Source organism: Drosophila arizonae, chromosome 2 (assembly GCF_054131065.1).
Source record: "Drosophila arizonae isolate 15081-1271.41 chromosome 2, UAZ_ARI_1.0, whole genome shotgun sequence".
NCBI lineage: Eukaryota > Metazoa > Arthropoda > Insecta > Diptera > Drosophilidae > Drosophila > Drosophila arizonae.
This window is the reverse complement of record NC_142922.1, coordinates 23599700-23873660: the sequence shown is the minus strand read 5'-3', so window position 1 is coordinate 23873660 and position 273961 is coordinate 23599700. Positions and strand designations below refer to the sequence as shown.

General features: G+C 40.3%; 29 protein-coding genes and 3 long non-coding RNA genes across 79 annotated transcripts; 14 read left to right on the top strand and 18 right to left on the bottom strand.

Annotated features, from left to right (window-relative positions):
* Positions 1–2680: 2680 nt before the first annotated feature.
* Positions 2681–5840, top strand: Cpr92F (cuticular protein 92F). Its single transcript, XM_018000794.2, has 2 exons — positions 2681–2885; positions 4166–5840. Exons 1-2 carry the CDS (start codon positions 2874–2876, stop codon positions 5297–5299), a joined length of 1146 nt encoding a protein of 381 aa, XP_017856283.1. The 5' UTR covers positions 2681–2873; the 3' UTR covers positions 5300–5840.
* Positions 5841–9829: 3989 nt separating this feature from the next.
* LOC108609101 (uncharacterized) lies at positions 9830–11242 on the bottom strand. Its single transcript, XM_018000795.2, has 3 exons — positions 11084–11242; positions 10229–11019; positions 9830–10170 (listed from the first exon to the last, which is right to left on the bottom strand). Exons 1-3 carry the CDS (start codon positions 11096–11098, stop codon positions 10158–10160), a joined length of 819 nt encoding a protein of 272 aa, XP_017856284.1. The 5' UTR covers positions 11099–11242; the 3' UTR covers positions 9830–10157.
* Positions 11243–23095: 11853 nt separating this feature from the next.
* Positions 23096–49373, bottom strand: Oamb (Octopamine receptor in mushroom bodies). 2 transcript variants are annotated; one of them, XM_018000691.2, is made up of 7 exons: positions 49067–49373; positions 47968–48297; positions 39932–40457; positions 35417–35708; positions 35089–35325; positions 32529–33024; positions 23096–25008 (listed from the first exon to the last, which is right to left on the bottom strand). In XM_018000691.2, the coding sequence occupies exons 4-7, from the start codon at positions 35666–35668 to the stop codon at positions 24080–24082; spliced, it is 1914 nt and encodes a 637-aa protein (XP_017856180.1). In that variant the 5' UTR covers positions 35669–35708; positions 39932–40457; positions 47968–48297; positions 49067–49373; the 3' UTR covers positions 23096–24079. The 2 variants fall into 2 exon arrangements, with proteins under 2 accessions (XP_017856180.1, XP_017856178.1); XM_018000689.2 differs by lacking the exon at positions 23096–25008 and adding an exon at positions 26090–27660 and having other exon boundaries at positions 49067–49372.
* Positions 49374–70965: 21592 nt separating this feature from the next.
* On the top strand, positions 70966–72882 carry Cdk2 (Cyclin-dependent kinase 2). 2 transcript variants are annotated; one of them, XR_016270305.1, is made up of 7 exons: positions 70966–71218; positions 71595–71790; positions 71862–71972; positions 72024–72185; positions 72241–72438; positions 72499–72699; positions 72797–72882. XR_016270305.1 is itself a non-coding variant. In XM_089470320.1 (6 exons), the coding sequence occupies exons 1-6, from the start codon at positions 71091–71093 to the stop codon at positions 72646–72648; spliced, it is 945 nt and encodes a 314-aa protein (XP_089326446.1). In that variant the 5' UTR covers positions 70966–71090; the 3' UTR covers positions 72649–72882. The 2 variants fall into 2 exon arrangements, 1 of the variants encoding a protein (XP_089326446.1); XM_089470320.1 differs by having other exon boundaries at positions 72499–72882.
* A 7-nt stretch (positions 72883–72889) lies between these two features.
* LOC108621402 (uncharacterized) lies at positions 72890–74347 on the bottom strand. Its single transcript, XM_018018696.2, has 2 exons — positions 73995–74347; positions 72890–73868 (listed from the first exon to the last, which is right to left on the bottom strand). The coding sequence occupies exons 1-2, from the start codon at positions 74129–74131 to the stop codon at positions 72890–72892; spliced, it is 1116 nt and encodes a 371-aa protein (XP_017874185.1). The 5' UTR covers positions 74132–74347.
* A 2958-nt stretch (positions 74348–77305) lies between these two features.
* Positions 77306–78424, bottom strand: LOC108615143 (CLIP domain-containing serine protease B9). The gene is made up of 2 exons (XM_018009439.2): positions 78210–78424; positions 77306–78143 (listed from the first exon to the last, which is right to left on the bottom strand). Exons 1-2 carry the CDS (start codon positions 78379–78381, stop codon positions 77434–77436), a joined length of 882 nt encoding a protein of 293 aa, XP_017864928.1. The 5' UTR covers positions 78382–78424; the 3' UTR covers positions 77306–77433.
* Positions 78425–78535: 111 nt separating this feature from the next.
* LOC108615147 (CLIP domain-containing serine protease B9) lies at positions 78536–79897 on the bottom strand. 8 transcript variants are annotated; one of them, XM_018009469.2, is made up of 3 exons: positions 79740–79897; positions 79553–79672; positions 78536–79501 (listed from the first exon to the last, which is right to left on the bottom strand). In XM_018009469.2, the coding sequence occupies exons 1-3, from the start codon at positions 79789–79791 to the stop codon at positions 78810–78812; spliced, it is 864 nt and encodes a 287-aa protein (XP_017864958.1). In that variant the 5' UTR covers positions 79792–79897; the 3' UTR covers positions 78536–78809. The 8 variants fall into 8 exon arrangements, with proteins under 8 accessions (XP_017864958.1, XP_089326488.1, XP_017864941.1 ...); XM_089470362.1 differs by having other exon boundaries at positions 78536–79495; XM_018009452.2 differs by having other exon boundaries at positions 79734–79886.
* Positions 79898–81146: 1249 nt separating this feature from the next.
* On the top strand, positions 81147–90303 carry LOC108615050 (solute carrier family 35 member F3). Of its 3 annotated transcripts, XM_018009295.2 has the most exons (10): positions 81147–81596; positions 81666–82074; positions 82135–82313; positions 82388–82516; positions 82597–82786; positions 82864–82953; positions 83428–83557; positions 83922–83991; positions 85591–85620; positions 88487–90303. In XM_018009295.2, exons 1-10 carry the CDS (start codon positions 81147–81149, stop codon positions 88961–88963), a joined length of 2154 nt encoding a protein of 717 aa, XP_017864784.1. In that variant the 3' UTR covers positions 88964–90303. The 3 variants fall into 3 exon arrangements, with proteins under 3 accessions (XP_017864784.1, XP_017864791.1, XP_089326379.1); XM_018009302.2 differs by lacking the exon at positions 85591–85620; XM_089470253.1 differs by lacking the exons at positions 83922–83991; positions 88487–90303 and adding an exon at positions 86916–87072.
* Positions 90304–90406: 103 nt separating this feature from the next.
* Syp (synaptotagmin binding cytoplasmic RNA interacting protein) lies at positions 90407–139945 on the top strand. 22 transcript variants are annotated; one of them, XM_089470171.1, is made up of 14 exons: positions 90407–90802; positions 103759–103845; positions 125372–125490; positions 125561–125882; positions 125954–126195; positions 128768–128903; positions 130692–130825; positions 130889–131017; positions 131077–131217; positions 131294–131400; positions 131866–131987; positions 133407–133678; positions 135707–135968; positions 139154–139945. In XM_089470171.1, the coding sequence occupies exons 1-14, from the start codon at positions 90790–90792 to the stop codon at positions 139327–139329; spliced, it is 2262 nt and encodes a 753-aa protein (XP_089326297.1). In that variant the 5' UTR covers positions 90407–90789; the 3' UTR covers positions 139330–139945. The 22 variants fall into 22 exon arrangements, with proteins under 22 accessions (XP_089326297.1, XP_089326310.1, XP_089326314.1 ...); XM_089470184.1 differs by lacking the exons at positions 90407–90802; positions 103759–103845 and adding an exon at positions 112775–115030; XM_089470188.1 differs by lacking the exons at positions 90407–90802; positions 103759–103845 and adding an exon at positions 117104–117746.
* On the bottom strand, positions 90841–96169 carry LOC108614915 (uncharacterized). The gene is made up of 7 exons (XM_018009136.2): positions 95045–96169; positions 94692–94987; positions 94455–94635; positions 94273–94390; positions 93171–93700; positions 92751–92868; positions 90841–92684 (listed from the first exon to the last, which is right to left on the bottom strand). Exons 1-7 carry the CDS (start codon positions 95965–95967, stop codon positions 92418–92420), a joined length of 2433 nt encoding a protein of 810 aa, XP_017864625.1. The 5' UTR covers positions 95968–96169; the 3' UTR covers positions 90841–92417.
* On the bottom strand, positions 106211–116991 carry LOC149270598 (uncharacterized). Its single transcript, XR_016270333.1, has 2 exons — positions 116457–116991; positions 106211–110702 (listed from the first exon to the last, which is right to left on the bottom strand). It is a non-coding gene; the product is annotated as an uncharacterized LOC149270598 (long non-coding RNA).
* On the bottom strand, positions 138406–150016 carry Fancd2 (Fanconi anemia complementation group D2). Its single transcript, XM_018009125.2, has 14 exons — positions 149783–150016; positions 148963–149711; positions 148757–148901; positions 148623–148691; positions 148332–148534; positions 148198–148270; positions 147967–148136; positions 147422–147906; positions 147160–147361; positions 146979–147101; positions 145872–146920; positions 145591–145815; positions 145315–145534; positions 138406–145259 (listed from the first exon to the last, which is right to left on the bottom strand). Exons 1-14 carry the CDS (start codon positions 149861–149863, stop codon positions 144581–144583), a joined length of 4473 nt encoding a protein of 1490 aa, XP_017864614.1. The 5' UTR covers positions 149864–150016; the 3' UTR covers positions 138406–144580.
* Positions 150017–150334: 318 nt separating this feature from the next.
* LOC108615192 (uncharacterized) lies at positions 150335–152308 on the bottom strand. Of its 2 annotated transcripts, none has more exons than XM_018009537.2 (5): positions 152103–152308; positions 151342–151502; positions 151198–151288; positions 150999–151117; positions 150335–150943 (listed from the first exon to the last, which is right to left on the bottom strand). In XM_018009537.2, coding segments are annotated over exons 1-5 (510 nt in total). In that variant the 5' UTR covers positions 152105–152308; the 3' UTR covers positions 150335–150806. The 2 variants fall into 2 exon arrangements, with proteins under 2 accessions (XP_017865026.1, XP_089326538.1); XM_089470412.1 differs by lacking the exon at positions 152103–152308 and adding an exon at positions 151898–152055.
* A 240-nt stretch (positions 152309–152548) lies between these two features.
* LOC108615173 (uncharacterized) lies at positions 152549–154971 on the bottom strand. Of its 5 annotated transcripts, none has more exons than XM_018009498.2 (5): positions 154734–154971; positions 154548–154640; positions 154277–154488; positions 154034–154182; positions 152549–152874 (listed from the first exon to the last, which is right to left on the bottom strand). In XM_018009498.2, the coding sequence occupies exons 1-5, from the start codon at positions 154830–154832 to the stop codon at positions 152672–152674; spliced, it is 756 nt and encodes a 251-aa protein (XP_017864987.1). In that variant the 5' UTR covers positions 154833–154971; the 3' UTR covers positions 152549–152671. The 5 variants fall into 5 exon arrangements, with proteins under 5 accessions (XP_017864987.1, XP_017864977.1, XP_089326503.1 ...); XM_018009488.2 differs by lacking the exon at positions 152549–152874 and adding an exon at positions 153080–153798; XM_089470377.1 differs by lacking the exon at positions 152549–152874 and adding an exon at positions 153080–153798 and having other exon boundaries at positions 154277–154485.
* Positions 154972–154992: 21 nt separating this feature from the next.
* LOC108615203 (calmodulin-like protein 4) lies at positions 154993–155988 on the top strand. Its single transcript, XM_018009549.2, has 4 exons — positions 154993–155133; positions 155310–155340; positions 155424–155488; positions 155549–155988. The coding sequence occupies exons 1-4, from the start codon at positions 155131–155133 to the stop codon at positions 155897–155899; spliced, it is 450 nt and encodes a 149-aa protein (XP_017865038.1). The 5' UTR covers positions 154993–155130; the 3' UTR covers positions 155900–155988.
* On the bottom strand, positions 155978–157286 carry RpS20 (ribosomal protein S20). The gene is made up of 4 exons (XM_018009561.2): positions 157129–157286; positions 156825–156980; positions 156425–156514; positions 155978–156176 (listed from the first exon to the last, which is right to left on the bottom strand). Exons 1-4 carry the CDS (start codon positions 157129–157131, stop codon positions 156063–156065), a joined length of 363 nt encoding a protein of 120 aa, XP_017865050.1. The 5' UTR covers positions 157132–157286; the 3' UTR covers positions 155978–156062.
* A 105-nt stretch (positions 157287–157391) lies between these two features.
* On the bottom strand, positions 157392–163229 carry Adss (adenylosuccinate synthetase). The gene is made up of 5 exons (XM_018009390.2): positions 162933–163229; positions 160814–160916; positions 158814–159093; positions 158390–158750; positions 157392–158329 (listed from the first exon to the last, which is right to left on the bottom strand). The coding sequence occupies exons 1-5, from the start codon at positions 163104–163106 to the stop codon at positions 157901–157903; spliced, it is 1347 nt and encodes a 448-aa protein (XP_017864879.1). The 5' UTR covers positions 163107–163229; the 3' UTR covers positions 157392–157900.
* Positions 161763–164847, top strand: LOC108615141 (zinc finger HIT domain-containing protein 2). Its single transcript, XM_018009406.2, has 3 exons — positions 161763–162257; positions 163399–163594; positions 163654–164847. Exons 2-3 carry the CDS (start codon positions 163566–163568, stop codon positions 164810–164812), a joined length of 1188 nt encoding a protein of 395 aa, XP_017864895.1. The 5' UTR covers positions 161763–162257; positions 163399–163565; the 3' UTR covers positions 164813–164847.
* Positions 164813–172431, top strand: Synd (protein kinase C and casein kinase substrate in neurons protein Synd). Of its 5 annotated transcripts, none has more exons than XM_018009363.2 (10): positions 164813–164950; positions 167824–167930; positions 168072–168181; positions 169918–170255; positions 170330–170556; positions 170633–170753; positions 170810–170920; positions 170990–171204; positions 171344–171501; positions 171574–172431. In XM_018009363.2, the coding sequence occupies exons 1-10, from the start codon at positions 164870–164872 to the stop codon at positions 171684–171686; spliced, it is 1581 nt and encodes a 526-aa protein (XP_017864852.1). In that variant the 5' UTR covers positions 164813–164869; the 3' UTR covers positions 171687–172431. The 5 variants fall into 5 exon arrangements, with proteins under 5 accessions (XP_017864852.1, XP_017864867.1, XP_017864845.2 ...); XM_018009378.2 differs by lacking the exon at positions 164813–164950 and adding an exon at positions 165284–165425; XM_018009356.2 differs by lacking the exon at positions 164813–164950 and adding an exon at positions 165456–166555.
* A 360-nt stretch (positions 172432–172791) lies between these two features.
* On the top strand, positions 172792–175197 carry LOC108621410 (uncharacterized). The gene is made up of 4 exons (XM_089469555.1): positions 172792–173142; positions 173200–173458; positions 173527–173848; positions 173907–175197. Exons 1-4 carry the CDS (start codon positions 172800–172802, stop codon positions 175125–175127), a joined length of 2145 nt encoding a protein of 714 aa, XP_089325681.1. The 5' UTR covers positions 172792–172799; the 3' UTR covers positions 175128–175197.
* Positions 175198–175526: 329 nt separating this feature from the next.
* On the top strand, positions 175527–178216 carry LOC149270597 (uncharacterized). The gene is made up of 4 exons (XM_089469575.1): positions 175527–175898; positions 175958–176207; positions 176269–176584; positions 176645–178216. Exons 1-4 carry the CDS (start codon positions 175745–175747, stop codon positions 177860–177862), a joined length of 1938 nt encoding a protein of 645 aa, XP_089325701.1. The 5' UTR covers positions 175527–175744; the 3' UTR covers positions 177863–178216.
* Positions 178217–178258: 42 nt separating this feature from the next.
* Positions 178259–180892, top strand: LOC149270596 (uncharacterized). Of its 2 annotated transcripts, XM_089469565.1 has the most exons (5): positions 178259–178613; positions 178669–178918; positions 179009–179324; positions 179375–179507; positions 179576–179715. In XM_089469565.1, exons 1-5 carry the CDS (start codon positions 178358–178360, stop codon positions 179581–179583), a joined length of 963 nt encoding a protein of 320 aa, XP_089325691.1. In that variant the 5' UTR covers positions 178259–178357; the 3' UTR covers positions 179584–179715. The 2 variants fall into 2 exon arrangements, with proteins under 2 accessions (XP_089325691.1, XP_089325683.1); XM_089469557.1 differs by having other exon boundaries at positions 179375–180892.
* Positions 180893–181159: 267 nt separating this feature from the next.
* LOC108621421 (homeobox protein EMX1) lies at positions 181160–182466 on the top strand. The gene has a single exon (XM_018018720.2). It carries the CDS (start codon positions 181813–181815, stop codon positions 182353–182355), a length of 543 nt encoding a protein of 180 aa, XP_017874209.1. The 5' UTR covers positions 181160–181812; the 3' UTR covers positions 182356–182466.
* A 2184-nt stretch (positions 182467–184650) lies between these two features.
* Positions 184651–185627, top strand: RpS30 (ribosomal protein S30). Its single transcript, XM_018018164.2, has 3 exons — positions 184651–184805; positions 185030–185118; positions 185180–185627. Exons 2-3 carry the CDS (start codon positions 185041–185043, stop codon positions 185498–185500), a joined length of 399 nt encoding a protein of 132 aa, XP_017873653.1. The 5' UTR covers positions 184651–184805; positions 185030–185040; the 3' UTR covers positions 185501–185627.
* Ir93a (Ionotropic receptor 93a) lies at positions 185035–188933 on the bottom strand. Its single transcript, XM_018018166.2, has 10 exons — positions 188653–188933; positions 188442–188594; positions 188249–188385; positions 188089–188197; positions 187475–188022; positions 187311–187413; positions 187108–187256; positions 186876–187049; positions 186443–186818; positions 185035–186381 (listed from the first exon to the last, which is right to left on the bottom strand). The coding sequence occupies exons 1-10, from the start codon at positions 188759–188761 to the stop codon at positions 185645–185647; spliced, it is 2595 nt and encodes an 864-aa protein (XP_017873655.1). The 5' UTR covers positions 188762–188933; the 3' UTR covers positions 185035–185644.
* A 158-nt stretch (positions 188934–189091) lies between these two features.
* KaiR1D (Kainate-type ionotropic glutamate receptor subunit 1D) lies at positions 189092–194895 on the bottom strand. Its single transcript, XM_018018160.2, has 12 exons — positions 194386–194895; positions 193934–194089; positions 192653–192747; positions 192476–192565; positions 192248–192405; positions 191512–192187; positions 191284–191453; positions 190962–191222; positions 190766–190897; positions 190505–190703; positions 190216–190447; positions 189092–190153 (listed from the first exon to the last, which is right to left on the bottom strand). The coding sequence occupies exons 1-12, from the start codon at positions 194498–194500 to the stop codon at positions 189858–189860; spliced, it is 2580 nt and encodes an 859-aa protein (XP_017873649.1). The 5' UTR covers positions 194501–194895; the 3' UTR covers positions 189092–189857.
* Positions 194896–195005: 110 nt separating this feature from the next.
* Positions 195006–197133, top strand: ball (nucleosomal histone kinase 1). The gene is made up of 2 exons (XM_018018162.2): positions 195006–195362; positions 195430–197133. Exons 1-2 carry the CDS (start codon positions 195150–195152, stop codon positions 196993–196995), a joined length of 1779 nt encoding a protein of 592 aa, XP_017873651.1. The 5' UTR covers positions 195006–195149; the 3' UTR covers positions 196996–197133.
* IntS12 (integrator complex subunit 12) lies at positions 196093–198553 on the bottom strand. The gene has a single exon (XM_018018163.2). It carries the CDS (start codon positions 198128–198130, stop codon positions 197141–197143), a length of 990 nt encoding a protein of 329 aa, XP_017873652.1. The 5' UTR covers positions 198131–198553; the 3' UTR covers positions 196093–197140.
* Positions 198554–198591: 38 nt separating this feature from the next.
* On the top strand, positions 198592–219624 carry Lerp (lysosomal enzyme receptor protein). Of its 4 annotated transcripts, none has more exons than XM_089462165.1 (16): positions 198592–199109; positions 199597–199807; positions 199865–200028; positions 200091–200374; positions 200461–200608; positions 200668–200789; positions 200850–200962; positions 206868–207301; positions 207373–207486; positions 212204–212350; positions 212434–212613; positions 212676–212802; positions 214624–214691; positions 218326–218500; positions 218638–218768; positions 218837–219624. In XM_089462165.1, the coding sequence occupies exons 1-16, from the start codon at positions 198993–198995 to the stop codon at positions 218909–218911; spliced, it is 2610 nt and encodes an 869-aa protein (XP_089318291.1). In that variant the 5' UTR covers positions 198592–198992; the 3' UTR covers positions 218912–219624. The 4 variants fall into 4 exon arrangements, with proteins under 4 accessions (XP_089318291.1, XP_089318290.1, XP_017873648.1 ...); XM_089462164.1 differs by having other exon boundaries at positions 218326–218578; XM_018018159.2 differs by having other exon boundaries at positions 198593–199109; positions 218831–219624.
* LOC149270595 (uncharacterized) lies at positions 203752–206270 on the bottom strand. Its single transcript, XR_016268564.1, has 2 exons — positions 204310–206270; positions 203752–204223 (listed from the first exon to the last, which is right to left on the bottom strand). It is a non-coding gene; the product is annotated as an uncharacterized LOC149270595 (long non-coding RNA).
* On the bottom strand, positions 209259–212210 carry LOC149270594 (uncharacterized). 2 transcript variants are annotated; one of them, XR_016268566.1, is made up of 4 exons: positions 210627–212210; positions 210314–210554; positions 209927–210261; positions 209259–209714 (listed from the first exon to the last, which is right to left on the bottom strand). It is a non-coding gene; the product is annotated as an uncharacterized LOC149270594 (long non-coding RNA). The 2 variants fall into 2 exon arrangements; XR_016268565.1 differs by having other exon boundaries at positions 209259–210261.
* Positions 219625–219780: 156 nt separating the features above from the next.
* Positions 219781–270717, bottom strand: Tl (toll like receptor). 2 transcript variants are annotated; one of them, XM_089462163.1, is made up of 4 exons: positions 270282–270717; positions 239039–239148; positions 223519–224771; positions 219781–223404 (listed from the first exon to the last, which is right to left on the bottom strand). In XM_089462163.1, exons 3-4 carry the CDS (start codon positions 224733–224735, stop codon positions 221307–221309), a joined length of 3315 nt encoding a protein of 1104 aa, XP_089318289.1. In that variant the 5' UTR covers positions 224736–224771; positions 239039–239148; positions 270282–270717; the 3' UTR covers positions 219781–221306. The 2 variants fall into 2 exon arrangements, with proteins under 2 accessions (XP_089318289.1, XP_017873645.1); XM_018018156.2 differs by lacking the exon at positions 239039–239148.
* Between the last annotated feature and the right edge of the window lie 3244 nt (positions 270718–273961).

Sequence of the window (273961 nt, the reverse complement as noted above, 5' to 3'; positions counted from 1 at the left end):
AATTGGAGCGAGCCAAGTGTTGCTGTTCTCTTATTCATTTGCCTAATGGCCCAGCAGATCAGTAATTGGCCAAGCCGAGCAGCTGGCCAACTGGTCATGTCAAAGTTGCACTCACAATGTGGTAGAATTCGCCATAATTATGTTGTTTACAGCTAGTGCAATTAATTAAACATGATTTTGCTTATGAATATGGATAATCGAGCAACACGATAAACTGACTGCACATAACACCTGAATGTCTGAAAAATATACATATATCCGAAATAAACAATTACTTCTGATAGCTACAAATCTGGACAAGAATAATTAAAGAGACGCTGCCAATTGGCCAGGCATTTGGCTGGCAATTTACTGCCGCATTTTCTGTCTTGTACTCCCCATTCCCCATGTTGAATGCCAGAATTTGCATATATGCTGATAAATAAGAACAGTCACCGTACGCCCACATACGTCTTATGATTGTTGTTGTAGGCCAGCTGATTTCGCGTTGTATGCGATTGTCTTGAGTTGTCGAGTAATGGTAGGGCATAGAGGTGCTAAGCTAGTATATTTAATTATAGATTAGAGTTAAGCTTAAGTGCTAAAACTATTAAATTCAAGTGAAATAGGCGTATACTTAATAAGTTTTGTATAGGTTACATGAGGTGTAATATTAGTTTACTGTGAAATGCCAGAAAAAATAAAGCATAAATGAAGCTATTAAATAGATCATTTTAGAAACGTATCTTTGTCATAAAAATGAGGTATTAATGAAAGGATTTATAGAATTATAAATACAAATATCTAATTATTGCATGCGATTGCGAAGCATCGTAAATCAGGAATTTATTGCCAGCGTTTTCCACTTGATTTACCCAGTTGCATATTCCCCAAGCGCATTAATCAAACTAATTATAGTTTGTAATACTCTGCAAAGTGTCATTTTAAATACAAGAATTTCATATAATTAGTTGATTAGCACTTTTATGCATGCCTGTGTGTATCATATGCCCCGGCGTTTTGCATGTAGCGCACCCATATAAAATGATAATTATAGCTCACAAATTGCAGGAGAGGTGGGCATGCACAAATCTGTAGATTGCACTTGAGTAGCTCAGCCCACATGTCGGCAAAGACAACAACAAAATATATTTGCAAAAAAAAAAAAAAAAAAAATAAAATAAAAAAAAAAGAAACTTATACAAAATGAAAATGAAAACGAAGGTGACAACGGGAATATAATTTATAATGTTGCGCATGCCACAAAAATGTCAAAACACACCCGCCACGCCCCCAAGCAGCACACACTCACATACACACACACACATGCAGTTGTGGGTGCTGTAGGGGGAGTTCAAGAGAGCAAGTTGCATTTGGTTTATTTAAATGAAGCTGGCGCTGACGTTGCAGTTGAGACAAGCTAAATTGAGTTGCGGCTTTGTGTGCCACATGCAACACACACGCTGCAGCAATGGCTGGCGCCACTCGAATGCAAATAATCGAACTCTCAATGCGCATTCGTTATTAAATGTGTTTCTTGTGTGCTGTAAGTTAGCCAGGTAAAACAATAAAAGAATAACAACAAATCAACAGCATATCAACAACAACAACAACAGTTGCTGCAAAGTGTGGCAAATGCAACATCAAGATTGAACTCCAAAGAAATGCTGCAACATGTGGCAACAACAGCAATACTCTGTTTTATGTCTTTTGTTTTGTACGCTATGCTTTTGTTTTTAATTTGCAAACTTTTCGTTTCAGTCCGTTTTCGATGCAGTTCAATGATTAAAGAGGCAAAACGCCCAGAAATTGGCTTACAATTTGTGTTTTTTTTTTTTTTTCAACTTTTTAAAAATATTTTTTTGTTCGTCGAATTTCGGTTGTGCCCCGTGGCATGTTGCAAGCCATGGCAACTGCAACTCCCTAAGCACCGCACTAGCATAGCGAATTCATAAGAATTTTTTAATTTGCTGCCCATGCTTAGGCATGGGCCCCTTGTTACCGGCTGATGTGAGCGCTTGCGGGCGTGGTCTCTGGGCATTTTTCTCTTTTTGGAAAGGCACGCGCCGATAAGATCGAACATAAAGTGTATATGCCGAATAATGAGTACTAATTGTTCAATCCACGGAAGTTCAAATGCCCACACATTCGCATTCACCAACGCGCTCACAAAACGGCCAAAAACAAAAAAAGTCGTAAAAAACCCGCCAAGATAGCAATTAAAATTCTTATCCGACGTGGCCATAACGTTTGAGCCGATCGAAAGCAAGGTCAGGGCAGCATTTGCAGTGACAAACGCAACGCAAAATGCAGCAGCCTTAGCTACAGACGTATGTGCATATGCGTACCATATAGTATATATTTTTATAGCCATTTCTAGCTATAAACCCGCTGGCAGCAAGTATGGACAACATTCATGGCTCGATTCTGCAGCGGTTGCGACTGCCGCTTCGGCTTCGGCTTCCACTTCGGCTTTTGGCTAAAACCCGCTTCGAGCCGCGATTAACGTTGTAATTCGATTACTTTTGTGCCACATTGTTCTGCTATTGCTCTTATTGTATTTACTGTTATTGTGGCATGGTGTGTGTGTGTGTGTGAATTGCTCTGGTTATTACTTTTGCTTTTGTCTTTGTCTTTGTCTTTGCGCAGTCGCCGGCTTCTCAGCCGACGCCGTCTCTGGTGGTATATATTAGAGCCGTCAGCCAACAGTCAGCACAGTTCGTTAACAGTCCTAGTCGAGATTCTAGGAGGTTCAACCAGCGTCCAGCGACCAGCGACCAGTGACTGTGCCGTGTCGTGTGTGTTACTTCCCAGCTAACCCTACTCCTGTGAACGGCCAACCACCGTTTCTTTTTAACCCAACTCAACTTGTGATTTACGCTTTGTAAACAAAAATGAAGCCATTTGTAAGTAAACAAACTCATATTTTACAAAATATGCTAAAAAGGATAATTACCGACAAGTTAAGTGCTAGACACAATAAATAATCAAACCAAGTTTTGAAATGTCTTATAAAATATTGTAAGTTATGAATGGATCAATTGCGGAAGTAAATGACTTAATTTATAACAACAGCAAAAAAAAAAAAAAAAAAAAAAAAAAAAAAACCTTAAGCTAACAGATATAGAAGCAGTATCCACTGAGATTTAATATCGCAATTTCATGGCTTCCTCATTGCATAAATGTTTTCGTTGAAACAGAATCTTAAAAACGGCTTCCCCTAAAGCGTTTCCAATTATACATGGCATATTAAATATTTATTCCAGTTAAGATATTAAATACCTTTGTTATAATTATTTTCTAAGCACTTCCAAGCTACTTAATTGGATAAAACAATATTTTGCTTGAAATTCAATCTGAAAAACGGTTTCTTCTAATCATTTTAAAAACAGTTAAGATATTAACGATATTTTTTATAGTTATTTTCCAAGCAGTTCCATGCTTCTGCAATGGACAAATCGCTGTTTTCTTGGAAATTTAATTTTAAAAACGATTTCTTTTTAAATATTTCAAATAATACATGATATTCATTTATGTGTATTAATTATTTCTTATAAAAATATTTTATTCTATTTGAATAATATTTGCAATATCTGCGACCTTTCATATAGTTATTTTTTAAGCAATCCTGCAGCAAGCTATGGAGCTTACACAACACTCCAGCTGCATGTCCAGTGACACAGAAACCACCCAGAAATCAGAGACCGTTGCCATCAAGCACTACAAATTTTAACTGATAAGCCGTTGACATGTTGCATGTCGGTTAGCCACCGCACCTCTCGCAGCTAGTAGCTCCACAGCTGCTCCACATAATAGCGGCCTCGCATGCGGTAATACTTGGCTACTTGGCTGCTTGGGCACTTGGCTAGCCAAGTAATATCTCAAAGCGAAATCAAATCGAACGTTTCGCTTGATGGAGCTTAATAGTAAGCCAGAGATATATAAGAGAGTGCTGTGTGGATGGGCCGAGCAGACACAGAGGCGGTCGGCCAGATTGCCAGGTTGGCCAGGCGAAAGGCAATCGCCAGAGAAATTGTTTCAAAGACTGACCGACTGACTGACAAGCACAATTATTGCGCTGCCCGGGTGCCGTGAGCTGTTAGGTATCTGCATAAGCTATGGCATAAGCACGGCTAACTCTTAATTATACTCTTTCCCTTGCTCTCTTTATTTCTGTCTTGTGCAGTTGATTGCCGCCGTGCTGCTCATCTCGACAGTGTCCGCCTCCTGGCATGGTGCTGTCTCCACACAGTACCAGCATCTGGACCCTCATAGCCATACCTATTCATACGGCTACGCAGATCCAAACTCACAGAAGCACGAGACCCGCGCTCATGATGGCACCACGCGCGGCTCCTATTCCTATGTCGATGGACACGGACATTTGCAGTCTGTATCGTATACTGCGGATCCACATCATGGCTTCAATGCTGTTGGCACCAATCTGCCACAAGCGCCAGCTGTGCCCCATGTAGCTCCCGTCTATGCCGCTGCCCATTCCGCTTACGTGCCATACGCTCAGCATCCGCATGGCATCCACATCCCGGTGCTCACCCATGGCGGCGTCCCCGTTGACACACCGGAAGTTCAGCACGCCAAGGCTGCCCATGCTGCTGCTCATGCCGCTGCCGCGCACAATGCTGGCCATCATCTGTACAAGCGTTCGATCTATGGCGGTGGCTGGGCCTATGGTGCTGCTCCTGCTCACGTGCCCCTCACCCATGGAGGCGTGCCAATCGATACACCCGACGTGCAGGCTGCTAAGGCTGAACACTATGCTGCCCATGCCAAGGCTCTGGGTCAGGTGGCTCATGCCCATGGTACTCCCGTCGAGACTCCCGAGGTTCAACACGCCAAGGCCGCCCACTTCGCTGCCCACGCTGCCGCTCGTTCCGGTCATGCCATCGCTCCCATTGCCCACGGTGGCTACCATGTGCCTGTGATCCACAACGGAGTGCCCGTCGATACACCCGAAGTGCAGCACGCCAAGGCCGCCCACTTCGCCGCTCTCTCCCAGGCCTCCGCGGCCAGCAGCTCTCACAGCTCCTGGGACGATGGTCGCTATGACGGCCGCTGGGATGCCAGCCACGATAGTCACGCCCAGAGTTACTCCTCCGGCTATGCGCATAAGGGTCCCATCCACATCCCGGTCATCCACAATGGTGTGCCCGTTGAGCCCGCCGAGGTGCAGCATGCCCGTGCCGCGCATCTGAGCGCCTTGGCAGCGGCCAGTCACGGTGCTGCCTCCCACGGTGGCTACTACGGTGGCTCTGCGCACGAGGATGATGGCCAGTACCGTGAGCAGTACAACCACTACTAAGTCGAGGATCTGCCAGAGTCTGCCATTCACCACAACGATAACGACGAGCTCTTCTATATAATCTGCCCGACTCTCTAACGACTACCGAAGGCAGCTGTCTCTTTCACGCCACCTGTCTAACTATCTGCAACTACATATCTACATCCCTGTCATACACACACGCACTCGATCGGAAAAGGACTACACATGGGAGATCTGAGCTGCTGTCTCACTTGCCCGCCAACTCTCCGGATCGCTTCGAGTAGTGCACCTCGTCCTTTTCAACTCTTGAACTCTCAATGATTATTTTCAGCTCTTATACTCTACTTATACTGTTCTTATACTGTATAACTCTTTCTGTCTTCGACCGACATCAGCTTGATGCTCAAACTCTTCTGATTTCCTTTGTCTATAACTCTTCGATTTAACTTTGCTTTGAGCAACTCTGAACCAGAATGTTGTAAATAATTGTTGTAACTTTCAATGAATCTTGTACGAGTTATGTATCTATATATTATATGAAACTGCAAACAGACAAATAAACTGCAAAAATGTATTTGAACACTCAATCGTTTTAATTGGGAACAGCTAAACTTGTAATTAATACTCATTCTATTTCCAATTATTTTTTTAAATGCAACAATTTATTGTAAAATGGCTCGCATTTTCGAAAATATGATTTTCATATAACTCATATTTACTTTTATTGGTCCTAGTTGATTTGGCGAATTTGAATACAAACTTCTGGGGAAACAATCAAACTAAATTGAATAAAATGAAACTCATTCAACTGGAGAGCTCTGGAACTCTTTTAGTTTCTGTTTCGTTCCAAGAATTGCGAACTGTGAATTTCACAGTTTTTTTTTCCTCTCCCTCGGCGGGGCTAGTATTTATCTATCTGAATTGCATTTCACATTTTATAGCATTAGTACGCATTCCATTGAAATTCCATTAGAATGTTCAACAGTGCAAGCCTTGTGACCGGCTTGTATATGTATGTATATGCACATACATATATGTAGGTATATACCCAGCTAAGGATACTAGCTAGAATCGCAAATATGTGAACATTCGAAGATGAATGCAGTGCTTCGAGTGAAATGTGCATATGCCATTGAGCAGGAATGCAAAAGTGTGTGTGGGGCTTGGAGGGGAAGTGTTGGGTCTCCATTGAATGGCATCCAAAGGATTTCAGTGAAAGAGACAAGCAATCAATCAAATGCGGAAAATCGAGCTTGCACTATTTTCACTGCGAATTTTCGCATCATGCATCGCTCCTGCTGTGTGGATTCGCTCCGGGCTGTTTGCGGGTAATTCAGTAACAAATATGAACTAACACAACATGGGCGCTTTTCAATTTGTGTGACTGTTTGGCGTTAGCCTCGGGCTGGAATTAATTTGTACACCTCATGTCGGTGGGCCATAAATTGAAATGCAACCTTTGCACTAATCAATAACCTTGGCGGCTCGACGTCAATTAGAGGGAATGCCCAACGTGGCTAACGACTAATTAAAAATTAACAATCTACGCCGCACACGCAAAGGTCAGAGCACAAGTGACCAACACTGTTCGATTCGCATAAATAACGGAAGGGTCACGGAGCCCCGAAAAGCAACCCGATGCCAACCTGGCCGGCTGAAAAGGCCATTTAACGGGCTTAGGCTGGCTGGGTCGCAAAGGCAATAAAATGGAGCTATTTAATTAGAGGTGCATTTGGCAACAAATCTGTATTTGAGCTCACTCGAGTGACCTTCGCCAGAGACAGGTGTAGTTAAGGATCACGTCTGTGGCTCGATGAAATCTAATTTAATTATGCTCGAGCAAAAACAATAAAGCGCAATTGAAATTATTTAAATTGCGAGCAGCCGCTTAAATGGTCAGCCCAGATAGTGGGGCAGCCACAGCTGTTGCTGTTGTTGCTGTTGTTGCAGGCGTTGCAACGGTAGCATGACCGCAACGTTTGTGCAGCTTGCCACAAGTGTGAGGCGTGGCCCACCCCACGTCAAAAGTGAATGTGCTACATTGTTGATGTTGGTGCCTTTTGCTGTTGCTGTTGTTGTTGTTGTTGCTGCTGCTATTGCTGTTGGCGCAAATCATTTTTGCCAACTTTATTATTGCAATTTTCGGCGTTGATTTGCACAAGTGGCAGCGAGGTGGCTGCTTGCTTCTTGCCACGATTTACCTCATTGTTTCTCTTTCATTTTGTTGTATTTTCGGAATTTTTGAATTTTCATATTTCATAGTATTCGAAGAACTCTGTTGTCGGCGCTTTGCGGCTCATTTGCATGCACCGCCAATTTGGCAACCAGTTGGGCGAGAGCCTCGTTTAATTGGAGGGTCACTTCCAGCCCAGCGACCAATTTGGTAGCACCAGCAACAACAATAACAACAACAACAACAACAGCAGCAACGAGAACCGTTAAGCAAACAAATGCCAGCCAACAATTTGTATAAAATATCACAATTACTAAGCCATTTTCGACAGTTGGTTCTCTCCTATCTGCGCCAAATTGTGTATATCAATACACTATTTTTTCGCATTTTATTTTGTGGTAGGCGTTTACATGCAGCGTTTTGCATATTTTTGTTGAAGCGGTTTTCAGTATTTACTTCAATTTAATTTATGGTTGAGGCCTTAATTTATGGCCTAATTGATTCAATTTGAATATATGTAAATAAACTAAAGTGTTGGAATAAAATCCAAACTATTATAATTACAGTCCAAGCCCCGACTGAAAGTTGCTGGATTGTGCAGCAAACACAAGTTAATTAAAAATCTCCTTAGCCTCTCCACTACAGAGCTGATAGCCCCTAGATCCGTTAGTTTTAATTAAATTCCATTTATTTGTTTTCTCTTTTTGTTTTCAGCTGCGTAAAACAAGTCCGCGAAGCGGTCAGACTCCAGCATATGTTCCTGTATATACTAAATGCTTAATTAGGGTATACGGTTTTTATGCAAATATATTCAGCATATGGAAAAAATGCATATCTAACCTCATAAATATTGCTAATTAGGATGCTAAGCTAAGAGTTAACTCAAACATTTTCATTAACTCTGTCATAACTGATTCATCATAAACTCAGATTGTTAAGTTAAAATAAATAAAATAAGAAGGAGTGTAATGTTAAAGCCAGCTATGTCTTTAATTTAATAATTGATGTATTTAAATAATTGCTTTAAATTGATGTGCTGATACATGATGCTAAGTCAGTTGAATTGCGTTGCATTGGATATCCTGCACAATCAACCTCTCAAAAATTTTGCACTGTTGCGTAATTATCTGAAACAAAAGAGCAAACACGAAAATAACAGAGATACATTACCGCCGAATAACTGGCAGCAGCAACAAATTGAAACAATATGTAGAGATAATGCAACAAAATTTGCTGCTGCAAATACTGGAATCGTTTCGCGCATTTGCACAACAAAGTAAGCAGCGGAAAATGTGAAATGCGATTTCGGATTGCTGATTGCTGCGTGGCAGACGGTTTCTACGGGCTTCCTTTTCACTCCTCTGCCAAATTCTGGTGTGGAAATATGCTCGATGCAGGAGCAGCAACAGCAACAGCAGAAAATTGATTTTGGCTCCTGTTAAACGTGCGTTGCAATAAACTTGCAATTTGTTGCATATGCAGCAGCAGTAGCAGCAGCAGCAGCTGACTGCTGCATGGCAAACAATATGGAAAATATCTAAAATTGTCAATTTGCGGTTGACATTTTATTTAAACTAAATATCGTAACGGCCACTGTCTCTCTCTAACTTTTTTTTTTTTTTTTTTTTTTTGTATATATATATATTTTAAGCGCTGAATCTGTACAATGCAAGTTTAGTACCTTAACAACACAATTCGAATTTTTATATAACACCTAACCTTCTGATGTATTCAGGAGGACTTACAAATATATATTTACAAGTATCCCTAAACGACTTATCTCATATTTTTGGCAAAACCCAAGCGTTTTAATCGCCTTAGTGGTCTCGCAGGAAGCAATCTTCTCGCTAGTCTGCTCCGGTGTCTAGCCAGTCTGTCACTATATCGACTAGTGTGTCTCCCAATCTGTTCCTCCACAGTAAACAGTTTCAGATCTCGATGTAGAGTTGAGCCGCGCACATACCATGGGCAGTTTGTAATTTGCCGCAATACACGATTTTGCAGGACCTGTATGCGTTTATAGTTTGATTTTGCGCATATTCCCCAAATCTGCACACCGTAGAGCCAAATTGGGGCTATACAGTGGACATAAACCGCTCTCTTAGCTCTGAGTGACATGGTGCTGCGTCTGTTGCCTGCTTTTAGGCAGGCGATAAATTTGTTGTTGAAAGCTGCTGTCAAAAGCTTAATGCTATGACACACATTGATGCATAGTAAATAAAGCCAAGAGCAGACACAATGAATGCTTGAACTTTAACATAGTTGTGGGCACACGTGTAGGATAAGCTTATTTATTGCCATTTGCGAAGAGTTTTGAATTACACATAAATTGGTTGGTGTCAGAGAAACAATGTGGGATTGAAAGAGAATGTCAGTGGGAGAGAGAGAGAGAGAGATACAAGACCAAAGTAAATATGAATTTTAATGCGCATTGTTATTTTAGATGTCAAACAGATGCTGCTAGGCTACAAACTTTGTCCAGCTGCTGCAAGAGAGTTTGTAAACTGCGCAGATTTATTGCAAGCACTAAAAGGACCTCCCATTTCGTACTGGGCAAGAGTTTACCACCATGGTGCATATGCAAACAACAGCAGTGGTTGCGTTTTGGGCATTCTCGAATTTTAATATTCGTTTGCTTGATTCTGGCACAATTGACTAGTCCTATGGCTAACAGAGACTTAAACGACTACGTTAAACTTGTTGCTGAAGATACGGGAGTGTTGGTTAGGCCACGGCGCTGCAAGGATACAGGATGTGAGCAATTTTTGTGATAAATTCTGGTCTATCCTACTTACATCAAATTGAGTTCCGGCTGTTGCCAGACGGGGGCCGGAAGTAGAACAGCAGCCGGTGCTGGTTGAGGTGCACCGCCACCGCCACCACCGCCGCCTCCGGCACCATTACGTGCTCCCTTACCGCCTTTGCCACCTTTGCCGCCTTTGGAGCCGTCTGGTCCGTCGGGTCCATCTGCTCCATCCGCACCATCTTCGCCATCCGGCTGTGCACCAGCTGGACTGGGTCCACCAGGCTCTCCATTTTGGCCGCTCTCGCCGGATGTCAATGTACCACCGCCACCGCCGCCACCTCCAGCGCCGCCACCACCGGCGCTGCCAGCGCCACCAGAACCGCCGGTGCCTCCAGCACCGCCTAAAATGCCACCAGCTTGTCCTGCCTGTCCTGCGCCGCCACCACCGCCACCACCAGCACCACCAGCACCACCAGCACCACCCTCGTCACCAGCCGCAGCACCGGCCGTAGCAGCCGCAGCAGCATCTGCCTCACTTGAACCAGCTTCATCAGCAGCATTAGCAGCCGCAGAGGAAGCCTCTCCAATCGCATCGCCACTGCCCGTGGAGGACTCCACATATTCGCCCTCCAGGCCGGGCTGCGGCTTCCACAGTCCATCATCGGCGCCATTTGGCGGCTTATAGCTGCCATCATCCTCTGGCGGCTGCACCAGCAGCAAAACAGGCGAAGGCTGTGCCACCAAATAAGTGCCTGCCACTGGCAGTGTTAATGGCACAACATGCGCCATGCCCCCATCAATATGGTGGGCGGCCAATACGCCCACGAGCGCCAGCAGCAGCTGCAGGTGTAAATGATGTTCAATCTGCGAAACAGGCATTAATTGAATTCCATTAATTGCTTACCGCTGTTGTTCGCATATTGTTGAGCAATTCAATTGGATACTTATTGTCCCTTTTGAGTCCGATCTCCGCTGAGGCTGAGCTGGAACTGACTCCATTGGCAATGCCCTAACATAGTTTATATATGATCTTTAAGCTGTTTGGTTGATTAATTGGAACTGGGCTACAAACGGTGACATTGTCTATAAATGGTATCGACTTCTACTTCTACAGCAGCCATGCAACCGCATAAATCAAGTTCGATCCCAGTTAATTATAACAAAATGCACTATTATAATATAATAACGAACAGCAATTACACATCACACAATGATCGCGTTAATATGCGCAATTCAGTTCGCAGCACCCGTTCAATCAAATACGCAGTAAGCTTTTCTGTGATCAATAGTTGAATGAATGAATTCTTGTTATGCTAGGGCTATTCCTCGAGGGCAGTATGACTCAATAGTTACCCTGTAATATATTTAGTGCAATAATCAATTCCTAGAGTGTATAATGCCTATGGAACTAGTGGCATAGGGTATCAGGACGGGGATTCGATTATTTAATCAAGATTCTTGAAATTTCTCACTAGTTGATTTACTAATAAATAATTATAATGTCGTCCCACTTAAGTGCAACCGCTGACAGCGCTGGCACAACGTCGAGATAAGATGCCATTCATGGTCATGTGCCAGCAGTCAAGAATCTGAGCTCACTGGGAGGAGGCAGCTCAGGCGGCGGCGTTGGCGTCGCCGACTGCATGCGAGCTGTGGCCATGTTGTAGGCAAATGTGGCGTTTGAGGAGTTACTCAACCGGTTTCCACATTCTGCGTCGCGTGTCCAATGTGTAACACAGTGGTGGCAAATATTAATTGCCAGCTGAGGGACCGATTGTGGCAGCTGTGGTTGCTGTTTCGTCCGGACTGCACACAAATAATGAACGTCTATTAAACTCTATGCTGCGCTCACTAAATCAATTAAGTCAACAAGCCCGAATAACAGAAACAACAAGATCAACATCAACAACAACAACGAGAGGGCAACAAGCAGCAAGTAATAGAAACGAGGCCATTATCATCATCATGCTCGTCCTCGTCGTCGTTGCATCGTCTGCTGTCCCATGCCTCTTTGGCTACTCTTGGCATTCAGCTTCAAAGCCCGGCACATTATTCACAGCGACCCAGGGGAGGGCGAGCTGGCAACTTAGTAAAACTAAATTGTTTGTGCGTGTGGCAACAGCTGATAAAAAGGCGCAGCGTGTATGCTCAAAGGATGTTGGGGTGGAGCCAGTTAGTTAGTTGACTAGTTAGCCAGTTACCCCTCCCCAAGGCATTAGCAAACTTGCAGTCAATTAGCCCAGGGACAGACGCTGGAACGCGACTGGCACGCGAAATGATGCCAACGCTGTGCATTTGGCCAAAACAACTACCGAGATTCAATTTAGCTGTCATTGCAAATATTTCTGCGCGTCAGTGTAAGCATTGACCACTGTCCAAGGTGGAGCCCGTCGCGCGGGCTATTAATCAAAACAGAGGCGCCAATCGACTTAAATATGCTGCCCATAAATGTCTAGGCTGTGCCCCAGCAAGGAGGAAAGCATTCACATACCATAGATATCCTAGCCGCTCCCTTGGCACACCCTGGCCACGCCCTTGGCGGCCGCATATAAATAGTTTGCCAGAGCCTCAACGGTGCTTCATTTGTTAGCTGACTGACAGGCGAGTCAAGTTGACGTTGCCATCGACTCTGATGGGCGGACAGCACACTTCCATGATGTTGTTGCTGCTGTTGTTGCTGTTGTGGGACACAAAAAGGCTTCTACGTGCCTCGCATATGCGTTTTGTGTGGGCGTGGGTATTGGAACAATGCGAGGGCGAAACCACACGAAGCGCAGATCGAAAACAGTTTACAGAAATGATTACTACTGGGCGAATGCGTAATGAGCAATGCGGCGTATGTGTGATATATGGCCCTGCCCTACACACACGAATGCCCATCAGAACATGTGAACAGCACATCAGCAGCATCTCGTGCAGCTGTCTCTGGGTATATTCTATCAACATCATTAGTGCGACACATGATTGCAATCGTTGATTCACCGTACGCCCATGTATCTAATTAAAAAAGATGTATTGCCAGCCATTGTTAGCCATGATAGTTGCTTTCAGGATTTATTTTTAAATGAAGTCGGAAAAGCAACGGTCGCAAGGTATCTATTTACTGCCAACCCAATGGATTGTTCCCGAGAGGTACAGATTTATAAATATCATATATCAGCATTTGTGAGATTTTAAAAGTAATATTGTATATATTTTGATACGTTTTGCAAATACTATATTTTGTATTATATATTTTAACATTTTTTTTTTTTTAGCCATATTTCTCTGCGCTTTAAACAATATGTGTGTAAATAGTAAACTCGTGTAAGCACATTTATTCAAACTGCATTTCCGTTTCACCTTTATGGTAAGCCGTGCGAGATGATTTATGATGTTTGTTGAAGTACTTCCACATGATGCTGACGCAACAAAAAGTACACAATCTCTGAACTGAACTTTGACTGCTCGCCGTAAGTGGCATATAGAAGCCAAAAGCTCCGGGCATAACATTTACGGCGAGCGTCAAATGTTGTTACAGCTGTCACAATATGCAGCATGCTGAAAGTGTCGACAAACCCATCAATATCAAAAGAATGCTCCGCCAGACAAACGTAATATAGTGTGGTTGGAGTAGAGCACAGAACAAGCCGCATTTAAATCACAATAAATCATAGATCTCCACGTTAAAGTTCACTTCTATGCCATTTGTTATTGCGATTGGATGAATGTATGAAAAATATATTTATTGCTCAGCTAGAGTTCCCTAGCTAAATTCTATGCGAGACTATTGTCATAATATCATCATAGGAAAAGTATATCAGATTTTTACTTTAGACTTTAGGCTAACGCAATAAAAATGAGAAATCAGGGTAAAATGTGTTTTATTATTATTATTATTTTATATTTATATTAGTACATCGTTCTATTTATTTGATTCGCATCTTGATCAAACTAATTTTTAGTGAAAACTTATTAAAATGACAAATTTAAGCAATTTTTACTCTTAACAAAAAAGTTTTTTATTTATTTATTTATTTATTTTTTAATATATATACAAACAAAAAAAAAAAAAAAAAACAAAAAAAAAAAAAATTATTTTTTTATTTTTTTTTTTTTAAATTAGCTATTGAGTTGCTGCGAAAATATTTGAAATTGCGCTTAAGTACGCTACGTAAGTGCGCTTATATTAAATGTATATGATGAGCTCATCAAACTGCCTGGCAAATATAGCTGAGCCGTATGAACTGCTACAGACATAAATATATATATAACGATTTACGAGACTGCCAACAGATATTTGCACAGATATTTATTGAACTCATATGTGGTACTTGTTGCCCATTAGCGGGGCAAAAAAGTAAGAAATAAACTGAAAACGATTACGCAGAGCTTGTATGAAACCGTATAAAACGCGTGGAGCTGAATGTGTGCACTTTAATAAGTGTAGCAATATTTTTATTGTTTTTACTGTTTTTATTGGGCGCCGACAAATTGGTTTTGGTTGAGTCAGCCGCTTGTGTTGGCTTTTATGCTCATATCATAACGGCATTTGTATTGTTTCTTTAGTTTTCGATTTCAGTTTGATTGCATTCGTCGGCAGCGTTTCGCTCCCTGTTATGGACTGAAGGCATTTATTGAGCTTTTCACGCGATTGCTAATGAGTAAAACATTTACGACCAGCCCCATACTTATATTTTTCGGCGGATCGCCAATGCCAATAGCTACAACAATGATAGCCGAGGCAAAGCCATGCGCTTGGCTAACTTTAAGTAAGAAAACTTTAAGGCCTACAGTCTTGGTGCTCTTTAATTTGGGGCAGCTCATGTGCAAAGCCTTTGGTAAATCTCTTGTAACAAGAACTTTCTATTTATAGTACTCGCATTGAAGCCCTGAGGGCTTATCAGCAGCCTGCTGTCGCCAGCTTGTCTGGCGCTTACTTTGCAACACCGCAAGCTATTCGCCGCTGTCGCCCATCCATCAATTTGGTTTACTTTATCGATAGGCTAAGCATTATCCGGATCCCTCACCAGCCTCGCCTTATATCTGTTATGATTTCGTCATAGTTAGTTGATAATGCGCTCAAGTTAAGCACGGACAATTTGACGCAAGAAGCATTCTGCTATTTGGAGTAGAGCTGAGTTGAGATTTACCAAGGTCGAATACTCGAAAATCGATGTTATATTATATGTAGATACTTCTGCTTCACTTGAAGGCTTTGCCCATGGCCCGAATTACATTTGGACCAACAATATTGTTCTGCAAAGTTTTGTATCTCATAATTGGTGCTAACAGCAATAACAACGCAGCAATGACGCACTTCGAGCACAGACAAAGTTCCACTCTCAGCTTAAGTTGAATTTACACTCAGAGTCATTCTTGTAGTAACGGAGCTCAGAAATCATCTATGCAAAGTGCTTGCTTTTGGCATTGGACAGCAATTGGCAGCAATAAGAGTGGAATGGAAGCTGTTCCTGATAATTGAATGTATTGTTCTGGGAATGTTTGTGTGTTTTTGTCATGAGTCTAGTGTGTTGTAAGAAGTTAGTAGTTTCGGTTTATTTGTCGCCCATTTGCTTAAACGCCTTTGGGGAAGACAAGGCAGAGCCGCCTCTGAAGTAGACCACAGAGATTCGAGTGGGTCTTTTCTCATTTCTTTTCTGTGGGCGTCTAGTTTTAGCTGATGACGCACATTCAGCGCTCGAAATCGCCTTGCCTTGGCCTTGTATTTATGCGTTCTTCATCGCCCAAAGAGGAGAAGACGCCAACCTGTTGGTTGGGGGACTCTTTGGCTCTGGCTCATTGGCCAAGCAATTGAAGGCGATATAAATGTAAATGAAGGATGCTTTACAAAGTCATTTATATTTTTCTCTGTCAAGAATAAGTGTGTTTTCTACTTGCTCATGTATAAACGAATATTTTTATGAATAAATCGGTCGCCCACAATTAAAGTATCAATTTAAGAAGCTGCACGAACAATTTAAGCGACATCAGAATTAGGGTCTTTGACTCCTTGCATGTATTTATAGGCGAAATGCTGTCTCATTCTAAAAATAATTTAAACGCAATCTGCTTTCTATTTTGGCTATTGATGAGTTTGTCAGCCGAAAGTACAAATATACAAGAGAGAGGAAATTTAAACGCTGCTCACAGCCCAAAAATACATTCAAAGCCAATTTACATGCAGCACAGCGTCAAACGGTGTAATTGTGTGGGTGAATATGTGTGTGTGTGTGTGTTTGTGTGTCCGTGTGTGTATCAGGAGTAGCACCTGATCCCATTTCGAATGGGAACTTGGCTTTTATGTAGCGGCTGTTGACTTTTCACATTGGCTTCGGCCTGCCCTTAAAACAAATCATCTTTTATTATAACGCATTAATCATACGCTCTGTGAGCCCCGCACTTTGCTTTGCTGGCTGCGGAAGTGCAAAGTTCTTGCACACAGCTCACAAAAAATACACACAAACGGCGACTCACACAAATACTGTGCGCTACGTTCCGTTCCACATTGCTTACTTTGCTTTTCATCAGGTTTTGCCGGAGCTTTTAATTTTTTTACGTCCTGTTGTTGCCTACTTTTGTGCTGAGGCCATAATTTATGGCCAGGTGTGCAGTGGCTCTAATTGCGTGATAAGTTTTAGCAATGAGCATTTTGTGCTTCACTTTTTTTGTATTTGTATTTCGTTGTTGTTTACGCTAGACCTGATGCCTTATCAGGCGTTTTTGTTACGATTGACGTCAGTTTTGTGAAGGAGCTTCAACTAGTCTCAGCAGGTCGACTGGCTCCCCGGAAACCAATTGATTTATGACTGTCGCTTATTAACGGAACCCGCAGTGGGGCTCGCCCAGCACAATAGTGCCCCGAAATACCGCCAAAAAGCAGACAACTCTAATTGAGACAAAACAAAAAAAAAAAAAAAAGTTTCCCACTTAAAGTGCTCAACTCATCGCTGCAGTAGGGCGCACAGCGTGTAAGCTGTAGCATACTTTGCGGCGTGCTTCAGTCCATGACCATGGCAGCCAGCACACAATATCCAACACTAACAATGTCGCTATTCACTTCGCAGCCATAAAACCATGGAAAGTTCGTCTAGCTGCACGTCGAATGAGAATAGCTTTGGGGCGTATGTGGTTTTTGGCTACAGTTACTGTGATGAGGAGGAAGGAGTTTCTCGCCGAAAGAGGCAAGTGCAATTGCGGCAATACGCGGCTCGCGACTCGCGACTACGGTGCGCGGCTATGTGGGGTGCACGTGGATATGCAGCTGTTTAATGCCAGCCAACCAAGCGGCAGGGCAGCTGTTTATCTTGGCCCTGTCAACGGCAAACAGTTGGCCCCAAACGTAGTTCGACATTTGGTAGGCGATACCACGAAAAACAGTAAAGAGAGCAATGATAAAGGAGGCCTGGATATACCAGCTTACTTTAACATTTCGCCTTTCGTCTTTCGTATTTCGACTTTCGCATTTGGTATTCAAAAACTCAGTTCACGACGAGCTATCATGCTGAGTCCTAGGCCATGTGAACGTTATTCGCCCCTTGAGCATGTGGGCGTGATACTCAACCGGAAAATTTGGTCTCAGCACGCAGTAAGGTTGCCGTGCGCCTCGAGTCTTTGAGCACACAGTGTCTATTACAAAGATACGAGTCGGATCGCATAAGGTCATGGCAGAAGCTTACATTTAAATTCAGGACGCCAAACATCAAATTAATGTGAAATTTGGATTTTGATTAAGACTGAATGAAAATAAATGGCAGCGTTAAAGTCAAATGTAAATGCTAAAAAGCACGGCGGGCACTTCTCGGTATTGACAGAGGAATGCTAAGACATTTGGGCAAGAATTATCGCAAGGTGTCAGGGACGTAGCAGACAGACTACGTTGGCACGAGGGAATTAAAAAAGTAAGCAAGCAAGTTTAGTTAAATATGATTTAAACGGTGTAATTATATGGAATGAAATTAAATGAAAATAAAATACTGTTCAAGCCTAATAAGTCTTAATTGAATCATAAATCTCTCACTTTGCATGCTTTGATATATTAAACCATTATGAAACGTGATTCTTAAACAGATTTTATGATGATCATTTCCCTTTTACTCACTTCGGCCACACTGTACCTATATGCATATCCCGGAGATGCTGTCATAATATCATAAAAGTAACTCGTGGCCCCACAGTCCCACCTATTGTTGAATAAACAAAACGCACGTCAGCCAACGCCATATTTATGGGCGTGTCGTTAATTTTGCGCATCACGACGGGCAGAGCCAACAGCTGTGAGAGTTTTGGGCACGGACGCTGTTCCGGCCGTGGCATCGGAGGTGTCCGCCATTTTCTGGCAATAAACTTGCAATTAATGGCCACCAAATGAGTTTGAGTGGCCGACGCACTGCGGCCGCTTTGTGTATTTGCCTTTTGTTTGCCGCAGGTGCTTTAGTCTGTTTGCCTGGTTTTTGGTTGCTTAAAGTGCTCCGCAGCGCCCCAGCCCGGCCCGAGGTGTTGATGACCCAGAATCGGGGCGCAGTGCGCTTTAATTTTTGGTCTATTTACATTGCGGACTGACGTAATTTTTGTCTGCATTAATTTAATTTAAGATTAAATAATTGAATACTTAATAAAATATACGTGAGCCACCGCTTTTGCCTGCAGCGTATTGTAACGATTAGAATATTAATATATTGTTTGCCAATTTAGAAATATAATAGTCGTTACACAGAACTGTAAATGGCTCGTACAGCCTAACGCCCACATAATTGAGAAAGTTGCTCGGCTGTCTCTGCAGGGCACATTTCCATATTTGCTTTAGGCGTTATTTTTATCCTATTTGAAATGTTTCGAAAGTCTGCAAACTGTTGGCAGCACACTTTATGGGAATGGGGGCGTGACAAGGCAGCAAGCATGACTGCCAGACACGGAAGACAACCTCTTAGAGTTTTTATATTTTTATATATATATTTTTTTTGGGATTAATTAAAGTAACTTAACAAATTATATATATTAAGAAGAATTTATTTTCTGAAATATTTTTTACACGCTTTTTTAGGATTGTAGGCATTAATGTAAAATATGTAAGCTTATCTTTGATTGATATTTATAGCACAATTCGAATTAGCCTTTTTTTCTTCCTACCTTCTCAGTTATGAAGCTATTAAGCAGCAAAGGCACTTTTCAGTTATGATATTGCGAAAGCATGAACTTATTTTTTAGCTCCTTGTCATTACAGTAAACACGACCAACTACCAGCTCCAGTGTATGGCCAAGACGCTGACAGTGCATACGGCTACCTACAAACAAGTACATAAACACAGACACACACAAGGCAAACGTCTGGCTATGGCAACGACTTTAACTTCCGTTTCCGCTTGTAACAAAATGCTGGGGGCAATGAAGTTAATAAAAGGGAAACCAACTTTTTTGTGCTTTGTTTAAACAAGATTTCAGGCCGTTTAGGTTTATGGCTTTGTGCTGAAAGGAACGCCGACAGTTCACTTAGACCAACTTTTGCCCTAAGCTAATTTAGCTAATTTAAGCAACTTTCTAAGTGCGCTGTGCAACTGCGTTTCATTTAATGGTAGCACGATAAAATGGAATAATAAGTGCGTGAAATCGGGTGTCAACAACGATAAGCTGTCAATGATGTTGAGAACGGAATTGAGGAGCGGGCAATAGGATCTCAAGTGCATTTGTCCATTCACATTGATTGACCAACATTCAATTCAAACAAATCAGTTATTCAATTGAGTCGAATGTCTGCCAAAAATTGATAGCCCAAATGACAGCAGCCTCAAATAGCAATAGCAGCAACAAGACCCAAAAATAATCACAGCCACAAAATGTAACGAAAAACGAAAAACATTCCACCGCATAGCTGCAAATGATGTAAAAACTGTAAAAAAAAGGAAAAATCAAATGGAGTGCGATGGTAGTGGGAGTTTCAAAGAGGAGCGCGGCTCAAGTCGAGTAGGCTGAAGTGTCTGGTGTAGGTTTTAGAGTGTCTAAAGGATATCAGAATGACTGGGCTGTGTTCTGTATTGCCATAAAATCCAATTGCTTGCCATTTCCGTGGATTGGTACTACAAAAAAACGAAACAAAAATCCCGTTGCCATCATGACACAAAAATTAAAGTAACAAAGAGATTGGGGTGAAGGTGTTGGGTGCTGAGCTAAAAAGTCTTCACGGCATAAGAGCAAACCACTTTTTTGCTCTTCAATATTCATTCTATTCCCAGCCACATCCCAACCACTAGAAATTCCCGTGAGGGCTTTGTTTTTATTTAACAAAAGCCAATTGCCCTTGCCAAGGCGGAGTGTGCAGCCGCTCTGCTGCTGCGCTGTGGTTCTGTGCTGCTGCTCCTGTTGATTGCACCGCGGGCGACCATAACAATTAGACTGGAATTAAGGAAATTAACGCCTTCTGCAAATTGTCAGCAGCTTGCGTGCTGTGTGAGGTGGTTAGCCACGGAACAGGGCGCAGGAGTCACACACATGACAGCTCACATTGCCCTCTGCGCCGGCTCTGCGGCTAACCGCAGCAGCAATTGTGTCCAAGTGTGGGTCCGGCTAACTGATTATTAAGCATGCTTTTAATTCAACAGATGCTTAAACCACATATTCCAAAAATACAATCTGTAAGAATACACAATATGTTGCTGAATAAATTTTAATTTTTTAAAATCGAAAACAGGTTTTGTAACTTACTTATTCCCTGCTCTGCAACAATGTTATCGTTTATTTGATTCATAGTAAAATTGCTTATCACAACTTTATCAAAGTTCAATTCAAAACTTTGACTTCAGCCAAACTAAGTTAACAACAAATGCTCTAAAATAGTAGCGTAAAATTCAATAACTTTTGAAACGATTATTTCTTGAGAAGCAATACGACCTGCTGCGCATTTGCAGTACAGTTGCAGTTGAAAGTTGGGCTCAACACGTTTACTTTAAAAAGTCTGCAAATAGTTGTAGGGTTTTTTTTACATCGTATCTCTCTCTAGTTATGTTCAATTGTTGTTAGGCTGCTGCTGTCTCCTTTTTGCACTTATTGTAGTATATTGTATTGTGTGCAAGTGGCAAAATGTTCATACAGTCGCATGCTTATATCTATTTAGTTTATTTTCCTTTGCTTTTGCTTCATTGCACAATCGGCTTTATAGTTGTGCACAACAAAAGGACTTCCTGTGGAGTTGAGCAAAGTCAAAAGGAAAATGCCGGCTGAGATTATAGCTTAGATGCCTATGCACTAAGAGGCTAGTTGCTGCGTACAAGAAAAAGAAAATAGAACACAGGCAACTATAAGGAAAGTAAGCTGAATTCCACAGCTTTGAACAAAAAATCAATTAGGCCAATCCATGAAGCAGCGCTATATAGCATCTGTTGCTGTAGCCCGAACGAAATGACAATATTTGCACGGTAAATGTCAACTTTTAAAGTTCATATTGTGGTGGAATAAATGGCAGCATTGTTATTTCAACCTTTACACACACGCACACACATGTTTTCACTCTCGTTCTCCCTTTTTTTGTGCCAATATGCCTCTCTCTCTCTCTCTCTGTCTTGTTCTCTGCTGAAGCCTTTCATCCGCCTGTTTGTATGCAGATTTGTTTGCTTTATCGATTGTGCGATAGCATGGACTATTTGACTGACCTCAACACCGTTTGCCTGCCCTGCGTTGCCATTTCTGTTTGCCCGCCTTTCTGCACCTGGCAGAGCAAACAACTTCCGTGCGATGGCAGGGCTAAGCCGGACCACTCAGACGTCCAGTTAAGTCAGGCGGCCGAAGCGTCTAAATGAGTGCATTCAGACTACATTCATGTTTGTTTGTCTCTTTTTTTTCATTTCTTTTTTTTATCCTACAGCTGTCTAAGATTTACAAAAAGCTGTTGACTTGGAGTTACTCAGAGCAGCCGCATGTTAACCCTCAATTACCTGAACAAGTTCTATTGAACTTGCAATATTATTTCTAGAGTGCAGCCACATAACCATAGTTATATTTAGTTAGTTTCAGATGGCTGAAAGTTGATCAAATATAGAACTCTATTTAATTAATTAAATCGGCAAATTGAAGACACAGTTAATCTAAATAAGTGGCTGATTGCTGCGAATTACTTAGAAGTTTGTTTAGCTCGCTAAACTCAGTAGCGCTCAACAGTCGCTGGTTGGTGGATGGGGTGGTTCCGAGTCGATGATAAACAATGGGTTTCCGTTGTCTGCCGGATAATATGAGAGTCGAACTTAAATGAACAATCGATGTTATCTCTGACGTAGCTGGCCCATGGCAGCCACTTGGGCAGCGTGCACGTTTTTATGGAAGGTACTTAAATGGGGGAGCTCTGGAACTTTAGCGCCAAGTTAATGCGTTTTATCAATTGAGTTCCATCAAATGAAACACTTTGTAGCGAGAACTGAAAGCGAAATGAAGCCAAATAAATTGGATTCCTCCAATGGAATGGGTGCCCAAAAGTTAGTTAGTGGTGCTCCAGCAAACAGCCCTCCGCCGCATAAATTAGTTGCCATCGTCAGTAGGAGAACGCAATCTCATTGCCTTAAAAGTATTTATTGCCAGCATTTGGAAGAGAGCAGCCGCCTTCCTGATTAAAGGTGAGTTTAGCGTTACAGACAGATTATATGCGCAGGCTTTTCACTTTGCTCTCTTTTGCGTTGCTCCATCCTGATTTTAATTGTAGCTGCCGTGCTGCTCAAGTCCGTATACTAAAGCTATTTTTATACAAAAGTCTTCAGCTGGAATGCGAGACTTAACAGCTGAGTGAGAAACACTTAACTATTCGCAGAATTTAGCTTTAAGGCTTGGGGAAAAACTATGAGCTAGTAAAAGAGAACGAGCTATAATCAGTTTTTTCCTTTTACTCATTATATGCATATTATGCATATCTGCATTGCGCACAGACAAATTTCGAAAAGTCGAAAGTGAAGTCTTTGAATTTAAGATTTTGAATAATTTGCGATGAAATTCTTTATTTATTGCACACAGAAAAAACATTTAACTGGAATCGTACATATTATATATGAGAATCGTATGTAGCTGTTTCTTACTTCTTATTTCCTATGGTATATACATATAATATGTCACATTTATGAGATATCTATAATCCAGGAAGTATGCTGAAAACAATACAACACACAACATTAACAATGGCATATATAATTCATATGTTTAATACGCTTTGTGCAACGTTTTGGTTTCGGATTTCTTGGATTTCTGTAATTCTGTAATATGTTGATATCGTTTGGTTAATTAAAGGTACAACTCTCATTTCATATATATGGCGATTATTCTCGTAGACGGCAAGAATCGCATTTTGGCCTCGAATATACTTATTTTTTATTTTTTTGTAAACATATAGACACTCAGTTTAACTTGTATAAGAAATTATTCTCTTTTGTCTTTGGACTAACTACTTTATATATATTTATGGATTTTTAACTATTTACTATTTTGCTTAAAATATATCAATAAGTTAAAATATTTAATTTTCCCCAAATTTAGATTAATATATTTTTTTTTTTTGGTTTTACCAAAGACTATTAATTATATATTATCTACGAAATTTTAGATACAAGTTGCTTACTAGTCTAATGTCCCATTCCTAGGTTCCCGTTTAGACGCTGGCATCGCTGTACTCAATTCGAACTGTGCGCCGCGGTCGCTGCCCCGCTATCGCAGTGGGATTCGCATCGCTGGCTGTTAGGCTGCGCAGCGCCAGCAGCTCCCGCGGCTACAATTGCGTCCGCTTTGAGGTGCCATTGATGGTTGAGGTGGGCGCATCACCTGGAGTCTCAACGTAGGAATAGGAGGGCGTTTCCATGACTAGGGGATGGCAAATCTCGTAGACGGGCACCTTCAGGCTCGTCTTACGCAACCCACCCAAGCTGCTCTGTGAGCTTGAGCTGGGCCCAAACGAGCGTCATCTGGACTCGTTGCCCAGCTCAGAATGTGACGGATGCAGCTCGCTCTCATCGCCAAAGCTGTGCGCTGCTGCGCTGGGGGTAATACTGGGCGTACGTCCTTGAATGCGTATGGCGGACATGTCGGAGCCCCGACGGGAGCTTTTCAGAGAGACGCTCTGCCGTGAGCAGAAGCAGCGGCATATGATGCGCTTGAATGCGAATCGGAAGTCTTTGGAGAAGAGTGCATAAATCATGGGATTAACGGCCGAATTGCAATAGCCCAGCCAGAAGAGGACCGAAAACAGTAGCGGATCAACGCAGTCCTGGCAGAACGGCCGGATAATGTAAATTGTAAAGAACGGACACCAGCAGAAGATGAACATGCCCACAATGATTGCCAAAGTCTTGGCCGCCTTCGTCTCCATGCGAAAACGCTTCACTTGCGCCTTAATATTGCGCCTGCCCATTTTTTTGTTCGTGGATCTCGGGTGGCCAGCCACGACACCTGCTTCGCTGGTGTTGCTCTGCCGCCGCGACAGCTCTGGCAGCGCCTTCCCGACCTGCAAGTAGCAGGAGCTGCCTCCATGATGCTGCTGTCGATAAAGTTGCGACTCTGTCGACTCGCGTCCGTGGGCGCCGTTATAGTGTACGGAGAAAAGGGCGTTGCCGGAGGTGCGCCGCTCATGCGTTGGCTCCGCCTGAGCCATCTCATTTATATTTTCGCTAGACGGATACGATACAGATATCTTGATTTTATCGTGCTGATGATGTAATCGTCGCGTGGCATATTTGCTGAGGCGCTCCGGCGATGGGGTGCCTAGAGTAGTTGTGGTACTTTGAGTGCTGCCGTTGCTGTGCAGCGAGTCCTGCTGGTTGGAGCCGCGGCCGCGATGTATGCGCAACGTTAGACGCTGCTCCTCGAAACGAGAGCCAATGCCCTTGGAGCCTGTTGAATGGGAAAAATTGAATTAACATTAGTTTGGCGTTGCACACATTTCACATACTGATTCCTGCTCTATTGAATATCGTTCAAGCGCCCCGCTTCGCAGCTCGCATTGCGCTTAAATGCCCTCTGCGTTGCCATTGTCATTGCCTACACTGCCTGGCTTGGCATGTTTTCCCCGCCCATGCGACATGTCTTGGCGCTCTGCCAGGCTGCACTTTAGCAAATTAAACGCGTAATTATGCAAATGTCTTGGCATAAGCACAACAAGCACTCAATGCAGGCCCTTGTCTCGCCGCTATCCTTGGCAACAATATTGTCCTATTGCTCGTCTTAGTCTTGCTTAAGCTGCTTTCAAAGCGAACTTTATTTCATTAGCACACATACATTTGCATAATTTCACACACACTCGCACAGAAACACGCGCAACCACTCACGCACTTTAGTATTCCTGCTCCCTCGGTCTGCTGCTCGTTTTGCATTTATTACTCATACGCACGTTTAGCAGCTGTATAAATTTTCATTATCCGCCGCGTGAATGTAATGAATAATCAGCGCAATAATGCCATGTCATTCGGATTGTTGCTGCCGTTTATATACTGTTCAATAATTTAGGACTCTATGCAGCTCTGACCTGCGTTAACCAACCATTTACTTTGGCCTAAACCTATCCAAACATATTAGTGGATACGAAGGCCACAATCACTGTTATATTATATAGTAAAGAACGCCAGAATGCGCTGCCAATGTGATTAAATTAAGTGCATGGCCAAGATAACGAAATCTGCACTGAAATGACAGGGCCAGGTTTGAAAGTGAAGTCAATTTTTTATAGATTAATCATATAAACATCATCACTTTCAGGGAATGCTTTTCATTCCTCTTAAATGAATTTGAATTAATTTCTTTTTAGTCAGTTTAAAGAATCGTGTGTGTCTTTATGTGTTTTGGCTTGTCTAATTGGGGCTGTGTGGGTCTTGTTATTACCTTAGTGTGTGCTTTCTGTTTACCTGTAGAACGTCAGAACTGCTGTGTCTAGCAATTATTCTTAACATAAATTACCTTTAATTTTGTCGGTGATCGATTTTTGCTCTTTGTTTGCTTTCATTTTATTGAAATTATTTTCACTTAACCAAATTATTGGCCGATATACACATATTAAGTACTATACTACTCTGGTAACTGAACTGATGCATTCGACTAACAGAAGAGTGAAACAAATGGGGGCCTGCTTAATACAATATATGTATGTATGTAGTTACATCTCGGAGTACTTAGCTCAAAGCGTGTGTTGTATATATAAACATGAAGTAACATTAATTTAGCTTAAAGTACAGATATAGGTACACGTATATGTATGTATGTCTTAAGTCTAGTTAAATACGCGAAAATTATTGCCATATAGTTACAACGTTGTTCAATGCGAATACTGTATGTATCAGTGGGGCTGACGGCGTTTACAAAAGTACAAAAGCGAGGTGCATTGCCTTATGTCAAGTACTTGTATTTGTAGTTGTTGCTGTTGTTGTTGTTGTTGTTGTTTTGGCTGGTACTCCTGCCGTATGGGGCTTGCTTAGAGCACACGACCCTTGCAGAAGCCGCCGCGCCGTATACGTCTGCTGCCCGTGGTATCCGCATCGCCATCTCTGCTGCTGGCTTCCTGCGGCAGTGAGGCAGTGCGCTGCAGGGGACTCGGTTCGTAGTTGCCCATTAGTCAGCTGAAATCAACTCCATCGCCGTCGTCGGAACAGCCCGAAATGGTTTTGTGGAAAGTGGCGGGCGCCATAAGGGCCCGCGCAGCAATCATCTGGAAATTCTCGGAGGCCCTAAAGCCACTGCGAGTACACACGCAACGGCAGACGATGCGCTTGAAGGCAATGCGAAACTCGTGGGAGAAGAGGGCATAGATGACCGGATTAATGGCCGAATTGCAGTAGCCCAGCCAAAACAATACCGAAAATACTGTCGGCTGGATGCAGTCCTCGCAGAACGCGCGTATCAGATACATCGTAAAGAACGGCAGCCAACAGACTATGAACCCGCCCACAATTATGGCCAATGTCTTAGCCGCCTTTGTCTCCATGCGAAAGCGCTTCACTTGGAACTTTGCACTGCGTTTGCCGGAACGCTTCTTGCCCGATGTCAAGCCAGTCGAGTTGCCACTCTCCAGATCATTTGCTGCTCCGCTGGCCGTGTCCAGATTGAAGGTGGTCTCGCCAATGTCGAAGAGGCTGCTCTTGAATGAGGCGCGTCGCCCGTTAGTGAGGTTGCTGATCCCACCTTTGGTGCTGCTGATGACGGCATAGTGGGGCGAGGGTGGCGGCTGCTGCGAGACACCCATACGAGGTGACTCCAACATGTTTTCCGATGAGGGAAACGAAACCTTGATGGATACCTTCTCGTGCCGCTGGCGATTCACACGCATCGAAGTCGCCCTCTTTGGCGTGCCCGTCTGGGAGGCGGGCTGTTGATCCTCATTCGCAGTGCTGAGGGCAGCGCCCGTTGGCCCATTGCTGTTTACACTCAGCGTCGAGGACATGGAGTGCACCGAAAGTGGCGTGCGCTGCGGTGTGCCGCAGGGGCGTCCACGATGGATGCGCAGTATTAGCTGGGAGTCATCAACGCGATTGTTGCCCCCCGATTCGCGTGGACTGCCTGCAATAAGTCAGTGTGGGAATTTGGCAGGAAGTCGAAATGGGACTCAATACAAAAATCACATCAAATGCAATCACATTATGTTGTTTTGGTTGTATGTAGTGGGTGTCATCGTGAGCACATGAAAACATTCAGCTTGTATTATACATGAGCTTGTGTATGCGTGATTGTTGTTTGTTTGTTTTTGGATCGGTATTGATTTCTGATTGTTTCGAGTTTTCTTTGGTTAGAGACACACAAAATTTTAGTAATAGGGCTAGCACACATGAGCAGAAAACGGGAATCTAACTACGTACGTTCACACATAGATATTTATTGAAAAATTTTGCAGTTTATCTTTAATTATAAGAATATACACTACTCCAATATAATATATATTGTATGTTATAATATAATTTATAAATGTATAAGGAATAAGCAGATATTCGGTTTTTATTTAAATTGAATGCCTTTTTGTGGGGCATGCTTGAAAATTGTATTTATTTATTTTTAAGATTATATCAAAAAGTATGGATTTTAAAAAATTTGGGAATTATAATAGAACATGCCCGAATGTACAAACAGCCTAATTACAATTGAGTATTGAAAAATATTTATCAAATAATTGATTTAATCAAAAATAAGTAATTAAGTAATTTGGGGAGTTTGTTAATTAATTAGCTGGGGTTTTTATGCTTATTGATTTTCTGGTCCGTGTTGACATAATTAACAATGGTTGCCGATTTGTGGCCCCATTCGTATTAGCTAATAAAGTTGGATTTTCGTAAACAGTCGATGTCAGTGTATATTGACAAATTGACGGAATTGAATGAATGATTTGAGTGTAATTTATACTGAAAATATTTTATTTGATGTAACCAGATTATATTTCACATAATTTAAATTTCACATTTTAAAGCATAGTTTCTGACTTAATTAAAAATACTTTTTATAAAATATTCTATGTATATATATTTAAAAAAATATATATATGAATTGGATTTGTGTGGTATTCATATTGGCAAATGCAAATGATATAAATGACAGAAAGTAGACAGACCTGAAAAATTCCATTTGCATAAAAACAAACCTTTTGACATACATATGTAAAAATGTAAATATGGAGCAGAAGTCTTTGATATTAAAAGACCGAATGAAAAAGAGAAACAGCCATTGAAAAGCTTTTAATAAATTTGATAAAGTTTGAAAAGGGAAAATGCGAACACGGTATGGTAAATTTTTCCATTAATGTGAATATGAAAACTATTTTATATTGTATTTGTTTCCCGATGCGGAAGCCTTCCGAATGGCCGCAGGCATTGAGTGGGATAAACATATCTAAGCTGCGCGGCTAAAGCGAGGCCTTCTCCACAAACAAGCAAATAAAATGAAACTGTTTTCCGCCCAAATCATTGACAAATAGAAATGCCACCCATATGCAAATTTGTCGCTAGAACAACAACACACAATGGAAACTTCATGAACAATATAAAGCATAACAGAACAAAACACATAAAATATTTAAATCCGTATACGAAATAACCATTCACAGCCAATTTCAATACAACGGATTTTGTGGCTTGTAAAATAATTATATTGTCAATTATTTGTCATTTGCTTTCATTTGTTATTTTAGTGGTCATTTTTTGTTTTGCTATCTTTAATTGACCTTTTAGTTGGTATTTGTAAGACTGAAACTGAGGCAAGTGAAAGTCAAGGTGAAATCTAAAATCTTAAAAAGGCTGGCGTGAAAGTTCCAGCGGCTGCTGTTGACATGCGGCCCTGGCCCTGGTTAGGCCCATTGAAATTGAAATTTTGAAAGCCCTCAGTGAAACTGGCGTAAGAACAATAACAGGCTCAAGTGCCACGCCTGACACTCTTCTCCTGCTGCTGCTGCTCCTACTGTTGCTGCTGTTGGTAGTGCTACTGCGTATATTTTAATAGACGTCGCCATGAACCTCAGCTAGTTTATGAACTTGAAACTTGATTACCTTCAAAAACCACTAAAGGGCGAGTGGGCCATATAGGAATTCTACCCTTACAGTAACAATAATAATAAAAACAAAAACAAAAACAAAAAACTATGCACACGCCCCCGCATTGTGTCACGAAATGTTTTCCGACTTTTGCGTTTCGTGTTGTGTGCTAAAACTAGGACCGGCGCGCAAAGTGAAAGAAATGAAGACACGCACGGCAAGTGGTCCGTAGAAAAAAGTATAACAAGCTCAGCGCCGCTGTGTCTACATGTGTGTTCCAAGGCTGTCGCATGATATTCAGCGAGCGGATGTTTCTGAAAATCAGGGCTTTGTCTTCAAAACAGTGTCAACTAAGGACACGCCAGCTGCAAAACAAAGCAACTCAACAGCCCAACTGAGCCCAAAAACGGGGCATACAGCAAACAGCACGATGGCATCATAAGCCAACAAAACAGCATTTAGGTCATAATTACGAGACATTCAAGACCCACTCCTTTAATGCTGATAATATTATGTGACACACGCGAAATAGAGTATTGGCAGGAGTGGAGGCGTTGGGAATTTAACGCTCAAGTTTTTCATATTTGATTTAAGCATGTATAAAAAAATCGATTGAATGTTAGTATATATAGACATATAGAATTATATATAAATATATGATAAATTAAAAGTGTTTTGCTTGTTTTTCATCCAACATCTACTTTTCTTCTAGACTCTGACCACATTTGAGCCCAACCAAATTATAGCAAGTTGTATCGTAATAGAAAAACGAAAATTATAGGTTACAAGAGTCGGGACATTAAACTGTCATTAGGCTTATGGTGAATTGTAGGCACTTTTGACTGGGCTTTTATTTTGGGACTCGCACAAAAGTAGCTTTTCTCGGCCCACAATTAGCAGGAGCATTGAACGCACGAGAAGCGGCTTATTGATTTTTATTATATAACCAACCAGTCAGCTAGTCAGCGAGTCAGCGAGTCAGTTAGTCAGTTTGTCAGTAGGGCAGTCAGTCAGCCGGTTGGCCTTTTTGGCTTGCTCGGATTATAGACACTGCGTGCGCTTGGCTTGACAACATTATTGCAGGTGGCAGCCAAGTCGATGAGATCCAAAAGCCGAACTAGAACTGTGCTCAATGAGCTGATCAGCTGGAAGAAAGTGCGCTGCAGTATTGACAAAATATTGCGCATCTAATGAGCCACATAGGAGAATAGACTCACACATTCATACCTATGTATGTGACATCAGTACATACAGACGACAAGGGCGTACGAGCTGCCCGAGTATTTAATGGCAATTTAAAAAGACACTAACTTCAAATGAAAGTACCCGTATAGGACGAAATAAAAATAAATAATTTAACACAGCAGCAGAGATACGTGGGTCACCCAGACTCATCTCAAGCGTGCGGAATTTTGTATTTTTCCTTTTCTCTAACGTCAGAACTTTTTTCGTTTCATTACATTGACGCTGCTTTTTGCCTAAGCTGCTGATTCGTTTGATGTGTTCTCTCGTATACTTGGATGAAAAACAATGCCAATTATTACAAGGATCGCAAACGAGACATATGCTGCAAAACAACGTGAAGATGTATGCTTCGTATGATAAAACTGTGTATTCTAGCATTGAGCAGACTTTAACGTGCTAAGTGTGCTTGGATTTTCGTAGATTATGGGCAGGAAATACTAAAGCTTTAACGCCCATTCGAAGATGCTCTATGTGGCTTTCGTTGACAGTTGTTGGGTTGGGATATTTCCATTATCGCATATATGTATATACATATGTATATTTATAATAGTAGTTTAACTTATATGGGTAGTCTAAATTAAATGAGTATTTAAGCTACAAATATGCAATGTAAAATTAGGTAATTTTTATTTAATTAATCAGGATTTTAGTGACAAGGATTTAGTATACAAATTGAGATTTTAATTACCTTTTTTTAATGTAGACTTAATTAAATATTTAAAAACTTTGTTCTATCATTTACATTTGGATTATGTCTTAGGGTTCTATTTATAAATACTTATTAATTTCGTTTTTATATATATTTGTGTTGTTTAGAACGTTTCATGTTTATTTATAATGTATCGAGTGCAAGACACAATAACGAATTTCCGACATAAATATGTGTATGTGTGTGTGGTTATTTATAAATGTCAAACATGATTTTTACAATTGTTTATAAAACATATCTGACAGCAGTCGCTGTTGGACTGATAAAACAATTGCTGTATTAGACACGGGACACAGACGCACAAACAGAGAGATGAATTTCAAGATTGCTGACATAAGCGTTAGATATTCAATATTTCGTTGAACCATCGAAATCAGTTTCGAAATATTGTGTTTAATCTATGAACTTGTTTTCGTGGATATGTTTTACCAGGTTGTTATAGACAATGGCTCTGATGTGTCATGTTCATAATGTGTGTGTACAAATATATATATATATATATATATATATATATATATATATATATATATATATATATATATGTATGTGTGTAATTTTATATCGACTTTCATTTGATATTATTGTTGTGGTGTTTTTTTATTTTTAATTTATTTTTTATTAAATTAAAAAGAAACGGGGCAAAGACGTCACTCAACAATCTACACGAATAGAGTTTAAAAAATTGATAAACAGTCAATATGAATATTGAGGATAATTTATGTATTTATATGTACGAACTACAACCGCTACGAGGATTACAAAACTTACTATTTAAGAGTATCAAATCGAATTGAATGAGAAATATTAGAAAATATTAAAGGGACAAAACTTTAAGCTACGCACAAGTTGCCATTAATTTTGTGAATGAGAGTTCAAAAATGTGTCCAAAAGTTTAATGTTTCTTTTAGCTACCAATCTTGATGTTTACACTACGAGAACAGATACGAATTGTTACTCACCCTTTGTGGTCTTGAATCCTTGATTTATTGCACGCGTGGTGCGCACCGCCGCTCGATATATACGCCAATAGAAGAAGAGCATTACAAACATGGGTATATAGAAGGAGCCCAATGCCGAGTAGAGTACATAGCCTCTATCATTAGTGAGCTCACATTTCCAGGGGCAACTTGTTGCCGGCTGTGGCACATTCGACGCGGGCGCGTTCAAAATATTGGAATCCATTTCGGTGCTAGGCGAAATTGTGCTTGTTGTTGTCATGGCTGCAATATGTATTTCAGCCGAGTCATCGATTGGCGAGAAGTTGTGATCGTATGGATTGTAGGCATTGCCTTTGCCATTGCCATTGCCACTTTTAGTTAACAAGGAGCTAGCAGCATCGTGCTCCTCCTTATGCTTAATTCTATCTACATCTAGTTGCTCATCCTGTGTGCTTGACATTGTGGTGGCATAGTAAAGCGTATAGTTTCCCCGTGTGTAGGTTGGCTGTACCACGGCCTGAAAGAAAAACACAAACGTATAAAATATGTACATATATGTAAGTATGCATATTTGACAGTTGACGGGTTTTTATTAAAAGCTTTATCATCTGGCTAACCCCGTCAAAGTGGTGGTATATATGAAATGTGATGGTGTATATTAAATGCTTTGTCATCCAGCTAACCCATTGAAATTCTAGACTCGCACACAAAATTTCAGAGTCACACATTGCTCACAATAAGCCAATAAAAATTCAACTTAAAGCGGTTTATTTTGCAAAAGATATTCTGGAACGTGCTCTGCATGAATATTATGCCAAGGTGTAGCATACATTTAAGCGCCAGGAACTGGATGTACATATGTACTATATGGTTTCACAATAACCAATAAGTGAAGTCGTCAACCAGATACTCTACATCAATGAATGCTGCAATTAGTTTGTGAGCCTTAGCATAAATATGCTTAGTTATAGGACTTATTGTTAAAGTTTGTCATTATGCTAATTCTATTCGGATAACTGTCGCTCATGAAATCAGAGGCCTCAGCCACTTGGGTCGCTTCTCATTTACAGAGTATACTTATGTATTTTTAACATAAAGTCCACACAGTTTAAAGCTTCTTCCGAATGCCAAGGTCGACACTTGACGAGAATATATTATATGTTCTGTCATTTGCAGAGTAGTCAACTGAATATATGTGTGAATGTATGTACACCCGATTCGAAATTGAATGAAGTCAAGTGAGAGAGTACGGGATAAGACGCTCTCACTGCCTGAATTTCTGCCAACAAAACCACATGGCAGTCGTATAATAATCGCTGCTTCCAGCAGCTGTTCGCGTAAATCAAACATCAATTATGCTCGTGAAATCAGTTCGAATCCAAATGCACTCCGTATATGCGCTCATACAATATTTGTACGTCTCTGTCAATGCGACCTAAGGCAACAGTTGCTAGTTGACTGGCACGATTCGATGGGCATCTGCCATTAAGATTAGGCATATAAACAGGACAAGATTTGGCCACCAGCTATGCTAGATTTATGTGTCTTAAATGGGCTGCCCAAGTGACATACATATTTGTAGGTGGCTCCCACTTGCTAGCTGAACGTCTCCGTCGACTACAAAGTTGAAACAATATGGCTAGTAAATTTGACCCAAGTTGGCCTTAGGCTCGTTCGGCAATAACAACAGAGACACAAGCACAAAGCCATAGAAGCCCACACAGATACACACCCACACACACACACATTGGGGACAATAAAGTGTTGCAGGAAGTCGTAATTCGTTGGACCAGTTAGTAGCCATATCGCTGCTGATCTGATTACCCCAGTACAGGGCGCATACACATGAATTATGCCATGCTGCCTGTCGTCGCCTGCTGCCTGCTTTCGGTTGGACTCCCTGTCCGCATGTGTGGCACATCATTATCATTGCCATTACATAAGAGTTTTATGCATGTGTGCCAAAAATGACAACACTAAAGCAGTCGCGCTGATGGCAGCAGTGTGCCAAAATAGCTGGAAAAAAGGGGAATGACTAAAATACCCTGTAATAGTTGTCGATCGGGTAGACTGACGAGAAGTCGTTGCTTATGGCATGCCCTACATCAACTACCTTCCTTTCACTCTAATCTACGTTTATTTGATTATAGTCAAGTAAACCCTAATCAAGATTATAGTAGGCAGGTTATGCAGGGTATTTCTCTTCTAGCAGAAGGGTATTTCCTAATCATGTAAGCCTGATCAAAGGCACTTTACTTGTTTGACGTGCATGTTGACACAAGTGAGCTAGATTGCAAGCTTTGAAGACTTACAGCACTCGCCTCATTTTCAGCTGCGGTTAGGCAACGGTTCAGTCCAAAACTTTAACTTGTAATGATGTCAATGACAGAACATTGTGGTCCGAAGGGTCACCTAAACGTCGGACTGAGGTTTCTTTTGTAGTTGTCGGTGCGAGTTACAAGCGAGTGGATTGCCTGCCAAAAGCAGTTTTCATGGTTTCAGGTCAGTGTGGACAAGCGCTTTACACTTAAATTTACTGTAGTTGTGGGTGGGCTTATGCATGGACAGTGTGATAGCTTACCTTTTGATCTTTCCAGCCCACCAAAGGCGGAAAGCAAATTACAAATGAGAGTACCCAAATGCCGGCGATTAACGACTTGGCCTTCTTCGTTGACATAATGCTTGGGTAGGTGACGGGTCGCGTGACTGCCACGTACCGATCCAAAGATATGGCACAAAGATTCAGGATCGATGCCGTGCACATCCAGACATCCACTGCCAACCAAATGCGGCACCAAACGTCACCAAATATCCAAACCTAAACAAGTTGGAATTAGAAACTGTCTTATTTGTTTTCCTTCTTGATTTGGATTGATTGCTTGATTGCTTGATTGCTTGATTGCACTTACCTTGAACACCTCCCAGGTGGCCGAGAATGGTAGCACCGCCAGACCCACCAGTAAATCGGCAACGGCCAAGTTAACAATAAAAAAATTGGTAACACTACGTAATTTGTTTGAACAGAAGACGGCGGCAATGACTAGACAATTGCCACCGATGACCAATACGTTGATAAACTCGAGTATGGCCAAAGAGATCAGGTTCGCCGGTTCCGTCCATTTCACAGATTTAATGAGATCCTCACACTCTGTTTCATTCATGGCGGTACTTTTGTGATGGGTGTATACTTGTGTTTACCACCTGCAAGCCAAGTTAATAAGAAACAGCGAGCATTACTAAAGGTCCATTCAGCGCATAATTAGCTGGCCGCTTTAGGCCACACAGACGGTGCGTGGGCGGCATGCCTAATTAATTTATGAATACATAGTACATAGATATCAGACCACAAATTCAAGTTCTCGAGGCATGGCCAACATAACAATAGCCAAAACAAATGCGTTCTATTTTGTTGTTTGCTTAGCTTGATAGTGCACGTTTTCGCTGCTTAAATGAGCGTCCAGCAGGCAATCGGCTAAAGCACAAACTTGAAACATTAAAGAATAACTTCGTCTGTTCTGGGCAAAACCCCAGTAAAAAAGTCTCTCAACTATTAGTTACGTATTAATTGTCCGCTAAGTGCCTGTGGAAACGGAAGCTATACCATTTCATTAGTGCAACAGTATTGTGCCCAGGGGCTGGCGAAATTTATAATTCAGCTGGCGTTGACGTTGTAATTTAATTGACATCATTTTGGATATGTTTGTTAAATGTAGCTGGCAATTGCTATTCAGAATTTATGAATGAATTCAGACTCAAATACGGATTGTCATTTCGATTGCTATCGGCTGATCGAACACGCAATAAAGACAGCGCTACTACAAAATAGCCACATTCAAAATTCGCGCTCGATTTGGCCACTAATCAATATTTGTGGCAAACAGCTGAAACAGTTGAAATTATTTGCAACTTTAATGTTCTAATGATCGGACAGCCAAAAGGCAACAAGACATTATTTCATATTAGGGCTTGGGCGACGTAATTACCAAGCATGAAATATTCAAAGCACGCAACAAATCGATTACACTTTATTCGACAGTGTACAGACCCAACACTCTGGAATGCGTCCTCAGCTCTATTCAAAATAGACTAGTACTTGAGTTCGATAGAGCGCACGTTCTCTTCTACCCAATAAGTTAATTATATTACAAGATTTACCACAAACCAAAATAGTTGACATTTGCCCCTGATAACCAGGACCTCCAAGGTAAATTGGCCTATGCCTCACTTGATTTCTTACTGTCATTTAATATTGAATGTCAGTTAGTTATTTCCCACAGCAATCAATTGTTTCTGAGTCAGTGTCAAGGAAAGAACTGACGTCGATCGAAATTAACTATTCAGACTAAGAACTACGGCTGGGTTCAAGAGCAGCCGTATATTGGAAATAACAGCTGAATGAATTCGTAGAAAGTAAAGTCAATGGGCAACGGAAATATTAATATAATCATATAAAGATGGCAAACATGTATTGCACTTCTTAGTCCAATGTCGTCGTCTGTAGAATTTGGCGTTAAGGAATGATGCTTTTGCCGGCTCAAAATAAATGTAATCAGTGGCACTTTGTCTGAGTGAAAGGCAGCTGAAATTACTCACATGACAAACAATATATATATATATAGTATGTATGTGGTATAAGCCGGCAGAAGCAGCCTTTGTGGACAAGGCTGAAAAATATTTTATAGGGCGCCCGGTGCGGGGGCGTCGTGGCATGCGCCAAAGTGAGTCTTCTGTTGCGTTGAAAATTAAAAGTACATATAAGGGCTTTTCATTTTAGTGCAATATTTGTCGTTTCTTTTCGAGGGAGGTTCGCATGGTAAAAATAGCTTTATGGCAGCTAATAATGAAAAATGACTAAATTGAGTTACAAGTTGAAATTGGCCAACATTAAATTCTTGCGCACGATAAATAATTCACATTTAAAATGAGAGGCGTCTATAAATCGGCAAAAAGCTTTTTTAATACAACTCATACGATGCACACGCACTTTTGGACCTTCGTTGCGCATACATCCAGTTGGCGAAGGCTTTATAGCCGACGGCATTGAGCGTGGGGGCGGTGCATGGATACGGAAATGTGCTCGTCTTAATTATACGGCATAAAATGCTGAACGGATTTCGAAATGGTTATTTAAAAGACACTCAATTTTAATAATCTGCTATGTAAATGGAGCATGCCATCAACTGGAAATATACTTAATTGAGCGCATGGAAAAGAATTTTGTGTGAATAAAATTGTAGAAAACTTATTGAATTTTATCAGAGCCCCATCGATGATTGTCAACAAAATAAATAATTAACTTGGAGGAAATTACCAGCACAGTCAAGAGCCAGAGTAGAAGAAATAGAGCATGCAATTATTTTATGAGAAATTAATTTCCGAAACTTCACTCGCATTCATGTTGTGCAGATGTTGCATTTGCATTCTAAGTTATTTTGTGTTTAGCGAAATTACTAGTGACTCGCTGTTCGCCTGGGGGAAAGGGCAAATGGGAAGCTTGGCAATGAAACTGGTTCAATTTATAAAAGCAGAGCTTTGCGGAAATAAAAAATAAACAAAAGTTTTGCGTGTGCTGTTGCGCATTGCTGGGAAAACACAGCCTTAAGGGAATTCAACTAAAAGTATTTTGTTTATGGCAATAAATATTCGTTTGCCAGCTCAAACAATACTGAATTTTTTAATAGTTTTCAATTGAAACGACTATGAAGCCTTTGTCTTTGTGAATCTTTAGAAGAGCTCTATTATATAGTTAATATTCAACATATTTTCAAAGGAGTGTGGAGGAGAATATATTAAGAAAATCTGTAATATCAGTAGTAGTTGTGTGGCCACATTCTCTGAAAGTCTCAAATTTGCCAGCTACAAATTAAATTCACCGCTAATTAGTGCAACTTGCCACGTGCCACAAAATAATCTGAATTAAGCGCCAATTTTGCACAAATTTTCTGTGAAACTGCACCATCACACGTACCCACAGAACCCGGAATAGAACGCCACAAAACACACTGAGATAAGTTTTTTTTTGCGCTCTGTAATTTGCGGCAGACGAGTTTCCGTGTTAGCAACCAGCAAGAACTTTCAATTTAATTCTGATAATTGCTCGCGAATGGCGGCCAACAGGATATAGATAAGAGATAAAAATAATAATAATATGGCCTAAAATTCCACGCGCCAAATAACTCCTCGTAATTTGCAAATTTATGTTGACTTGGCGTAGAGCTTTATCATTAACAGAGCAGATTATGCTGCGATTGCGAGGACGGTGAGAAGTCAAGACATCCTTGAGCCGTGGCTGCTTTGTGGTACTTGAGTGGGCTTTACATAAAGCAAAAACTACACTTGATTAAATCAGCAGTCGCACGAGTGATTAACTTAATCCTACTGCTGCGGCGGCCAGATTAAAGCTTACACAATGTCAACTTGAGGCAAAATCTAAGATGATCTTAAAGGCTCGGCTAAATAGTTTGGCTATTAACGGAGTCCTTGAATCCAAGACAAATACTGTGGCGTTCATCTCTGCTGTTTAATGTGCTTTTTACGAGCTGACGTGTAACGTGTGTCGCTGCGATTCGGTGGCGTATACGTTACAACACACACTCACACACCCACACACACACACAAATGCACATGCAAACATGCGCGCAGCTCATAAAAGCAACGCCTCGCTACCAATGTCGCAAGTGGCATGTAGATTTACCCTTAGAATTTATTGCCACACATTTCACTAATGTTAACTGCACTCCTGACGGAATAAAGAACAGCCTGCTCACTGCTGTGTAAACCTGACAGTTACAATATAATCAATGTCTATGGCACATTTCAACTTGTCAATGTTGATTGCAACACGGAGAACAAGAGTCGAGACAACTGCTGCAATGTGCAACTGTGTCGCTACATCTGCCACACGCGCCACATTCCACTTGCCAGCGCCTTTTCCGATTTACTGTTGAAATGTGTAAATTGCCTACCACCATAGAAACATGTTGGCGTCCCAGTGGCACCAAAGTCCTAACTGTGTACTCACAGGATGTGCGTGCTTCTATTAACAACGGAAACATGCAGCGGAAATATAAACAGGAAATGTTGCCAGCAATATTTTCAACACGCCAACTTGACTAATTGCAGATACACATTTAAAGTTTTATGACGAATGAGTGGTAAAAATAGTTTTAATTGTGCTACAAAGCTATAATAAGTGTACATGCTTCAAAGGCAGTCCGCATGTATTTTACAATCCTTGAATTTTCTTTATATGGCATGCAGGACCTGGTAAGACATAAACTGACTAAACTGTCTTATTCATATTTTAGCTATGCTTCTAGTACCTATTATTATTAATGACTAAATTGTGGGCCTCGTGTGGCAAATAGATAGGAGCTAATCTTAATTGATTCAATCAATGCTCTTTTTGATTTGCACGCACTTACCTGTAGCAGCAGGCTGTTGAGTACTTGTAACCATGAATTACGTTTAGTTCGTTGCTGTTGCCTTATTATGGCCATGTTGTTGTCGTGGCTGATGTTGGCAAACATTGGCCAATGTTAAAGCCCCGATAGCTGCGTCTGCTTGCCGTGGCCCGTTTGCGTCCAGACGTCGTCTCCATTCAGAACATTGAACAGTGTCGCCTCTGTGTCTTGTTGTGTTATGCAAACTGAGCCGCTGACGTTGGGGCACGGAACTGTCTGGGCTGTCTATAGTTTCTGTTTACATGCAACAATATGGGGCACGATTCACTTTGAGCTGCACTTTCACTGGCATCGTTGACTCTCACTGAGCCTGCAGCATACTCATCAGCAAAATGCTGGCACGATTGTTTACACGACTGCCTAAAAGCTTCGACAACCTTTTTGGCACGGAGTCGAACGTGTTGGTATAAGTTTTCTTGTTGTCCTTCGCTTTTTTCTTTTTCCTTTTTTTGTTCAGATTGTGACTTTTTTATTTTTTACATGTATGCTGAAAAAGAAGAGAGAGAGAGAGAGAGAAGTAAAAAGGTTAGCGAATGGCTTAGCACATGGCACTGACGTATACGCAATGCGACCAATGCCACCTTTGTACTATCACGTATTAAAATACAGTTTCTACAGATGTTGCACTTAAAATCGATTGCGAAAATGCTTGAAATCTTTTAAATAACTCGCAACAGCAAGTAGAGCAAAACTGCAATCCAAATTTAATTGCTGCGTTTTCAATAACTTGTTTCCCAACAAATCCCAGTGCACAAATCACCTGTTCATTTAATAAGTTCGCAGCAATTTATTACTCTCGATTGCCATTGGCAAAGTTTTCTTATTATTAATCGAGCGAAATTGTAAGCCTCTTACTTTGGCTCTGCTATGCACACATTGATGGCAAAGTTTCTCCCAGGAATATAATTTGTGTATTGAGTTCCTCACAATTGAGTTGCCTGTGCTGCTATAAAAAAAGATTTTCTCTGATTAATTTGTTTTTCTCAAGGCCCATTGCGGTTGCATTCCTGACGTAGTTTTTTTTCGTTTGAATTTTGCCCAATTCTCTCGGCGTTTCGTGCGCTGTCATTTTTCAGCTTGTCCGCATTTCTTACGGACCCACAACTGTCAGTTAGTCTTTCCCTTCCTTTCGCCAGCTACGAAAATGAAACGTCAAAGTGCAAAGTATGACAAATTGCATTTCCATTGTTAATTTGTATGCATAGCTTGCTTCGTCTCTTCGCCCGTTGCCCATGCAAATTAGCTTTAACATTCCTATACACATACCCATAGATACACAATTCTTGACTCTCAGCGGCCGAAAAACTTTTTCAATTCAAGTTTGCCGAGCCTATACTATTGAATATTGAACAAAAATCAATAAGTTACGTTACGTTGATTATTTTGACTATTCTTTGCTCAATTAAATTATAGCACATGCTTTTCTATTTCAAACACGCACAACACACTGACTGCTGTATGTATTCATATGTAATCTTTATTATATAATTGCTTAGATTCAGCAGCGAAGGTTAAAAGTTATCCAAAGGTCAAATAACGTACGTAATTTGAATACTATAGTATGACATACGTATGTATTGTGGAATATGACGCAATATTCTAATGTATTATTTACTCTTTCTTCCTTGTAAATCACAATAATGATAACTATTTTTACTTAACAACTTATTTGGCTATCACTGGCACAATCTAAATCTGTAAAGGTTCGTGTGCCTCGACACACCTTTAAATAGGGCCTTTATGAATAGGATTTAGGTAGGCATAGTTATTTTCAGACAGAACTCTTGGGTCATCCAAATAATTTGTGCCAGCTAATTTCCATTTGGACAGCTAATGGATATGGTCAAAACGTGTATCTCGAAAATGCGTCCTAATATTTATTAATTTATTGAAGCGGTTAATGATTTATAGCCGTTAAGCATGAAGACACGCGTATGCGTGGCATATTTATATCCGCAGTTTGGTTTTAATAAATTAATATTATTTTATTGTAAATATGTAAATATGTAAATATATATGGATTGAGCCCTCTAAAACTCAAGCCAACCGACTATTTAAAATGAAAACAAAAAACAAAAAAAAAATGCTCATTGTTTACATTAAAACAGATTGCAAATAAAATAAATTTAATAAATAATTATATTTTTCTTAGTCACTGTCCAGATACAAATAATTTCTTATCATAATAAAAACATACTTTTAGGCGTATTTAAAATTTCGAAAAAGCATGAAATTAAAGCCACGTTAACACAGAAATTGTTGTAATCTATGGACTCAACAGCCACGGTGAATAGAGATTTATTGGAAATGTAATATACATATGTCATTTAATATACACTCGCTACATAGATCATATATTCTACTTAAGTATTTGGGATTTTAAATTGTGTCGACCATTAGAAGATTAAATGACAGAAATATTGCCATTAGGGTCCATAGCGTCCAGCTTAACTGCCATTTCTGAGTATGATGACTAACACCAACAGCAACAGCAATTGGCCACACGTTGTTGGTTAGTGTGCGAGTGTGTGTGAGCATGTGTCGCTAACAAGGCAAAATCACCCGACTGCATAACAGATTGAGATTTAAACCGAATGCCATTTAAGTGCCGGGCCACAACAGTCTTACTCTTGGCCCCCAGGCATTCCTCGGATCTACTTGTAGCTGCTTACATTCATTTGTGCTTCATTCATTGTGTTCTCACTGGCGTAAATATGTGTAAAATACTTTACAACAACAACAACAACAGCAGCAGCAACAACAACAACGTACGTTGCATGCCACTTGCATTAGTAGGCGTCCGACTGGGGTGTCGAGGCTCTTTCTTGGGAACACACACTTTAGACGATGCTGTGGCACTTAAGTATGTGGCGCTGCTGCTGTGCATGTGTATGAGTGCCTTATGACATTTATGTACATTGCTGGGCCAGATGCACCCGCACACAACACACACGCCAGCACTTTGTATGCTAAATGTACATATGTAAATGTAAGAAGTGCTGATGCGAACCGAGCGGCTAGTTCACTTCCGTCTAACAAAAGGATTTATGTGCCATGCACAACAAATACGAAAAATCTGCAGCAATCTTTTTCGCACACACACTCACACACACATACGCACGTACACACCAACTCAGAGAGAAAATGAGAGAAATATATGTAAGTGGGAAGCGTTGTCTTTGGCTTTGCATAAAAAATTGGCTGTGAAAACGCTTTGGGCAAATTTGTTTTCAGTTTTGCGCACACATTTCTCACTCTCTGCTCACATGCTCAGCCAGTTTCCCTTTCATGCTGTTCCGCGTCGTGTTTTACAGCTGTGCGGTTTTATTTGCGTTTCAGCATTTTTCACATTTCACTTTCCAGCTTTTTTTATTTGGCAGGCGAAAATATTTTTGTGGCCACAACTAATTTGCTTGGCCATTTCAAATTCTAAAAAGCGAATAATTTAAAAAGCAGTTCAGTTTACATTTCATATTAGAGAAGTATAAAATAATTCATTTTGGTAATACAATCTCAAACTGCGTTTTATCAGAGCATATTCTGTTTGATGATGTATTACAAGCTGCATAGTTATAGCACTTTAATACTCACACACATAAATCCTCATATTTTAAATTATGGAAAAATCCCACCGCTTGTCGTATTCATTCACACACATATGCACTTGCTTAGGATCATTGGGGCGTGTCGCCAAAATGATTCGTGAATGGGCGAATGAATGCCGTCAACATAAACGCTTCAGTTGCTGCCAAAGCAGCCATGCCCCATAACTAAAGCTAAACGAGTAATTAGATGTTTAAACATTGCTTTTAATTAAGTTAATCGCAATCGCCAGCACGCACGACTTAATAAAACAAAAAACAAATGAATTTCAGCAGGGCATAGCTCGATTTAATTTATTTGCCAATGAGAGGGAATTTGTTATTCCTATTATCGAATCTTATGGCATTATTTACGAACAACAATTTGGACAAATAGTTTCTGGGATGCGCCATTGAAAATGAAAATGAAATTGAAATTGAAATCGAGCGGAGCTCAGAAAACACACGAGGAACTGCACAATGCCAAATTGATGAGCTGTTGCCAATTCGAAATGCCAATCAAAATGACAGAATAGCACAAATCGAATCCATAAATTGCAATACAATTTTTCTGGGGCCCATTTAATTTGATATACTCTGGCGTCAGACCCGACGATATACGTGAGTTTCTGCCCCAACTTGTCATATTTACTGAATGTTTCAGTTACAGGAATTTGATTCCCTTATCACAACATAGATAACATGGTTTATACCAAAGACCTTTGTGTACGTGCTGTACTCTATTACTCCACTCTATAATTTTATTATGTAAAAAAATAAATAAAAACATTACTTCTCGAAACTCAAAATTACATAATATTATGAAAATTTTACACAGAATTTATTACATTAATTTTAATCTAGATATTTAAACCAAATCAACATTTCGATCTGAATTATAAGGGTATATTTTTTTCGACTACTTGACTACTTGATTTCATCTGTATAATAATTCAAAATGCAAATGCATTTCTGTTATCGCACCGAGAAAACAATTTAGATGCCAATAAATGCATATATGCGCTAGGGGCGTGGCTCACGGGGCCCCCAAAAAGGAATTTGATTCGATTGTTTGTCTGTTGCTTGACAGCTTTTACATTTGATTGAATGCCTGATGACTTTGGCAATGACAAAACTAAATGACAAATTATTAAAGTGATCAGAGTGAATCATTACTGAATGCCTCACAATTCATTTGGGCAAGAAATGAAAAAGTTGACGCCATTAATTGACATTTTCTTGTAGGCATTTTATGCAACGTAAGGTAAGTTAAGGTGTATGTGCGTGTGTGTATTGGTGGGTGGGTGAGTGGGTGTAGGGCTGTGCAGTTCATTTAGCACGTTTCGGGTATAATCCCAGCTCGGAATGTAATTCGTGGAAAGTCACTGTGGGACAGCTAGAATCGCACTGGGCTGTCTAGCAAAGCTCATTTCCGTTTTATATTTAAACACTTGAGGCTAAAATGTTTGCTTTGCCCAATGCCCGGAGCTGTGAGGCATCAGGCACCAGGCACCAACCACCAACCACTAGGCACCAGCGCAGTGCAAAATCATCATAAAAAGGCAAGAAATGAAAAAATAAATAGCCAGCCAAAGAGGGTGGCAAGTTCTTGTCTATGAGCCTCCCAGGAGGTGCCGGCGGAGGTGTAGTTGGTAGTGCTTAGCGAGTGGATTTTTAAATTAGTTTCCCGACTCTATGCAGACATGCAGGCGAAACGACGAGGGGACAAGAGCACACAGAACGAACTGTTTGGCGACCTTCTTTGGGGCAAATGGACTTCCAAGTCATTGGATGTGACATTTTGGTGCTTATTTAAATGAATTAAGTGATTTTTCAAGCGCTAAGCTCGCCACGAGCTGCAAACTCATTTCCGCTCAGTTCGCATTCGCTGTTTATTTTTCCATTTTGTAGCAGCTCGTGGCTCTTTAAGGTTCATTTGGTTTTCATTTTTGCGGCAACAACGAGCTGTTTATTTACAGGCAATCAAAACTTTAACAGCCGCTCACAATTTGCCGTCGCTGTTTTATGACACTCTATCCAAATAGACGGCAACGAAATATATTAACAAAACTCAAAATGTAAATAAACCAGCTCTATGGCAATACTAAAGCAGGTGCTCAAAGAAGAATCTCTCTATTCTGTCGAAAATACACCTTGCATGATGTACATATATTGTATTTGAGCGTCTTTCTGCTGTAATTTATTTGCTACAACTGGGATAGATTAGTTTTAAGAATCTCCCGACCCATTTGATATGCTTGGAGAAATTCCTGCTCGACCGTTAAGTGAAACTTAGGTAAACTAAATAAAAAGAATGTGTGAATCTTAATTGAAGATGTAAAACATTTTGTCGTGTTGCATGCGAAAGTTCTGCGTTGGCTCTGGAAAGTGGTAAAGGGAAAATTCGCCCTGCAGACACAAAATTCAACTATGAATAAAGCCTATACTTGAGGTGCTTTATAATCCAGTATTATTCTAAGCAGCCTCTAAGTAGCTCTGGTGTTTAAAGCAGACCTATGCTCATTGCGTGTGCCTGGGATAGGGTATTAAGCCACGTAATTAAGACGTGCGCCCCCACAAACAATGTGTTAAAAACAGTGTGCAGATACTTATATGCTCAAAATAACTTGGACTATCTGCTTTTCTGCTGTTTTCCGTGTCTGCTCCGCCATTTTTTGGCACACTTTGCACACGCGGCGTATGCGCAATGAGGCTTGCCAGTCAACCTTAATAATTGTTTATTTTCCTTGGCGGCCTGGGACTTTGTATTGTTACATAGTACTGGGGATACGTGTGCCTTGACAGGTGCGAAGCGACAACCGTGCAGTAAAGTGTCAAAGTGGCACGAAAAAAAAAAAGAAAATAAGAGAGGAAAACCCGAATCGCTTAACACAAGCCCTCACAATTCATAAAAGGATTGTGCCGTCTCGCACCTCAGTCCGCTTTTGTACCCACATCGAAGACATTGTTGGCATGTACCTTGCAGTAGTCGTGCCCAAGCTGTTTTATTGTTATGCTATTGTTATTTAATGCCAAGCTTAATGCCAGCACTCGCTAACTGCAGACACCTAAAACAATTTTATAACCGACCCATAAATAAGTATGTGTTTCAGCTGCTTTCCTTATAAGTATGTACGTGTGGGTCTGTCTCGCGCTCTCCGATAAAGACTGCCCCCGTCTGGTTAGCCACCCAGTCACCAACCACTAGTTGTTAGTTTCTATTTTCCGCACAGATACACGAGCTCACACACACATAGAGAGAGGTACACACATGTCATTTTGTGCCATACATTTCTCACTTTGTTTGTTGCACATTTGAATATTTTCGCTTTTGTTTTGGTATGCAACTGTTCTAAAGAATCTCAGGTTTCAGAACCTTATGCACGTAGGCTGTGTCTGTTGTCGAGCTATTATTATTATTATTTTGCCATTGCTATTTAGTTTAGACAACGAAATGTTGCAAAACTATTTAGCGTGCATTCTCCAAGTGCAACACCTGACAGAATTCATTCAGTTCAAAAGCCACAAATTGATTGCACGTGGAATGAATTCCTTCAACTCCCAATCTTGAGTGAAGTACATGAAAATGCTTTTACGCGCATTATGAATTCATGTCTTTTGTTAACCTTTGTTAAATCGCATTTGTGATTCTGAACCCTCCTTAGCTGTCAATTATACCTACCCGAGTAAAAGTGTCACCGAAACACTTGTGACGATCAGCAATAAATGAGACCCTAAACAGATTGGAAGTAACTCAACTTTAAAGGTGATGAACTGCTCATATACAAATACAGTTTACTTTTCTGTCATGTCAAGTGCTAACAAATCAATTTCAAAATTGTTTGTTACCCAACTCAGTGCTGGCCGTACGGAATATACGCCTGGATCTCAGTCGATTGTATTAGTTTCACGTTAGCTTGCAGCTCTAATCGGCTCAGCACTGGAAGCCGTCTATTCAGTTTCAATGAGAGAATTACTATAACAAGATCTGTTTGCATTTAAGCACGTGCCAAACTTGAAAAGTTGCTAAATTACAACATGAGAAATACGCGTGTTTCTTTAATTGCATTTTGTAATATGCCCTTCCGCCTTGCTGTTAATTACGCCGTTGTCGTTGTCTTGAACAAAGCAAAACACTAGAAGAGAAAAAAAGGCAAAATTTCCGTAGCTACAGCGACGGCAATAACAAATTGTAATTAGCTGAAGTGGCGGATTTACGGCTGGTGCCAAGTGCAATAAAAGTCATTCAAAATCGTTACACTTGAGAGTTCAGCCCTGAAACTGATCAGTCTCTATGTGTATGATACCCGGCCCAAAAACAAGAGACGCCTATTACAGATATCAATTTGCATAGCTAAACGCCGCTGGCAGCTAAACACAAAAAAAAAAGTGCGTTTCGCTCAGCTCGAAACTTACCTGAATAAATCATTGGGTTTGCGATTGCGATTGCGATCTTGAAGCCGACATCAACGGCTACGAATAATCTGGGCGAGATCGGAGACTCCAAATTGATTGGAAATTCGGTCAAGTTTTTAGTTGTTGTTGCTGCGGCTACTGTAGATGCACTCTAGAGGCGGTAACCGGCTTGACAGTTTGCTTAATATTTGATTTGTTTTTTTCTTGTTTTTATATATCTATTTAATGTTGTCTCTGTCGCTCTACTTGCTGTTGCGCGTATTATTTATGTTAGTTTGAACATATTTTATGATTGGCTTAGCTGTAGCACGAATTATTCACTTGAGCTAGCTGAAACACAATTAATTTGTCGATCGTAAGCGCCAAATTTATGAATAAATATTTATTAGCTGTCATGGTACGAGCTGCTTGACAAAAATAATTGTAAACAGCCCAAGCTATTAGCGGACATTATGATAAAATGTTGTATTGGTATTAGTTAAAGTATAAGTATTGGTATGAAAAGAATCTCATTATGAAACAAAAATATAATTATCCGCGGACATATGGTTAAAGTGTTGACAGCATTGCATATTAGTATAGAACCAATCTCATTATTATATATAAATATAATTATTCATGACTGTAACAAACGGCTATATTTCAATCACATTTTGGAATTGGCAAAATTAAATGTGCTTTGAATTATTATTTAATAGTCATTATGCAAATGGCGAAACATTAAAAACAATGAAATCATTTCCCAATGATGCTAATTGCTGCCAACAAAAGAAATTATGTATTTTGTAGCACAGACAATGCACACGAAACACAATAAAACTCAATGAAAGACATTTTACTCTTGATTTCAAATCTGTAAATGTATAACAAATGAGCGTGAGTACATAAATGTACTATTTCAAGCACACACACACACACACACATATTGTCACTCACAAACACCCACTCAGAGTCAATTTGTTGATTTGATTAATAATTCCATTTCGAATTGTTGCTTGTCCAAAATATATTTCACAGTGTGAAGCACGTAGCCGTTGCAGCTGCTCAGCGTGCGGCATTCACTTTTGGGATTATTCACTGTACTATTCAATTAATTTACTTGAGCATCAATCCACGCTTAAATCCTTGCACTTTTGTTCAATTCGAGGACTCATTGCCAACTGAATGCGTACGACGGAAACGCGGCTGCGATCACGACTTCGTAGCACGACAACGAACGCTCTTCACTTCGGCACCCACACACAGGCATATTGATACACACACCCACACAGACACAGACACGTACAGTGCACGTATTCGACTATCTACCGTTATGACGGCTTCAAAATTGCGTCGATGCGAACGTTTTCATGCGTTGCACAACCAACGCGGTGGCATTTTCAACACGAACTGATTGCCAATTCGATTCTAGTTGGCGCCACAGCCCCAAGTGGAACGTTATGGAAGTGGAACACCAGCAGAACAGCACAGTGAGTTTTCCAGCAAGACAGAACAGCAACAGACGTTGCTGTTGCCGGCGTTTGCGTTTACGTTGGCGTTACGGACAAAAATCGCATGCGACAAATTTGGTAATGAGAGAATTACTTTCGGCCAAGTAGTATATCAATAACGGGACTAATTAGGCGCATTTTCTTGTACATTTTTTTATTGTATTTTATCGGATTTGCTGGCGGAATTTTGTCTCAGAAATTCTTTTTAATACGCGGCTACTTGTTAGCCATTTGACGCCGCTTCGTAGCAGCAGAAGGACAGCGTGAAGGGACGCATAATAAATTGAAGAGCATCAAGAAATTTGCTGATGACCAGCAAAATGGGGCAATAAGGGAATAAAGGGGCACTCGCTGCTACAGAGCGTATAAAAGTGTGAATTGTACAGAAAATTGTGTTGGGTTTTCCGTTTTGACACTCCCTTTTTGCTTTATTTGCCATTTTACTTGATGATCAAGTTGACATTGTCAATTTAGTAAATTTCTGCTTTGATTTTTATGAGAGAGAAAAAAAAATGAAAACTTATTTATGCTTTGATTACTTTGGTTATCCTTTGGAGTTAGGCTGCTGATTTGATTCCGCAACAGGAGATTTAAACCACTTCGTCAATATGGATAATGGGCTACCTAAACCATTTTAAGGTTCGTCTGATTGTTGAGCTAACCTTTAATGTTTGTGGCCAGCAAAAAATATAGTTATAGATTTTATGCTGCCAAAAACAGTTTGGTGCTTCCGTGAACAAGTTTCGTGGCACATAATGTTTAAAATATCTCTATCTATTTTATGTACTCATAGCTTTCTATATACTGACTATTTTGACTACATCTGAAACATTCCACCATTTGTTGACTTTTGCTTAGCCAGTGGTGCTATGATAAATACGCAGTACCCCTCCCGACTAGATACAACATACACACGCACACAGACGCAAACGCAAACGCACAGACACAGAAACATGCGCAGACACAGTCCCCCACATAAGTGGAAACAACAAGGATTCATTGCTAATTAGGATAAACAGCTGTTGCCAAATTAATTACATATGATGGGCACATATAATATAAGCATAAGTCGCCCATCGCTTAACAACAAATGCAAACTGTATTTAGGTTATCTATTATACGCCTTCGCAGCAAACTAACAATGCTACCGTACCGCATTTATTTTGGCCCGTTTACATTGTATCCTTGTGCCAGCAATAAATCTAACAATCAGCTGCCAAGCAGAAAGAAAAACTTTTGTTGGATGGCCAAAGAGGAAACGCTGCAAGCAGCAGTTCTCCCTCGAAATTTGCATAAGCAGCCAGAAAATCCACTTGGACGTTGCACCAGACAGTCGGTAAGTCACCAACGAAAAGTGCTGACTGTCTCTCTGGCTTAGGGCACAACGGTGAATGGCGAAGCAGTGACAGGCGAAGGTGTGCAGCATGCAATCTGGAATATTTCATGCTCTTTAAACGTACGGTGGGTTGACGTATTTAAGAAGTCAACACCTTGATCTATGTGCATATTGTTAGGAAGCTCTTTAGGTCTCCTTTCCGATAAACGAAAGAGCTTAAAGTACTAAAAACCCCATTACATACAACTTTTCTGCATGTCACGATTTTGGCAGGAGCCTCGTAACATATTGGCGTATGCCTTTAACTTCATCATTTTCATCATTTCATTATTGTTGTCCCCATTCTGGGAACTCAGGCAAATTCTGATAATCAACTTATCTCATGATTTTGGGTGTTCAATTTGTACAAAGCTGATTACACAATTTTCATACTTTTCAACACAAAATCCCGAAAATCACAAATACCCACAACACCCACGCACAGAAGATATTTGGTTTTTCTGAATTTCTCTTTTCCTTTTTATCGATTTGCTACTCAACAATTAAGGCTCAGTGTAGGTTAATATTGGCCAAATATAATTGGCATTACGATTTATCAGACTCCCGAAGGTGCATTAAATTTATCTATTTATCTGTCTGGTAGCCACGATAAGCCTCTTTTCTTAAAAAATCTTAAAGATTTAAGAGAACAATGGAACCAAAAAAAAAAAAAAAACAAATTATTTGCAATTATTGATCACTCTTCTCTTACGCTTAGTTATTGAATAGTTGAAATCAGCTTTTGGCTCGTTTGCTTAAGTATTCTGTGAAAATCCTCTGTTGATATCTTACTAGAATAATGCGAATTTAAGTTGAATTTCAGATTTGTTTATTTTTATACCCTGAACCCATTTTTAATGGGAAATCAGGGTATAATGGTTTTGTTAGAACTATGTAACAGGCAGAAGGAGGCGTGGCAGACCCCATAAAGTATATATATTCTTGATCAGGGCGACGAGCTGAGGCGATTTTGCTCTGCTCGCCCGTCTGTCCGTATGTTTGAACGTGTCGATCTCAGAAGATATAAGAGCTAGAGACTTGACTTGACTTTTTCCTAAGTCCGTGTATACCACGTGCATATCGAATTTTGCTTTAAAAATCGATAACTTGTCCCGTTATTTTATTATCGATTAAAAACATTATCGAAAACCAGTAAAAAATTTATATCTGCTACATCTTTAAATGTAGAGTCGCCAAATTTTAAATATATATTTATATGTACTTTATAGAATTTCGATTTTTTCAAAATTTACCCCCACCCTTATATTCACACCCTGACCAACATGTTTTTAAAAGCCGTATTTCAAGTACTAGAGACTTGTGGGTTAGAATGTACACACATTATTACCATATGATTACGCTCTGAAAGTTTCATTGAGATTGTATGTCTACAAAAGAGTTATTCAACAAATAAATTCTCATAATATTGCCCACACTGCAGCGCAGCCCAAGCGCTGTCGCTGCTTACTGCGCAGTTAGCAGAGCACATGCTTATACGTACGTGTGGATGCATGTGCATGTATGTGTGCAGTGCAGAATGATTAGAATATCAGCTTGAAGGGTTCAGGGTATCTCCTAGTCGAGCAGTCTCGACTGGAGCCTTCTTACTTGCTTTTGACTGCTATTATTACGCCTTTGATTGCATATCCCAAAGCTTGGATTTGTAAAGTTGCTTGCGAGACTCCTTACTGCTGCTCAGTATCTCATGAAAGTCGCCCCTAATGCGGCTGTTGTGCTGGAGCTTCTGTCACTCAAAGGCAAACACCTGTAATAAATATTCGTTTGCCGTTTCTGGTTTACGCTTTCGCTTCGGTCGGTTATCCTGGTTTGCTGGCTGCCTGCCAGATACATTTCGCTTGATTTTCCATGTGAGTGCACATCAACAGCAGCAACAGCAGCAGCAGCAGCAGCAGGAGCAACAAGAAAAGCCAGAGGTGAAAAACTGCCTTTCTGGCACATTTTCATATGGCATCGCCTGAGAACTTAACTCAATTCCCATTCAAGCAATGGCAGTGTGCATAAAATGGCAACAAGGCAGAGCCATCATTCGACCAACAGCGCGAAAGAAGTGCAGCCACGCACTAGATGTCACAGGCACTCGAGCTGAACTCGAGCGAGCTCAGTGGCCACGCTTTAAGGCCGTTTACAGACGATGGCCACATTTGGCTGCACATGTTGCACGATATATGTATAATTAAGCGTATAGAGCACACTTGTTTCTTAATTTAGCTTAGTGGTATTTCATATAGCTCCTGCTGTTGCTGCTGCTGCAGCTTCCTTCCTATTAGATATTGCAGCAGGATGCTGCTCAACATGAGTCGCACTTTTCATCTGGTTGCAGGGTGGCACCATTTGCGCACATCTGAGCACTCACTGTGTGTTATTAATTGCGTAATTTGCTTATTAATACACAAATGAGCACACACCTGCACCCAGAGCCGTTGCCTATGCAACCCAATTACATTATGTGCACCTAAAAGCCGTAAACTGTTACCTATTGTAGGCATACCGTGGCCTGAACAAAGGAAGTTCTGTATCTACTGCCGCATTGTACATTTGGGAATACTTTAAGCCTTACTTAAAGCCTTTGTTTTCACTCACGCTACACAATTAAAGAACTTACCTGCCTCGGTATACTCTCTACAAAAATTTTAATCTCGTTTCAACTGAAAGTTGCGCACAAACTTTTCCGCCAAGTGTTTGACTTGCAATTGAAATATTTTGCTTCAGCATTTTTCCAACAAACTCACATACAAGCTCACACATTCACACACACTCACGCACACTCAGACGCACTTCATATGCGCAGGGGAGCTGACTTGTGTGGCATAAATCAATTTTTATATGCTCTTACTACCTCAGCAGCCTCTTCAGCTGCTTCTAGCTGCCGCCTCTTTAATTGGCTGCACATGGAAAATTCTAATGGCAAACACGAGCGCCAGGCTCCTCGAGGAGACCATGTGTGGAGCTGGTAACGCTTTAATTAAATTATAATTACCAGCGTCTTATTAGCCCAATTACAGACACCACCACAGCCGTAACCAAGCAAGGGCACGTGTCCGCACATCAACATCTGTCCTTCCGCTTTAAGCCCAAGTCTCGCGCACTTTGCCATATTGAATTTAATAATATTTTCTCTAGAAACCCACAAATGATGGAGTTAAGTGGCCAACAAGCTAAGCAACAGCAGTAAGATTTTCCGATGAAACAGCTGGTAATTCTGGTATTGTGTAATTTATGTGCAGATATTTTATAAATAAACAAGTATGTAAACAAGTACCTAAAAATAATTTTTAAAAATAAGTACTATTTTTTTTTAGCTAAAGCTAAAGTTAAATCAGAGTTAAAGAGTCAAATAAATTGGAAATGAAGGAAAATATCCTTGAGAAATTTAAGTAAAAATCTTCAAACGCAAATTGACTCAATGAAGTTAATTTTTGTATTAACTATAAATAGTAAGTAATTAATAAAAAAAATTAATAAATAAATAAAGTGGAAAATATATATAAGCTCTAAAATGAATATTTACGAGGTACTACAATTATTTGATACACTAACCGCAAAATCCACTTAAGTAGCTGTTGAAAATGACATTTAGGAAATTGCATGCAAATTTCTGCCGTCAAGCCGTCAACTGATATAATAGAATAGAACTCAAATCAATAAACAATATAAAATAAGAGCATATATCATACATGATACACACTCATGCATGTAGGTATTTACTGTTGCTGGCAAAATATGCGAAATGCAATGCTTGGATGAGCAAGGAATATGCAAGTCATGGATGTTATGTTTATGTCGAGAGAAACGTGCCATATTTATGGTTATCACATAAGGCTGTTCATGACGTATGTTGAATGCTCTTGCATACCCCACACTGATTAATCAAAGCTCTCGTCGGGCAGCAATAACTTTTCCCTGTTTGACCAGGCACCAATATTGCGCATACGTCACGTTCGCATCTGAATAGCCCCATCATGGCAGTGCCCAAGCAAATTGTGGGGAGCCAGCCACTTGCAACGCAATGATTACAGCACAAAACACATACAGGTAACAGCACACACACACATATACATACATATATTTTGTGGAGTTTTCAATTGCAGCAACCTGCTAGTAGCAGTTGCCCGCTCAACAGCTGCAACAAGCTCAGTGAACAGCCAAGAAAAATGAAGCCAATACAAAAACAGCACCCAGGGTGTCGAGTGCATTAGATGAATATTAAAAGCACTTTGCCAACAGCACTCAGAGCTCACCGATAGGTCAAGATGGAGTCTGGCAGGCAGTCAGTTAGTTTGCCAGTCAGTTAGCCTGTTGTTGTTGTAGCTGCTGTTGCTGCTCCTGCAGCTGTTGATACTCCTGCTGAGAAGGCTCCTTGTCCAGCAGCTGCAGCCGCCAACTTTGTGTTGCACAATGCGTGGCTCAACCAAAGTTTGGATCGTTACGTTTGCTTACATCAAACCGTTGAGCCCGTGGCTTATTTTGCTTGCATAATAATTTGAATTTTCTCGTAATTGCATATCATCACAGCAGCTGAAATCAAAGGATTCCTCGTGGACAGCGCATAAATTTAATACAATGTAGCTCGTTGTCCAAATAAGTCCAGCGCAATCACTGATTTTCACAATTGCCCGGCGTAATTTTACAAACAGATTTTTACACAGCAACCACGTGCGGTCCATAATTCGCAGCGCAGGCGACGTTGAGTGGCATTGTCATTGCCATTGTCAGTGTCACTGCCAGCTGTCAGGCAATGGCAGCCACAGGCCAGCCGACCGGGCAACCACCCGTTCGACCACCTGCCTAACAAGCCGCTCGACAATCCGTTCGCCTGTCAGCGCCAGCAGCGGCCGCCGTGGGCTCACCTGTTGGGTTATTTACCTGTGGAACGGGCACAGGTTTTTAATCTGTATCTGCAGCTGATGGAAAGACTTTAACATTTAATTCGTTGAGCTTTAATGCGCTCTTTAGTTCACTTGGTCTGCCTTTCATTTAAGCTGAATAAACGTTTCATTTTTACAGGGGACATAACCACCTGTTGCCGCTTTCGTTTGATGCTGTGCGCTGTCAGAGCTTTTTCCTTAATCAAACACAAAAATGTAATTTATAAAAACGCCCAAAGGACTAAGCAAACAGACAGCAACAAGGCCAAATATTCATTCTAGCAAATGCAATAGGATTAGTTTTATCCAGTTAACGATGCTCGGCTGCCTGCGACATAAGTCGGCACGTGATCTCATTGATTTTGTAAATACAGCAACAAACTTTAGTTGCCAGCACTTGGCTGGCTGAGATTAAACGGCCGCTATCTACGTTGAACTAGTAGAAAAAGTTCGCTTTGAGAGGCTAAGTTGTAATACACTCATAGGCTCAAATAAAATTAATATATTCGTTTACTTATTTTGACTTTCTACGGAATGCACAATATACAATGATATTTAAAATTGAGCCAGTGCAAATGTCAAAAGATGTCTTGGCATTAGTGCTGGGAATAAGCCGTACTGCTGACATTTACATGCGCTGGTATTTGTGTAAGTGAGTGTTTCAACAAAACCCCATGACATCAAATAGATTGTGGTGTGAGTCATGCCTTAAGGCAAGCCATGGAAGCCGAATGCAAACTAACAAGTAACCAGAAGCAATGCGCCAATCCAGGATTGAGTCTAACTAACAAGAACAATAACGCCAACAAGAACAACAACAACAACAATGTCAACAACAACAATGACAACTGAAGGCATCTGAAATTCTTTGGCTTATCAACGGGCCAATGCCGGAAGCTGTGAAAGCATTCATACATATTTGCACGCCTCGCTGTTGGTAGAGCTGGTTCTGGTTCTGGTTCTGGTTCTGTTTCTGCTGGTGTTGGTGCTGGTGTTGGTACTGGCGATGCTGCTGCTCTTGTTGTCCCATTGTGTGTCAAGTTGGCGACGCTATGCGTATCGTGTGCTCATCAAATTACGTATTCAGCAGACAGTCTGTCTTACTGACGTGTCAGACAGGCTAAACAAATAAACGACTAATAACAAGTAAGAAAGCTCCAGTCGAGACTGCTCGACTACGAGATACCCTGAACCCTCCAAGCTGATATTCTAATCATTCTGCACTTCTTTTATGCACACATACATACACATGCATCCACACGCACGCATAAGCCTGCGCTATGCTAACTGCGCAGTAAGCAGCGACTGCGCTTGGGCTGCGCTGCAGTGTGGGCAATATTATGAGAATTTATTTGTTAAATAATTTCTTTTGTAGACATACGATCTTAATGAAACTTTTAGAGCGTAATCATATGGTGAATATGTGTGTATATTCCAAAGCCCAAGTCTCTAGTATTTGAAATACGCTTTTTACAAAAGTGAGGGTGAGGGGGTGAATTTAAGGGTGGGGGGTAAATTTTAACAAAAACCGAAATTGTATAAATTGCATATAAGCATACATTAAAAATTTGGAGACTCTAGCAATAAGGGTGTAGAAGATATAATTTTATAACTGGTTTTCGATAAGGTTTTTTATCGATAAAAAAAGATCGGGATGAGTTAGCGATTTTTAATGATAAACTTGATATGCGCGCTGTAATTACGGACATTTGAAAAAAAATTTGAAGTCTCTAGCTCTTATATCTTCTGAAATCGACGCGTTCATACATACGGACGGACGGACGGACGGACGGACGGACGGACGGACGGACAGACAGACGGACAGGGCCAAATCGACTCAGCTCGTCGCCCTGATCAAGAATATATATACTTTGTGGGGTCTGCCACGCCTCCTTCTGCCTGTTACATACTTTTAACAAAACCATTATACCCTGATTTCCCATTGAAAATGGGTTCAGGGTATAAAAATGTTCTTTGCCATGAAATTTTCCTGCACTCTGTATAGTTGGGTAAGAGTCTGCCTGCTGGACTGGCAGCATCTTGCAAGGTATTTGGCATATTTACTTAATCTATTTACATTGCTGATCAGCAATTTGCCTTAGCTCTTGCCTTTGTTTGCAAGCAATTAAACTATTCTGTCAGCAAATGCATATTCAGTTATCCATCAGTGCTGCACTTGTAAAACAAGTCATGAAAGTCTTTCGGTGTAAACTCAATTGATGCATGCAAAACGAAAATTCAAGTAGCAAAAAAAGAAGAAAATGTCCATTAATATTTTTTGTGTAATTACAATGTTAATAACTTAATGCAATTGCCATCAATTTCTCTTGCCGCCGTCTCCCCGACGTGCAACGTCTGTCGCCGTGCCACATTTTCAATTCAGAACCAAAAATCAATCATAATTTCATTAACGCCTGGCCAGAGTGCGCTTGAGTGTCCTGTGCTGGCATGGACGCCACACACACACACTTATATATATATATATATACATAAACATTTTTACCCAAAGAAAACTTCAAGAATATTTTCTTAAAAATGTAATAGCATTGCTGGTACATTTGGTAGGTAATCAATTCATTCCTTACAAAGAATAGCAAAAAATAATACATATTAATTCTTAAACATTTATAAATATAAATAATGTATACTCAATTTAGTGAGAGGCATCAATTTACAGAACTGAGCACAACTAACGACGCAGTTCACGTAAGAAAGAAACAACAACCCAGTGGAATGGAGCACATCCATCAACTAAATTGAACACGCCCCTGACGCATAGATTACGCCCAACTCTTTAACGGGTGGCATCAAATGCAAGCAGCGCCAAATCTGCACCGCGTGCGTCGACTTACAATGGGCACTGTGCTGTGTTATAACACGCCATTAATAAACTCAAACAAAAAGTACGTCAACCCACGCTAGGTTTGCTGACGGATCAGCCAAAAGCCATAAAGGAATAGAGATGCCAACAGATCCTGCGGCGCAAATGGTCTGTGTCACATCAGCCCTAGAGGGGCGGAAGACGGATGGCAAATGCGCTGCCGTCTGCGCCGCAGATACGTGTTGACATGTCAGTTAGGCAAATGAGGGTAGACAGCTTACTAAAAAGGCCCATTCTCCGAGCCTATCTCCCTTAAAGCAGCTCCAAAAGCTCACCAAGAAAAAACATTGAAAACCACACAAACTTGGCAAGTTTCAATGGCCTTTGTCACAGCTTTAAAAACCGAGCCTCAGACAGGTCATTAACTGAATTTGCACTGCAAACTGCAGGGGGCAGGCCAATTGCCCCAATGACCGCTCACTCAAATAAATGGTCTCTGTGGGCAACTCCCCAATAATAAATTTCGGTCATTTATAGAACAATTGCCATTGCCAGCTCGAAATCACAGCTAAAATTTACAGATTTATCAGCGAGCCAGCTACGGCTACTACCCTATAAAAGACACGAAAAAGCGTTGTGCAAGCATTATATACTAAATATTTATAATATAATGAGATCTATATTATATATTTAAATAGCTATGTAAACAGCGGATCTGAACTGAATCATCAGCAACAACAGCATATCTTAAAGTTGAAATTCTTCTGCTCTGACATTCTTGTTATAATTTATCTGGCTGCTGTAACGTGGGCAAGGGCCCCCGCACCAGACTGGTAGCATAGGTTTTGTTTGTGGCCTCAAGGGCTCTCAGTCCGTCACCTACATAAAGCCACAAAACCAACCGACAAACTGCCCGCATACAAACCAATACGAGAAACGATAGTGCTTAAAAATGTAAAGAAGAAAACGTAGAAATGAAAAAAAAAAAAATAATAGGAAAAGCCAACAACAGTGCTCGTAAATGCAAAGAGAATAATAAAAATCGATTTAAAACAGGGCTACAATTGAAATTGAAATAGAGCCTGTGCCATCCTTTTGGCCAGGCCAACCCGACGGCATTATGTGGTATTGTAGCCACTGCTCATCCTACAGCTTCAGCATCGTGGCACGTTGTTATTTGATAACCCATTGTGGCAAACGTTTTTCACTGAACGCGCAAATTGAAAAAAATCTCATCGAGTGCAAAATGGCAAAGGGAAAGGCTGTGGATATATCCCGACGGCTGCCGAGTGGCAAGTGGCAAGTGGCAAGTGACAACCGATGAACGTGTGAAATCCATAAAAGGGTAACCAATGCCTGTCCTTGATGGCGCGTGTCCATTTTGTGCTGTCATTGAACGTGAACGTGAAGGGGAACGTGAAGGGGAACGAGAACGGCAACGGGAAAGGAGAAAACCTAAGCAGAATACCAAAATAACAGCAGGGAGTAGAGGGAATACCAAATGCGGAATACGGAATGCCAATGTCATGGACTCTACTTCCTCAGAGGTCCACTGAGGTCTCAATTAGTCTCATTTGGCTGACGATTATCAATCTCAAAGGTCAAAGGCGCAACAGGAACAGCTATGCTGATTGGATTTATGTGCGCACCGTTTGCAAAACGAAAGCGATTTTATAATTTAAAGAGAATCACCTTAAATCGTATGATGGGGTGGCAAATTAACTGTTCTTGGCTCTTGGTTCATTCAAGTGTTAAGATAGGAAAAGCGTTTCTTTGGCAGCGCAGCTTACAGCTCATCCATAGGCGCCTCATACAGCTCCCGATTACTTTTGGCACTGCCACAAATAATTCAATGCAGGAAAATGTGGAACTTATCACTTATGGTGTGGTATTTTACTTCTAGTTGGTGCACAGGGCGTATGCGCAATTTGGCAAGTGTGGCACAATACAGGATTAAATAAATCTGTCGACCGAATATCAGATAAATAAGCCTTTAAATACATTCAGATTTCGAATTCATTGAATTCGTTACGCGACGCTCAGAGATTAACAATCAGCCGCAAAACATTTAAGATTTAATTTAAGTAAATGTACAAGCATCCAGCCATCCAAATTCAGCGAATATTTCAACGCACAGTCAACTTTCACCCTTGCCTGGGCCTTCCTCAGGAATAACTTTGTCTGGAGTTGAGAATTTGTGTTTATGCATTAAATTAGAGGAGTCTCGGCGAGGGCAACTTTTATGATTGGGTTATGCTATTTGTAGGGCCGCGTGTGCCGGCTGCTTGGGTTAATAAAATATGCAAATATCCAGCATCCAAAATTAAGTTTCTCTCTCGTTTCCATTTTGCTGCCCTAGCCCACAGCTGGAATCGTGCAGCCGTTGACAGGACGAGCTGTCATCCAGCTCGTGGCCAAAGTGAAAGCGACATATGCAGCCGACAAGTTTCTTTGTTGTGTGGCCCTCGAAAGCGAAGGTCTATTAACTAATAATCAAATTATTTTAAATATCACAAACTTTCGAGCACTTGTCCCGCCTTTTATCTGGGCGTCGAGCTAATAGTCATATCGTGTTTGCCTCCAATTAAGTGTTGTAACTCATTTATAATTACAGTAATCATATTATTTAGTTGACAGGATTTGTGGTGATAGGCGTGGGCTGTCTGCGTGCGTGTGTGTAAGCACGAGTTTTGGCTTAGAGGCATAATATGTAAACTTGTTGCTGTGTCTCCCAGGCTTTTAAGGACTTGGCCATTATTTTGAATTACTAATTGCATAAAACTTTTAATGGAAACGCCCAAAGCCATACACTGTCTACGACAATTTTTTGTGGATTTAAAGAGGCGGACGCCCTTGTCATCTGAGTATGAGCACTTGGCCATTCTTAGGATAAACTCAAAATTTATATGTATATATGAAAATTCCTTTTGATTATCAATGTCTTGAGTCTGTACATTCACTAAATGTCAGATCAGACACCTATGGAAAACATTTGTGACACTAATATAAAGGTATTTTTATGTAATATTGCTATCAATTTGCTTGTCCTTAACTACAAATATAACAAAAGCTGTTGAGGTAAACTCTCGCATACAAAAGAGAAGATTCAACCTGGCCAATAATTTATTTCACATTTGCCACACGTAACAAATAACGAAATTCTATTAAATAAATTGAATATGTGACAGACAAGTGGGAAGTCTTGTAGCAAAGCATAGATGAATATAGAATCTCAGTTACACAGCCACTGCCTTTCGTTCTCTCTCTCTCTCTCTCTCTCTCTCTCTCTCTCTCTCCCTCTCTCTCTCTTTCGCTAAAGGACATCGCATATTTGTGCGCACACAAATTCAATAACCAAAAATGCTATATAACGAAATAAGCCTAGCCAAGAAGTCAAATGCCTTTTCATTTTGTTTGATTGTTGTGCCATTCATGCACACACGCACATTCACACACACACACACACGACTGGCCACACTCATTCAGTTTTTTATGTTAGGCCATCTGACGTGTGTCAATAATTTCTTACCTGCAACTAGGCAGCAAATATATATTATTTATGTGCGTGTGTGTGTGTGTATTTGTATTGAGATGAAATTGAATTGTTATTTGTGGTTGCTGCTGTTTACATGCGCCGCTCCACGCACATAACTTTCTTCTCGTTTATTTGTAAAAACAACCCAGAATACAAGTCGAACGTGTTTATGCTCCGAATGGAGTACTTAAGATTCAATTATATGCTATATTTGGTAGCTGAATTCATAATGCAACCAAGGGTAGCAGATACATGGCCTGGCAGCAGATGCCGTAAATCGTTTATTGTTCACCTCACGCAATCCGCAGAGGTGTCAGCAACAGGTTGACCCGGACACTAATAATAATTACATTTTCCTGTAGCTCAAAGTGAAATATAATCATCATATTCGAAATTCAGACAATTCAACCCATTTATAGCTGCTGAGTTACAATTCAGTGAATTTCCGAATTCAATGCCACAACAGTTGCTGTGGCGAGCACAAATCTGATTTCGGCCACAAAACCATTTATTTGTCTCTGATGCCTGATGCGGTAAAGCCAAAAGCCGAAAATGCAAAAACCAAAAACCCAAAAGCACTTAATAGCAGCAGCTACTCATTGCCGGACTACAGAAAGTCAAAACAGGATGCAAATTGAAGACTATTAAAGGATTTGGCTGCATGTACAAGTGGCCAGTTGATTTTGACAGCTGCTGTCTATCACAATAGTCTGCTACGAATGTTTATAAATGACCGTTGCGTTATTTATCAGATTTCTATTCATCTGTTTTTTTTATTATTTTTGTGCTTTTACATTCTCTGCTTTCTGCTGTTTCATGACGCACAGCAAATTTCAATGTGATTCACTCACATTACTCATACGCCGCGTCCAATCAGTGGAGGGCTTACAAGTGTAAGCAGCAGCAATAGCATCACATGGGCCAATGACCAGCCAAGTGACAACAACAAATCTGTGCTAATATGCTGCAGCATTCAATGACCTAGAATACAGTGACCCAAGCTATAATCGAAGCCCGAATTCCTAACATGTTAACGCCCAAGCTCGTGCTGCCCGAATCCTTTGAGAAATTAGTTTGAGACCAGTTCAGAGATTTCGCTCTTGGCTTTGCCACTTACCCGTCGACTTTTGGCATTTATCAGTTGCTTGCCTTCGGTGATTTAATGAGCTTGAGCAGCTGATGAGTTTTAAGTTCTGTTTCAGTCTGGCTTAGCTGCCATTTATATTTGACGGCAGCGTCTGCGGCTGGGGCAGCGGCAGCGGCAGTGGCAGACTGCATTTAATATTCCGCAGACCCACTGCTGGGGGGCAAACAAATTCCACGGCAAGGAGCGCCTACACAAACAATCAAAATTGCTTTACAAATCCGACGAATTAGAGGGTGGCTGCGGATGAGAAGGCAGCATAAAAAAAATACGTCCATTAAAAATTGCCACACGCAATGTAACGAGACTTGCGTCAACGTTTTCATGGCAGTTGAATCTTGATTTGGCCATATTCCAGGGCCAATGGCGAAGGGAACTTGGCAGAGCGCAATAAAAATCAATCGTCACTGACGTCAACTCGGACAAGCGTCTTGACTGGGGTTTCTAAACTTGACATTAACCACTGTTTGACTGGCATGTCACACCCAGACACACAGACACAACGACACACACACACAGTTGCACTACATGCTGTTTGTACAAACTAAATGGAACTTGAAACTAAGTTTTGCCTGCAAATTGCATGCGGTTGACCAAGAAGCAGGAGCTGGGCGCCAAAGCTCTTAAATTGCAAACACCGTATTGCAATATGGCTGTTCAGTGCTGAGTGTGACTTGGCGTCTTCTCTGTAAATTTGTTGCTGCATTTAGCTGAATATGTCCCTAATGAAATAGAGTCAAAGGACAAGGCAAGCCAACTGAATCAAATTACTGCTTGTAAAATGCAATTACATCCAACAACTATATAAACAGAAGTCACAGTTTTTACATTTTAGTCGCCTTAGGTCCCAAGTCGGAGCTGGACTGAATGCTAAAAATTAGATAGCATCTGACTTGATGCAGTTCGGCCCTTGCTCTCTATCAAGGCCAAGTGGCAAATGCAGCCCAGCAACTCAATTACAAATATGCAACTGATAAAAGCCGAGCTAACAAGCAACCAGTCAAACACAAAGTAGTTGATTAAATCACTCAAAGCTCCAAACAGTGTAAAAAGGAAATTACTGCGAGATTGCAAAAGTCAACACCTGCTGCCTGCTTTCGCTCGTATCCTTTAATTGGTTTGCTTCCTTCCCCAAGCTTTGACCCACGCTCAAATTTAATTATCGATAAAAACAACTCAGACGATTCGCCATTCCCAGCTACCATGCCTTCCTACACACATTGTGTCAATATTTAACGACACTTAACTAAGAAATTATTGGCGCTTTTATACGAGCATCGACTAGACGCTTAATGTGGCAACCGTTAAGACTTAAGTGAAGGTGATAGTCTAAACGTCAGCAACATCAACTGAGAAAGTGCCAACAATACAAACTCTAATTAAAGCGAGAAAATGTTGCAATATTTAAAATTCATGTTAATTGCAATAAAATTTATTAAATTATTCATTTAATCTGTTTGCAATATTAAATCTGATTAAAATCAAAATTTAATAAGATGAATACTGTATATAGTACATACCAGATTGCTCTAGGAAAAGAATTTTGATTTATTTAAGGCAAGAACGACAAGAAAACGAAAACTCCCATGGCATTTTGATTAAACCAAAGTATTAATATTTGCATGTTGATTTTGAAAGCCAAATCTTTTCATTTAATTTGCGCTTTCTCCATTTATCCACAGGGCCAATCGTCGTGCTAGGACCATAAAAATGAGGAAACGGAATGGATAAAAACAAACCTCCGGGCTCTAATACAAAGAACAGCCAAAAGTCAAAGCAGGAAACACACAAAAACAAGCATTAAACACACAAAATACAAAAAGAAAGAATTCAGTGAAATGTCAGCATGAAACGTGGCAGTGAGATGGTGTTCCATTTATATAAAAAAAATGAACGAAAAAATGCAGAAAACAATAAATTAAAATCGAATAAAATGCGAGATGATGCTTAGGCCCGGCAGAAGTGGGAGTACGGCAATTGCTGCCCACTCACATTGTTGTTGTTATTGTTGCTGTGGCTGCCTATGGCACACGCAATGGCCTGCTCCTGGTTGGTACAAGCAACAAGGGGACACGCCCACCAACGCACTTGCGACAATTGCAGATTACGTGTACGTCATGTAAGCAGCTGAGCTTCATCAGTTGCTATGACATTTGACATACGTAGTACTTACAAGAAGTTCATAATATCAAAGAGTTGAAATAAGAAGGTATTTTAAAAAATAGGTTTGATTTAGACAAAAAAAAAAATAAATTGAAATGAATTAAAAGCACAAAATACTATGCTAAGTTATTCGTCTACTTGAAGACGTCAAATATTGTTTATGATGTAAGAGCTCATTCGATGTAACCTCAGTTGTTTATCCGTTGGCAGCTACTGGCCAACTGAAAGCTGGCTGAAAAGAGCAGCGACTTTGGGATTAACAGCAAGCGCTTTCCAGGAACATGTTGGAATTCGGCACACCGGAATGGAACACAGCAACAGTAGAAATAACAAAGTAAATGCTCCCAATTGCATAATACAAGCATAATCTTGCTTCCATTCTTTGAAATTGGTAGTACACTTTTACAACAGGTTTATAGTTAGTGAAATAAATATCTTTGAAAATATTTACAGGTATGAGTTAACTGAAAACTCACGTAGCATTGCCCGCTTTAGAGGGTGTCGGCCTGTCTGGCCCCAACGTGCAACAAATCACCTGTTGCGTTCGTTGTCCATTGCCCAAGGCTCTAATTAAAGTCTGCCATGTTCATAGTCAAGTTTTTGCGTTACTTTCGCAAAAGTTTGGTCGCCTGCGGGTCTAAGCTGCTTGGACAAACTTTGATTTTGTGTCCAAATGACAGTTGGGCTATAGGTGGAATAAAATAAATTACATAATCCACTTCGCTGGCATTTGTCAAAGCCAAAGTCAAAGGAAAGTAAACCCTAAGACGTTATATTCAATACGACATTATGTTTGATGCATAGCGAAATAAGTCAATTAAAGGTGTCGAGGCTCAGGTTGTCTTTAGGCGCTGTCAATAAATATGCTGTGAGAGAGGTAAATATTTGCAAAGAACTTATTTTATATTCAAGATGCTCTTTAAATAATCGAAAAATGATTTCATGGGAAATCCCTGGATAATAATGTTGATCCGAGCATCAAAGCCTTAAACCAAGTCTTATGTTTGACTAAATCCAACGCAGTGAAATATGATAATCCTATTCACTTGAGAGTAAGTGCATAGAAATTTTGTTAGCAAACTTTAGACAAGTAGAGGCAAATCAAGTTGCGAGACTCGCTAATCTGAGGCTGTCGCGGCAACGATAATAAAATGTTGCAACAAACTAAAGTTCCGTACAAGTGACTAGGGATTGACACAAGGAGAATATGCCTAGAATCATATAAACTTACATAAATACATATGTATGTATATATAATCATATATATATATATATGCACATAAACTAATACATAGGTATATGTGTGTACACAGAAGCGGCCTGTCTGCCTTCGGACGGTCTCCCATTGTTGCGCTAATGACACTTTTATAACTTTTTATAGATTTTTCACACTTAATGTGAACTTGTGCCATTTATCGTGGCATCCCCGACAGCGACAACAATCCTTTTTGTAAGCAACGCCAGCGATGCGTCGCTTATTTCGTCCTTTTCTATGGTTTGCTTCCTTTTTGCAAACTTATTTACGAGAATGTGCGGAAGATGCTGCCGGATTTGCACAGGCCCAGTTCAGCAACCATTATGCTACATGCGAATAGATATATATATATATACATATATATATATATATGTGTGTATGTACATGCGTGTGCGTGTGTGTCCCGCAGTTGTTGCTGCTGTTTGCCAGCTGGGCTGCATTGGGGCTGGGAGGCGGCGCTTATGCGCAACGCGACGCATACGAAACAGGACCGCTCGCTCGGCAATATTGCAACAAATCCCAAATGCTAGGCATGAACAACTTTTAAACTTTGCCAAACACACGCACATAATATGTTTGAATAGCGCCGATGTATCTGTGGGTTTGTGACTATGTGTATGCGTGTGTGGTTTGCATTATAAACATCGAAGCGTGGCAAGTTAAATTCAGAGAGAAATAAATTGTCTTTTCGGCCTAGTCTGGGCTCCATCCATCTGGTATGGGGAATGAGCAAAATCAAAAGCAATCATCTTGATATTTGCACAGCGTACAGAACCTCTGCCTTAGTTTTCAAACGAATATAGATTAAGTGAACGTTTATTCTGATTTCATGATGCTCCTAAAGTGTTTAGGGCCGCTCAGGCAAAAAGATTTAACGTATTACTTAAGTGATTACGAAATTTCCAATTTTTTATATAAACCAAACTAAACTATCATAGTCGAGACGCAGCAGGTACGTAATTGATGTAAATTAATATTAATATTCTGTGAATATTAATAATAATTTGATTAAACTCGCATTTCTATTTACGTTTATACAAAATAAATATTTGTATAAATATTTATTTATCATAAGTCAATTTACTTAAGACGATTTTTCGTTTTTAATCAAATAAAACTGCTTTCAATAGGGTGGATGGAATGAAAGACTTTTACTTAGAATTTAATATTCAGCTAGGCAGTAATCAGTCGCCCACATTTTATCATATTTACTTTTTGTTCTTTTGACCTTTTCAAGTTTATGAAACAGTCACTGCCAGCACAAATCATATGCGCTTATCTCTGCATATTATTTTTTATATTATTCATTTTCATTTATTTTAAAGTTAGAGCCAAGGTTGTGCGGCACTTGTACTGTAGTCCAGCTTTACACATGATTGCCCGCATACAGATACAGATTCACAGACAGAGGCGCACTCATATATGTGGATGATGGAATAAAAGCCGTTGCTGAGCGCAATTCAATTGGAATTAAATTCAAGCAGGAGCAGTAGTTGCCTTCAGCGCTGACTGCAGTTGTTATTTCGAGCCGAGCCCATTGTCGGCCCCATTTTGAGCTTAGCGGCTCACACCACTATCCCCTGTGTCTGTGTGGGTGCTTGAATTTCCTGCTGCTAGCCTGTATATACATACATACACATATATATAGAAATAGATGTATATGTCTACCATATTACATACAAATATGTATATAATAAAGCTGTGTTAGCGAACTTTGCAACTGTTTTGATTTCGTCCGGGGTTTACAAGCTGCATTTTTGCACCCATTGATGACAATGGTCAGATTTCCACTGCAATGCGATTTGCTCGTCTTGTTGTTGCCGTTATTGTTGTAACACAGTGTTTCTATTGGATTTGCTGTGTGTCAATATCCTGAAGCATTGTTGTTCGGACCACACACGTTGCCTGTTCGTTGGCGGTAATTACCAACAAAAACGTCAACGGCTGCGCTGCCCTGACCTACCGCTGCCTCGACCTTTGGCATTTGTTTCGTTGCTCCGATATTCATAATGTGGATGGAATTCATTATATTTTACACGCATTCCCAAATTAATATGAAATATTTATTGATATGCTATAAATTAATTTATTCAATTAACGGTCAATTATGCTATCGCAATGTTGCACTTATAATAAATATGCAGTTAAGTGCAGCGCAGCCTTTTATCATGCGCATATTGAATTTTTCAGCGAATCTATTTAATTAAAATATTTTTAATATTAATACCTACCCAATACTGCCTACCACGTAGACTTTTTTAATATAAAATCCAATAAGCTCTTGGCTGAGTCCCATAAATAATTGAGTAAGCCTCAGAAGTGTTCAATTCAGTTGGGAATCAAACAGATGTTTGGCCGCTGAAAACTGTTCCGCACAAATTAGAGCAGCTACAAGTTCTAGATAAGTCGGTGGAGAGCTAAAATTAATTTCCTAAAAAAATGTGATACAATTAACGAAGAAAAGTATAAAGGAATGCCTAAAATACCAAAGTACTTACATACATATAACAATTGGAAAGTTTTACAAAACTCGTAAGCCCGCTGTTATTGTACCCAAATTTTCTATTGCACCGTTAATAAATTGTGCCCTGAAGTTATTTACGCAAAGCAACCCATTGAAGCCGTAACCCAAATGCATAAATCACACGAAGGAAGCTTCAGCACAAAATGGTTTTGCGTTTGGGTTGATCGGGAGGCTCATTGTCGTCGCTGCTGGAAATGTAATTTCTGCTCATTGTTAGCCAACAACTTTGGTCATTAGGTCGTCCAACCGTTTGCTCTCCCCTTTTCTATTTCAAGGCGATGTTAAATTGCACTTTTTCGCATTCGGTTGGCGCCGCCTTCAGTACCTTCACTACACATGAACATAGCGTAATTTATATTTAACTATGGCAAACAGAAGTGCCAACTCCCATCTGCCACTAGCACCTTATCAACCAGAGCCAAACGCCGTGAGTATGGAAATTACAAAACGGCAGCAACCATAAATTCAGATTCAAGAACTAAGCGGATACAGATGCAGTTCCAGTTACTGAGCGCCAAGCAGTCCCTTCTAGTTATTTACTACAAGTCGTACCTTCTTCCACCTGCGCACCGCCTCCTGCTAGTGTATTCTTCTTCTTCTTTAAGTTTTTGCTAATTGTTGTATGAACAACGCGCAGCGTCCTTGGGGTGCTAGGTGTTAGGTGTTGAGTCCGGAGGGCGTTTAATTTAGTCACCAAATGACTATTAGTTATGAGCTGATTATGCATCCACTGCTTGCTGGCAGCCGTGATTAATGCGCCATTAAACGTGATTCCGAGGAGGTTGGCAGCCAACGCGCTCCTTACAAAAACAGAACATTTGCACGCGAATGTTTGTCAAAACGGCACGCAAAATACTTGCACAATATCCCCATCTGCCACATAAGCAAAGGGGAGGAGCCCTAAGACAAACACAGTTTATGGCATTTTTATTGAAACACGTAAAACACAAATTGAGCGACTCACAGCCAAGTCCAAGAAGTTGAGTGACAAGGGCTGAATAATCATGGAAAGCCTGAACCTAACTTGGCTTATAAAGAACTTGAATTGAATTTCATAGCATGCAAAAGGGTGTACAAATTACATGCAATTAAAATCTTCAAATTCACACATTCATTGATTATGAATCAATTGGGTTAAGACCGTTAAGCCATGATCGTAAGCTATAATACGAAGATTATGAGCCTACGTATTATTATTAAATATGCATGTTTAACTTTTGTACTTGCTCACGATGTGAAGACGAATATATCCATTATCCCTTGCTGTGCTACCGTTTGTCTGTATGCCTAAAAATAAATCCCTTTGCCGCTATTAAGGATTGACTTAACATTTAAAATGTTAAGTGGCTCACAACTTTTTTCAGCCAACGCCATAAAAAAATTGAGGCATCTATTAAATCTATGCAAATATTTCAAGCCAAAATAACTAAACAATAAAAACTCATTGCAATATTTTATTTTTAAATAATTTATTATTTGAAAGGTGAGACTTGCAACTGGTATTTCTTATTTTTATTGTAGACATACATATGTACGTATATTTAACTCATTATATACAAAGGTTCATAAATTTTATTAAAGATTTTGGTTTAAATTAGGTACCAAAAAGTGTAGTTGCGCCTTAATTTATCCTTTGAAACACAAACGATGTTAATTTATTATTATTACATACTTCATTACCGTATTTGACAAATTGGTTACTCATCTATGTTAGCTATGTATGTATGTAAGCATGATTGTCAAAGAAGTATTCGATAGTCATCGACCTTACAGTTTCGATATTAATTTATTCTTAAACGATACATCGCTTAAACGATAAATTACAAAAGTGGCTTGTGTCACCACTCAACCACAACAATATTGTTATTTTCCCTCCAAATTTAACTCATTTATATATATATAATTTAAATCTATCTGTATATCCCTGGCGATGCAAACGGAGTTAATCAATTTTCCACGTGCCGAGAAAATCGGCGAAGGCACATACGGCATTGTGTACAAGGCGTGCAACAATCAAACCGGCCAAGTTGTCGCACTTAAAAAAATCCGTCTCGAAGGGTACGTAGTGAGAAGCAAAAGGACGTTTGGTTGTGGCTGCAACTCCAGAATGTGTCCATCCAAGTAGTGTCAGCGCCAAGATGCACACATCTATACATCCATGGCAAACAACAAGTTGAGGAATTGCTTCTACTGGCAGCTGCGCCTTATCCTTGATGTCCTTGACGAATGTCAAACAGCTTGGCTGGCATGGTAGCTGAACTACGAAGCCCGGGTTTTGTGTGTGCCGCGCTGTTTTGAGGACGTAGCACCACATGATTCGGCTTGGTAGTACACGCTCATTCACCGAATTGGGCATCAACTGTATAGATTTATATGTGCCAAGTCTATATTATGAACGGTTATTTATTAGTTGTATCCATTTATGTTTTCTTAGAGAATCAGAAGGCGTTCCCTCGACTGCTATACGGGAAATTTCTTTATTAAAAAACCTTAAACACAAAAATGTTGTACAGCTTTTTGATGTGGTTATATCAGGCAATAATCTCTACATGATATTCGAGTACCTTAACATGGATCTTAAAAAACTTATGGATAAAAAGAAGGATGTTTTTACACCACAGCTCATAAAAGTGGGTAGACCAATAGCAAGATTAATTTATTCAAAACTATATAATTATATCGATGGTGATACGTTTTACAGAGCTACATGCATCAAATATTTGATGCGCTGGATTTTTGTCATACAAATCGCATACTACACCGCGACCTGAAGCCGCAAAATCTGCTCGTTGATACAGAAGGCAATATTAAGGTAGTCCAGCCTCATTTACTCACTAGGTATCAACTAATCTTCTGATTATAGTTGGCAGATTTCGGCTTGGCGCGTGCTTTCAATGTACCCATGCGAGCTTACACACATGAGGTAGTTACACTTTGGTATAGGGCGCCTGAAATACTGTTGGGTACCAAGTTCTATTCCACGGGCGTGGACATTTGGAGTCTTGGCTGCATATTTGCTGAGATGGTAGGTCAGCTTGATCCGTTTCTTGGTTGTTTATTGACGAGCATTGGCTTTACAGATCATGCGACATTCGCTGTTTCCAGGTGACAGCGAAATCGATCAGTTGTATCGCATCTTTCGCACACTAAGCACACCGGACGAAAGTAAATGGCCAGGCGTTACACAGCTGCCAGACTTTAAGCCAAAGTTTCCAAAATGGGAAGAACCCAATATACCGGCAGCGTTACGTGAGCACGAAGCTCATGATCTCATTATGGTAACTCAAATTAAATCTAAACCTTACACTGCAGACATTAACGACAACGTTTGTTAACAGTCAATGCTATGCTACGATCCGAATCAACGAATATCTGCAAAGGACGCCCTGCAACATCCATACTTCCACAATGTGCAGCATGTTCAGAATGTGGCGTTGCCCGTGGACCCCAATGCTGGCAATCCTTCGCGGATTACGAAGCTCATTTGACTTATGATTTACGGTCAACATAAAAGCTATCACGTTTTTTGTGATTGTAAAGTAAGTTCACACATCTACCTCAATTTTGATAAACCTAGTACAATTATAGAAAATGTTACTCTATGCATAACTCTTTTCTTTTTTTACCCACTTGCAGATGGCATCTCCATTTCATATCGACATACACCACAGTCATACTAACAGACACCATCATAATAATATATTAATCATTTACAAAACACATATTTTATTAGTGGTTCTTTACCAGGCGTGCAGCTAATACGTAACGTAGCTGCTTGCGTGGTTTCCATTTAGCTGGCTCACCCATATCTTTCTGTTCGGATTGGCGTTGGCGTTTACGACTCTCACGATCGTCGCGCATATACGTGCCGAATGCATTGCGCACGCTCTCAGAGAGCGGCATTTGATCGTCATTCGATGCAGAATTTGATTCGGAATCAACGTTGCCTTCGGTATCAGTGCCGACGCTTGCAATACTTTCATCGACGTTTTCATTGGTTACGCTGTCGTCAGGCGTTTCATCGAGTGCGCTTGCATCCGAAGAATCGCTATTTGGCAGCTGAATCGCCAAAGTGAGAGGTCGGACTATAGCAAAGCGTTTGGTACTAGGTTTACCAAAGCTCTCGTTATCCTCAGTCGTATACTGCGGCACATCGCCTTCCACTGAACTATCTTTGTAGAACAGATCATAGTAATTAGGCTGAGAAGCAATGTCCGAAAACGTTTGCAAGCGACGTATGCCATAGTAGTCATTAGGGCCATAGTAGTACATAGGCTGATGCAATGTGGATCCGTAATAGTCATACGGATGCTCCTCCTGCTTTTGTGAGTCATACATCGGTCTACGCTTTTGCTGCTTACGGCGCTTACGCTTACGTTTTTTGGCACTCTGCGCTGCAACAGTAGACGATTGCTGCACCTCATCTGCCTGTTGCTCATCAGTGTACATCTCAGCTTGCACGGGCGCCGATTCAATTATGTTGGTTGCGCCATTCGTGAACAAGTTGGCCAGAGGATTGGTCAAATTGCGGAAACCGAAATTTGGCTGAACGCTTCGTAAAAAGCTATTCCAGGCCCGAATAAAAGGCCGCTCAGTTGTGCTAGTAGAGTCTTCCTTCGGTTGGTTCGATAAGCGGTAATGCCGCTCCAGTCCGACACTCGGAAATCTGCTCTGCACAAATTCGCGTTTGGGATAAGCAATCTGACTGCTGATAGAAAACCAAAAATATACACATTAAGAATAATATAATCAAAATCCCATAATTGCAACAGTAATTTCTACTGATAAGAGCATTTTTTAAAGATGTATTTTTATTATATATAATTTGACTAACCCGGAGTAGTCTGGAATCTGTATCTGCGGCTCCCAATACTGGAGTAGCTGCAAGTCAGTTGTCCTGGCTGCTTGAATCTGGTTTGCAGCAGCAATCCACGCCAGCAGCAGAAAGGTTGACCGTAGCTGGAATTGCATTCTGTGGCCTGAAATTTGAAACTCGCAACTGTTTTCTGCGCTGGCTTAGAGGCAACTAAAACTGAATTCATATGGATCTTATGTTGTCAATACAATTTCCATTTAGGTTTTTTAACAACACTACGATCTTGGCTGACTGATGGGTCAGTGAAAGTTTTGGCATCAATTTGGCAAAAGCCATACATGGAAAATGGTTTTAATATGAATGGCATTTAAACCAAGAATGGGGTTATTATCCAAGTTGTTAAAAGTCTTGGTATGGGCGCAGCTCACAATTGATAGCTTCCAATCAACGAAGACATTCATATGGTAATCTTCATACATCTTTAACGTTTGTTTAACGTTAAGATCAGATTTGACAAGTTCTGAAACCAGTTTATATGAAAGTGGTTGAGGTATTTTTGGATATAATACAAATGTGATTTGAAATGAATTTCCTAAATATTATACTTAAGCAAAAAAAAAGATACAACTTAACAGTTATATATATTATCAAATAGATATATGTGTATGTGTTTATTACATTTATGGCCACGACTAATCCCTAATATTAATTAAATTAACTTGGAATTGTCAAATATTTTTGGAGATCTTGCCAACTATCTTTGGTACGGAACAGTAATACGAAAATAAGGCGGCAATTTATCAAGACCTTCGGATAGTCAATGGACACACAGTCCGCCATATGGGGATTCAAAACAACTTCCTAGCCAATGCCAAAACAAACAAAACACAAGAAAGTCTCTAACAAGTGTCAACAACTGGCCAAAGAGAGAGAAGAATAAATGAGAGAAAGCTTTAATGAGAGCTTGAGAGAGTGCTTTTGGGAGACTAAAATCGAGCTTTGGCTGCCATAGGGCCAACTTGAAGGCATGCTCAGGAATTGTTTCAGTCGACATTTAGATTCCTGGCCAGAAACCACCCGAGCGCTAAAAAGTCGCGACACGCGCTAAAAAGAAAACTGGAAAATCGCCAGCAGCCACAAACAAACTACAATAGTTTTTCCTCAGTCTAGGAAAACTAGTGAAAAGGCAAGTTTAAGTGGCAGTTGCGTTCGACTAAACAGTCCACAGCTCGTGTCCCAGTATAAGCGTGTGTATGCGTGTGTGTGTTTGTGTGAGTGCGCATCTATGCTTGTGTGTATCTATGTGTGTGCACGTTTTGTGTATCCGTTCAGTGTTCAGTTTTGAGTTGCTCCAAATTATGTGGAACAACAAAAAATTTGCTGCATATATGTAATTGAATTAAGGAAAGGGCTGAGCAAGCAGCAGGGCATTCCCTTTTTTCTATAAGGAACCGTGCGAGAGAGCGAACAAAGAATGACACGAATTGCGTAAAGTATGTGGCATGCCTCGCACAAATACCATTAAGTGCTTAAGTAAATTATATAAATACATTTAACGCATCAGTGCGCACTGACAACAATAGCAAAAACCTCAGTTGTCAGTTGAACAATTAATTACTCTGAAGACTGCCCCCATAAGCCCCAACGCTCTGCCACATCCAGGTACGTAAAAAATTTTAATTCCCTCAGCTAACCCATGTGTATGCAGATGCCCCAATAAAGTGGCTGAGTAAGTGTAAGTATAGCAGAGACTGGCTAAGGCGACCGGTTGCCTGCCGAAAAAAAATGCAAAACACCCGAATATAAAAAGGATATATACATCACTCTAGCAAGGACAATGTAAGCAACCCAACCCTAGCACCAGCTATCCACTCGTCTGAAATTGAAACATCTTGGCGGGCGTTTCATGGCGAATTTTTGAAGTGCGCGTTCTGTGGTCGCCTCTCTGCTTCCCACTCGTTGACTATTGTTGTTGCGCCTAGTTCAGGTGTGTCTCAGAGTAACAATTTTTGGCGTCACTTTCGCTTTCGGTTTCATTGGCGCTGTGTGCTCGCTCGTGCCCTCGCTCAAGCGTTGTGCTTGACCATAACCACTAAAACTGTCACATTGCGTATATGCCGCGTGTTGTCCTCGAGCATTGTTGTTGCTGTAAGCTCGCGCCCAGCGCCCAACACCCAGCACCCACGCGTGCCCCGAGAGCGCAAGCTCACGCCTTTTCACTCTCTTTCTCAGTTTTCGCCACGCCGTGGAGCGTTCAGCTGTTCGGTTTTTGTTTTGTTTTGTTTTGAATCGCGTTTTTGCACATTTGCCGTAAACAACCAACACCACCACCCACTGTCTCGCCACCCTGCTGTTTATCTAGACGCCAGTTCCATCAGTCTGCACATTTGTGCACGTTTTGCCCCGTTTTTGTTTGGCAATTTAAATTTTATTGCGATTCTAATGCAGCGCAAAAGAAAACAAACAAAAGCCACGTCAAGAAATAGAACGTGCTGACATCTTTTGCTTTACATGGAGCCATTTGGCGCCTAAATATCTACTCTCCGAATAGGTATGCTAATTAGTGTTGCTGTTTGAGCCCAAATTACAATGAAGCAGAAGATTAAATAGATGAATATATAGAATTAATTGAGTGGGAGATTTCTGATATCAGAAAGAGTAAAATATGCAAATAATGTTTAGCTGCTCTCTCTTGAGCCAAAATAAAATGTTTCCAAGTGAAAATTTAAAGAAATCTAATCTTATATTTTATGATTATATTTTTTATTTATCAATGCTTTGAGGAATATTTTAATTTTCGTACGCTATCTAGGCCATGCCCCAAATCTTAAATAATTTTATGTCAAGCCTCGACACGCATATTTCACGAATAAAACTCCAAGCAACAAACACGTCACACGGCACGTCACGCAGACATGGCCAATATAAATCCCAGCATAGGCATACTCTGTGATATAAGTAGCTGCCAGTCGACTATACGACAGAGTGCACTGCTTAGCTGTTTGCTTTTAATTATCACCTGATATTGTAGGCATTAAAATTTAAGTTGAAAAACAAGTTTTGCCTGCCTTGCAAATGCCTTGGCAAGTGGCCAACGGGTTGCAGCCGTTGTTTATTGTACTTCCGCTTCCCGTTTACCTCCTAAGTGACAAAAATTCTGCTGGCGATGTCACCTGCCGCCTTTCGCTTGTGGCTTGTCTGCCAGCTGCTGTCAAAGAAGCCGTCATAGTTAGCTTTTCAGTTTTTCGAAAACCTACGAAAGGAAAAGCAGAAAACTTCCACTGCAATCTCCATGTTTCTCATATCAGATATTAATAGTATATAAACAATTTGCATATTGCATGAGCATGAAGCCACGTAAATTCGAGGTTGTAAGGGTGACAACAGAGTGAGGTAGCTGAATAATTAACACAGCCGACCTGTTGGCAGTCCTTGCCCGCTTTATTTTCCGCACAGTTCAGTCACTTACAATTAGGAAATCGGCATTACGATTAATGAAATTTAGATAGGGGCGCACATCCAGAAAGCTGGCAGCTACAGAATTTTCTCCGTCGACATATTCCTTCGCGTCGAGTAGCAGGCCAACCAAGTAATAACTTAGCGGCGCATCCATCTTCACATGTATGCCCACCAACGGAGCGCCCAGATGGTACATCATACTTTTATCCTGATAGCCGCAGACGGTGTTGGTGCTGCTGAGGAGGGAGCTATGCTCTTTCTGGCAATAAGGCCGACTGTGTATGTGCACAAAGGCCTTATGCTTGAGTTCATCTTTGATGGGCAGACCGGCCACAACGAACAGCTGTCCCACCAGCGTCTCATTGACCTTCGAGGGTGGCGGCATACAAATGGGCATTACATTTGGAGTTAACTGTGCATCGCGCTGTAGTGTGAGCACCGCGAGGTCATGCTTCAGAGTTAGTGGATCATATTCGGGGTATATGGCGATCTCCTTCACCGGTATGTCCTGGGCGGGCAGCACGCAAAAGCCATTCCTATCGCAGCTGACGTCACCCAAACTGGAGCTCTTATTCCATACGCCCAACAGCACAGAGAAGACTTCGACGTGCCCATCGTACTGCAGGAAACAGTGAGCGGGTGCCAGCACATTTCGTTTGGATATAAGGACACCAACACAGCCATTATTTTGCAGCTTCATCTCTTGTCCTGCGGATAAGATTTTTGACCTGCTAGGTAGTGCCGAACATTGCTCAGACTGAATGAAGCACTTACCATTCATGTACGTAATGCCCGCCAACCACTGATGTTCTGTGGGTATCGCAAAGGCATCCATTCTTAAGAACTGATCCTCGCTGATGTAGCCGCATTTGGAATCCTGCAAGCTTACTGAATGTACAACTGCGATGGCAAACAACAGACTAATCAAACCGTGTTCTAGCTGCATTGCGGCTGACGACTTGAGATTAACTGAGCTGGAATTGCATATTTCCCCGGCATTGGCAGAGGCAAAGCTATTACAATATTGTAAATTATTAAGAGGGCTGCTCGATTAGTTTAGCATTGGAAAATGTTTCTTAATGTTAGTTAAAAACCATGTGTAAAATAAATATATATTTTTAATAAATTTAATTTTGTTTTCAATTTAGTATATATGTTATTAAAATCTAGCAAAATATTAAATTTTTATTTCATTTGCTAAGAAATAAATCACAAACCTTACTCGCATCTAACTTATCTCAATCAAATATAATTAAACTAGCAAAAAGAAAACCCGTTTGCCATGCGGATGGAATTTCCAATTACAGCAATCGTGTGATGGAATATTCTGGCAAAATAAATTACACAAATAATGTAAAACAGATTTGTATTGTACTATGAGCTTGATGAGTTTATATTATCTAATATCCAGTGACGTACAGGTCTGATATCTTGGAAAACGGTCATAAGCGTCTGTCCCGCGTCAACATTCTTAGCCAGTAGGCCGACCAAGTAAAACCTGCTCGGCACATCGTGCTCAACGTTAATTCCCATCATTGGAGCGCCCTTGTAGAAGGCGACTCGAAACTCCGGATACCCACAAAATTGATTCTCTGGTGGCGGCGTCCCCGTTTCATTGTTGCAATATTGCCTTGAGATGGCAATGACACTACCTTTGCCCTTTTTGATGTCATACTCGTGAAAGCCACCGTAATGAAAATCCATAGACGTCCACGAAGCGGGCTCCAAGGTGGGCTGCAAGCACACCGGTTGAATGTACGCAGTCATATTGATGCGCTGCGATAGCCGTAAGATTGCAATATCGTTATTGCCGGTGTCCTTGTCCGCAAGCGGATGCATCGTAATCGCATCAACTAGGTATTGCACAGGTCCGGGAACACAAAATCCTCTATCATTGCAGATATACTGCTGGCCGGGCTCGTTCTCCCCATCCCAAATGCCCAAACGTACGGCTACCAACTCTGGCCTATTATTAAACCTTCGCACACAAGATGCAGTTGTGAGGACATGAGATTCGCCGACGATAGCAACATTGCACTCGGCGCTCTCAAATTTCTGATCTAAATCTGAATATAGATAAAATGAGGCTCTCTTAAAGCGAATGTTCCAAAGCTTACCTCTGCGCTGGACGAGTAAGCCTATCCATGGGTACTCGGCTGGCTCCGTGAATAGATCTTTTCTGAAGAGCAAACGCTCCTCCAGCCTGCCGCAATTCGCTTCGGCACTAACTGCACCTACTGATCCAAAAGATTTGTCCACAATGACCAATTAGAATTCATTATTGTCTAAACAACTTACAATTACCATTCACAATTGCCCACACTATGAATGAAATAAGTTTCCCCGGCGCATTCATATTTCCAGCGCGTCTTACCGCATTTATTGCAATTCAAGCTGAGTGTGCAATGCAAACTGAAAGCGGCTCATTCAAATTCCAATCACTTAGCATGCATTAAAGCTCATATAGTCAGTGAATAGTTGAAGCTATTTCTCTCTGAGTACGCTTTAAAGTTAGACTGAGAACTTAAAGCTGCCTATAAATAAATCAGCAATCAATTTTTCCATTCAGTTCAATAGACTTTCAAACTACTCTTTTCTACTGATATATGTACATATGTATGCATGTATGTATGTGTACTTTGCTTATTTATTAAATACAATAGCAAACAGCTGTCAAACTTCAGAAAATCAATATGCCGATACAAGTACAATAAGTTGAAATACATGAGATTCTCCGAAAGCTCCGCAAATATCCGTGCAATTATTCAACCAGTCGATTGCGGGTCGTTATAAAGCTATTAATTCATCGATGGCTCTCTATAAAGTAATGCTATTTGCCAATGGGCTTCGGAATATGGTCTAAATATTTTATGTTTCAATTAGAATGTCATTATCACAGACAAGCAGTAGGCCTCCCAATGGGATTTATGTACAATGTATATATGATAGCTTGAAGGACGCAAGGACTTTGCGTCGGCCTCTGAGCGGGGGCAGCCATATTTAATGCAACACTAAAAGCTGAACAAATTGCCCCACTTGCTGTGGCAGGCGGCTACAATATGAATGTTTATTGTCCAACCAGACGACGTTGACTTTGGCTCAACTTGACCTGAACATTGAGCCACTCATAATTCCCATTGTTATGACGTACCCGTACCCCCACTCACTCACACATACACACAGATAGAGAAAGGGAGAGCGAGTGAGACATATATGACCATTGTGCATTAGAAAACAATGTTATCGCTGCAGGAGGTCAGTTAGCCGTTTAGCACTGTAACATGGCTGCCTTGGGTTTTTGGCCAACTAGCAGCTGGCCGAAGCGCGTATGCAAATTGCTCGAGCTTGATGTTGCGTGATTGGGTGCGGGTTTGCCCTTTACGTGTAACAAGCCTTCAGTATTGCCTGCAAGATGGCCATCAAGCTGAACTGAAGTCGACACCCGCGCCCGCTTGCCTTGCATGAGGCTCGCAACTAATCGGGTCCAGCACGTGAGCTTTACCTTTCTTTTATAATAGCCATTGAAAAATATTTCGCACAATATCTTAGAATTCTTCGAGGTTTTATTAAACTGATAAAGAGCTAAAAACTGGAAAAATAATAAATTAAAATATTCCAATGCTTTTCTATTGCTTACATGATATTTATATTTTCTTTTTGGTCAACAGGATCGGGACACTATGAACTTCAGCGGCGGTTGGCAATGATAGCATGACGCGTGACGGCGAAATTCCAGCCATCTTCAATCCGAAACGCGTGCGCACTCCCTCCGTGGTGGTCACCGGCGACTCCTCGTCGAATGGACCGTACAATAACAATAATAGCGGCGGCGTGGGAGGCGGTGCCAGCAGCAGCGGCATTGGCGCCGTCTCCAGCTGTGGCTTCAGCAATGTGCTCAACTCCAGCAATCCGCAAATAACCCACCAAGATTCAATATCATCGAGCCAACAAGATCCGAATGAGGTCATTACCATACAGGCGGACACACCCACTAACCCGCACGGGTCACAGCATAATTTTGGAGGCGACTCCAACGATACACAGACTGGACAACTGGCAATAGATCAGCAGGCCAATGGGCAGTCGGGCGAGGATGCGGAGGTGCGTTTTCGCAAGCTCAAGGCCTGCAGAGAATCCTGCTGCTCCGAACTGGCCAAGAAGGTGAGTTAATATACGATGAGCGATGTAATTTGATTTTCACTGATAACAACAACAATATTTATGCTATAGATGTACTTTGGGGTGTGCGTCACGATTCTAGTGACTGCTTCGTGGGTGGGCGCCACGCACTGCATCAAGTACATGTATTTGTATCGCGCTCCATATGACGATGAACTGGACGACGATCTAGATACCTCATCGAGTCGCGCTGAGCTCAGCACCGAACTGGAGGATATACTGGCCATAAGCGACTCATCGCTGCACCATGTCGAGGACGCCACCGAGATGTTCAACATACCACCGCGCCAGCCCGTCTACTTTAATGCGCCGTTCTTTGCGGCCTGGTTCTTTACCAATTTCTCCCTGCTCTTCTTCCCCATCTATATACTAGGGCTCATCTCGGCTCGCAAATGCGACAAACTGAGCGAGATACTCGCCGATGTGATACGAGGATTTCGCGAGCGAGGCTTCACCATTGGTAAGCGGCTGCTAAAGTGGGTCAATCTGTTTTGTAATGCCATATTCGGCTGACTTACAGGCCGTTTCCTCAATCGCTGTCTATCCTTTTGCATCCTGTGGCTGGTGACCACCTACCTGTACACCCTGTCGCTGCATGTCCTCTTTGCCACGGATGCATTGGCGCTGTTCGCAACAAACGTTGCCTGTGTCTATTTACTCTCTTGGGTCATACTGCATGAGCAGTTCGTTGGTGTTAGGGTATGTATTACAGCCAGCTGCTCCTCTTCCTCATTTTCTAGGCAAAATAACAACGTGAACCATGTCTACCTTAGATTGTGGCTGTTATCCTGTGCGACACGGGCATTGCGCTGCTCGCCTACATGGACGGCATTACGGAGAGTCGAACGTTAGGCGGGGTCGTGTTGGCCACGTTAGCTGCAGCCGGCTATGCCGTGTTTAGGGTAAGCCTTTAGCGTTTAGTCAAGCCTTTTCGTGTCTTGGCCATATCGTGCTCACATCGTCCTATGCTCCCCCTTTCTAGGTTATGTTCCGCAAGGTGATGGGCGATCCGCCGGTGGCACAAATCGCATTTACATTCACCGCACTGGGGTTGCTCAATGCTTTGCTGCTGTGGCCCGTCGTGCTGGCACTGTACCTGACAGGCGCCGAGAATCTGACATCAGAAAGCATACCATGGAACATGCTGCTTGTAGCAAGCGTCCTGCTCCTGGGTAGGCATATGTTATCCCGCTCCCTGCGCCACACAGAGCATTTCTATTTTTAACGTTGTAATTAATTATTATTGCAGTTTTCCACGTACTCATGCAGTTCAGTGCCGCCGTTACCTACAACATGTTTGTGACATTGGGTTTGATAACCGCTGTGCCCGTTTCTGGTGGTACGTACAAGAACCTCTCGAATCAGCATTTAGTATGGCCAACCATTACAACAATAATAGCAAAAACTATGCCCAAAGGATTTCGTGACCATATATTATTTTAAATTGCAATCTGTACAAGTAAACACATATCTAAAGAGCATATAACATATAATATTTGGGGCATATATGAATATGAATATGAGTATTATTTGTGTAGCTTACGAGTAGCCTTATTAATAGTACTTAAGTCTAATGCATAAATTTGGAATTTATGAGTCGAATATTGCATAAGCAGTGATTTACAATTACAATAAGCAATATTATATAATTGAATGTTAAGTTAATAACGGGTATTTGAAGAGTTGAGAGTCTAGAGTAGAGTCATAAGATCTACGCTATCAGAGATTAGTCAATCTTACACATATTTCTTTTAATATTGAGTGCAGTGTAATAGAGATATAAATTCTTTTTAATAACCTATTCATATGCAAGCACTCGACGTCATACTGTACAGTGCGACATTTGCGGGCATGAAACTCGCCGGAGTTATCCTTATAGCCATTGGCTTTTTCCTCGTCATGTTCCCCGAAAACTGGCCCGACTACATAACACGTCTCCTGCGGTAAGTAGAGAGCTATTTACCATATTTATATTATTGTATTACTCTTGTGTTATTATTGCAACAATTATGCTAATTTTCATAGTACTTACATATCGTGCGTGTTTTTTTAATAATTTATGATTTTCGTTTCATTTTCATTAATTTTATTGTACTCAAGACGTAAATTTGTGTTTAATTACTTGATTTGCTAAGTAAAGTTCATAAATTCAACAACTTAAATTTAATATAAATAAATATTAAACTAAAAACAAAAAAAAAAAAAAAAACAAAAAAAAAGAATTAAATTTTTTGATTTGTCTCTAATATACTTGTATACATAACATAAAGATATATATTTAATTTTATATAAACAAACATCTTGCAGAAAGAGCGTTCGTGCCATACTCCGTTACCAATGTTGTTGTGAATTAGCTGAAATTCGCTATGCTCATTCGGTAGGCCAAATACACAAGCTAAAACCAAAAACCTCCCAAAAACAAAAACAAAACCTAAAACTATTATATTACAATATTATCAAGAATACTATTAACGTTGGCATAAGATAGTAACGTAATTATCAAATACGATTTAAAGATCTAGAGCTTGAGAGCCGTACAATGTATAAAAAAAGAAAACTTGACAGATTTTTTACTGACTGAAGAAGTATTATATATACATACATCGATTTGAATAGCTAACCACACCCCAAATATATTCTCTGTGATAATACAACACCCTGGCTTCCAAAAGTTAACGCTCACCCATATATATGATATACCCTACCTACATATACATACTATATATGACAAATCCTCTATTAATTTATACCTAACAATACCTATATATATATATATATATATAAATATACATATATATGCCTTGTTACACAATACTATAACCTAAAATACCGTTATACATATGCCGTTCAACAACACTACTTCAGGCCGTTCTGCAGTTGGCCAATGAAACTTACTTGTTGTTTTTCTTAATGTGTTTTGCTATTGTTTAATTGTTGTTAACACTTTTAATAATTTCGTTACCTGGCGGCAGTTCAGAGAATCGTATATCAAAAACTGCCAGACTATATACTATCTTACATTTACATACATACATATATTTGACCTCCCAACTATCAAATATAATTTATCATTTCTCAACCACCAATGTGTAAAATATCTTTGTATATGGATGTTGTTGCCAATATTAACCAAGCTGTGGTTCGATTATTGTAGTAGTACATACATACACTCAAACAACACTCCAAAAGCCCCAATCACACACACAGAAACACACACAAACTCAATTAACTGCGTAGTTTTGACTTTCGCTGGTGTTGCGATATTTAATTTAAATAGACCTGTTAAGAACTCCCACGACATTTGATGAAATGGATGCTGTCGTTTTTCAGCCTGGTTCCTTGTTTTTGGCTGTTTGTTGTGCGAACTGTTGATAGTACACGCTGCTTTCTCATAACTTATTATTTTCATGTTACACAACTGACCAAAATTTGTAAATACTTTCAAACCTATTTAATGCTCTCTTTAATATTTTGTTTCCTATTCAACTGATTGCACTTTGTAAACAGGGCGCAAACTATTATAGGCATCCAAATATTGTAGCATGGCTGACTCAGAGTCCCGCATTATTAAGTTAAAGGTCATTTGTGTTACGATTTTCAAGAACTCTTCCTGTGAAAATCAACTAAAAGTACAACCTATAGTGTATATGAGTGGTATGGTTACGGGAGCACAGATATACATAAATATATAAACCCCCATATAAATAAAATACTGACAAAATAAAAATCCATATAAAGTGTTTATTATTGGCATGTTTTGAAAACCTTATTTATCAGTTAAATACATTCCCATTGGTCTCACTTTACTTTTCAAAACTCTTGACTTTCTGTTTCAGTTTCTCTTTGAGTTTAACTCCTGTGTGTTCTGTCTCTATACTTAACCGTCTTCTATCTTCTAAACTCTACACTATTGCTATATACTCTACTTATTTCTTAAATAAAATATGGTGTCGACATTTCTCAATTGTATTTCCAGAAGCATCATAATGCTGGGTCACAACGCGAGGTGAGTTTCGTGAGTTCTTGCAATGCCAAAAATAGGCAAAAAACGAATTATTTATTTTAATTAAAGCATAAAAACGGTGCTCAAAACTGAAAGCAACGTTTTCTGCTATTATACGTCAAATAGGTAAACCATACTCAAAACCCAAAACTTTGACAATGACAAATACTTAAAAGTCGAATATTAATTTAAGTTCGATTCCGCTTAGTTCAAAACTTGACTACAAAGTTTGAGCTCTCGGGTTTGTTTTTGTTATGGGCATTTACTTAAACTAGACGCGATATTCCATATTCAATATGACATGATAAGTATTCCTTAAATATTTTTAATCAATTGCTTAAATGAGGGTTTGAAGTAGATTTCCTAAAATTCGTTTCATTTCTCTGCATCAAAATATTTATTTATTTTTATTTTACTCTCCTATAAGCTGAAGGTTAATAAGGCTTTCGATTATTATTACTATTTTGTCTAGTTTATTTATAGATTTTTCTCTTGTTATTCAAAGTTCATAGTTTGAGTAGTTTTCAGTCCATCTAAGTAGCTTAGGTATCAATTAGTGCCATTAAGTAGTGCCATTAAACATACATTTCGAAAAAAATTAAGGTAAGTTCTCTGGAGAATTTGATAACCTCTTTAAGAAAAGTCCTCTATAACAACTGAAGTCTTGCTACTTTTCAAAATGCACTCGTCGTTCTTTAAAAGATCTGACATTGCACTCAAAAAAAAGAAATTCAGACTCTTCAGCTAAATCATCTGCAAATGCAAATGCAAGCTTCCTCTAGAGAAGAATAAGAAACAAGTGTTTATAAGTTTTGTGCTTTATTTTTGTTCATAAACAATATTAAGAAATTAAAAAGAACGAATCACATGAACGATTTTTTTCTGTTTTAATTCAAACATAATTTTTGAACTAACAGCTATCTAGTAGTAAAAATATTTCCAATTTGTATATATAGAAAACACTGCTAATCTGTACTATTGCTTCTTTTCTTCTTGTTTTTCTTCTTCACCTCTGCCACGATCTGCCTATCTGTCTATCTATACGACTGTCTCCCCTCTTGAAACGCTCTCTCTGTCGCTCTCTCTCTCTCTCTCTCTGTCTCTCTCTCTCTCTCTTTCTATCTCTCTTTCTCTCTCTCTCTCTCTGTTCTCACACACAAAACACGAAACCACTACCCACCAATCAACCTGGCCAAATTGACTAACTCCACTACAATTCTCATTGCAAAATTCAAAAAAATAATACACTGCAAAAAATGTACAAAAACCAACACAATAAATAAATATATACCACGTAGCGGTAGGCCAGCGCTTTGTAAACGAGATGCTGCAGTCACAGGACCGTCCACGAGATATGCGCAACGGCACATCACGCGTTCCTTCTCGCACCATATAAGCTAAAAGTTGGAAAAAAAAAAGACCACAGACAGATACTCTGTATAGAAACAAGAAAAACACGCATATATATATATTTTGTAAATGATTTTCCACAAAAAAATAAGAAAAAGAAAAAATTCATGAAGTTCAGAAAGATCACTGGATTTTGGGGTAAGTACCTGAATTGCTTTAACTATTGCCTGTGAAATTCATGAGTAACTCGTAAGGTACAGTTGCCACCTCTCAGACTTAGTTAAGTCCAAGTGAAATGTTCAAATGCATTTTCGTTCTTAAAATTGTTCTTCTGTTCTGCTTAAAGTCCTCTTTAAATTATGTGTTGTTCTCTTTCTCTCTTTCTCTCTCCTTCTCTTGTTCTCTATTTGTATTATGGTTTGATTTTTTAATTCACAGATCGCAGCATATTTATGCGTCCCATTATAAACATAAACGAAAATATTATGCTGTCAACACGAACTCATATGTTGTTTGAGCCAAGCGCATGACTAAACTCCCGATCCTATAAACCGCAATTTTTGTAGCGAGCGTGTGTGGCTTTAGGCAAGTTTTTGTTAAGCCCCACGGCCCACAAAATGTTTTTATAAATGTCGTAACTGTCGAAAAGAAACAAAACAAAAACAAAAAAAAAACAAATTTTATACCAAATAATTAGTAAAAAGTACAATAATACTTGAAATTGCGAAACTAACGAAATGGTGAGCGCTCTTAATATTTTTTGTCAACCCTTAACTTTAGAAACCTCACTAGTTACCCACGTACTCTTTCTGAACTACACAACTAACTGCAAATTAAATACATTGTCTATTATAATTTATATGTTATATGTTATTATCGCCTATAGCACTGTAAATAGTTGCACTATGCTTCCATTGTTTAAATTAATTATGACTATAATGGCACAGCTTACTGACTACTCTATAGTTATATATGTATAGTTAGTCATATATGTATGTGGCACCCAACTACTGCCTCTGCTTATACCTACAATTGCCCTCAAACACACACACACACACGAACACCAACACAAACCTTTATTGTGTAAATATATATATAACAACAAAATGTGAAAAACTTAAGAAACATCAGTAAAAAATCAGTAAAAAATAATGCTAGCTAACAATTTTAGACGCCTACAATCCTAGAGTCAATTAGTAAGACTATGTAAATGCATTGCTGATCAACTCTCAGATAAAATAAATATACCATATGCCGTATAGTGTATATTGATTGACTGTAATTGATCCGCTACGTGTATACGAAAAAATCGAATGGAAAACAATATCAAATATTCATAAATGTACATAAAGCGCCTTAGAATTGTACACAAAATGCCTAGAAAAATACAAAAATATGAAAAGCAAATTTATATACCCATTGCTAATATCTCAACTATTCTTTATGCTCCACACATCACACACACTGTTCTGATTTACCAAAACAAAAAACACAATATATACGAACATATAATACATAGATGGGGTCGCGGCCCTCGGAGCGGTACTTCAACAGGTCAGCATCCCACCATTATCGACTATCGGACGGGATACATAAGGTCCCATCTTCGTTCACCCTCTGGCCGTGTGAGATGACTGATCTATCGCCAACTACAGCTGGGTTTCTGCATGGCAGCACCAACGCACACCACCACCAGCAACTTTTACAACAACAGCACCACCGCCACCACCAACAACAGCAGCAGCATAATCTACAACGCCAGCACTCGCACACATCTCTAACCATGATCCATCGGCAGAGCAGCAGCCACAGCGTCCATGGCAGCCGTCGTGGTAGCGGTGGCCTCCGTGCCCCACCTACCGGCACCGGTCGCTTATTCTCTTACTTTGGCAATGAGCATGAGCACGAACATGATCGCAAGAAATCGGAGACATCGTTCTTCAATTTGGGATTCCGGCGCAAGTCTACCGTGGTCTACTACGCACCCACAGAATAGCCACTGGGCCAATAGATAGCCGCTGTGGTGCAGTTTAGCTGTTGCATATCAATAGAAACCGCTCGAGCATATGAAATAAATGCATCATGGAGTAAGCACGCATTTTGCGATCTCAATCAAACACCTTAGACTCATTTGGGGCGTACGTACCACTATTATATCGTTAAAAGTATGTCATATAATTATCGTTGTTGTTGTGAGAGTTTTAATTGAAACACATGCAGTTAGAATTTTGCTCAAATATTTACAAATTATACGCAACAAGTACAGATACTACATAGCTCATAGTCGACACGAACTATAGAACTTTTCTTAATATCACAGAATCCATGCGAAAACCCATGCACTCTGACACATAAGCAGAGCCACAACCAGGTCCAGAACCAGAACCACACCCGGAACCAGCAAGAACAAATAAGAGCCCCTTATATAACTGAGCTCAAGTTTGACCCTGAAATTAACTAAGTACTTACTGATATACACAGAGAATTATGTAGAAGAAGATATGTAATTGAAATAGATAATCGAGAAGAATTGAATGATATATCGAAGCCAATTGTTTTAGCAATTATATAGTACATAAAAGTATATTAATAAATATTATTATTAAAAATTTTAAAGTAAACCCACACTGCGGCACACCTGGATAGGGATACCAAATACCAAACTAACTCATTGTTGCAATATACGGGATATTAGTTAGTCTAAGGTATGTTATTCATAGAGATCACGTTTACTATAGAGACACATAGAAAACCAAAAAGAATAAAAAGGAAAAATGACCCGTTTAGTTGTAAGCTCATTTTAGCAACTATCAGGCAGACGAATGATCTAAATATGATTTGTATTTGACTCGTGTGTTCTGTTTAAGTGTGTCCTTTAATTTGAAAATGAACCGAAGCGGATCTTAAGGTGTTTGTGATTGTTTTTGTAATGATCGTGTGTTGTTTGTTATTTAGCTAATTGTTGTCTATTGTTGTATTGCAAATTGAATAATCGAGAGCAATCTGTTTATTAAATGTTAGTCGCTAGGGATTGTATGATTGACTCCTGATGCATCCTCGCAAGCATTCAACGACTGAGTGGCGTTCGCTCCCTTGCTCGTGGCGACAGATATGGATCTCAAAATTCGAGCATACAATTTCGGAGCTGCCTACTTTGTAAATGTATTAAATTGTGTAGCCACATCCAATAATTGTTTTGTGATAATTTTTAATGATGTTTGATAACCAATTTCATAAAGCTACTCCCACCCGAAACGGAGGCAGCCTTTAATGTAGCCGGGAACTGTAATTAGAAATCACAATGTACTAATAAAATGAAAACACTACAACAACAAATGGCAAAGCGTTCGTTTCACTTATATCTGTCCTGGTTGCCTTGATCAAATTGTCAATAGAGGAGAAATCTCACTTGCGGGCAAACAATCAGTAAACCTCAGTACAAAAACATCTCTCATTCAAATTGAAACCCTTCCAAAATTTGTTAAAATTCTAAAAGGATCAAAAATAAATCAAAGTTCGAACTAACGATTTATTCTTCATATTTCGCGGATAGCTTGGGCCGATCGTAACTAAATCAAATCAGTTCAGTCGTGCATACAACTACCGCGATATAAGAGAAACGTGACGCCCGGCGATCAACGGGCGGCAACAATTAATTTGGTTTTCCAAGGTCTTGTGTTTTGTTTGTGTTTTGTTTCAAAAATAATAACCTTTAACGGAAAGTCCTTTTGCACTCGATAAATCGTAAAGTTTGCAAATTTTATTTGAATTGTGTGCGTTTCGTTCGTGATTGTAGAACTGAGCTTTAACGTGGAAGTCAATATGAATAAATTCGGTAAGTGCGCAATTAAAAATGCCTCAAGTCAAGCAATATTTATATAGTTTTTACTGCAAATCGTGTATTCAAACTATTTGATGTACTACTACAAAGCGTTTATAAAATAGCTCTTTACGAGCTTCTCCATATGTCTGCTTCGAACACTGTGTGGTATTTAGACTTAAACTACGAAATAGGCCGTAAAAAAAGGTTGAGGTTTACATAAAATTCGAGAATATATTCTTTGTCAAGGCACTTAATATTTCCATTTGATAGAAAAAGGTATTAATAAAATGGACGGACTTACGATTTAGTCTATATGTATATGTCATATATGTATATTCGAGTATGGAATTTTTGTTTTCATAAGGCACAATTAACACTTTATCGATTGTTTCATTTTTGTACTGTCCTACAAGTTAATATATGGAATATATGTTTTAAATAATAGACAAGGCTGCTAAAGACACTATGTATACCCATATATAGACATATATAGATAATGTGTATATGGATATATATTTAGAGAAATCCTACATCAATTGTATACCCGCTGCGCTGGCTCCTGCCTGCAGCCGGCAACGGCACAAATGGAAATGGAGGAGTTACCCAAAACGCAGCGGTCGTCACTGCCCACCGGCGCGCTGTTGCCCTGATATGACTATGAAAAATGTGTGAAAATATTTTTTGTGTGCATGTCCAAGTCCAGCTACCTATCATTTTTAATGAAAAAAGAAGAGCTGGCGATTTTTTTTGTTGCCCTGGCAGGAGACCAAATCTAAGACCAAGTGGCTGATAAACTGGTTCCTGCAGCGCATAGAAAAAGTTCTCAGGGTATAGATAATAAAAATTCAAGCGCATATGATAATCAAGGCGCAAAAAAAAAAGAAATCGCCAGCATATTTAATTCAGGCAAAAAAGCAGCCAATGGACCATCGGACGCCGCAACGTCGACGATTTAATATAAGGAAAACACGACGGCAGGCGTTCGGTTATTTTTTTTGCAGCCTCTGGCCTGGCAGGAAAGGTGTGTGCGTGCGGCACAAACAACCCTCAGCCTGGCTCTAGAGGATGGGTGTAGGTACGGGGCCTAACTGGGTTTTGATGTTAACAGGTTTGCAAATTCTGAGCGAGCAGCACACGCATACAGCTGTGCAACTTCACGGACATTAGCAACGACCACAGTCAGCAGTAGCTGTAGCTGTAGAGCGTCGCTTCCGTAATCTGAGCGCAGTAGGCGCGGCTGTTTGCGCTTTTCTGCTGCTGCTGCTGATGCCGCTGCTGCTGCTGCTTTTGCTGTTGCTGCCGCTTTTGATAGAAATGACAAATAACCAGATTCATTGTAATAGATTATGTCTACAACTTAATCGCCTTGCAGATAAATGATGACAATGTTCAAAGACGCATCGAGCGAACATATCTGGTATATGGAACACACAACGGACAATTTGGGTTTGCTTTTCTGGGCATCTATTTTTTTCGGCAACAGCGCGTTTTGTTTTGGGTGTCAATTTTGTGTCTAGCTGTTGCTTTGTCATGCTTTTTTAAAGATTTTTTTGTTTTGTGAGGATTGATATGGAGATTCATATGTATGGACGGAAATTGACGTTAGATATTTGGCTTATGTGGACAATTAACTAAATCTATATAGTAGCGTAATCGTAAGGCCAAACAGTGAGATGACCAAACCCAACGCTGATTGCAAGGCCGATGCTCCCGCCAGACGGCACTTGAACATGTCGTAGCGAGTCTCCTTATCAGCAACAATATTTTGATACTCGGCTTCGACCAGCTGCCCGTCATAGTAAGTGATTAGATCCTCAAACGGATACTCATAGCCCTGCAAGCACTCGCACTTATATCCGCCAGTCTCATAGCCACGTCCCATAATGGGCACACACTGCAAAAACGCAAGTTATTAGCAAGTTTAAATTAAAAATTTCATCAATATAGAATCGTGACTCACATATGACGTCTTCTCATCGCACTTGTGTGTGCCCTTATAGGCATTAGGCTCGTAATACCAGTCCGGGCACTGGTTTATGTCCAGCTGCAGCATGTCCATGGATACAGCGACCACACCCCTGCGAGAGAAGTCAACAAATTAGTCAATTAATTGCTCACATTAGCATAACCATTAACATGACAATGCAGCTGAAGAGCCACAAGTCATAAGTTAGGCCATGTCAACACTCAAAAATTAGACAATCATATCATAGAAACCTTAAACATAGCATTTGCATGTGAATAGCAATGGGATTGTGAATGAGTATGGGACTGGCCCTAAAAGGGGTGAGCAGGCCCGCGACAGCGGCACGCAGCAGACCGGCCCAAGCCCTAAGCCCAAAAGGTAGCCCCTACCCTAATGCGTATGAAATCTACTCACTTGAATTCCAGTTTGACTTTGAGGCTGTCCCAGCCAAAGAAGGGCACCGCATAGGTTATCAGCCACTTCTTGACATATCCATTGCAATCGAACTGAGGCTGCGTCCAGTAGCCGTGCTTAATGTTTGCGGCACGATACGAGTTCGGGTAGTGCTCGTACTTCTGCTGGTATTCACCTGTCTCATTGTGACGTATCTTGATTTTCATGTAGAACGTTTCCAAATCATCAAAGTTCGTATTCCAGCGCTGCTTGAGGAACCTAAAGTACTTCTTTTCCGTATAGAGCTCGTGCGTTTTGTTCAGACGCGCCAGATCCTCCACCTTAAACTTGCGCGTGTTCAGCTCCGTTTTGTATGCATAGGGTCCAAAGTAGGTGCGATTGGTGAACTTATTGCGTTCCCAAAGCGTTGACGCCGACCAGACCTTGCTGTCGCCCAATACAATGGCCAGGGTCTCGCCTATCATTTGATCCTCGGTCAGCGGCTTGTCCGCAACACGTTTGCCAGAGTACACCTCATTGGGGTCCGATACCTATGCGACACCAAATTTTAACTCAAATATGTATTTCAGTTTTTTTTTTTTTTGGTTTGGGGAAAAAAAGTTTCCCCAATTATTTTATATGCTAACAACTTGTGCAAATACGAGCATAAAAAGCATCAGAAGGTTAGAGGGAGGGTTAGAGGAGTCCAGTTTATGCGAGCGTTTGCTTCTCTTTATTGCTGATGCTGCTATAGCGGCTGTGTAGCTGTGGCATTTAATGAAGATGACGCCTTGTGGCGAACCCGTTTTTCGTGTCCTTTGCGCTCAAACTAATGAATTTAGCATTTGGTAATGGTTTGACACTGAATATTTAATTCACGCCGCGGCTGGCAACTGCCAACTGCCAACTGGCACCGTATAACTGAAACTTCAATTGAAACTGAAACTGAGACTGAAACTGGCATTGCAGGAAATTCGAGGAAGTTGAATTACGCGTGGAAAATTATAATTTACACTTGAGAAGTTTTCAAGAGGCGACATCGAAGGCTCTTAATAGGTGTCGGGTTTATCAATTATTGCTCTTCATTTAGCGTGAAGGCGATGGGAAACTTTCGCACGCTTACCTGCAAAAAGGCGCTAATAAAGTTGGCCAGACGCACAGCCATTTTGGCTTCGTTTTCGAACTGCTCCTTGGCGCCAAAGCTAACATCGCCCCGCAGTATCAGATCTTGCGGATGGAAACTGAAAGGATTTAAAGCAATATGTAACAAATATATATATTATATTTGCGATTTCGTGCACTCACTTCTTGCATGTGCGATAGTTGACCCCGTGAATATACTTGAGCGCCTGGTCGATATTCAAATGCTCTGTGTGCAGGGCTCTTGCGCCTGTCGAATAGTTGCGATACTCTGTGTGCAAATCCAAATACTTTTCTCGTATGTGATAGGGCGCCTTTTCCCACTGAATGGGCAGCTTTTGTATCCCTGCAAAGAGCAAAAACTTAACAGATTGTATATATATTTACTATATATTAACTTACAGCCGATTTTAAGGCAATTGTATTCATTGTAATACTGTTCCGCCGAGGCCCGTTCCACAATCTCGCCCAAATAGGGTCGCCGCACGGTGTTGGGCAGTCGAAAGCCCGGCTTACAGCGACACTGGTAGCCACCACGCCTAAAGCCCCAACCGTGCAAGGGTTCGCATTCGGTTGTTTCCTTTTTACATCGCGCAGTGTCTGCAAAGTGATTCGGTCCCTTGTTGCCTTCGCCCAGCGGACACTGATTTATGTCTATGCGCTCAAAGTCCATCTCCAGCACGGATACCGCAGTATATCTAAAGCGGAGTCAGATTAGTGGGCGAAATATTTCGAGGCTATCAGTCTTTACTCACTTGGGATACTCGATGTGACGGAACTGGGTGTGTCTGGGATAAATATCTGCAATGGGCACCACGGCTGCCACCAGCCACTTGTTAGAGCGTCCGCAGTCGAAATAGGGCCGTGTAAACTTGATCGGACCCGGTATCTCCTCAGATCCAGGCGGACCATGGAACGTGAATGTTTCGTTGGTATTGTTCGCATAGCGAATTTCCACTTGGTAGGTGATCTTCGTGTCATGCCGACCAGCAACGTTGTCTGGCAGCCAGGCGCGATACCATTCATTGATTTTGTAAAGGTCATGTGTGTAATCCTTTGATATGGAATCGGGATGATGGGCGCCCAGGTCTTGCACATCGAAAGTGTTCCACGTGGAAATCTTTTGTAGATGTATGGGATCATTGAAGTCATCCAACCGGAACGTGCGCGGTCCAAAGCGTGGGAAGGTCTTATTGAAGAAGCCACGATACGACGAAGAGTACGAGCTATTGGGTGCAAAGTAGATGGCCGAGGCGTTGATGCTGGGATTGGCAGACACATCCGCCACAGTTGATAGGAAATAGTACATCATGCCCGGATCATATGTATCATTAATGGCTGGTCGGATGAAGCGCGACTGCAGTATATAACTCCAGAAGAAGCTGCGGCTCAGCGCCATGTTCTGCAGATGCAGCAGAGCCGTACGATTCGGAAACACGGGGTTGACATTTACTTCCTTGATGTCGGGCTTGTGGGAGACGGCGTCCAACGGCATAAACAAGTCTGAATGATGCTGTATGGGACAGTTGTCAGCATTCACCTTGTCAAACTGTATTTTGATCTCATCAAAGGCATCGCGAGCCTGCCACTCATGCTGAGCGAACACGCCCACGATTAGAACCAGCACAAATAACAGGTAGCTGCGCCCCAAAATCGTTGATGGCACAAACAGAACCATGATTGATTGTGTTTGTGTAGAGAGTTGTGGACGTGGCCGCCTGCTCGGGCAGCTAAATCGACAAGTTTGCTACACTTTAACTTAAAAATTAACTAAAATACAAAATGAGATTCAAATGCATGCAGCCACACGCAACGCGATTACTAATACAAATTAATGCTCTTCACTTGTTGGAACTACGCCCTCAAAATCAACAGTGTTGCAAGCGTTGGTGTTAATATCGTATTAATATATCGATAGTCAACTATCGGAGTGACCGGTGACTGCGGTTCAAATTATATTCGATACGTATTGATGTAATGAACCAGTTTGAACAAGCTCGGAATTTAAATGTAGCGCGCATGTGATGTGGGAAATTACAGAGTGGATTTATATAAGGTCAATCACTTACACTTACGGCCCCTCCCCAACATGCCCTACACATGTATTTATAATTATGCACATTGCCGTTACTCACAGTTGACACTCGATTTATTATATGCCGCATATCCCAAAAACGACTGCAGAGCACATTTTTGGGCGCCTGCCAGTAAAAATGGCAATACGGCCGTCCCATGGAAAACTTTATAGATCCGATATTGATAGCCGGCGTGCATTATTTGGTATATTCGGTACAAAACCACAACGAGGTCAACACAGATATTTGGCACAACTTGTGCAAAAAGTCTCGTGAACCGCAACCATTTCCTGGCTCCTATCACTGTCAATCTGTTTTCGTTGGTGGTTGTGTCCGCTGCTCTTCCTTTTGTCGCCACCTGCGCTAAATGACACGAATTAGCGGCGACTCGCTGCATCCTACGTTCCCTTTTTATTTATTTTTTCTCTTTTTGTTTTCCTCTTTTTTTTTGCGACTGCATTACATTGCAGTGGGTACGCTCGGTCGTTTTGGCCAGTTCGTTTGGGTTATTTATTACACCTGTCGTTTTGCTCTTGTCTTTTTTTCAGTTTTTACCCAGTTGGATTACAGCGCCAATTCTCTGCTGGCCAAAAAAGAGGAGCCAACTTAAATTTGGCACAAACATAATTTTCAGTTTGTCGACTGACATTTCCGCGCGCGCCTCTCTGTGTGTGTGCTGTGTGAGATAGTGTGTGTGTGTGTGTGTGTGCGGTAGGCACTGTTTATCCTGCGGCCGCACCTCGTAATGCAGATAAATCTACGCGACGCTCGCATTGTTTTATTTTCCACGTGGGAATCGACAAAACAGAAATACTGCAACTGCCCCAAAAAATGTTGCAGTTATTTTGCACTTGTTTGCTTTCGGTTCTGTTTTAGTTTTCTGCTTCGCCTTTTTGTTGCTTTTGTTGCCTGTAATTGATTGTTGTTGTTTCTGCTGCTGCTGTCCTAAATGGCAACGGCAATTGCGTTGCGACAGAAGTTTATTTTTGAAGCTTTTCGGACGCATCTGTGCAGCGATAGCAGTTAAGCTCAACGAGATTAAAGTTTCATTTGAAAATGTGCCAAAAGCATTTAAACAGTTTCCAACAAATAAAGTTAAAAACTATCCATTGACTCACGAGCTGTAACTAATGTCTGCAAGCAATTTGAAATATTAATAAATTTTAATAAATAATAAATTGGAATTTCGCTTGATACGAAAATGCGTTGCCAAAATGTTGAAATATTAATAAACACAAAATGAGTAAAAAAAAATATTTGTGTTATTTATAAATTTTAAAGATTATTTTAAACATTTATTTGAAGAGCAGTTGCTTAAATGAGTAACTAAGCAAAATGAAATGTTGATAATATTTTATCAAGCGCGTTGGAAATCACCAACAAAAACATCAAATAAAGTATATTGCGCATTCATTGAAATCTTTGCGCAAGTTCAAAAAACCACAGGCAATAAAAGCAACAAAGGGAAAAACAAGAAGAAAAAAAAATAATAAAGAATGCTTTTTTGCATGCTAATAACCAGACGGGAGAAAATAAAGGCCACAATTTAAACAAAATCAAACAGAAAATAAAAAATAAAACAAATAATAATATAAAAGGGAACAAGAAAAAGCTGCAGCGGTTAGACATGGACATGGCTATGGATTTGGACATATGCAAAGTGCGCGCTGTGACATGTCTGCGATCGTTGGATTGCATTTTTCCTTTATTTTGTTTTTTTGGCATTGGCTTCCAAAAAGCAAAACATAGCCCCAAAATTGGGATGTGCCTGTACGTGCTGGGCGTCACAGCATCGGCAATCTCGCCAGCAACAGCAGCAGTAGCAATGAGTGTATAGAAGCAGCAGCAGCAGCAGCAACAACAACAACAATAATAATAATGGCAAAGCACTTCCATCCCAGTCAGCCAACAACAACAACAACAACAGCAGCAGCATCAGCAAACAACACACACACATACAAAAGCGGCCTAACACAGCGCAAAATTTTTTTTGTCAAGGGTGAATGACCCAGAATCAAAATCCACAACGTTGTCGTTGTCGCTATTGCCGCCGCTGCTGCCTGGCTGGCTGGCTGGCTGGCTGACTGGCTGTGGCTGCCTGCTTACCTCGCCTGCCCCTGTTCCTCCCCAGCACCCCCAGCCAGGCTGTTGCCGCCGCCGCCGTCGCTGACTCCTCCTGCTGCCGGCGTCGTCTTCTTGCGCAGCCCCCATGCCGCCGCCGTCGCCGCACTTGCTCCAACAATGTTGTGGCTCGGTCTCGGCCTCTCGTATTCGGTTTCGGCTCCTCGGGCTGTTATGATTGCCGTTGCCAGACGATAACCCAAACCAACATCACCGGCAGCAGCAGCAGCAGCAACAGCAACAGCAACAGCAACAGCAACAGCAACAGCAGCAGCAGCAGCAGCAGCAAAAAGTGAAAAAGAATTGCGAATTTAAACATTTTGCAGCATTGCACACGCGACTCTCGCGCGCGCTCTGCCAGACAGTCTGAGAGTTATAGAGAGATACAACGCCGCCGACCCACTCACAGATACAGCTACACATTCAAATGCTACACTCTGGGCCTCTGCCGTTGCTTTTGCCTTTTGTATTGTGAATGAAATGTTATCGTGGCAAACGAACAGCGTTAATTGCATTGCACGCCTCCACCCCCCCGGTCGAGCTGCGGCCCCTGCTGCTGCGACTCCTGCTCCATCTTTCACTGGCATAACTGGAGGGCTCGCTCTATTGCATCCGTTAGATACTTTTTATACGCCCTCTGCTGCGCCTTGCCAAGCTGTAGCCGGCTTCCGTTGTTGGCAAGGCTGCTGCAGTTACGGCTGCTCTGCGACTCCTGCTGCTGGGGCCAGCGAATCAATCTTTATTCAGACTACGCATCACAGAGCCTGTCGGCATTTATCAGCATTATGGCTCTGCCTCCTGGACACAGCAGCAACATCAAAGTAATTTGAGCAGCAATAAAAAGCTCTGACAGGCCAACAACTAATACACAATCTCAAACACACAAAGCAGCAATTAAAATTGACCCAAGATGTTCTCGCACCGTGGAGCCCATGCGAATCACAAGAGCATAAATTTAGACTAGAAATTTCAGTTTACATATATATGGGGTTTTATTAGTATATAAAAGCATATTCCGTTCTCTTATAATCCGATTTAGGTTGTATAGGTTTTACAGGTCATATAGAATATATAGGGTTTAGATAGCTTTTATTTTATATAGTTTGTATAGTTTGTATTGCTTATATAGAATCCGATTATATCTCCGCTCAAGGCACTGTCTTAATATCCGGAGCTATAGTCATATAAGTTTGCTCTGGGAACCAGAATTTTCATGGCAATAACCGTACGAACGCTGTAAGCAGAGTCGTTATAGCCGAACTCCACTGTATTTGGTATAGGTTACATTACATAGTTTTCATCTAGATATCATAGATGAGCACATAAAGCAAACTTAAGTCATATAATATAATATGTGTATCATACCAATCCAAAATATAAACATTTCAACTGGAGTTTTGTAGCTTTTACCCCACTGTATCGAAGACGTCTACGTCTCGAGGCCGCTGAAATACCTGAAGCAGTCCGTGTCTCATTTACCGTCTGGGGCTGCTGTCACCTAATTTCCGTTTTAGAAAACATGTCCTCTGGCCGGCGAGGGCCACTTGAGAGTCCTGGCTGGCTGACATGTGTCCTCGCTGTGGCCCCTGCGTCGTCTGGCCGCGGCAGGGCAGGGCAGCTCGACTTGTTTCAAGTCATTGCTAACTTTTACAGTATAGCAGCAAATAGTTCGTCTTGTGTAATTCAATTGTTGTCCTTGTCGCATATGGCTTCGGTCCTTGTTGCAGGTTCCTAAATAGCCGCAGGCCACACAGTTTGTGACTGCTGCATTTTGCAGTTTACAGTTTGGCTTTGGGCCCGCGGGCGGCAAGTGGCGACGAGGCGTTGTGCCCGACTGAGCTCAGGACTTGTGCGCGCGCTCTCTCCCTTCAAGGACCTACGACAATAGCCAAAGTTACCCGCTTGGGTAACACAAGAGTGTCAAACGAAGGACCTGACAAGCAACAAAGTCGACTCCGCGTTCGTCCTCAGTTCGCACTTGTGCTGGTCATTTGCCTGTCCCTCCTCGAGCTCCTCTAACGCCGTTTGCAGCTTTTAAATTACTTTTGTGCACCCCAAGTGGACTAGAATTCTCAATTTTCTAATTTTTTATTTGTTTTCCTTTATTTTTCTTTTTCGTGTCTTTGCTGCACTGCAATTATTTGGCACTTTCGATTCGATTTTGTCAGCCCAAGGACTCAGCAGAAGAAATAAGACGAAAATTCTCGATTTATCGAGTTAAGGAATTTGCATAGCTCGGCCAACGACAATTGACGGCTATGAGTTATGCATTTTAAGAAATTCAGAAATTTGCATTCTGCTCCCGTAATGCCTTTAAGTGGGAATGCAATTATCTTCAGCTGCATTTCATGGGCAGCTTTGCTTTCCCATGGTCATTTCATTCTTTGTTTGCTGGGCTGATCAACTGCTGGCCGGCATGTAATTTATGCGTATTAATTTCATAGCTTGCCTATCCCGCTTCCTGTTTGTCTTTCTCTGCTGCCTGGATACAATGGATGTCCAATCCCTGCCATTCGCTATGCGTTGCAATACAAAAGATATCGAAAAGGATTCTCGCATATCACACAAAAGCAATGCAAGCAAGTCGCCTCCATTGCATCGTTCCTTGTGCCATTATTCAGGAGCATAATGCCATTTTTTAATATGTAAATAAACAACAACAACAACGACAACAACGGCAAGAACAACAAGGCCTCGTTGGCTGGCTGGCCGAGCTGCCTGCCCGGCCGCGTTCTAATTGCCGCGAAGGACCTGCCCGGCTGTACTAAAGCTGTGCCGCGCTCTGCCGCGCTGTATTGCTGCCTGGCAGGCATCCTGCTAAGCTGGACATGCAATTGCATTGCATTCGGCATTGTTTTTCAACTTTCTGCTTTCCGCTTAAGGGTTGAGTTTCAAGTTCGCTGCTGCGGGGTTATCGCACGATTACAAAAGATTTCCTCTGGTCAACGACGGCCAGGCACAACATCATGCTAAACACAAACACAAAATGCAGAATGAATAAACCATAATGCAAAATACAGCAAATCCGTGAAACTTGCAGCGGAAGTTACGCGAACAATATTTTCATCGCAAGCTCCTGGCACAGGGAGCCTGATGCTGTTGATGCTGATGCCTGGTCGAGGGGCCTTATGGTCATTGCCGCCATCTGGATGCAGTTGCTAGTTGCGCACATTAACTTTTATCTATGAGATACTTTTGTATCTTGGCCGCTGGCAGCTGCAGAAAGCAACAGCAACGCACGGCAACGCCGGCAACTGGTGTCGCCTCTTGAGATATGCATCACCAAGTGCTCTCAGCTCCCTTCCGCAGTTGGCGTGCCTTGTGCTCTAGCGAAATCGAAGTCATATATCAGCGATATCCTGCATGCCAAAAGGATAATTTTTGCTTAGAGCGAGCATCCCTTCTACTTCTCTGGCTGGCGGCTCTATGCTCGCTTCTTCCAGCTCATGTGCATGTTCGACCTTCTGCGCTGTCATTGAACCCCGGCGAGGGCAAATGCATTCAGCGAGGGTTGAGCCGTGAGAGGAAGCCATTGCACTTAATATTATGTACTCATTATATGCTCATTATATGCATATAATGTGCTTACCTACAAGTCCTGTGTGCCACTCTTTACACTTACATTTTGTTTTAACACACACAAACACACGCGGACACCCTCACCCCAGCGCACCGTACTGACCTATTCCTCTGGAATTGCTGTATGGGTTGGTTGGCAAACAGCAAAAAGTAAATAGCACAAAGCGATTTTTAAAACTAACTCATGTGTGAACATACTTTAATGTTTATGCTTTCTGCTCTCTGCTCTTGCTCCAAGCTCAAGCCAAGCCAAGCCAAGCCAAGCCAAACCAAGCCAAGCCATACGAGGCGATGCGGGCTCAGGACGACGGGGGCGTTTCCACAAGCAGCTGCTATGACTTAGGGATTTGCATTTCGTGAGCATAACTCAAGTATTTCAATATAGTCCAAATGATTTCCGTGCATTGACTGTTGACTGTACCTGAAGCTGTGTTGGCTCCTGATGCACTCTGGCGTTGCAGTATGCAGCATTTTGTTGCAGTTATGTTTGGTTGGCGGGCAAATATGATCCCTTAATTCGATATTATTAGCAATTGACTGCACTTGTCCGCTTCTTCTTCTTCTTGTTCGCTTTGCACATCTCCTGTGGCTGGCACCTTTACAAATTGTTTTAACACCTTGTTCGAGCCAGGGGACACAAGACTTAAATTGAAAATCGATATTTGGCGGGAAGGTTAAGGATTGCAGCTAAGCAACTGGCTTCGGGACACCTTCAGCGCGCAAGGGGGCTGCGAAGGGTGTTGAATGTAATTAAAAGGAGTTGGATTACACGTGTTTGGTAGCCAAGCAGGCAAAGGCGAGCAGTCAGACAGTCCGACAGTCCGACAGTCCGACAGTCGAGCAGTCGAGCAGTCAAGCGGGCAGGCAGCTGGAGAGGCACAATGAAGTGAAGTTGCTTGCATACGATAACAAATGCTTGGCGTAAGAAAACACGTCGGCCGTAGCAAAAGTTGGAGCAGCAGGAGCAGCCGGAGCAGCCGGAGCAGCAACAAAACAAAAACACAAAGGCAGGGACAGCAGAAGGAGCTGTTGGGACAAAGTTCTTCTTTTCACTTAACACACAAGTGAAGTGAAGCAACCAAGTCGAGCAGCGCTCGGACGAGCACACGCTACTACAGCCCCGCGACGCAATCGTCCTCTTAAAATGCACTTTAAATGGCAGTTTCCGGTCACACACACATACACTCACACACATACACACACACATGCGCGCTTGCATAGAAATGTACAAGCATAATAAAAAATACAATGCAAAACGTTAAGTAAAAGCTAAAAGGAGTCGGGCTGTGCCAGGAACAGCAATGCACCGCTTGGTACATACTGTACCCACACTCACACACACACAGACACACACACACATTCACACCGAAACACGCTGTCATGCTTGCCAGTTACTTCGTTCTCGTCCTTCTTCGCATATGAAGTTGCAGCAAAGCACTTTTTATAGGCCTACCCCTTGCATTTATGAGTGTTTAGCATGCGTGTGTGTATGTGTGTGTGTGGTTGCATGGGTATATGCTTGTGTGTGTGGCATGCATCTGGATACTGTGTATATGAAATCTGTCCTTAATTGATATTTAACCATATTAAGCTAGCCATAAACTGGCTAATAGAAGACGCTCAGCCTTGATTGATCCACTATAGATATTTATATAAATTGTTAATTACATATTTTCACCGTTCCCTACTTGCAGTTGCGCATAATATTGCACGTGAATCGTATCGCGCCTACAACGCCGAGATATACTCCGCACGGAACGGCTCCATGGGTCAACATGGCGGTAAGTGGAACCAATTCAATTAATTCATTCTCTAGGCCGGTGTGCTCTGGGTGGGTGGTAGCGGTCCTCCATTTGCACCATCTGCTCCATCTGGCTGCAAATTGTTTTTCCCACACACACTTTAAATGGTGCTCTGTTACGTGAAAACTTCACTAAGACACTTTGGCTCGTCGCGCAGGTTGCGGAAATGTTTTCATTAGCTCTAACCCGGTCGACACAGCCCATACATCCTGTGTGCCATCAGGAGGGGGTGGGGGGAATTCATTTTGAGGTTAGCTTGTCGGCGAGACACACGGGCACTTCAAGGACTTTTTTGTGCTCCCCGCCACTGACATGGCCAGGAGACACTCTACCGTCTGCTGCTCTGTTCTTTAAGCTCGGCGAGCTCGTCCATAGAGCAACTGTGCATCATCATCAACTGCCTGCACCATGCTGTTGCACACATGTTGGTGTAGGTCCAGCCGGTTATACACCTTCATATACGTGTTTACTTATGTGCATATATGTATAAAAAAGTGTGTACATAAAACTCTTCGCGCCTTTTGCACGTTCTGCTGGGGCTCCCTGGCTGCGCCGCAAGCGCCTCGACCTGTTCCGTTGCAAGCGGCAACGCGACGTCAGCACCTTTGCTGCCTTTACAATTTAATTTTTTTTTTTTCGACTGCTGGCACTGCAGAATTAATGGGTTAAGTAAATAGCTATGTAATATGCTGCAGGCAGGCAGCAGCAGAGAGACCAAAAAAGAAGAGAAAAGCCTCTCGTTGCGACGTTTCACAGGCAACGTTTGGCGGCCCCCTGTGCCGCTACCCTTACAATGCTCCATGTGCAACATGCAAGAGATAATGTCAATAGCTCCTGGATGGCATGCATATTCAGATCTTATTTCGATTAATCTTCGCTCGACAAAGTACCAGAATGGAAATTTAAATCAAATTATCGAGTTTAAGGAAAACATTGATAAAGTTGAAGTAGAGGCAAAATGTGCCACAGCGTCGTAGACAATAAGCAGCAATAAACAATACAAGGAAACTACCAATAACCAAGTTTAAAGAACACATTGGGATAAATACTATACACTTTTAGAATTATTAATTTAATTAAATTAATAAAACATTACTATGAGTTTTTGAAATTATATTAAGTTAAATTTTAAATAATTAATTAATCATGTATTTATAGTAAAGGTAAAAAGTGGAAAAAATTATCAAAATAAGCAATAATATATAACAAATAAAAACAAGTAAGAAAGCTCTAGTCGAGACTGCTCGACTACGAGATCCCCTGAACCCTTGGAGTGCTAGCTATTTCAATAATTTTTCGCGAAACACACACACATACACAAACACATACACACACAAGCACCCACGCATAAACACGCATGGGCTGCAGTGTGCGCTTACTATGAGAACTTAATTGTTTAATAACTTTGTGGACGTACGATCTTCATGAAACTTTCAGATTATGATTATAACATAAATATGCATGTAATTGCCAAAGCACAAGTCTCTAGTATTTGAAATACGCGTTTTACAAAAGTGATGGTGAGGGGGTGAATTTAGAGGTGGGGGGTAAATTTTAACAAAAACCGAAATTGTATAAATTGCATATAAGCATACATTAAAAATTTGGAGACTCTATCAATAAAGGTGTAGAAGATATAATTTTATAACTGGTTTTCGATAAGGGTTTTTATCGATAAGAAAAGATCGGGATGAGTTATCGAATTTTAATGATAAACTCGATATCCGCGCTGTAATTACGAACATTTTACAAAAAATTTGAAGTCTCTAGCTCTTATATCTTCGGAAATCGACGCGTTCAAACATACGGACAGACGGACAGACGGACAGACAGACAGACGGACAGGGCCAAATCAACTCAGCTCGTCACCCTGATCAAGAATATATATACTTTGTGGGGTCTGCCACGCCTCCTTCTGCCTGTTACATACATTTCAACAAAACCATTATACCCTGATTTCCCATTTTCAATGGGTTCAGGGTATAAAAAATTACCATTGACAAAGTTTAATGAAAACATTGGGATAAATACTATAAACTTTTAGAATTATTAATTTAATTAAATTAATAAAACATTACTATGAGTTTATGAAATTATATTAAGTTAAATTTTAAATAATTAATTAATCATGCATTTATAGTAGAGGCAAAAAGTGGAAAACAAAAAAAATAAAAAACAAGTAAGAAAACTCTAGTCGAGAGTGCTCGACTAGATACTACCCTGAACCCAACAAATAAAAATGCTCATTTAGTATGGCTGAAATTTCAATTTCGATGTATTTAAAAATATAAATAAAATACCAAACTCATTTAATAAAATATAAAAATATTTTGAAATAATTAAAAAAAAATTAACATCAGTTGCATCGACCGGGATTCGAACCGCGACTCCTCGGTCGAGCGTCATGCTGCTAACACACTAGGCCACCTCACTCCTGCTAGTGGCGCTGGCAAAACTCAAATAGATTCACTGCTGCAGCGCCATCTACCAAAACTAAATGAAACTAACTGCTGATGTGATTCTAAGAATCTGCTAGAATAACCAAACTATTAAAAACGCACATAAAGTATAGTTAAAATTTCAATTTCGGTGTATTTAAAAATATAAATTAAATAGAAAACGTATTTATGAAAATATAAAAATATTTTGAAACAATTTAAAAAAAAAAACATCAGTGTTGCACCGATCGGGATTCGAACCGCGACTTCTTGATCGACCGTCATGCACCTAACACACTAGGCCACCCCACTCCTGCTGGTGGCGCTGGCAAAACTCAAATAGATTCACTGCTGCAGCGCCATCTACCAAAACTAAACGAAACTAACAGCTGATGTGATGTATTTGTTGTAGCTGCTGCACGTGCGTTTGTTAATTGGCCAAATATTTGATTATTTTTTATTAATTTTTGACTGAACGGAATTTAATGAAACTTTCAGCATATGATCTACATATTATATTGAATATTTGAGAAATTTGAAAAAAGAAAAATCATTCACAATTAGCTATAGAGGCACCTGATTTGAACTTGAATGTTTTTACTCGATAAAAACATAACGGGATGATTTATCGAATTTTAAAAGCAAACTCGACGTCCGCGCTGTATATACGGTCATTTTAAAAAAAAATTCAAGTCTCTAGCTCTTATATCTTCGGAAATCGACGCGTTCAAACATACGGACAGACGGACAGACGGACAGACGGACAGACGGACAGACGGACAGACGGACAGACGGACAGACAGACAGACGGACAGGGCTAAATCGACTCAGCTCGTCGCCCTGATCAAGAATATATATACTTTGTGGGGTCTGCCACGCCTCCTTCTGCCTGTTACATACATTTCAACAAAACCATTATACCCTGATTTCCCATTTTCAATGGGTTCAGGGTATAAAAATACCATTGATAAAGTTTAATGAAAACATGAAGATAAATACTATAAGCCAGGCGCGTAGCCAGAAAATTTTTTCGGGGGGGTTTTCAGCAAATATTAAATACACATATTCGTACTTTATAATATAATGGATGACCTTTATTTCAATTTTTTTTTCTACAAAAGAATGTCTATTTTCCGACTTGTTTTCGCCATTTCGTTCAAAATATCCTCTGGAGTGACTTCAATCTTTCCAAATTTTCACCTATTTCGGGGGCTCAACCCCCCCCCCCCCCCCCCTGTATACGCGCCTGCTATAAGCCTTTAGAATTATTAAATTAAGTTAAACTTTTTGTCCATATTAAGTAACAAAGTTGAAGTGATAAAAAAAATTTTTAAATAGATTAAATAAAAATAGAAATTTTCATTAAAAAAGTTTAAAGAAAACATTGGGATATATATATGTACATATAGAACCTTTTTTATTATCGTGCTACATTTGAGCTTGTCAAGTATTCTACAGTTACACACCTCTAAATATATAGGTGAAACACTTTTCGTTGCTGCGAACGCGCTCTGCGTTTTAGCCATGTAAGAAGTGACCCAAAAAAAAAAAGAAAAGAGAAACAAAAGCCTAAGCTGAATATGTGAACTACGTTGAGTGCTTCGCCATGTGGACAGATTTAGTTTATTTTTTTCTCACTCGCAAACGGCGCCATGTGCAGCCTGCAGTTGCAGTCGCCGCGTTGCCGTTGCAAGGGGTTCGAACTAAGGGTTCGAGTTTTGCTGCAGTTGCACACGCATTGAACGAAATGTAGGCCAAGTTAAAATTGATTTAATGCTTTGATTGTGGCAGCTGCAACGGCTCTGATTTATGTGTGCCGATCGCAGCTGTGGCCTGCTTTCTGCAGAATCTTACACATGGATCTTCGGCTTCAGATTCGTTGATCTACCCGCTGCGAGCACCGCGTCGTATGCGCAATATTTGTCAAGCCGAATGCCATTCGAACGGCAATACTCTTCGTATTGATGCACTTCAGCAGCGGGGCAAAGTTCGTTAAAAATAATTGCCAACCCTTCGGCGTTGTTGGTGGCGTGTAAAAAGCGCCCGCAATTTTCAGCTGCCGTCGACGTCTCGCAGCTTTCCCGCTGTTGATTTTGCTGCCTGGCAACTGAAGTTTTCACGATGTTGGCGGCGGCGGTGGCTGTCAAGTGGCTGCCTTTGACATTTAATTGGCTAAAAATGTTTACTTTCTCGCTTAGAGTATTATCCTTTCGCTGTTGCGCTGGCTCATGCTCGTGGCGTTGCTCCTGCTCCTACTCCTGCTCATGGGACTTGGCACACACACACACACACACACACACACAGAGGCAATCAAACAATACCATCAGCTGGCACACAACGGCGCCATTGTGTTTTAACACCTTCATCCAATTTCATTTTTATTTCCCGTTGTTGTTGTTGTTGTTGTTGTTCTATATATTCGACGCTGATCCTTGGCTTCGTACGCTGTCAGTTTTGCCCTGGCTTAATTTATGGACTTTGGGCCATTTGCTCTTGCGCATCATCTTTGAAAAAAGTGACGACAAAACATTCCACAATATGACAAAAAACAACAAAAAAATAAGAATACGAAATCCTTTTTAGTAAAATATATATATAAAAAAAAAAACTTTTTATACGAAAAAAAAACGCCATCAACAATTTAGATAAATTTTCCCACCAGCCATAGGCTGAAAAACAAAGGATCAACACCACCCCATACACAAGCGAGGGGTGCTCTCGGGCCTTGGTCAGGGCTCTACACTGAAAGCTGCTGGTGGTGCCAAGGGCTGCTGCTCCCTTGGTGCTGGGCCATGCCTCAGCCTCAGCCGCATCCGCTTCCATTCCATGCCGCATATACCTCTCTACAATAATCACAGTCTATGCACGATATCGAATGATAAACTCCAAGAGGCACAGATTCGCGAATGCAGCTTGTCTGACCGCCCTACCCCTGGCCCTACCACCGCCGCTGCCGCTGCCGCTGCCTCTGGCTCTGGCTCTGGCTCTGGCTCGGCCTCGATCGCCTTGCAGCAGCCTCCTTTTCATGGCTGTGTGTGCACAACGGCTCAGTGACGGCGGCGCATCCTTCAGGTACAACTTACTCATATATCACAAAAGGATATCGCGCTCTGTGTGCTTTTCTGCTTAGCTTTTTCCTTGATTTTTTTTCCATCCTTCGCTTTTTTCCTTTAGTTATGTGTGTGTGTGTTTTGTCTTGTCTGGTCAGCATTGGTCAGCGGCTCCTGCTTCTGCTCCGCTCCGCTCGAAGGTGACACCGTAGCGTACACACAATGGTTATAGATGGTCTTGCACAAAAAACGCGAACATATTTTAAAACACGCGTTTGAAAAAAAAAAAAAAATGAAAAAAATTTGAAAGATACGAACCAGTCGCAAAAAAATCGAAATCAACTCTAAAAAAAAAACGCAGATTTATTTGTTGGTCTGCATTAAAAATGCAAATGTCGCATTGAGTTTCTTTCCTCATTCCATGGCCTCTCTCTCCTTTGATGCTGATCATCTACTTCCTGTGCTTTAAGAACTTAGGCAAACAACATTGACCACGGCCAGCGAACCTGAATGAACTTAGCCCAGCTGCACTAACTTACACATGGTATGAATTACTAAGAACATTCACATTCTAGTAGAAAAAAATTAGATTCAGTTCAGGCTAAGAACTAAAACAGTATTACTAAAACAGTATATTAGATTTCTGATTTGTTCCAACAGGAATAGTATGTACAACATATAAAATAAGGAAAGAAGGTTCTAGTCTCGATTCGAGTTGGTACCGTTCGAATCTTCTATTTTCATTCTGCCGTAGAGCTATTCAAAGTTTTTGTTGTTAACTGATCAGAAATATGATTGAACCACATTGCCTATCGAACCACATCGTCTCTAAGACCTGCTCCATTCTTTTATTCGTACGGTGCCCCTAACATTTATTTGCCCAGTAGCACTCAAACTCTATCGCGTATCTCTGGGGCGATAAAGAACTGTCAAGGCAACAGCTACCACTACCGCTGTCACTAGCACTACCACCACCGGCACAAGCACAAACACAAGCACGGTAGCAACAACTACAACAGCAAGAGCAACAGCAACAGCAAAAACAGCTAAGAGCTGAAATTATCATCAGTGCTCAATAAGTTTTGGTCACTGGACAATGTCCATCCTTTTGTGGCCGTCGTTGCCAAGAGGTTCAGGTACATTCGAGTACCTCTACCTACATTCATTTGAATGGAGACAAGTCCCTGCGTCCTTTTCTCGTGCTCGCGACGATCTTAAGGCCGATCCTTTGTGTGGCCAAGTGCGCCGCTGTCTGCGTCGCTGCCCCTGACATCGTCTTCGTCATCATCGTCGTTGTTGTTGGTGGTGCCGGTGGTGGTGGTGCTGCTGCTGTTGCTGCCTCTGGTATCTGGGGAATGAAATTAAAAGCATGCAGAAAAAGTTTTATTATGCGAGCGTCGAGCGAATCGGCAGCAGAAAAGCGATTTTTTATATAAAAATATTTGGAACGGACTGCGGCCGGCTTCAAGGGGGTAGAGAGCGAGCCAAAGACAGCGGCAGAGGCAGACGCAGAGGCAGAGGTAGGGGCACCACCACCACCGGCGCATGGGGTAAGGTTAAGGTCTGAACTACGACTGCGGCTGCGCTTTCTGCCTGCCGCTCGCAAGAAGTGTTGGATGTCATCTTATTATTTTGAGACCACGCAGCAGCAGCAGCAGCAGCAGCAGCAGCAGCGGTAGCGGTAGCAGAAGCAGCGGCATTGATGATGACCATGCGCCGCTGACCAGCCGCAGCAGCAGCTAGAGAGGGGCCCTAGAGGGCTGAGGCATGGACTTGGTTAGCAATCCCGGTCCCCCCGGTCAGTTGTAAGCCTTGTACAAAACTGTGGGAATAAAAACAGGATTCAATGCCGCAGTTTTTAGCTAAAATTGCGTTATCGCCGCAATTGTTGTTGCTGGACTTTACGTTTTGATGATGCCACCGATTTTTTGATGATGCTGGTCATCATCTGGACGAACGCTATCCTCGCTGCGCGTTTTCTTCTTATTCATTTTGCAGACACATTCGACTCCTTACTTTTGCTTTTGCTTTTGCCTGCCAATTCGTCTACTCTCACTAACGACTGGCAGAGCAAAGACCGAATTGATAAAAGAAAATCGAAAATTTTTATCAACTATTAAAGATTACTGCAACATTTTGATTTTATTAGATTGATAAATTAGTAAGAGCCACTGCCACGGAAGTGAATCATATACAAACATTCACTTTGTTATCAAACGATATTTAATGCTGATAAGCAGCAACTGTAGCAAAAGTAAACACTGACGATTGACTCTGTACATAATCCCATTAGGCGTAAAGGATCTATAATTTCCAGCTAATTGGATGATCTCATTGATGGCACTCGAGCAGCTAAGCTTTTAAGCTGCCAGAGCGGTCAACGCACCTGCTGCAGCAGGCGCACAAATTAAGTTAGCAAAAGCCAAAAGCTCCGAGAGAGGGCAAATAAATTCGAATATGAAAAGAGACGATGGATCTTATCGGCGCATCTAGATGCTAGATACGTTTGTCAGTCAGGGGCAGACTTAATGTTAATTAAACTTGGATGCCGGCAGAGAGCAAACACGATCATACAACAACAGCAAGAAGAAAAGCAAACGAACGGATTGCGATTGCCCGAAGCAGAAGAATTGCAGTTAATTGAAATGTTCCACAGTCGGCGGCGCATAGCGACAAAAACGCAGCGACAAAAGTGAGGGGTCACGTTGAGGTAGCAGAAAAAATTTATATGTATGCACACACATGCAGGCACACGCATACATATTTACATGTGACTGTAGGTATGCCTGAAAAAAATAATAAATACCAATAGACTCTACTGCAAAAAAAAAAAAGATTATTACCAATGGCTAGAGATGTCAAGAGAGTAACTAGAGAGCACCGCCACAGCCGCTCACTCTCTCTCTCTCTCTCTCTGTGTCTCTCTCCCTTTCTCACTCTCTTGCTGGCTCTCGCTCTGTCTCTCAGAACTGCAGACACTGAGCAAGCTTCGAGCTACAAAATGTTTGACTACAAAGCGACTTCGGCTGCGGCGTCTGGGTGGTTGCTAGCTGAGTAACTGCCTGCCTGACAGCGTTTGCAAAAACTACAAAAAGCACTCACAGCCACAGCCACAGCGAGCATGGTGGTGTATGGGCATGTCTGCCTGTGTGTGTGAGAGTGAGAGAATGCAAGCAATGCATACCAATACCAATGCACCACTCGCCGCTGCGAATGCCAAAACAAAACAAAAAGGAAACGCACGCTGCGCTTGTGTGCGAAGCTTTGCCGGCGTCAACGACAGAGTTCTTTGTGTGTGTGTGTGTGCTTGTGACTGTGCCTGTGCCTGTGCTTGTATGTATAAGTGTGTGTTTGTGTCGCTGCAAGCTTTTTTGTAGCTGTAGCTCAGCGAGACCGTCGTCTGACTGACTGAACTGCCGGGTATCTGTATCTGTATCGCATCGCCACTCCACTCGCAAGTATCGCGGACGCGCAAACGACCATGCGAAAAAATCGCAGTTACAAATCTGGAACTTTTTACACAAACGGTTAAAAATCCATGCAAAATATTAACTAAATCAAATCAAAAATAACTAAATTCACTACGATATCAACATATTTCGGTCTGCAGCGTTACGAAGTTATCATTTAAGAATTTTCCGACTACTTTTGGATGCAATAAATATTTGAGTAATCAAAAAATTAACGAGTCCGCGGATACGTTTCATATATTGGATATTCAAACACAACTCAATATTTAACTAAACAACAATAGCTAAAAAAAACCAGAAACCATTAAACACATCGTTCACACACACACACACACATAGAAAATAACCCAGAATAAAAAGAAATGCGATATTCCAGTCTGTTATCAAAAAGTTTTCTTAGTGTTTAGTGAAAGATTTGCCAGTTTTTGTTTAAGTTTTCTTTATTTGCAACCTTTATAATACGGTAAATAAATTACAATAATAAAGTAAGTGTTTTACGTGGAACCCAAGCATAATACGCTTCTAATTACCAATAATAATAATAACAACTATAATAATAATAACAATCATATTAATAATAACAACAATCACAATAATATCAACAATAATAACTACTTGATAATAATAGCTACGCAGTCTATGCAAAAAACTTGTAATTTTAAGAAAGTGTCTGCCGGATACACACAAGTTTAAACGTCTCCTATGGGCACGCAAAGCGCATAAAAATGCAGCGCCATGTTTGGAAGTGCATTAAAATAAAATATAAAATTTATAAATTGCTAACAAGTGAAACAAACACAACCTGAAAAATCACGCAGATCAACACAATAAACACGTATGTGAAAACAGAAAATTGATACTGCATTCAGTTGAAAGTACACAAAATATTGATAAAGTGATTTTTAGTGCGAAGACCAAGTGAAATAAAGAATTGATAAATAAAAAACATAGCCAAGAGTTAACAAACGAATTGAATTGATCTTTTAATATTAAACCGACTGCATTTGAAAACGGAAGCAGCAAGATTTTAAATCGCCGCAAAAAATAAAGGATACGCCACAATTGTCGAGAAAAAAACATGAATAACGGAAACGCAGGAGAACTAAATCAAAATTGAACATAATTAAATAGAAATCATTTACTGCAAAACGTGCCTCGAGAAACCTTTAAGCTACAAAGACAACTGTAACTCTCGCAAGCTTTAATCAAAGCTCACCACAACAAGCATTTACGTAACTTGAGATAATTGATGCAATTACCAAACACAAGACACACACGCATACCTACCTACCTACCTACACACACTCATACAAACGCAGTAGTGAAGAAAAGTGCAGCTAAAGCTTTGAAGCCGCACTGAAAAACAGAGCGAACAATTGCCGATCGCAAAATCGTAAAAAGCTCCACACGACGAGGTAAACGCCCAACCGAGCACATTGCATCGAGCGAGACAGGGAGAGACAGAGAGAGTGAGAGAGAGACATTGTGCATAACTGCAGCAGCAGCCGGCGCATCGCTAACCGAACGGAGTGCGTATTGTGCTCGTAACTTGTTCGGCCAGCTCTCGGAGCGACGCTTCGTGCACTTCCTGCGTCGCAGCCCCCAGCGAAAAGCAGCGACAGAACCAGAGCCACAGAGCGGCGACAACGAGATCAGTTCGTTGGCGAATGCAACGCTGATTGCAATTGACGCTGGCTGCATTTGACGCGGCTATAAGTGAAGGATAGAGAAAGGGAGAAGGAGAAAGAAAAAGAGAGAGAGACAGAGCGTGAGCGTGATCGTGAGTGAGAGACTGACTGACTGATCATCACCAAACATCATTCGCTCTACTGTACGCCGGTCACTCAGCATCTGCAACTCGGCAGACCCCAAGCAATCGGATCGGGGGGAAATTGAAAACGACTTTTGCTGCGGCTCGTTGCGTTTCTGTTTCTGTTTCTGTTTTGTTTTCTTGCTCGTGCAAAAATAAAAAAAATACATACACATATATTATATATATTCTATAATAGAAAATAACTTGGAAGACATTTTCAAAGAGTACATAATAAATAAGTGTGTAATTTGTGTTTTAGTGCAAAATATAGTAACATAATATACATTACGACTCGGATTAAATAACTACACCTGCTGCAGACAATCGGATACTCTACTCAGTTGGATACACATCACTAAAGCAGCTACGCGGCTACAGCTACAATTCGCTTGAGTAAGTCAATACTAGATCTAACTTTGGATACGTGGCTAAAGCTACAATTCCAATCACGAGGCTTACGTTGCGCCCCACGTTATCACCATTCAAATTAATAATAGAATCAGGAGAGATTAAGTTGATATGGTAATAATTCGCTTGACCGTCTACTAAAAAAGATTGCAGTTTTATAAATAAACTATTGGCAACTGCAATCAGATTAAAATAATTGGGTAACGCATTCGCAAAACATAACATGTAATTTAACGGAGCGATAGCTTTCAAATTTCAGATGATAAGCAGCATTACAATCATAGTATGCTTTCAAAGTTTACTGAAATTATTCCAGGAGCTTAGTCATCTATAAAATATAAACAACTTTTACTTAAAACTTAAGTTTTAGATTTGGCTTGAAGAGAGAATTGAAATATTTACCTTTTGATTGCCTTTTTCGACCAGCCGTGACCGGGCAACCGACATTAAATAACGGTACATTTACTAATATCCGTTGTTTAATGTTAGATTCTGGGAATATTGGCGAATTGAAAAGCTTAGGTTACTCTCTAAACGTTATTTTAGTATTCTGTGGGGTTCCCATGGTTTCAAATTCCCAAATATGTCGGTAACTTGAGAGTCTTTTAAGTGCTCCAAGAGCACAAATAAATAAAACTGCATATTTTGATAAAACAACAAAAAAGCGAAGCGCTAAAAATCACGTGCAAACGCAGCGCGAAGCATATAACTGACGCCCACTAGAAATGGCATTGAATGCTATGTGGGCACAGATAGACAGAGGAAGCGAGGGGGCACAGCAGAGAGAGAGAGAGAGAGAAGAGGGGATTGACAAACAAAAACTGACCCCGTCAAGGGGGAGGTGAATTGGTTGGGGAGCAGCAGCAACAGCAGAGTGAAGGAAGCTCAACGAGACGCGCTCGCAAAACCCACAAGTTCATGACCAAAATGCCGCATGGCGGCAACGATGGCAACAACAGCGACGTCGACGTCAGCGACGACGACGACGGGCCCACCAGATAAGCGTGGGCGCAGGGTTCGGCCAGTCGTTCGCTTGGCCAATCTCTCAATATTTTTACGCTTTTGTACACACACTAACATATATACATACACCAAATGCAGTTGTGTGCAATTTTGTTCCGTTGGAGAATTTCAGGAAAAACATTAACAGACAGACTTTATTTTCTATGGTTGTTATTTAGTTTTGTAGTGCGCTCATTTAACCCCTTCGAAGGAATGTTTAGGCAGTAGGTCTTGTTTGTGTATGTGTGGTTTCTTTTTTTTTGCATAGACGCGCATATTTTATGTGCGTATGCGTGTGGATGGTATGTGGAACGTCGACGCTTTTCTGTTTATCGTTTACTTTCAACATTTCCATCCTTTTTAGTGTGCTTAGCATAAATCTTAGCCGATTTCGCTTTTATTTACGTACTTGAACTGCAGTTATTTTATGCTCTTCACTTTTCGCGTTTTATTTGTATATTTGAAGATAGCGCTATGTTCCACACGCACACACTCAGGAAAACTTGCGTTCCACACGCGACAAGACTTTGCTCGCCGACAGTCAAGTTTTTTTTTGTACACATTTTTGCATTTCAAGACACACACAAGCGATCTTCTGTGCAGCGTCGGAGCGACAGAGAGAATTTGTGCGTGTGTGCGTGTATCTGTGTGCATGTTTTTTCGCCTTACGCTTTGGTGTGCAAATTCTGCCGCCACTCGCGCTGCTTATTCTCTCAGTAGCGCTGCCAGCGTCAGCGCACACTTGGATATAGTCGCTCTCACGCGCTCTCGCTCTCGCTCTCTCGCCTTCTCTTTGTATTTTTTGCACGCTTTGCAAAACTTTTTGCCTGCCTCTGACCGTCGTCGTCGTCGTCATTGTCGATATATGTGTGTGTGTGCATTGTATCTGTGTGTGCATGCGTCGTTGTCTGTAGCCGACTCATTTGACTGTGTGTGCATTTTTGTAGCCGTCGTCGTCGCAGCAGTCGCCGTCGACGTCGTCGTCGCTGCAGCTTTCGTTACGACTTGCGGCTGCGACTCCCCAGAGTTGTTTGTGGGTTTTGTTGTGCGACGCAAGTGACGACGTGAAGACCAACTGAGCAGCAGCAGCAGCCAGCGAACGTCAGACGTGTGCGAAGAACCGAACCAAGAACCGGTGACGTAGACGTTGCGTCCGCCATTATTACAACGCGGTGGCTGCCAAACGCAAATTACAACTACAATAAATAATCGGAAATTAGCAATAGAAGTTCACTTGTGTGTTGTACAGTGCCAAAGCGAAATCAAAATAGAACAAAGCGTTCAATTTATATGCGTGTATATATTGTATATATGTACATGCATGTATGAATGTATTTTCGTTTGATGCTCGTTGGAGAATTCGCAAGCACACACAGGCATATACACACACTCGCACATACGCATACTAGGTGCGCTAAGTTATGTAGGCAGAGCGCGCGCGGCACGCGAAATGCTAACGGAACGGAACGGCACGGCCACTGTGATCTCATAAATAACTAAAATAAATAAATAAATAAAATACAAAATATAATATACAAATTATTTTATAAATGTATAAAATGCAAAGGAGCTAGCTATAAATATCTACAATAAAAAAATTTAAAAAAAAGTAAAAGAAACAAAACAAAACAACGAAATCTAGTTTAAAAGTGCATACAAAGTGAATTTTTGTGAATTTTAGTGCAAAATAAATTAAAAGGTAAAGAAATAAAAGTTGATTTGCCGCTGCAAATTGCACGCTCACACACAGCCACACTTACACGACACACACACGTGCGAAGAAAGGCCAGCAGCAACAACAGCTACATACATACATATGTACGTATCCATATCAAGTGCCAGTGTTGTGAATGTTAGTGTGTGTGTATGAGTAAAAGCACACGGCGCGACAAGCAGTCAGCGACGGCATTTCTTCAGACCCCAAATCTGGCAAATGTTTGTGTATGCGTGTGTGTGTGTGTGTGTGTGTGCAATTAAGTGCAAACATTAGACAGCAACATTTTATATACATAAATGTACGTGTGTGTGTGCAGATATATTTAAAGCCAAACAGCTGACATGTGTGGCGTGAAATGAAACGAAATCAATTTAAATGTATATATGTATGTGCGCATGTGTGCGTGTTCAGGTGTTTCACTCATATGCAAAAAGGCAAAGGCAGAAAATAGAAACTAGAAGCAGAGCTTGACGACAGCAGCGCAACAGCAGTAGCAACAGCAACACCAGCAGCAGCAGCAACAAAAACAACAACGCCCCATCGACTGCGTTGTTCAACACTGCAACAAACACAAGCACAGGCGTCGCCATAACAAAAGCGGCCCCAAGCACAGACACACACGCTCACACACGACATGCAGCTTTGACGGGGCTACATTTTTTTATGTCTGCGACGCTTCGCTTGTCTGAGCATTTGTGTCTCTGAGTGTGTGTGTGTGTGTGTGCCTGTTTCTGTGTGTGTGTGCGTGTGTGGGCAATGCATTTAACATCGTCACAATCGCATTAAAAGCCGCTGCGCCTTCGCTAGCAGCGCTGCTGACGTCTCTGTCCCATGCTGCTGTGTCCACCATTTTGATTTTTACTCTTGCATCGCTCGCCGTTGCCGCCGCCGCAAACACAAATCATTAAAAGTGAACTTAAAATAAAGAAAAGTCCAGACAAAGTTGCTCCGCATCGCTATGTGTTGTTGCTGCTGTGGCTGTTTTTGCTGTTGTTGTTGTTGTTGTTTGGTGATTGCTAAACCGGTTTGCGTCGCCTTTTGCTTTCCTTTCCTGATTTTTAGTTTTTGGCTCGGCCTCTGTTTGTTGCCGTACACTGTCTAAAGCTAGTTGATTTTGCACTCCTTTGGCAATTTTGTTTTTGCATTGCATTTCCATGTGCCCTTTTGCTGAGCTCCACGTCAGCCACGTGTCAGCCAAATGGCGTCCACACAAACCACAATTTACAGTACTCACACATGCACGAACAACACACCACACACACACACACACAGAGAATAAATGTATGTGAAAAGTAAGCGAAAACCGGCCGGCGCGTTGCATGCAATGAGGGGCATGGGCATGCAAAGAGAGCAAGAGGGCATTGAGCGCCAAAAGCTCTGCTGCATTGCCAGACAACAAAAGCTTGCGAGTGCAATACGCGCGTTCTCTCTCTCTCTCTGCCTCTTTGAGTGAGAGAGAACAACTGAGCGTGCGAGCGAGAGACAGAAATATAGAGAGGTACAGCTGCAATTATTTGCAGTTCTTGTCTTGTTTCCGTTTCTTTCCCAACTGCCTTGGCTTGCTTCGTCCTCATCCTCATGCTCATCCTCACTCTCGTCCTCGCCGGCCGCCACATCCCAGTCGTTGTTGTCGGCATGTGTGGATAATTTGGCGCTTCGCCATGTTTTCTCCGTTTCTACTTTGCGTTCTTCTCCCCCAACCGCTGGTGCGGCCGCAGGGAGTACGCGGAGCCTCTCTGCAGTTGGTGTTGCATGAATGCATGGCTCTTCAGGCAATGTGAGCTCGTGGGTTGAAGGGGACGCTGCTAGTTGTTTGCTGTTCGAGCCGGTGGGCACGGCCAGCTCGTTGCCGGAAAACACGTTTTCATTTCTGCCAGGCCGTATTTGTCGCCTTCCTTATGTGTTTGCTTTTCCATTTTTCCTTACATTCGACTTTTCATTTAACTTGCAATGTTGCCTTTCTGCTTGGCTTTTGAAAGTCTGAAACTTTGACAGTTAAGCCAAAAGCTCAGCGCAGGGCTTGACATAAAACAAGAATTGCTGATTAGTTATTTTATCTGATGGGCTGAGAGGCTACAGACAATTCTGTTGTTGTCTTCCAAATCTATTTCCGTAATGCCTTCAAGTATAAATTTGCAAAATGTAAATTATATAGATTTTTATTTACTGTAAAATAAGTTGCTGCACTGTAATTTCCTCTCGCACGCCACAATTTATGCAACGAGGCTGGCAACATTTCATGACACTGCAACAGCCGCCATGCAATCAGCGGGCTCTGCTTTGTCCTGTGCTGCACTGTGCCAGGCGCTGGCTGCCACAGTTGCAGGCGGCGCCATGTCCTCGTTCACTGTGCACAGCGGGCGGCCGAAGCGCACTGCCTGGCTGGCAAGAGCATTCAGCCTAATTTCGCAAATAAAATATGCTAAATAAAAACGCTAGATACCACCGAGTCAAGTAGCTGCCAGGAGGAGCGCCTCCTCCTAGTAGTGTCATCTCGTTGCTGGAATTGAGCGGCGCCTGCAGCCGGCACTTTTCTAATTCGCCATGAAAGCCAAACTATGCTACAGAGAGAGAGAGAGAGAGAGAGAGAGAGAGAGAGAGAGAGAGAGAAAGAGGAGTGGAGATAGGAAGCTTGTTGGCTGCGCGATGCGCAAGCTGAATAACCTTTTCTCTTTCTACGGCTTCACTGGTCCCGACTGTGAGATGCCCTGTTTTTACCATGCAGAGTTTTATTTTGAGCATTCCCCTTTCATTTTGGCGACAGAAAATTAAAGCGTTTTTCCATGCCTGTGATCTTTTTGTATATATGAGTATATTTATATGTATATGTATGTGTTGGCGCCTTTATGTACTGGCCGGCATGTTGTCTTTTTTTTGCAAGCCCTTCACTGCACAAGTAACAAATACACACACACACACACATACACGCACACAGTTCCACATTCCGGACATCGCAGACAATGTTCATTGCATACAACTGTTGTGCCGCCCCTCGCCTCCTCAGCCTTCCCTTGGAATTCGCGTCGTGCCCAGCATTCAGTCAGCCGCATTGCAGCGAATTTTTTAGTGCCCGGTCAGGGCGCGGTGCACGTGACTGCATGTGCCCCCCCTTCGTCCTTGTATTTGTTGTTGATGCTCCTCGTCGAGCATCGTGGAGCATGTCCTGAGCTTTTTGGCCACAGAATTGTGTGCGAGTGTGTGTGTGCATCAAATATTGAAAGTTTTACGGCTGCCAAAATATTTTGCTGGTAGTGGCCAAACGGAGCCGCTTTATTGGTTTCTTGGCAACAGAAGCGGCCAAATCCTGAGATTTGTTTGTGTTTGGCCCAACAAGCAAAGATAGTGAAGATTACGATTTTTGGCAAGCTCAAGTCCTGCGGGAAATGTCATGCAAGGCGCAGACTGCCAGCGGCTGCTATGATAAATGTGGACAGGTTTTATGTCCTTACAGCAGAGCTCGTTTAAAGGAGAATAGTGTAAGAGATGAAAGAGATGAGGATGCGACTTACTATGCGATTCTCAGAAATTTTCGTAATAAATTGTGCAACATTAATTATTGAAGCATTCCATTTCGCAAAATACCCAAGTGTAACCCATCCAGAAACCTCAGCTCAATCCACTTATTTCTCTGTTTGTTGCATTTCTAAGGCTTCCGCATTTATCCTTGTCTGCCCGTCTGGCTTCCTTAGACATCAAATTTGCTTAATGGCAAATGCATTTTGCGTGCTTTATTTACCATAAACTACAAGAATTTCCATTCTCTTCTTGCTTACTTTCTTCTTCGCCCCTTTCTAATTTACCTGGCAGCTTGTCGCAATGGCATTAATTTCTGCAACTTATGCGGCCACATCGACCGAGCCTCTGAAGCACCACCACACCACCCACCTTGGCTGCCGCCCCCGCTCCCAGCTACCGGCGTCTTTGCTGCAACCCTCTGGCCATAAATTACAGCAAACATTTGCCACAGTTCCGCTTGGATCCCTCGCCCCTCCCCGTTGCTGGCTAGCCATGTTGCGCATAGAGCGTGGAGCATGTCTGCAGTCGAAACTACTTGCAGCTATTTTCGTGCCTTAAATCGGCTTATGGCACTCGTTCTGACTGGCTTATCTGGCCGGCGTTGGCTAGTGTGTGAGCCAAAGGGTTGCGCCTGTCCCATTGCTTCTAGGGAGTTGCCCAGCTCCATACGCATTTGCAGAAAATCAATAATATACACCACCCCTCCCGCCCCCTCTCAATCCCTCTCCGAATTCACTTCCGCTGGCCGGACTGCCGCTGCCTCTATTGTTGTCGTCGTCCTCGTTCATGGCAATAATATTTAAATGGATACTAAGCCACCCCCCTCCCCTCTCGGCTGACCATTTACATCGCGCGCCTCTCTGCGCCCTTGTGCAGCTTCTTGAAAAGAAACTTTTATGCACGGCCGAGCTGAGCCCAAATGACACTGGCTGAAAATGCAACAAGAGCACAAAATTATCCTGTCCACTTGCTAAAAATATCAAATGTGATGTAAATATGATGTAAGAATAATAAAAAAATTGACAAATTGTTCACTTAAGCTTCTCCCCTGCAGCAGCTAATATTCTAGTTAAAGCTTATGTCATTTGGGTGAATCCTGCTTTAACAGCCATTTGGCTAGAGCAAAAACAAGCAACCCTCAAAAGCACCGCAGCTGGAGTAGCAGAGGAGCAGCGCAGAGCAGACCTCAGTCAAACCCTTTCCGCTTGCCCGCAGGTCACCCTGTCTGGCATACCAACTGCATTGCATTGTAATTCCAGTTGCAGACAGCTACGACGGCGGCGTAATGTCTAGTGTTGTCGTTCGCTTAGCGTGCGATGCGAAAAGCGATTTATTTCGCTTTATCAGCAATTTTGATTTTCTTTTGTCTGTTATTGAAAGCTGCATTAAATTGGACGCGCCAGGCATTTGTCATATCGTTGATTTACTAACCTTACACCAGGCATAATCTCTTGGCCCGGAGCCCGATAGCCGGTGGCCTCTACCCTCTGCCCTCTGCCCTCTGTCGCTGTTAGGGGTGCAAAAAATAGCGCATTGCATGGCTATAGGGGCAACTAGCACAAGTGCGGCTTGTTTGGGCCCGTTGTTTACGTATCCCGGCGTCAACGTGAAATTTATTGAGGTAGTTACCATGCGGCTGCAGAAAACAACGAGCCATGCAAATTCCTGCTTTTTCATGTACATACATATATTTTTATGCATTTGTGAAGCCCCAACCACTGAGGGCGGAGCTAGCTGTGTAACTGCAAACACGGCCCGGTTGCCACAGCAAACATGCATTAAAAATGATGTTGAAAGAAAGGACAGAAATGCAAAAAAAGCGAAAAAAGAAACAACATGGAAAAAAGTTAAAGTGGAAAAAATTTGCAAATTTGCAAATTGAATGTGCAGAGGTCGTCCAAGTGCTGTGCTTAAGGGTTAGCACGAGTGTTGCGACATGAATACCGTTATGAATGCCGCAACACGTTATGCCAAAGTCCTGTAGTAATATGGTACAAAAAATGTACTCGTAATCCCATATGCATTACTAGCCACATAAACATTATTCCACGTTGTCCCGTTTCTTATGTCACAAAGAGAAGCTTCTGGCCAAAGAGGAAATGGGCAGCACCTCTATAAATTATGCATCAGAGCGCATTTTGCTTTCTCCATTATATTTTCGATATATGTATGTCAAATAATGTATAAGCTGTTAGTGTAGAGTTGCCAGGCTTTTAGTCTTCGAGGCATTTATCGATATTGGCACGAGCCTGAAATGCTTGTCAAGTAGGCTTTGCTTGACTTGACATTTGCTAGTCTGGCTATATCAAATCAGTTTTTTTCTCAGTTCTGAAAAATTAGACGTGGGCCAAACATTTCGGAATTTTCAAGCGAAAAAAAAACTAAATTCCTTTCTGAAAAGCTTCAAAAAGTTCATTTTCATTAAGTAAATTACAAATCGTCTGGAATTTTTTTTTTCTTTTTGTTTTGTTTTTGTTGGTAATTGTCTTACTATCATGCTGGTTAATGTTACCCAGCGCGTTGCCGCTGGCACCAGTGTCATCTTGGGCGGTCGAAAATCCAACGGCAATGGCAACGGAACCGCAGCTGCTGCTGCCGCTGCCACTACAAACAAAAACTACGAGATTAAGTCCCAAACTCGGGCCTCAAGTGAGTAACGACAACGAAATTAAAATAATAAGAACAACAACAACAAAAATGGAACAGCAACGACAGCGACAAACACAATTTTTTTCAATGTCATGCCAAAGAAAGATAGCAAAAAAAATCGGCGATAATGAAACGAAATAGCAATAGCCAAAAGAGAGCTTAACTGGGTGAGAGCTTTGGCGAGCGGAGCAACAAACAAAAAGCAGCGCTGAAAATATTTTTGCAATATAAGCAAATGCGAATTATGAGCAAGTCGTACAGTCACTCACACACACGCACTCACACATACACCTAGACGCACTCATACACGAACACACTTGCTCGCGCATACATAGATCGCATTCACTCCCCCATTCGTTACCGCAAAACCACGCTCTCCATTTCACTCTCGCTCTCTCGCGTTCCGATCACTTTTTTTTTTTTTGCACAACGTTACGCAATAATCGAGTTCCATAGTTCTGTTCTTTTTGTGTTTGCAGCGTATGTATTTCGGTTTTGTTTGGGCAATCGCGCAAACACAAATAAATATACACACATACATACGTTGCTGATAATAGTTGTTAGAATTGACTGCTAATTTGTATTTGTGTCTGTGTGCGTGTGTGTGCCCCTTGGCAACGGGCATTCAATTCGAATTCGAATTCGCACTCGCCTTTGCATTATGACTGGCCCAGTTGCAGCTGCTAACATTTGCATTGCACATATTGCGATATGAGGCCATATGAATATAAATGTGCGAATTCGCAAGTGAAATTGATATAAATCTAAAGCTGTCCAGCGTTTAATGCAAAACAGGCTTTAGGAATACAGTAGCGCCAACCAGTTTATATCGGCTAGCCGTTCTAGTGACACACAGCTGATTAACACAGGCACACACACACACACACGAACGGCAACTGTCATCGTCACCGTGTCTGACTACGTCATGCACGCGTGTGCCGGCCACCGACCATCGGCTAGCGGCCAAAGGCCTGTTCGTGAGTCCCGCAATTTGAATTCTGTCCATAGAACGTGCACACACGCACAATTTGCGAACGCGCCTCTTATTTTTTTTTTTTTTTTATTCTATTGTTTACTTTTCTCTTTTGACACGCATCGTAAAACTTCTCCCGCTCTTGTCATGCACGCACTAATTTGTGCGTGCGCTACGCTCTCTCTATCTCTCTCTCCCACTACGTTGATCGCCCGCAACGTGCGTTTGTTTGAAGTCAATGAACTTTTTTGCACAAACTTGCCTCGCTCTCTCTCTCTCTCTCTCTCTCTGTCCCTCGCTCTCTCGTTCTGTAGGCTAGGCATTCTCTGATGCGTGCGATGCGTGCGAATTTCGTTCGCATTTGCTCGCGACCTATTTCGGTGGCAGCCACCGCTCGCATTTAAAGTGCCGCTATTTTGCATGGCTCCAAAAGCACACTAACGTATCAATGTACTATTTATACTTGCAGAAATGGCGGAAGGCAATGGCGAACTATTAGATGACATTAACCAGAAAGCCGATGACCGTGGCGATGGCGAACGTACAGAGGATTATCCCAAATTGCTGGAATATGGTCTGGACAAGAAGGTACTTAAGAGCTTAATTAATATTTGAGCTATTTTTGTTTCAAATACAATTTGTCTGTCTTCTCAATTAGGTCGCTGGCAAACTGGATGAAATCTACAAAACCGGCAAACTTGCCCACGCCGAGCTGGACGAGCGCGCACTGGACGCGCTCAAGGAGTTTCCCGTTGATGGTGCCTTGAATGTGCTTAGTCAGTTCCTCGAGTCAAATCTGGAGCATGTGTCAAATAAGTCTGCCTACTTGTGTGGGGTTATGAAAACCTATCGCCAAAAGAGTCGCGCCAGCCAACAGGGTGTGCCCGCGACCGCCAGCACCATACAGGTGAAGGGTCCCGACGAAGAGAAGATCAAAAAGATTCTGGAACGCACCGGTTACACATTGGATGTGACCACAGGTGGGTTAAATATACAATGTCATAGTGTCATTCATCGATTGCAATTATAATATCGTCTTCGCCTAATGCAGGACAACGCAAATACGGCGGGCCGCCACCCAACTGGGAGGGCAATGTGCCCGGCAATGGCTGCGAGGTGTTCTGTGGTAAAATACCCAAGGATATGTTTGAGGATGAGCTAATACCGCTGTTCGAGAACTGCGGCACCATTTGGGACCTTAGGCTAATGATGGACCCCATGACTGGCACAAATCGTGGTTACGCATTTGTCACATTCACAAATCGCGAGGCGGCCGTTAATGCTGTTCGACAGGTATTTAATCCAACCTTGAGTATATCAGTACATATCCAAATGTCTTCCCACCCCTCGACCCAACACAACAGCAAGAACACCGTCCGTCCATAAAGCGCTTTGTGTTTCAAACAATATACATATCTATATATAAATATATTTATCAAAATTTTTGTATAGTAGGTAAAAACAAAAACGCAAAACGTTTTGGTCCTCAACACAGCCGCTTGACCCAAATTCAACAATTGAAAACTTTTAGTTCTAAGCATAAATTCGTACGATTGAAATTCCAACTACAAGAACAACAACTCCAAAGAAAACAACAACCTGAATTATCCCGATTCGGCGCTTTGAGACAAAACAAACCAAAATGATGAAACTTTATTGTTGCTACTTTAATCGCTATTGTCTATAGTCCTGCCTTCATCTTAATCGCTAACGCTCTTTTATGCTCTGCCTATTCTATATATCTGTAACTTGTTATGTATGCATGTCCTATCTTTATATAGACTATAAACATATACATATATACATAATTTTACAACTTAGCACTAGATATCGAAAAAGACCAAATTTGCCAAATTTGAAAAGAGTTCTCTCTGCGATACATACATAATATTTGAACTGCAAACAACTATGAAACCTCTCTCCCGACTTTTGATTTTAGTTTCTTTAGTTCTTTTTGAATTTTTCTTAACCATAAGTGAATTTGTAGCTATAGCATATATGAACCGTAGCTTATATATAATGACTTGACTCTCAACTTTGTAGGGGTACGTTTTCATTGTCTGGTTTTATTGAAAACAAAAAAAACAAGCCGAGCATGTCCTCTACTATACTAACAATCCAGAATTCTACAGAGCTTTCATTATAAAAAAGAAACTACAACTAACAAACTTTTTACTAACTAATTTTCCAATAATATTTCAAATGCCGCGACGAAAACCAAAATCTCTGCAAAACATTTCGAAATTGGTAATGCAAAATTCTTATACATTAAAAAATATTTAATTTTGTTTGATTTGAAAAGCTCCGACCAAACAATGCCCCGAACCAACCAACCAACCAAACCTGACCAACCTCACCGACCTTTACCCCATTTTGAGTTCTTATACAAAATTATTACTCAGTTATTAAATTATGATTTAAATTTTTATTTATTATAATTAACATTGAATTGGTATTAAAAATCGTTTTACCTTCCCCCCCACAATTTAGCTCGATAATCACGAAATAAAACCCGGCAAGTGTCTGAAAATAAATATAAGCGTACCGAATCTGCGCCTTTTCGTAGGCAATATACCCAAGTCAAAAGGCAAAGATGAAATTTTAGAGGAATTTGGTAAACTTACAGGTAAATTGAAACGAAATTAAAACAGCTATTTAAAATTTTCAACTATGTAGCTTTACGAAAGGTCGCTTCTCTTTCTTTCCCAAAAGCGCCTTTTTCTAAAGCTATACGAACAAATCGGCTTTAAATTGTTAAAACAAAAATCCAATTGGCTCATTAAAACTGAATTGGCTAATTGAACAGGCAGGCATTTGTGTATTGTAGCATAGGTCGGGGAATAACTTATTCGCAGGTTATTATCTTTTGATTAATTTAAGTTTTATTGTTTTATCATATCATTTCACAACCACGTCCATTGCCATCCAACTACCACCACCACCACCACCACCACCTGCCATTCCATTACCATTATGCAGTACAAGTTCATGAATTCAAACAATATTTGAAAAAGCGTCTGAGACTCTTTTCAAATGCGATCACGACAATAATATCAGATTCCATTATTGATGCACCGAACCAGCAGATCATTCATAATTATATATTTACACACACACACGACTCACTCACCCAATAATACAGCTACAGACACGCCCATAATACGCTTCAATAACGATATAAAAGCATTTCTTTTATACTAAATATATTATCTCCAGTCATTAACTTTGCGTACGAAAACCAAAATGCAAAATGAAACAACAAAAATGTTTAAAAATTATTCAAAAATTATGCATTGCATATTCTTTTCGTAAATGGTTTTAAGTTGTATACCTTATAACATAGGACTCTAATAGAGGTGTTTATTCTTTTCGAAGGTTGTGATTGTTAGGTCATCTGCCATTGGTGTCAAAATTATTGAATTGTGTGTTGGGTATGTTTCCGAAAGGTAAGATTTGACAGCCGAAAACAAGCAACAGATGACTTCTGATGAAAACAACTCTCGGTAGTGAAACAGCAAATGAATACATGTAAAATCACAGCAAACAAAATATTAGCTAAATCCTAATCAAATACTTTTATAAATTCTTTTTTATTTGGCACGAATAACCAACTAAGAACTTAATTTACAAATTCTTAAGCCTAAGTCTAGATCTTACAAATTTTTTAAGTCATCACGCACATCCTATACAAACACACACTCACACTGAAACACCCACGAAACAACCATAATTTTTCACCCAGAAACTAAAAAAAAAAAAAAAACCAAATCGAAATCCCCCAAAAATCGCAGTACCAATGGATACAAATTTTTCATAGCAAATCAAAATTTTCTTTTGTTTTGTGTGAACTTTTGAACAATTGCAGCTAAATGATTTTGAAATTCGGAAAGGCAAAAAGATTGGTGTTACGATATCATTTAACAATCACCGGCTATTTGTCGGCAATATACCTAAAAATAGAGATCGTGACGAATTAATTGAGGAATTTTCTAAACATGCACGTAAGTGATCCAAAACAAAACAAAAAAAAAAAAAAAACAAAAAAAGAAAAACAAACAAATGAAATCAGCTAAAAACCACAAAAAATAAAAAAACCCTCCAACCAAAAACTTTCATACAAATAAATAAAACCCAACCAACACCCCCCCAGCGAATTGGTAAAAGTAAGCGTAAGGCATCCAACTTTTTAGGGGCGATACTTGCAGACAGCCAGAATTGAAAATAGCTGCAGCAGCAACAAAGTACTAATTGGATTTTTGTTTTGCAATTTTCGCTTTTAAAAATTCTTCAAAATTTGAATAATCATGCCACACACACAATCCCATTAAAAAGGAAATCCCCAATGAGCCAAACTGTGATACGGTTTAGCTTATTTAACTCTACTATCTCTCCCTCCCTATGTCTCTCTCTCTCTCTCTCTCTCTCTCTACCTATCTATTTTTCTATCTATCTATCTATCTAGCAAATACAACAAAAAATTAATTGTTACACTTTAATTATGATTTGTATTAATTTAATTCCACTAAATGTGCCCGATTTGCTGACATTGAAAACCTTTAGCTAAACAATTTGCCAAAACAAACAAACATTTTTGAATATTTTTGAAAGCATCAGAGACGCGTCAATTTTTGATTTAGAGCAGAAACAACATATACAACTATTAATCGCGCACACAAACAACCAACCTCCATATTAATTTGGTTAGGCAAATACAATTCGTATATATAGATCTCTGTTCTGGCCAATCATATAACTATGGTAATGACTGGAGAAAACACTTACTGTAAACGTGTTAATCCCCCACCCCAAACTCATTTTACTCTCTATCTTTCTCTATCAAACTCTGCAATTCGATGGAAACTCAATTCAAATTCTAAATCAAAATCAATATATATATACTATATATAATATATATACGTGTGTTTCTTACTATATCTGTGTCTTTCTCAGTGTATACTATCCTGTTACTGTTTTTGTTTTACCTACAAAAGAAATACTCAAGCTCAGTGTGTGCTCTACAATAACTCCTTATATAAATATATATCAATTTTAACTTTTTTTTTTTTTTGCAACTTGTAAAAAGCAAAAAAAAATAAATAAATAAAACAGAAGCAACATCAACCAACGGTATTCCAGTTATTTTTTAGTTTTTCTTATAAAAGCCTTCTCTCTAAGTGTGTTCATTTCAAACTACTTACTGTCTCTCTCTCTTCTCTCTCTCTCTCTCTCTCTCTCTCTGTGTCTATATCTATTTCTATATACGTATATGATTATGCGAAAATATACACATCGAATTCGTTTAGCTTAGCGCATATACTTTTTCAAAAATATTTAAAAACAAAAATCAGCAAAGAATCTGTTGGCATTGGTTTTCAAAATCACCTTTACCGAGTGTAAACGATACGATTAACTTAATATTGAAGAGCTCAGAAATTTGCATTATTTTACCATGCACAGCCGCCGCTTGTCATGTAAAATGTTGTGCATTTCTGTTATTTATTTAATACATCAATTCAAATTTAATTTAAAGTGCGGTTCTTAATGCCATCAATACACAGACACACACACACATACACTCAGCCATTCACACATACAAAAATGCTGTCAATACAAATACTTTTTTGTTGTATTTCTCTCTCACTCTCTATATATATATTTGTGTGTGTGTGAAACTAATCTATTCCGTAGTTGTGCATTTAATTAAATGACAATTTATACTATTCAAAAATCATACTAATAATTATCACATTTTCATTTATAATCCTTGTAATCCATAACAAAATTCGTAGCTGGCCTCTACGAGGTAATCATCTATAGCTCGCCAGATGACAAGAAAAAGAACCGCGGCTTCTGTTTTCTCGAATACGATTCACACAAGGCGGCTTCATTGGCCAAACGGAGACTTGGCACTGGTAGAATTAAGGTAAGTATTATAACCGATCCAGGGCGCGTTGTATCCCTTTAAAACCAATAATTATGCTCGCAGGTTTGGGGATGTGATATTATAGTCGATTGGGCTGATCCACAGGAGGAGCCGGATGAACAAACAATGTCTAAGGTTAAGGTACTCTACGTGCGAAACCTAACGCAAGACGTTACAGAGGATAAACTGAAGGTTGGTTAAATATACAATCATCTCAATCTGTGCAAAATTGGAAAGTGTATCTCTTGCAGGAACAATTCGAGCAATATGGCAAAGTGGAACGCGTCAAGAAGATAAAAGACTATGCCTTTATACATTTTGAGGATCGTGATAGCGCCGTCGAAGCTATGCGTGGCCTTAATGGCAAGGAGGTCGGCGCCTCAAATATTGAGGTATGTTTTTTAACTGAATATAGTTATAAATGAAAATGTATGTATGTATATATTATACTGGAATATTATTTAATAGGTCTCACTCGCCAAACCACCATCGGACAAAAAGAAAAAGGAGGAAATACTGCGCGCACGCGAACGACGCATGATGCAAATGATGCAGGCGCGTCCAGGAATCGTTGGGTAAGTTCTACATTGACCCGTTAGGTGTCCACACTCATTTATATATATATATATATCTATGTATACACGCACACCCAAATAATAATCCTTGTCTAGCACAACATGAAATTGGCGCAAAATTCAAAAATCTATTCATTTTAATTACAATTGGCTTCGAGATTTTGGTTCATCTAAAAGAAATTTAAATGAAATGTTTGCTTTTCAAGTCGCCATTATCCACTGTACGGAATCCGTTTGTGATTCACTTAATTTATTTAATTTTGTATTTTCTTTCTTTTTATTGCCAATTGCGAAATGTCAATCGCCTTGTGATCAAATGGGTGATCCCACTTGTTCGTTGCTTCACTGCTCCACCCACCACAACACGACAACAACAAAACCAAAAAACTTATGAAAACAAAAAATAATAATAATAATGACAATATTAATAACCCCAACCCTTTTACAATTGGTTGACTTGTAAAGATTTGAAACATTGTCTCCATACAGAAATCTGTCGCCGACACACCCCAGCATGATGTCCATCACACCCGTGCGCCTACCAGGGGCGCGTATGCCCCTCCGCACACCGATGCCCCGTGAATACGGTAAGTTGGGCAAATACGCCAATAAGTGAACCAATCGATTATTCTCATCAAGTATACCAAGAATATCTGAGTGTATATATACTTAACGAGCCCGCACATGTGTGTGTGTGGCTCCCAAATAAGAGAAAACTAGAAAAACTGATCGGAAGATCGCAGGAGGAACATTTGACTTTAGATCCGTAGTAATTCGAATACAAACGAGCGTAATCTTTGAGTGTACCTTATTTAATAGGTTATATTTAGTTAAATCTTAGATAAATGTATTTGCTCTACTAAGCCACAGCGAAAAACTAACAACTAAAGTTGTTGAACTAAAACTAGCCAGATACATCTAATTGGTCTGCAGCTTACATCTTTAAGTTATCATATCCAATGCCAATATTTGGTTTTTCATTCAACACCTTTTATTGTTTTTATCGTCTCTCTCATTTTAGTTAGTTATTTTAAGGTTAGAAAGCGCGATGCCCACTAACTTGTACGCTCGTGCCCCTAAATACTTCTACTACTCTACTACTACTTCTACACATACACACACACACACATACACACACACTCACACAAAATGCCTTAGCACCCACCCGCAGTCTAGTATCCAGCTAGATTGAGACTAACCAATTGATAATTGAGATATTGATTTAACCAATTTGCGCACACACATAACCAAACTTTGATTGAACATAACCTCTTCATTTGTTTTCACTCAGCTATACGTAAATATTTCATATTTGCAAGTTTTGTATGTTAATGCTCTTCCTCTTTCTCTTTCTCTCTGTTCATTTTCATTGTTTGCATGCCTGATTCTTTTCGCTGTTGTCATACGTTCATTCCATATATATATACATACATATATATATTTATTTATTTTTTTCTTTATCTTCGGCTCTCCTTCTCCTACATCTTCAAGATGCTGTACTCTCTGACAACAACAACTATAACTTACTAATACCACTACACATAGTTAGACTTAACCTCTAAACGTTGTTCATAGCTGTGTTTATCATAATTAAACGTTGCCATTGTGTTCTCTGTGTAGCGAATGTTAAGCACCCTGTATACTGTTTGATGTTTTATCACCGGTAAGTAACCCAAGCCATCAATCTACTTATACCAACAACATCTATATTGTATGTGTATGTGTGTCTGCCACGCCCACCATACCCAACATACCGTCCATCCATCCCATTCAGCGTTCAGAACGCGCCTAATTCGAGTTCCAAATTGGTCAAGCGCAGCTAAGACAGGCTCTCTTCTATCCCCCATTCGATACAAACATACTACGTATACATACACGCATTCTCCAATGTCACGGATACACGCCAAACACACGCATACAACGCCTCGTAACACACGAATTGTTCCGTAATTAACCTTTAACCGTAATCCTATTCCCACAAATCCACATGTTTTGCGAAATTCTAGACTACGATTATGATTATTTTGGCTATTCAGAATTTCGTCCTGGCTTCGGTGCTGATACGTACTACGATGACGTTTATCGTGCCTATGAAGGCGAATATAGCTATTATGATTATCCGAACGCCGCCAGCGGCAATGGAGCTGCCGGTGGTGGCATCAACGGCGCTGCTGTGGCCATGTCAAACAATTCGGGCGGCGGTTCCGTCCCGCTGAGCCCCTCACAGCGCCCATCAAGATCCCAGCAAGGTGGCTCAGCCAATTCGCCAGTGATTATGGTGCGTGTTTTTGTCCTACTTTGCCGCAGACTCGCAGCTACAGTAGTCGCAACAAACAACAGTCACACACGACGCACACAGAAACACAATTGTTGTACTGTACTTCTGTAGAGTTTTTGAAAATACGTAATGTAGTTTGGATGTAATTGGATATTTATTCGGCTTTATTTGATTTCTCGATATCGAGTCGCTGACCTAGCAGCCCTCAGCTCTCATTGAGGCCGATTGTTTAATTTTGTTTTGTTTTCAGCTTCATTGCCTATTAATTTGTTGTAAGACGGAAAACTAATTTCGACAACTTTTTATTTTCGTTTACAAATGTCAAAATTTGCATGCTAAATGCTGCCAACTGCATAAACACGACACCGCGCAGCACAACATCATTCCACACACACAAAACACGATCCACAGCCACTGCACACCACAACATACCACACCACCACCCACAACAGCTCACAGACGCTAACGACATCTTTTGGCCAATATTTGAGCAATGGAAACAAATTATTATGCTTTAATATGCAACGCTTTGCTTTACGTCCTGGAAACTAACAAATCGAACCACAACTAAATTGTAATTCCCTGCGCTTATTATGCTTTATCTGAAATGTGCTTTACTGCATTTAATGCTTATTTATCGCAACGCTTATTAATTTATATTTTTATTTTAATCATCGTGCTTTTTAAAATTTGTTTTATTCATATAATTAGTTTTAATGCCTTTATTTAAAAAAAAAAAAAAAAAAAAAAAAAAAAAAAAATTAAAAATTAAACAAATATGTAGCCTACTTTTAAGAAATGCCCATTGCTTTACTTAACGCTTATTATTTAATATTTTGAATTATGTAAATTTAGTAAAAATTTGAATATTGTGTCCATCGCAAGCAACAGAAAGTCATACAAACAAATTTTGATAGAGCTTAAGCTCGATTCGTTAATAGATACCGAAAATCTTGCGCTGTGATTTGTTCTTATGAATACAATTCCTAAATTATATATTAGAGGCAGTAAAATTTGCATTTGTTGCTCAATTCGAGCGATACTCAGTACACAGACAAAACACCAGAGACAACAACACAAATATTAAAATATATATTAGCATTTTTTCTTATCAATCAAACGTAATTTTCATATACATAATATATTTAATTCATATAAACATTAATAATATATACATACTTTTATTATTGTATGTAAATACAAGAATCTAACGCGTTTATTTCGATTTTTCTTTTCTTTCTTTTCTTTTTATATATGTTCTTGTTATACTCTTATATACAAAACAAATCATTTGTTTTTCGGTAACAAACAAAATTTGAAAACTTTGCAAACCAAAAAAAAAAAAAAATTATATATATGTTCGTCAAACTACAAAATTCCTAAACAAAAATTCTCTACCAAAAACCTGAAAACCTAAAATTAATACAACCAAACAAACAACCAACGACCAAATCATAAACAAATCTATCTATCGATCAACTTTTCGATTCAAAAACCAAAACCGAAAAAAAAACAACAAAATTGTTATCAACCCAAAATACCCGCTATTTAATGATTTGCCCAACCGTCTTTCCTCTCTAAAAACTAAATTCGAAATTTGCAACTGCATTCGACGTCAAAATTTTGAATCCAATTGTATTTTATTATAATTTGATATGACCAAAATTCATTATCTTGGCGATCCATATATATTATATATATATATATATATATCTTACACTCAATTTATATTATTATAAAAAAAAAAAAAAAAAAAACTGTTAAACTGCAAAAATTCGAAAACCAACCAAAAACAAATCAATCAACGCTCAAAAACCTGGAATATCTGAATATGGAATCATACGGAATGCCCCGCGCTCTGGAATATGTATAAATAAATATACAAAAACAATTGAAATGAAACACACACTCACACACACGCATACGGCAAACGCAAACACGAACATGCACACTCTGTCTCACACACACACACACACACACACACTACAAACATGCATGCATGCCATTGCAATCCATGATGATAATTAGGGAGCTGGTCGTGGGCATGGAATCACAGTCCCGCGTGGACGAGCCGTTGGCCAGCGTGGCAGCATCAGTCGTCTGGGGGCCCAGCCAGTGCCACAGGCGGCGGCGGCGGTGGCGGCGGTGGGACAGGCGGCGGCGGCGGCTCATCGGGGGGCGGCCACCGTTCAGGGGGCGCCGGCAGCAACCGGGGGGGTCCGTGGGGTGGCACCAATGCGTCCCAGCGCTCCTGGCACCCAGCACGTCAAGCCGCTACAAAATTTACCAGGTGAGCTCAACAACCACAACAAACAAACAAACAAAACCAACCAAACAACAGCAACAACAAAAAGACAACCAAAAGACAAACCAAAAAAAATCCAAAATCCAAAAACATGCTCAAGACGTTCAACGTTCAAATGCAACAACTGCAGCAGCAGCAGCAGTCGCAGCAGCAACAACAACAACCACCAACACGAACACCATCAAACAGCAACAGCAACAATCTCAAATGCATAACAATACAAATTCATATAAATTAATAAGTAAAGCCAAGTAAAATGTTACCACCCGACCCATATAAATACACACACACACATATATATAAATATATATAAGCACACCTACACACAAACACACACACCACACACACTTTCACACCCACTCACGCACACACAATGATTTTGAGTGGTTTTAACCACCCACGAAGCTTAAAATGGGAGCGTTTCCAGGTTCACTAAATGTCGTGATTTTTTACCCATAATTTATATCGTTTTTTTTTTTTCATTTTGCATTTTGTAAATGTGTTTCAATGTTGTAAAACAAAAGCCAGTTGTTAAATATTCTCTTTTTATATATATCTTTTAAATGTCCTATTTATATACATCATATATATTTATATTATAAATATATTTTCTTAATGTAGCTTTTTAAACTCTTGCTGCTTTTGGATTTTCGTCACGAAATTTTCATCAGTTTTGTATCATTTAAACAGCGCTAAAATGTATGCTACAGTTTTTGCATGCACTTAGCTTTGACTTGGTCAAAAGCAGCAAGTGGCAACAACACACACCCACACACACCGACACACATAGACACACACACACACATACACACCTACACAATACACTCACACGCTCTCACGCACATGTATATGGAAAGCCAGTATAACAAATTATATGAATGCATATGTATGTTGAGGTACATATGCTGTGTAAACGTTTATGAATCGATTAGTATTTAAATATTGTCATGCCCGCCCGCCCATCTCCCCCTGTTTTACTACTACTACTACTACTGCTACTGCTGGTATCAACTGTGTTGTTAGGAGTCAGTGGAGAGTTGAAGATACACCCTTGTCTCCCCCCAATGATTGCTCCCCAACATCAAATCCTTTCAATCAAATTGACGTACGTGTATATAATTTTTTTTTTAATATTTTGGTTACACAAAAATAATAATGAAATATTTGATGCGTTGGCACAATATTTTTCTAAATTTTGAGTATAAATCTATGTATGTTTAATAAAGTTTAAGTTCATGCTTTGCTAATCAATAAACAGTTCAAATTCAATATTAGTATCCATATCCTCTATATAATTATATATATATGTGTATTTATACCGATCTATAAATTAATAACACAACACATCTATTTACTCACATATAAATGTTTTTATTTGGTTAAATACTTGTATATATAAATATATATATATATATATATAAATCTAAATTTTCTGTTGTACAACAAATACTAATCGATTCGTGTATTCTGTTTTAACGATAAACACAACCCAACACATCCTTTTTTTTTACATATGCAAAATATAATTTGTTAAACATATTGTATGGCTACATATACATAGCAAGAAAATGCACGCTTTTGCCCCATATCGTCCATTTTAGCCGAGGCAAAAGCGTGGCATACAAACATCTTTAGTTAAACATACTATTTTACACGCTTTACTCATAAACGCCCACATTTTATATTCTCCATCCACATTTGGTAAGCTTAATTTGGTTGTTTTTTTTTTTTTTCTACTTAGAACGGCTTCATTCAATCATATAAATTTATAATATATATATTTGACTCAGCACACACACTACACAAAAAAAAAAAAAAAAAAAAAAAAAAAAAATTGTAACAAAAAAAAAGAAAAAGAGAAAAAAAAAACATCTAAAATCTGTTTCTAGCTGGATCTGCACTCAAGACATTCATGGAGGGCAACTAAGCGTAGCTCCTCGGTCGTCAGTTCCGCGCGCAGCGACAAAAGTCGTTCGCCGAGCAAGAAAATGAAGCGTCAGAGCTCCTCAAGTACCAAAATTAAATCACACAAATCCAAGAAGCATTCACGCAAGTCCAAGTCATCTCGAACCGAAGAGAAAGACAAAAAGAGGAGCTCTAACTAAAAAAAATTATGATAAAATTAATACATACACACACACACACACACACCCCCATCAAAAAGCCTGATTTTGAGAAATCCTTATTTTGAGAAACCAATACGTGCGCTCCAAATTTCTCATTTTCATTTCCAAAAAGAGATCAGTTCAATTAACATTCAAGAATATCAAATCACGAAGAAAAGGCTAAAGCGAATCCCAAAATCAATGCTATATATATATATGTACCACAAAATTCCAAATTAGTTTCTAACGAAAAACAGGCGAACAAGACAAGACACCAGAGAATTCTTAAGAGATACAGCGCTCCATTTGAAGATTGGAAGAAAAAGAAATCCCAAAACGACTCGATTAACACACATTGTCGTCCTCCCTTAACAAATCCTCACATTTAATTACATGTTGTTTAATAAGCGATAATATCATGTACAATGTTTTATCTACACGTGCACTACCCCTCACAAATACACACACGCACATAAATACACTCACGATTAATCGCTTACACTACACACTAGACACCTGCACTCACTCCACAAACACACGCATACACACACACACACTCACACACACACACACACTCACTCACATCTGTGTCATGTTTGTGTAAAAAAACCAAGTCCCCGACGTTTATGTCTAATTAATGAGATTTTCTACATTTTGTTGTGTAATTGTACGCAGAAAATATGAGCTACCTAAATAAAAAAAAGCAAAAATATGTGTGTGTATTATATTCTATATTTTTAATTTTTTACAAAACAAAAAGTTATAAAAAATAACTAAATATAACAAAACATAAAAATACCCGCAGTTCTACCATAGCCCACCCAAAAAAAAAGAAATTCTCTTAAATAAACGAAAAATTTACCACGAAAACGAACAATAGCAAAAAGAACTGTTCCATTTGTGTAGTATTAACAACCAATTTTAACTCTCTCTTTTTTCTCTTTTTAAATCCGTTCCACACCCACCACACACCACCCACCAAATGCAAAAACAAACACACGCAAACGCAAACATATACAACAACAACAACAACAACGCATATGCATTCCTGTTGACCAACTGCAGTAGTCGGTAAACGTAAGTTCGATGGAGGTCACCAAAATCCGGCAGATGTTAAGCGACGTTACCAGAGCGGTTTAATAGGAAATGGCGGCAGTTGGGGCAGTTTACCGCTACCACAGCAACCTTTAGGCACAAATGGTGAACAGTGGTATATGGATACGTTTTCGGCATGGAGTTAAAAACAACAACAACAATAACAGGCAACTACAGTTAATAAAAACAACAACAACAACAACACACACTCGGAACTTAGAAGGCACACCAACAACAACAACAACAAGAACTACTACTACTACAGCTACTGCAACGCAGCATACATATATACATATGCATGTATGTGTATATATGACTTTTATCTTTTCCAATCTAAAGCAGCGTGTAGCGAACTAAGTCCTAAACAAGATGAGCAATTGGGTGTTATAAAACCCTTTTAATACTTTCGATTAGGTACTGCTTTGCACATCTCTCTCTCTTTCTCTCTCTAATTCTATCTCTATCTCTATATAAATCAGAAAGAAATAATTATTATATACATTTATATAGCATATCTATAGACTTGCCGCAGCATTTTAGCAAACAACATATTTCGTTCAATTTTTATAATCGCATAATACAAATTCTAAATAATAATTAGAGCATTTTGCTAAAACAAATTTTAAAGGCAACATGAATACAAAACAAAAACATAAAAAACGATCGATCCCCTTTTAAAATTCAAAAGCTACATACGTTTTTAACTTGAAATGGAAACAATAATTGAGCAAATATAATAAACTGATAAAAGAAAAAAAAAAACGAAACCAGAAAAGGCAAATAATTACATATATAAAGTCTATTTATATCAATATAGTACAGTTAGGCTCATATTGATTTTAAAACTTAAGCAACTTTTTATACATAACGCGTAAACCAAATTAAAAAACAAGAAAAAAAAAACAAACAAAAAGTAATTGACATTTTACTACTATTTGTATAAAACAGAATCAAGCAGAAAATCGAAAAGGAGAAAAAATTGCACACAATAAATTAGAAAGAAAACAAAAACTAAAGATTTCCCTCAATTGTAAATATGAAAAAAGAAAAGAAATTTAAAAATTACATAAATTTAAAGCTCTAAAGAATTGATCAAATGCATAAAATTAATAAAGTAATTCAGAAGCAAAGCTTAATGAAGAAACATTGACTGACATTCTAAAAAAAAAAAAAATAAAATAAAAGAAAATATAAATGCAAAATGCGAAAATCCATTAAATTCGAAATTAGTCTTGAGATCGAAGTTAAGCAAACTAAAACTTAAAGTTAAAGCGCAGCAGCGATTGGCATTATTATATAATGTCTGCGACTCTGCACGTCGGCAAGACTTTTCGATTAAATTGCAAACTATTTTAGGTAACTTGAAATCAATTAAATACAAAAACCCAATAATGTATGTAGAGCTAAGAAATTGCACAAATTACAAATTAAAAAAAAAAAATAAATAAATAAAAATGAAGATGAAACTGAACACGCAAAGCATAAAGATACAGCTCGCTAGCTACAGCTACAGCTACAGAGATACAAACGGCAGTTGAATTGCTGCTATCGAGATGCAACGAATTAGTAAGACACCAAACTAACACCTTTACACACATACACACACATCACAAGCAGTTAAAAAAAAAAAGAAGAAAAATAATAATAATAAGTAAGAACTATAAATTTTACAAAAGAAATAATATTATAGGGAATTTAATAACGGAAAAATTAAATCTAAATATTAATATATACAAAAATAATAACAACAATAATAATAATTTACGAAATCAATTAGCCTCCCAAAAAAACATATTTAAAGAATTTTCCAAATTTGTATTCAGTTTCTTGTTTTATCAACTCTTTAAAACTTGACATTCTTAGAGTGCTGCAATAAGTTCATAGTAAACCGCAACCGGGTCTATCCCCTATATATACTTATATAGCAACTCCATAATATATATAAGCATTATTTAACTGTAACTCCATGCCTCTTATACAACAACAACAACAACAAACATCAATATGAAAACATGAAAAACTAAAACAAAAAAACAAAAAAAAAATTTTTTTTGTTAAAATTTTGCAAAATTTTAATTTCCGTTTCAATCTGTATTTTTTATGAAAATTTTTGCTAGATCTCAAGTAAAGCAAAAACACGTAACTAAAATGTAAAAACGATTAAATTAGTTATAATTGAATAACAAGCAAAACTTCCAATTTTAAACTCAAGAACAATTATAATGATGATGATGATTAAGATGAAAAGTTTTTTAAAGCGTATCTATAAACATTGTTCAGCAAGCGCCTAAAACGGAATATATATGATATTTTAAAATTGAAACACCAATATATACACACACACACACCCACACTCACAAAAACACAGATACAGTTACACACACACACAGATAAACAAACACCAAGCAGTTGCCTAAAGTTAAACAACAAAAAACTTCTAAACTTGCGCAAAACAAAAACAAATTTGCGACACCAGCAAAGAACTTTAATACATAATAATAATAATAAACATTAGCAAACAACAATAAGAACATTTACTACCAATTCTAAATGACCATAGTTAAGCTTAAATTTAGTGAAACACACACACTCTACACACACACCCACACAGATAAACACATATACCCTAATATTTAAAAGTACACCCTTTGCAGGAGAGTAAACTGCAGCAGCAGCAGCCGCCGCAGCAAAGTGTGCGCCATTTTCTAACTATATAAAACTAAACGTAAAGAAGCAACAATTAAAAACCATTTCAAAACAAACAAAACCAACCACAAATAATTAACCATATTATTATTATTTTTTTTACCAATTTTCGTTATATATTTTTGTTTTCTAATTTTCATCAATTGTTGCCTACGAAAAAGTTTTTATTTTTATTATCATTTTTTTTTAACACACACAAACATAGCAAAAAAAAAAAAAAAATTAAAAAACTAAAAAAAAAATAACATACGCCGCGACTTTTTGCATGATGAACATTTTTTCGTTTTTGCCTTAGAAAAGAAAAGCAAACTATGAAGAAATGAAGAAATTTTCGAAATTTTTGGTGACTTTTTCAAACTAGAGCCCAATTCAAATTGCAAATATATGTATACATATGCTTAATGATAAACGTTTTGTTTAATTTGATACTGTACTGATTTTATATTGTTTTAAATTTGTAATCTAATTTATAAGTCTTAATTGTTAATGTGTTCTAATTGTAAACTACAAAGAAAATTGGCAAAACCTGTTACACAATCCGTTCAAGTTTTCACTTTGGTTAAATGAAAAAGAGAAGAAAAAAACAAAACAAAAATGATAAACTAAAATACAATACTCGACTAATTGAAATGATGTGCCGTTGATGCCTTTGCGGTCATATAATTGTTTTCAAATTCTCCCAAAATCCTCCCCCCCCCCCCCTCGTTTTGGAAATGTTAAAAATTGTTCTTTCGAAACTCCTTGCCTTTATATTTGTGTTAAATATGTATTGTAATTTGTAATTTTGTTTAATTTTTTTCGGGAAAGCAAAAACGTTTGGCAAAAATAGTTTTTAATTTGAATAATTAGTTTTGTTTGTGCGCTTAAGTTTTCAATATTATGTTATATAAATAAATATATATATGCATAAATATATATATATTTCAATAATATAATAAACTATATGAATATTAATTTTTAGCAAAATATTTTTACGCCTAAACTTAAAGCACTAATGTTAAAGAATATTTACCGAACTTATTTGTTTAGCTGTTTAATTGGTTTTAATTTTCAACATTTTTGTCTTTTGTGAGGAGGAGAAAGCGCAAGCAAATATTCGATTTTTTTTGACCCAGCTCTTAATATACTTACATATATCCAACAACAACAACAATAACTGTATACGTGTGTAAATTGAATGAAAACTCTGAAACAAGAAACAATTTTAAAAAGTAAAAATCAAATCACAGAAATAGAAATTTATAACAAATTTGCAAGCGGCGCATGGAAACTGAAGCAAAAAATATGAAAAATATATTTCAAAATATGTAGAAAACAACAAAACAAAAGAAAATACAACAAAAACTTTACATGAATTGTGATGATGCAAAGGCAAGATTTAATCATAATTACTAAATCTATATATACATACATATATATAAAATATATCTTTCTCTATAAAAACAAATTTATATATATATATATGAGTATATAGTGTATATGTAGATATAGGAGTGTATAATCTAACTTTACTTTTAAACAGACTGCGTACGTATTAAAATTTTTAAAATTAATTTGTGTAAAATGTTTTAAGTTTTTGAAAAATTGGCAAATAAAGAAAACAATAAAAATTAATAAATCAAAAAAAAAAAAAAAAAAAAAAAAAAAACAACAAAGCTCTGTTGAATATTGAAATATACCAAACAGTACTGGAGAGTGCAAAAACTATTTTCCAAATTAATATAATCATTTCTTTTTTCAAATTTTTCAGCAAACCTTTCGTTTTAAATTTTGGTATTTGAGCGTATATTTCAAGATCACACATGAAATTGGCTAAAGCGCAGCTGTTTATAAAGCAGCAGTCTTATTAGGAGCGACTGTATATAGAGTCGCCGTAGTTTATCAGTTTTATCAGCCTGCAAAAATCCACGATGCAAATTTTACATAGAGCTAGAACCGTCAGTTTCCAGTGTCAATTGTTTATACCAATTATATACTATTCTGCAAATCTGGATAATATTTGTTATGACAAACAGTCGAAAATTTATACCATTAGAAGATATCTTAATTTGTTGTCTTACTGCACATTTATGTGACTTTCTTCTTAAATCTTATTGAACGAATTTTTTTATATGTATACTTTTAGTTTGTGTGTGTTTTCATAATGCTTTTCATTTTTTATATTTTCAAATAAATTGTAATTTTTTTATAATAATAATTTGATAAAATGAACATCACAACAAATTTGCATACATGTCACACGTATGAGGAACTTATATAAGCCGTGAACGTAACGTCGCCAATTATTATAAAACAAAAAATGAAAAATGAACATTTGAAGATCATTCAGAAATGTGGGTGGAACAGCGATAGGAAGCAACATCTTTTACGTCTTACAAACAATTATTGTTAACGAAGAAAATAAAAGTGAGAAGAATATTGTACTAAAATATTTGATATACATACATTTGTTATTATTTGTAATACAAAAATTAAATAAAATTGCATCCAGATAATAAATAAAAAATAAAAAAAAATAAAATAAACAATGCAAAAATTGCTCTTGATTACTTTACCCATAGAATGCCATCATCATAACGTATTCATTTATGAACTCGTAACTAAGAGTTGGAATAATACAAGAATTCTCTTGATGTCAGCATAATAAAATAACATATATATTTGAGTCATGTTTACAAGTTAAAAAAATCTTTAAAAGCATTTGCTGCGCGAATTCGATTTGCTTCGGCTGTTGGAGCTGCGTCGCGTGGAGCTATCTACAAAAGTACTACTGCCCATATTATCGTCCATAATAGTTTCATCCACGCTGGCATCATCCTCGGGAATTTCTTCATCGCTATTGGTTTCGTTGATAAGTGATCCCCTGGGAGTCACAATTGCATCGCCATGCAGATCCTGATTATCCAAAATACTGATATGAAAGGCGGCATGGCATTTGTTGGCCGCCAACAATGCTTTTATACGAAACACCAGTGTTTCCAGCGTTTCGCGTAGGCTGGGAATGTAGCTAATTATGGCCGTGTTCTTGATTGACTTCGAATGGCAGCAGAGATTGTGCAGAAACTTGGTAACGTTCTGAAGGTCATGAAAAAACTTAGTCAGGCGTTCTGGACTATCGCGAACAATCGGCTCAAGCACAGATACGCCATGTTGCAGGAATAGTTTCAGGAACAATTGCGAATGCTTCAAGAATAATGCGAAATTACGCGGTTGTTCAACATTTTTGACAATATCCAAAAGGCCATTAAGTAGACATATAGCCGACTCCCACAGCTTAAAGCGATCACCTTCGGTTTGGCCACTACATTGGGAGTTCAAAGTGCTAATGATAATCTCGCATAGTCCACGAAACAGTAGAGGAAAGTTGGGTCTAAAAGAGAAGTTGATAAATTTGTTGATAAATATAGTCTACTGGGCTAACTTACTTTTTGATATTGGGGATCGACTGTAAAGCCAAGTCCTTTTTATTGAGAAGCACGCACTCCTCTTTAAGGGAAAGCAATATGTCCTTTTGACGTTCAAATGATAAGTCCTTAAGAAAGCCTTTAATCAGCTCGTCCAGATGTATGTTACATTGCGCACCCTTCTCCAGGCTGCCCGTATAGTGGTACCATTTACGTCTCAGCATATTGGTGCAATATTTTCCTATAACGACAACAGCAAATTAGAAGAAAAAAGATTTAATAATTATCATAACTTACTTATATCCTCGGCCTGCTGTTTGCTGCGCTGAACTGCATTCTCGCCGGAACAACTCAACTTACGCAAGCTGCGCAGCAAATGCTGCAGCTGCACAGCAGTGCCAAGTACTAGCACCGATTTCTCATATTTGCAGAAGTAATCAAAGATCTGGGATGCTGTGCGTGCTATAGATGGTTTTCTTGCTGCCTTCCGCTGACCAGGTGGCATTAGTGAATTTAGTGACGCTAATTAAAAAATAATTCATCAGTCATGCCCATATTTATAGTTATGCTTTACTCACACTCAAGAAGTTGAGATTTGGACTTGTCACTCCACTCACTCCATGAGAAATACAATGCAAACAATTGAATGCACAAGCCAAAACAAGTTTTAACATAATTAAAGCGATCCTTGAACAGATCCAAATTGCTGTGGACATTATTAACCTTTTCTACTTCCTGGTCAATGTGCGCTGCCAAGGTGATTAAACGCAGATGAATTTCATCTAGACATTTTTGTAAGTCGGACATATAATGCTCCGGCTTGGCCACATGCGACCTTAACGAATTGGCTTCGGCCACGTCTTGGCATCCATTTATAATCGTGTCCAATTTATGCACCAAATCTGTGAGTATAAAACGCAATTCCAGCAAACCCAAATGCGTGCCCACTTCCTCCTCTTCCAGTGGATAGTTTAGACTGAAAGGTTGTTCTTTCAGCAACACTATTATGCCCACATCAAGCTGTCTAAAACATTCCATGGGTCCATATAATTGCTCGAAATTGATTTTACATTTAATGGACTTGCAGGCACCCAACTTGATCGTCAGATCCTCCAGTTTTGACTGATCCATACTTTGCGGTTCATCCATGATAGATTCGTTATTAACCTTATTTGCCTTCACCTTGCTGATTGCAGGTCTTTTTTCGCGAGTAACTTGCTGAGCAGCGGCCTGTTTAAGATTGTTGAGGAACTGGCATGGCGGTGGTGCAAAACCAACAGGAGCATGCGCCAAGAGCGGCTTTAATCTTTGCTCTGTGGAAATCAAATCAGCGAGGCGTTTTAGAACCCGCTTGCGTGTGGCCTCATGCTTTTGGGATGCAAAAGCACAGATCGTCACACGCATCCAGTTGATCGTGTGATAGTAAATATGCAATATATGCTTTTGCGTTTCCTCATCATAATTATCAAAGATGGCCAAATAATTGGGATCATCAAAAAACGTGGGCAGCACAATGGCGCAGCCTTGTAGCGCATTTATCAATTCCAGACTGTACTGGTAGCGCTGATTGTGTAGCACGCTGACCAGGTGAAAAAGTGGGGCTAGAACTAAGATAGAATCACTGGCACTGAAAAAATAACAGTTTTAGTGTGCACAGGCGTATTTCTCTGAGTCCTTATACTTACTTGCTACTTGGAGTCAAAACCAATTCGGATATATTAATTCCAATATCTAGCACAGCTGATTCGGTATTAACATTTGTTTCGTCCAATTCGTTAATGTTCTTCTGACACTCCAGCCGCAAGCCTCTGCAATAAATGCAAACTTATGATGAAACGATAAAGTAATTGGATTTGAATTTCCTACTTGATTGTCTTCGGCTGATGATCATTCACAAAGCTCTGCTGAAAGCGATAGGTCATTAGTTCGCAGAGCCACGTTAGAAACCGATAGTCGAGCATATAAGTAGACTCGGCGTTGTAGTAGCGCACAGTTAACACGCTGGCCAGTTCATCGTAAAACAGTGCCAGTAATTCGGGGGAGTTACATATAGCTGACTGGGTGAGCACTGTATATACAAATTAATATTAATAACTGATTTGTATAAACATAATGAAAATGTATTTACTAATCAGGTTAGCCGCCTGCTTGCTACGACCATCAGGCAAAGAAGTGATGCTGTCCACGCTGGTTTGCAATTCCTCGTTGTTGATAAGCATGGTTTCAATGCGCGCAATCGCATCAATCAGCTGAACGCAACCTATGATGCCCTGCCTTTTCACATATTCCGAGCGATTTATTTGCTGTTTCTTCACCACCATTTCGATTTGGTCCTGCAGTGGGGCACACTCTGGCAATTTGGGATCAGGAAAAGCAACATGGCAGAGCAAGTCCATGGCGAGGCGTGTTTGTGGCAGTGTCAAATCGCTCAGGCGATCCAGCAAAGGCAGTAACAACATGGCACAGTTCTGCACATGCTTAGCATTATTGCGCTGGAGCTCTCGCAGCAATGTCAATGTGGTGGTGACATGCTGTGCCGACTTGTCAAATGTCAGCTCCAGCAGCTTCTTCAGTATGCTCTTTTGTATCGAGTTGCAGATCTTAAAGAGTATGCTGAGCGGAATAGATTGAGGGTGAGTCATGAATAAGTATGGTGGTTTCAATAAAATTTACCTGTATGCAGCTTTTGCGAAATCGGCTACAATGCGATTCTTTTCTCGCATAAAGTCATGCAGCAAGTGCATCAGTGTGTTAATGTGCTTCTCCAAAATATGCGAATAATTAATTTTTATTTCATCCAATATGTTAACTGTGATATGCTCAAGTTTTATGCGTCGGCGCAGCTGCAACAGTACAAAAACAATTTCATTAGAATCGGGTATAAAATATATACTTCGCACTTACTAGATTTTCAATAAATAATGTATTATCCTCGTTGATGTCTATGAGTATTAGTAACATTATAAAATCAAACGATCTGCAAGTTTTGAAAGAACATTTGAAACGGGTAGAAAAATAAATAATTTATTAAGACTTACTGAAATTCGCTGGCCGCTAAGCCACTAATCGTACGTTGCCACATTTGATAGAAGCGCTTGGAGCGCTTAAGACCTTGTTGCAGAAAACCAAAGAGTTCTAACTGTGATTGTTTTTCACTGGCTGCAGGAATAGCCAGCTCTTGAGAGCCTTCGACTTGTGATCTATGTCGCCAATTAAAGATTTCACGCAGTGTGGAGACCAGCTGCCCAGAGAAACAAATTATTAACATCGTTAAAACAAACGATAGATATATCTATATATGTATATATATTCTATATAATATTAGGTACCTCACGCACAACATCATCGGTGTCCTGATTAAGACTATTTAGCAAAAGGCGTATGAGATGCGGTAGAGTCTGCAATGAAATTCATATATTTGTAAATGATTCACAGTTAACAGCATACAGTGGGAGGGACCTACCACATTCGTGCAGCTGCTATCGTCCTTGATAAACTCTAGGATTCTCTCACGTAGTTTTCCTTGAGTCCTTGCGTTTAGCGTCAAATTGCTCAGCATTTGCAGCGTAGTCAAATGGAAAAGATCTTTGCTGCTCGAATAGTTAATGCTAAAATTGAGTAGATCAGAATTAAATGAGCATCCCGTAAATATAATAAAAAAGCACTCACGTAAGCAACTCCACAAACTCATCGTGTTTACTCGCATCTAACAGAAACTCTGCGCTGCTTATGATATCCATCTTGGACGACTCTGAGGCGTTATTAAATATGCGCTCAATATGCGTATAAATCTGATCACTATGCGATAGCGTGAGATAACGCAATTGGGCAAGCATCAGAGGCAGCAGCGGAATGCAACCGGGAATTGTTTGCACTCGTTCCAATTTGGCAACCTCTTCGATTCTGTTGAAGAGAACCGACAGGCAGGGCTCCCGTAGAAAGTCAATCATTAGAAAGTTGATAAACATGCTGTTCTGTGATTGATACACCTGTTCTTCACCGGCTGTGTCTATAGTGCAGCCACTTAGTAGCTTTTGGGCCAGTTTCGATTTGGGCGCCAGGGCAGCATTTAGCCCTGTCTTGAATGTTTCAATATTTTCCGGATATTTCGGCGACTGCACCAATATATCACGTAGCTTAGAAACAATAGCAATATGGTCACAGGACAGCACAAATGTGTCCGATTGGTCCAGTTGCACACCAGCGTTCATCAGTACCATTTCAAAGAAGCTGTTCGGTTGGCGGGAACTGTTTATCCGACCTGAAGACTGTGTACGCCCCAATGTTGCGGCCAATGCTATACTATGCTGAGACAGAAAACGTTGTGTTTGCTCCTGGGACGCTGGAATGTTTTCCTCTTCACTTTCGCTGTTGACTGTCTCGATTGTCGCATTTGTTTGCTTTGCAGACGAGACTCGCTTTAAAAAAAAAGTTAAATGATAGAAATTATTTCCTGTTCTCATGCAGAGCAAGATCTACAATCACTTACCGGTATTTTTATCGTTGCATTCTCATCAATTGTGTTCAGTCCCGTTAGGGCATTGTTCCGCTTCTTCAATTTTCGGTACATTATGTTTCATTAAGTCTAAAAACAGCAGTTTTATTAAATTAATTGATGTAATCTCTTTTAAAATTTAATGCGCCAGGTGAAGAGCGTGGATATCGATAACAGATAATAGTTTCAATAGCTATGTTTATCGTAAAACATATTCTGTTAACAAAATTTTATTGTTAAATAGCGATGGCGCTGTAAGATACCGATATTTTTCATAATTTAGTATCGAAAAAGTCGTTTATTTGAAAATTCATTTCTACCTCAACGCAGAATACAAAGATAACAAATATAAAATTTTCGGCATGAATAACTTCATTTTTTATTGAGTATATATCAACATGAACCATGTTGGTGCTAAAACTATTATTGTTATAATATAATTTAATTAAATATTGGGTTACGTGTGATACAAAGCATCTTTGCTAAATATGTATGTATATGATCGTTGAATATAACTCTAAATATAAATTTTCAAACGTGCAAATATTGCAATTAACTACTCGTGAGTTTAATGGAAAAATTCCACATAATACTATAAATATTTAATTATAAACGTGATTGTAAATTTAAAGCCATTTATCTTAAATTTAAACTGAACTTATATATTTAATGGCATTATCTAATTGTCATATTTTAAAAGTGTAATAAACTCTATAATGGTTTAATAATGTATTTTATATGTATTCTAAAAAGGAAGTACAAAATGTTTTTATGTGATTATGTCAGCAATTGACGTATGTATGTTGAGGTTAACTCCTTTGTTCTTAATTAATAGAAAATCACTAATTTGGCTTTGGTTAGTATTGCTAATTAAGTATTGTTTGATGCATCTGATCACATCACTGCAGTCCATTAACGGATTCAACATCTGATTGCTCTATAACTCAATCTCAATCTCCAAGTTCTCAATTCAAACTGTTGAAGTTGTTCGATGTTTCCAATCAATATTAATATTAAATTATTGCTTTTTCGCACGACGTCTTTTATAACCAGTCATTTGTTTTAATAATTGCGAGTTCTCATCATCCAGATCCATATTGGGTTCCCAGAGACGAAGTCTTTTGGGTATATATATGAGGCCCAGTAGAGTAATTGCTGTATAATACATAGATATGTTTAATACATGCTTATTTTCTATATATCTACTTACTGTTCAAGACGCAAGGGAAGATTACGTAAAAGTTCAAAGTGCTTGAACGAAAGTAGAGTGCTTCGGTGGCATAGAAGACCATGGTAAGAGCCAAAGAACAACCGCCCATGCTGACAACGCTGTAAAGAGTGAGCGGGACAGGGAATGGAAGTCATTAGCCATGTTTCTGTAGTCCCCTTCATTGTAATCTTATACTTACGGCCTATAGTGTATGTACAGCGTACAGTGCACCAAAGCTATTGCCTTTAGAAGACAGTACATTCCAATTATACGGGAAATGGTATAATCACCTAAAGGATTATAATTTAGTCATGGATATGTTCATACATTACATTGCTCTTACCCTCGATGAATTGTGTATCGCTGTGATCACCTAGGAAACTGCGGCGTTCTATATAGCTTCGGAACGCTGTGCCCAGATCCATAAATGCAACAAACGCAATCCATCCACGAAAGGCGTAGAGCAGGCGCTCACGGGGACGGCTACTGGACTGCATTGCAGCCCTGTAAAATAAAAACGACAAGTAGAAGTTAGCTATGATTAGCTGACTGTGCTTGGAAAACACCAATATTATATTAATCCAGTAACCTAGAGGGACTTAGAGAGATTATCCCTCTTTATATATATAATGCTGGTTAAGAACATGAATCCTTAACATTGTCAGACACGCCTTCCTTTAAATGTATACTAAAATAGTTTCCTCATTTCCGACGGGTTCAGGGTATAATAACATGATTATATTTGTACAGAAAATACCGGCCGGCTTATCTAAACATCGCTCCACTAACAAACAACCCCCACGCAGCCCGCTCGCAACGTTTTCAGGTGGCTTCTTGGCAAAATCGATATCACACCCACTCCTAACACATATATTATTTACGAAACTGAAAATATTTACACATGGGCCAATTCAGAGCCGCACGCAAGCACGTGCTATGCGCACAGGGGATCCATGCCCCGGACATGCTTGAGGCTATTTATTTTCAGTCAACAATTGCACCGCCAGGGTCACCCCGAGCAACGGAATTCGTGGCATGCAATTCATAAACTGAAACTAGTCCAAAAGTACTATTTTCTTGTGCACTTTTTCCATATTTGCTTACATTGCAAATGGTTATCTAGGTCGTTCAAATATTTGGGCACACGCGGCAAATAAATATAAATATGCACTTTAAATTATAATTATTATTATTAGGTATATTATTTAACGATTCCCTTCGGCATTCGCGTCTTTATCAACACATTTTTCGCCTCGCTATTTTGTGCTACTGTTTACCGCGACGCTTCGACGCAGATTGAAAGCTCAAAACCATCAAGGAGCTTTTATGTGTGGTGACAGCTTTCATGCCACTAGCCGGCCGGTTGTTTGTGATTGTACCGTAAGAGGTGCTTGCTGTGTGAACAACTTAATAAATATTCTTAGTCAAATATATAAAAGGAAAGCAAATTATTACAAACAACTAAGAATCCTTGTAAACCACATCTTGTGATGTTTCAAATTTTCCTTAAAAAGGTTGCATCAGCCTATTGAATAACTTTTTCGAGCACGTTTCGAATTCAGAAGTCAATTTTATTATGAAAAAGTAAAAAAATTAACATATAATTAACAAACTGCAATAAAAATCTAAAATCTGTGTCAAGTTCTATGGCTCTCTAGGTAATTGTTGCACATCTAATCCTTGCCTATTTTCGCTTCTGTTTTTCGATATTCAGCATAGTCCACATAGCCATCGTTATTCAAGTCCATGGATTTGAGTACGTAGTCTATGGTATCCTCTAAAGCCTTATCGGTATATACGCTGCCTGTTTTGTGGTCTGGTTCATCCGGCTTTTCAGCAGCATCTCCCGGTGTAATTGGCTTGTGGGGATCTTCAACTGAAATAAGACAGTAAAAAGTGATTTCATTTTGATAATTTTCCCCCAAGTCATTTAACGGATAGTTTGACTAAGTATAATTATTTTATTTTTTTTTCACTTCATTTTTATTTCCTAAAAACGCAATAGTTACAATGATTTTTATGTCCCTATAAAGAAAATATATATTTATGTATATATTTCAATTTCTAAGATCAAATGTTAGTTATATATTCAGAACGTTTGTGTTTTATTACTTTTTTCTTTTGTACAAAACAAATGTTTACACAATCAGCCTTGATTTGTTTTCGCTGTTTCTAGTTGACGCTTAAAAATAACTTCAGATTGAACGAATAACTAATATTAGGGGAAGGTTAAACAAAAAACAAATAGTTCAATCGCACTGATCACAAATGAGATTCGTGTGTGCTATTATTCGAAATTTTTGGGAAGTTGTTATTAATCATACAATTTGTTCAAAGAAGTTGCCCGATGGATTGGAATGCTTGTAGCCTATTCAAAACATTTGTTTGAACTTTTGAATTTTTTTACAATTTGAGCTGGAATTGTTTGCGCCTAAATTTCATTTCAATACGTAGTGTGTGTGGGTGTGATTTTGTGTTGTGGCGAAACAGGATTACAATGTGTGCCATGAATTTAGACCAAGACATAACAATGCTGGATTGGATAATGAAAACGGAATCGATCATTTTATATACTAATGAGTGGGTTGCTGTTGTGCCTGCTGCTGTTGTTGCTGTTGTTGATGCTTTTCGGCAGCCTTCTGCTGAGCCTTAATAAACTCGGGATAATCGATGAAGCCATCACGTGATGTGTCATCCATTTGGAGTATGGGATCAATGAGTGCCACTAGTTCTTCGTCTGAGAACACCTTCTCCTCTACATGGGGCTTCTCGCCGTTAGGTTGTTCTTTGCTGCCTTGCTCTGCATATGTTGTTGATTTGCGTTATGAAATATTAAACCCACATGCGGGATGGTTTTAAATGATGTCGAGCATAACCAAAACCACAACCAGTAGAACCGGAACCAGTCGAAATGTAGTGAAATTTGTTATATGCAAAAGAAGTAAAACAAAAGACATGAGTCAAACATAAGCAAAATTAAGGCAGACAGGCTCTAACTAACTACAAACATAAAGGATTTAACAATTGGTTTTTACCATGCCAGTGAATTAAAGATTTGATCAGCTCACATCCGTCCAATTTGTTGTTGTTGTCTGAATCGTGCATTTTAAAATAATGGAATTGCAGCTCAGCCTCGGACATTTTGCTCGTATCGATAGGCACCTGCATGTGCTCTTGGATATGACTGTAGTGAGACAACAAATGATAAGATTATTTCCATATGTAGAACTGATTGATTGCGATTGTTAATCAAGAGATAAGACCTAGCAGACACTTACGCACGCTCTTGCTGAATGTTACCCGTGTTCAAAACTTGCTGTGGCTGTCCATGATGGTGTCCGCCAGCTTGCTGCTGCTGATGATGTTGCACTTGTTGTGGATGTTGTTGTACAGGTGGCTGCATATGCTGCTGCTGTTGATGAACCTGCTGCTGCTGCACTGGCACCTGCTGATATTGGACTTGTTGTGGTTGCTGCTGCACCGGCACCTGCTAATATGTGGACTTATTAGTAGCTTTCAAATACAGATTCATCCTTGTGAATCACTTACATATTGCTGCGGCGGCACACCGGGCGCTCCATGTTGCTGGTATTGTGGCGGCGGCTGTTGGTGGTGTTGCGGCACTTGGTGGGGCACCTGCTGCTATTGGTCATGACAAAAAGACGTAAGCCAGTTAGACATTAGCTTCCAGCTGGTTGCACAATATAACAAAATGCAACATATATAAGTACTCACATAATGCTGGGGATTTACGCCGGGTGCCACACGTTGGGCACTACTATGCCCAACGAGGGCAAGCAGCATTGCTGCTATTACAAAGTCCGATAGATGCATTTGTGTGGAAGCGCTAGTGTTATTTGCGAGGATTTCGAATTTGGTGGCACGCACAATCACCACGTAGCTAGCTAGCTATCAAAACACACACGTACACAAATTTATTCTGCTTCTTCACCTTTTGTCAGTAGCACGGCGCGACAGCTGTTGCACAGGTATAAGAGCTATCGACTTCGTTATCGGCAACTTTTGGCATGGTGGCAACGCTCTAAACTTTGTCCACAACCTGTTTGAGTTTTCTTCAGTTTATTTACTATTTATTTTTTCGCATAAATTGCTAAAAATAACAATAATATAAATGGTAAAGTATATAAAAAATTGCCAATGGATGTGATTTTTGTAAATGTTGTAATTAAAAGTTTCTAATATACCCAATGTGAAAATTATGAAACTACTTTCCACTTGACTGGTTGTCCCCATTTCCCATTTTAATATTTATGCTAATTACTTTTTGAATTTACTTTCTTTCATACATAGGCTCGCTACTTTAAAGAACAGGACATCGATGGTAAGTATTAGTAAATGTGAAACATTTAGCAAGCATGAGCTCATACCTATAATACTCTTATCTATATTTTTTTTTTCACTCAGAATTCCGTGAGTGTTTTTATCTATTTGCTCGTTCGGGCCAAATTAACAACTTAGACGAGTTAACGGTAAATATTAGTCACTTTTAATCCAAAGGGAAACCACTATATAACTCGGTTATTCAACAGGTGATTATGCGCTCTTTGGGATTGTCGCCGACAATTCAAGAATTGGTATCATATCTCAAGCAAAAGAATGGTAAAATGAGCTTCGCAGATTTTCTGGATATCATGCACCAGCACTCCTCAGTGGAGAATCTTCCAGGTGAAGTGATTGCCGCATTCAAAGCAGCTGATCCACAAAATAAGGGCACCATATCGGCAAGGCAGCTACGCAATTTGCTACAAAACTGGGGAGAAGGTCTGTCCGTGCGTGAAGTGGATAATATCTTCAGGGAAGCTAATGTTAATAATCACAGCACCGTGCGCTATGCTGACTTTGTTAAAATTGCATGTGCACCAGTGCCGGACTATTATTAGCCCAAGAAACATCCATACTTCGCATTCCAGTAATTATTTAAAACATGCATGCAAAAACGCAATAAAGTTCACAATCAGTTTTATGGAAAGTTTGTTTTCTTTTTGTTTTTTATTGAAATACGAAACTTTTCGTAATGGTAAGAGAAAAGTTCGTTAGCCGATTTTAATTGGCAATGGTAACCTCAACCTCTACTCCGGGCTCAATGTTGATGGAGGTGATCTTCTTCACGATCTCAGATGGCGAATGCAAATCGATGATACGCTTGTGGATTCTCATCTATAATATAATACGAACGAGAAGAAAATAAATTAATTATTTAATGAATTTTTATACCTGTGTCAATTATGAATTTAATTGTACTGTCGAATTCGGAGAGCCAAATTGTGTGGGTTACCAGCAAAGTGGACTATGAGAATACGTTTACTCTGGGCAAATCGGTGATACTGTACAATGGCAGATTGTGCCAAAGCACGATATCTGATCTGCCCACAAAAGCAGAATCCAAGGATGAACTGCTAACTCACCTGGAAACGATCCCAGGTCTTGGAACCCTCACCACAAGGAGTCTTACGGGTGGTAATGCGTAGGGTCTTGGTCGGCATGCGCACTGGGCCCTGTAATTCAAAAATATTTATAATTAATTAACGAATCATATTTTTAATTGATTTGCGTTTGTTGCATAAATCATATAAAATCTTTACACTAATTGTTTCAGTGTGAAAATAATGTCCAATTTATGCATTTTATCTGGCATTTATTAATGACTAGGCTAAGCGGCAAGCAGGCGCACGAAGCCTCCAGGTAAATGCGGTGAAGATACAGAAATGCACATACATATATACATATGTAGATGTATGCATGTACATTTATACGCATATGCAGCTATGCTTCAGCAACGCACGCGGCAAGCATTCTTCCTCTTACCTTGACACGCAGATTCTGGTTCTTAGCACCGTTGATCAAGTCGCGGCACACGTTCTCCAAGGAGCGAACGTTCCTTGAGGTCAGAGTGATACGAATGCGGTGCACGGATGTAGAATCGCCGCCATGGGGCTTCTCAATATCCTTAGGAGCAGCAGCCTACAAATGTGGGGAAGCATGTATTACTTTGAGGTTATGTTACATACGGAATCATAGCACGTGTATGGATTTTATTTACAAAAGCGTTGCTAAAAACGCAATGATACACAATTCCATACTACATAAATATTATTTATTTAATACTTACCATTATATTAGCAATTTATCTGGTCGAGATAGTCAAATCTTTGTATTTTGAGCAGCGCTGAACCAGTTAACTTGCTGGTTGAAAACGAAATGGGAAGAGTGCCACTCACGGCGGAACGCGCATCAGCTTTGTTCAGCGTTGCCACTCAGTCAAATGCATATGTGGCAGCACAAGTAAAATACGCGCCTTACCCATTCACAGCGAAAACGTGTATTCAAATCACTAACCACAGTGGTTAGTGTTCAAATCAAATCAAACTCCAATTTTTCGACTATTTTATTTTATTTTTATTGCGCATTCTCAACTAATTTGCGACTGAAGCGGGACCAATAACCAAAGATCTTCATATAAATTACAGTAAAAATTATATAAGTCAAAGCACAATGTTGTATTTAAATATTAAATCAACGTTAATTAGTTTGTGTACAATAAAAATATCTGTTTATCTTTATGCATATCAAAATTAAAACTTTACCTGACGATCTTAAAAGCTAAGTACGTCTCAACAAAACGAAAATGTAATCCTGTGCGATTTTTGTTTGGTAAATCGTTAAATAAAAAGTGTATGTTGTCCATTAAGTTAAAAATTAAAACTTAAGAACGCTAAAAGTTTGTGTCCAAATTAGTGTCGATATCGATATTACTTTACGGATAAGTTTGTAGATAAACGCCCAGAGTGTACTCACAATTAGGTGCATCTCTGGTTAGGGGGTTAAGTGGATTTTAAAGCGTTTCCCTCTCATATACGCATATTCATAGTATGTATGGCTAACTAGTGTACATTAATTATAGATTCACGGCCTTTGCCAACTCCCACCCAGCGAACTGGCACACTCAATTGGCTCTCCAAGAAGCGTACGTAGTTTTGTGCATTCTCGGGCAACTCCTTGAAGTTGCGTATGTGCTCAGTGGACGTTTGCCAGCCCGGCAACACTGCGTATTCCACCTCAATATCGCTCAGCTCGCTGATGGTGCCGGGGAAATGATCCAGTTTCTCGCCATTGCTGCGCTTATAGCTCACACCCACCTTGATTTCAGGCAACGTGTCTAGGATATCCAGCTTCGTTAGGCAAATGCAAGTGTATCCGTTAACCAGTGACGTGTATTTGAGCAGTGGAATATCCAGCCAGCCGCAACGACGCTTTCGCTTCGTTGTCACACCAATTTCAAAGCCTCGGGTCTGGAGTAGATCTCCAATTTCCTGCATAGTAAATAATATTTATGAGTTGCACCTTTACACGTTGACCAGGCATTTGCTTACATCCAATTGTTCCGTTGGGAACGGACCATCGCCCACACGCGTCGTGTATGCCTTGACAACGCCAATGACCTCACCAATTGTTTGTGGTGGCAAACCCAGACCGGTCAGCACACCGCCAATGCTGCAATTGCTGCTGGTCACATAGGGATAAGTGCCAAAATCAATGTCCAGCATGGCTGCATTAGCGCCCTCCACCAGAATCGTCTTGCCGTTGCGCAGTGCCGTGTGCAAGAAACAAATTGTGTCCTTGACATAAGGCCTCACCTTATCCACGTAGTCCTTGTACCTCGCCAGCTCGGCGTCCACATCAACCTTAATCGATGGGAACAATCGCAAATGTGTGTTCACAATTGATTTGAATCTGTATTAATCATTTATGTTAGTCATGAATTAAGCTATGAGCAATATAAATTCAGCCACTCACTTCTCGCTGAACAAGTTAAAGTCACCCAGCAGCTCGCCCACGCGAATGCCATTGCGGGTGGCCTTGCTTGAGTATGCCGGGCCAATTCCCTTTTTGGTGGTACCCAAGGATTTGCCACCCTTTTCAGCTTCTTGCATACCATCGACTTGCTGATGAAAGTCAAACACCAGATGTGCCCGATCCGAGATGATCAAACGGTTCTCCAATTGCTGCAATCCCTTGGCTTCATTCTTCAGCACTTCATCGAACAGCGAAGGCAAATGAATAACGACGCCGTTGCCTAAAAGTAACCGATTAAATTTAAGAATATTATTCAAAGAACTATTAAGGGTTTTTTTTTTTTTAATATCTCTCGGGTAACCCTTTTCGAACTACAATATTTATTAATATTATACTTTAATTATTTATGAGACGGTCTTAGCTATTTCAAATTTTTGACAAGCACAAACGATTCTAGGAAATTAAAAACAAAATATGAAAATTTTACAACACAAAAATACTAGTCTAAGTAATATATTTGAAAAAACAAAGAAGAAAATGCTGAAAATACGCAACAATATTCAGTGCATATGAAATTATTTTTTAATCACCCAGCGCTATCTTATCACATTCCAAACGAGGCAATCTAGTAAGCCAGGCCAAAAACAAAATGTTATAACTGGCAATAAAAACACGTGCATGGATTCGCAAGTTTTCTGATAGCTGACTCGGCTTTTTATGAAATGGAGGTACTTTGCCGGTATCTGCTGCGAGTGGGCAGCTTACACAAATTCAAATTGCGTATAGCTTTAATAAAATGCGCTGCCTGTTGCTAAACGAATCCAAGCTCGTAAAGCTGAGACACGCGATGAACGCCATGTGACTTGAACTGTGAAATGTTTTCGCACATTAATTTGTTTTTATTGTATGATCGAGTAGCGAATAATAAGTTAATTGCTCGTCTCGAATAATTAGGCGTGTATAGTATACAGCCCTGAGTTAGATACATATATGTGTTGCCACAGCTCACCAATTCATGCACGCAGGGGGGCTTGCATTCAAGTGTAGTGGTGTGATTATCTCATAAATAAGTCTTGTGACAGACGACGACAGGCTACATTTGTTGTTCCTGGGCTGTGACAAGCAGCGAAAGGCTCACATATCGATTAAACTTTAAGGAAGAGACAAGTTAAACACAGAAGCAAACTAACTGTAGAAACAAGTAAACAAGTTGAAGGAATCGTGGCCCTTACGGCACCACCTTTGCTGTTGCAGCAAGCAGCAATGGACTGCGTCAACGACGATTGACGTCAACTTGCTAGACGGCGGGATTCGAGGCAGTTAATTGAAGAGCACTGCAAAGGCCTAGATAGTGAAAACTAAAATAGATAAAATAGCCTTTAATGCAGGCCAGTTGTCAAAGCCAAACGCAAGACCAATTGACCGCAAAAGCCAATGTCAATGTTTCATTTGGTTTTGCCAAGAAAAATTCTTATATATACATAAACATACATACATATATAAACATCTATACAATACATACTAGTTGTACATGTATATAAAATATACATATATACATATGTACATGTACGTTTATAAACGCTCAAATTCACTATAGAACGAACGACGGCAAGCTAGCTAAAAACAAAACAATAAAAACAATTCACTATATAACGTATAGTATTGGTATAAAGTATATAGATATAAGATATAGGTATAAGTTTTCTAAAGGTGTTTGTGTGTGTGATGTGTGTTTGTGTGTCTATGTGTGTGTGTGTGTGTTTCGCTTAAATTCAATATAAGAAAAATAATCTGTAAGCGTTACAAATGAAAACAAAGGAAAAAGGTGCTTACTTTCATTTAAATATATTCATTTTGAAAAATATTTCTTGCTTTCTTTTACTTGAGAGTGTCAACAGCAGATAGTTAGGATCTTGCTTATACCCATAGAGTGTCAATCTTGAAATCTTGATTTCCATCCAGGCCATATCAGGCTCCCAGGCTACCCTTCTACCACTTACCGATGACCGAAATGCATTTCTCGTTGACGACGCCGCTGGGCAGCAGATGAAAATCGAATTCGGTGCCATTTGCAACCACAGTGTGTCCAGCATTATTGCCGCCCTAGAGAGAGACAGAGAGATAGAGAAAAGAGAGTGGGAAGAAAGGCAAAATGAGTAAATTAGAGAATGAGAAAACAGATAACATACGTAAGCGTGTACTATAAACAGACACGCACACATTCATATATACATAGGTAAGTACAGATATTTGTACGTACGCTATGGCATACATCGTAGCTGTCTGTTTATATACAAAAAATTAGCATGTTTGTTTTTGTTGATTAAAACTTGTGTGATAAATAAATAAATATTGCCGAACAGCAGGTATTAAATGACAAATAAATAGTCACACGTCGAGTAGTTTGTGACAAAATATCTACAATGTTCACTCTACATTATACTATTCGGATGTTTTTGTAGATGTTGCGCAAACTGGAGTTAGATACATATCAAGTGAAGAATATCTTTAAGTTACATTGAAATAGTTAAAGATGCGCTGCTGAGGACCTTTGAGGACAGATAGATATATAGATATGCCTTTAAACTACTTTCACTGTATACATGATATGCATGACAACGAAATGTGTATCAAAAATGTGATAAAGAAAAGCAAAATTGTTATTTGTTTTCTTGGCAACTGTACAATTTTCAGTCATGTGCTAATCTTATACATTCTAAACAAGTGTGTGTGTGTGTGTGTGTGTGTGTGTGTGAATGTATTTATGAATCTTTGTGTTTTGCAACTATGTATTTAAAAAGTACCCAAGATATTCTGGAATTATAATTTCGTCATAAAATTTAAAATTGAATCACAACAAAATAATCACATTAAATATAGATGCATAAGTATAAGTATATGTATATGTGTGCATGTATCTCCATACGTATGTATGTATGTATGTAGTGTAGATCACTTAAGCACGCAGCTATTGATAAGATTCTAACGAATACATAGTGCAAAACGGATGAACGCGTATTCAAGATACTCTCGCTGCGCAATATATGGAAAATGGAGGCGTGTGCTGTGTGACTCAGATAATAGGAAAAAATCAGTTTACATGAGAACAAATGCATTACATAACAATATTGATAACACAAAGCGTATATATAAAGCAAAATGGAAATAAAGTTGTATGTGGCTAAAGGGAACTACAGCGGTTCTGTTCATTGAACTGTCGATCTAGAACAGAATTCAACAAGTTGGTAGCACCGGGTCAGCGGAACAGCGACACGCAATATCAATTAAACTTTTGAAATAGGCTTTATATGATACGAGTGTAATACATTACATAAATTGATGATTCAAATGCAATACCTGGCTAAAGTTGCCATATATGGTGGCAATGCAGATACATGATTTTTCCTGCAATTTTTGAATATTGCACGCGGGATATTCACAATGGTGATTATATAAAACCTAGCATTTTGCTGAGTAGGCAATATGTACATAAGTGAGTGTGTATGTAGATGGGTTTAGCAGTGTGTACGTATTATATGAATGTGTGTACAGATGTATATATACATAAAGAATTGTATATATAGCTATATATACGTGTTTGTGTATATCTGTACATAACATTGAACACTATAGAACAGCGGAAACAACTAGCGTCAGGAGAGAAAACGAGTGACGAATTTTGCTGAGCGCAGACTGACTGACTATACATTCACATACACTCATACGAAATACAAGCATACAGATACACACACACCCGCCGCTGTCACGATTGATACATATATACATACATCTGTGCATATGTATGTATACAAATGAAAAAGCGAAACATGCGGTCGCCCGCCAGAGTTTTTATAATAGCTAATTCCGCAGAAAATAGGTATATACTTGTGAAACGTTCAGATGCTGTTACAATTGTTGACTGCAAAAGAGGCAGCGATTTATATTATTATATGACTGTTTCGGCGCACACATTGGCGTTGGCGTCGGCGTCAACGAACCTGGCGCATGTCCTTGACACAAGGATATCTGTGTGATTTGCAGATATCAGTTGATTAAATTTTTTCTCCACTTGTGATTTTTTACAATTAATGGGTCTAATTATTTTCCGCAAATGCTTACCTGACACCTGCAAACAATGTCCACCTCCGAGGCTAGCATGTCTACCACCTTGCCTTTGCCTTCATCGCCCCATTGGGCGCCTAGGACAACATTCACCTTGGACTTGTACATGTTGGTGCGTCCTTGATGCAATTGCTCGTAATGATTACCGTTAATTGCGCTTGTTGTTGACATTTCGTACCACTAACTGGAACTCTCGGCACGACCACGAAAACGAGCACGACGTTGATCTCGCTTGAAAACGGAACACGTTCTGTTTTTATAACATAGTTTGATTTGCAGCTGTCAGTGCATGGCGTTGCCATAGAATATGCACGATTCACTCTTTTAGTTTATTCTATAGAGCTGCTAGAAAGTTTTAGTTGCAATACCTTATCAAATGATACGTAAAAAATTTTGCTAACTAATATAGTTTGAATAAAATAATATTGAATAATTTTTAATTATTAATTATGGATTTTTAAAGGTGATAGGCGCCAATTTTAAGGTTTTCTTGAATGTTAAAATTTCGAGTAGCTCATATTTGCCATTCAAAGTAAGGCGGCAACATTAGCCATAGTCTGGCAGCACGAAACAACATATGGTTAACGGCTACATTGTTTTGGTAGCAAGGCATATAGTTTCTTAGACACGATGTCTGAAGGTGCGGAGAAATGCCACTTGTATGTATCTGAGAATAAAATTATTAAATTATATTAATAATATATCTTCCTTCCTTCAGTTGTCATGAGGCACCCTTCAAATACACTTGCCCCAAGTGCAATGTGATTTATTGCAGCGTGGCTTGCTACAAATCAAAGGCGCATCTCAAATGTTCCGAAGAATTTTATAAAGCGTGCATACAGGACGAATTGGCGAGTGCAACCACAACACCCGAAAGTCAAAAAGATATGCGTAAAATATTTGATATTCTGAAACGAATGCGCGAATCAGATGCCGGCTTCAAACCAGAGGATTTTGATGCAGATGGCTTAGACAATCCCTTGGACTCAGATGATGACGACGCGGACCCACAACAAAGTGGCGATGAGATTGAGGGAGATGCGGATGGCATAGAGGATCCTTATGCTGAGGAAGTGGATGAGATTGTAGATATGGCTACGCGTCTGAAGGGAATCGACATAAATGATGCGGATGAGGTTTGGAGTCGACTCACAGCTGAAGAGCAACAGGAATTCCAGAAACTAATTGCAAGTGGTGAAATAATGAAACTAATGCCCGATTATAAGCCATGGTGGTGCAAGCCTAAGAACTCCAAGATTGTTGTCCTTCCTGCAGCAACAGATGATAAAATTGACATGCCTGAAATACATAAGAACATTCCCACATTCACAAGCTTATGCAAAAAGACGCCCTCGCCCTGCCTGCACTACAATCTTTGGAACATCTTGAGCGCCTATGCTTGCGTGGCCCGATTTTTTGGCGGCGAGCAACGTACCAATGCCAGTGAAGCTGTTGCGCACTTGGTGAATCTTAGTGCAACGTTGAAGTATGGCACCAACTTTGAGGATGCTGAGGACGCCATTGTATCCGTGCAAATGGAAGCCTGTACTACAGGCAATGGACCCGCCGGTGCCGCAGCAGTTGGCAGCGCAGGCGCAGGCACAAATTTTCTCGTGGAGAGTCGCGAACAATTGCAAGAGGATGCACGTCAACTTATGTCCACAACTCAACATAAACTGGCAGCATTGAGCGATATCCTCCAGCTGCTACAGCAGAGCAAAGCGCTAAGCAAACGAAAACATTCAGAGGAGGCCGAATTCCAAAAGCTGTTTGCTCTAGCCAGTGGAAGTGTCGAACTGAATCGAACCAAACTCTCGCAGCTGATTAAGAAAATTGAATTTATGCTTTCATATGTAGCACGAGAGGAGTTACTATGAGAAATCTGTCAAATAAAAAATTTAGTTTTAGCACACTTCTTAAATTGGTTATTAATAATGGACAACAGAATCAACACCCATGTGCGCGTCATATTGGCCAATTGGTTACACTCAGCTCTGTCGTTTATTGAGCCCAAAGTAAGTAACTTAGCATGTTTGAGCTTATGAATTAATTATAATTTTCTTTGAATTGAGAGCGTTTTGACAAAACAACAAAATAACATATCGTATTCTGTTATCTTAGCCTAACATTCAACTGTTAACTAACAGAACAGAGTATAAAACACAAATATGGTCGTAAAATTGCTTGTACCGTGTCTTAAAAAATACAAAATATCATTCCAATGATTTATCAAATGATTTCCACATTTTAATTTCGTTTTAATATATGTTAATTGTAAGACAAACTCACTTGACATTTACACATTTGCAATTAAGTATGTGTCATTACTGTATTGGAACTGCAAAACTGTCACAACGAACCAGTAGCGTTTGGTAGCCCTCGTTGGCACAAAGTCTAGTTGTTACTTGCCAGCCCTGTTAGTTTTTTTTAGTTGGCGATTTCAGACACACACGCAAGTTGTAGTGCTTTTTACGGCTATTTTGTTTTTTGGTATGTTCAATTGAATCGACACGGCATTAAATGCAAATATTAGTCGTGTGCCACAATATGCCAAATATCTAAAGATTTCAATTAATTCATGTGGCAAGGCAAATGCAACAACAACAGCAATAAGAACATTGGATAGAACATTTCGTGTGAACGCGTTTACGTTTTGGGTGCGGACAACAGTGCGGGATTGTGTAGCGGAATGTTGTATACGTGTGTATGTGTATATGTATGGGTGCCTACTGGTGTGTATGAAGTGTTCTTCTTCGCTGCGCTTCAGTCGCTAAATTAGTGCAAAAAAAAGGAAACAATTTGAGTGAGCAAGTGTGCGTGCGTGTGTGTGAATGGCGCCCATTAAGTATTAAACAAAACATTAAGTTCTTTAGAATTAGAACTTATATAAGCTAAGCAGCTGGATACAGGTGCAAATATTTGTTATTAATTCGGAAAATTGTTCAATCTTGGCCAAAGATAAACGAGTTTGGGCCTTGTGCGCGCTGCTTATCTTTTTTAGACTACAGCTCCTTAAGTGTGTGTGCGTGCGTGTATGTATTTGGCTGTGTGTATCTCTCTGTGTGCGACTGCTTATCTATCTCGACAAATATGCGAAGTATGCGTCAACCTGTTTGTTAACTTTCTGTTAAAAATTTCTACTTCAATGCTACGGCGTCGGTGACCGCCACGATGACAACAAGAAAAATAGCAATAGCAGCAGCAGCAGCAGCAGCCGCAGCACCGACGACATCTGCTGCAACAACAATAATCAAATTAATAAACAACTTGACTACGAGAAATCAAAGTCGCATAACGTGTACAATGCTAAATAAGTAGTTATGACTGCATGCAGCTAAATTTATAACAGCACACAGCGAACACAACACCCAATGGAAATAAAACACCGCAAGCAATACGGCGCAGAGCGTTGACGCTGGCTGATGACGATGTCAAAAGCGAAGCTCCGCTCAGCTCAGCTGCCAGTTCGTCCGCTCCACAATCGCTTGTCACTCGTCTCGGAAAGTGGATGGGGCGCAGCCTATTCCCAAACGGAAGGCTCTCTCTCACTCTTTTGCTTGGAGCCCGGCCAAACGCCGGCAGTCAGTGACCGAATGTCTGCATGCGGCTCCATTGATAACGTGTGTCTCTATCTGCATGTGTGTGTGTGTGTGTGTGTGTGTGTGTGTGTATACCTGCCTATGTGTGTGTGCGTGAGTGTTTGACAGGCAACCTTTGCATTGTTTACAAACAGCTGACGAGTTTGCTACACCCTGTGAGGAGAAGCATATAAGAGTTTGATGTTTTTGCGGAAACATGTCATAAGCAGAGTACCTAAAGACATACTTACATGCTGATGTAATCAATAATATATTTAAATACATACTTGCGCAATATCAGCAGTCGAACTAATCTTGGTGTTTCCTAGAAGAGCCCCATGCAGTTTATATTTAAATTAAAAGGCTTGACTAAGATTGTTTACACATTTGATTTCTTCTTTATGGGAATTTGATGTGGAATTGTATATAGGGTGTCTCTTATTCGATAGTATTCGTTTTGTTCACCGATTGTCTGCAACTCATTGTGCGTTTACCAAATCAATCGTACAACGTATTGATTTAAGCGCCTTGAGATAGCTATAAAAGTGTTCCCAATTTCCACCTCACAAACGTTACTGAAGCACTGTTATCAATATAGTATATCAATATATGTTGTATATATTAATGTGTGTGTATATATACATACCTATGTATGTGTGTAATCGCATTGGGCGCGTACATAAGAGGATCGAAACCGTAAACGGCGCCAATTAGTTTCACAATTGGTTGGCCTTTTAAATCAAAACTCAATTGAGTTTCTGTCTAGCAGTAAAATGGTTTGTTTATTTTAATAAATATAAAAATAGAATGATGTCTTACCTGTTTACATGTCCAAATACCATGCTTAATAGTAACCTGTTGATGATGTTATTCGTAGGTTCCATTAACAATAGAAAATACACATATTTTTAGGCTTTTACGCTCACGTTTTATTGATTTATACATGTTGTGATAAAACTAGTATGAGGATTCCTTATTAATTGCTAAATGGTGATGCGCAATTTGTATTTTTTTTTAAATTGTGTAATTTTGAAAGATTTGAAATACGTAAGTTAAATGAAATTCATATAATTGAGTATATATTGCTTTCGAGTAGCTGTATGTCATCATGCGGAATACATATATCTCTACTTGCCCGAGGGGCAAGTACAGTGATCGTTTATTGTTGTACGAATAGTCGATTTATTGCTGCTTGAAGAGCCGATGTGTGTTGCCTTGCCGTTAAATGTAGTCCGATTGGATTTATCGGTTGAGTCAGTTGGTCGTCTGTTAGGCTCGAAATTGTTAATTATTGAGTTGTTTTATTTTAGGAAATGTCCCACCACAGCGATGAACAGCTTCTGCAGGCTGGAAGTGATTCCTTCTGGGAGCCCGGCAATTACAAACGAACCACCAAACGCATCGAAGACAGCTACAAGTGAGTATGAAAATACAAATCGTAAACACTGTTAGGGTCATTGCCAGCAATAACAAACTGGAAAACCAGTTATTTGTATTGTCGCTCTCGCTCACTCTCTCTGTGTGTCTTTCCTTCTCGCTTTCTCATCTGCCCGCACAGACTCTGCAATGACCTACAGCAACTGATACAGGAGCGTGCCGATATTGAGAAGGGATATGCCAAAAGCTTGCGCGCCTGGTCAAAGAAATGGGGTGAACTCATTGAGAAAGGTAAGTGAAACGAGTTAATAATTTGTGGGTGACTGCCCAATACTCTGCACATTAATAACAGATTAGAAATTAGAAACAAATACAAGTCGTAGTGATTCGTTTTCTAAGCATTTCTACATACATGTGTGTTCAAAGCTCAAGTCTTGCTTTCGTTTGACTCGATTTGCAAAGGAAATTATTATTGTGTCACATAACAATGACGGCGACATTTACTGAATAATGTATGTATGTAAAGTAGGAGGAAAAGAGTTATAAAGAAACATTAAATACTACGTACTCTACTTGAATATGTAACTGTATGCATATAACCGTGTTATTTGTTTACACACATTCATTCACGCCTGCTCAGCGGACCAATGGAGCAACAACAACAACTACGGTGATGACCCGTTGCCAGCGTCACTGCTCAGTGGGCTGACAGAACTCAGTTCTTATTTTGCCACATTTTGTGTACACTGCGCATTGTTGCTGTGCGATAAGTGGCTTAAGCTATTAATGGGCTTTTTGTTGGCCCCTTTTTTTGTTTTTGTTTTTGTTTTGCACTGTCTCATACCTGTTGTCATCGGCAGCTTCGCACTCTGGTGCCAAATCACACGAAATTGTTTTAGAACTGGAGAACTGTTCCATCAAGCGTTCAAAACAAACTGTTAGACAGGTTAAGGCTGTTAGGCAACTGATAAAGTCGTTAAAAAATATTGAAATATCATTTCAGCTATGCTTCTTTTATGGCTTATGTTCCATTTATGTTAAACTGTAGTTTATCTAGAAGACAGATATTAAACTCAACAAAGGTCTTATTGTTATGCCAATCAATTTGATAACCAGTTGATAGAGCTCTTCCTTTAGTGTGTGGAATGCCGAATTTCCCTAACAGGCAAATGTCACTACACCGATTTCAGTCGTTTTCGTTGCCATTTCTGTTCCAGTGTGCGTGAAATGAAATCGAGTACACTGTGAGCAATGTTGGTTACCAGCTTTTGCTATTGCTAATGTTTTTGTTTTTGTTTTTTGTTATGCCCGCCTTTGCTCTCAGCCCACTTTCACGGTGAGCACGACGACAAAGAGCAATAGCAAAAAAGAAAAAAATAAAAGCAGCGGCTTCATCGAGCGCACGACAATATTGTACGGAATTTGCCTAGTTGCGTCTAGCCAGAGTTATCAACGGGCCACCGCTCAGGTCCCTTCCCCTCGACCGGCACACCCACTCAGCCAATTGAAAGAGTAGCATAGCAAACCGGCACCAAAGCGTCACTCGAAATGGTTTCAAAAATCAATGCGATGAGAAAATAGAACGTGTTTATTTTTGTGCTAAGCGCCTCAATTTGTATGATGCGCGCCTTTATGTGTGTGTGTGTGTGTGTGTGTGGGGTGCCAATTGAGAATAGTTGAGTGGCCGTTAGTCAAAATGGTCAAACGAGTTTCGTGCATTCCCAATTTGCAATTATTAAGTGGGCATCGTATAAACTCTATTACGGTTTCTCAGTTGTTGTTAGCATACCGTAAACATGCCAAAGCTCTGCCGTACCCACTCACTCCCCATACACGCCCCACACACATGCACACATTGGCAACCGACTTCCAGGTGATTAGATAAAAAATGCCAGTTGTTGATGACATCAGCAACATGACAGAAACTCTCGAAAATCGTTTAAAAATTACACATCATTACCACTGAAGAATATGTGACGAGTTCTGATAATCAATTTAATTGGATTTTGGTTTCGATTCGATTTTAGGACCAGAATATGGCACAACGGAAGCAGCTTGGAAGGGTGTACTAACCGAAGCGGAGCGATTGTCAGATGTACACATGAAGATCAAGGATAATCTCTGCAATGATGTCAATAGTCAGATTAAGACTTGGCAAAAGGATAACTACCATCACACACTCATGCAGATCAAGGAACGCAAGGACATGGATGATCTGTTCAAAAAGGCACAGAAGCCCTGGGCCAAATTGCTGGCGAAAGTGGAGAAGGCCAAAGCAGATTATCATGCAGCATGCAAAACGGAACGTAGCGCCACCAATCAAGAGCGCAACGCCAATGCGGACAGCTCGCTGTCGCCAGATCAGGTTAGTTCTATACTATAACCGATAGACAGTATCGGCAGTTGTATGGCTTTGCTTTATTGCGTATTATTTTGCAGGTGAAAAAGATGCACGATCGCGTGCAAAAGACCAAAGATCAAGTTCAAAAGTGCCGCGAGAAATATGAGCAGGCCATTGGCGAAATAACCAAATATAATTCCGTTTACATTGAGGATATGACATCCGTATTTGAGAAGTGCCAAAACATGGAGAAGACACGTCTTCAGTTCTTCAAAGAAGTGCTATTCAATGTGCATGAGTGTCTCGATCCAACCAAAGTGCAAAAGTAAGTATCAACGGTCGATTTGGCTTTCTGAAATTAATTTTGAAATCTTTACTATCTACCATCTCTTGCATTGCAGCCTGTCCCAAATCTATGAGGAGTTCTATCATACAATCAACAATGCGGACCAACAAAAGGACTTGAAATGGTGGTCAAATAACCATGGTATCAATATGGCCATGAACTGGCCTGCATTTGTGGTAAGTGTTTAGATGGCATTCTAATGAATTCATTGTAAATCACGTTGTGTTTGCAGGAATACACGGAGGAGTTCCGTGATATAGCCAAGGGCAACAAATCGAAAGAGGCTCTGCCTGCAGCGGCCATAACGCTCATCAATCAACGACCCGTCGCCGAGGATGTGCATGTATGTTTGCTGCATCTCTAATTAAATGCATAATTGTCTTATTAATGTATTAATTTATTTACCGCACAGGAGTACCCTTCTACAAATAGTCTAAAGAAGAACGCGAGCGTTAGCAGCAAAGCGAGCGGCAAGAGCAGCCAGCAGGAACAAGCATTAAATCAAACCTCTGCCACAACAGTCGAATCTAAATCAACGGTGTCGACAACATCGGCGGCTGGCGCTGCGACGGCAGCAGCCACGGCAGCGTCAGCGGCGGCGGCTTCAAATCGCAACTCGAGCGTAACGTAAGTTGGACACTGTTTCTGAATTTGAATTGTTTGGGATAGTACACTTCAGTGGTCACAGCTGTAGCTGCTTGCTGCTATTTGGATTTGTGGCTCATTTTCATTGAACTAATTGATTTCAATTTGCATGCACACACAGTAATGGCAACGGCAAAGTCGACGCAAACCCATTCGACGAGGAGGAGGAGTGGGATGAGGCTGACAATGTGCTGGTCGACAACGGGGAGCCGGGTGTGCCAGTGAAGGCCTTATATGACTATGACGGCGCTGAAAGCGACGAGCTTACTTTCAAGCAAGGTAAGCATTGATCACACACATATAGCATATATCTCGTTTTTCCCTTCTAATCATTAATGTCTATTTCGTCAGGTGATGTCTTTGAGAAACTAGAGGATGAGGATGAACAAGGCTGGTGCAAAGGTCGCATGAATGGCCGAGTAGGCTTGTATCCGGCGAACTATGTGGAAGTAACTAACTCATAAATGGTCGAATTATCTGATGACGAGCAGGGCGGGCAGTGGTTAAATTAATGTCATTTACAGACATTGAGAATATTTAGATACCAAGATAAAACATTTAAAGTATATAATGCAGATTGCGTTTAAAGTAAAAAAAATACAGTCGTTGAAGAAATTATAATATGTATTAGAATTTGTTATGAGCAATTGCTCACACCAAGGTGTGACATCTTATGTATTAGGCATAAAATTTGTATTGAGCAAAGGAAATCCAACCTACCAACAAATAAAAGAAAATAACAGTAAAAAATAAAAACATAAATAAGATGAAAGAACTCACCCACAGTAGAATGCAAATGAATGTAGTTAAAACAGGAAAAATATGGATACAGATTAACCTAGATAAAACGTCGACAGAACAATAAGTGTAAACGTCAATGTATGAAATAATATTACAATACTATTACATATGTATTATGCTCTAGCTAAAACTGAAATGAACATGAGTTTTTTAGAATGTGCGCGCATTTTTACTAGATTCAGCTGGCCGTTCACATTTTGTGGCCAGTTGTAATCTGCGTACAATTTAAAAAGCATATTTAAATATGTGCGTGGTATTTGTAATGCGTTTCATGAACATATTTTTATTATTTATGAAGTTTTGTGTATACTTGTGTTATAAAAAGTATACGTATATTATTGTATATGTACATTTTTAATTGACTTAAATTATTGAAATAAAACAAAAAATACAAAAAGCGAATAACAATTCAATGCATTATAATTTTAATTCCCTGCTATGTTTCTTGCATAACTATCATATTCTAATTGTTATTATCAGGGAACGCTCTGCCTTAGGGAAAACACCGAAATATCTATCATTAAATACTTATCCACTTTCAATAGGCATTACTCAAACATGTACATACACACCAATTTATGCGGGTATTACTTAGAAGGATGCTTATCAAATATGTGTATTTATATACTACACATGTAGGCACTATACATATGCCTTCATGATGTTTTGCGACATGTGATGTCGATAAACGAGCGCAGAAGCTGAAGTTCTCATAAATGGCATTCAGAGTTGCGATAAAACTGAATCCGAAGTTAAACTTGTGCTCTGAGTATTATATGGAGCACAGTTTGATTCAGGAAAGCAGTGCGATCAGTTCAACCCGCAATGGGCATATAATAGCTGGTCAACTTATTCAACCGGAAATGGCTTGGCTTAGCGATAGATCCGCCGGACAGAAGACTTGGAAAATTTGCATTATATGTGGCATATTTCTACTCATTTTTGTCTATACTTTCACAACTTCCCCAACACTGAGCTCTATAGGGACAGATTTGACTGACAACTTATACGATGATTATATTGCATACGCAGAAGAAAATGCATTTCATGCGGGCAATATCATTTTGACTTCGGCTTCACCGCAGCTAGGGCCCTTACAAAACTCTTCCGAGACGTTGGGTAAAAATGTGGTTTGTTACAATAATCAAATAAGCAAGGTATTATATTAACCTGTAGGTCCCAACATCTTGGATAACTATTTTGTGTACACCTCACGATGTCGTATGCCCGCTATAAATCCATTTGCAAGAGATGCGCTGAGAATATTTGAAAATTCAACCTATTCCTCTTGCGATAAAACAAAGGCTCTAATATCTGTGAGTTACAATGAGACGGATCGACGATATAAGCTGCACATGAATGTAGCAGACATCAGATGCTGCTATAAAAAGATTCTGCGCGACGGAAATGGTGCGGAGGCGGACAACAAGTTCAAGTAGATATTCACATATTTTATTTGATTCGACAAATAGAGCGTCAAAGCTAATTGTGAACATATTGTAGATTGTGGTCATGTAAATATTTCCAACAGGACTTTGTCCTTCCCCAGGATATGGATGCCATTATCACCGAGTGTCGTCGTCTGAAGGACAAAAAGCTGCTGCAACAGGATGCCTTTAGCTTTGTGCAACCAGCCAAACATGTGGCCAATCGAACAGCTCCAATTGCCTTAAATATTAGTCAATCAACGCCAGCAGAAAGCAGGCCAAGTGTCCTGCTTTGGGGCATTGATTCCATGTCGAGAATGAACTTCCAGCGGACTATGCCTCAGATGTACAAATTTTTGCGAGGAGAGAATTGGCATGAGCTGCGAGGATACAATAAGGTTAGTGCACTAGATCATTTATTAATAATAATTATAGTGTTACTAATCAATTTCTAAGATGGGAGACAACACATATCCCAACTTAATGGCCATTTTGACAGGATTCAATAACTCCCGCTCCATGTCTGTCTGCCGGCCAAAGGCTGTCGCTGGCATGGATGCTTGTCCTTTACTCTGGAAGGACTACAAGCAGTTGGGATATATTACAGCTTACGCCGAGGATTGGGGCCGGTTTGCCACCTTCAACTACAATAAGAAGGGTTTCGTCAAACCACCAACAGATTACTATCCACGACCTCTTGTGCTGGCCATCGAGAAGGAACTCAAGAAGGCATTGGTATCCAATGTTCCCTACTGCGTGGGTCGTAGACATTATGCGGAGTATATCTACGATTATGCAATACAATTCACGAAAGTCCACAAAAATGAATCCACCTTTGGCATGTTCTGGACAAATTCGTTTAGCCATAATAATTTTTCCTTGCCCTCCTCCATGGATGTTAAGATGCTTGAATATATGCACTCATTGCAAAGAGTTGGCATCTTTGAAAAGTCCATTGTGATATTTTTCAGTGATCACGGCATGCGGTTTGGTCCGCTGCGTAACCTGCATAGTGGGTTTCTGGAGGAGCGTATGCCAATATTTTATATATGGCTTCCGAATTGGTTTAGGGCAAAATATCCAGAGTTTGTGCATAGCTTGCAGCTGAATAGAAATCGTTTGACTTCTCCGTACGACATTCACGCCACATTGAAGCACATTTTGCAGCTGGAGACACCGCTGGCGGACTTGCCACGACCCGAAGCATGCCCCACTTGCCATAGCATCTTCTACGAAGTAGCTGAATCGAGAGATTGCTCAGATGCGGGGATTGAGGACCATTGGTGCACCTGCCACACGTTAAAAAATAGTTCACGTAGCAAGATTCACATCAAGGAAATTGCACAGCAGCTTATTGCTGCCACCAATGCCTATCTGCAGGCCAATAACTTGACGGATATTTGCCAGACCCTAAAGCTTTCAAATATAGAGTCGGTGCAGAGAAAAATATCTGTGCAACCAAAGGAACTTGAGTCTTACCTGGTCAGGTATGAAGCAAAGCCAGAGAATGCTCTCTTTGAAGCATCGACGGACTGGGACAAAAAGACGCAGCTAATTTCAGTAAACGTATCTGACATAAGTCGATTGGACGCCTACAGTGAACTATCCAAGTGCGTAGACGATAGTATAGCTAAAAAGTTTTGCATATGTTTCGATTTGCCAGAGCCCAAACGATAAAGAAATATTTTTCTATCTATTTATTAAGTAAAATAATTTTGTTTTCTTTAAATTAAATTTTTATGTTTTATATGTTGTTGCAATTGTTGTTAATAAGCATATAAATATGAGGCCAACGGAACATTCCCTTCATGCTTCATTAGCCAATAATGACGATTTAGATTTAATGAATTTATTAAAAATATTTGTTTGTTTTTCATTCAATTTTATAATAAAAGCAGATAACTTTTGTTATCGTTCGCGATATGAAGAGGGTATATTAGTTTTTTTTGTAGTTTCCGTTTTATTTCCGGTGTTTTTTGAAAATCGGACCTAATTGTGTTGGTATTTCTGGGTTTGTGTTGGCATTTCATCTCATCTCTTTTTTCGTGCATTCGTTATGCTCCCGACTGGACCGTTGTTTTTTTTTTTTTTTTATTTTTTTTTTATTTTAAATTTTCAAAAAGCGTGTAGGCAATATGTAATAGTATAGGTTGAAGTTAACGTAGTTAAAAAAGAAAAATGATAAGACGTATAGCCCGGTTCAGCATAACCACAATACATTATCAGTTGGATATGAGGCACCGCACAGAACCAATATATTAAGCACGAGTGGATCGCTAATTCAATAACAAACGATGGACTCCCAAATGGCCAAAAAACTTCTTTTGAGTTGCTTTTTAATTCTTTTGATTGTTTTGTATAATGAGCGGTACTTCACTCAAACTAGAAGCACAACAATGGCAAAGATGTCCAATAAGATGACAATAAAATCGTTAACTTCAGCGCAAGGTAATGTGAGTCCAAATGGAGTCCAATTCAACAGATGCCAATACCTTGAATTTTAACAGATTCCAATGTAATCAACTTCTTTGTGAACACCTCAAAGTGTCGGATGCCAGCCCCTGACCCCTTTATGCCTGAGGCTCTCATGATATACAGGAAAGTGCCATATGAGCAGTGCGAGCCTGGTATCGATCTCATCAAGGTGAATTTTAAGGACGGCATCTACAGTCTGCATATGAACGAAGCGAATTTAACGTGTTGCTATAAACAGATCCTGCGCTCCGGAGTTGGCGCCAATGCGGATATGGCGTACAAGTAAATATAGTGACTGCGTATAACTAAAAATATGCATTTGATTTAACATTATAATTTAAAGCTTGCTGCCATGTAGTAATTTTCATCAAGATTTTGATGTTCCACGTCATGTAGATGCCATCATCACCGAGTGCCGTCGACTAATCGATAAAAAGCTGTTGCAACAAGATGCTTTCAGCTTTGTGCAACCAGCTAAACGTGCAGACAATCTAACAGCTATGAATGATTCAAGCTCAGGTGAATCGACTAAGGGGAGACCAAGTGTTCTACTGTGGGGCATTGATTCATTGTCGAGGATGAACTTCCAGCGGACTATGCCGTTGATGTTCAAGTATCTCAAAGAAGAGAATTGGCTCGAACTGCAGGGCTACAGCAAGGTATGAATTAAGTATCACTTATTTAAGTATTTAATATAATTTAGTTTACAACTCTTGCAGGTGGCAGATAACACATTTCCCAATTTAATGGCGATTCTGACAGGATTCAATAACTCCCGCTCCATGTCTGTCTGCCGGCCAAAGGCTGTTGCTGGCTTGGATGCTTGTCCTTTACTCTGGAAGGACTACAAGCAGTTGGGATATATTACAGCCTACGCCGAGGATTGGGGCCGGTTTGCCACCTTCAACTACAATAAGATGGGTTTCGTCAAACCACCAACAGATTACTATCCACGATCTCTTGTGCTGGCCATCGAGAAGGAACTCAAATTAAATGTTACAGCCAGTATACCCTACTGTGTGGGTCGTAGACATTATGCGGAGTATATCTACGATTATGCAATACAATTCACGAAAGTCCACAAAAATGAATCCACCTTTGGCATGTTCTGGACAAATTCGTTTAGTCACAGCTACTTTGCGCTGCCCTCTTCCATGGATGTTAAGATGCTTGAATATATGCACTCATTGCAAAGAGTTGGCATCTTTGAAAAGTCCATTGTGATATTTTTCAGTGATCACGGCATGCGGTTTGGTCCGCTTCGTAACCTACATAGTGGGTTTCTGGAGGAGCGTATGCCAATATTTTATATATGGCTTCCGAATTGGTTTAGGGCAAAATATCCAGAGTTTGTGCATAGCTTGCAGCTGAATAGAAATCGTTTGACTTCTCCGTACGACATTCACGCCACATTGAAGCACATTTTGCAGCTGGAGACACCGCTGGCGGACTTGCCACGACCCGAAGCATGCCTCACTTGCCATAGCATCTTCTACGAAGTAGCTGAATCGAGAGATTGTTCAGATGCGGGGATTGAGGACCATTGGTGCACCTGCCATGCGTTATATAATGCTTCAGACAATGTGATAAATAAAATCGAAATTTCTTATCAACTTATTTCTGCTACAAATGCCTATCTGCACGCCAACAACTTGACGGATATTTGTCAAACCCTGAAGCTTTCATATATTGAGTCGGTGAAAAGGAAAACATCTGTGGAGCCAATGGAATTTGAGTCTTACCTGGTCAGGTATGAGGCCAAACCTGAGAATGCTGTCTTTGAGGCTTCAGCGAACTGGGACAACAAGACGAAATTGATCTCAGTAAACGTGCCTGACATAAGTCGATTGGACGCCTACAGTGAACTATCCAAGTGCGTAGACGATAGTATAGCTAAAAAGTTTTGCATTTGCTTCGACTTGCCAGTGCCTAAATGATCGAGAAATATATATTTAACACAAACAATTTATAATTTTATTGAATTTAGTACACTTATTGGTGGCAGGAAAAAAAATTTGAACTATTATTGATTATATTGCTAACCATGTTTGATTTTTGCAAATTATAGCGGATAGTATAAATAAATGATCTGTATTAAAAAATGTATATGTATAGATAGCATACGGTAAACTGCGGAAGAACTGATTGTTTCGATTTACTCATCGAGGCTTAACATTGAAATATTTCTATTTCCCTAAGTGTTTAGATTAATATTCAAAATGTAATGTATTCTTCTGCACTGATAACGCCGTATCAGAGCTTATGGGAGTCAATAATGAAAGAAGCTTCATATCGCTTTTATAAATTTTCAATGCGTTCGTTTCGATCGTTAGGATTGAAATACCACCACAATCAGTTGGATATGAGGCACCACTCAGAACACAGCACAGCGAACCGCAATTGTGAAATGTGCTTAATATGTATTGATACCTATGGCAAACAGTAAATATAGGTTAATTAGGCCGCAAGGTCCAGAGCTAAATGAACCCTCGAGTTTCCGATTAATTCTAAAGCTCCTTCTGGGTTGTTCCTTAATTGTTCTGATTATACTATATTACCAAAGATATTTCGTGGAGACTGGTATATATGTGGACACTACAATGACATTAGCTACAATAACTACAACAAATATAACAAATACTACGAGTTCTACACAGATAACAAAAAAATTGTTAAATTTAACGCAAGGTAAAGGTGAAACTGAAAAGTATTTCATAAATTCAAATTCATTGTATATGAACAGAGCCCGCCATGAGAAACTTCTTTGTGGACACCTCAAAGTGTCGGATGCCAGCCCCTGATCCCTTTACGCCTGATGTTTTAATGATATACAGAGAAGTACCATACAAGCAGTGCGAGTCCGGTAAGGATCTCATCAAGGTGAATTTTAAGGACGGCATCTACAGTCTGCATATGAGCGAGGCGAATTTAACGTGTTGTTATAAACAGATCCTGCGCTCCGGAGTTGGCGCTAATGCAGATATGGAGTACAAGTAAGTACAGTTCAGTAGATTATAATTTATAATAATTAAAAAAAAAAAATTATAATAATTTATAACTATATATATATCTTATAATTATAGATTGCTGCCATGTAGTAATTTTCATCAAGATTTTGATGTTCCACGTCATATAGATGCCATCATCACCGAGTGCCGTCGACTAAGCAATAAAAAGCTGTTGCAACAAGATGCTTTCAGCTTTGTGCAACCAGCTAAACATGCAGACAATCTAACAGCTATGAATGATTCAAGCTCAAGTGAATCGACTAAGAGGAGACCAAGTGTTCTACTGTGGGGCATTGATTCATTGTCGAGGATGAACTTCCAGCGGACTATGCCGTTGATGTTCAAGTATCTCAAAGAAGAGAATTGGTTCGAGCTGCAGGGCTATAACAAGGTAGGTGTCCATGCAGTATACATAACTTTGAATTTATGAGATCTTTTCAGATGGCAGATAACACATTTCCCAATTTAATGGCGCTTCTGACTGGCTTGAACAGCTCAGGCTCCATTTCCGTCTGTCAGCCAATGAATGTGGGCGGCCTGGATGCTTGCCCAATGCTCTGGAAAGAATACAAAAGTAAGGGCTATATCACTGCCTATGGGGAGGACTGGAGTAAATATTCTACGTTTGACTATATGTTTAAGGGTTTTAAAGATCCTCCGACGGACTACTATGCACGTCCCTTAATCTTGGCCGTTGAGAAAGAGCTAAAGAAGAAATACGACACGGCTTTACCATACTGTGTGGGGCGTCGTCATTTTGCGGAGTACATTTATGATTTTGCCTTACAGTTTACGGAATTTTACAAAAATCGGTCCACATTTGGCATGTTCTGGACAAACACATTTAGTCATAATAATTTTGCCTTGCCCTCTTCCATGGATGCCAAAATCATTGAATACATGCGCTCATTGCAAGGAAGTGGTGCATTTGACGAGTCCATTATTTTGTTCTTTAGCGATCATGGTATGCGTTTTGGTAAGCTGCGCGGATTGGAGAGTGGATTTCTGGAGGAACGGATGCCCATTATGTATATTTGGCTGCCGCATTGGCTAAGACAAAAATATCCAGAGTTTGTGCATAATTTACAGCTAAATAGGAATCGTTTAACCTCACCATACGATATCTATGCCACTTTGAAGCATATTCTAGAGCTGGAAACACCGCTGGCAGTTTTGCCACGACCTGAAGGTTGTCCCAACTGTCATAGTCTGTTCTATGAGCTAGATGAATCAAGAGATTGCTCAGGTGCTGGCATTGATGAGCATTGGTGTACTTGTGTGGAGTTCGAAAATGTTCCGAAAACTAATGCAAAAGCTAAATTAATTGCCCAACAGTTGGTAGAAGCAACGAATAATTACTTGGCAGCTAAGAAGTTAGTTGGTATTTGTCATATCCAGAGACTAAGTAATATTGAGTCCGTGCAAAAGAAAATTTTGACGCACTCAAGGCAATCCAACTCTTACCTGGTCCGATATGAAACGGAACCAGCAAAGGCACTCTTTGAAGCAACGGTCCAGTGGTACGACATAAGCCAGAATATCACTATTTCTGTGCCCAGCATCAGCCGAATGACGTCTTACAATGAACACTCCAAGTGTATAAATGACAAAGTGGCCAAAAAGTTCTGCATCTGTGCGAACCAAGGCAGTTGACTCAATCAATTCCGGCTGCCGAAGTGGTTGGAGTACCGCATAACCACAGACACAAATGTAATTGCCCTAGAAAAGATGCATCTGCATTCCTTCGTGTACTCGAAATCACTATATGTAGCAGCAACTCAATTTTGCGAGCATTGTTGCCAATGCCTATCGCCAGTTCCGATCTCACCCCAGAATCTATCAGGCAAATTAGTTTACAATTATATGACAATTGCAAGAGACAATTGCGGCCATATCAGCGATCGGAGTACAGCTGTTTCATCAATTGTACTGTACGAATGGAGAAGTTTGTTTTAGTAATAATCTTAACAATAAAAAAGAAAAAATGAAATTATTTACTATGTATCTTATCTATTGGTCAATAGCCTGGGCGCAAATCACTCAAGTAGTCGACGGGTGAAAGAGCTTGTTAAAGATTAGTTAATTCTTTTAAATTAAACAAATAAACATATTAGTTGCTTAGCCTATTTTAATAGATTTCATATAAATGATATATAAATAGAATTCAACAGAAAATGAGTTTTCTGCTTAGCAAACATATGCCTGCAAATTCAATTGTAACTGATACTTTGTGCCGAGTCTGTCGGCAGAACTCGTTATTTTGAAAACAAAATTACGAATCAATCAAAACATATTAAAATTTGGGACTCAACTCGTATTCCCATCGAAAATGGCGCAGCAGATGAGTAGATTAGGGCGAGGGGTGGCCAGGCAGGCCATGCACCACCCCGAAAACCACCAGCGACAACCACAACACAAAACGCAAACATTAAACAGCAGCAGCAGCAGCAATATTTGTTGATACAGATACGGATATGTATAAGCTACAGAGAGAAGGCCATTCAAATCACTCAAGTATCTCTGTCTGTATCTGTATCTTATGCTGGGCGGGCTTCCGAGGGCCGGTTCCGTGTGTCAACTTCAATTACTTGCGCTGCCTAATCACGGTCCTATAAGGGTAATAACAATGCACAGCCTACCTGGGCAGGGCCCAGAGGCAGGGCAACGCCTTTTAAACGCCTTATTGCCCGCAAATGAGACTCGAGTACCTCAATGGAATGTGAGACAAGGATAGCGATATGGTATGTGGCTGTGGTGCCATTGCGGTGCACAAAATGGTGGCTGTTCCTGTGTCGACAGCGGCCTTAAATAGCCAAGGATGCGCAGAGCACTGAACAGTAGCAATTCAGCACTGGCACACTCGAGGATCATTGCACAGAATGAGTGACTTCAGCATCGACTACATACTGAACCGCGCCGGTGATAGATACGTCGGCACCAATGCATCATTAGGAATTCTGCAGCGGCTCAGATACCATCCCACATATCATCCATATGCGCAGCCTGCACTCAAGGAACAGTTGCCATCAACAGCAGCCGCGTCCATGGATGACGGACCAATGCCCATGTACGATTGGCTTCAGTACACACGTTACCATCCGCCCAAGCTGCCACGCGCGTTGCGTCAGGGACCCGCAAAGCGCACACCAGGACGTCTGCCTCGTATTCCGTTTACGCCCGCCCAGCTCCAGGCTTTGGAACGAGCTTACAAGGAATCCAACTATTTGAGTGCGGAGGATGCTAACAAGCTGGCCGACTCATTGGAGCTAACCAATACGCGAGTGAAGATCTGGTTCCAGAATCGTCGTGCCCGGGAGAGACGGGAGAAGCGAGAAAAGGACGAGAGCTGCGACTCGACCTTCTCATCCAACGCATCTAGTCCGGAGCCGGAGCAGGAGCAGGATGTATTAATCATTGTATGAAAAATCCCTTGAGTCTTGCGCTTGATGGAAATGTTTAAATTTGGCTGTTACTATGTAACTTGTGATTGTAATTGGGCTGATGACCTTTTGTAAATAGACTACATTATTGAATACATTTATAATTATGATACGAAGACAATAAATAGATTTTAAGCAACATTTATATTGTTTAAATAAAATCCACAGTTGATTACACGAATTATAAACTGAATTCATTTTATTATACAATTAAAACTGTTTATACATTTGTTTTTAAACATTTAAATATTAAAAAAAAATAATGTGAAATATTGAGTTCAAACTTCGATAAGAATGATAATTATATTTTGTATATACCTTAAGTTTAGTTTTTGAAAATTGATATACTTTTGCCAAAACATTCTGTTATTATTTTTTATTTTTTTTGCCAATGTAATACCCTCGATCCAATACTCAAATTCAAATCTTATTGACATGGGAATATAGGATTTAAATTTTTGATTACAAGAGAATTCAAATTGAAATTGATTAACAGGTGAACATAATCTTTTTAAATGCTTTTAAAAATCTTTTTAGAAAATTTCGGAGACTTTACTTTCTCAATTTAAGTATGAACTTGTTTGTTAAAAATTCAACTTCTTTTGTGATGTGTACAAATATTTCAATAAATTAATTTCCATAATATTTTTAGATTCTTATTTATTATTTGATTATCGATATTTTCTATAGATTTGTTATGTCAAACTTCCAAAGTTTTCAAGCATTTACTAAAAAATAATAATTTTGATAAATACGATCTGCCTTTACACATGATATTTTACTTGGATTATTACAAAATATATAAAATTAATATAAATGAGATATTAAAGATCTATACATATATGTAAATTATGGACACATCTTTGCATCTCCCAGAATATGACACTTTTACATCTCCCAGAATATTTTGTGCGTCTATAACTATTCAGTATAACATCCGTCGAGAGCTCATATTTTATATCAGGTCAGTTAACATAATGCAAATTACAAATTTGGTTAAGTAATTTGATCTTTTTGATAGGCAAGGTTGTGTTGCAACTTGATTGATTCTATTCCCACACATGCTCCCATTACGCATTGCCGTCAAGGATATCATGAGAGAGCGCGAATCATGTGCAAACACTGTGGGTAAAAACTATTCAGTCTGGGAAATTTCTTTTTAGAAATCATCAATGAAAAGGAAGCAACTCGCGTGCCGGAAAAACAGCAAACAACGAGCGAGAGGCGGGGCGTATCCTAAGCCGATTTTGCAATTGTTGCTGTTTTCATGGTCAAGAATAATTTGTTTTTCCGCTTTCCTTTGTTTGCATACAACGAAAATATCAAATTACAATGCGGCGGCTTTCCTCGGCAAAAAGTGCCGACGGGTAGGGGAGTTCCGAATTTAAGGATACTTTTGCGAATGCAAAAGATATGGCCCATTCGGCCAAGCTGTAAAGTAATTTCGTTTACGCAAATCCGCCTGCTATGTATACCTCAGCCATTGCTAATCCGATCATATAGCCATATATCCATACTAGATGGTAGGCCAAAGGACACCTGGCTCACAATCAGCCTTTACCGATATAAAATGAACATCTTCTGTAGAAAGCGAAGGGTTCTAAATTAATCACAATGATATACAAAATATATCAAATATATCGTTTCAGAGTTTAAAGGTAATGTAGCGGGCAAACTGCATTTGCTAGTCAACAGATGAACATCAAATGTATGAAAAAAGTCTCAATGCACGTACGCAAATTTCTTCTGGAATACTTTAAACCACACTCATTAGTTGCAGATAATTCATGTAAATTTGCTAAATCGGCTTATGAGCAGTATTCAATGAAGATGTGTTTATGTTACTAATCTAGTCCTGTTTGACAAACAATGCGGCAATATTTATTCTAATGGCGTAGAATAACACAGCCATGCGCCGTCATGGGCTGCAAATGTACTCTCAATAGATCCTATTCTTAAAGCCCAAAACAATGTGCAGGCAAAAGCGACGCACGCACATAATACCAAAGTGGGTCAAGTCGGGCATAGAAGTCTAGACGTGGTTGGATTAACGTAATTCCTATTTTTACGTAGATTGAGGTAAGCACGCAATGTGGCTTAGCGTGGCGTCAGGCTGGTATTTGTCATATGCGCTTACTATGTGTGTGACATAAATATATACACAATATATTCCAAACTAGGTTCGATAGTTAAAACTTGAAATTTTTGTAATTTCGTCAACTGATTATGTACAAATACATTTTTAAAAATAATTTCGTGTTAATGTTTCGCGCCATAACGTATTGAAAAGTCTGGCAGCACAGTTACAACTAGCAGAGTTGCCCGACAGTAATAGCGCTCTCTAGCGACATCTACAGCCGATTACAAAATATATCGTATCGCTGGCAGCCCTAATTTCTTTCTTTTCGATAGATCCGCATTAAAGTGACAAGGTGAGCAATTTTTTGTGCTATATTTTTGGATATTTCAATGGTTTTAATAACTTAAATGTGTACAACTCTGTATATAAAGTGTACCGAACGTGTTCTGCATAAAATGCAAAGCATGGCGTACGGCCAGATAGTGAAAATATTAGTGCAAATAATTACACGTGTTTTCTCACTGCTTCAGGCGTAGGTTGTGAATGTCAATTAAATGTAGTTTTATTGGTTTTCAGAGCACATCAATATGCAGCTTTTCGTACGTGGCTTGGAAAACATTGAAGCTTTGGAAGTGTCCCAGGATGCTACCATTGCTGGCGTCAAGGTGAGTAATTGTAGTCACAACACAAACTTCACCCTAACCTAATTTCGTTTGTTTCTCGCAGAGCCAACTGGCACAGCTACATGGCTTCGAAACTGAAGAGTTCAGCTTGAACTGCGAAGGTGCCACTCTAACCGATGAAACACCTGTGACAGCTCTGAGCTCCTTCGAATTGGATATTACCATTCCCATGATTGGTGGTAAAGTGCACGGTTCTTTGGCGCGTGCCGGTAAGGTCAAGGGACAAACGCCCAAGGTTGAGAAACAGGAGAAAAAGAAGAAGAAGACTGGTCGTGCCAAGCGCAGGATCCAGTACAATCGCCGCTTCGTCAACATTGTACAGGGCTTCGGCCGTCGTCGTGGCCCCAACGCCAACTCTACGTAAAGTGGATCAGTTTGCAGAAGGATTGATGAACAGAAGCTGAGCTATTTTTATTGCAAAATAATGTTCATATAAGTAATTTTCAACAATTAAACAAAACTTATTTTACGCATTTCAAGCTGTAATCCGACGCATCTTATGTGTTTCTCAATTGGAAAAGGGCACACGTTTGCGCTCCCTGCTAACCACAAAGAACCGGTGATACCAGAACTCAATGCAGCTCACAATCGTCGCCAAAATTACACCAAAGAGTAGTACCATGAAACAGCCCTGCATATCATCCATGTTAACTTTGTGATTGGCAATCTGGCGTTGCATATTCTTTCCATTACATTTGTCCATTGAAGGCAAATTCGTTTTATGCCAGCGATCAATGAATCCCATGCGGAAGAGTCTATCTATATGGTGGTTAATCAAATGTAAATAAGCACTGCCTGTGGGCACCATTAATCCAATCTGCTCATCGACAAAATCTTCCTTGCCTAATGCAAATCGGCACTCCTTATCCAACTCAAAGTGCTGTTGTACAATAAGCTGGAGATTAATACGCCAATCGATATTGATCCGATCACCATGCTTTACTGCATCAATATTCTCGCTCTGTACACTGTTGTATATTGAAGAGTGCGCAATGAACCGCTTGAAGTCCTCCCGTGTCGTGGCCTCTACGTACTTCTCAAAAAAGGTGCCATTACGCAGGCCGTATTGCTTGATTTCCTTATGAGCGAACAATTGATTGAGGTAATCAACGCCCGGCTGAAACTTTGGGAATGTTAGAAATGCAACGAGATTCCCGCAATAAGTGGTAACCAATACGATAACCACGAGCCACCAAAAGCCAACCACCAATCTTCCACTATCCGCACGAGGCAGATACATGCCACCTGCAGGATTTTTGATTAATTTTAAAATTTACATTCTATATCTTATGCTGACGGTACAAACCTTGTTGCAGCAAGGCTCCATAAATATACCAGAAACAGTTTTTCACGGTGGACAGACCGTGAATTCGAAGCTCAGGTAGTGGCATTAGACGATTTACGAAGTACAGTATGGGCGCCGTAAAAAACAAAATCCCTGCCAGGCAGCCCCAGGTCTCTAGGGTGAACGGAGCCGTGAACAGATAGATGCGACTTACTTCATCCGGTTGACGCAGAATGAACGTGTACTTCTGTATACTTATGGGTTGTGTGTAGTTGAAGTGTTTCTTGGAGGGCTCATCAATAGTGGCGGCCACGGCGCCCATAAAGTACGCATTGCTTTGCATTAACTCAACCACTCGATAGGGAATGCGATAGGTCATTGACCCCATCAGTGCATCCTGCAATTCGAACCTGTCGTTAAAATGTATCTTCTATATTTTCAAGTGTATCCATACACTGTCATTCATGTTCTGTCTGATCGTGTCATCAGTATCCGATGAATGGCCCTCATGCAAATAGTAGCTGAAGTTCAAGGCGCGGCTTAGTTCCTTCAATATTTCCATGACAATGCCCGAGTGCTCGACGATGACGCCGCGACTATCCTTGGTCAAGATTTGCCAGGGAGGATTCTACGAGAAATTTGAACCAATAATAAGATGAACATATATTCCTGGCTCAAAGACTCACATGCACTGTCACAATGTCCATGGTGATGTTACGAAAATGGTGATCAATATGGGGAAAGGTTAGCTCATGACACATGAAGCCCAGCAATGGAGTCCAGTAACCAATATTGATGAACTCAAAGTTCCGATTCTTAGCATCGCGAGTAGGTGCTAGAAGTAAGGAAAGCTATTTTAACTAAGTCCAGTTGGATGCATTACACCTACTTGTGCGAAATTTGCGATTTTCCTGACTCTTGCCCCAGGTGATAGCCGTTTCAATGCGCCAACGTGCGCAGCTTGCGCATTTACTGTTTGCCCTAAGGTATTCCTAGGAATTCGCATAGTAAATTGAAGTTTTTAGGTAGCTTAATTCCATTTGTTTTGCTTACTTTCATGTATTCAAGCATCGCGTCCTGTTTCTCTTGCTTGGTAAAACGTATCGACTCCCACTCCTCATCGGATATTTTGCCATAGATGGATTGCTCTTCGAGTATCATGCGTGACAACGACGTGACCACAGCCATGGAAACTTCTGATATGGTACAGTTCAATGTGTCCACGCAATCAGACACCGTTTCGTTCAGTGCAAAGGCTATATTTGCACCCTCATCTAGATTTATTGTTACAGTATTGGCATCAAAGTCACCACGCTGGTCTTCCAAAACAAAGAACATCCACTGATTGTTCACATGGAACATACTCAGCGTCTCTGCTATCTCAATAATATCCTCATGAAATTTGGATATTACCAAAAATTGTTGCCGCTTCAGTTCATGTTTGGCGGGTGCAAATTGAGACAATGCCTGACGCAGCGCCATGCGTTTCTGTGGCCCACGCAGCGTTTCGTCAATGTTGTACAGAGTTAGTGATAGTGGTGGTATGTGGTTGGTGGTGCTCTCGTGCACGACAGACTTGACCAGCATTGGATTGTTCTCAACTACCGTAGGGAAATGCACACATTATTCGGACTCCATGGCTGTGAATTTATGTTTGGAATACCCACGGATATTTTGGTCTACGAGCACAATCACCGATTTCCACTTAAGTATTCTCTGAACTTTGGCATCGAGCACGATTTGGGGGAGCTCATCTCCTTTGGAAACCATAGGAATCTAGATAGGGAGAGTGAATACCATGAAATAGAAGCATTCAACTTATCTCACCATCAGCGCACGATTTATTGGCAGACGTGGGCAATCCGAGTCAGTAATCGCAATCAGAAGTATAGATGATCGTTGAGTGCTTTTATAAAAGTTCCAGGTGCCCTCGCAATCCGTCACTGTTATGGCTGCCAAAAAGTCTATCGAGAGGCTATATATTTTGGCAATGGTATTTAAAGTAAATTTTCCATTTTACCTTTCTTAATTTTGACGGAGTTCCATGTAAAATAGCGCACGTTGATGCCGCCTGTCTTCATATTCTCGCGTATTATATCACTGAGAATCTTTTCAAAATGCGCCATTATATTCTGCCGATGTGTGGCCATGTATTCATAGTCCACGACCACAGCTGGAAGGATCATAATGAAGAATCGACCAAATGGTTATTTGTAGATTTCCGTGCTCACCCAGCGAGGCATTGGCGCTCAGAAACGATGCAAAGTCATTGGCCAGCACGGGAGCTGGAGAGTTGAGCAAGCCACAAAGAAAACTAAAGACTAAAGACGATAGCTTCATGATGTGCGAACTGTCGAGAAGCAACTAAAAAGTGAAAGCGAACTATACCAACGACGTTGCCTCGGATTTCCTTTTTTCTGATTTTTTTTTTTTAGGATATAGCATAAAGCCAATTAAAATCATGTTTGTTGGTGAGTGTACCATAGTTTCTAAAGCACATGAAATATTCACAGCACAGAAAGAGTCAATGGAAAAGGGGCTTTCGGCGGCAAGCGATTGATTGACAGTTTGCGGTTAGGCGTCGACATCCACATCAAATGTCAGGTACGTCAGCAAATTGTTGCAGGTGTCCGGTAAAGGATATTCGGGCAAATTATTGTGTTTGCGGTGTTAACTTCGTTTATTTAATTATATATATGAAATTGTTCATCAAAATTGCGTGTAAGTTAATTACATTTTACAATCTTACAGCTAGGGAACAAATAAAACTATCGGACCTCTAAACTAAAAGTTACAATTCACTTAGGTTACATTTTTGACTAGCTTTAACTTATGGTAGGGTGTTTATTAATATCAATTTAAATGGGTTTAGAAATATTTTGACAAAGTATAGAGTATATATTATATATATTGTTATTTTATATATTTTTTTTCTTTGTTTGTATGTATGTATGTATAATTTAGCTACACTTATTTCACTATTGTACAATTCCAAAAATGCTGTCATATATAAATGCATACGATTTCGATTGTAATTCGTTTTTATTTTGTATCTATAATGTTTGTATTACGAAAGTATTTCAATCATATTTACTATGTGCGTATATATGCATTTCTTATTTTTTTCATTTTATTTTTCGATAGCTTTTGCTTGTATATATATGTTGGATTCTCAACTATTGCTGCCTTTGAAAATGCTCTGTGTGAAACGTCAAATTCATTGGTGGCGCCACTCTTCTGTGCTTACCCAAATAGCATTTCCTCTCCATCCTTCAGTGCACTACTTAACGAGTATGCCAGAGTATATTTATAAATAGCTATACTACGTGTTGGGATTAATGCGTTGCAGTTAGCTGTGCCTGCATTGTTTATATTCCTGGTCCAAACTGTCGACCGACCCATTTTAAACCCATTCATCATGGGTTTACAATTTTCCTCATTCATTTAGAATTGCGCTCAGACGCTCCTCAACGGCTACTTTGCGTGACTTCCACACGAATTCACATACGGCTATGACACACGCCACGCCCATGCCGCCCATAAGTACCACAAATACGCCGCCCACATTGGCCAGACCCAGCTCATTGGCTGCCGACGATGATTTTGAGGTTTCAACACGGCATTTGCCACCTCCGCGCTTTTCCTTCCACCATTTGGTTTTCAGGATGTGCAGCTTGCCTTCCTCCTGGAGCTTGAGTATGACGCTATTGATGGCAGTGCGATAAGGCGAGTCTGTAATTGATGTAAGTTCAGCATGAATAGACTCAAAAAGACTGAAGTTCAATGATACTCACTTGGCGGCGTGGCTATTCCATAGCTTTTTGTATCAAGCATGCCGCCCACTTGGGTTAGCTCACAGTTACGTTCGGTGACATACTCAATGGATGTGGACTCCATTAGAAATGCATAGGAACCTTTGCCCTTGGCCACGCGCTCAACACCTTCACCATTGCTGGCTGTAAAGACCGAGGGACGTGCCGATTCCATAAAGGACCACATGCGCTGATATGTAGAGATCTTAGAGTCCTGTAAAAAAGGAATCAATTGTGGCCAGTCTTATTGCTTATTGAGTAGGTGTATTACCCTGAAAAACGCCGCTGTGCTACCGCCTTTGAGAGCGCCATACTTGATTCTCGTCTGCTTGGCCAAGTCCTCGGCGCTTTCAATGGGCGAATCCATGCGTTCAACAGTCAAAAATGCAGCAAGATTGGCAGTGTAAGAGGAGATCATGATAAGAGTGAAAAACCACCAAATGCCAGCTACCATGCGAGTTGACAGAGCTCTGAAATGGAGACCAATGATATGAAACATTAAATATATAGCTAATTATGAAGAGCAACCTACTTGGGTAGAAAATCGCAGCCCTGCTGCATAAGAGATCCAATGGCAAACCACATGCAATTGAGCAATGTGAACTGACTTTCAACCTTCTCGCCATGGGCATCGGTATAGGCAGGCCACTCGTAGGGCGTGAACCTATGAAATATATGGAACTTTTTTTTATAAGCTTAATCATAATTTAAACAAGAGCTCAACCCACTTGGCTAATATAAAAAGCAGTACAGAGACGCCCAGATATGCTGTGGCCATGTAGATCCAAACATCTAGAGATAAAGGCGACAAAAAGGAGAACAAATTGGGCGGTTGTTTGATTGGCTTGCGATAGAGTATAGAGACTCCAAGGTTCATAAATGGAGTGGTAAAGTCAACAGCCTGCTCGCGCTCAAAGGTGATTGTGAGATCGGCTATGGCCAGATCGGCGCGCTGCTCCAACAGCTCGCGTATCATGCCGTTCCACTCGCTGTCGGAAATAATAATGTTTAGCAAATCTACAACGAACTGTTCTCGCTCTAGAAACTTACCCAGTCATTTTATTTAAGCTGCCGTAGCTGCCATCGGGCACAAGCTGAATCTTATAGTTAAAGCCCAGCGATCTAGATATCTCGTGTATTAGATCCACTGCGTAGCCTTCAAACTGATCGTTACCCGTTAAAGGCACGGCTGATTCCTTGCGCATGCAGTAAGGATTGCTCTGTCAAAGAGAACGAGCAATGCTCAAACTAATCCACAAATGCTTACAGAATACTCACCAATATGGTTGTGACCACCAATGTCTTGTTCTTCAGATTTGCCTCGATCTCTTGCTGTTTCTGGCTGAAGGTGCGAGTAAAGTTGATGCCTTCGGGCAACGTTGAGTTCCAGGTGCCTATTTTTCGTATACCGGCCGGTGTAAGCTCAACGATGTCCAGCATAAAATCTGTACGAAATCCCTGATGATCAAACTTAATCACATTAGTCAGGCCCTTCATCTCTACAATTTTCATGTAGTTAATTAGGCTGAAGCCATGCTGCCAGGTGCTTTGGCCATCGCAACTGATCGGGTGTATATCAATCTGCTGCGAGGTGTCCAGGTCATGCAGCGCCTTGGCAAACAGATGCACTGCATCGTACATGAGCGCCGTCTCGGAGCGGACAGTTGTTAGATTAGCCGAACGCAGCATGCCCTTATCATCGATGCTCCACTGACGCACCACATCCGAGACGACTTTCTCATTGATGAGGCGGAAGCCAGTGATGTTTGTGCCGCCATAACGAAACTCATCCAGGTTCACAGTATGCAGATCCAGAGATGTGACCAAATAGCTATGATAGTCGCTCATCATGCCGATCTGTTGTGCCTGCTTGAGCACTTCATGAACCCGTTCTGTAGAGCAATCCAGCACAATATGCGCCTCCGCCGAGTTCTTAATCTGTTTCAGCAGAGGACTATAATTGCGGTGATTTAATAGGTTATTAAAAAAATCAGTTGCTTATAGGTGAGCCTACCGATAGTCTCCGCTGTCGCTGAGCTGGCGCACAGTAATTGGAAACGGTGTCATGCCATGAGCCTTTAGCAGCTCCTGCAGTCGCACAATGCCATCGTTATTCTCATAGATAATGGTAAAAGTCTTCCAGCCCCAGTGGCGCACAATATCCACATAAGCCTGAGTTAAAGCACAAATATCAAGAGCTGCAGCACAGTTGGCATCAAGCCACACAATAGGAAAACGTTACCTTGGAGAGCGTGTTTGGATGAGGATAAAGATTCACCAGACAACTTTCACGTCTCAGTCGGTAATCCCAGCGATTCTCCAAATGTGGTATCTAAATAATTGTGTGCAACAGTCATCATACATTAAGGCGATTTCATACCCCTCCCCCCATCTACTTTTTAACTATGATGCCACTCACCTCCATGTTGTCGCAAATGCTTTGCACATGGCTGGCAGTGTGCGAGGATTGCGGACCGAAAATTGCAGCAACACCAATGTTCAACAAGCCACAAACTGAAAAAGGACATGAGGAGGTTTAATGTATAAAGCGGATTCCCACTTATTGGCCAACTTTTACTCTGACTGCCGAAAGTCTTAAGGAAGATGCAGCAGAGTGTAGTGAGAATAATATAAGTCCCATAAGAGGGCCACCGAGTCGTAAATTGATTTTCACGTAATACGCTTTCTGCTGCTCCCAATCCAAATCCCAATGCACCTTCTGTATGAGATTATCTCGACTGAATCTCCCGATTTGTGGCAGCCAACATAAAATGGGTCCAAGTAGCACGTATACTACTTGGCCGCATATACAGTAACGAACATTCGTTTCGCCTAGTTCGCATATTTAAAATGCACTTCAAATAGAGATAATTCCATTTTGCCTTTCGGCTTTGGCTTTGGCTTTAGCTTTACCTTCTACCTCAGCATCCGTTAGCTCATCAAATTACTGAGCACATGCAAGTGCATCTGTGCATGTGTAGTTAAGTCCACACATACATATATGCATATGTATATGTTTGTGGGTGGATATGGGTGGATGATTGCACAGCTTGACTGTGGTAAATAATGCACTCAGGTCCCTTGCAGCCATTTACTATCCTGCTAAAACGTGTTTAATTTTGGCTTTGAGTACTGTGCCGTCAGGTAGCTTTGGCCATGTACATAACTGCTTAATGAGCACCTTTACATGTCTCTCGGATATCAGAGTGTCACTATATTCTCTGTATTTTATTTTTTTAAATAAATTTCAAGGTTCTTCTAAACTAGATATTTAAGTCTGGTCGATAATTTGTTTATTTAAATATAAATTTGGTTAGTTGAAATAATTTATAACATTTGTTATGATTTATGCACTTAACTATATCAAATTTATTTAATTCGATTTATATATTTTATGCCAATCAATGCCAATAAACGAAACTGACTTAAAGTTAAACAATAGTCATCAATGAATTGAAAGAGATGTCTAAACACAATAAAATGAACCTGCGATATGAACAGACGAATATGCTGTGCGATTGTTTCAAATTGCATTATTATTCGTCGATGATAATTGAATCTAATGAAGCATACATAAGTCTAAATTGCATTATTTTGAAATGGCAGGAAACGCAGCGCTACGGGGGAATGAGAACAATAACAGATATACATATATGTGGGGTCATCAGGTGTAGCGCATGCCGTGCCACCTACTGCTTACCTCGTTTGCCGGCATGGAAGCTGTCAAATGGCGAAATGCGCTCAATTTGGGCGACAAGTTTAGACCGGGGTAAAATCGAGCGGTCGGCATTTATGCGCTCGACGGCTTGGCGAAAGGCGAGCTCCTGATGGTCGTCAGAGGGATGAAATAGTCCACCTGCGGCGATAAACGGGTAAAAACAATGTTATTAATAAGTAAGTACAAACGTTTCTGATGATAAAAAAAAGGAAAGCGATGGCAAGGAGGAACAAACAAAACACAAAAACAAACGCGACACACATCAGCAAGGACATTTCCTAGTATATACACACACGCGCGCTTTTGATGTGTTAAAAAAATCGATACATGCCAAAGATGCTTTTGAAATCAGGCAATGAATGATGACGAAGTTGACAGCTTCAATAAATTAATATTGGGTTGAATGCCACAACAATAAATCAAAAGCAACTAACCGATTTTGATAACGTCGGGCAGTGCCAGAGTCGTTCGCCAGTTGAATGCATTTTGCAGCATCAGCAGCAATACCAATAAAAGCAGCGCATTATTATTGCCGACACTTGGCTGCATTTTGGCTACGTTTACTTGTGGAACACCGTTTGTCGACTAGTTTGGATTTGATACTTTCTGAATCTATCACTAGTTTAAAGTCTGTTTTCTAAACTCGCGTTGACATTTTACAGGCAGATTATTTCCCCTTTATCTGGCGTCGCGTTCCGTTCACGATTGAGATGAAACATCTACTGAGCACGACTGACTGATTTTTGCTCTTTTAAATATGTCCTGTTGCAGGTTGGCAGCGGTCTGAGGGTGGGTGGTATCCAAAAGCCGGGTGACAGATCATACATCTGCGCAGTGAATGCGGATGCTGTAGCCAGTGATGGGTTTCGTGTGCGGCCTCTTGGAATCAAATTGGGGTCATTTATAAATTTTGTTGTGTGATGTATCAGTGTAGTCAGTCAATAATATTCGAAAATCGATTGGCTAGTTTTCAATTTTTAAATGATATATTTCAAATTATCTTGCCGCCTTCTGTTAATTTACATAGTTCTGTTAACACACTCTCGCGGGACCTGCCAACTTGTTTACAATGAATGACGCGAAGCAGAATTGTATGTAATGGCGCGTAGTTGACGCGAATGCTTTCTGGCGACATTTGACAATTGAAGTTGTGCTGAAATTAACTAAAACTGTAATCTGTGCCTTCTTAGACCTGAAAATGCCTCGTGTCGCTAAGCCAAAACCAGCGGCGGCTAAAAAGGCCAAAGGCAAGTTGTATGCCATGCCGGAGAAGTTAAAGGAGGGAACCATACTCAGTGACTTGTCGAAGACACAGTGGCGCATCGGGCCTTCGATTGGAGTTGGCGGCTTTGGAGAAATCTATGCAGCAACTCGCAATGGCGAAAACAACTACGATGCTGTGGTGAAATGCGTCAGTATTGAATGTTATCTATACAAGAAACTCGATAGCTTAAACAGCGACTTTTCATTAATTCCAGGAACCACATGCAAATGGACCGCTTTTTGTCGAAATGCACTTCTATTTGCGAAATGCAAAACTAGAAGACATTAAAAAATTTAAGGAGAAGCGTGGCCTTAAATCTCTAGGCATGCCCTATATAATAGCCAACGGCTCTGTGGATATAAATGGCCAGAAGCATCGATTTATAGTTATGCCTCGTTACGGCAGTGATATATCCAAGTTTTATATTCAGAACGGCAAACGCTTGCCCGAGGTAACCGTGTACCGATTGGCCATTCAAATGTTGGATGTGTATGAGTTTATGCACAGCACCGGCTATGTCCACGCTGATCTTAAAGCGGCTAACATTCTACTTGGCATGGGAAAAGGCGGTGGTAGCCAGGCCTATTTGGTGGATTTTGGCTTAGCCTCGCACTATACAACGGGCGATTACAAACCGGATCCAAAGAAAATGCATAATGGCACTATTGAGTACACATCGCGGGACGCCCATTTGGGTGTAGCTACTCGACGAGCTGATCTTGAAATACTCGGGTATAATATTATTGAATGGTTAGGTGTGGAGCTACCATGGATTAAGGAGAAGCTGCTGACTGCGCCGGCAAAAGTTCAAAAAGCCAAGGAGACTTTTATGGCGAATCTCAGCTCTTCTTTAAAGTCCGTTTTTCCCAAAGGTGTGCCTGCACCAGTCGCTGATTACATGAAGTACGTAGCTCAGCTGAATCACAACGAAGCCCCGGACTATGAGAAATGCCGTAAGATGTTTTTAAATGCTCTAAAGCAAATGAAAGCAGATAACACTGGAGACTTGGATTTTAATCTTAAGGCACAAAAAAGTAGCAACAACAATAACAGTCCACCAGTTAAAAAGACAGCTGGAGCAGCTGCGACTGCGGCGAATATTCGGAATAAGGTTAAAAACGAAAAACCTATATTAAATGACTCTTCGGATTCGGAGGATGTAATCAATGATAGCGAGGAAGAAGTGGATACAAAATATACTCCTCGCAGAAAGCTGCCAGCAGTGAAACAATCTTCAAGTCCAAGGTCTAAAGATACCAAGCCAAAGCTTGCACGCAAAGCAGTGCCCAAACCAGCATCAGCTTCGCCCAAAAAACGGGAAGCTCAGGAAAGCAAATCACCACTGCGCACAAGTCCGCTCAAGCGGCAAAAAATAGATAGCAATGTCACGCCTAAGGCACAGGCCGCCAGTGCCAAGATTAACTTTAGTCCAGCAATTTCGCTGCGTGGCGGCCGATCTGGTAAGACTGTAATCAATGATGACTTGACTCCGCAGCCGCGCTCTAACAAGACATATGAGTTTAACTTTGAACTGGATGTCAGCATGGATGCTAATGTCATTGTGAATGTGAAGCGAAAAAAGAAGGAGCAAGGTAGCACACCTGCGGGCAGCAGCAAGACCTCCTCCGCGATCAGTAATCTCACACCCAAGAGCGGCTCTCCAGCGACACGCATTAATTTGCGAAAAGTTAATGGGGACGGTAGCTCTAGTTCGCCAACGCCGAACCCCACCCGTAGTCCTCGCACTCCGGCAGTTACCGTACGCAAGTACAGGCGCTAATCCAACTTATATTTTTATATATAGATTTAATTTTGTCATTATACCCGTTTTTGATACTTAGATAGGCATATTTTATCGATAATGAATTATATGTTGTATGAATTTGATTTTCACATTAAAAATTATATTAAAAGTTAAGTAACCACTATTTCGATCTTCGTTTGCTGCTGCTCTCGTGATGCTTGCTCTTGCTGGATTTGGTCGTCGAACTGCCGCGGCGTGAGGATGACGTGCTACTGCTGCTGCTGGTGTGTTTTTCCACTGTGGCGATGTTAGTTAACGCGGGTGCCATAGCTCGACTGGAGCGGTCTTCCTTGTGCGACTTTGAAGACGATGAGGAGGAAGACTTGTGTCCATGTTTGCTGCTACTGCTGCTGCTCACATTTGTAGAGCTGCTCATCTCGGGCTTGTAGAACGGCGATGACGAATTCGAGGATGTAGATGAGCGCGACGACGGCACGGATGATTTGCTCTTAGTTGCCAGTGGTATGGGCTCATCGGGTATGACCACAGTAGGGGTGGCCGTTGGAATGGTTATAGTAGCAGCTGCGCGGCTAGTTGAGGGCTTATTGCAACAGGTGTCACATTGCCAGATATGCACTTGATCGTCTGCCGCCTCCTCATTGGTAATAGGTGGCTTATGGCACTCTTGGTGATAAAGTGCACCGCACTCAGAACACTCAATTAGTCGATTGGTGGCCTTATAAACCATTTCACCACATACACAACAATTCAAGTCACCAAAGTCGCCAGTGTCACCTGTATTGACAACACCGCTCATGGCTATTCCAATGGCGCTGCCATCATCTGAATCTGCAATGGTGTCCGGCGAATCTGCGGGTACCTTGTCCGGGGAGTTGGTCAGATTGATAATTTCATCGGTGGCCATAGGCTGTATTGGAGGCTGTGGAGTCGCACGGCCTGGAAAATTTGCTTCGTCGTCGACCATGCGTTGGGTCATGTTTTTTGATATCATCTTGTCCGGTCCAAACCGCAATTTAATCGCTTCATCCAACAGCATCCGAAGCTCCGCTGCAGACGTAGGATTTGTTGAATGCAACAGTTTGATTGCCTTTTTGAGCACAGGATCTACTTCCTGTGAAGCAGCTGCTGCTGCAGCAATATTGGCAGCCATTTTACTTGATGATATTAGTTAAGAAAAGAAATGCAACTTTTTAGTAATAAACTAAATGCATTCAATATATATAGAGTTGATTTAGCGCAAGCAGCTGATTGCGATTGTTATTCAACACTGCTTTTATGCGTCCCTCGCTCTTCTGATAAACTGTTGCTTTATTGCAATTTAAAAATACGTTAGACAAAATCGTTTGAATCCCGGGCGGTTCGTTAAATTTAAGTCGTCTGTTAAGGTTAAACCTAAATATAAGCTACTCGAGCACTTATTTTGTTTCTGCCGCATAATTTATATATATATATATATTGAGCAAATACTCTATACTTTTTGAAATTTTTAGTATTTCTCTCATAGGTCAATGTAGTTCACAATAGACAACAGCTGATTGTGAAGGTTAACCAATACTATTTGTTGCTGCCCTGACTATGCTTCTTCTTTATTACTGTTGCTATTTTTGCATCTTTACCCTCACCGTTGTGGCTCCGATGCCGCTGAGTTTATGCCTTAATCAATTTTGCTGCGTTGCGAAAATTACATCCAGTTGTTTTGAATAAACAAGCCTCTGTGCCGTTGTGTTGTGAATCATAGTGAGCGACCGACTTGTGCTTATCATTGAGTGCAATCTACCGCGCTATTCAGATAAGACAGGCGGTCTTTGAAAAATCGAATCGGCATAACACCAACCGTGTCTAAGTAAACAATTTACCAAAGCAGTCAGCGAGTATATGTGATAAGCTTAATAACGTTTGAAGACGATACGCAAAAATAAAACTTAAACCCTTGGACACAATAATTGCTTTGTTCTGCAGATTAATCGAATTCTATTACAAGTATATATGTACGAGGAGCTAAGATATTTGTAATGAGTAATCAACGGAGAATAGGGATTTGTGGCGCCACAACGACGCCGATTTCGATGCTGGTCATATTACTGGCGTTTATATGCAGTGTAACCGCTGGGGATGACGCAAATCAGCTGGTGAGTGGCTGCCGGGAGATGGGTTGCAGGTGTAATGGAAGTGTTTTCTTTTTTGTTTTCCTTACTCTGTTTGGCTAACTGTGTTGTTAACAGTATTACAAATTTCGTACTGCGCACTTGTTGCCATGTTAACAGGTAATAGACCGATACTGTTTAGATTTGTGGCCAGCAATGTATGTATACGTATGAGCTAAACCAAAGGGGCACCATTATAAATAAGTATATTTATAGACATAAATATATAAAACAAAATATATATATAATGGTATTTATATGCCCATATATTCGAGATATATGTATGCATACATGTATAGAAATGTTTGTATGCGCATTGTATTGGTGCCATTTAGCCTTTGTTCTCTTTATTTAGTAATCAATCAGTAAAATGAAGATATCACCACAGAGCGAAAATGCCTGTTAACAGTTAACAGTGAGCTAACAGATTGATAAGAATGGCGGCAATTTTGAATATTTCGTATGCTTACAGGACTTTACATCGAGCGATTGTACTCTAACAGAGCCCGTCTATGGCAACAAGTTCGATTTCAGCAAATTGCGCTCGGATTTGGCGCATGTAGTGCGAAGTGTTAGCAATGATATCTTTGAGTTTAATGTGTGCAGCAACTTGACGTACCAGTGTAACAATGAGAGTAATGTGGCTGCTTGTCTCAAGAGACAGGGTAGAGAATATGTGCTCGGTAAGCGTAATATGATTCATTAAAAATACGCTTACTTGAAAGTTTTTATGATCATAGGTCGCAAACATGAACTACATTATCATAATGGAAAAATGTATCTTAAGTATTTAAGTGGAGCGAAATGTGAGAACGGAACCAAAGACCATCCAAACTATCAGCTTCATGTGATTCTGAATTGCGACTACACGCTGGATAGCAATCCATTGCAAATAACTTCATTTGTAAGTGACCGTAACACCTTTTAATATAATTAGAACTATCATTTATTTGCAACTTTTTATAGGCTGAAGATACTTGTTCCTTCTATATTAACTATGACACTCCGATAGCCTGTTTACCGATACCACATGATGCGCACTCCAATAGCTGCAGTGTGGCGTACACGAATACTGGGAATACATTCGATTTGATGGAGCTTAGCGATGTCAACTATAGAACCACTGACCGTCAAGGAAATTTCTTTATAATCAATGTGTGTAAACCGGTGCTTTACGGCGAGAATACCATGTGCCCAGCCGGGAGCAGCATTTGTCTATTTTCCCCCAAAGAAACCGATTTAAAAAAACGGTGTGTAAATGTAGATTATTATATATGAATTATCGAAAGCTGAACTTTTAATGTTTTTATATTTTAAATCTTCAACATACTCTCAGTTTCATCAACTTCGGCAATGTACAGACGCAACCCGTATATAAAAACGAGCAGCTACTTTTGATACATAACTCGTCAACACCGTGTGCAGGAAATTCCAAATTGAACTATAGCAGTATTGTTAATTTCCACTGCGACAAGAACGTTATGGTTTGTTTTTGATAGCATAATCGTTAAGAGATCGATGCATTGTACTTTTTTATTTTCAGAACGCACATCCCGAATACGTGGGTCCGGATCAAGATGGTTGCACACACCAGTTTAACTTTATCACGCCGCTAGCGTGCAAGAATCTGAAGCCCTGTACGGCTAGGACGACGAGCAATGAGCTGTAAGTCGACCTTATCCTGTACCCTACTGAGTATGTCACTTATTTGAATGTACTTCACAGCCTGGATCTCAGCGCACTCAGTAACCGTGCACCACACAAATTGTCCAAAGACGGGAAAACCTACAATGTGGCTGTATGCACCGGTGCCGGTTCACCATGCTTGGCGAATGGTGGTAAGTTGGTCATTTGTTGTCTGAATTATTAACGAAGTTTTTAAGTGCAGCCGCAGCCGCTGTCGACGTTGCACGTATGCCAGCATCCACCTAGCATGTTGCACGTCACATGAATGCCAGGAAGAGTATAATTAAAATTTAACACTCGAGTGCTTAAGTTGAGGAAAAACTGTGTGTTATTCTTTAATCAGCTTAGTTTACTGCAAATAAGCTGGTTTAGTTCCAGGCTAAGATTCTAAACCCTTTAGTATTCCGTAAGCTCTCTAATATTTTTATTTACATGATTTGAAGCTCAAGGGATAATGTGGTAAAGAAAAATATGTGTATTTAAATTGTCTTATTATCTTTTTAAATAATTTATTTTGCATTTTAAAATTAGCTTCGTGAGTGTACAAATATTTGTATGTATATGATGACCTCAGCAGAGCTTTGTTGCTGTGTTCATACGCATATAAAGCATAAAACTTTAAGGGGATAGAGGCATAACGCCATGACTCCAGCGAATAAGGAAGAAGAAATTAGCGTGAACTTATAATTTCTAACACAAATTTAAGCGGATTTATAGTCACCTCTCGTGAATCGCTACACTTTGCAGAGAATTGCTAATATTCCCAAAAAACAAAAATGTTATACCATAGTAAACGAGAACAGTAAATATAATCCATATGGGCTGTTGTCAGAGTAAATGTGCCTGGGCTTAGCCGTGAAACATACAGACCACAGACACACACACACGCAGTCCACTATACTCTTACACGCACAGAATTGTGCCTGCATATCTAGTTCACTACAGACGCATTTCCGTTGGCGCGTCCTTTTCGTTCTTTGGACTGCCTCGCGGCTGACAGTAAAAACGTGGGCAGGGTATGGGAGTCGAGCTCGAAATCATGACCACCGCTGGGCCAAAACAAATAAATAAGCTTGCTTGCATTTGGCAACTGCCATTGCTATCCGGACCAGACACCGACGCGGATAGGCTTAAGGGCGAGACGCCTGCGGGCCAACATTTGGCGGGGCACTACACGAAAATTTCATTTGTTAAGCAAATAGCAGACACGGTCACGCGAAACGCCGTGCATTCTATATGCAACTCTGGTATCTGGCGCCTAGATGACACTGACAGACGCCATATTGCTGCATGTAAATTCCGATGTTGTTGTTGTATATATGTATACTCTATGCGGTGTGTGCCAAAGTGGGTATACACTAGTTGGTAGCTAAGAGTAAGAGCTTGTAAGGAGCTTAGTGAACACTATTGTTATTATTTGAATGCATCAAGTGAATATTCTTAAAGCATTGTCTGGTTTGTGGAGTCTGGAGAAAGTCTATAGAGATCTTATAAGAGTATGTATGTGTATAGCTTCTGTTGGTTATATAGCAAATATCATTGACATTATAGTAGTAGATGGATTAAGAGAGAGTAGCTCGCATGTCATGTTTTCACATTTGCAGTTTCCTTTCACAATTGTGCTGATATTTTGTAGTTCTACAGTCGAACGCATTTTGCGCTGCATTTCGTACATGCAGCCTGGCTGCAAGTTATAGCCATGGTTATGGCCAACAAGGCCGCCGAGTTAGTCGTAATAAAATGTTGTTAATTGCTTATGCCACACACGTTGCACGCTGTCATTTCATGTATTTTGAATTTTTAGATGTTTCAGCATGTATCTGGGAAAACATTTAGATATGGTTATTCGGATGTAAATGATAAATGATAAATGGCTGAATCGCATCAATATCAATTTACAAATGTTGTTTTTGTGTGCAACTCGTTTGCGTAGCTGATTAGACTACGGCGTAGAATTATCCCGTGGCTATGTTCATTTCGATCAAACTGTCGACAAGCGTCGAGTTATGCCAAAAACAAAACAATTGCAGTCAGCCCCAGCAGCAAAAATAAATGCACAAATCGTAGCCACTCCAAGCAGTTTGAAGAGTGTGTTTATTTTCTACATAGCGCAGCAGTTGGCAAGCTACAATCTTAATAATTTTCAATTTATGTATACATATATATATATACTAGCTGGCCCGGCAAACGTTGCATTGCCCTCTATATTATTTCTAGGTAAAAAATTGTTGAAAGCTATGTTGTTCAGGTTGGGATACACTCTGATTAATTTATTAATCGGATTTTCATTCAAGCGCCTTGTAAAGGACATTCTTCGTTTTTTGGTCAGGTGCAAGAACAAATAATGCGGATGGTTTGCCAACACGTGAGCTTGCCACGTTCAATTGACCATGAGAAAAACACACATTTTCTAGATTGAGGCCACAAATAGTCAAAGATTGGCCCTGTGACTTGTTGATCGTCATGGCGAAGGCAAGACGAAGCGAGAATTCAAATAAATTCAAAGGGCATATCTTTTGAGATCATCGGAATCCTAGGAATAAGAACTTCCTCATCTTTAAATTTTCCTTTGAGTATCGACGCGTGAATCACATTGCTCATCAGTTTTCTTATCACCAAACGCGTTCCATTGCACAGTTTTGGTTGGTTTAAATTTCTAAGCATGCAAATCATGGAGAATTGCTCTTTTCATAGCTGTGTTCATTTCTTGACGCCGGTCAAGTTGTTCTTCCATATTGCCCATGAAGTATATTTGCAAGAATTTTTGCTGTGCATCTTCAATAGGTTGCAATGATCCAATGCGATGGCAAATCTGGCCTTGAATCTTTAAATTCAAAGCCATAGTTATAGTTAGATTTACAAACACTTTTTACATCAATCTAACAAACTACATTATTCCAAAATTTTTTTTTATTTTTTTATTTTTTTATTTTGACAGTCATAGAAAATAACATTTTTAACGTAAATTACCTTAAATGTCGGATTATATCCGTTACCAATAATTTCCGCCCCAAATGAAGTCATTTGAAAACAGGCATTGTATTTTTGAGTGCTCGTTAGAAAATGTCGTGATTCTAGTGTTTCGCCGTAAAGCAGGGAACGCAATGCTCTGGTGGCGAGACCACTAATGGCAATGTCACTTTACCACTAAGGCAGCACAAACCGGGCGTTTCACCAGCAAACTTTAATGCGCCACAATGCTGGCAAACAACGTCCATTGGACCAATGCAAACTAAACGATTCAAGCTGTAATCAATGGTGCAATCATATCGAAACGCTGCTCGATTCAAATCAATCCTTGAACCATTTCTTATTGCCATTTCACTATTCGCTATTCCGTTGCCTAATTGCATTATGGGTCCGCCGGGAAAGATTAGATCTTCTAGGACGCGGCATTTTTATTAATAGTAATACTGCCCTCGCACAAAACCATATAAAACAATCGAGAAATATAAATATAAATAATTTACACAAATTTATGTTTGAGACAAACAAATACCTGAACTTTCGAGATATTTAGCTTTTTTTAATTTTTTCAGATTTTTGATTTGAAATATTTATAAAGTTTAAAAGTCCAAAAATATAAAAAGCCAAAAATACACTTTTTAATAATTAACTTTTTTTTTTTTTTTTTGAATTTCGAATTTTAAATTTTTTATTTATTTTTTGAACAGTCAGGTTTTAATCTTTTGATTTTTTTTTTGAATTTTTGCAGATTTTTGATTTGAAATATTTTTCTTTTTGATTAGGAAAAAAATTTTTTTTTGTTGAATAGTCTTTTTTTTTTTTTTGTTGAATAGTCTGGCCTGCTCGAGGCTGTGCCGTAGACTGACTGACTACATTTGTTTATTTACTTCTACACTATTGTCAAAACTGTCACTGTTACCAAGCCTACTGGGTATAAAAAAATTTGAACATTTGGGGAAAAAACCGCGTTTTTCAAGTATTCGGCAAATTTTTTCAGTATTTTTAAGACCCTATACTAAACTCGTTGCGGAGACAAATCCAACAAATCAAAAACCATGAAAATTGGTCCAGCAGATCTCGAGTTATAAGTGCTTGGACACTTTTACACAACTCTCTTTTATATATATAGATATTTATATATGTATATATTTTCCCCCAATATTTTCTAATATTGTTTTATTTATTTTTTTTTTTTTTTGTAAGCTGGCAATTTTTTTGTGAGCGTTAGTGTTGTTTTGCTGTTGGGCAGATTCAATTTAGAGACACGCCCCATTCCTGACACTTGCCAGCAGCCCTTTCGTCCCAGGATGCGCCAGGATGTGCCAGCCAAGCAGCTACTAAATCGTTTATACATTTGTTTTCTACATTTTTCTTTGTTGTGCTGGCCAAGGTTTTGAGCCCTTTTCTTGGTGCTTTCTTTTCTGTTTTCTTATTGAAATTCGATTTGCTATACTTTCGTTTCGTTTTTGCTGGCCTGCCTTTTTTTTCCCTGTCCATGTTAATGCTAAGTGTGTGTATATAAATATATACATATATACATATACATATATGTATTATGCTATCAGCTCTTAAATTTATTTGCCCTGGAACGCAACAAATTTAACTGTATCTTGGTTCTGGTTATAGTTAACTCCTTCTTAGAGCTGGAGCGATTTTAGCAATAGATTGTTTTTAGCTTTGGCCGTTGCCTTGGCTTCTGGCCACACAATTTGCGAAGACCCATGGGCTCTAGCCAAGCAGTGATTGGATTGAAATTGAATTTGTGAGTGTTTTGTGGCGTAATTCACTTTCACATTTTTTGCTTGGTGTGACAGCAGATCAATATCCTTGGCTAATCTCGGCACGGAAATAATTTGAGACCCAAAAGGTGGACATCTGGGATGGCAGCAGTTGTGTCTCTTCACTCGTTTTCATTTGCGTTGCAAGGGTCAGTTGCACGTTGTCACACAGGACATGCACACAGACACACGCACACACATACAGACACTCGATGCTGGCACAGATACTTGTACGAGTATTGTCACGCTTCGACGAAATTCTCATTTATCAATTTGTTTGACAGTCGATTTCTTTTCAGTTCAAGAGCAAAAACCACATCAATTGACTTTTTGTTTAAACGGACCCGGTGCACCACCACCTATGTGGCCAAATCAAAAAGCCAACGATATCGATCAGATTCTATTGTGGTGCTTGTACTTGCTTCCTGCTGTGGCATCTGCAATAAAGCACGAAAGCAGACAAATAACAAAAAATAGCCAGGGGCAGCAGTGTGATAGATAGAAAAGGAGAGTGTACGATTGACTGGAATTACCATATTCTAGTCAAATCATAGTCAAACTCGCAATGCTGACCACTAGATGCATTTCAATCAAAATGAAGGAGAATAACTGATTTTCCGCTATAAATGCCATTCGATGCTGTATGTACATGTTAAGTAAATGTTATACATATGTATATGTAAATTTGCTATGGGAATTGAGAGTGGAACGATTTTCTGAAAATATATGGAATAGCCAGAAGAATCAGAAGTCACTCGATTTAATCATGTCTATGCGTCTGTATGAACTCAGATTATAAGTACCATTAAAATGATAGAATACAATTTGATATGTATATGGTTAGTTAGTATACCCAATATGAGCTTGTCAAATTTAGCCTTTAATTGTGAATTTTATACACTCTTAAGCAACTCATCTATGGAAATTTGTATAATATTTATTTGGTTTGCATAATGTGCATCATATATCATTTCATATACACACATTTGTATATTTGCCTACGGTCAAATATCATTTGTCACAGTCTTCATATAGAGCACAATTTGAGGTGGACGAAAACCAGAAGCAGTTGATAAGCGAATGGCGCAATAAACGGGGAAGAGAGCAACAATTAATTTTCCCTTTGATGGGCTGATGGACTCGGCTCTCATGGCAAGCGTTCCATTTGACGGCCATTTTGGTGAAGTGGGTGAATCAAAGGGGTGGTGCCACGTTGCTGGTGCCCTGCTGTTGAGGGCGGCACTTGTCACAGTTTTTGTGAACATGTCTAACACACGCTGCAGCTCACTTGGCTTCCCTTGTGCACTTTCAGGCGCCTGTTATGAAGAGAATGGCGTAAGCTATGGCCTGGGCAACTTCAATGCGAATTTGCGTTTCAATCAGAGCGGCTCGCCGTATTTGCTCTACGAGGATGGCGTTAAATGCGACAACGGCAATCGTCGCTGGTCCACAAAAATCGAATTTGTGTGTGCCAGCAATGCAACGAAGGGCAGCTCGGGCGGCGATGCTCTGCATATAATTGAGGACTCCAATTGCCAGTTGTTAATTCAATATTGGACGCCGCTAGCATGTCTGGAGCAGATTAGATGCACAGAAAAGATCTATGTGGACAATTCAGAGGATGGCACTGGCGGCGGCGGCTATGAGCTATTCGACATAACACCCCTGATAAACAACTATGAAAATTATGAGGCACGGGTCGCATTGCCAGACAACCAACAGCAGCAGGTGGCCAAAAATACGAAGGTGAGTGTGCCAGAGCTTGATTTCCCATTGGTGCTGTCGGTATCTAGCTGCCCATTTCTTTGTCTTTACAGTTCTTTTTGAATGTGTGCCGCCCATTAGTGCCGAAATACCAATTAGGCTGCGCCGGTGGTTCTGCTGTCTGTATGGCCAAAATGTCGGCAGCCGGTTCCCCAGAGGAGGAGGTTGTAAGTACCAGTCAAAGCGGCTTATAGCCTAAAGCCTAAGCTCTGGCGTATGTGCCACTTCTCATGTGTGCGTGTGTGTGTGTGTGTGCATGTGTGCATGTGTGCATGTGTGCACTGTGTATTGCTCGTAATTGGCGCCAATTTCACTGTGGCCAGTTGAATATTTTTGCGACTCATAAGCACATTCGTCCCTGCTAAATGGTTAAATTAGGCCATTAAGCCGTTTGGCCAAATGCCCAAAAAAATTTGTGGCGCCATTCATGCATTAAATATGCAGCAAATCCAATTGCTAAGCCAGAGCCCCCTTGGCCAGTGGCCGCCTGTGACACACACAGTGGTAGTCAGTCAGTGGCCACTAGGCACCACTGAGTGACCAGTGGATTTGGTTACTTCATTAAGCGACGCAAATGTCCACCCGCCTGCCGTTGACAGCTGAAGAGAGCCGACTGTGGCCAGTCTCTAAAAGTTGCCTAATGCCACAAATTGTGAACACGCCCTCTTGTCCATTTTCCATCTAAGTCCCTTCCTTTGGCTCTCTCTGCTTGTGTGCTTGTGCTTGTGTCTGTGCCTGGGTATCCTGCTGTCCGAACTGCCGGCTGCTCGTCGCTTAAATAAGTACTTAAGCCCACAAAAGTATGCAATGAAATTCGCTTGAAATGAGATTTCAGATCATGCTACAAATTGCTCGCCGACATTGTCGGGTTTTCCTGCCACTCGAATGCATGAATGCGCTGAAATTTTCCCAAATGCTGAACAGTTGTAATCAATCTATTTTGGTGATTTTAATTTCTGCATTCATTTGTATTTATATCTGTGTATATATCAGCCCTAGCACTATTTATACTTTGTCGATTAGCAGCTCAATTTAACATTTGAAAGGCTCAGCTTTAGAGCAAATCATTATGAATCGCTTTGCTGGCATTGAGCAACTCTTACGCAATAATTATATGAATTATTATGCGCTGACAGAGCGACCCAATCATTGCCAGCGACACAGAATGCATACCGTATGCCACAGGCACTGTCCGCGATTCTCCCCCCTCAGAGCATAACTTTTATCACATGCCAGAGGCAAAAACAATGTTAAAGTTGTTAAAAAAATAAGCACGTACGCGCTGCAAATGACGAGGGGCATAGGGTCCTCGATTAGGGGATAGAGGATAGGGGGGTTGAGTGTTGGGTGTTGGCGACGTTGCGTGGCTCGCGTTATTCGTGAATGTAACGTGGCAGAAGGCAACGGAACGGAACGGAAGGATATGGCAAAATGCGGCTATGGCGTTGACGCTGGCGTAAAAATATGTGCACATACACACTCAGATAAATGTGTATATATGTATATAAATATATATGTATATGTATCTGCATATATAACTGTAAAAACAGCTTTTAGCGGCCAACAGCCATCACAGTGGTTACCCCACACACAAAACCATTCTGGCCTGGAGTTGTACGCTGTATGAAGAAATGTGTGTGCCCCATGCGACGTGCTGTGCAGAACATTTCCGGCTGTTGGGGTGACGCAAGGAGAGAGAGAGAGGGAGAGCAGGCGGCAGAGACTGTTGTCGATTGGGGCAAAGTGCCGTCGGCTTTGTTTGCATGCCGCTGGCCTAGAAATAACGTAGCCATGGTTATATATTTTTCTAAAATTTATATTGCTTTATTTGCACAGCAGGCGCATACATACATGCCGTCACACACACACACACACACATGGACACACATTCGCACGCAGCGTGTCGCTGGTGGCTGCAGCTGCTGCTGCTGTTGACATTTGCGCCACGTTTTGCATTTTGAAAATGCTCCGTTTTCAGCGGCATTTCGTGTGCGGAAACGGAAATGTGCTGCTAGCTGCTGGCGCGCACTTGAGCGGGCAACTCTTTACTTTAACCAGCCACCCCCGGCCGATCACCCGGTGGTGTTTGGGACCACCCACTCATTGACAGTTGTCAAATGTCGAAAGTCGTTTGGCTTCTGGCTGCCTCTTCTTCATCCGATTTGCACTCTAGCATTTGCAGATATTTTAATGTGCTGCCAGCTGCACATCCTAAGCCATATCCTTGAGACCCATTGACTTGGCACATTTGATTTTCTAACTGTCACTGCTTGTGCAACTGCTGCAGCTGCAGCTCATTGTCATGCAGCGTCTTTAGCGAATGTTGCAAATTTGACTGTGGCATGTGCCTCGCATTGCCAAGTTGCCTGAAACCTGTTAATGGCTTTTCCAAACACTAAAGGAAGAAGAGACGAAAAGAAACTAGTTCGAGCCAAGTCTGTTGCAATTTATAGAATTTGTTCGGCTAATAATTCGAATGCCCTTTAAGCCAGGCTAACACATTTTTGGTTTCATTTAACAGACATTTGCTTGATGTTCAGCATGTAGCAAATTATGTTGCTGCCCATCGGGCTACATACATATATGCACACACACACATACACTCACATGACAACATTTTGGGGCGTCCGTTTGGCTAGCCATGCCTTTGGCCTGCGTGTCGCCACAGGATATTTGATGCTAATGCCTCACGCTCTCTCTCCCAATGTCCTGCGCTCGGCTCTCCAAATGCTGAACTTGCACAAATCTTTATTGCTCTCAAACTAAAGCTTCAGCTTTAGCTTTTCCTGCCTTAAAGTTTTCGTTCTTTACTTATTTTTGTTGTTGTTGCTTTTATTAACTCGATGAAGTTTTGGCAGCAAATACACAACGGGCCACTTCCATGTATGCTCTGCCCGGCTTGAAGTACTTCACTTTGAGCAAGCAATTGGTCCTACAAATAACTAAAAGATACTTTTGAGTGCAAAAATTCCATGAAAATTGTTGCGACAGCACATTTCAAATCGCCCGAGTCGTCTCAGCTGCTCATACTCCATTTTCCATTGGTCACATCTTTCATTTTCCTTGTGTGCCATGCTTTTAATTAGAGTTCAATCGAGATGCGACTACTCCCACACGACCTGAGCAGTTTCATTTCAGCTTTGGCTGAGCTGCTTTTCAATAAAAACAACTTTGCTTTGTTTTCTTGCTCTTTGTTGAGTATGTATTGTATTTTTGTTGTTTGTTTTTGCTTTTGCTTTTATTGTGTATAGATCAAACTTTTATTTTACAACTTATTTATTTGGTATCTGCAAACAATTAAGCTTACTTATTATTTCTTGTTGTTATTGTTGTTGTGCTGGCTGGCCCGGTCATCGCTTTCTGTCTTTCTCTCCAGTTCGCTGCTGCTGAGTGAAAAGTTCACGAAACTTGGAAGAAAATATAAACAATCGGCCAGGAAACATAGACAAACAGGACTCGCCTGCTTGTACCAATGCGATAAGAAAGTTTTTCAATAAATTTTGAAACAGAAAGTTCCTCAAAACTTGCCGTCCACAGTTAAGCTGATAAGCTGGCGCCAGCTCAACATACATATATATGTTAGTTATATATATAAACCCATGCTCCCGTCCAGCCATATCCAATGCTAATAAGGATTGCCAGCTGAAGGACATTCCTAGATGCTGCTGCTGCTTGTTTGCTGATGCCGCATTAGTTCAGATTTTGAGTTTTCAATAGATTTCCAATGGGACAGAGGTGGCCGGAAAGCAGGGCAAAAAACTGCCAGCTAGCGTAACGGTTAGCAATAAATAATAGAGCAAACTGCTTAAACCTTGCCTGAGCTGCATACGAAATGAGTCTGTGCTATCTGCCCGCCAGTGGCTAATACGTTTAAGATGAGACGACAACATGTGCAACGTTTGCCACCATCGACGTCGCTGACCCGGGGCATAAATCTTGTGCCACTCGAGCACCATTGCCATGGTGCTGCAACGGCTCCAGTTTGGACATTAAGCGCACGTCGCCAGTTGAATGGCCCGACTGGCTAGCTGGCTGCCTAGTTGACTGTCTCTGCTGCTGCTGCTGCTGACAATATTTAAGCTGCCTGCTCGCCGGCAGCAGCGGGGGGAACGACCAAGCGGAGAGCGCAGGAGAGGCAGCAGTTGGCGCGTGCTGTTTGCCCTGATGGTGGGTGTTGCCAGCGCCTGTTGCAATCGAAGCGCCATTGAGCAGGCGACAAAAAGGTCGATTATTGGGCAATTTGCACAGCTAGTGTCTGGCTAAGGACCTGGCATCCTGTTGTCCTCGGCTCAAGCGAGTATTATTACTGCACCACAAACCATTGAATTGCCAGTGGTGCCATATCAGAGTTATATAGATCTAATTAGCTATTTACTCGTAATGGAGTAGTGCATAGAATAGCTGACACGAATGTATAGCCCAACTCTTTAACCTGGCAGCTATCGAATATTGATCAGATATCAGCTTTGTCGCCTGACCCATCGAAATCTTTGAAAAACCATCTATTAAATTGTCGTTTGTACTGCATTGACTGTTCGAGGGGCAACTGTTTGCCAAGGGCCATAACGTTTTGTCCTTCCGTTCGTGCGCTTATCTTCATCGCTTCATCGTGACAGTGTGCCCATCGATATATGGGCTACTCAGACGCATGTCCTGTTCGAGCAACAACAGCAACTGCTTTGCCAATTGTCAGCAGGCAATGCCGCATGGGAGAGCGACGTAAACGTGGCTGGAGTTAGCGACTTGAAGTTATTTGCGGCAATCTCAGCCATTAAGTTCGACATGTGTTCGAGCAGTCGTTGCAACAGGCAGCAGACAAAGCTATTTGACACTTTCATCCATAACTCCATTGGCATCCTCTCATTCCTCTGTCTTTGATTGCAGAGCCTTGGCTTCCCACTGATTAGCTTGGCGGCCATCAACCGCACCACCGTTGAGTTGTTATACTTGCATGGCGATCCCTGTCCCACTGACAGGGCCACGAATCTATCCACGACGATACGCTTCAGGTGCAACATGCGGTCAGGACGAGTAAGTACGGAGGACAGGTGTCAACCTCACCTGTGGCCACTTTAAATGCTGCGCCGGCATCAACATTGTTTAACCCATTGCAGGGACAGCCGGTGCTGAGCTCCATTGATGACTGCAACTATCACTTTGACTGGGACACAAGCGTCATTTGTCCGCCGCATGAGTGTAGCTTTAGCCCGGACTCGTGTGAGATGGTGCAGGATGACCTGGGCAAGCGCTTCAACTTTAAGAACTCCTCTTTCATCAAGGATGGTAAGATTGCGGTGAGTTTCCATTTAATTGTCGCATTATTGTTCTGTCTTTTAATTGAATTCCATTTTGCTAGATCGACAACAAAAATAGCAAACTGGAGCTAAATGTGTGCGGAGAGCATCGCAAGGCCATGACGGACTACTCGCAGGATTTGGTAAACTTGTTCTTCACTCACGATCTGCCTGGATGCGGCAAGGAGGGTGAGTCTATCAATAAGCTAATTCGATTATCATTTTGTGTGTTTTCTTTTTGAAGAGTTGCTGCTTGTCGCTTGTCGTTTCCGCGTCTGTTTCCGTTTCCATTTCCACTTCCGCTTCCGTTTGTACTTCCGCTGGCGCAACACGCGCATTTCCGCACGCCATTTTGGTGGCCACCTTTTTTTCCTCGCAACTGTTGACTTTTGAGCTGTTTTTGGATAATGGCAAAATCGCATTAGAATTGGCGTTCAGCCCAATGCACTTCCGTTTTCCTTATCTCTCGACCCTCACGGCCCATAACCCTTCCTCTCTCACACACATACAATCTCGGCTACGTCAACATCTTTAATTTTTTTGTGCCCACTTTTGGGCGCCATTGCAGTGACTGCGACACTTTTTCGCGCTGCGCTTGTCGCCATTTTTTTATCCCCGGGGTTTTTTGTGTGTTATCTAACAGCATTTTACGTCCTGTCGGCAACAAAAACGTAAAGCACTTGAAATCATCAGGATAGGCGGAAAAAAACTAAAGAAAAAATAATGGCATTGTCGTGATAATGCGGTTAAATAATCTCCTTGCAAACAGGAGCCTTTGAATACCCTATAAGTAAAGCATGAGTAGCAGCGTTAAGGGGTATACTAAAACTAGTCTATAATACTTCATGATGAACATTAAAATGTACAGCCAATTACTCATTCGTCGATGTGATTTTGGAGAATCTTAATAATTTTTGCAGGGTATCTTTGAGTAGCGCGTTTTGTAGAACCTAATATTATTTTTATGTTTCTGCCGCTGCTGCATTCGAGTCATGAATATTTAAAAGGCCACACACAAAACATTTGCGACTTTTGTGGAGTGTTTCGTACATGGCCATGATTTTTATTGGCAAAAGCGTGTGAAACTTAAAAAAAAAAAAAAAGAAAAAAACATGTGACTTTGCCATTGAATAAAACTTTTTGTTTGCTATGTCAATGGGCAATAAAACTGACAATTTAATTATGACAACGTTCTCGTAGTCATTAAAAACTCTTTTTGTCGTCCTATTTTCGGGTCTGTGGCTGGCAATCTGCAAGCGATCAGGCAACTCGAATACACCCACTGACATGTAAAATACGAATGTAAGGACTGAGGGCTGGGCCGGAGCTGTTCGACTGTGCGGCTAAGCCTAAATCCCACAATAGTGCGCCTCCCTTCGTGCTAGCTGTTGGAGTGCAGATTTTTGCCAACATACATACATATATACACAAGCACACGCACACACTCACACATTCACACGCACCCACACCGACAGGGAATGCTGTGCATTTGAACGACAACAGCAACAACAGCAGCAACAGCAACGACAAAGGCAAGCCCTCGGAGCCCCTGCGCCACCTCGTCTCCCTTGCCACTCATATCATGCGGCTTTTGTTGTCGTCTCCAGTGATAATTATTTTTGGCTTTTATGTGATAACTTTGCAGCAGAGGAAGGCCCCAAAACCATGGAGCCCGTAGTTTTGGTCGTATGGCCAGGCATTTGGAATATGATAAGGATTCATTTAAGCAATGTTGCTGCTGTTGCCCTCGTTCAGCTATGCCCCAGTTGCGTTGTTCTATGCTCTGTGTTCTGTTGTTTGTCGGTCAATTAAAATAAAATGCCGCTTTGTTTTGAGTACGGCTTTCTCTGGTTTTCATCACTTTTTATTAGGGTCAATTATGTGGCTTGGCTTGCTCTGTTTTCTATTATTATTGTATTGTTTTTTTTTTTTTCTTTTGCTTTGCTCTTGGTATGAAGCTTCATTTCAACTAATTAAAACCGTATACTCTCTGCTCTATTTTTATGGCAGGCAAGATGAATGTTCACATGCGTGTGATATGCAGCAACAAGACTGAGAGCTCCTTCATCGTAACAAATGTGAGTATCAAATTTGTTTAGTAATTAAATCAAACCTAGGCTAAATTTAAAAGTAGCTTTAAAACCGTGTTCTCAGCTTCCTTCTGCTGAATGTTGAGTAATATTAATTTAGCTATGACCTGGTTGACTTTTAAATTTGAAATGGCATCATTTTTCAAATTGTTTTCAGCTCCAGTGAATATTTGTTTAATATTTCTTTTATATTTGGTTTTCTTTTTTTTTTTTTTACTCGATTGCGGACATGAAATGCCCAAATGCTTAAGTTGAAAAATATCATGCTAAATACTTTGCAAATTCCAAGACAAGTGGATAAGAGCGGCAAGAATCGTTGTTGCGAAAAGCGTAGCATACATCTTTGCGCATAGGGAGAAGCACATTAAATTGACATGGGAGACGCAACAAGGCGAAAACCTCGAAGTGGATTTAGCATACATTTTGACATGTACTTGTGTGTGTGTGTGTGTGTGTGTGTATGTATGCAGTCCATGTCCTGCTGCCATCTGCGGCAGTTTCTTGGGCAAAGTCTGCCCAGGAGCTGCTGCGCGGCTGCTTCAAAGTAAAAATGTATAAGAAATATGCAGAAAAGGCCGCACAGCGTAGCACAACTGGGCGCAAAACAATGTGGCAGGTGTCCTTTGTTATGCTTACCATTTGGCAAATCCGCTTTGCCAGCTAGCCAGCTTTGTTGTTGCTGTTGTTACTGTTTTTCAACAAAAATGTTGCCTACCAACCTGTGCGGCTTTTGGTTTTGCCAGCTACTGCTGTTCCTTGCTTGGGTGTCTGTTGCCTTTGGTTGTTGTTGTTGCTGTAGCGGCTGTTACTGCTGCTGATGTTGGCGCTCCTTTTAGCCCGCGAGGCGTGCTATTGTTTTGACCTGAGCCTTTGTTGTCTTGAACAATCACAGCTAAAAAATGCACGTGCCTGACTCGCTAAAGCTACAACATGTTGTTGCCCCCTTTCATGGGGTCTCGGCCTTTGCCATTGATCGTCCTAAGAGCCAGCGGTTTTTTTTTTTTGTAGCTAGAGTCTTTCTCTCAGTGTCATTGTTTGTTAGTTAGTTGTTTTGGCTTTTGATTACGCCTTTGTGTGACGCTGACTGGCGCTGACCCCGTGTTCTTTGCTGTTGCTTTTTGTTTATCAAAATGCTGTCATAGCTGCAGCTGTTGCATTAGCATAGAGGAAATTTAATTCCTGTGTGCAGACGCGAACTTGGCCTAGAGTTTATTGTTTATGCTGATGTTGAAAGGCTATAATAAAATATTTGAAATTCGCCACTTCACTTTTAAGACTAGCTCAATGGAATATTCAATATGCTTTTATTGCAATATGTGCAGATTAATTAATTTTTGTCAGCATTGCGCATTGTCGTTTTGTGTTGTTCGTTCAATTTCTAAATTGATTTTGTGTTCTGTTTCCATTACCTAGATGGGACATACGTATATAAAGGGATGACCGCATGTCACGGCGAAATTGTCAATTTGCAGCACCTCGTAATTAGTGGTCTGACCGGCGCTGGCAACTTTATTAGCCTGTTTCGGGGAGCTGCCGAAAATGCAGCAATTAGTGCCTGAGGTTGAATAAAACACACGCATACTCGCACACACACGCTCGTACACATACCAACAGCAACACACACACACACACACACACACACACACATGTATATAACTGTTGTAGTCCATTACGCACAAATTGCGAAAGGATACGCCGTTAGCAATTGAAAATATTTGCCTGACCATTTTGCGATAGTCTCTTTCACTCTCTCTGTGTGTGAGTGTGTGAGTGTGCGTGTGTGTGTCTGTGTGTGTGGTGAGTGCTGGGTTATTTTTATTGTGTTTGTTTCTGTTTACTCGGGCCCTCTCTATGGCGTATGTTGCTAGTTGCAACAGTCGTATGTGGCACAAACCAATTGACCCAAATTTAAACCAGTTCTCAAATAGCTGCAAGCTGCTTGCACCAAGCACGCTGTCGCATGGGGCTGAGCTGTGGATCTAAAACTGGGTCCTGCCATCGGGATATGGATTGGTAATGGTAATCACACAAGCACACACACGCACGCACACACACACCACCTGCTGGCAAGTTGGGTGTGTTTGCCTGATTGCGGTTAATTGCATTACACACTTGATGGAGGTGTTATTAATTTCATTTCTTTGCCAAGTGCACGTAATGACATTTCGGCTCGCTTCGTCGGCTCCGTCTGTCCGTCTGTCCTCTGTTTGACATACGTTTCATGCTCAATTAGCTGTGCGCAAACAGGTTTCAACTGCTTATTAATTTGCATTTTACAATTAAGCAAAAATAAACGGTTTGTGTTCGTGTTAGATCATATGGATGCGACTCTGTTCCTTAACAAATTGAATTTCAGAACACTGTTTAACCTATTGGAAATGCATGGCTCGTTAGTTTGCAGAGTTAACTGTAATTACTGAGCTACAATTGATCAAGTTAGCCTCTTAATTGGCCATGTAAGGTAAAACTTTGTGTCCAAGCTAGAGAGGGTCAGTTGACCTATATGGTTTTGCTGAGAACATTTGTATAGTTGTGTTTATTAAATTTAATTGAAATATTTAATAGAAACATGTCCGACATATTGCACAGTTAATGAATTCACTTTTACTATAAAATTAAATGAATCCGACTTGTCACAAGCGTCGCTTAATGCTGATTTGTAAACTGAACAGAAAACCTTTCGTCTCCACTGCGGTTATTTGTTTAACTTTCAGCTGTAATGCGCGCCCGCATGCAGACAAGTTCCATGCAGTTGCAGCGAGCGGTAAACAACATCAAACGCAGGCAGACGCACACATACATGCAGCACTCAGTTATTTTGTTGTTGTTGTTATTGTCCTTCGTTTTGGGCAGATGGCAAGCGCAAGCGGAACAAAAGGCAACAGTGGACTTGTCTGGCGAATGTTGTCGAAAAATTAGCGATTCAATGAAATGGGATTTTAAATGGCTGCAAACTTTTTAATGCGTCTACCGGCGTCCTGCGCGTCGTCCTGCGCTTCGTCGTCGTCCTCGACATGTTTTAGTTTTTGTGTCTGGGGCGGCGCCACGGCCGGGTGCGCGACCCAGGACGCCGGCAAAGTTGTGCAACGCGAGTTTTTGCCACTTGCAGTTGCCAGTTGCAGCCGCCGCAAAAGTTTTTAAATTATGCGCACATTTGCCGTGCCTCGTTGCTGTTGCCTTTGCTCCTCCTGCTACTGCTGCTGCTGTTGCTGCTGCTGCTTCTGTTTCTGTTGCCATGTACTGGCTCTTGTTGCTGCTCGTCGGACGCGCCGGAAATGGTCTTTGGCCGAAAGTGTTACACGCAGCGTGCAGCCGGACGGATGGCGTGCGACAACGTCCCTGAAGTTGGAGCTGGGAATGGGAATGGGCATGGGCATGGAATGGAAGCTTGGGCAAAACTCTGCGTTGCGGTTGGGGCTGTGCAAACAAGTTGCCAGCAGTTGTTGCGCCACAATTTGCAGCGCTCTTTGTGAGCGGCAAAGGGTCGAGCGCAGACCGATGCACAACGAGCAATTGCTTTTCTGTTGGAATTTATGTATTTTTCCCATATCAATTTAGTTATTTATTATTTTTCTTTGCACTTAATGAAGAAAGTTTCTAATTACAAAAATCTTGTTTGTAGGACACGCAGTGCAGCTTGCTCTATGTGCAGCGCACACCGAGCATCTGTTCGTTCCTGAGCCTCAGCGTGCCACCACAGGATGAGAGTGGCAGCAGCAGCAGCAGCAGTAGCAGCAGCAGCAGTACTACTAGTACAACAACAAGCACCCCCAGCAGCACGCATGCAACGCCAATGGGTAAGAATGAAGAGGCAGCAACCACTGCAACATCCACCGTAAAGGCAGCTATTGCTAGCCCCTCGGCCTCTGTGGGCAGTAAGTGCAGCTAGCCAAGCTTCTTTGGCAGCATCACTCATAGCCATGCGTATTTACAGCCATACTGGGCCTTATTCTGTCTGTGACGTTCTTTGTGGCATGCATTGGAATGTTTGCCATTTCGCCGGCTCGAAGGCAACGCGTGCGTCGACTGTTCCGTCGCAACAACTCGTCGGTGCGATATTCCACGGTAAGATATTAAGCGTGTAACAAGTTGTTTCATTTCTGTACTATCAATGATTCCCATTGAAGGTGCAGTCAAACGAGGAAGCTAATCTGCTGCTGGAACCCAATGGCGAGTTCACTGAGAGCGACGACGATATGTTACTTTAGAAGGCTAAGCCGAGGGAAAAGGCTGTGCTGATTGCTATAAACATTTAACCAAGTGAGAAAAAATTTAGAAAAAATATTTAGTGAAAAAAAAGACATGAGAAGAAAGTTCAACACCAAAGACATAAAACGCAACTGATTGTGAATTAAAAACTGATAGTAGACAAGTAACGAATCGCAGTGAGGAAAGCTATTCATATACTTAATTATGTACAATACGTCTAAATGACAACGACAAAACAACAAATCCAGTTAACGGATTAATGTCTAAATGATCTTATATATTTTATATACCTGCACTTAAAATATGTAAAGGCAAATTCCCTGCAAAGTCCTTTAGCGCTATCCTTATATACCACATAGTTTAATGTATTTAATTGCTTTGTGACTCGTAAAGTATTTTTCCAAGCATTATTATTTTTAATTATGGATCATCTAAATCCTAACCAAACGATCTTAAAATTTTTGTAAATTTTTAAAATTTTTGGGTCAAGCATTAACAGAGTTTTCTGTTTTCATTTTTGTTTACTTTTTGTATTTTTTATCGTGTGATATAAGACTTGGCGGAATGTACTTAATGTTATTATTCAAAATATTTTTGTTTTTTAAGTTAATTGTGTAAATTCCTCAATTTATAAATAACAATGTAACTATATCTATATATGCTCTGTATAAAATGAATTTGAAAAATATAAGCAAATTAAATACAATTAAAACTTTTTTTTTATATTCTTTAAAGTAAACTTTTAATTCCAGCTCGAAATATTCATTAAAAAAAAGTGGCAAAGATTTCTTTAGGGTACCAAACCAAAACCAGACAAAAACTAAAGGTAAGAAAATATCCGCCCCATTTGTAATATTAATAAAATGCATTGTTTAATTTTTAAAATATATTTTATTCAGTGTATTTGTATACTTGACAGACTCGGGTACACAAATACATTAAATGATGTACATAATATGTATGCATTCATTTTGTATAAGTAAATGAGTTTGTCTGCATTAAATTTGTAGGTACCTTAGGCAATACAGAGACATGACATAGCTACTTATATGTTATTTTTCATTAATTCTAATTACAATATATTTAACATACGATTAATGCGTTTTATGAACTCCTTACTAATTATGTCATTGAAATGCGGAAATGAAGAAATATGTATATGGGTCGATTGGATAAAGTGATGTACGATGTATGTATGATCTAAATGTTTGATATGCCGTGTATGAAGGGCATTTGCGAGTAAATAGCGTAATGAATAATGAATATATTTTATACGTATTTATATATATATATTTTGAGTGAGAGTTTTCGTGGAAAATAAAAACTTTTCCATATGCTTTATGTACAATCTTAATTTGTTTTTGTGTGCTTTCAATGAACAACTCAGTTAGATATGTAAGCAGCCAAAGGGGGACAATGGAAATATATTTATATATGTGTATATATTATCAGTTTGTTGCTGTTGTGGTTGTTGTTGTGGTATTTTGATTTGTATTTAGTTTTTGGCTAATCTTTGTGGTTTTTTTATAAATTACATTCAGTACACGGCATAGTTTATATGCTACTATTTGGATACGTCATATGTATGTATGTGCATTAATCGATAGCTTATTACAAATTATTCAGATTGTACAGGGAACTAAAGCTCAGTTTGATCAAATATTAAGTAAAACTTGAGATTCGTGCAAACAAAGTAATTGCCTTAATCTGCAAAATAAAAATTCAATTATTTCGATTGCGAGTTCTCTGCAACTTTTACATGCGCTCAACTTAGGCATAACATTTACAATATCATAGCTATATAATGTACAAAATAATTGGGTCTTAGTGAGTTTAACTTACACTTACATAACTCTAAACAGAATGATAAGCTCTCGAATAGCTTACGCTTTTTCAACTATCCAAAATGTAATTTTGTTTTCCATCTTTTCATTTTTGCGAAATTTTTCCATTTCTTTTTTGTTTATGTCAACAAAGGCCACAGGAAGTATTGAAAATTGAAAATTTTCACCAATTTTGTGCATTGGATTTACCAGCAGCAGATGCAATGTTTTCTCTTTTGTTTTTGTTTTTTAGATTTTTTGTTTTTTGTTTTTTCGTTTTTGTAAAATTACTCTACAGAATTTAACTAGACCAAAACACAGACACAGATGCAAACACACACCCACACACACACGCACATGCATACACTCACACACACTCAGAGACATACACATGCCTAGAGAAATCAATTTGAGTGCAATTTCAGTTGGCTACAAGAATGCTGTTATCTAGGCATTTGGTTTTGTCATTTATACATTCAGCTGATCGGAATCGGAATTGGTCATAGCGTAAGGATTGAATGCCTCAGTGAAACAGGAGCTCCTCCTCGTCGGGCTCCACATTGCGCCATTTCTATACGTCGCTCTGCTTGGCATTTGTGTTGATGATGAAGGCGCCATTGATGTGGCCGTTGCCATGGTGTGCCTTACCGTTCGGCGCATACAAATTCGTCAGGCCATTCTTGCCGTTGGCAATCATGATGGCTGTGTGGGGGGTACCGCCATTCAGTTGTGCGACCAGCGGATTTTTGGTCGTGTCGCCGGGCGGCGTAGTCAGGGGCGGCGTCACGGGCGATGGCTTAATCAGCTCGAGCTTATCATCTGTGGAGCCTTTGAGCGCCGACTTGATCAGGGCGCCGTTGCCCGCATTGCCAATGGGTGCACGATGCGGCAGGGCGTAGCGCAGCTTATCCCAGAACCATGGATCGCCCCACTTCAGGTAGGTGTTCATTCTCAGATACGCCTTCATTTCATCGTCCAGCTGCTCAATGTCGCCAATGTCCGAGTAGATGATCACAATCACACGGGAGCGTCCCTCGTTCAGCGCCGCTCGATGGGCCGCCCGGAACTCCATGCGTGCCCAGTCCGACTTGATGAAATTCGGGCTGAGCACGATGATGGTACGACGGGAGTCTGCGACGGAGCGCACAATATTCTCGGGTATGAAGCCACCCACCAGCCAGTCGCGTACGTGCACGCAGAGCGTAAACTTTTGTGGACCGTGCTCCAGTTGCGGCACCAGATGCTTCTCCACGAAGCTCTGATCCTTGTGCGAATACGAAATGAACGCATCGAATTTCTTGTCCTTGTCCAGTTCCTCTTCGGTTACGAACCACATGCACAGATTGTGGGCGTACAGCCAGATCTTGATCTCCTGCTGGTACTTGTAGTAGAGCGCAGCGGTGATGCCAATCAGAAAACCAGCCAGCGAGATGACCACAATCACCGCAATGAACAGACTCCTGGGCCGTGGGCAGATATCATTGATGTTCAGCTCCATAAGGGGCGTGGGCATCTCCGCATCGACGCAGTACATCTCGGTGTAGTCTGGGATGCGCTCGTATTTCTTTTGCGTGAAGAGCAACAGTTCCCTGGCCTCGCAGTTGCACACCCACGGATTCTGGGAGAGACGCAGCGTCATGTTGTCCATCGTGCTGTTGAGATAGCCGAGCAGCGTTGAGTTGAGCACCTGCAGCTGATTGCGACGCACATCCAAGTACTTCAGGTTTCTGGGCAACTGGTTCAGCTCCAACTGGGTGAGGTTATTGCCTGCCACGTGCAGGCTGGTCACATTCTCGTACCCGGGCGATGTGTTGCTCGGCAGCTTGAGCAAGGTGTTGTTTTCCACATACAGCTCCATCTCGCGCAGATTCTGGGGCAGGCGTGGCAGCTTGGGTACTTTGGTCAGCTCGCCATTGGAGCAGTTGATGATTAGCGTCGCGTCGAAGGTGCGCACCAGGCAATCGCAGCCGCGAGGGCAACGTCTCTCGGCCGGATCCTCAGCGAGGTCGAATTTGCAGACCAGTTCACGGGGATGCACGGAGCGCATGGGACGATCGGCCAAGGCGCTTGGCGCCTGGCAGTTCAATCGGTCGGTGAACGTGACCAAGTTCTTTGCATAGTCCGGCTGAATGTCGCCGCGCACCACCTGCAGGAAGCGCAGGAGTGTGCAGTCACAGACGAGCGGATTATCGTTGAGATCCACGCGCACCGACTTTACCCCATGCACCAGCCGCTGGCCCTGGTCGATGGGCGGGAAGTCTGCCTGCCTGTAGAAGTGCACGGTGATTATCTTATTGTGGGTCATATTGATAGTCAGATCGAAAGCGGACACAAAGTCTAGATCGGAGTAGTCCAGCCAGGTGAAGTTGTTATAGCTCAAGTCGATCTCCTGCAACTCGCGCATCGCATACTTCCAGTCGCTAAATATGACCATGAGCGAATTGTTGCGCAGATTGAGGGTCGTCAGATTCCTAAGATGTGCGAATGGGGAACTCAGCTCCGCGTCCACTCCGCGCACCGACATATACTCATGGAAATTGATGCGATTGTTGGCCATGTTCAGTTGACGCAGCAGCACGTTCGAAGCGAAAGCCTGCGGCTGTATGCTCACAAGATGATTATCGTTCATGCGGAGGGTTTTGAGATTCACCAGCTTGCTGAAGAGCTTACTGTAAGGGCGAGAGAGCGAAAGAAAGGCAATGAGAATAGGGTTTCGCCAAGAGCAGTGAGAGTAAAGCTCAGTCTGGAGGATTCATTGAGACAATTAAAGTACTTTAGTTTACCTGGAGATTTCAGTGAGTCGATTTTCGGCCAGATTCAAGTTCTCCAACTTGGACAAGTGGCTGAAGATGCCGTCGGGCAGGTGGCTCAAGCGATTCTTGTGCAGATCCAGTGTCACCAGATTCACCTGATGCTCCAGCAGCTTGGCGGGCAGCGTGCTCAGATGATTGTCCATGAGAGAAATGTCTGTGATGTTCATCGAGTTCTCAATGAGATCTTCTGGGATGGATTCCAGTTCACAGCGCAGATAAAGGATGCGCAGCCTGGGCAGATCAGCAAAGAGGCGGGCCGGGAGCGTGGGCAGCGGTACACGATTGTTTTGCAGCTTCACCTGCTCCAGCTGCTTGTTGTGCTCGAAGAGGCCCGCGGGCAGCGAGCGGAAGTTGTTGCCATTCAAATTGATCTCCGTCACATTGGTGAGCAGCTCAAAGACATCCGGTCGCAGCTCAACAATGCCATTGTTATGCAGATCCACATCCCTCACAGAGACGGCGCCCTCAAAGTCGTGCTTGCTCAGGTTGTGCAGCTGATTGCTCCACAGGTTCAGGTGCAACAGCTTGTGCAGATTGTGGAAGAGCCCGCGCGGCAGCTGCCGCAGATTGTTGCTGCCCAGCTCGAGGAACTGCAAGTTCTCCATGTTGGCCAGCAGCTTTGCTGGCAGCTCACCCAGGTTGGCGGCACGCATGTCCAGCCAGCTCAGATGGTGCATATCATGCAGCAAGTCCTCGGGAATGTAGGGCAAGCGGCGCGCGGCGAAACGCAGCCGCTGCAGATTCTGCAGACGATCCAGGTGCTTACGGGTCACATTCATGCCCAAGTCGTTGCCCTCAAAGATCAGCACTTTGGTATTGTTGATGCCCAGGTGATCCATGATGCCCGCTATGGGCGTGTGATAGGGCAGCGGGCAGCGCCTGATCTGCACCATATCGATGCTGCCGATGTTCAGCCGCGGCATCTGCTTGTACTCCGAGGCATCCGTCAGGTTGCATTCGATCTGGACCGTGTAGCCGGGACGGATGGTAATCTTGAATTTGGGATTGTAGCTGTTGCCGGGACAGTTGAGCTCATACTCCGACAAGGATGGTGCGCACTCGCACGACGATATGGTCAGATCGCGGCAATCATCGCGCCCAAACACGGCCACGCCCAGCTGCCAGTTGAGCGCCTGAAGAAACACCACCAGCAGCAACGGCGGCGCTGCTGCGCTTACGGCTCGCATTCTGTTTGTATTTGTGTGTCTAGTCTCCTTTGCACGCTAAAATGAAAAATCCAAATATTTTCTATTATAGACATTTTATTTATTATTTTTGCATTATTATTTATATTTTGCTCTATATATTATTTTTTTATTAAATAAAAAAAAATCGAATCTAATTTTATGGCTTTATTTTCTTTTCCTTTCCTTTCTATTATTCATTTTCTTTAGAATATTCTTGGCGTAAGCCCATTTGATTGCCTACACGTAAAGCTCTGATTTATTTCTTTTCTATCGCCAATGTGTTTCCATGCAACGGTTTATTCTTTGCCTCAACATATTTTTGTGTTGAAAATGAAATTGTAATGCTATCATTTGTATATAGAAAACAACGGTGAGCCATTTTTACGTATTTTCCGTGTGTGACGCGAGTAGAGCCTTTAATTTAAGTGCGGAATCTGATGGATAGGAAGACAGGTGCGCCAGTTGTAAGTGACAAATACAGCAACAGCTGGCAGGAAAAATGAATATACAAAGGAATATTGCTTTTGTCCTTCACAAAGGAGGGATTCAATGTGGCGGTCAAAGAGATTCATACGATGCTGGGGTGGCCAGCAGCAGAAGCTCTATTCATCCTTTATGGCTCCCCTCCTCTGGTCGACCTCGTCAGATACACTGTTGCATTATATGTCGCACAGAGCAGGTTGCCAAAAGCCTTGCATCCTGTGGAAGGCGGGATGAATGTCAGCATCCCCTGCACGGGTGCCACGAGCCCAGCTTGGCATCTCTGTGGCCGTAATTACGGTCAGGTAGTGTATAAAATGTTGTAAAATTTGCCGCTCTTTATTTCTTTTGGATCCGAAATTGTGGGGGCGACGTGCACTTTACGGGCTTTGTGCGTTTAATGAATTTGTCATGCAGTCGAGTGCCGTTAAAGCTTGAAACGAATTTGAGGCATCCGAAAGACTCGGCCCAGCTGACAATTAAATTGTGCCCATTAGTCAGATTTTTGAAATGGAATTCAATTAAAACTTTGTGCCGGCCCTTTTGAGCAGCTCGCAGTTAGCAGCAGTTCGCAGTTAGCTGCATTTCCAGGATTTCCAGCCGACGCTTTCGGGGCTGATGGCATAATTTCGTTGCCTCTGACAGCTGCTCTTGAATGAAATTTTGATAAGCCAATTAAATTATGCGCCCTGTAATTGAATTCTCATTTTGCTGTTGACTTTTTGCAGGCAGTCTGTCCCATTCCCATCCCCGTACCCATCCCAGTCCCCATCCTCAGGCGATCAATTTACCGGCCATTTGCTTTTAATTAGCCTACAACAATGATGAAATTTTCCCTGGCGCCTCTGGCAGTGTAAATAATTGTAATTACAGTTATTGAGTTTTCCGTTTTCAGCTGCATTTTCCACGCTTTTCGATTTTCGTAAATGAAATTGAATATTTTCAACAACAGTTAAATTTCAAAGTCCATGCGAAACTTCTTATCACTTAAGCTAATGATTTTATTTATTTATCTATTTATTTATTCCCATCTTTTTTTTATTTTTTTGTAAGCTGAGCACTTTTAATGCTTTTAGCCAATTATTTATTCGCCCAAGTACTATTGCTGGTCGTGCTGGCTTAACAGTGTTAATCGGATGAGGCTGGTCTTAGCCACTATTTATCGGCCGGCGGTGCGACTTCTCTACAATGCGGCTAAGCCATGAGACAGAAGCGTTAACACGATTCGTGTGCATTGTGTTCGCCCGATTGCAATGGCCAAGCATCGTCTGCCACAATCCATTTAAATCCCAGCACCTGATTTCAGCATTCGCCTGGGTCGCAGATTATGCTGATGTACATAGATAGATACGTATTTATGCCAGGAGCTAGATAAGCGGCTTTTGTTCCCAACTATTTGTGTAGCCAACTTCAATTTCGCATAAAACTTTAAGCACTTTCTGCCCGCTGGCGGCCAACTTAACTGAGTCTAAATAGCATCTTCTGCTACAGCTCACCTAACACCACCCACCAACCACCACCCACCACCCACCGCCCAACGCCAAGCCACCAAAGTTGGCCCTGTTTTGGCTTTTAAATTCGGCCTGGCTTATCTAAACAGGCAAAGCTGGCCACACCGCGCGGCCAGTTGGTTTTTCGGTTATTGTTGCCAAGATCTTAAACATTTATATTCACTTAGGAAAATTACTTTTAACTTTTGTGCCATGCTGCCCGTGTAAGGATACAGCTAACAATGTCCCGAGCGGCCTGCTGCTTTACATTGATGGGCTTTAGCGTTTGTTTTGCTGCAATCTAATCTTGGCGAAAATCTTGTTGACAAGTTTTCTGAGAATGCTCAGCCGATTGGCAGCTAGGTGAGCCAGCTCAAATAAGTTTTCTAAGAGCGGAACGCCAACAACAACAACAACAATATAATATTTAATGGCGCCTGAGCTAAGCAATTTCTGTGTGTGTGTGTGCAAGTGTCTCCCCTACTATGTATAGGAAATGAAAGCCGACTTTCAGGCTGCCAATTAAGTCGGCCTCGTTTACAGTCTGCAACGGTAGCCTGCCCCATCGGCACCTCATTTGATCCTGGCTGGCAATTAAAAATAATTGTTAATTTTAAACGTTCTACCACACACACGACACACACACACACCTACAGAGAATTATAAAGTCATATGGGCGTATGGGTTGTTTTCTTCCTTCTGCTCACATTTGTCCGTTTTAATTAGACGCTTCCCCTGCAGCCCCCGGTCGCTACCCCATTCGCAGTTCGAGCCGTTAATAAAGGTTAACGAAGTTTTGCCAACGCGCAGATTTCTCACACATTTCTACAAACAGCCACATGTCTACATACGCACACACACACACACACACATACTCATACTCATACTCTCACACATTTACCCATGTTGAGATTCCAGCTAGAGTGCGCATTTTTGCACTCACGTGCTCTTTTCCGGTATGTAACGGTACTAAATTCATTAGGCACACTAAATTACAACCGCAGCGAATGATAAGGGGGGTGGAGTGGAGCTCGCAGGGACAGAGTTAGTCAGAGTCAGAGTTGAGTTGAGTGGAGCAGAGTTGAGGCGTGGCGGGGCAAGGTGTCGTGCCAGGTGATGCCAGGCCTTCTACAGACTTGGATTTTTACTGCCGACGCTCGACAAAGCGCTTCAATGTATGTGGCTACATATGCAGGTGTGGGTGAGTTTGCGCGTGTGTGTGTGTGTGTCTAAGTCTTTCTCTTTGTGTGTGTGTGTGTGTGGCTGCTATTAAATAGTCACGCCGCCCGCAGCGCGCTTTGGAAAATTGGCTTTCGCATGCCTGCGGTGCGCTTTATTACTGCAAGCGAAATTATCAACAAGAACAATAAGTGAGAAAGTGTTGGCCTTGTCTATGCTCGACTACCACATACCATAGAAAGTGAGATGGACACAAATATTATTAACCTGTCTCTTTTGTTCTCATTTAATGATGCGAATACTATGCTCTATTACGACATTCTTAATCGGCTATATAAACAAAATCATTCCTTTCAATCTAGCACTATACTTTGTATTTTCTTTGAGTTTTAATGACTACAGGGTATAGGAGAAACAATTTCGGGCATGCGATTTAATGCTTGAATTTCTTAATGCCTGACAGTTGGATTAAGGCAAAGTGTTTTAATGCCTTCGCCTCTTAATGACGTTGACATTTCCATTTCTGTGCGCTCGCGCGCTTCACTGAATTTTCCAATTTTCCAATTTCTTGTCATGTTTTGCACCCACTGTTTCCCCCCCCTCTACCACCATCGTCCCGTCACACGATGCTGCTTCTTCTTTGCCCGAATAAGTATGCTACAGAAATTGTGAGGCGCCTGACGCAAACGCATTCATCAATCAACTTGACTAATTACCGCAATTGTTGGCGAGCACAACGCAGCAACTGTGCAGCTGGTTGGTGAGTTGTTGCCACGCCCACACAGAAACAGACATAAATACACACACACACACACACACACAGACCGTCGTCATGCTGCCTGAATATGGTAAGAAACAATATCAACTACAACTTGTTTAATAATTTCATATTAAAAAATTTCGAGCAGCAAAACCTATAAAACACTTTTACAAGTTAGCACACACATACCCATATACACACATGTGTATGTGACGCTCTCCCGCATCCGATTCCCGTTGCCCTTTTTGGTGGCAAGTTTCCAGTTGCTGGCTAACTGCACGTCGCACAGTGGGGCCTCTGCCGGCAGAGCGTGGCAAAAATCAAAAAAGGTACTTTAAGCGATTTTTAAAAAGTTGATGTCATATGAAAATAAATCGATCTACTGGTTTGTAGCCGAAAGATTTTTGAAAATCGGTCAATTTTTAGGGTAGTTATAGCCCTTCAAAATTTGGGAAAGTCGCAAAGTTGTGAAAAGCAGCGAGTTTTTGTGAAAAATATCCCACTTGTCAATTGAATTGTAGGAAAAATCTTGCACCAATTTTTGCAGTGTTGGTTGCGATTTAAAGAATGGACTATTACTAATAGAATACAAAAAAAATTATGTTAATACGCCTCTTCATTGCGGAGCTGGTTTAAATTTACTAAACCTCTAAATTTGACCATTTTTTTTACCTAAAGTAGTCTATATCTTTTGAGTTCCGCCGAGTTCCGAGCATCGATTTATACACACGTATTGCTGAATATGTCCTCTTTAATATAAATAAAACTTTTGCTGCCCCTAGGTGTCCCCCCGGGTTTCTAGAGCAAAAAACTAACCCAAAGTCGGCATAAAAACGCACAAAATGTACTAAAAAACTTCAAATTTGCATGCAGATGACTACTTTACAGAAAATGAAAAAAAAAAATTTTTTTTTTAAATTTATTTTTTAATATTTTTTTATTTGTTTTGTTATATTTATTGCATATAATTTAAATAAAATCAATTTCAACAAAAAAAAAAAAGCTAGTTTTTCATAGAAAAACATACATTTTAGGACAAAAATCACATTTTTCAGGTTTGAGGTAAAACTGTGAAGCACCCTGTTAACGCATCACCCTGTATTTTAGCCTATTTATAGCTTGAAGAATTCTCTGTCGAATGCTTTTTAAATTTTTGAAATATCTTGCTTGATTCAAAAGTTATGATTTTTGCAACGCAAAATGAGCAAAGGCCCCACTGTGCGTCGTTCAGTTGTGGTCTCGTATCTTATAGTAGTAGTTGGCATAGTCAATGCTTCAGTGGTGTACATGTGTGTGTGTGTGTGTGTGTGTGCGGGTGTGTGCCTAGCCAAAAGATTTCAATACTTGCAAACTTTCGGAAGTTGTGAGCCAATGTTTATGGTGCCCAACGTGGTTTACAACGTTTCCCCAGCAAACACATACCCAAAACTGTGTATACAGAAGTGCCAAACTGGCAGCTGGGACATGTTTACATATACACCCATATATACACACATACACACATACAGATGCTCAGTGGACGAGGTTGCAGCTGAGGGATTGAGGCGTGGTGGTTGCACGTTTCAAAAGCATAAGTACTCGTACGTACATTTTCGAATAGCTTGCTGAAGCGCTGAGCAAATAGCCGTGTTGCTTATTGCGTTTGGGTGGCACGCGTTGATGCAACTTTCGATATTGGCAAATATTCGAACGATTGATTCGCCCAGCTGGCAGCAAGCGGGACTCAGAGAAAGGGACACACACATGTTGGAGCTTATATTGCAAAGGGCGTTTTATACACACACAAACAACTGAATAAGTCTATAAGTCTGAAGGTTTTAAATGCTGGCTGTTAAGTAAAACTCTAAAAACTTTGCAGGCCTGGCTGGAGTGTGAAATTGAGAGATAGGTGTAAATAAAAATAAATGTAAACAGCATGATAAGTTGGAATGGTAAATCAATGAAGAGAACCATAAATTATTATCATTTAATTTTTAGCTATTTGTTTACTATATCAAGAATTGCCAATCAAAGAAATATACATTAAATAAATTCTACGCAAATATTTCCCTGTATTCAATGCTCAAATTCCCATACACTAATATTGAAGCAAAGGTTAAAATCGAATATTATTGTATTGGTTTTAGCGCCGTTGAGTGCTCCTGCTGCTGTTTCAGCTGATTACGCTATAACGCCTCTACAGCAATATGCACTTAAGTCTGTTGCGGTTGACTGAAGCGTTCATGTGGAATAGCTTCTTAAGAAAGGGAGGGAGGTAGAGAGAGAGAGAGAGAGAGAGAGAGAGAGAGAGAGAGAGAGAGAGAGAGATGGAGTGATAATTGCCGAGAGGTACCAAGAGAATGAGAGAGGCAGAGTATGAGAGTGAGAATATATACACATATGCATATGGAATTTTCGCCATAACTTTTCTTAAATATTCAGCCCTAATGAGCATTGCAATGATACAAAATTCAGCTAAAATTATGCATTATTCTTATTAATAGAATAGATATATCAGGCATATAAATGAAGTATTCAACTGTTATTATAATCAATATATATATGGGGATTTGATTATGTATGCAGTGCTCATAATTATTTGAGCTGTGCTAGTTGCTAATGAGGTAGCTGCACTATTGTGTTTACCAGACGTCTAATGAGCTGTGCAAAGCCAGAGCAAGACTTCAAAGAGCCAGCGACAAAGCCATGAGATAGACGTTCATTACTTTAACCAGCTGCACACACACAAGCATGCCCCTCCACCCCCCCCCCCCCCACAATGACAAAGAGAGTGGGAGAGCGAGAGAGGGGGAGTGGAGCGTGCTGCAGGAGTGAAAGAAAAACTAGCGCTGAGCGTCAAAGACAGCAGCAAAAGTTTAAGTTGCATGCAGCTTGCAGGCTAAGCAGATGCAAGAAAAATGGGGTTAAGACTCGATTTGCGAAAGCTTTGCAACGTAGGGCCGCTTGAAAGCCAGCGCATTGTCTTTGCCAAAGAAAAAGAAAAAGAAAAACGAAAAAAAAGGCGGAGATTCGCTGGCTTTGTTTTTGCACTAGGTTTGTACAAAGGCACAAATATATATATGTATGTACACGTTTGTATATGTATATGCATCGAAGTGAGCGCAAGGAGTCAGCAAGTGAACGGCTTTGTAATGTCATTTGTCTGTTAATCATGTTGTCGTCTATAAGTTTGTGCCAAGTTTTTGCATAATGCGCTCGTGCCCAAGACAAATGAAAGAACTTGTTGAGCCTGAACTTTCAACGTAGCCCAAGAGCCAAGAGCCAACAGCTGCCTGCACGAACAAAGTGCTTGGCGCAGGCTCCACACTTGCGTCCCGTGTGCGTGACGCATTCTGGTTTAATGGGCGTCCATTGTTGTGCCGCCAGTTGACGATTTTATTATTATTATTTTTGCCCTTGTTGTGGTTGTTGTTGTTGTTATTGCTATTGCTTCTGTTGTTGTTACTATTGTTGTCCGCAACGCGGTTAACTCTGACCAAGGCCCCGGCCACGTCGCTGTCTTCTTATTTACTCAGTTCAGCCCGAAGCAAAGTCACTCAAATGGATACTCTGCGGTCGCCCTAACCACGCAACTGTCCCCTCACCTCTCACACCTCGTCCTTGACGCTTCCTGTTCACGCACTGCTCAAGCTGCCTGCCGGCTGTCGTTTGGCTTGTTTAGTTTTAGCGGCAGCGTCAACATTTAACGAAAATTGATTTCAACTTTTAAGGTACCGACAAACCAATCGGCACTCAAGTGCAGCGCCAACTGTTGGCCACAAAACTTTTTGTTTTGGCCAACTTTCGGCAAGCATACGCTCACAGCATCTTCTGATTAGAGTAAATCTGAGCTACAGTTCAAAACTTTTCGGCAAACTTAATCGCACTCGTCTTAATCGTATTGATTGATTAGTTACAGACTGGCTCGAAATCGTATAACGAGACAATTGTGAATTGTATCAATAATTTGAGTTTCATTTACTCTGAAACAGCATATAATTGGATTATCGATGATTCCTTGAATTGTTTATTATTATCTATATCTGGCAGCGACTGCTCAGTGTTCAGTATTCATAGTTTCCACCAAAGAACATCACAATTCATGCCAAGTCCAGCAACTCGCCTTCCCCAGCTTGGTATTTCCTTAAGCGCTGGCTGGTCAGTCACTGGCCATTTAATCGAGCCACTCCCAGTTGAAGTGCGCTTCCTCTTATCAACTCTCTCGCTCCTGTGCTGCTAAGCTGCTTAGCGCTCGTAAATTTCTGTGCAACTGCCCCACACACACACACACACATTCATATACAACACTCACTCACGCATGCTCGCTCACGCACACGAACGAGCAGAGTCATTCACATAAATAAACAGCTCGAAGCTGGCAGCAAAATAGAAATAGATATAAAATAATAGACCTGCCGAGTAGAACGTCCGACTGTCCAGTGCTCCCTTGGCCAAATGAAAATGTCGCCCATTGCCTCGTATAGTTTATTATGCAAGTGGAGCCACGCCGAAGGCAGTGTACTGGGCGTACTGTAAATAATACAGCATAATGCCAACCTGCCAAGAAGTGTGGCCGACTCCAACTTGGCCTGATTGCCAGGGGACTCCAGCACCGCAACGCAACGTAACGCACTACGCGTACTCTTCAATTACGAATGCCAGCAGCAGCAAGACGATGACAACGACGAGGACTTTGCGAACGCCGCCTTTGGGTGTAGCGTTCGCTGTCTGCAGTCTTCAGGGACTGGTTCTACAACTACTTAATTTTGTCGTGGCCACAGAACTCGGGAAGCTCTTCAGCTCTTCAGCTCTGCGCATTGCGCATTCAGCTGCTAGAGCGCGTTCTTGGCGCGCTTGTATGCTTGCCACAGTGCTGCTTACTTTCTTGAATACCCTGCAAACATGCAGTATAAGCAACCAGCTAAAGAAACTGCAAAGCATACAAACTTTTTTATAAATATGTTTTCATCTTCAGGTAGATACAAGCTGCCTCTGCCTCTTGTATATGTATTCTATATATGTACACAATCGTGCAGGGCATCTAATAGTCGCCTACCTGTAGGCATGCGTAGTCTACACAGTGCTCATACTCGTTCCGTTTGTCTCTTTTGTCTGCTATTGTCCATTGTCCGGCCCTCATAATTTGCGCTTTGTTTTATTGCACGAGTTGCATGCTGTTTAATTCGCGGGTCCACAGCTCCAGGCTTATTGTTTCGTGCTGTACATACATACATATCTAAGCAGATATATAAGGCTGTTTGTGTTTAAGCCGGGCTCTTATTTATTTTGAAATGTGAGTCACGTTTAAAGTTTTGCGTTCTCTGCCCAGCATTGGGACCATAAATGGCTTTGCTTAACTGCAGCGCATCTTCCCTGAAAGTCTCCCGGTCCCATTTATAGCGCTAATTGTGCGCATTTTGTTGCGCTTGTTATTTATAAATGCACACGATTTGCTGGCTAGTCGCAGCTTGGCTAAGTGCGCCAATCGGCCAAGAGTTTCTAGCTGATTTGAGTCAAGCTACAGTTTTGTTTTTCATTTTTAGGCCATTTGGCACATTTTGGGCTATTGCCAGAGCAGATAGCTCCAATTTAATTGCCTCGCCTCTGCTGAGATTTTTTTTTAAGCTTGATTTAATGAAATGCTTTAAATAATTAAGCATTCATTCATTTCAAACACAAAACCAATAAGACAAAAGCACTTAACGTGAGGTGCAATAAAAGTGGAAATAAATGACAGGGAAAACACTTCTCATGCATTGCTATACCCTGTAATTTGTACTTACTCTGCAATGCTGCTACCTAATTTGAAAGAGACTAACTGATTGGCTAATTGTAATTGTATTTATATTACACTTTTCAGTTATGTCAAGACTATTCTGACTTTACCCAGGGTATGCTGCAGTCGATTTCAAATGCTAAGCTCGGCCATGTAATAATTTAAATGCCAATATTATGGAATATTTATGAGATGCCTTGGATCAAATGTGCATATTTGCGCTGATTGCGCCCTGCGGCGGATGTGTAAGCGTTGGTCTGACACACACACACACACAGACAAACACACACACCCACACACACACAAGTACTTGTGAATAGCAGCCGCTTCCGGCTATTTATATTCCACTAACACCATCAAGCGCATCGAATCGCTTGCCGAATGTCGGCGTGTCAGTCGAGGAACGGTAAAATCAATGGAGATTAAAGTTAAAATAAGCCCTAATAGTCATATCTTTTTTATCAATACCAAAAAATGCATATGAAACTGTGGCAAAGGATTTTTTTTTTTTTTTGTGAGCTTAATCAATAATTGCTTAAATTTCTGTGCATTGGTAACGCATTAATATTGCCATATACATACGCATGTATAGATATATTTTCATATTCAAAATATATATGTATGTGTTGAAATGTGTGTTGCGCATTTATATAGACATTAAAATTTATCATTGATGGCGCTGCTGCTTCACATATCGCCGCATGGGCGCAGAGGCGATAAATAAAGATTAAAATCTCTGGAATGTGCACAAAAGTGGCTGGCACTTCATTTCAATTTATGTATTTATACTGTATAGCATGCCATAAATGGATGACACATACGCACAGGCAAACGTGCACACACACACACACACGCACACAGACACTATAAATCAAAAATCTGTGCATACTTTTTTGGGCCGCTGCATCGGCCTTGCTTCAATTGCAAATAATTTAAGCGGCCAACTTCCACAGTCAGTCAAAAAAATGTAAAAAAAGAAGAAGAAAACCAGCCAACATACACAGCCCATAAAAACGAAGAAAATAATAATGAAATTTAAAATGGCACTGGCAGTGACATTGTGTATACGCACTGTGGTGCGTATTGAAATTCACAGCGTGCGTTGTGATTTCGTTTCGGTATTTCTTATTTTATTTTATTTTTTTTTTTTTATTTATTTGCCACGCTTTTCCGCCTTATTTTTCATAGCCATTAAATCAAAGTACAAATAAAAGAAAGTAAATAAAAAGAAGTTATAACCTTGGCGGCAACGCCCCGGGTGCAAGCAAGTGTTATATAGCCCTCGGGCTCAAATGAAATGCTGAAATGCTCCCATAAAAAAGCGAAAATTCGTAAAGTGCACTTTACGCGCAGCGCTTGACAACCAAACACTGAGCACCGAACACCGAACACTGAACAGCGAACAGCAACAGCAACACAAATTTCCAATGCAATAAATGAAAAAGTATTGACGAGCGCAAAACTTTGTTCACAACAATTTGTAAGCTTACATATTGCAGCTATAATTATGCAAAATATATACCATTTTCTATGATAGCACGAAAGAGTGCGAGTGGCACAACGAATTTTTGAGTTTCAAATATTATTTGGCTATGCTGCTGCTGCTTAATAATACATATAATACAGTTACGCGCCACCAAGCGGTATGCACCCACAGCCAGTAGGCGATGGCCTTTTAATTACATTTTAATATTTGTACCCGGAATTTTAAATAAAATCAAGTAAGAACTTTGCAGTCGGGCATTACCAACTGAAAAATACCCATCCAGTGATATTGTTTAGGTTGCCAATTCAAGTATAAGATATTTAGGATATATATGAGTTTCTATAAATCACTATAAAGTAAGATTCGATTTGAAATAATATACAGGCGACTCTTGTTATTTCGAAATTCAAGGGACTTTTAAAATATTTCGAATTGTCGAGTGTTTAACCATATGAGTACGAATTATCGCGTCTTAGCAATGATTGTTAGTTCGAATTACTGACTGGTAACTTTGAATTAATGAGAGGTTCGAAATAACGCAGGTTTGAAATAACAAGAGTCGACTGTATTCCAAATCTCAACCATGGTTTCTGAAATACCGGAAATTGCATCCTGCGATTTGTCATGCCCCTAGTGAATGGATCCAGAAAACCATTTATTATTTCGAGGATATACATGACTCCAAATCTCAAGCTTCAATAGCAATCAAGACGGATATTCCACAAAACCAATACACTCATTTCATTTTCGTCAATGAGTATAGAAAAAAAAGAAAAAGAAATGAAAGCAAACAAACACAAAATTGCAATGGCGTCATAATTGCACATACATACATACATAAGCATACATATATTTATATAGCACACAATTTGCCCTAATTGGTTGCCACAAAATGTTGGAAGCCAAGCGGCAGCTGCACGCCTCGCTGCCTTCTGCTGGCGCAACATATTTGACAGCCAACAAAAATATGTAATATGTATATATGTTCCAGCGAAACGCATATAATTTTCCAAATTGTATAATAAAATGCCACACACACACCCCCACACACACACACACACATAAACATAATTCACATGGGCTAAGCATTTCAGTTGCAGGATTCTGGCTATTGCTCCTGTTGCCAACAACAGTTGCATTAATTAGTTGCTCCGCCCACCCACTGGGCGTGGTCGTGGGCGTGGTCGTTGTCAGTGCGGCTCGCCGTTGCGTGTTGAAACTATTTCGTATGCAAATGTAAATTTAATGAGTCGCTGAAGCTGCTGTCCCAGTGCACGGGTGTTAATTCTATCTGTGCTTGTGTCTGTGCGCTCGCATATTTAATGGCAAATATTTTGTAAATTTTTAATTTTAATTGCAGTTGCTTGTTTTTAATTTTTGCATAATTTCACATGGCCACGGCCCGACCCACCAGCACCGGCCATCAATTCAATTACTGCCTTTATCGCGCCATCGAAGCTGGTTAATATACCATGTCAATATCTATTCATGTTTCAGTGTGTAAAAACCAATGTGGCGAACGGCATTTAAATGCACATTTCATTGTGCATAAACGGCGCAATGCAATTATTTATGCAATAAATGTGTCTAGAATGAAATGAAATACAATAATTGTTGAAATTCCATCGATTAATTTGCTGACAAAGTGAATGCAAAATTCAATTTGGTGTAGAACTAAAATCGAAACCGATCTTTTTTTTGTTGAGTTTTTTATTCATTTGCTGTGAAATTCAATTAAGTGAGACTCCTTTGCCGAACAATGGCCAACACTCTAGCACACATACACACTCATAGATACGTATATATATTACCCACATACATACCCACATACCAACATACACCCAGCAATCGCTGAAATTGCTTTTAAACTTCAAATGTTTACATCAGTTTGTTGTGTTTTGATATGCCTTAGATACCCTATAAAAATTCTACTTAATTGAGTTTCTATACGTGATGAAACAGGTTGAGATATTTCTTAGAGTCATTAGGGTATCTACTAGTCGATACACATTTTCCTTATTGCAGCGCTAAATGTTTACACCAGTTTATTGTGTTTTGATATGCCATAGATACCCTATAGAAAATTGTACTAAATTCAGTTTCTAAATGTGATCAAACAGGCTGAGATATTTTTTAGAGATATTATATTTTCAATACAGGGTGTCTACTAGTCGATACACATTTTCCTTATTGCAGCGCTCGTGCTTTTGCAGGCTGTTCGCAAATTTAATTAAATTCTTCAGCTCTTTGAGCCGCAGGATCGCACTTGACGCATAATTTGTCTAGCACTTGAGTGTTTTTAATTTCTGTTATTGTTTGTTGTTGCACACACACACACACACATACAGTTACGCCTAAAAGTATTCGCATGCTTGTTTTGGCGTGCCTGTGTGTGTGTACCATGCCAAAGTATATAAATTGTTGTGCAAGTTTATCTCAGTGCTGCAGCAAAGGGAAAGAATTATTTTTGCTGCTGCATTTTTACTTGCAATACTATACACACAAACAAACAAACACACACAAACAAACAGATGCACGCACACATATGCAGTCCTTTTTATATACAGCGCGCTTGAATAGTAAAAAAAAAATATATATATATATACATGTATGTTTATACATATATGCGTGCGTGCGTGCGTGACAGTGAGTGATAAAAGTTATGAGCTCTTTGGGGTATTCATTGCCTCATGATATTCACAATTTCATACCCTATACTTATTTCATATAAGTCAGACGGGAAACTCTTTAATGGCAATTAAAATGAATGAAATTTAAATTTGTAAATGATATTCCTTGTTTCCTGCCGTTTTCTAGCAACGAAGTCTAACTTTATTGCCCACAATTAAAGCTTTAAAAAATATTTTATGAAGTTGTTTTTATGCTCAGTCCATAAAAAATAATTATAATAATACATTTTATTTTTAATTCAGCTGTTCATATTTATTTTTACATTAATATTTATATTTATATTTGTTTGTTTTTTAATTTTTTTGTTTGTTATTTATCAAACAAACCACAAAACTGGGGCAATGTTTAAATAAAAATATATATGTATATATACATATATTGAAAATTTGTTTTTCTCTGCCCCCAAGGGATTAATTAAATGTGGAATTTTATACATGCACATTAATATTTATTTAAACTCACATTTTTTTTGTCTCGCAGTTTGCGGAAAAATAAGCCTTTATTTCCTCGTTGCGCCTGGCTTCTTCTATTGAAGATTTGTGCGCATTTTAAATGTATTTTTAGGTAATTTCCTGTTAAGAGAGTAAGAATACGTGATGTTAAAAAATATGCAAAAACAAACGAAAGTTGTCAAAAGAATATATGTATGTATATGAGAAAGATATGTAGCATCTCTAGCGAATATGTAGATGAGCAATTTCTTATTAACATTGCAAATGAGCGACAGGAGAAAGAATGTCTGTTCTCAGCGACTTTTGAGCTTTGCCACTTTCGAGTCACAAGTGGTTTGCTGTCTTCGTATGTGTGCGAGTATGTGTGAGTGTTTAATTCTAGCACTAATTATGTCATACATATGCAAAAGTGGCAAATAAGGCATCGCCCCGGCTACTCTGCTCAAGTGTGTGTACATGACACGCTCATGTAAGCCACTTAAATTTTAACGCATACCTAATGTCTATTCATAAGGGTGTGTGTGCGGTTTAATTTAATTAAGGTCTTTGCAGGGTAATGCATGTGTAAATTGCATTTGCAAGTCAAGTGCGTGTGCAGCAGAAGGACGAACCGCAGGGCAATAAGGAATGCAGAAAAAAAGAGCTTATCAAGTTATGCTTACAAAAGAGAGAAGAAAAAAAAAACAAAAACATTTTATCTCTAACATCTGTTTATTAATTAAGCTGAACGAAACACCAACAACAAGTATTTATGCTCTAGCATTTTTTTTTTTGCAAATCAATCCGATTGTTTTGTAGAAACTCTTGCATAAATAACCAACTCAATTAAAAGTATTTCCGTTAGCTGTTTGTTGTAATTCTGTTTGAATTTTTGCATTCGAATGTGCCGCAAGAGTTTGAGCTGCTCGCAGAAACAATGCAAGAAAACTCTTTCAGATAAATAACAAATTTATCATCTTTCTCTCTCTCTCTCTCACTCTCTTTGAGAGGCGAAAAGAGGTCAAGCTGTGTAAATTTTTTGGTTGTGCCTTGTTTGCAAATCCAATTTCGTCTGCTGCATCAATTTGAATATATACATATATATGTACATACATTTTTTTAGGCTATTCATAAATATAAAATCAGCTTGGTTTTTGTTTATTTTGTTATGTACATATAAATTGGACTGGCCAGCATTTTGCATGCTTTTTACGCACACTTCACCCAAAGTTGTTTCTTCTGAGTGTGTTTATTTAAGGCAAAGCTCTAATTGCTTGCCAGTTGAAAATTTAGGACTTAGGCATGGAGCAACATAAGCTACGAGCTGGCAATTAGAAGAAGGCTTGGAATGCGACCCCTGTTTCACTAAGTTCTCTTAAATACGATGGGGCAGTAAGATTTATTCTTAATAAACATATAAAAGGTAAAATAAAATGAAATTCCTAAAATCAAGAGAAAAATCTTTTTAAAAAACATGAGTCAGTGCTCGACCATTTATATTCGAATCCATAGATCTGCTTGGTACATTCATTTACTACAATGCTGGGGCATTCATGCTGGCATTAATGTAGTTGCCACATCACGTTGCATGTTTATTCAAAATTAGAGTGTTTTAATGGATAAAAAATGCATTTTGTTTAAGCTGTCTGCCGACAACAGAACAAATGCCAGCCAGCATTCAGAGGCTTATTTTCAGCAATTAATAAAGTCCGCCATACATAACAGTTTGCTTATGGACAGATGGACAGCATGACATGTTATTCTATACACACAACACGTATTGCCTGTCTGTGTGTGTGTGTGTGTGTGTGTGTGTGTGGCACTTGTTTGGCCTGTAAACCGCAGTGCATTGCTGCTGCCTTTGTTGCCACACGATGTTGCAGCTCGAATTCAGCGATGCATGCAGCGACGCCCGCCCACTTGGCACCGCGCCCCAATCGTCTGTCTGGCTGGCAGCCTTTCGCTGTGCTGTCTGTTCTGTCAGCTCCCTTCGCATGCATTTTCATATTGAAAATCACTCAAGTGGCAGACCGACAACAAAAGCCTCGTGTTTTGTGCGGCAATTTTGGTTCTTTAGCGCGAAACAAAAACCAGAAGCGGGCGAAACAAAAAAATAAAAAGCAGAAATGAAAACAAGTATGAAAGCTCCAGTCGAGACTGCTCGACTAGGAGATACCCTGAACCCTCCAAGCTGATATTCTAATCATTCTGCACTTCTTTTATGCACACATACATACACATGCATCCACACGCACGCATAAGACTGCGCTCTGCTAACTGCGCAGTAAGCAGCGACTGCGCTTGAGAGAATTTATTTGTTAAATAATTTCTTTTGCAGACATACGATCTTAATGAAACTTTTAGAGCGTAATCATATGGTGAATATGTGTGTATATTCCAAAGCCCGAGTCTCTAGTATTTGAAATACGCTTTTTACAAAAGTGAGGGTGAGGGGGTGAATTTAAGGGTGGGGGGTAAATTTTAACAAAAACCGAAATTGTATAAATTGCATATAAGCATACATTAAAAATTTGGAGACTCTAGCAATAAGGGTGTAGAAGATATAATTTTATAACTGGTTTTCGATAAGGTTTTTTATCGATAAAAAAAAGATCGGGATGAGTTATCGATTTTTAATGATAAACTTGATATGCGCGCTGTAATTACGGACATTTTAAAAAAAATTTGAAGTCTCTAGCTCTTATATCTTCTGAAATCGACGCGTTCATACATACGGACGGACGGACGGACGGACGGACGGACGGACGGACGGACAGACAGACGGACAGGGCCAAATCAACTCAGCTCGTCGCCCTGATCAAGAATATATATACTTTGTGGGGTCTGCCACGCCTCCTTCTGCCTGTTACATACTTTTAACAAAACCATTATACCCTGATTTCCCATTTTCAATGGGTTCAGGGTATAAAAAATTAGAAGAGCAAGACAAAGGCAGCAGCATGTTAATTTTTATAGACACACTGTGGAGCCGCATAATGAGCGCTGTTTAGCTGCAAGTCTCCATGGATGGATGTTAATAAAAGTCGGCATGCATAATTTCTAAAGCCACATCTTATGCTCTGCCGCAAGGTCTTGCGACTAATAGAATGACCCAAGCCAACATTATACCAAGCCTTTGTGCCAAGAGTATCTCTGGTGCGGTGCTAAAATCGCATGCATATCTTTTCACTTTAATAATGAAATGTGCAAATGCGTTGCCGGGCCACAGACACCAGATGCATACACTGCCTGCACCACTCACAAACCCAGCGCCCCCACTTCCACACAATATTATTAACAATTTAATGTGTGTTTTGTGTGAGTGTGTGAGTGTGTGTCTGTATGCGGGAGTGTGTGTATTCTATGCCCGCACGCGCCCTGTATATTTTTTATAATTTCATTGCAGTCGTTGGCTTCTCTCCTCTTTTTTTCACTTCCTACTTGTGCTGAATGCAACAGCCCCGCCCGTTGCACCACCGCATTACCCGTCGTTTGCAGCCACTTTGCTTTGTTTTTAGTTTAGTTGCTAATTTATTTGCGTCTATGCATTTGGGTTCTCTGTCTGCATTCATGCAGCTTGTGGACTGCTTTGTGCGCCTTTTGTGTGGCATTTTAGCATTCCCGGCTACCCCATTTTATATATTATTTTCTATGGCATGGCCGTATGTTGGGGAGTAACATGTTTAAGCGCATCTGCCGGATGCATGCTAGTCCTACTGCTACCTCCTCACTCCCATCCCTACACGCCTAACCCACATTAGCTTGTTTCTTTGGCTCTTTATGCGCTACTTCTATTTACTTCTGCTTGAATATTTATAAACAGCAAAAAATTGCTGTAATTACATACGTGTGCCGTATTTTTTTGTATATCTATATCTATGTATCTGTTTTTTGGGGGCAAGTGTATGTGTGTGTGTGTGTGTCAGCTAGCTGCATGTGCATGCTTTGTGCTTGACTGCCTTTTGGTTTATGCATTGCTCATAGTACGGCTGCCAGAGCAACTACAAAACACAATTGGCTTTGTTACAGCTTTAGAGCTTTGCTTTCTAACTGCACTCAACAGGAGTGGGTGTTCTAATGTACTCGCCGTTGTTGCTGTTGTTGTTGTTGCTTCTACTGTTGCTGGTTCGATTTTCCATTATAAAAACTAGTTTGTTTTTTTACACTCTTTTTGCTTGGGTTTTGCATTTCTTTTCTAATCAACTTGGCAGCCGCAGTGGGCGCATTGAACCAACAAAAGCTTCTTTATGCATTCTCTTACACCAACTGTTGTTATTGTTGTTGTTGTTGTCGGTGTTGGTGTTAGCCACAGTTGTGCAGCGTGTTAATTACGCTTTGTGCGGCATTGGGCCTTTGCCACAAAGTCAGTAAGTTAGTCGCACGCATAAGAAGCCCTCGCAAAGGCATTTCAGCGGCTCGCATATAAATCATTTTTCATTAGCTCACGCATGAGCTGAGCCCCTGACCTCACAGCCAGCACATGAAGAACTTGGCGCAGAATTTTTTTTTTTTTTTTTTTTTTGACAGCTCCGTTTAATTTAAGGCCGAAAAATTCTTTTGGCCAGTTAATGTTTGTTCCCTTTCTGCTTTGCATGTTCAACTTTAATTGAAATATATGACTGACCTCAAAATAAAAGGAAAAAGCAAAAACGTCAAGCCGAAAAGAAGAAATGTATGCCCTGAATATAGGCACGCAAGAATCGCGTTTTTATAATGCCCATATAGTCATATAGCTGTTCGTACAGGTACATAAACCGTTCACTTGACCTTTGTTTATGTACTTAAGCGACAGCGGCAAAGTTCTGCGCATCGAACCTTGAAAGATTTTACTTTATTTTAACCTACTTCAAGAAAAGAAAGCAAAAGAAAAAAAGAAGAAAAGAATAAAGTAAATGTCAGAGAAGACGCTAGCTGGACACAAAATACGAGATCGGCAAACGGGCAAGAAAGAACAAACTTTTTTGTTTACTCGCCTTTCCGCTGCTGCTCTGTATTTTGCGCTACTCTTTGTAATCAACAAAGTTGGCACATAAATACAGGCCTGACCGCTTCAGTGGGAGGAGGGAAACGGGAGAGAGAAGTTGTGAAAGGTGCACGCCCAGGAGATACCTTAACTTTGCCAAAATGAAATTAAATCCTATCTAATGACTCAAGTTTATGTTTGATTATTCCGAAAATGAGGATTTCAAATGAATTTTAGAGATTTTCGAATAAAGTATTATTGCGTTTGCACAATAGATTTCATTATCTATCTAGCCATTCCGTATACCCTCTTAGAGTCTATTGGACATGGGCATCTCAGAGCTTGCGAACGCCGCGTACTCATTATGTACAAAAGCAACAACAGGCGCCGGGCAACTGACGCGGAAATTTGCAAGAGCTTTAAATTAACAGCCATTGTTGGCAGCGGGGCTTCAGTTTGTGCTGTGGGCTTTGAGGGGAGGGGGAGGTGTAGCGTGGCAGGGCGCGACATCGCGAGGAGGTTGGGGCATCACTCGCGCATTGTCAGCTGTCATCGTGTGGACTTCATTTTATGTGCCGACAATTTCTCATTATAAAAATTACGTCGCCAGCATCGGTCGGGCAGGCAGGACAACAAACAAGGACTCCAATACAGATGCGTTGGCTGGCTAGAGCGACTGGGGTCTGCTGAGGGGTTGGAGGTGCTTGGAAGTGGGCGGTGCAGACAGCGGCATGACAAACAATTCTGCATAAATGTCAACTGTCATGCTTGCAAAATTTGTTTGAGAGCAAAAAAAGCCAACAAATTTATTGTCAGTTGCAGCTGGCCAAAAAAAAAAAAAAAAGACAAAACGAAAAAATGAACAGTTACGCAAATTAATATAAACTTTAAATGGAAAAGTTATCAAGTAGTTTCGGCTAGAGCAAAGCTCATTAGCGCCCTCTAGCGACGACTAGTGGCGTTGCTCGTCGCTCGAACGACAACTGGGCGACATTTTGTCTGGCATATTTGCAGCGGCCACATAAATCACAGTTGCATGTCATTAACTTGCGATAAAGCTGTCATAAACAATGCAACACATAAATTGAGTGGGTGGTGCAGTGGTGCCGTGGTGCCGTGGTGCAACAGACGTGAAAGCGGGTGTAGCAGGCAGTAGGCCAGAACAATGACAACAAACTATGACAAATATGCAAATCAGTTGAATGCGCAACTGAAATTTTGCAGTCGAGACTCGCGAAATGCTCTTTTGCTCATTTATTTCTTATTGTGTTTGTGTGCGCTTGTGTGTGTGCGAGAGAGAGAGAGAGAGAGAAAGGAATGCGCTATTGTCAGCTTTGCATTTATGCTTAATAACTAAAGTTCAGCTGAAACTTCAACTAAAGCGAACGCAACTTGAAATTTAAAGATTCTTTAAGCAAGCGTAGGTAAGACTTAATGCATTTTCTTTCACTCGGTAAGACTTAATGCATTTTCTTTCACTCGGCTTTACAATCACATAGAATAGCTTTGAAATATGGAGCCAAGTTTTTAATAAAGTTAACATAAGAATGAAATTTAATAAAAATGTTTACAGAGGAGTAAGTGATTAATGATTGTGTGCAAATTGATATTTTTCAATAAATTCCATGTCAAGCTGCCCCAAGTCTGTAATCTCGTCTTCAATGGCAACATATAAATAATCGTAGACTCTTGCTGTCTTTCTCCCTCTCTCCCTCTCTCTCTCTCTCTCTCACACACATGTACAGTAAAAAGTAAAAGCAATTCAGATGTAATTATATTAAAGTCAGCTCAGCTAGTCGATTGTTTTTCTGGGTTTTAGTTCTACTCAAACTGTTATTTACTTTCTCTATGCAGATTGCTGATGTTTTCTGTTGCATTGCATATAATTTGCTCGTGCCTTTAATGACTTAATTTGAAGTGCGCAAAAAACAAAACCAAACTAAGCCCAAAACAATTGCCGAAATGAACAAAATATGTAAAGCGAAGAGCTGAAATGGCCGTAAACAAAATGTAAAAAAAAAAAAAAAAACAAAAATGCGCGGGCCTTGGCACTTAACAAATTACAGCGCTGTAAAAATTACAAACTGCAAACTATTTTGGCCAACAACAAATGAAATTTGGCCAAAGAGTGGAAAAGAGGAAAAGTCTTGGGCTTCGCCTGGCTGGGAACTCATGCAAGTGCCGTTAGCTGGAAATTCAAGAACAAGTCGAAAGGCTGACGTGACGCTACGACGCTACGACGGTATGACGGGCTTCAATTACCAAGGAGTCAAGTTTGTGGCATTACGTGTGCATATATTGTGGTCCCATTCTGTGCGGTTTGCAGTTGACTGCATTGACATGTAAATGACCTTTAATTGATGGGGGCTTGTGCATTGATTGAGTGCTGGGATCGCTGCCCGAGTCGAGGGTAAAGAACTTGATTTGCATTTTGCTGCAGTCTGTAGTTGTAATGGCGCCATTTGGCTATATATTGACACGCCTTCGCTCGGCCCCGCCCCATGCACCGCCTCCCTTCAATCTGGTCTGCCTGTTAAAATATTTACGTGCGTGTCGGTAGCTTCTGCTGCACGCTGCTGATGCCTGATGCCTGGCCATGAGGTGGGCGAGACGAAAAAGCGCAGCCCGGCAAAATGAAAATTTATCGCGAAACACATACTAAAAAAAAAAAAAAAAAAAAATGGCCAAATCCGTTGCTTCAATCTTTGCACAAAATACATGTGTATGGGCAAGTTAATGGCTTTTTCATGTGTGCCTCCGTGTGCGGGTGTATGCCTTTCTGTGTGTGTGTGCATGTGCGCCAGTGTGTGTGTGCTGTCGCTTCTGCACTTCCGCCCTCTGCTCCGGAAGTTTGCATGTTTCTGTATCATAGTCTAGAATCTAAAGCGCGCTAAAACGAGCGCTTTAAAAAGGCACAAAATAACGACAGACAGGCAGAGAGAGATAGCAAGAGAGAGAGAGAGAGAGACAGACAGTTAGATAGAGAGGGAGAATAACAAAACTCCATCCCTAGCAGAAGGTTGCGCATTATTGTTGTGTGTTTATGATCTAGAATGGGCCATTGCAAAGCAGCGGGGACGACTGAATAGCTCTGGGACTGGGCTTGGTTTTGGCTTGGGTGTTAGCTACCTAACGGTTGGCCCCTGCGGCAGCCGCTCGTCCCGCTTGCCACAAAGTCGATAACATGTCATTTGAGCGTCGCTAATGTCTTCATTTATTTTTAGTATATAAGCTGCCGCGCCTCAGTCATTGGCCCCGCTGCGCCGCAAACTATGTGTAGTTGGCCCAAATGACCCGCTCGCTGTTGACCCAACGAAGTTGACCATAATTGGACACGAGCTTGGCTGTTGCTTACACGTGAAGCTGGATGACCACGTTGGCTGCTCGCTATGCGTTTTGACCCATTCGATTTGAGGTTAATGTGCGGCTAGCAGATGGAACGTTTCGCGTTCTTTTCTGCTGCAACATGGCTCAATTTTCATCTGAATTTTCTTCTGCTTTTTGTTTGGCATGCAGAGCACGCACTTGACGCATAAACTAAACGATCAACTTCATCAATGTGGCCAACAAGCACACACACACGCGCATACACTCACAAATTTGTTAGCCAAAGTGTCGATTAGGCCTAAGCTGAAATGGCTAGCTGCACGTGAAGACCAGGCCAAAATTATGAAGTGCACAGTTCGTGGCAAAACGCCAAAACTTTTGCTAAACTCTCTACTAACAATTGTCACGCACACACTCAAACATACACACACACACACACGCACACAAATACACTCGCAAAAGTTGGCATCTGCCGGCTTAGAGGGGCTACATTTGCCCACTAAAATTCTATCCAGCTGGCAATGCGCTGCAAATGAGCAAATCGACGCACACGCAATGCCAACATTCCCATCACACACACACACACACTTATGCATATACACAGTCATAGCCATAATACAGTTTGGCCTTTGTACGCTGTAACGGCGCAAAAGACCTGAGCCCTCGATGAGTTCCACGACTTGGCTAATTTCTCAATCAACAAACGAACGTTCCGACCACCAAAAACCTTCTAATTGCGTCCATGCACGAGCGTGCGAATGTGTGTGTGTCTATGTTGGTTGTGTGTGCGAGAGAGCTAGATGATTAGCTGTTGTTAGGTTTCGCAAATGGAACACTACCAAAAATCCACATCAAAGTTATGAAACTTTGCCAAGTTTCACGTTTCACGTCAAGTTGGCTTTTAACAAAACAAGCTGGAATATTTTCACTTCAATAACTTTGTCAAAACTAAAGCGATTTAAATACTTATACTTTGATACTTTGTTCACGACTGAAAGATTTGCATGAGAAATATTTGTTTATATTTCAGTAAAAATATTTTTTTTTTTGATCTGTTCGATTCTGCAGGACATAAAGTAAATAAATTTATATTTATTTTATTTTTATGTTTTTATTATTTTTTTTTTTTTAGCATAAACTGAATACTTTTGTACAAATATATATATATGTGTGTGCATATGTATATTATTTTTGTATTTATTTTTTATTAACTTTATTTACCTTAAACATTTGTTAATAATCATCTAAAGCTTATGCTACAATTTTATTTTTTTAACAGAGGTTAGCTTTAGCTTTTCAACTGAGATGTTTATAGTTTTGTAGTTAAAGTAAGGTAGTAAAGGTATATATAAATAGATATGGTAAAAATAAAAGCTATGTAAAATATTTACGACATTTGTAGTCAACCTTTTGCTGCAATTTGTCGCATATGAAAAAAATCTATAAAATGTAACTCAGCCAGCTAGCATGCATATAAAGGGGTACAATATAAGCGAAACCTTGCCTCATTTGCCGCAGACACACACGCACACATACACACAGGAGGACCCCCATTTGGAGTAAGTTGAAAGTTGACTGGAGCTCTGCAAATGCCACAAAAGATGCGCAGCGCAGCGCAGTTTGGTGGTGCAAGTGTTGGGCACTTAACTCCCAAGGCGTTACCTAAGCTCTGCCCTTCACACACACACACACACACACACACACATGCCCCCACATGTACAATGTATGCATATGTAAGCTCCATAGTACTACTGACAGTTCAAAAGGGCAACAAAGTACTAAAAATAGTGGAAATTACCGCAGGATATTCAAATTTCCACATAAAGAAGGTGCTTGGCGAGTGGTTGTGGCAACCCCTGCTGTGGCATATGTAGTCGTATATTTGTTGGTGTGGAGCTCAACGGTGAGGGCGGGAGGGCAGTGAATGCAGGCAGTGAATGGTTCGTTGGTATCCTGGCACATGGCATGCAAGTGTGGAAAGTTGCACCATAATAAACCTCAACCGAAATGCGAAATGCAAGCAGGAATGGCAAAAGAAAAGAATGAAAGAAAGAAAATAGCGAGCAAAGCGCTTGGAAAACACTTTGTATCGGGGCTGCCTAGCAGTTGGCAGTTATTTGGCTAGGATCAACCAAGGAGCAAGGACCAGTTGCTAGTTACCCATTGCCAGTTGGCAGTTGGCCTTTGGCATTGCCAGTGAGTTAGCGAGTGGGCGAACGATAAGAATCGAATCCTTTTTGCATTGCATGTTAACACATGCAAATTGAAATGTCTAAATCATGCACATACCAACATACACACAGCTGCACTTGCTGGCATAACTCAAATGGCAATTTAATTGCTCGCCTGCAGGCCTCTCAGCTATGCCAAGGTACAGAAAAATAAAGAGAGCAAGAGACAGAGTGAAGGAGGGAGAGAGAGTGAGAGAGAGAGAGAGTGTATGTTGATTCGACTCTAACATGCTTTGACATAAAATGCACACAGCAAAGTGTCAGCCGCAAAACTCAAACACTCTCACATGCTGACAACACACACACACACACACACACAATTGAATAGTATATGCACTTTAAATATAAACTAAAATCTTTGAGGCATCATTTTGTGGCTGCTGCGGCCGGTGGTCTATTCAGCTCTCCTCCTGCCACCCTGGAAAATACCGCGTAAATTAAATTGACATACTTGCGGTGCAAACTACTCCCGCCTACAGTTGACCTATCTGCGGCCGGTGCTCGCTTTACACATGCCTCTGCTTCTGGCCGCCGCTGCTACCGTCACACTCGTCGTATAATTAATTATTGTCGCAACATCATTTATCAGGCTATGCAAGGACATACAGTTTCACTCCGTCCCAGTCGCATGTTTATTTATATGACTATCTTCCTCCCGTCCGTCTGCTGCTTCCTGTCTCTGCCTCTGCCATTGTCTGCTTCTTCTTCTTCGTCGTTGCTGTTGTTTTTAATACTGTTAAAGTGTCGCTGAGCAAGTGCCTGTGGCAGATTATGGTCACAGTGCGCGAGTAAAGCTCGAGCAAACACTTAAGCGAGCAGCAGGAGCAGCAGGAGCAGCAGGAACAGCTACGAGTTAACCAACTGACTGATGACTGTCATGTGCGTGTCCTGGCAGTGTCGTGCATTCGTTCCGCCTCCACCTGCTCACTGCCTAGGCTCCTCAAGAGTGTGTGTTTATGGCAATGAAAAATGATTTTTTTAATAAACAACTCTAGCTGTACGACTGTTTCACTATGTGTGTGTGTCTATTAGTGTGTGGGTGATTGAGTGGGCGTGCTGGCGTAACCAATTTCGTTCAACTGCCAAAATGGGACTTCTTTTTGTTTCCAATTGATTTAACCAACTGTTGGGCTTAGCTAATTTCCCTGGCTGCATTTGACAAAATGATAAATCGCATTCGCCTCGCATAAACTAATTGTTATCATTTGGCAGGCTGATAACAGTCTGCCTGAATTAATGCTACCTTAATTCCATTTATTAATAAGGGCAATACTTTTGCTAATCCTTTAGGTCAAGTGGCTAACACCTAGCTTTCAATTTTATTTAATTAACGCAATAAATATTTATGTAACTGCGTTACGTATACAAAAATACCTGACAAATGCCATTAAGCCGTGTTTGTGTATTCTTTTTTAATTTGATATATTCATAATGTTATGAGCATCTCTTTGCGTATTGTCTTTAAGCATAATTATGCAGTTAATTAAAACTATTGAAATTGCAAACGCTTTGCAACAATTGATATGCATTTTAATTGCTGTTTACATTCCGAGCAAAGACAACATATTTGCTGTTGTTGTTTTATTTGATAAAGAATGCGCTTAAAAATGCAGCAGTTGCAACAGCAACAACAACAAGAACAATAACAGCCACAGCTGCAATCATATTACAAATTATTAAAATTTAAATACAAGTACTTTCATCATTTTTGCGGATAACTTTATTGAGATAATGATGTTGTTTGCTGGCCGCCTGCAATGCTGATGAAAAGCTGGTAATATTGATAATATTAATGATAATAGCCTGGCCTGGTCGGCTCTCTGAATAAACGCACACAGGGGAGCGACCACAATGCAACTGGATGAACATTTAACAGCAATTAATTGATCAGAAATTATTGCAAAATGTGAAATGAGTGGGAGTGGTGAGTAGGCGCACATTAAACATAATGAAATTTCGAGCTGATGTATTCATGCTTTTCATGTGCGCCGGTGGTCATAACTTTAATTGTTTGGGCATGTCAACATGCTCGAACGGTGGCATTGCCAGACATGGTGGTGGTGCACAGACACACACACACTCTGCTGTGTGTGGGTGTTTGGCTAATGGCTATTGAACGGCTGAAATCAATTTCACTGTTGACCAAAGCTTGGCATAAATATTTCATAAAAAAGAGCCAAGAACTTACCGATTGTGCACACACACACACACATACGCAGACACACAGAAATGAAAGACAAACAATGTGCAAGTCCTTGCCAGGATACTCATGGCTAGCTAGCCACACAGTCAGCAAACACGCAGGGGTGCAGAGACAGAGACGGTTAGGTGAGTATTCCTCGCCAAGTCTGGGTTGTCTCCGCATTTATTATTAAAAAAGAACCGGCACGATAAGAAGGAGTGCTTGGGCAAAGCAATTGAAAATCAGCGCAAAGTCAAACGAAATGAAAATCCATAAAATCAGATTTCAAAACCGACAAACAGATCACGGTCCAATGCAGCAATGCCAGGACGCTACACTTGACGCTACAGGGCGTGGAGGATAAATGTCTGTCAAGTATGCCCACTTCACTCTCACCGTCTCCTCTCTGCAATTCATTTATATTTTTGCATTGCATTTCAAGTTGTTTATCGATGAAAACGCAAAGGAAAATCCATTGGCAGAAGCACCACGGCTCTCGCAAAATACGTAAATCACTGAAAAGTGGTTTTCGAACGATGCCCACTCCCATAAATTGTACAATTTATATATATGTATATGTGGGTGGTTGATTATGGCTGTCCTCTTGTCGTTGTCGTTGTTGCTGTTGTTGTTGTGCTCATGCCATTTATATTGGAAGGCGTATAAGTGAAATAATAATAACAGCAACAATAATGGCTTAATGATTATGATTGTGCTACGACACAGACAGCGATGGATAGCGTTTTATGAACTGCCGTAGGGTAGCTCCAGGCGTTTCCAGGCATTTGTCAACACTCCTTTCATACGAAATTACGTAGCATAATAAAAATGCGTATAATATTTATCTGACACACTGTATAGATACAATCTGGAGTAAATTGTGCTGCGCTAAACAATAAATAATCAACCATAATTGAACAGGTTAAAGCATGACTAGGAGCGCCTGCAGCTCGGTGTAAACTGAATACAATATTATCTGCAATCGTATGGCATAAATGAGCTTTAAGGTCTACGAGTATTAGAATCATTTATAATGCCATTATTTAAATATCTCTACTGGAAACCAAAGCAGATCCCGAAAGAAAGTTCTTAGTTCAGTTCTAAAAGCAAGCGTAAAATCAGTTTCCATTTAAATTATAAGAAATAAAGTGAGCTTAATTACATTTGATTAACAATACAAATAGGTATTGTAAGAAATGCCGATCTGCTGAAATTACTCATCATTTCAGTTCTCCAATTATTTACTCAATGTGCCAAGACGAATCCTGTTACTCTTATGATATACGTACACAGGGGTGTTTACATAACTGACGATGTGTGCGTGTGTAGGCCATGATACTCTGCCTATTCCCAACATTGTGGATTGCTTCGCTGCTGGTTTCGTTGTGTTTATTTGCGTGCGGAAATGAACACATGAAGGCCTACAAATGCCGAGCATAAAAACGCAATTACGCCCACTTCCGTGTCCCGGGCAGAGAACTCGAGAGGCTGAAGGCCACACAAAAACACAAATCTTTCATAGTGAAGTTGGCACATAAGTTGGGCTTTTATAGCCAAACTGATTTCTATTTTAATACTAATATATGTGCATGTGTATGTGTGTGTTCGATAAAGCAATGAGCAAAAGAAAAAAAAAAAAAAAAAGAAAAAATAGATATACACAAGTCTATGTACTTGTGTATATACTTGGAAAAGGAAATGTCATAATACACATAACTGATACATATATAATAAACCGCTTAAGGCCATACAGCGGTAGCTGTAAACAATGCGATATCAAATGTTGACTTGCCCACATGCTCGGGAAAGATGAAGAAAGCGAAGGCGAAGACTTGGGAGGAGTAGCCGCTGTTGCTCTAGGCGGTTCCTTAGCTTTGCCTGACAATCAAAACAGAGACAAGCATATCAAAGCAGAGAGAGAGAGAGAGAGAGACAGACAAGCAGAAAGAGAGAGCGGCAGCTAAAGAGAGAGAGAGAGAGAATGAGAGGTGGCTATAACGCTGGCTGTTAGCTCGTATAAGCATGTTAAGAGCAGCGATGGCGGCGGTAATGTTCGTGATGAGCTGCTCAATGACACGTGCAGCCTATGCGGCGTATGTGTGATATAATTTGTTATCGCCTGCTGATGACGTTCGCCTGCCTCGCTGGGCCATGCTGCGACCAACGTAATAATTTCTGGCTGTCGGCTCTTTAATATTTTCGCGCCTAATGAAAAGTAGATCTCCCTCTATAGCGCCATGTGGAGGCAGCGCATTTACATCATTTGTCACGACAGAGTGCGTATGTGCCATGCACAAACACACACACTCACACACATGGGATTATCTTCACATTTTTCTCTTACCCTCTTTGAGATTTTGGTTTTTTTTATGATTGCGCCTGTTGGCAATTTGTTGTGCGCTGATAGCAGATAAGCATTTGATGAGGTTTATTATTAAATTAGAGATTGCTCCTTATGCGCATAGCAACCGGAGCAAAGAATACTGAATCCGAAGTAAGCTTTAAGCTCCTTATGCAACAACGAAATATACTCGCTCCCCGCCTGAAGTAGTATTCCGCAATCAGCAGCCAAAGCAGCTTACTCGACTTACAGTTGAAATGAAACTTTTAAATTGAAGGATACTCGCATTATGCAAATGCGTGGCAAAACTTTTAATTATTCGTAGCACAAAGTATTGTGTCAAATGTACTCATAAATATTAAAGATATTTATAATGCGAATGAATAAATATTCAAGAGTAAATTGTTGTTGTGGCTTACACATATTTATAAATCATATAAATACAAATATTGCTTTAGTAAAAATCAACATAAAATGTTATCAATATCAAATGAGCAATTGTTTTCAATGCAATGAAAATATTTGAAATGCAATCAAACGGAATATTAAATAGAAATCAAAAAGTTAACATATTCAAATAAATTTTTCGATATTTTCATTTAAGTAATTCATATTTTATACAAAAATGGTTGTTGTTCTTGTTTTTGTTTTTATTTTTTTTTGTTTTTTTTTTTGTTTTTTTTTGTTTTTTGCTGATGTTGCTGTTATTAGAAGTGAAATTTCATTTTATTCAGACAGCTTGAATTTGGTTAACAATGCGAAATTCAATTTGGTCCAAAATAAGTCCACAAAGGATGTACAAATCGCCCGACTTATGTATGCTGTATTCGTTATGAGTGTGCCAAGTCAAGCCTGAGAAGCCACATACACACACGCAAACACTCACATAGCCATATGGAAGCAGCCTTACACATCACATGCATGCATCGTGTGTAATGTAATAAGTCTGTTTTAATAATTTAAAATATAAATTGCCACAGGCACACACACATTTGAGATATTTTAACCGCAAGCAATTTAAATATTAAATGAGTATGGGCAAGGAAAGGCAAGGCAAGGCACACACACTCATACATACATACATAAAGAGGAAGACAGAGATACATACAGCAGAACAGTTGCCAAATGCATGCGTACAGTTATACATTTATGTGTCGAGTTACTCATGGCCAAAATCCATGGAGGCTCGCTACAAAATCCCAACTCACAATCTCATCCACTCCCCAGTCACTTTCTCTTGTTATTCTGTTTCTCTAGCAACCACAGTGCCTGTTCTCACTTCCACTCCCCCTCGCGCTCACCCTCTCTTTTTGTTTCTCTCTCTCTCTCTCCCTGTCTCTCTCTCTTTCTCGCTCTCTGTGTGTCTGTCTCCCCTCCATTGCCTTCAGTGTGTATGCGCACGTCAAGTCAAATAAATTTAATAACGCATACACATACGGCATAAAAGCAGCACACGCACAAGCACACACACACACATACACGCACACACTATAGCACATACATGTACACGCGTGCTGACTGAATGGCTGGCTGGTATATGAAGTTACGCATACGCCAAGTGGGACCAAAACAGTTGCCAAGTCGAGCGCTGCTGTTTGCCTCGCTGCCTGCCTCATTGTTTGGCAGCAGCAGAGTGTGGTGCATGGTGGGGCCATGCCCCAAGACGCGTCAGCGACCGCAGCCTCGTTGCCAGCGTCTGATAACAATGCAAATTTGAACGCGACGTATGCGCAATATTTGTAGGTTGTACGTGTGTATGTGTGTGTGTGTGTGTGTGTGTATGCGTCTGCGTGCTGTTTGTTGTGTTTCCTTTGCAATCGCGTTTGCTTTAACTTTGCATACTTTTGTGCGCTAGCAGCCAATGCGCTGTTTACAGTTTTAAGCACTCTACCAAATTGGTCATAAATATACAAGCTCACACAAACACACACGGACACACACACACACATGTGTACACAAACTCACATGTACATATATGTATACACATTTACCGTTTGCATTGTATATATTTTGTAAGCTTTGCTGCCCTGCATCGATTTTATAGCCGGCCTTTTGCCAATTTTACGTTTACCGTTTTAACGAACCGCTCACATGCTGCGACCATAAAGTGCCTCGCTGATAGCCGCACAGCCATAAACTGAACACACGTACACACACACATGCAGTCCATTTACACATCATCTGACTTGCGAGCTGCTTTAAAATTATCAATTGCGCCATTAACCGCTGATAAGTGCACAGTTCAGTCAGCTCTGTCAGTTCTGGCAGATGGCTGCTGGCAGCTCTTACAATCATCGATTTTGTATCTCCCTAGGCACTAAATACACTTTAATGAGCAAAATACATCGCATGCCTATAAGCGGATTATTTGCACTCTCTTATTCTGCGTTTCTAGACTTTAAATCTTATGAAAGATCCTTTATTAACATTCGTTTAAGCAGCAAAAAATTTGATGGCAATATGATTATATTTATATATAAAATATACCTTATTTAAAATTAAAATTTTGTAAAATATATAGACTTTAAGCTCAGTAAACCTATTGCTGCCAGCCGGAAAAGTGCCAAAAATTTCTAGCTCTCACACTGAGAAATAGCGAATCATGATTCTCCATTTTACTGCTGCTGATATTTGCCATTGATATCTCTTATCAATCCATCAATCAATGCATTTAATGCATTCTGCACCTAACAGTAAACGTAACCTAGCAACGTGGCTCATATCGTGCTCATATATGCAGCTCAATTTCACAGGCTCGCTGGTGTCGAAGACCAGATACATAGGTGCATATGCTGCTGGCAGCTCCCGTTTGTTATGCATGCGCATATGCGCCTATGTCAACATGAATATGCGAATGCGAATGCGAAAACGTAGCAAGCGCTACCAAATCAAATTGTAGCAACATTGGTAAGCAGTGCTTGGCTCGAATTGCCTTGGCTTGACTAAGGCTGGTTGGCTGTTTGCAATTGCGATTGTCTCGTTGCATTGCATCGATTGTTTGTGCCCAATTGTCTAAGCAATTTGGTGCACAGCAACAACAGCAACAACAATAGTAACAACAATTGTGGGAAAGGTTACAAAAAAGTCATGAGAAAATTTAACCAAATGTACGAATGTTGCTGCTACAATTGTTGTTGCTGTTGTTGTTGTTATTGTTGTCAAGCTTTCACAGCACACGACAGCAACAACATCAAGAGCAACAGCAACACCAACAGCAACAAATTTAATTGAAAATGAGTTCAGATCCTTTCACTTTGCGCTGGCAGCAGTGCCTTATCATCTGTTTGTCATCGCACACGACATACGGCGTCGTAATCAATAATTAAAACTCACCTGGTTGCATCAAGATAGACTCCGGCTCCTGCCGCCAATGTGCAGAGGAGCAGAGAAGTCTAGCGCAATGTGCATGCGATAACATTTTCTATTAGCCATGCTCGAAAAGTGCCATAAATATCATGTCAAATGAGTTTTATGCTTACCAAGCAAGCAGCGATAAAGGATACCTATACAACCCTGTGTATGTGTGAGTGAGCGTGTGTTTGTGTATGCGGGGGTGTGTTTCTAAGGACTCAGCTGGCAGCTATATGTACGTGGCAAAACTGTTGCCTCTTGTGTGCAGCATATGATGCAAATATTTCATTCATGACGCTGGTAAATCTTCTTTTGATTGCACTTAATACTTGTCACAGCAACAAAAAAATTGCTGCATATATACCTCGCACACACACACACACATAAACACACATCTCTGACAGTTAACCAACTAAAAAAAAAAGAAGCAGCAGAAGAAAAAAACAGCCAGCGGTAGAAGGAAATCATAATAATCCAACATGTTTGCATTCAAATTGAGAATTTCTACAACCAGACACAGCGAGCGCTTCATGTGTGTGCGATATAAGTATAACTGCGTGTTTGTGTGTCTGCGTGTGTGTGTGCGTGTTTGTGTGTTATCTATAGGGAAATCTCATTTCATTTCCAGCATATGCAGCCATACGAGCAAAACCTTTTGTAGTCAAGTCTGCGCTATTCAGTTTGCCAGTTAAAAATCAGGTTTCTCGGCACTTTTTTCAAGCTATCAGACAAACAAATCTACACCAACAAACCACACATACGCACGCACACACTACACTCATACATGTGAACATAGTATGTATATATATATATATATATATATATATATATATATATATATATATATATATATAGTTGAACGAATGAAAGACACCTTTTGCCGCAATTTATCGTTTTGGTAAAATCTTAAATCTTCCATTCAAGGACTTTGCTGCTGTGCATTCAGCTTGTGAGGCTTTTGTATGCAGGACTTGCTCCAAATACATAGATATACGTACATATATATATATATGTTTATATACGTGCATATTTGTGTATAGCAGCTGTCTGTGCGTGTGCTGTTACCTTGGTAATTCAATTGAATTGCCGCCGTATGCTGGTATTTGCATCCTGGTTTTGTAAAACATGAATTATGATCTTTTTTGAAAGCGCAAATGCCGCCAACTCTGCAAAAGGTGGCTCAAAATATTCAAGTTGTTTGCTCATAGAATTTAATATGTGTTGGGGATAAGCGATGTTTTTTTTTGTGTATGTATGTGTGTATGGGTATGTGCGTGTGTGTCTGTGTGCATAGGATTAGAGCGGCATGTCAAATAGTCAACTGAGCCAACCAACAGGTGTGCTGAGATCTTCACTTTTCCGCCTGTTATCAGCTACTTTGCCAGCTACTCTCAACTCAAAATTCTCAAGTTTTCGCACCATCTTCACAGTCGCGAAATATTCAAAGTGTCTGCTTGTTAACAGTCTGTTTGAAATGCGATGGCAGAACGAAGAGGTAACCGGAGAGTGAGTCAGAGAGTCAGATTCTAAAACTTTTCACATCTACAAATTGGTCTCGCCTTCAACCGCAAAAGTGCACGAACGCCTTTTGACTTCCTCAGCTTGTTTTTTTTTTTTTTACCCTTTTCCCATTCTATTGCTTCTGCTTGAATACTCTCTATCTCTGTTACACTCGCGCTTGTGGCAAAATGAAGCATAACAGGGCCACCAACAAAAAATGTGGCTAACAATGCTAATACCCGAAGAAAATCCCAGCGAACAAAGGGAAAAGCAACTTTCACAGTCAGTTTGCAAGTTCGACCTTCTGAACTCAGCCCGAACCTCTTCACTTGCTACTACTTATATACTGATGTTTACATATACATATATACATTTATTTCTACATGTCTATATATTGTATATGTATATGTATGTATAACTGTACTTGTACATATATACTGCACACCGTTTCACTCTCGCATTGCCCATCCTTTTGGCGACAAACAAATCCAACAAGCAACTTTTGTGTAAAACTTTAATGCATTTCACTGGCGATGAAAACGCAAAAAAAGGAAATGCAAAAAACAGCTAGCGAAAAGGGAAAAAGTAACGGCAACTTTTCCTTGATTTTAAAGTTAAAAAATAAAATAAAATAAACAAACAAAAAAAAAAAAAAAAAAATGACTTGTCAGCCGGTGTTGGTGAACATGTGTCCTGGCTGCTGGAGCTGTTTTCTTGTTTGCGTCTCCTTTTTTTTTTTTTGCCTTTTATTGTTCGCGCTTTTGTTTTTCTTGCAGCGCCTTGGGCGACGGCACGGCAAAGGATACGCCGCGGCATTTGCGATAACTTTTTGATGTTTCACTGTTTACGGCTGTCAAGCTGTCCTTTCGCCATGTCAAAATTATATTATGAATTTCTGGGCCGCTTGACACGCCGTCTCGCCGTACCCCACCCCAACCACTCTCTTACGAGCATCCTTCCTTAGCCCTATGCGCCCCTATGCGCTTGCTGTTGTGTCTTTGTGGTGACTTTTGGCGCGTTCCCTGCCCATTGATTTGCATAAAAATGTTCACAAATATTTTTCATTTTACTTCATTTTATATCAACGCAAAGTAAATAAAAATAAAATGTATAAAAAATAACAAAAAGCCATGGGAGCAACAAAAGATGACACGTAACAAGCGAACAGCCATATGTTTTCTATTTCACTTCCAAAAGTCAAACAGCTACAAGATTGAATCGAAAATTTATATACTCTATTTCAAGAACTTCTCATGCTTTATTTATCTGAGAAATTCATATACCTCTTTCTTTGTTTTCAGTTAAGATTCATTACAATATTAAATCAAACCATATGAGTCTATCATGAGATAATGGAGGACAAGTGCGTAAATCAAGGGGAAAAAACTATTTACCTATTTGTTGAGCTCTATTTAAATATATCATATGAAGAACATGGAAGTGAAATGGATGGCTGACAGGCATGTAATAAATTTATAAATTTATTATTAATTATAATCTATATTTTAGTATAAAACTTTATAGAGATACTAAAACTTAACTTAAATAGCTACTACGTTGTCTTGAAAATAGAAGTAGCAAATGTAAGTTGTCCACAAAGACATGACATTCGCTTTTTGAAGAATAGACCCATTTCTCACTCCCGCACTCACTCACAATTTTATTGGGGCTCTCTTGAGTGCGGAGCTAAGCACATACTGCGGCAGCATTTGTGGGGCGCTAGGCAAACAAGTCCCTTTATGTTTTTGTTTGGCATACGGGTGTATAAAAAACATATACAAATTTCAATTTGTTTGTGTGAATTTCTTGACTCGCGACTGCTGCAAATAAAATCTACATAAAATGCGCCCCTCCTCTGCATCTCCGCCCATCACTTCGCTGGCGCTTGATTTGTTTGCTCTGGAGGGACATTCCTCCCACTCAAGCACAACATTTGGGCTCCCATTCCGTTCGCATCGCCCCGTCTACTGTGACCCGCCCAGCTGTTTGCCTCTCTTTTGACACTTTGACTCCAGAGGGCCCGCCAGGCTTAATATAAATAAATAAAATATTTTGCGGCTGCCTGACGGCACTCGAGCTGTTGGCAAATTAATTGAAAAAGATTTTTTTTTTTTTTCAATTTTCTACTGCCTGAAATACATTTGGCAAACGCAAATCATTTCCAATTATAAGAAGTCACTAAATGTGAAAGAGCATTTAATAATGGAGGATAAGAGAAGAGTCAATGGATCTGCGTTTGATTGAATCAAATGTGGAACCATTCTCTGTGTGTGTGTGTGTGTGCGTGTCTGTGAGAGCTTGTGTGCAATTAAGGCCATCTATATGGCTAAATAAGCCAAAGGCTGGCTTCGACAATTTCAATGTGCCTGCAAGTGAAACTGAGCCAAAGCCTTGCTCTCAGGCATTCTCGTCACGATTTTCGATTTGCTTTGCTTTTAAAACACACAAGTGTGTGCCTACATGTGTGTATACCCCTGTGTGTGTGTATGTGTGTGTTTGTTATTTACAATCAATTGTGCTTTAGACGTATTGGTCTAGAAACTTTTCTAAAATGCTGCAGTACATCTACGTACATCTTCTGCTTTGGGAATAAGGCGAGGCACGGACCAAATCTTGAGAAACAAGCGCTTAATTTAATTTATTTTTTCCCTCATTTCGTTGTTGTTTTTGTTTTGTATGGGGCGTTGTTGCTGTTGTTGTTGTCAGGCACGAAATGTAGCTCATTAATTTTGTTTTATTTCATTTTAGAGCCGCTTCAATTGGCATTAAATGTTCGAGGATTTCTAATGAGGGCAACCCGGAGAAAAGTCAGCAATTTTTGGGCTATTTGGCTCTACACTTTATGCAATTCACGTTTCTCTCGTCGCCTGGGTTGTCTGGGTTTTCTAACTGTCATCAATTGTTGGCCAGCTGGGAAATACATTTTTTTTATATATTTTTTTCTTATCAAGCTTTCTTATGGTCTGCACTAATGATAATTAATATGATAATTGAGTTTTATCAAATCGATATCGATTATTATTAGCCTCATCCGCATGTTAAACTGCATGAGAATTTCAAAGATGTTGCTTAAGAACAAACTTTTCCAATTTAGTTTCCCACTTATTGCTTGCTCGCTAAGGTGGGAAAGTTTCGATTCCCATAAATTCAAAGAGGCCGAACCAAAAATTTCAAGTACTTGCGCTGGTATCTCTTGACAATAAATCCTGACAATCGAAAGCAAAAATGATGAGGATAATGAGAGCTGTCTGCCATTTGAAATGGCATTAAATTTCAAGCAGGAAGCTCCTTTCAAGTATGTATATATCATCACATAAGCTCAGGCACTAAGTATGCGCATTACTCACTCACTCTATTGTTGAACAGCTCGTCAGATGCTTACCTGCAAATAGGAATTAAAGAAAGAGTGGGTTAGCAAACAGACTGATTGATATGTATTGTGAATGTGGTGGGGCAAACGCTAATTGCTTAGCTTCGGCACTGCTGTGCGATACAGGCGACAGGAAGCAGAGTGCAGAGGTCCTGTCCCTGCGGGCATAATTGATCAATATTTAGCATGCCAGCTGACAGACGCTGAGTGTCGACAGGCGAAATGGCAGACATGCAAACAAGTCATCAAGGTGGCAAAAATGTAAGAGCAAGCGAAAATATAAGCAGCTAGAGTTTTCCGTCTTAAAGTAGAGTTTGACTCACAAAAATATGAAAACAAATTTAAGCAAAAATGTTTAAGCTTAGATATGAATTGGCTTCGAGCATTAATTCAGTGTGTCATTTACTTAATCTATTGGAAAGTTTTAGCTTAGCTGAAATACTAATTAATAACAAGCTCAAGACATTCCCAACTAATATTCATAAATGAAGAGCTTAGCTAATGTAGTTTGTTAAGTAAAAACTCAACTAATTGCGATTGCACATTTCAAATCAATCCTCTTCAGCATTTACTCTGCTCGGCTGCCTCAGCAAGTTGAAATAGTTTCAGTTGAGTCCTCTGCCATCATCTCGGAGTCCTTATAAGAAATATAATTTTCAATTTATACTTTCATTCGTTTGTTGTGTGCACTGCCAGCCAAACACAAGCAGCAGAATTGTCATTATCTTTTAATTAACTTTCTCGAGCAGTGCAGATGATGAAAGTTTTTTTATTTTTTTGTATTATTATTATTATTGTTTCTGCTGCTCTAACTGGATTTGAGGAGTCTGTTTTGTGTTTATCTTATGATTGCTTTTAGTTTCGCCCGACAGTTTTCCATGCCAAACAGAATTTTCCTTTTCATTATGCTAATGTTAGCCAGGCTAAATAATTGTCAAGTGGGAGGACGATAAATGCTGGAGTGTAATTGCACAGCGAGACATCTGGATTTTGAATGGAGAACGAGAACAGCGGAATGTTGCTTCCAGCTTTAAGTTAATGTTTGTTTATTCTCTCCTCCTCCTCCTCGTTCGACTCCTCCCCTACCACTGTGGCGTATAAGCTGCTTAGTGTAACTACCAGAATGGGCTGGCTGTTGCCTTTCCCACGTTGATTGAATGATTAACATAATCGAAATATAAGTACAAAAGAAATCCAAATGGAAAATATAATTTCGGTCAGCCACAAAACCGTATTAAATCACACATAGAGAAAGAACATCTTTCCTTTCAAAGTTCTTTCCATCGCCTAATTGAATTATTACAAAGGTTTTCTCTGTTTACGCAGGCGCAATCCATCTTTTGGCCGCCACAATCACGAAACACGAGAGCCCGTTAGGCGTGAGTAAGCCACAAAGTTATTTCCGAGTGCATCGTGTGGTTACAATGCTTGCCTTCTGGCCGAAGTGCTGTGAGTAGGCAGCAGATAGAATGGAATAGAATTTGTCAGACTTAATAAGTTGGGGTCTCTTCAAACTGAACTTTAAGCCGCCAGTTCATTCAACTTGCTTCTCCCATGTTCTGTTCTATGGGACTGGGCCATAAATTCGTTGGGCGAGCATAAAAATGTTGGAGCGGTACGATATGTTGCTCTGTTCTCCGATTGTTTGTCATTAAAAAACATGAAAAGCGCTTTCGTCAGATAATATCAACGTGCGGCTTCTTAAATAATTTATGCGCATTGTGCCAACAATAACAGTAATTAATGCGATAAGGTATTGAATATCTACTGTGATGTGAACGACGGCCAAATCAATACGCAAAACCCGTCCCAGCGGACCTGCCCACGCGTCTCAATTCAGATATTATACCAAAAACGACAGAAGAAGACAATCATTAGCCCATGTATATGTCCCCGAAAGAGAAATGCATATTGTGTGAGAGTGGGTAAAACCCATAGACGAAGCTAAGCTTCAAAGCAGGTAGAGAGAGGCATACGTGCTGCTGAATACCCTACGGAAATAGCTCAAGGCCTTAAAATGGGGCGGGACAGTTAATCAACATGCTATCATTAATCTAAGCAACCAACTAAGAAAAGAAATTGTGACTTTAAAATAATATATATTTACATGTATATAAATAGATTTGTGACATCTCCCTAATTAAACGGATATTAATTACAAAGCTGAAATGGGTTGGATCGAATGATTAATTATTTGCCTTGATCTGAGTTGAAGATTATCTGATTCGATAACTTTTGATCTCCTCATTACGAGGCCTATACACCCGATCTCTCTTAAAGAAATAGTTTACGAAGAACTTAAAATCAATTTTATGTTTATGACACTTTTTTATTGTCTTCTTTTTCGTCTTTTTCTCTCCTATTTCGATGAGTTCTTGGCGAGTCGTACGCACAGCGGGTCAGTATTTAAATGTCCATCAGTAAACTTTAGAACCTAGATAGAGATTTATATGTATCTGCATTGGTGTGTGTGTGTGTGTTCGATAATCGTTGACCGCACGTCGCTGCTATGGGCTGTGGGGTGAGCTCGTAACAGGGTCATAAGGTCGTAAAGCAACGCAACGCCGATTTTAATGGCATTCTAAGCAGCTGAACCATTCGACCTATGGTTCCATTTACATATGCATGTGGGTGATTTGTAATGTGTGCATGTGCGTGTGTGTGTGCATATATAATTTGTGTTCTGTTGTTTAGGCAAATGCCAAATCACACTTAAACATGACTCACACGAGCCATTAAAATTGCAGAAATTGGCCACAAAACTGATTACAATATAATTTCAACTGTCCCCAGCAATTTGTCCCTCTGATATATATAATTCAGAGTGCCAATTTAATTGTACCTCAACATACATACACTAAAGCACATACGGCAACCGATTTTCTAGAAGACTATTTGGTTCAATGGGCAACTGCCCTTTCCCAGAGCGTGTAATTATTAAGGCGCTGCTCACTCCCAGAGGAAGCCAACGCATTAGCCAGCTGAGCGTTGAGTGTGCGAGTCGAAATGTCTCTCAGGGGACGTCTTTTATCAGAGCTCGGTCATCGCCTGTCCAGTTTTTACCTATCTCAACGCCGCTAATCAGCGGCTTCCATCTACTGCCAGCTCCTCAAGTGCTCCTCAAGTGTTCAAGGGACATCGCTCAGCCAGGCATGACGTTCGTCTTTGCATTCGTGCCTGCGCCCACATATTATATGAGCGCTTGAGTGCTTCGTGAAGAACTCATTAATTACTGAATGCATCGTGGAAAATGTTTGGGTTTGATTGAGTTCCATTTGTGTTTTCCATAACTACTCGCCTTTAACTGCTTAATACACTGTCAACAGTTAGTATTTTAATTAGAGTGAAGGGTATACTAAAACTTTATTGCCTTTGGATTTCATCAAAACTTTTCAATAAGTGTAAATGTGAGTATATATAGTTACAAGTCCTAAGAGTCGATTGCAGATCATTTCTTAGTCTACGACTTCCTACTACCATTTTCTACTTCTCTTCCCTTTTCCGTAGCTGAGCGTAAACGCAATCATGCGTCTTAAAATTTTCCATTTCTTAGGTTCCCATTGTTGTCGCCCTACTTCCTATACATTTTTACATTAATTTTTAATATGAAGAGCGCATTTCGGCCGCCTGTTGTTCGGCATACATTAAAATTGGCTTTAATTTAAATTATGAACAAATGTTCATTAGGGGTTAGAGCAGAGGTCAAGCAGTCGCCAGGCTCTGACGCCTGACGCCTGTCGGCTGGTGCCTGGACTGCTAATGAAGTTCAAATATTTAGGGAATTAGGCAGCGGAAAGACACAAAATTCGAAGCTGGAAAACCTTCGGCGCTTCATGCTAATGACAAATGCTTTTATCTTTGCAAACACAAAACGGCAAAAATAATATGAGAAAAAATTAAACGAAAAATTGTTGGCAACCTGCTGCTGCGGATGCTGCTGCCACTCGTGTAATTATACCCTTCGCATCGGGTGCTATAAATACTTAATGAAGTTTGAAAACTTTGCCGGAAACTTGACGTGAGAGTGAGCAAGTCAACTGACCTGTAAAATGTAAAATGCTGAATAGAAAGAGATAGCAATGGTAGCCAATATCTGATTAGCTAAGCAAAGCACTTTAATAAATTAATGTTAGAATCAGTAAGAGAAAGATGAGAAAGGCGGTATAGAGGCTCTATAATAATATTGTAGCTTTCATATAAATTTAGCTTCGCTGTTCCTGTGAGAGCATCAAAGCGTCGACTTAAGGCCAACTGTTTGGCTAGTTTTTATTTTTGGTCGCCTCATGCTGACCCTAATCATTATGCTGGGCCTGGCTCTGCCTAGCTAGTGAAAAGCGTCAGCAGGAGTAGAGGGAGAGAGAGAGAGTGAGTAAGAGAGGGGAATAGAATGAGCAGGGAGTCAGGGAAAGCAGCAGCTTGGGACTGTGAAAATTACACGTTTTTTGCTTTGAGGTTACAATATTACATGCCAGGTGGGTGGGTGTTCGCTCGCCAGGTGGACGGTGGCTTAAATTTATGCATTCTTTTTTTTATGTTTATGTTGCTTTAATTAAATTTCTCTTTTTTCGGCCGCTAATTTCGACGTTTAGGCGCGTCTAATGTTTCTTGTGGTTCTGTTACTTTCATTGAAATGGGAAAATATGCTGGAAATGTCGGGAAATACGGCTGGCACGTAGGCGTGGCAGCTAATTGGCCCGCCAGAGGTTTATTATTTATACATTCCCGCTTTTTTGTATTTTATTCTCTCTCGGTATGGGGTATATGGCCATAATTTATGTCTTATTTACACAAAGCGCATGTGACAACAGTTGCTTGGGCTGGGTTTAATTACGAAATCGATTTAGAAAGCAGCCGCTAATCAAATCGCTCGATATGTTAGGGTACACAAAGGAGTCGGCTAGAAGCCGTTGCACAGCGATCAGGTGCAAGAATTTTTAATAAACATAGCGCGACCAGCGACAGGGTAGAATTCAAAAGAATAAATATATAAGGCAATCGAGCTCAGGTAGGGAACACGAACAATGCAGGCCAGAGTCAACAGATAGCGTTGGAGAAATAAATGAGTTTTTCCACTCCCCGGGTGCAGCTGATGAAGGCATTAGGCGAGTGGAAAATTGTGCATTGTGCACGTTCATAATAGAACGACAAAGGCGATAAGAATGTCGCGACGGGAGTCGGGGTTTTACCGAAATTCATGATAAAATAAGAAAATGAATAAATTAATTCAATTTCCACTCGTTCGGTTAACTGAAAGATCTTAATAAAAGAGAGGCCCACAAGTCGTGCAATCGTGACGTCAGTGAGCTGATCTTTGCGCTCTTTAGCCACCGAAGCGACTGCAATTGATAAAGCTACTTAAGACGCTGTGTCGAAGTGGGTGCGAGCGAGATGGATAGAGCCGATGAGAGCGCCAGATTGAGCGACTTGCAATCAGCTGAGCGTGTCAACAAATATGGCGGCCAAGTCAGTTGCTTTCGTGCGTTAGAGCAACAGGCGCTTGCTCAGCTGCTGAGTCATTGGCAAAAACACCAACCGATGCACTGAGAGAAATGACTGAGTTCAATGCACTTGAAGATAGCACTAATAATTATAATGGTATACATTATCAAACTGAAATGGAAATTAAAGTCTATACCTTTAAGAGTTTTTCTTAACAAACCACCGATTTCGCTGAGTGTAACAAAATTGCTTAATTTGAAAAACAGCTGACAAAGAGTATAAAAAATAAATATTTGAAAATAAAAGACTCTATGAGGCAGAGTTATTTTTATTGTATTTGAAAGTTTTGCTTAAACGCACAACAATGAAGAACATGTGTACTTATTGTATATAAATATGTATGTATGTGTGTGTGTATGCATACATGCAAGTGCAATTGTATCTAACTTGCAAAAAATAAAATAAACACTGTCATAAACACACAACAAAGCCAGCAAATAAACAGTATTGAGTGTCATTGTTGCAAAAATAAAACAGAAACAAACAAAAAACGACATATACACAGTGAAATACAGAAGTCATGTCGTTTCACAAATGGTTTTAAAATTTTTGCTGACAAACTTTTACTGTCTGGGCCCGTTGGCCATAGCAGTAACCGTAACTGCTATTACAATTATGGCAACTTTCTACTAACGTGGCCCTAACTAGATCGAAAAAGGCCATGTCGAAGCATCTTGAGCATTTCGACTCCAACTGTTTTTCTTCATGTTGTTGTTGTTATTGTTGTTGTGCTTAGCAGACGGTTAAATGACTTCCGTAGCAAACTGAAACTTGATTTATCTTCTGTTGGCCCATTGTTGCTGGCGTAGCTGTTGTTGTTCTTGTCTTTCATCTAAGCTGCGTTTAGAAAAACAAACTGACCCAAATCTAATCTAACGACAGCTTAGACTTTGGCTAAGGTCTTACAGAAAAAGGATTAAATGGATTACAATATCTACAGCTTTTCCCAAAGTACGAAAAATAAATAAAACGATTTGTTAGAATTATTCATGAAGAAAACATTTCTCTTAAGATTCAAGTTTAAGGTTTTATTTTAAAAAGGGAAAAGTATATGCATAAATAAAGAAAGTGCTCTAAGTAGACTATACGACTATAACAAAAACTCAAGTAGAGTAGGTTCCTATTTTGTTTTCTATTTTTAGCAAACATACATATTGAAAAACATATATGTATATATGTAAATTATACTCAAGAATTCTGTTCCAGCTAAATATTGATAAGGTCTGAGCTGCCTGAACTCTGAACACTTATCAACTGAAATGCATATTCTTAAGTACATTTAGAAACAAATCTTGAGATTTATTGTTCAACATATGTGTGTGTGTGTGATTTTTTTTTTCTTGTTTGTTGCTGTTGATTTATTTGCTAAGGTCGTAAAAATTTGGATAACGTATTTATAGCATTAGAGCCGATAAACAAAATAATTACAAAATGCTAATAAGGGCATTTTTATTTCAACAATATTTCGTTTCGAATTCAAATTGAGTTTGAATATAAAAAACATTTACTTATCACCGCAGGTTAAAAGTTTAGGTCAGATTGTTATTTTGAGTTTGAATATAAAAAACATTTACTTATCACCGCAGGTTAAAAGTTTAGGTCAGATTGTTATTTATTTAGTATTGTCCCGTTGCTCTCGACACACCATGACCGATACGTTAAGTTGGCTGCACAGCACGTTCCCCGTAAATTCCCAATTAGAATCTCATATCATATGCATTTAATTTGCTTTAAACCCGGCTGAGTGGCGCACGATAATCAACCATCAACCATAGAAATTCCCACCTTTTCTGGCCACAAAAACACAACAAAAGCAAGAAAAACAAAACCTGTTGAGCGAAGCGCAAAAACTTTTAATGTAGCCACACTCTCGCTATTGCTGTTATTGTTGTTGTTATTGTTTACTCTTAAACAGGTTCTGCAAAAACAAATACACAGTCACACACATATGCAGCCGTACGCACGCAGACCGAGTGCTGATATGCTGAGCTTTTAGCTAAGCTTACAAAAGCGTGCGACAGATCAAACTTTGGCTTAAGAAAAAAGAAACGAGACAGAAAAAGAAGGCGATAGCGACGTACGAAGCACGCGTCAAGGCCAAATGCAGTTAGATTTGCAAAACAACAGTTAAAGAGAGTCGCGGAAATAATGCATACAAAATAATAGATAACAAGTGCTTTGACTGATTGTGTAACTGTAACAACAGCTACTTCCAGCTTACACTCTGTCACGGGAGAGAGCAAATTAACCGCTTAAAACACCAGCTACAAATACCAACAGCATTTAACTGATCTACATACAGGTCAAAGCGAGATAGCTGACGTGTGTCAGAGCGAAACAGACTGATAGAAGAGTGCGCGCCAAGCGTAGCTTAGGCGCAGAAAGCAATGCGCAAAGTGAGACATTAAATATGAAAAAAATGCGAGTTACAAGTAACGGGTTCAAAGTGTAATGCAAAAATGAAAACACTTGCTTGTATGTGTGATTATAATGTGACTGTAAATACATACCGTTTTAAAAGCTCCGCGTGGTGTGAATTATTTAATCCACGACTTTTTGTTGCCTTCAACTTGTCTGTTTTTGTTTTTGATGTTATTTATTTAATTTTTTTTTTTTTTTTAACGCACACTAATAACTGTTAAGCAAGACGCCCAATAGATACTTTAGTTGTTATTTCTGTATTTGTTTGTAATTTGCTTTTGGGAAATATTCATTCCACACTTTCACACATTTGCATTAAATTGCGTTACTTGCTTTCATTTGCTGTTCAACGCATCACTTGCCAAAACCTTTTGCTGGCCACTGGCAATTGCTCGAAAACACACAAACTACACGAGCGACGGGGCTTGAAGGAATAATGCACAGACTATATTTATAATGCTTCTGCCAAGCGCTATGCGTGCGCACACGACGGCCACTGTAAGTACACTGAAGCGTCATACCCGTTTGACTGCTAGGGGACGCGCTTAGCAGTGCTGAGAGCGCTCACGTTTCGAAGAGAGTTTTTAACAGTGCGACGTGGGTGGAAGAGAAAGCTACAAACAGAATATGTTATGCTTCACATTTTGTTTTTGATATTTTTGGTATTTTGATTTATTTATGTGAAGCTGGAGTTGCGCAATTTTATATTGTTAATAAATATAGAAAAAATTTACATAAATAAAATATAGTTTTAAACATATAGGGAACTGTTGTTTAATAATAATTTGTAAAATGAAAATCAAAACAAAATATCTGAAATAGAATTTTCTCTTAAACTGCGCTTCTCTTTCGTTGCCGAGAAATACTGGTTTTTCTTAAACAATATAAGAGCTTCAGAACACAAAATAATAGCGTCTGTGTGTTTGTGTGTATGACAACTTGTTTTGTTTTGGGCAAATGCCGGTGCTTGTTGTTGGTGCTGCTGTTGTTGTTGCTGTTATTGCTGTTTAGTTAGTTCTCGTTATGTTTATGGCCCAAACTCTAACTAGTCGCCGACCCAGAGGCAGCGGCTGATTACAGTTATTACGGCATAATTGTGAACGAGCATCCCTCCGAGAGAATTTCAGTCCGAATACAATTTACACTCGCATGCATTTTGGCTCCAAACTAAGTGAATGCAATTTGAATGCAATTTGTATGGTTGTTGTTGTTGTTGTAGCTCTAATTTGTGCTAGTCAAATATATTTGGTTGCTTCTGAAACGAACCAGTTTACAAATATACCTATATAGATATAGCCAAATATGCAACAAATATCTGAATTTATTGAATTGCATGTTGATTAGTTTTGGCAGAAAATTATGGGGAATATATAATTGTGATTTGTTTCAAGTGCGTGATCAAACGATTCGCATTCAATTAACTTAAAGGGGGAATTTTTTTTTTTTTTTTTTTTTTGTTGTTGGGTAGGAATCAATACGAAAACTGGTTAGTGCCTCGTGAAATAATCCAAGAAACCAAAGCTATATATAGAATTATTTACATGCATAAATGATATATAAATATATATAATAAAACCCATGGAGATGAGAATAAAACCGAATACATGTTTAAGTATGTACTGTACTGAGTCAAGTACAGAAAAGAGATACAGATACATATATAGAGATACATAAGAATCTGCAGATATATATGGGTAAGTATAACAAGTTACAGATACCGATACAGATACAAATACAGACACAGATACAGATACAGATACAGATACAGATACAGATACAGATACAGATACAGATACAGATACAGATACAAATACAGTTACAGATACAGATACAGATACAGATACAGATACAGATACAGATACAGATACAGATACAGATACAGATACAGATACAGATACAGATACAGATACAGATACAGATACAGATACAGATACAGATACAGATACAGATACAGACTGGGAAATACATTAAATTGCGAAACATTACAAAGAAGGCGCTGCTAATTGTTCGATGGCCATTCGGAACATTCCAGATGCTAAGCTTAAGGCATATTTTAGCCATAAACATGAATTTGACACAGACAGAGGCAGAGGCAGAAGCAGAAGCAGAGGCAGAGGCAGCGGCAGCGGCAGCGGCAGACGCAGAGCGGCAGAGGAAGAGCCTGGAGGCGCTGGAAAAATCCTTGTCATGTCCGCACATTATTCCGCTTAACAAGACGCACAGGGAAATGCCCACACACACACACATACTCACACACATGTATTGAGAGATATTTATTAGCGTACGAAAAAAAATTTCACTTTGAATTTGTACCGAAAATTTAATTTGATTTCATTTTCATCAAATAGTGCAACAAATGAATTCTGTACGTGCCACAAATGCCAGAAAGAGAGATTCGAAATGGAGGAGGGAGTGGAGAAAGCAGAAGTAGGGACTGACACATGGCCAGGGGCCGGGGCATCGATGGTGCGGGCAGCGGGAAATTTAGGAGTCCAGGACCCACATGTGTGTGCGGCTGAGGCAGAGATTTGTGAGCATTTGTGTGCGGCGCTTTGTTGCGTGGTTGGCCACGACACACGCACCACGCACCACGCACCTCGCACCACGCAGTGTGGCGAGCGGCGAGCGGCACGAAGAACCATAAATTCCAGCCGCTCAATAAACTAATGGCAATTTGTATCTGAAAGATACATGCGAGCCAGGTCCGATTCCAGCTGCCTGCCTGCCTCTCACGTAACAAATTAAATATCTATGCGTGTGTGTGTGTGTGTGTGTGTGTGCATTCGTTATTAGTTTTCCTTTTTTCGTTTCGCTTCGTTTTCAATCCTTGTGACACTTTTATCACACACGTTCGACTCATCAAAAAGTTAACGACGATAATGACAAACATTTCAAAAGCAAACACTCGCCGTTTGGTGGCATGCAACGAGCCTCCAGCAGCCAGACACAGAGACAGACAGCTCAACTAGCGACTTCAACAAGAACCAGAAATAACACAGGGTTCTGCTGCCTCGCCCCCTCTCGCAATGCCCCTCCTCCCCTCGAAGGCAACCAAGCGACGTCTGTGTGTCCACTGGTAGATAAATATCTCATTTATAAGGTCTGCCTTTGTTGTTGTGGGCAAACACCTTAATTAACTTTTTTCTTCTTCTTATATACCCTGTATGTAGCATCAAGTGCGCTTAAGGGTATGTCCGACTTAAGTAGATGTTAATCCTTTCTTTATGTATGCTCTTTGTTGAAGATATATTGGAGAATTTCTGTGGATAGAGAGAGAGAGTGAGATAGAGAGAGAGAGAGAGAGAGACAGATAAAGAGAAGAAGGATCTATAGATGGCTAGAGATGTAAGGGGCAACACAGGAAGAGAAATAGACAGAGAAAGAGAGAGATGCATAGAGAGAAAAAGGGAAACACAGAAAGAGAGACAGAGAGAGAGATAGAGATAGGTTATCCTATTTCGTTTTGTTTATACATCTGTAAAAGAGACAGAGGGAGAGAGAGAGAGAGAGAAAGAGAGAGAGAGAGAGAGAGAGAGAAAGAGAGAGAGAGATAAAGCTAGAGCGAGACAGATAGAGATAGAGACTATATGTATTTTGGAGACTGCGCACAGAGATCTACCTTTTTTCATATATATGAGAGAGTGATAAGGAAAGAGATAGAGATAGATAGATATCTATATGAACAGAGAGGGAGACAGATCGAGAGAGAAATAAAATATTCATTTAATCATTTATTAATAAATTTAAATATATATAATATATGTATATA

What these genes read in the sequence shown, in the direction of transcription:
- LOC108614915 (XM_018009136.2), bottom strand. Translation starts at nt 95,967, where the DNA reads ATGGTTCTGTTTGTGCCATCAACGATTTTGGGGCGCAGCTACCTGTTA. An exon ending in CGTCACATCGAGTATCCCAA is followed by an intron (nt 94,988 to 95,044) that starts GTGAGTAAAGAC and finishes ACTCCGCTTTAG; the next exon opens with ATATACTGCGGTATCCGTGC. An exon ending in CAATTGCCTTAAAATCGGCT is followed by an intron (nt 94,636 to 94,691) that starts GTAAGTTAATAT and finishes TGCTCTTTGCAG; the next exon opens with GGATACAAAAGCTGCCCATT.
- Syp (XM_018009147.2), top strand. Translation starts at nt 123,776, where the DNA reads ATGCTGGTTAATGTTACCCAGCGCGTTGCCGCTGGCACCAGTGTCATC. An exon ending in CACATTGGATGTGACCACAG is followed by an intron (nt 125,883 to 125,953) that starts GTGGGTTAAATA and finishes CGCCTAATGCAG; the next exon opens with GACAACGCAAATACGGCGGG. An exon ending in GCCGCTACAAAATTTACCAG is followed by an intron (nt 135,969 to 139,153) that starts GTGAGCTCAACA and finishes GACCAACTGCAG; the next exon opens with TAGTCGGTAAACGTAAGTTC.
- LOC108621421 (XM_018018720.2), top strand. Translation starts at nt 181,813, where the DNA reads ATGAGTGACTTCAGCATCGACTACATACTGAACCGCGCCGGTGATAGA.
- Synd (XM_018009356.2), top strand. Translation starts at nt 166,358, where the DNA reads ATGACGATGTCAAAAGCGAAGCTCCGCTCAGCTCAGCTGCCAGTTCGT. An exon ending in CATGCGGCTCCATTGATAAC is followed by an intron (nt 166,556 to 167,823) that starts GTGTGTCTCTAT and finishes GTTTTATTTTAG; the next exon opens with GAAATGTCCCACCACAGCGA. An exon ending in CGAGCTTACTTTCAAGCAAG is followed by an intron (nt 171,502 to 171,573) that starts GTAAGCATTGAT and finishes CTATTTCGTCAG; the next exon opens with GTGATGTCTTTGAGAAACTA.
- IntS12 (XM_018018163.2), bottom strand. Translation starts at nt 198,130, where the DNA reads ATGGCTGCCAATATTGCTGCAGCAGCAGCTGCTTCACAGGAAGTAGAT.
- LOC108615143 (XM_018009439.2), bottom strand. Translation starts at nt 78,381, where the DNA reads ATGCAGCTAGAACACGGTTTGATTAGTCTGTTGTTTGCCATCGCAGTT. An exon ending in GGGCATTACGTACATGAATG is followed by an intron (nt 78,144 to 78,209) that starts GTAAGTGCTTCA and finishes TCTTATCCGCAG; the next exon opens with GACAAGAGATGAAGCTGCAA.
- LOC149270596 (XM_089469557.1), top strand. Translation starts at nt 178,358, where the DNA reads ATGGCAAACAGTAAATATAGGTTAATTAGGCCGCAAGGTCCAGAGCTA. An exon ending in ATTGTTAAATTTAACGCAAG is followed by an intron (nt 178,614 to 178,668) that starts GTAAAGGTGAAA and finishes GTATATGAACAG; the next exon opens with AGCCCGCCATGAGAAACTTC. An exon ending in AGCTGCAGGGCTATAACAAG is followed by an intron (nt 179,325 to 179,374) that starts GTAGGTGTCCAT and finishes AGATCTTTTCAG; the next exon opens with ATGGCAGATAACACATTTCC.
- KaiR1D (XM_018018160.2), bottom strand. Translation starts at nt 194,500, where the DNA reads ATGCAGCCAAGTGTCGGCAATAATAATGCGCTGCTTTTATTGGTATTG. An exon ending in GCCCGACGTTATCAAAATCG is followed by an intron (nt 194,090 to 194,385) that starts GTTAGTTGCTTT and finishes TTATCGCCGCAG; the next exon opens with GTGGACTATTTCATCCCTCT. An exon ending in GCACAGCGGCGTTTTTCAGG is followed by an intron (nt 190,448 to 190,504) that starts GTAATACACCTA and finishes CCTTTTTTACAG; the next exon opens with GACTCTAAGATCTCTACATA.
- Oamb (XM_018000689.2), bottom strand. Translation starts at nt 35,668, where the DNA reads ATGAATGAAACAGAGTGTGAGGATCTCATTAAATCTGTGAAATGGACG. An exon ending in CCACCTGGGAGGTGTTCAAG is followed by an intron (nt 35,326 to 35,416) that starts GTAAGTGCAATC and finishes CAACTTGTTTAG; the next exon opens with GTTTGGATATTTGGTGACGT. An exon ending in AGGATTCAAGACCACAAAGG is followed by an intron (nt 27,661 to 32,528) that starts GTGAGTAACAAT and finishes GACTTATTGCAG; the next exon opens with GCAGTCCACGCGAATCGGGG.
- Fancd2 (XM_018009125.2), bottom strand. Translation starts at nt 149,863, where the DNA reads ATGTACCGAAAATTGAAGAAGCGGAACAATGCCCTAACGGGACTGAAC. An exon ending in ATAGCAGCTGCACGAATGTG is followed by an intron (nt 148,692 to 148,756) that starts GTAGGTCCCTCC and finishes ATTTCATTGCAG; the next exon opens with ACTCTACCGCATCTCATACG. An exon ending in TTCGCAAAAGCTGCATACAG is followed by an intron (nt 147,907 to 147,966) that starts GTAAATTTTATT and finishes TATTCCGCTCAG; the next exon opens with CATACTCTTTAAGATCTGCA.
- Tl (XM_089462163.1), bottom strand. Translation starts at nt 224,735, where the DNA reads ATGCGAGCCGTAAGCGCAGCAGCGCCGCCGTTGCTGCTGGTGGTGTTT. An exon ending in CGACTCACTGAAATCTCCAG is followed by an intron (nt 223,405 to 223,518) that starts GTAAACTAAAGT and finishes TCGCCCTTACAG; the next exon opens with TAAGCTCTTCAGCAAGCTGG.
- Ir93a (XM_018018166.2), bottom strand. Translation starts at nt 188,761, where the DNA reads ATGAAGCTATCGTCTTTAGTCTTTAGTTTTCTTTGTGGCTTGCTCAAC. An exon ending in CTCCGTCAAAATTAAGAAAG is followed by an intron (nt 188,386 to 188,441) that starts GTAAAATGGAAA and finishes GCCTCTCGATAG; the next exon opens with ACTTTTTGGCAGCCATAACA. An exon ending in CGATGCTTGAATACATGAAA is followed by an intron (nt 187,414 to 187,474) that starts GTAAGCAAAACA and finishes GCGAATTCCTAG; the next exon opens with GAATACCTTAGGGCAAACAG.
- RpS20 (XM_018009561.2), bottom strand. An exon ending in ACCAGAATCTGCGTGTCAAG is followed by an intron (nt 156,515 to 156,824) that starts GTAAGAGGAAGA and finishes TTTGAATTACAG; the next exon opens with GGCCCAGTGCGCATGCCGAC. An exon ending in AGACCTGGGATCGTTTCCAG is followed by an intron (nt 156,177 to 156,424) that starts GTGAGTTAGCAG and finishes ATTATATTATAG; the next exon opens with ATGAGAATCCACAAGCGTAT.
- LOC108615192 (XM_018009537.2), bottom strand. An exon ending in CGATACACAATTCATCGAGG is followed by an intron (nt 151,289 to 151,341) that starts GTAAGAGCAATG and finishes ATAATCCTTTAG; the next exon opens with GTGATTATACCATTTCCCGT. An exon ending in CTTCCCTTGCGTCTTGAACA is followed by an intron (nt 150,944 to 150,998) that starts GTAAGTAGATAT and finishes TGTATTATACAG; the next exon opens with CAATTACTCTACTGGGCCTC.
- LOC149270597 (XM_089469575.1), top strand. Translation starts at nt 175,745, where the DNA reads ATGGACTCCCAAATGGCCAAAAAACTTCTTTTGAGTTGCTTTTTAATT. An exon ending in ATCGTTAACTTCAGCGCAAG is followed by an intron (nt 175,899 to 175,957) that starts GTAATGTGAGTC and finishes GAATTTTAACAG; the next exon opens with ATTCCAATGTAATCAACTTC. An exon ending in AACTGCAGGGCTACAGCAAG is followed by an intron (nt 176,585 to 176,644) that starts GTATGAATTAAG and finishes CAACTCTTGCAG; the next exon opens with GTGGCAGATAACACATTTCC.
- LOC108621410 (XM_089469555.1), top strand. Translation starts at nt 172,800, where the DNA reads ATGGAGCACAGTTTGATTCAGGAAAGCAGTGCGATCAGTTCAACCCGC. An exon ending in AAACTCTTCCGAGACGTTGG is followed by an intron (nt 173,143 to 173,199) that starts GTAAAAATGTGG and finishes ATTAACCTGTAG; the next exon opens with GTCCCAACATCTTGGATAAC. An exon ending in AGCTGCGAGGATACAATAAG is followed by an intron (nt 173,849 to 173,906) that starts GTTAGTGCACTA and finishes TCAATTTCTAAG; the next exon opens with ATGGGAGACAACACATATCC.
- LOC108615203 (XM_018009549.2), top strand. An exon ending in TAAAGAACAGGACATCGATG is followed by an intron (nt 155,341 to 155,423) that starts GTAAGTATTAGT and finishes TTTTTCACTCAG; the next exon opens with AATTCCGTGAGTGTTTTTAT. An exon ending in ACAACTTAGACGAGTTAACG is followed by an intron (nt 155,489 to 155,548) that starts GTAAATATTAGT and finishes GTTATTCAACAG; the next exon opens with GTGATTATGCGCTCTTTGGG.
- Adss (XM_018009390.2), bottom strand. Translation starts at nt 163,106, where the DNA reads ATGTCAACAACAAGCGCAATTAACGGTAATCATTACGAGCAATTGCAT. An exon ending in ACATTGTTTGCAGGTGTCAG is followed by an intron (nt 160,917 to 162,932) that starts GTAAGCATTTGC and finishes GTCTCTCTCTAG; the next exon opens with GGCGGCAATAATGCTGGACA. An exon ending in TTTAACTTGTTCAGCGAGAA is followed by an intron (nt 158,751 to 158,813) that starts GTGAGTGGCTGA and finishes TGATTAATACAG; the next exon opens with ATTCAAATCAATTGTGAACA.
- ball (XM_018018162.2), top strand. Translation starts at nt 195,150, where the DNA reads ATGCCTCGTGTCGCTAAGCCAAAACCAGCGGCGGCTAAAAAGGCCAAA. An exon ending in ACGATGCTGTGGTGAAATGC is followed by an intron (nt 195,363 to 195,429) that starts GTCAGTATTGAA and finishes CATTAATTCCAG; the next exon opens with GAACCACATGCAAATGGACC.
- LOC108615050 (XM_018009295.2), top strand. Translation starts at nt 81,147, where the DNA reads ATGACGCGTGACGGCGAAATTCCAGCCATCTTCAATCCGAAACGCGTG. An exon ending in CGAGCGAGGCTTCACCATTG is followed by an intron (nt 82,075 to 82,134) that starts GTAAGCGGCTGC and finishes GCTGACTTACAG; the next exon opens with GCCGTTTCCTCAATCGCTGT. An exon ending in AGCAGTTCGTTGGTGTTAGG is followed by an intron (nt 82,314 to 82,387) that starts GTATGTATTACA and finishes TGTCTACCTTAG; the next exon opens with ATTGTGGCTGTTATCCTGTG.
- Lerp (XM_018018157.2), top strand. Translation starts at nt 198,993, where the DNA reads ATGAGTAATCAACGGAGAATAGGGATTTGTGGCGCCACAACGACGCCG. An exon ending in CATTGCAAATAACTTCATTT is followed by an intron (nt 200,029 to 200,090) that starts GTAAGTGACCGT and finishes AACTTTTTATAG; the next exon opens with GCTGAAGATACTTGTTCCTT. An exon ending in GCAACATGCGGTCAGGACGA is followed by an intron (nt 212,351 to 212,433) that starts GTAAGTACGGAG and finishes AACCCATTGCAG; the next exon opens with GGACAGCCGGTGCTGAGCTC.
- RpS30 (XM_018018164.2), top strand. Translation starts at nt 185,041, where the DNA reads ATGCAGCTTTTCGTACGTGGCTTGGAAAACATTGAAGCTTTGGAAGTG. An exon ending in CTACCATTGCTGGCGTCAAG is followed by an intron (nt 185,119 to 185,179) that starts GTGAGTAATTGT and finishes TGTTTCTCGCAG; the next exon opens with AGCCAACTGGCACAGCTACA.
- Cdk2 (XM_089470320.1), top strand. Translation starts at nt 71,091, where the DNA reads ATGCAAACGGAGTTAATCAATTTTCCACGTGCCGAGAAAATCGGCGAA. An exon ending in TTACACCACAGCTCATAAAA is followed by an intron (nt 71,791 to 71,861) that starts GTGGGTAGACCA and finishes TACGTTTTACAG; the next exon opens with AGCTACATGCATCAAATATT. An exon ending in ATACAGAAGGCAATATTAAG is followed by an intron (nt 71,973 to 72,023) that starts GTAGTCCAGCCT and finishes TTCTGATTATAG; the next exon opens with TTGGCAGATTTCGGCTTGGC.
- LOC108615141 (XM_018009406.2), top strand. Translation starts at nt 163,566, where the DNA reads ATGTCTGAAGGTGCGGAGAAATGCCACTT. An exon ending in GGTGCGGAGAAATGCCACTT is followed by an intron (nt 163,595 to 163,653) that starts GTATGTATCTGA and finishes TCCTTCCTTCAG; the next exon opens with TTGTCATGAGGCACCCTTCA.
- LOC108615173 (XM_018009488.2), bottom strand. Translation starts at nt 154,832, where the DNA reads ATGCATCTATCGGACTTTGTAATAGCAGCAATGCTGCTTGCCCTCGTT. An exon ending in GCGTAAATCCCCAGCATTAT is followed by an intron (nt 154,641 to 154,733) that starts GTGAGTACTTAT and finishes CATGACCAATAG; the next exon opens with CAGCAGGTGCCCCACCAAGT. An exon ending in ATCTTTAATTCACTGGCATG is followed by an intron (nt 153,799 to 154,033) that starts GTAAAAACCAAT and finishes CAACATATGCAG; the next exon opens with AGCAAGGCAGCAAAGAACAA.
- LOC108615147 (XM_018009452.2), bottom strand. Translation starts at nt 79,791, where the DNA reads ATGAATGCGCCGGGGAAACTTATTTCATTCATAGTGTGGGCAATTGTG. An exon ending in GGCAATTGTGAATGGTAATT is followed by an intron (nt 79,673 to 79,733) that starts GTAAGTTGTTTA and finishes CTTTTGGATCAG; the next exon opens with TAGGTGCAGTTAGTGCCGAA. An exon ending in CTTACTCGTCCAGCGCAGAG is followed by an intron (nt 79,502 to 79,552) that starts GTAAGCTTTGGA and finishes ATCTATATTCAG; the next exon opens with ATTTAGATCAGAAATTTGAG.
- LOC108621402 (XM_018018696.2), bottom strand. Translation starts at nt 74,131, where the DNA reads ATGCAATTCCAGCTACGGTCAACCTTTCTGCTGCTGGCGTGGATTGCT. An exon ending in CAGATTCCAGACTACTCCGG is followed by an intron (nt 73,869 to 73,994) that starts GTTAGTCAAATT and finishes GTTTTCTATCAG; the next exon opens with CAGTCAGATTGCTTATCCCA.